The sequence below is a fragment of the Peromyscus leucopus genome, chromosome 20 (genome assembly GCF_004664715.2).
Source record: "Peromyscus leucopus breed LL Stock chromosome 20, UCI_PerLeu_2.1, whole genome shotgun sequence".
Taxonomy (NCBI): domain Eukaryota; kingdom Metazoa; phylum Chordata; class Mammalia; order Rodentia; family Cricetidae; genus Peromyscus; species Peromyscus leucopus.
In genome coordinates this window covers 36,462,351-36,743,430 of record NC_051080.1, presented here as the reverse complement: position 1 = coordinate 36,743,430, position 281,080 = coordinate 36,462,351, and the positions used below count along the sequence as shown (strand labels likewise).

Below are 281,080 nucleotides of genomic sequence, written 5' to 3'. Positions count from 1 at the left end.
GTGTGACCCAGGAGGATCAGGAACTGGAAGCCATTCTTGGCTACCTAGTGTGTTCCAGGCCAGCTTGGACTACATGAGAACTTGATTCCCATTCCATGTAGAAAAAAAGTTGATGTGGTTTGTGTGCATCTGGAATCCCAGCACTCCTGAGATGAGGTGGGACAGGAGACTCACCTGGAGCAGGGGTACAGCACACAGACATGAGAGACTGTGTCAGTGAGGTGGAAGGTGAGAACGGACAGAGAGTGCCTGTGGACACACACACACACACACACACACACACACACACACACACACATGATAAAGATAAAATATTAAAGTGAGCTGGGGGACGGGGTGCCGGAGAGATGACTCAGCAGTTAAGGGGACTGGTTGCACTTTCAGAGTACCCTGGCTTGGTTCTCAGCACCCACATAGTGGCTCACAGCCTTCGGCAACTCCAGCTCCACGGGAACGGATGTCCTCTTCTGGCCTTTGTGGACAGCAGGCATGCATGAGATATACAGACCTATGTGCAGGCAAACACTCATATATGTAAAATAAAAATAAATGAATCTTTTTTGGTATGAAGAGTTTGTTTGTTTGTTTGTTTTAAAGATTTATTTATTTATTTTGTATACGGTGTTCTGCCTACATGTGTCCCTGCAGGCCAGAAGAGGGCACCAGATCTCATTATAGATGATTGTGAGCCACCATGTGGTTGCTGGGAATTGAACTCAAGGCCTTTGGAAGAGCAGCCAGTGCTCTTAACCACTGAGCCATCTCTCTGGCCCCATTTTTTTGGTTTTTTTGAGACCGGGTTTTTCTGTGTAGTTTTGGTGTCTGTCCTGGATCTCGCTCTGTAGACCAGGCTGGCCTCAAACTCAGAGATCCACCTGCCTCTGCCTCCTGGGTGCTGGGACTGAAGGCGTGCGCCACCACATCTTTAAATTTCATTTACTTTTAGATTTTTCCTGCAGAGCCCGATTTCCTTACATGTGTGCATTTGATTTAACCATTCACGTCATTAGCCTAAGGCTGCTCACATTCTCCTATATGGGGCTCTTTTCATTCCTTCCCCCACGACATGTCACATTTAATCCCCAGTAAGTGACCTTGTTCACTAACTGGCCCTGCCAATTCTGATTTGTGTTTTAAAAACATTGGCGTTTGGCTTAGTTTAGTCATCGGTTCTACACCTGTTTCCCACTTATTTCTGCTTTTATCTTCGTTTCTTCTTTCCTGTGTTCCTAGCGGTTGCCTGGCTGCTCTCTCTCCCACCTCTCCTGTTAAATGTGTGGCTTCCTGGGCAGGGGAGAGAGCAAGGTTGGTGAAGGGCTTGCTGTGCACACGAGAGGACCCGAGGTCATCCCTAGACGCCACAGGAAGGGCTGGGTGTGACGGCCAATGTTTGTAATCCTGGATCTGGGGATGAGACAGGTAGATCCTGGGATTCACTGGTCAGCCAGGATAGCCTGCCTGTGAAGTTCCAGAGCAAATGAGAGACCCTGTTTTAAATTTATCATCATCATCATCATCATTATTACTATTATTGAGACAGGGTTTCTCGGTGTAGTCCTGGCTGTCCTGGAACTCACTCTGTAGACCAGGCTGGCCTCGAACTCGGATCTGCCTGCCTCTGTCTCCCAAATGCTGGGATTAAAGGCATGTGCTGCCGCCACCACCCAGCAACAAGTTTTACTTTTAAAAAGATGTATTTGTTTTTTATTTTATGTGTAACTGTGTTTTGCCTCCATGTATATATGTACATTACATGTGTGGCTGATGTATGAGGAGCCAGAGCAGGGCACTGGATCCCCTGGGACTAGAGTTAAGGACAGTTGTATGTCCCAGTGTGGAGGGTGGGAAGCAAAGTTTGGTCCTCTGCAAAGAGCAGGAAGCTCTCTAACCACTGATCCATTCCTCCAGCCCATAAGGCCTATTTCCTACTTCACGTCCTTATAAGATTTAAGAGAACTTGATTTATGTTACTGGGGAGATGGCTCAGCGCTTAAAACGTGCTTGCTGCTGCAAGTCTGAGGACCAAAGTTTGGACTCCCAGCACCCACATAAAAGCCACGTGGGCATAGCGGCTCTCTGTAATCCCAATATCCAGGAGTCAGAGGTAGCATCTGACGGACAAACTGGCTCCTAGACAGCCCAGTTGTCCAGCTCAAGCTCTGGATTCAGCAAGAGTCCTTGCATCTGAAATAAAGTGAAAAGTGACCAGGAAAGACACCCAAAGTCAACATGGGGCCTCCACAGGCACACACGCACATGCATCTGTACCCAAATGCACAAGAGAACATGCACATTCACACAGACACAGACAGACAGACAGACAGACAGACAGACACACACACACACACACACACACACACAAACTGGGTGAGAGAGAACCTGACTTACTGAAATAATATATTATTTCATTGTTCCATTTTTTAAGAGATTTACTTATTTTATTTTACATGTATGAATGTTTCACCTGCATAAATGTGTAACATGTGTGCCTGGTGTCCACAGAGGTAAGGAGAGGGTAGTAGACTCCCTGGAACAGGAGTTAAGGATGGTTGTGAGCTTCCAGGTAGGTGCTGAAAATCGAACCTGGGTCCTCTGTGGAAGTAACATGTGATCTAAACCACGAGCCATCTCTCCAGCCCCTACAGGTCTAATTTTCAACCATGTAGTTGAGTCACCGACCTGGACTCTCAGGTAGCCCAGGTTAGCCTCCAATTCTCTGTGCAGCTAAAGATGCTGTTGATGTTAAGTCCGGGATCTTTTTACCTTTATCTTCCCAGCCCTGGACTTGCAGGCCTGCCCCACCATGTCCAGTTTTGAACACTGGGGCTCAGTCCCGGGACTCATGCATGCAAGCCCTGAAGCAACCACACCCCTGTCTGAACCCCCGTGGTTTAGTCGTTCATAAGAAGCCCTGTATGGGGTTGGGGATTTCACTCAGTGGAGAGAGCACTTGCCTAACAAGCTCAGGGCCCTGGGTTCGGTCCTCAGTTCCAGGGACAAAAAAAAAAAAAAAGAAGCCCTGTAATCAGACTTCACGTTCACAGTATTTATCAGCTAACTATATTAGATTTACAAGAGCTGCTCGACTAGGTGATCTGTTGGCCTAGCACTTAGGGAGCTGAACAAATACAGAATGGACCGCACCAGACGGAATACTTAAAGGAATTAACGTTTATAAACTGAACCAAATTAATCAAAGCCTCCTAAAAGGTAATTACTTGAAAAAATAGTGGTTTGAAACCGCCCAGACCCATAATTAAAATAATATGTTTTATATGCTGAATTAAAGACTAAACTAAATGATAAAGTAGGCTTTTCCTGTGGTGTTTAATTTTAATAAATTGAATATTAATTTTTAAAACCTAAGCAAACCAAAGACTAATTCTTTGCTGCCCACAAAACCACCTTGGAGGGCATTAGGAAAGCCCACACCAATGGTTGATGTGCCCCTGGGGTTGAGGTTTCTATTTGTATGGGACACAAATCCGGAGCCTCTTGAACTCGTGTGGGAAGGTGGGTTTCAGCCACAGTTCTTCCTGCTCCACACACAGCTGACAGGCCGCAGGTCACACGGGACCCAGGGGACCTGTCCCCAACCCATTCAGGGTTGAGGTTGTGACTCACAGTGTCCCATGGGCATGCCCTACTTTGCTGTGGGATACTCTGGGGACTGTGGCTGTGACACACGGGGCCACCACAAGGCTCAGCTCGCTAACACGATATTGCTGTTCGCTTGGGCGAAAGCTAGCAGGCAGCCCATCCAGGCACAGGCCTGGCCTGGACACATGGGGAGTGGAGGAAAGACCTCCTTGAGGAATCCCCAGCTGGAGGATATACAGGAAGTCAGCAACACACAGCCCCGGAAGTACTCTGTGATAGATGAGGATGGGCACGCATAGTGGTGGTATCTGAATGGAGGGGTCAGTGTCCCATAGTCGTGACTACATCACAGCAGTTGTTTCTAAACTGATGTCATGACCAGCTAGGCATACATAGTCTCTCGTCCTGCGGCTCTGGCCTCCTCAGTTACCTGAGTGCAGCACATGACTACAGAGTCCTTCCTGGGGACATCCAGGCACGTCCCCAGACCCTTTCCAGGCCTTCCTCCTCTTCTCTTGAGGCTGTGAGCTCAAGAGGCACACCTCACAGTATTCACTATTCTCTTTGGTATGAACTCTAGGAAGTTTCTTTTAAAACTGTCCCTTGGGGGGCTGGAGAGATGGCTCAGAGGTTAAGAGCACTGACTGTTCTTCCAGAAGTCCTGAGTTCAATTCCCAGCAACCACATGGTGGCTCACAACCATCTGTAATGAGATCTGGTGCCCTCTTCTGGCCTGCAGTCATACATGCTGTATACATAATAAAATAAATCTTTATAAACAAACAAACAAACAAACAAATAAATAAACAAATAAATAAATAAAACTGTCCCTTGGCTTGTGAGATAGCTCAGCAGGTAAAGGTGCTTACCTCCCAGCCTGAAGACCTGAGTTCAATTCCCAGGACCCACATGGTAGAAGGAGAACGGATTCCTTCAAGTTGTCCTTTGACCTCCATGCAAATGCACACAAAGAAATAAATGTAGTTTAAAACCAAACAAAAGGTCCCCCGAGGTAGCTCAGGGAGTAGAATGCTTGCTGAGCGTGGATGATGCCCTAGGTTCCATCCTAGCTCTGAAGACACAAGGTGTGGTGGCACAAGACTATAATCTCAGCACTCAGAAGCTGGGGGCAGGAGGATCAGAAGTTCAAGGCTCTCCTTAGATGAACATAGAGTGAGACCAGCTTGGCTTATATATCACAAACAACCAAACAACCAAACAGAAAGACCAATAGACAAACTTCCCCAAAGCTGTTGTCTCGGTAAGAACTGAACCTCCCCAGCCTAAATGGTAAGCCTAGATGTTATCACTCACCCATAGGGGTCCTAGAGACCCCAGAGAATGAAAAAGGAAAAACAAAGGCTACATGACCCACAGTAGCAGCTTATACTCCTCCAGTCAGGTGTCACGGTCCCACCAGGGAGCCGGACCACCGGGATGCTGGCCAGAGCTGGCAGCGAGCACCATGGTGGTGGCAGCATCCTCTGCAATCCGTGCTGGGCCCCAGACCAGGGGCTGGGTATGGAATGCTCAGTGGAGTTGTAGATGGAGCCCAAGGTGCACCAGCTCCCCCAGCCCCCAGCAGCTCCCCCAGCTCCCAGCAGCCCCCAGCAACCTCTGGCTGCCCCCTAGCAGCCTCCAGCAGCCTCCATGGTCCAAGCACTGCCTGGCCTTAATCTGAAATGAAAAATAATTTGGAGGATCAGCGTCCCCCAAACACAGGAAGTAGCTGCAGAGGAAAGTTTGCCAGCAAGATGGAGAGCATGGACAGGACAAGTTCACAGAGAGTTAGAGGATGAAAGAGCCGGCCACAGCAAGTTGCTTCTCACCTGGCCCGCATTCTCCGGAGGGAGGTGTGGCTGGTGAGGGGAAGGGGCCCACTGGAACCGGAAGCGTTCCTGGATTTTCTCTATAGTGACCCTGGTGTCGGCTCTTCCAGTGGTGGCTTTGAGCTCCTGTCTGCACCCCGCTTCGGTGGGGGCCTCTGCTTTCCTTGAGCCAGACTGCAGGGAAGAGAGAAAGCATTCTTTAAACTGTGTTGGTGGTGTGGGGTACAGAAGTTTCCACCATTGCTTAACTGGCAGGCAGAGAGAAATTCACTATACACACACACATGCACGCTCACACACACATGCACACACTCACACACGCATGCACACTCACACACATGTGCACACATGCACTCACACACGTACGTTCACATGCACACACTCATACACACATGCACACATTTATGAGCACAGCTCGCTGCCCCAGCCTGTGCTTTCTGCAGGAGCTATTTATACTGCCTCACTGTCTCCCAGAATACACACCAAGGAGGCCATGCTGCCGTAGATGTGATAAGCAACCATTTCTGGCCGCTTGGAACCTCACCCCACAGCTCAGGCCTAGCTTTGGTATGGAGCTCCCTGGGCCAGCCCCCTCTTGTCCTGGGTCTCTCCCAGCGCCTCCTCACTGCAGTCTCACAAGGAACAAGCTCTCCTCCGGGGCCTGAAAGGCTCTGGGACAGGCCCTGCCTCACTCTCCGACTTCTACCTCCCGTCCGCTCAGCTCGGGCCCCACGACTCCCTTGGGCTTGCCTCAGGTCCTTTGCACTCAATCTTCTCTGCCTGGCATCCTCTTGCCCAGGTCTCAGCAGCTACATCCTTTCCCTCACATAGTCTCAGCTCAGATGTGGCTTCTCCAAAGTCCCCTTAACCACTCAGGACGAAGGTCACAAGCATACCCCTTGTCCCTCTCGCCACACAGACCCATCACCACACAGCACACGACCGGCCTGTGTGCCCTGCCCTTGCCTTGTGTGCCCAGTCTTTTTCCGCCACTCCACCAGAATTGAAGCTACTCAAGGGCTGAGATGATCTGTGTCAACCATGTCCTCAGCACTTGGAATCGAATAAGACACATGTTGCAGCCCAGAAAATATTAACTGCCTGGGGACCCAGTGTCAAGCATTGTCTGGGAAAATGGGGCTCCGGGGTTCCTGTATCCAGGGAGCTCATGATTTATAGGAGGTGACGAGCAATCGGATGGAACTCCCGGTACCCTGTAAGTAACCAAAGAGGAGGCGGGGGGGGGGGGGACGACTGGCCAGCTTCATCTTCAAGGGCCAGATATGGCTTCCTGCCGAGGGTGACCCCAGAACTGAGTCCTGGGAGGTGTTCCACACTGGTGGTCAAGGCGGCCTTGAGGATCTTATCCAAAGGAGGGAAGGGGGCGGCTGCATAGACCTGACAATATGAGCTTTAGGAGTTTGAACAGCAAATGCAGGGACCACTCGATGCCCTAGGGAATGGGGAGGCAGGCTAGGGAAAGTTCTGGCGTGTTCTAGAGACACTGACGAGTTACGAGGAGGGTTCCCCGCAGACGATATTTTGGCTTCTTTAACATGAAGACTTTTAAACTGAGGAAAGATGCAGAACTATGCTTCCAAAAGACCCCTCTGTCTAAATTGGTGTCTCCCATGTCCCTTGCCCAGTTGCGACCAAATTCAGGCCTTTTGCCAAACAATCCCAGTGCTGGCTTTCTAAAAATAGTCAGCCTTTCTTTAGCAGTACACGCTATCGTGGCAAAAATCATGTGGAAGATTCAACGTGTTTCAGACTCTTTGTGACTCACGTTGGTCACCTGGGCTCCCGTTTGTAGTGTCCTTGGTGGAGTTACGTCCAAGGGCAGGGCTTGTCAAGCGAGGAGGGGACAGAGGAGCGAGGGTGAGAACAGACGGATGTAGAATGTGAGCACTGTCCATCCCCAGGTTGGAGCAGAAGCCAGGGCCCTCCATAGTCACAAGAAGTAAGTAGCTCCACTCATTCCAGGGGTTGTTTTGGGGACTGACCTAGTAAATACTACATGCAAATCAGGGAGCACGTAGAAGAATCTTTGAAACACGTGGGCTGTGAAGAGGGCTAGCTAGCTACGATATGGTTCGTAGGTCTCTAGTGTGGATCCAATGCACTGACTTTCAGTATAAGAAAAACATGTGTGTGCAGGTGTTAGTTACTTTTGTAGGCCAAGATTCTTGACAGAAACAACTTGTTTTGGGTCCCAGTTTCAGACGGTTTTACTCCATCGTGATGAGGAAGGCAAAGCCGTACAGTTTAGATTATGGCTAAGGGAGTGTGTGGTGGAGGCTATTCACATCACAGGGAACCAGATGCCAGCCTGTCACTTTTATTTATTTGTTTGTTTGTTTGTTTGTTTTATTTGTTTGCTTATTTATTTATGTGTGTATGAGTTTTTGCCTGTATGTATATCTGTGTACCACACGTATGTCTGGTGTCCACAGAGACCAGGAGAGGGCACTGGATCCCTTGGCACTGATGTTACAGATAGTTGTAAGCTGCCATGTGGGCACTAAGAACTGAATTTTGGTCCTCTGGAAGAGCGAGCACAGAGCCATCCCTCCAGCCCCCAGGTTATAACTTTCAAAGACCTGCCCCTAGTGACTATTTCCAAAAGTGAGGTTCTACATCCTAAGGGTTCCACGGCCTCCCAAAATGGCACCGCCAGCTAGGGGGAGAACATGGACATGCGGGGAAATTGACAAATTGAGACCTTGTCAATACAGTGTGTGTGTGTGTGTGTGTGTGTGTGTGTGTCTGTGTCTGTATCTGTGTCTGTGTGTCTGTGTGTTGAAACATGGATGGGCCTAACACTTAGAGACACACACACGTCCAGCATCACAGACCCGCCATGAGCCTGACTGAATTCCAGATGCCTAGAAACCAAATGCTGTGTCCTCAACAGTTCTATGAGACAGGAGAGACTCTCCATGTTACAGAGGAGGGAAACTGAGGCTCTGAGAAGTTGCCAGCTCCAGGCTGCACAGTTGGGTGCACCTTAGTCTCCCACAGCTTTGGGGCCTCTTTCCAGTTTGTGCTTCCAGAGCTCAGTGCAGAGACAGGGGGTGGGGGGGTGGGGGTTTGTGGGGTGTGTGTGTCGGGGGGGGGGGTTTGCAGAGGGGATTGACCAGCTCCTAGAAATCTCCTAGGTGACCCATCCACACCTCCAACAAATACGAACTGACCACGTGCTGTGTTCAAAGTCCTGTGATGGGGGGGGCAGGCAAAGTCCCTGCCCCCAGGAGCTTGGGGCCTGGGGAAGGAGTCAGACATTACATGTGGGGCACAGTGTGAAGGGATAGGAAGGGAGTGTGCTAAGGTGAGGGGACAGAGAATGCCACCAGGGAGCAGAAGTGAGCTAGCTCCCTCGCAGAAGGGGCGTTTGGCCTGTGGTTCCAGCACTCCGGCAGCTGACGCAGGAATACTGAAGCAGGAACATTGCCTGGGCCCAGTAGTTTGAGACCAGCCAGAGCAGCATAGTAAGACTCCATTAAAGAGAGAAAGCGCAACTTTGAGAGTGGCTCAGAAGGTGGAAGCTTTGCCATGCTTCCATGGAACCCACATAAGAAGCTGTGTGGGGGGCATGAAGCTGTAACCCCAGTACTTATATAGCGGGATGGGAGGCAGGGATAGGAGGTCTTCTGGGAGCTGGAGAGCCAGCTACTTCGGAGGACACATAGAAACAGAAATGAAAGAGGTGCTGCTTCAGCAAGGTGGAAAGAGAGCAGGCTCTCAAAAGTTGACCTCTGACCTCCACAGGGACGCCATGGCATGCACCTGTCCACACAGACACACACAGAACAGTAATGATAGCATTTTAAATAAAGGAAAAAGACAAAAGAAGTAACACTTGAACAAAGACTAAAAGAATGAAGGAAGCCTGTGAGATTGTACCTCCTAGAAATAGCAGAGGCTACACCCATGAAGTCTTACCAACATGGCGGCCCAAATGTGAGCTGAACAAGGATGACACCAATAGACATGATGATGTGGTGGTGGTGGTGGCCTTGACCCTAGACAAAGAACTCCAGGCCACAAGAGAATGCTGAGTGGGAGAGAGAGTTTCCCCCAGGGAAGAGCAAGCTAACGGGTTATCCATTGTCCAATGGTCAGTCCTGAAAACATACATACAAGTAACATTTACAGACTGAGCAGGTTGTATTTGTGTATTTGGGAGCACAAACACACACACACACAAACACACACACACACACACACACACACACACACACACACTGCTGTGGGATGTTATGTATGGCAAATGTGTTGCTCCGATTGGTCAATAAATAAAATACTGATTGGCCCGTGCCTAGGCAGGAAGTATAGGCAGGACTAACAGAGAGGAGAAAAGAAAGAACAGGAAGGCAGGAGTCACTGCCAGCCGCTGCCATGACAAGCAGCATGTGAAGATGCTGGTAAGCCACGAGCCACGTGGCAAGGTATAGATTTATGGAAATGGATTAATTTAAGCTATAAGAACAGTTAGTAAGAAGCCTGCCACGGTCATACAGTTTGTATGCAATATAAGTCTCTGTGTTTACTTGGTTGGGTCTGAGCGGCTGTGGGACTGGCGGGTGACAGAGATTTGTCCTGACTGTGGGCAAGGCAGGAAAACTCTAGCTACACACACACAATATTAAGAAAAAGAGGCAAGAATTTGAAAGAAAACAAGGAGTTGCACATGGAACGGGGGGTGAGAAAGAGGAAATAATGTAATTTTATTATAATCTCAAAGAAAGAATCAAGTCATGCATGCATCTGAAGGAAATGTGCATGGTGTCTCATCAGCCAATGAGGGAACAGCACATGCCAAGGGCCTGGGGTGAGTACCAGTTTGGAATCTGCAGAACCCATAAAGATGTACCAGCTGAGATGCTGGAGAGATGGCCCACTGGTTGAGAGCATTGGCTGCTCTTCCAGAGGGCCCAGGTCCAATCCTAACACCAAATGGCAGCTCACAACCATCTGTAACTCCAATTCCAAAGGATCTAATACCCTTTTCTGGTCTCTGCATACAACAGGCATGCGTGTGGTACACAGACATACATGCAGGCAAAACACCTGTGTATACATAAAATAAAATAATATTTTAATAGATGCACGGGATGTCTCACTGCTGCACAGGAACATGAATGCTCTGCCCAGAACCCCTGGATTATTTTAACCCCCGACCCCTATGCTGTGTTTTACAGCCCTGTTGCCCTCCTCTCAAGTCCACACCCAGAATAATAAAGCTCACAAAGACAGAAGCAGGAAGAGCCTGGGAGTTAGCATTCCTCTGCTGCACCCCACAGTCTTGAGCCAATGATCAATGGGTGGGAACACTGATGGATAATGCATGTACCAGACCCCTTGGAGGACCAAGGGAGGGCTGCTCACTGCTTGGACAGGTACTGGGTGATACACAGCACTGTGTAGCTAACATGTAAATCAGAAGCAAGGCATCTTCCAGTTTTCAGTGAGGGAGATGATGGCATAGTACCCTGCTGGGCTGACTTGGCCCACTGGGGTCCATATCGTAGCCCTCCGGACCTCATTTTGAATGTAGGATGAAGACCCACGGCCTGCAGTTCCCAAGCACAAGGCTCTGCTTTCTGTCATAAGGAGGGGATGTCTCACTCAGTGATTAACTTGGCCATGGAACAAATCTTCCACAGGTCCTGGGGAGCTATAGGTCTTTCTTCCTTTTTTTTTTTTTTTTTTTTTTTTTGAGAGAGGGTTTCTCTGAGTAGCCCTGGCTGTCCTGAAATTCACTCTGTAGACCAACCTGGTCTCAAACTCAGAAATCCACCTGCCCTTGCTTCCTGAGTGCTGGGATTAAAGGTGTGTGCTGCCACTGCCTGACCTCTTCCTTAATTTTTTTTTTTTTTTTCCAGACAGGGTTTCTCTGTGTAGCTTTGTGCCTCTCCTGGAACTCACTTGGTAGCCCAGGCTAGCCTCGAACTCACAGAGATCTGCCTGGCTCTTCCTCCCGAGTGCTGGGATTAAAGGCGTGCACCACCACCGCCCGGCTCTCTTCCTTAATTTTTTAAAAATATTTTAAAAATATTTATTTACTATATTTTACTTATTTTACATGTATGCATGCCAGAAGAGGGCATCAGATCCTACTATACATGGTTGTGAGCCACCATGTGGTTTCTGGGAATTGAACTCAGGACCTCTGTAAGAACAGTCAGTGCTCTTAACCACTGAGCCATCTTTCCAGCCTCCATCTTTTTTGTTTTTGTTTTTTTTTTTTGTTTTGGTTTTTCCAGACATGGTTTCTCTGTGTAGTTTTGATGCCTGTCCTGGATCTCGCTCTGTAGACCAGGCTGGCCTTGAACTCACAGAGATCCGCTTGGCTCTGCCTCCCGAGTGCTGAGATTAAAGGCGTGCGCCACAGCCTCCAGGCTCCTCTTTCTGAAATTTTAAAACATTTACTTGATTATTTTTCTGTGTGCACGTGTGCCATGCCTCTCATGTGGAGGTCAGAGGACAGTCCGTGGAAGTCGGTTCTCTCCTTCCACCATGTGAGTCCGGGGATCAAACTCAGGTTGTTAGGCTTGGCGGCGAGCACTGTAGTGCTGTGTTGGCCACAGTTTACCTGCTGAGTCACCTGCAGGCCCCAGATGGTCTTGCTTTCCTGACTCTGACCTTGCTCAAAGTCAGCAGGTCTGAGGGCATCTGCCACTCCTTCCCTGCTCCCGACGCCCCTCCCGCCTCCCGCATAGGGGTCTCTACACATCTGTTCCCTCACTTGTCTAGCAGAGGTCAAAGCCCTCACGTGGGCCAAAGGGTAAGAATGCCGCATCAGCAGCTGGAGGTCACAAAGGAAGGGTCCCCCAAATACTGCATTGTAAAAGGAGCCCCTGCTCCCAGAGACCTCACCGCTTTAACATGAGCTATGTCTCAAATTGGGACCTACTTTTGTTATTATTATTATTATTTATTTAATTTTTTTTTTTTTTTTTTTTTTTTTTTTTTTTTTTTTTTTTTTTTTTTGAGACAGGGTTTCTCTGTGTAGCTTTGGAGCCTGTCCTGGAACCTTGTAGCCCAGGCTGGCTTCAAACTCACAGAGATCCCCATGCCTCTGCCTCCCGAGTGCTGGGATTAAAGGCATGTGCCACCACCGCCCACTACTTTTGTTATTATTATTTATATATTATTTTGTTATTATAATAACCCAAGTCCCTATCTTTGTCACTGTTCTATTGCTGTGAAGAGTCTTAGGCCTTGACACCATGACCAAGGCAACTTACTAAAGAAAGCGTTTAATTGGGGGCTTGCTTGCAGTTTCAGAGGGTGAATCCATGATCACCACGGCAGGCAGGCAGGCAGGCAGGCAGGCGCAATAGTTGAGAGCTCACATCTTATCCACAAGAAGGAGGCAGAGAGGGACCAGGTCTGGTGCCAGCTTTGGAACCTCAAAGCCTCCCCTCAATGACACGTCTCCTCCAACAAGGCCACACTTCCTAATCCACCAACAAAAGACTAGGCATTCGAATGCCCGAGTCTATGGGGGGCCATTCACATTCAAACCACTACAGTACCCTTCACAATGTGACCTTGCGGTCCCTCCCGTCTCATCCCTGAGTGCCAAAACTTGGTGAACACCACAGCAGCTTATTATATCTACACCTACAGGTCAACAAACTGGAGTCTGTGTTCTGGTCTCCCAGACTGGCATCAAGGCAAAGCTGTGTTCTCATTCACAAGCTCAGGGTCCTACACCAAGCTCCAGAGATACTGACACATTTCATTGCTTGGGACTATAGGACGGAAGTCCTCCATTTAGGGCCTGGAGAGATGGCTCAGCAGTTAAGAGCACTGGCTGCTCTTCCAGAGGACCTAGGATCAATTCCCAGCACCCACATGGCAGCTCACAATTATTTGTAACTTCAACACCCTCACACAGCAGATATACAGTTAAAACAGCAGTGCAATTAAATAAACAAACAAACAAACAAATAAATCTTAAAAAAAAAAAAAAGGAAGTCCTCTGTTTCTAGAACCCATGCCCCATTCCTTGCACCATCTCTCTCTGAAGTGTGGCAGTTTGCTTCTTCAAGGCCAACTGGATGGCAGCTCTGTGGGCCAGATCTTTCCAGTTAGGAGAGCCTGTCAGGCTAACCCCACTTGGAGCAGTTTAGGGTTAACTAATTAGGAACCTTAAACACATCTGCAAAATCACTCTACTTGTCCCAGAGAACCCAATTGTAGGAGTACAGTGATGGCATGATGACCAGTGACGACCAGTGATAGCCAGCAATGACCAAAGATGACCAGTGATGGCCAGTGATGGCCAGCGATGACCAAAGATGACCAGTGATGACCAGTGATGGCCAGTGATGGCCAGCAATGACCAAAGATGACCAGTGATGACCAGTGATGGCCAGCGATGACCAAAGATGACCCAGTGGTGACCAGTGATGGCCAGCAATGACCAGCGATGACCAGTAATGACCAATGATGACCCTGGGATGACCAGTGATGACCAGTGGTGACCAGTGATGAAAGAAAACCTTCAGCTGAGCCAGCCAACAAACCGAGCAAGGAAGGGAGTACATTCTGACATCTCGCAGCTACACTTATGTGCTTTGTGCTCCAGGCAATGGCTCTCAACTGGAGGGTCACAACCCCTTTAGGGTCATATATCAGATATTTACATTACAATTCATAACAATAGCAAAAGTACAGTTATGAAGTAGCAAAAAAATAACTTTATGTTTGGAGGTCATCACAACATGAGACTTGGTATTAGGTTGCAGCATTAGGTTGAGAACCACTGAGGTTAGAGGGGGCAGGGGTGGGAGTGGGGGTGAAATGGGGGTAGAGACACTGAGGATCTCTGGGGTTTTCAGGCCAGTCAACCAATCAGCAAGCTTCAGGTTCAGTTGAGAGACCCTGTCTCAAAAATAAGGTAGAGAATGACCGAGAAAGACTCCTGATGTCCACCTCTGGTTTCCATATGAATGTGCACTCATATGCTTGTATACACACACACACACACACACACACACACACACACACTCACATACACAAATGCAAAGAAGAAAAGAGTGAAACAGAGGAAACTGAGATGCAGAGAGCAGACGGGCACCATGTGAGAAGAGATGGTGCTGTGGTTGGGTTAAGATCGCTGCCTCCAGGAGATTACTTCGGACCATCACAACCACAGGGTCCATTTTAAGAAGCAGAAGGGCAGTCAGTGGTGGTAACAGGATTAAAGAGTTGAGCAACAGAGCCATGTGCGGAGGAGTGACATCTTCCAGAAGCCAGCTGAGGCCAAGTTCCCTCAGCCTTGACTTCAGTTCCGAGACACTGACTGGGGACTTCTGCCCTCCAGATTGTGTCCTTTTAGGCTAATAAATTTGGGGCTATTTGCTAGAGCATCAACGTGAGGCTCATCCACCTCTGTTGTGGAACTGTTTGCCCTGTGTGGTGGACACCTTCTCACTGGACTGGGCTGTTTCCTGCAGTTTTCACGGGGTGCACAGGGTGTGTGTGGGGGGTCACAAAGGCTGCTGAATGACCCAATATGTGGATTGATGGTCCACGTTCTTCATCCTGTGGCCTCCTCAGCCTTCACGATCTCACCGACACCCACACATTCAAGCTACCTGTTTATTTACGCCGCCCTAGGTCAGCTCTCTATTCAGGTGAAGGCCACTGCAGGCTCGCCAGCATGCCAGCGCTTTCTCAGTGGCACAAACATCTTGAGGGGGCAGAAGGATTTCAGTCAATCTAATTTCTCTCTATATATCTATAGTGGTGCAGGAACGAAAAACTGAGATTTTGATATGGTGGATTTGCTCCTTCAAGAAATGGCGCTGCAGCAGAGACATATACACACCCTTCCTAATAAACCAATCCTGGAATTAAAAGATAATCCTGACCCTTACAAATACCCATCCCCCACCCAGGCCAGCCTCAGACAGCGAGTGAATGGGGCAAAATCTGTGTTAATGTTCAATCACTATCGTCAAGGGAGGCAAGTAACTCCAGAATAGTGTAAATCATACAACTCTATTTGCTTAAACATTTAAATATATAGAATGTATATACCTGTACTCTATGCGTGGGTGATGTGTGTGTGCATATTCATGCAGGCCTGGGTTTAGGGGAAGAACAGGGCTAGACGATCCTAATGGTTTTATGCAGGTTATGGATTGTTGACTTCTGTATCTGTAAGTGTTTAATATTTTTGTTTTGCAAAGAACGAGACCATTGGCCTAATGGAAAATAAGATTAAATAATTTCAAAACAAACGGAATGGACGGTTTCGAGAGGCAGGTTTTGCTAGGCGGGCTTCATCCTTGAGGGACAGCTCCAGATCTCGCTTGCGCCTCCCCAAGTTCAATGGCGGAGTCAACCTCGCATCTGTGGGCTGTAGGATAGTACTGTGGCCTGCGGCCTGGAAATCCGAAAACAGATTCGACCACGGGGGCGGGTGCTGCAGAGTGACCCAAAGAAAGCCCGCTTTGGACTCAATCGGGCATGCCGGGAGGTTCTCTTCCGAGTCCTTTTCCTCTTAACACACCGCCCTCGAGGTCAGCTTGCAGGTGCTGCTCAAGATCGCGGTCGCAGCCAGACCTGGGTCACCTCCGCCTCCACCCCCCCTTTCCTGCGGTGGCGTTTTTGTTTTAACTCATCTGAACCGGTTACAAAACCACACTCCCACGAATACATAAATAATGGATGGGGTGATGTATTAAAGAAATCCCCACAAGGCCTGGTAAAGCTGCAGCGAATGCATTTCTGCTGTATCATATTTAACTGTTTGCAAACGTCTGCAAGGAGGATGCAGAGCGCCTGCAGACTCGGGGACTCATCGCACCTCTCTGTCCAGGGCCTGGCAATTCTAGCATGAGGAGTTAAAAGGAGGGTAGGAGGTAGCAGGGATCCTGGCCCTTCAGGATGAAGCAGGACAATGTAAAATTGCACTGCACCTCACCCGGCTTGGCACCAGCCACGCATCCATCGGTCTCCTGCCAGGACTGCGGCGGAGAGGACAGGCCCCTTTAAGAGCCAGCGCGCGCCCCCGCCCCGCGAGCGCTCTTTTTCCCTAGCAACCGCCCCGGGGGAGGGGGAGGTCCTGGCAACGGAGCTCAGGCCCCGAGCGTCACGTGACGGCCCGCAGCTGGAACGCGAGCACGCGCCCCGCCGAGCGCCCGCCCGCCGGGGGCCTGAGCGCTGGGGCGCGTGCGCGAGCGGTGCAGCACCGGCCGCGGGAGCAGGGAGTATTATGGGCTGTGGGTGCCTCTGAGCAAGATGGAGCTGTCTGCAGTGGGCGAGCGGGTCTTCGCGGCCGAATCCATCATCAAACGCCGGATCCGCAAGGTGAGCTCCCGGCCGGGACGGCCCTGCGCTCCCCGCGGCCGTGTCGGAGCCCGCGGGCCCTCGGGGCGCAGCGGTCCCGCTAGCCCGGCTCCCTCGGCCACCCCCGCGCCGCCGCCTCCTCGCGTCCCTGCATCCTCCCCACCCCCACCCCCTATTTTTTTTTCCCCCTCTCTGTTTTTCAGGGACGCATCGAGTACCTGGTGAAATGGAAGGGGTGGGCGATCAAGTGAGTATCGTGGGGTCGGTGGCGTGGGGACCGGGGAGGCGGCAAGAAGGCACTTGGGCCTTGGGTGGGGGGTGCGTGCTTGCGTCCTCGAGGTGTGCCTCTGCCCCTTGGGTTTTCATTTTGCTTTTCTGCACGCGTGACTCGGCAGGTACAGCACTTGGGAGCCGGAGGAGAACATTCTGGATTCGAGGCTCATCGCAGCCTTCGAGCAGAAGTGAGTTGGGGAGGCTGGCCGGCGCGGTGGGGCGCCGTGCAGGGAAGCGGGAAAAGCGGGCTGGGCCGGGGAGTGGGGCCCGGGAGTGGGGCCCGGGAAAGGGACTCTTAATTTTTGGCGTTTCTTGGCTGCAGGGAAAGGGAACGTGAGCTGTATGGGCCCAAGAAGAGAGGACCCAAACCCAAAACTTTCCTCCTAAAGGTAACCTGGCCCAGCCCCAGCAGCCCCCTCTTGGGCCCCCAGCCAGGGCGCAGCACAGGCCCTGCATGGGAGGGACAGATCCGCCGCTGCCTAGGAGGGCAGGCTTTTCCAGAGGGGCCCCAGCTGGGCAGGGGGTGGTTGGGAGTCCCTGACAATTCCCTGGCAGCAGGCCGCAGCCAGCTCAGCCAGAGGGGCCTGGGAGTGGGGTAATCAGGGGTGAAACCGGGGACTGGGGGTGGGGATGGGCTCCAGGAAGCGAGTGGGTGAGGCAGGTCGGGGCATACTCACGGGAGGAGGTGACCAGGAAGCTCTTTCTGCTTTTCATCACCCCCAGCCTTAAACACACTGGCCTGTACTGTGTGTGTTAGAGCCTTGGAGCTAGTGAGTGGCAAGCCGCCCACCCTCCTGACCTGGAGCAGCCCACCTCTCTTAGAGTGGATTCTGTCTGGCCTTTCCCACAGAAAAGGGGGGAATTTGAACATGACCTTACATTACTTCAATTTGAGTCTGATCATCCAAACCCACCCTGGACTACCAGCTTTGGGGTCCTGAGCCCGTCTACCCCCCCATCCTGGTATTTCTGGAGGTCCAGTGAAGATGGGGTGGAGCATGGTGAAGCCTAGCCTGTTTGCATTGGCGAGGGAGCAGAGAACTTCAGAGGTAGCCATCTTGGAGAGTTAGGGGTGTTTTGTTTTGTTTTTTGATGAGGGAAGAACAGAGCCTGGGATGAGGAAAGCAAGATGACCCGTGTTGTCCACTTAAGGCTAGGCTGCAGGTGGCCTCTTGAGGCCACCGTAGTTTCCCTAAAGGACTAGGGATGCCTCAGATTTTCTTCCCAACAAATTTGGCACCAGAAGAACAGGAAGGGCTCCTTGGAGAAGAGACTGCAAGATGCGAAACCTCGTAATCTCCAGTTTGTCCAAAGCACGCCATGCTCAGTGGGGGCGGGGTGGACCAGTCCCGCTGACAAGGCCAGCACTCCCCGCCAACGGATTGGGCGTAAGGGTTAGCCTTGGACCAAAAGCAAAAGTGGAAAAAAAAAAATGTTGGTTTCTAAAATTCTATAGTTTTGCACCCCACTCCCCGCCCCCAATCGCGGTGCATCTTCAGGCATTCACGCAGCAACCTTAACCCTGATGCTTGCGGGTGGGGAGGGGTGGGCGGAGCAGCTGGAAGACTGGTGGGCTGTGTTGACAGCTCCTCAGCGCAGCTGGAGCGCCCTCTGGTGGCCAAGGCGGTAATGATCTTGAGTATCAATTCTCAAAACACCTTTTTCTTAAAAGTTGTAAGTTTCTGGGCTGCCCCGCCCCTGGGCCCAACAGCGCCGAGTCCTCTGCCCCAATCATCTCCTTCAATATCCTCAACATCCCAGTGGAGTTGGGAGTACTATCCCCATTTTACAGATGGAAACAGTTTTAAGAGTGACGTTGAACACACCCACAGGAAACGAGGCTGAGAGTCTCGGGTGCAGGGGGCAGAGCTGCCTACGGTAGCAATCTTAATCCAGGGTTTAAGAAACAGCAGGACATCGAAGAATATTTGTGAAGGGATGTAGAGGTAGCTTGGGCTGGACCTGTTGCTTTGTGGTTAGGAGGCAGTCCAGCAAAATGCACTTAACATTTTCTGCCAGGAGCTATGCCGAGCGACATGGAAGCCGTTTTGAGATTGCTGGCATATCCCCGGTTCACACCCGGGAAAAGAAAACAGGTCGATAATTTGCCCTCCATCACAGAGAGCTAGCGGCAGTGTCTAGATGCTGTTGGTAGTGCATCCCAAACCCTGGGGCCACTTGTCAGAGTGCGCTGACTGTGTTCTCTGCTGTGACATCCGAAATCCACTAGTCAGACAACCTGGGGAAAATACAGACCTTTTTCTTTTTAATATGTGAGGGTTTGCATGTATGTGTGCCATGTTCATGCCTGGTGCCCATGGAGGCCAGAAGAGGATTCTCAGAATTGGCGTTGCAGGCAGTTGTGAGCTGCCTTGTGGGTTCTGGGAACTGAACCTGGGTCCTCTGGAAGAGCAGCCATTGATCTTAACCTCTGAGCCATCTCTCCAGCTCCAGGATTGTATCTTAGGGAAAGCTGATTTCTCAGAAGCCTGGCACCAACAGGTAACTGTGGCTTGTCCCAAGTACTGGCTGCCTCCAGATGTGTGGTCAGCAGGTGCTTTAATGGTCAGGGAGAGCGTTATGGCACGACCCATTTGGATAGCACAGAAAAAAGAGGATGAGATTAGACCACTGTTTACACACATCCTCCTACTCCGTGGAGCCTCTGTCACCACTGGACTTCTGTAGTACCTAGCAAGTCAGTGTGGGGGCTGGAGAGATGGCTCAGCAGCTCAGAGTGCATTGCCCTACCAGAGGGGCAGACCCCCAAACACCTGTAACTCCAGCTCCGAGAGATCGGACGACCCGTTGTGGCCAATGTGGGCATCCGTGTACATAGACATTAAAAACAAAACAGGTCGGGGAGTTGAGGTGAGACGCAGTGAGTGAATGCCGTACCCTTGTTTCTGAGGAGATTCCTTAACTCCCCTGGGGATGTGGCTGGGAAGAGATGGAAGGGGCCTTGTGGAACCCAACTGGCCGAGAGAGGAGCTCCGGGAGCTGTCTCTTCCCACCTGGGTGCTGCCACCTAGTGTCAGTGAGTGTTGACAGGGACGCCCCAGCCTGGGTGCAGAGCCCCTGAGGGTGTGGGGTTCCTGGTAAGACATTAGTTCACCACAAGCCGGGAGAGCCCTGACGGGTGACAGTTTAGGCTTGTCAGGGGGTTATACAGGCTGTGTCTTTGTATTGATTAAGCATCCAGTGTGTGGGGACTGGAAATGGAGAGCTCCCCCAAGCACAGATTGCTCCTGGGGGCCCTGACAGATTAACCATGGGAATGAATCCCTCCTCTGCCCCTGAAGTCACCCAACTAGATTAAGGCAGTCACAACCTAACCAGGTGCTTTGCCCGGCTGGCCATGGAGACGTCTGTGAATGCTGGCCATTCTAAGTCTTCTGGCAAGGGGTGGACCCAGAGCTCCAAGAGCCTTTGGGGTGGGCTCCCCATGAGGTAGCCGCCGAACTGCTGTTGAACCCTGGAGCTTTTCAGAGCTCACACTTAACTCCCCCCTCGGTTGTCTTGTCTTCACCAAAGGCCTAGGCTGGCTTCTGGTACTGGCTTCTGGGTATAGGTTTTGGGATCCACGGGTATGGGTAGGATGAGGGCAGAGAGGCAGGCCTGGGGGCTGGGGCAAGGGCCTCTCTAGAGGTGATGGTCATCTGTGGAGTCAGGGATGGGACTGAGAGGTAGGGGGAGGGAGGATCTACCTCTGTCCCCAAGAATTAGCCCTTGGAAGAGTCCCAGGCTTGGCTGGGATCCTTCATGGAGGGTTCTCTCACAGGGTCCCTGTCGTTGTTGCTGAGTCAGCAAGTAGCCAAGTGGAACAGCGGACGCTCGCGCACATACACACATGCTCATGCACATTTAGTGGTATTGAAAAAGACCATGCCTTAAGAATTGCCTGGCTTTGGTTGTAGACAAGTTATGGCTTACTTTTTTTTTTTTTTTTTTTTTTTTTTTTGAGTATCGAGCAACCTTAGGCTGGCCTCAAACATACTGTGTAGCTGAAGATAACCTTGAACTTCTGACCCATCTGCCTCCATTTATGGAGTACTGCCCCACCGTGACAGCCGACAGGTTTATGTTGTGCTGGGGAACCTAGGGCCCCTGCATGCTAGGCAAGCACTCTTCCATCTGAGCTGCGTCCTCCCCTCCCACCTCCCAGTCCTTTTCTTTTTTGTCTGAAGGGTCCTAAGTCACTGATTGTTCTGAGTAGTCTCCTGAATGTATGCTGACGGAGCTCAGGGCTGTCTGGCTTAGAGGTGTCCAGGGGTTGTTATGAGTCTTGAGGTCCCACCCATGCCCCTTTCCCCGCAGGCCCGGGCCCAGGCGGAGGCCCTCCGCATCAGTGATGTGCATTTCTCGGTCAAGCCGAGCGCCAGCGCCTCCTCGCCCAAGCTGCACTCCAGCGCCGCGGTGCACCGGCTCAAGAAAGACATCCGCCGCTGCCACCGCATGTCTCGCCGCCCCCTGCCACGACCAGACCCACAAGGGGGCAGCCCTGGCCTGCGCCCACCCATCTCGCCCTTTTCTGAGACGGTGCGCATCATCAACCGCAAGGTGAAGCCCCGGGAGCCCAAGCGGAACCGCATCATCCTGAACCTGAAGGTGATTGACAAGGGTCCGGGAGGAGGCAGCCCTGCGCAGGGTGCAGGGGCGCTTGCCCGCCCCAAAGTCCCATCGCGGAACCGGGTCATTGGGAAGAGCAAGAAGTTCAGCGAAAGCATGCTGCGCACCCAGATCCGCCACATGAAGTTTGGCACCTTTGCGCTGTACAAGCCCCCGCCCGCCCCTCTGGCGCCCTCTACCGCGGGCAAAGCCGACGTGGCCTCCTCCGGGCCTGGGCTGCTCCTGGCCACCCCAGCAGCTGCCCCCTATGACGCACACAGCTCCAGCTCTTCCGGCTGCCCCTCACCCACACTGCAGTCCTCTGACCCAGACGATGCACCACCCAAGCTGCTACCCGAGACCATGAGCCGATCTGCTTCCAACTGGCGAGAGCCAGAGGTGCTGGATCTGTCCATCCCTCCCGAGGCCGCTGCCACAGGCCAGCGGGCGCCTCCTGATGCCGCCGCTGCTGCTGCTGCGGGCCAGGCGCTCCACACAGCCCTGGAGCCCACAGGTGCCTCCTCCTCCGAGCCCGAGGCTGGGGACTGGCGCCCCGAGATGTCGCCGTGCTCCAATGTCGTCGTCACAGATGTCACCAGCAACCTCCTGACCGTGACCATCAAGGAATTCTGCAGCCCTGAGGATTTCGAGAAGGTGGCCGCTGGGGTGGCAGGTGCTGCAGCGGGGGGTGGTGGCACCGGGCCAAGCAAGTGAGGGGCTTCCCCGAGGAGGGAGGCTTTGGGGGGGGCCTCCTTCCTGGAGTCATCTGTGTGCTCCCACCCCGTCCCTGCCCTCAGACCCGTTTGCCTGTGCTCTGCTTGCCTCAGATGGCTTGGTGTTGACCCAGGGATGGGGCTGGGTAGTCCTGGACATGGTTAGGGTTCTGGTAGGGCACAGGAAGGAAGAATTGCTCCCTGGTGTCCCCGGCACTGTCCCTGACTGTGCAGGTGGGGCCCAGTAGGTGGCTTCTGGGGAAGCCCAAGAACTTGGGGTTCAGGTCCTACCCACACCCCACCCTGCCTCTCCTAGCTTGCTTCTTGCTGTGTGTGCAGTGTCCGGCCTCGGTGCTATCTTAGCGGCTGCAGGCCCCCTAGGAGATCCCACCTAGGGTGGGCGCAGTCTCGTAGTGCCCCCTGGGACTGAGTGAAGGATGAGGCCGAAATGGGCCCCTCCCTCGCGCTACTCGAGGGTGGCAGCGGCTGGGCCAGAGGCCCCCTTCCCTGCTTGCCTGTATCTGGACCAGGCCCACGCAGATCTTGTGTCCCACACACCCTGTCTCTATCCAGAACCCCCTTTGAAGGTGGAGGGGCTGCAGACATGGCACCCTGCCGCGGCCTCTGGGCATCTGGAAGCCTCCTCCGTTTTCTACCAAAGGTGCTGTAGGAACCTGCTGTGGAAACTTGTGGCTGTGCATGTGTGCTTGCCCTTGGCTTGTTGTTGCGTGGATCCTTGTGTGTGCTGGGTGCAGGGTTTCGGGCTTTTCCTGCAACACCCCTTACCGGTTGATTCCTCAGAACAGGGTCGCTGAAGGCGTGGCCTCCCTTGCCTTAGCCAGGCCTGGCACAGTCGGGTCTGTGTGGTTTGCCGTGGAAGCCACAGGCCTCTCCTCCAATCCCAGGTTCCTGGGGGACATGCAGCCCTCACGCCCTTCACACGGCGGCCAGCATGGTGGGACTGTGTTGGGGGGGTTCCAGCTCCAGCCTCCCTGGTTGCAGATGTAGGTGGAGGAAAGAAGGCCTGGAGACCTCCCAGGGGTCTTTGATTTCTCCCACCCTCCTTGGCTTGCTTTGAACTGCTGAGCTTCCTGGCCTTCTAGCCTGTTGGAAGACTCTGGGTGCCTTGGGCAGCTTCTGTTGCCCTCTGCTGCTAGGGAACCGGGGCATCCACGCCAACGGCAGAGACCAAAGCCCCAGTTTCAGGCCAGGCACCAGAGGAGTGGGCGGGCCAGTGGGCAGAGGGAGGATGCCTGTCCCCGGGCAGCACTAGGGACCCCACTGGCCTACCCTTGGCCTGGGATTCACTTGGGTGTTGAGTGGTATGTTCCTGTGTGTACCCTGGGCTGGCTCCTGGTGTACCTGGCCCTGGTACCTTGCTCAGAGCATGGTGAAAGGCGGAACCAGCTGACCTGAGGACAAGTATTCTGGTCTTAGGAGAAGACGTTCTTCCTCCCCCCCCCTGCCAGGGTCTGCGGCACAGCCCCAGCCCTCCTTTCCCCCAGGGTATGAAACCGGGGTCCTCACAGGGTTTGGGGGGGCCACAGTCCAGGTCCCGCCTTGTCCTGTGCTAACCCCAATACCGTCCAAGTGCCAATTGGCTTTTCCCCCAAATAAGGGCTGGTATTTCACCTCTGTCCCCAGAGGCGATCTCCCCCTCCCCCTCCCCCGGGTGGGACACCACCACCTGGGTGCCAGTTACAGGTGTTTGCGGAGACCATAGAAATGTGTTTTCCTGAGAGTCTGTGTCATTTGTGACCTTTTTTTGTAAAGAAGTTGTGTTTTCAGAGGTGATTTTATGACAGGAACGTGAAAGAGTTAGTTTTGCAAAAAATGAAAAAAAAAAAAAGAAAAAAAATTTAAAAAGTAAAAAAAAAAAACAAAGAAAAGAAAAAATAGAAAAAAAAATATTGTGGGATTCCTAAGAGTGTGGGGTGGAGGGAGAGAGCTATTTAAAGAGGACACAGGAACGCACCGATTGCAGAGCTGAGGTGGTAATGTCAGGGTGAGGTGGAGGCCTGAGCTAGCTGCTGGGTCCCAGGGTGGAAGGCACCCGAGAGATGGCCATGGCTGCCCTCCTTCCTCGGCAGCAGGCATGGCGAGTCTCCTTTGGTGACCTAGGAACAGACTTCCACTCCAGCCAGTCCCCAGGGCACTAGCAGGAAGCTCGGGACAGGCAGGTGTTGGTCGTGGGACGCCTTGGGGACTGGATTCACTGTGCATTTTTTCCCCAAGGAAGACTTCTCAACCACGCGCTTTTACTTCTCACCAGCTTGCTGGGTTGTCTGGTTCCCTGTCACTCCAGTCACCCTAAAGACCCAGACACCCATGAGTTCCCCTGGCTTGGAAAGGGATGCAGTCTTCAGAGAGCTGCTGCTGGGGTGACCCCCTCTGTGGATGCGGGGAAGGCATGGGGGGATTGGCGGTGAGCAGAATCTTCCCTCTCCTGGATAGCCTGGCGTGAGAGGCCTGGACCTCTGCACAGACCCCACGCAGCAGCCTTGCACCGTCAGCCTACTGCAGGCCCCTCCCCCACCCTTGCTGCTTTTTGTTTGCCTAATTACCAAGCGGAAGTTGCAGTCCGGTGTGCTTTATTTTTGTATGTGAAATGACCTCCCCCCACCCCACCCCCCGACGGTCATGCCCTGTAAATGCACCCTTCCCACCCACTTGCCAGGAAACGGGAGTAGGTGAGTCCCCAGGGTCTTGTTGGGTTTTGAGATGGAAGGTTGGGACCCATTCCTGTTGAGTGAGTGAGTCCTACTGCAGAATACAGGGCGTGCAGAGATGCAGACGAGACCTCCACATGAACAAATGTCTTTAAAAAAATAACATGTAAGTAGTTAGTACAATGCTAGTATGACATCTGGGCCAGTACGCTTCCAGCCTTGCCCAGCCACCCCCAAAAGGCTACGAAAAATTGAGACCTCCTACTCCTCTGAGGCAAATAACATTCTGATTGAGCTAGTGCCTCCTCAGAGCAATGCACTCTCAACTAGCATTCCAATGTGGGAAGGGGGTGGGACGGGGGGAGAAGAGAGTGTGTATGGTGCATGCTGTCAAATAGGGGCCTAAAGCTTACTGTCAACTGAGAGGGCCGTTGAAAGAGGGGCTCTAATAAGCGCGTACCTAGGACTTGCGCGTTCTGGGGCCCTTCCAACTTATGAGGCTAACCATGGCTGTAGCACTCTAGAGGGATGTGACATTGTGCTATCGCCCACACATGCTCAAAGATCCAATTTGGTCCTATGACGAGACTTGAGTATTACCCCGTTCTAGCGGAGATAAACGTCCCGATATGTGCTATGCAGTCGAGAGTATAAATCTGAGGCATCCTAGTACGCCTGCCAGCCCCAATGGCGCTTCTCCCTTAGGGGCTGTAGACCTTCCTAGTGGATACCAAACACACCTCTGGAAGATACCTTCTGAACCACACTAACGCATTTATTCTCGGGTCTAGGTGTTTTGTGCTCTGTGTTCCCTGCCCTTTGTTTTTGAATTTTGCACTCAGTTTATATAATCCACCTATTCAGAAGAGATTCGGAACACCAATTCAGATCACGTTTTAGCACTCTGCAACATCTACGCAAAGCGGGGTTCTCAAATATGTAGCACATACGGTTATTCTCCAGGTAAGCATCTTCTGGGCTTCCTGTGTGGTCACAGCGGAAAATCCTACATGTTTGATAAATGGAGAGGAGAGAATAAGGTTTTAAAAAGGGTCAATTTGTAAAGTGTTTGCGCATATCTGTCTCACTTAGCTTCTTCTTTCCCTGGTTATCAAAGAAACGCACAACAGAGAGTGGCTGCGTCCCCGGGCAACCACTGCCTGGAGAGCAAGCTCACAAGCCAGCGTAGAAAGGATGCACCATGGCAAAGCCAGCAAGTCTGCTTGATGCAGCCGCATGGGGCCGCGGCCGAAAACGGACCCCACTTCCCAGCCTAAAAGAAAAGGTCCCTTCACCCCCGGCGTTCCAAAGGACTCACGACTCCCACAGTCTCGACCTAACTAGTATGCAGAGCAATCAGCTAGGGTGATGGAGCGCAAATGGAAGTGTCTAGCAACAAGGCCAGGCGGAATGGTTTCTCCCAGTGCGTGGGTCCACCTCAACCCGACTGCAGGCGAAGCGGGATCTTTTTTGCTTGTGGTTTTAGAGCTAAAAAATACGACAAATGGGCCCTAATAAGAAATATGTATGCCGGGTTATACAAGTTTGATGATAGTAATATATTGTCTTGCGCGAGAAGCTCTTTGATGAACTGCTTTGGACAACAAGACTGCGTAATTCTGATATAAAAATTAAATATAATCAGGAAATTATACTTAATTCCTAAAACATCAACATATACGTAGCAGATAGACGCTCTAAATACGTTTTTGCGGGAGGCGCACCGTCTTCTCTGTCCTCCTCCGCACGTATTATATCGATACTGATTGTGCCTTCATCTCTTGTCTGTGTGACTTCCAACCCCATCCGCTCCCAGCTGGCAAAACTTTTACTCTCCAGGGTGTAAAAGAGGCGTGCGCGGACTATGGTAATATCCTTAGCCATGCGGCCGACCTGTAACTCGCGTAGACTGAAGGGGTCGTTGTGTTGCGCAGCCTGCTCCATTGCTCCGCCAACTCGGAACTCCCTGCCCGATGTAGTTCTATTGTATCTTCCAAGATCATGGCGAAAATATAGGTAGCTGATAATTGTGGATGCTGGTGTCGCGAGAGTGGAGTTGAATTCTGGAGCTCAGGGGCACGGGAAGGACTTGCACACTCTATTGTCAAGGCTGTTATCACCTTAGCACTTTGAGGGTCATGATGTCCTCGTTGCGGTGTAATTGTGTTCTGCTCTGCCTTTCTCTTCAATATTCGCCATTTCCTCCGCGATGTCCTCTCAGAAAATGCGGGTGAGGCCCTAATCTCTCACTCCCTCCAAATACTTATCAATGTTTACCACAATTTTTTCCCCAATCCATCTTTTTTTTTTTTTTTTTTTTTTTTTTTTTTTTTTCGAGCAGGGTTTCTCTGCGTAGCATTCCGAAGCTTCTAATCCGAGCGGCGCGCCTTTCCTGGCAGCGGCACTCACTTGGGGTTGTATGCCTGCCCTCAGTCTTCTTCTGGGTTCGCGGCAAATGGCAGTTTTCCTTTTTTTGAAGTGGTCCTCTAAACCGAACCATCAAAGGAACCCAGATCAATACCCCCGTGCCCCTCCTACTACCCGCCTCCCGAGGGCTGGGGATTAAAGCGAGTGACTAGTGCTGGCAGCACCACGTGTGCTGGGCCAACATCCAGAACCCAGGCCACTGAGCGGCATCAGCAGATAAAAGGCACTTGCTGTGGACTCTGCAAGCTCGAGTACTCCATGCCTCCAGAACCCTACATAACAAGGGGAAGGGGTAGTAACCAGCTCGCAAAGTTCTCCTCGTCTCAATCCACCAATCTCCTTCTATAGGCATGCACCATGCACCAAGATATACCTTTATCTATATTTAGTTACCTTCAACTTACACGACAACACATCTTCTTACAGGAATAGTCTTAAGTCCCCACACTTGGCTTGAGCCCAAAGCACCGCAAACTACACCTTATTGAGATAAGATGGGCAAATGAGAGACCGCTTAGATTGGGATATAATGATCAATAATGCCTTTGCCAAGAGGACAAGTTCGATTCCCCAACACCATGTCATAGCGTTGGTCTAGCTAGCAACTCAAGATTCCAGCCATCAGCTGCGACACGTTTAAATGTCCTTCTGGCGAATCATCAACGTAGGCGAAGCAGTGCAACCACTGTCATACCGTACATATTACATGCACAAGGATACTGGTCCTCCGCTCAAAACACTAGGACCTCGAGACTTTTGATTTTTGTTGTGATATTTTTGTTAATTGGTGAAGTAAATCTTTAAAAAACTTAATGAGAGAATAATGGTTTAGTGTAGCAACACAATAAGTATATTTTACCAACAAACAGAAAAAATCATCCACAACGAAGGGATATTTAGGTGTCAATATAGATCACCATCTGTTGATACATGCATCGCAATGCCATAACCCTGCATTGGTAAAGCCTGACCACTGACACAAAGTAGCCACTCCCAAAACGACGACATCAGCACACACTCGTAGGTCTCCAGATCGGGCACTTCGGCCGAGCCTAGTGAGAGTAGTAGAGAGGCGAGCACAAGGTCCCTCCGTCTTGTTTCGCTTAAGAATGAGACACAATAAGGGGTCTTGAGTAGTCCGGTAACACCTTATAGGCGGGGGACACTGTAGGTGCACGAGCTTAAGTGCGGGATCATGTTCTAAACCAACAGGAGAGAGCACAAGGCTAAGGACCCAACCCATGATGCGCGAGGATCCAATTGTCAACTCAAATGTAGGGCCGAAGACAACTAGAGACGCCGGTGGCCACAGCAGAGAACAAGGGAAAACGCCATGGCTGCTTTTGGCCTCTAGGTTGCAAAGCTGCGGCCCTCTGTCAGCTTGAGAGCTAGCCAATTTCGCCAGCAGAGAGTCGGGGCAGTCCTACTTGGACACTTCTCAGTCCCTGAAGTTTTTTCCAGCCTTCTGACTGCGACAGTGAGCTATGATGGATGGACAAGATCCCACCAGCCCCGATCCGGAGCAACACTTTCAGATGTTTCAGCTGACCTCACTTTGTTGACGGTGAACTGTCGAGACGAACCCTTCTGTGAAAGCGCCCAACCCAGGACATTCCATGAAACACCTATGGTTAGACGTGGGCACAGCATCCGCTCCCTCTCTTCCCACTTCCGTCCGCTATCGTCATAGTCCAGCTTCTTCCACGCCTCCCACCTGGCAGCCCTAAGCTTCTCATCTGTAATCCCCAGGACAAGGGATGGTAGAGCGGGAGGATCCATAGGAGCTTCCTGGGTGGTCTGTCTAGGCTGATCCGTGAGCTCAGGTTGTAATTGTAGAGACTCTGTATTGCCATGCAGAACAGCTAAAGGTGGCATGCAACAGTCGACAGAAGAAACACATCTGTGCGTGAACTTACGAGCCATCCTACTAGTAGAGTTGTAGAGCATGTGGAGCAGAGGCTAAGATGGTATAGTACTTAGAGAACCCGTTGCAATATGCTGAGTAAGAGTTATGGAGCCTTAGATTGTCCCACATACAGGATTTCTATTTATCTGAATGGATTTGAGGCTGAATCTCCAGTTTCTACTGATGACCCAAGAACCACGGATGTGAGAGTAGCCGATTTGGAATGCGTCTGTTCCACTCACCCAGGGGTCTTCTCTTCTGGGTGCCCTCCTGTCCCTGCCATCCTGCCCCTACGTACGTGATCTCGAACCAGACCACTCAGCGGATACAGCGTCTTATCATTCTAGACGGCTTAACTGGGCAGTTCAAGTGTCAGCCTTGCAGCCCTTGTCCCTCCCCGCCGAGCTCAGCCTTCCATCATTGTGAAGCAGTACCTGTAGTCAATGTGAGGCACATTGCATCACAAGGTATTTCGGTCGGGGTCCAAATCTTCGTCCAGACAGTGGACCAGCCAATCTTAAGCTGGCCTGATCTACGTATGCCCCAAACTTCTGTAAATAAATACACAACTCATTAGATGCGACCACTAGCACTCAATAATGATCCCAAAAATGTTGCGTAGAGCAGGGCTAGTCCTGTGTATTGAAATTAACTGTCTCAATGCCGTTTTCTGAAGCACATTCTTGTTTAAAGAGAAAAATCAATTGGACAAGTGGTAGAGTAAACAAATATTGTTGATATCACTGAGATCACTAACATTTTGTCTGTTATAGAATTCAAGAGAGCTATAAAAAAGCCGAGCGAGATAAACATATATTCGGAACTATCGCTTAGGTCTAGACGTTAGGCTGTGAAATACACATCGTTAACTAATATGATCAACCTAATGACAGGCTACTTCAAGATGCCACAGGCTAGATGTTCCGTCTGGATCTCTGTGAAGTTCAAACTAGCCACCCTGGATATCCAGAGATTGATTACGAGTCTGGAAGCAAACAAGAGCAGCGCATGTTGGCTGGCACATCACCTCAATTCCAGCACTAGAAGGAAGTGATATGGTGTGTCAGGAGAAAAGAGTAACATTATATACGGGATGAAGTCAGGCAGCAGAATAAAGAGAAAACTAAAGCCCATTTGTGCGAGCTACTCTGGCGAAAGGCTTTTTCAGGCTGAGGAGTCCTAGGAGGTAAGAAATGTGGAGTGGCTTTGTTCCTTTGTCTCTCTGATACTTTTGGCGTTTACCCACCGATATTTGGCTCCAGGGTTTTTTTAGAAATATTCAATAAAAGACCAATTTGAGAGTACCTTATGTATTACTACAACCTGGCGGAGCAGCAATCTGCGTTGTGTGTGGCTCACATCAACTACCCCACCCACCCCTACGAAGATCTAAAGAGTCTCGTGCTCTACCGCTGAGCTAGCCGGGTTACACTGGAGACCAAAAACAAAGAAAAAACAAAATATCTGAGCAGGCAGGTAGATGTGGTCCTGTTGGCCATCGCTGTGGGAGTGGTGGGGTGGCAGTTGTGGGACACGAACTATAGGCAAGCGTTTGGACCTGAGGACCTGGGTAGCTAAAGACTTGAACTGTGGATTCAACAACCAGGAACTGGCCGACCTCAATCGCATAGTGTCCCGATCAATACCTCACTCTCCTTTTTTCTTTTCCATTGCTCTCTAAGCCAACCTCTTGAGTTCACTGGACGAGAGTGACTTGGGGGATTCGGCTAATCATTTCTTTGATCTTTTCTTTCTCCTGGCCATCTGAAATAACCAACTACACAAGAACAGTTCATCTCCTACTCAGCAGCGAAGAATAATATGTAACTATTCCTCTCTCCAAACTGCTTTCGCTAGACGAGCAGAGAGCTACAGTGGAATTCTTGTTCATTTTCAACACTAAGTCCTTAGAAGGCAGCAAATGCAATTAAATATAAAAAAACAGGTAAACGGCCGAGAGGTTGGGGGCACCACTGGCCATAAGATTTGGAACTTTTAAAATGTTTTGGAGTGAGAATGAGGCATGAGTGAACATTACATGTAGGCAGCAATCAGGCGAACAGTCCTCTCGAATGGGAGCATCATCGTAGATCACACTGCAACAGGCCACATGCGATTCTCTCTCTTCGTTCTTCTCTCGACTTCTTGGGCTACTAGGTTGTTGGGAACTTATCACTACTTGCCAGAAGGTGTTTGGGCTATTAGATCGAAAACTTCGCATCATTCAGTCTCATCTCCTTTCTCTTTCTCTCTCTTGTCTTTTCGTCCTGACCGACAGGGTTTCTCCTTTGTATTATGCTTTCTGCTGTATCATGTTTCTCTGGCATGAGGGGGAGGGACGAATTCTCTTTTTGATATTCCTTTTTCAATGAGCTTTTCTTCACAGAGAAGTAACCATGGGTTTCTCTGTGTAGTGTTACTGTAGGGAGCGTCTCTTTTATCCTCGCGAACTCACAGTTGGAGCTATAGCCATCCCCAGCCTTCTTCTTCCTATGCGGCTGGCTCTCGAAATAACTCAAATAGAGAATACCGATACCTGCCTCTGCCTCCCAGAAGATGCTTTGTGGATTTTGAGAGTGCCTTGTGCATCCCACATCGCACTTGATCGTAACGAGATAGTCTAGCCAGGTTTCTGTTCGGCGATGCTTCGGCATCTGAGAGAAGAGCGCTGCGCAGCTACATTTCTTGCTTTTCTCCTATAGAGGAAAATAATTTGGGACTTAAAAGAGATTCAATATTTGTAATCTTGAAAACTCTGATGAAGGCCATAGGACAAGGATCACAAGCCGAAGGAGCCGACAATACATCATGACAAAGAGGAGAGCAACAAAAGACAAGCACCTGAGCAGCACATGGTTAGGGATAGCTCAAATGGGCTTTCGGGACCCCTAAAGCATTGGTCTGGTTTGATAGTCAAGCTAATCGCAAGCAAGGAGGCTCTGCTGAGAGTCTGGGAAGTGCCACAGTGTTATGTACTGAGCATATATGCCTATGGCAGGAGCACAGATTGTGACTCCAGGGTCGTGGCAGAACTGAGGTATACCCTCACAACGAACCAAGCTCGGGTATGAAGCACTGGAATTGGGAATGCTGTGATGCATAGGTTAGGGAAGTACTCCTTTTGAATATGCATACACGCACCTACCTTCGCCTACAGCATTTAGATTATCTTTGAAGACATGAAGATCACATATATTACAGAATCTTCCAGAGAGTAGCATCCGCTCTCAATATCGATAAGGGTATGTTTTAAAGGTATATAGCGATATGAGGGAATTATCAAAAAAATTGAGAGCGATGTCCGTGTCAACCAAACAGGAGCAACAAGCGCAATTATCGCCAGTAAAATTTTAAGAAATTGGCATCACAGAAATATTAATTGGTCAAAAGTCAATAGCAAGTATCCAGGGGCACTGTGGTATAAACAGATTATGGTCAACCTCGGGACACATGGAGCAGAGGGCCCAGACAGAACCACTGTTCATTACTTATGAGAGTCAAATCGTTTGTTTACAACACGTTGTATTGATGCTTAATCGTGTGCCGTGGGTGCAAACTGAAGGTCAGAGGAAACTTTTGGGAGTCGAGCTTCTCTCTCTACCTTGTTTGGACGGACAGTCTTTCTTCCGGTCCAACCTGGGAAAACAAATACAGTGTCCTAAGAATGTGCTAGTGGCGCAAAACTTCTCTTTAGGCTAGTCTTCTATGTTGAGCGCGAGGCAGGTTGCATAATCTACCCTAAGTCACATGACTGCTTACAAAGGTAACCTGGAAGAGGAAGATGTCAGTCGGGGCCTCCAGAGCTCATTGGACCAACGACCCTCAGACTTGGATTGCAGGGGGAGCAAATGGGTGATTTGTTCTAAGGGTGGCCTGTTAGAGTACAAAGATAGCGGAATGGAAGAGCTATGCTCGTTACATGTGTGGCTCGACTTAAATATCAAAAATAATGAAACATGTATCATCCGCAATATTTGATATGTGTAGTACAGAAGTGTGAACTCGGCAATCTAAAATTGAGTGGCATTGTGGGTGCTAAGACCTGAATATGTCCACATATATGAGATTATGAATCCCCTCTAGACCCGTACACACCAACATCTGGTTTATGGCTGTGTGCTGGGGAAACAGAACCAGGGCGTTGTGCATGCAAGGACAAAGGTAGCACACTTTGTAATGCCCTAGCAAACGTGGTAGAAACCTTGAGCCCAAGCTCTATCCAGAGCCCATTTGGTCGCCTCAAAATGAGTGAAGATGCACCAATCTGAGGAGTGTTAGGCTTATGCACTAAAAAAGAATGAAAATTTGGGTCTTTAAAGAAGGAGTAAACGAAGCACATGTGGGACTACGGGAGAGCAAAGCACAGGGAAAGCTGTTCATAGAGGCTGAGAAAAGGTCCTTTCGCAGGCGAAGCTATATCGAACTGTCAGGCTAGTGCTAGGACCTGAGGAGATGGGTATGATAGATGGAAGCTGATGTAAAATACCCTGGGAGTGGAGAAATGGCTCCAAGATGGCTGATTAAACTATTACTGCAGGCAACGGCTGCTATCATTGCAGAGCCAGTGAGGAGTGACCTGTCTAACCAGATCAAGGCTTGCTTGATGGGGCTTTTCGACTTTAAATTTAGTAGGAGCCTGAGCAATGGGTGATGCAAAGTTGCACCAACCAAGGCTCGGAACTGGGAAAGGTAACAAGGGTACTCCAGTTTCCACGAAAGTGACCGAGGGGAACCTGCGCGGCCCCCCGTCTTCTATCGAGAGTCTCCTCTAGGTAACATAGCGAGGCAGAGCATCGACATGGGGGAAGAAAAGAAGGATTTTACCAAATTATAAAGAGTAACAGCTTACCTAGGAGGACAATAGACATGAAATAGTAAATTAAACAAACACAACAACACACACTATCTAGAGAGTTTCGTAAACAAAAACATTTAAATCCAAACACAATATATAGAATATTAAAGCAAAGCTATCGAGGCCATGAACATGCTGCGCACATAAATACTTATAATAAGTGAAAAGCAGCAAGAAGATCTATGGGCGTTTTCCAAACATAAAAAAGGTCTAAACCAAAATGTCTGTTAAAACCTAGTCAAACAGATATACCAACAATCCAAGTGTCTGTCAGCCACACGAGAGATACACCCAACCGAGCTACGAGAGAAGATGTTAGTTTTTTATTAATTATAAAAAATAATATATTTATAGCAATTACAGTATATGTGCTGATGGGTGTTTGCCTACATACAACTATAATGCATTTATCCGAATAGGGCGCTGACCTATCGGCACCACACATCCTGGAAACTGGAAAGAAAGCTGGAAGGATTGGTAAGTTACAGCACATCACATCAGTTGTAGAGCGTGGCCAGTGGGTGCTGGAATCTAGAGATATACACGGCTAAGGTCCGGAGAAGGAGAAGCCAAGGACACATAAAGAATCAAATTGATCTTTCAATTGTCTAACCATTCATAAAGCCATCCATACCAATCCTCACCAGAAATATCAAACACAATCTATGTAAGAGCACAACTTAATGAGACAAATAGAATTTTAAAGAGAAAAAAGGAAATGCAAGATAAAAAGTTAAAAACTAAAGCCGGCGTATTGGTAATCAGTGGGCGAAAAGCAATGTGAGATATGAGATAGCGCCAGCAATCTGAGAGCAGGGACAGAGAGGGAGCTCTCTGATGTAAGTATTTCAGAGAGACCAATAGCAATCTCAAACTAGGAGACGATACACACATGGAGTCCCCAGGACAGGCTCACACGCGCATACAGAGTGAACACGGCTAGATACAAATCACAAAATCATAGAGACAACAAAGCTCACAAGCAGGAGAGACCATAACTACGTCTGAGAAATCCATGACGCGATTTATAAGGAATCCTGCAAAATCTCACTTACCTATAAACCTTATATCAAAGCAAAGCATTCAAGTGAGTAAAAAGAATTTAGGGTTCTCACCCACAGCGAGGGAACACAGAGATGAGATTAGGGCCTATAACACAAAAGATGAGCATAGAGAGCGACCTGAGGGGTAGCGAAATAAGATTATGTAAGCATCCTACCCAGGGGCCCATCAGTGCGGTGAGTGAGAATTTAAATGGTAGAATGTAGGTCTACTACTAGTAGAAGCACTGTTCAGCCCTTGATACGCGAAGATTTTTTTATAAAGTCTGGTACAAGCCTAACACCAGGGATGTGAACCTTGAGAACCCAGGATGCTAGGGGCTTGGGGAAAGAGAGCAACAAAATAGTCCACGAACTTCAGCTATGGACAAAGGAAACGAGCTATAAGTCACTATGAGTGCGAGTGATCCCACTTGGTACTGAGATAGGGACTTTTGTAGAACACGGGGCGACTGGAGGAGGGAGAGGGATGTGCTAGGCGACAGGGAGGGAAGAGCCAACCAAAGGTGGGTGGTAATATGGGGATGCGTTATAAGGAAACAGCCAGCTCTGCTGCACTTAGTTGGTGGCACATCTCCTATGACTATGTGTTCTTGCATGGCGATTCTTCCACACTAATTAATTACATTGTAGAATAAACCAAGCACTATGAGAGAGGAAGGTATGACAAGGCAATGAGCAGAGAGGAGGGAAAATGCCCCCTTGATGGCTAAAAGCGATGACTTGCTCCAACATTGAGCTACAAAAGTATCGACAGGAGTGCTGCAGTATGCTACAGGCTTTGATTACTATCTCTATATGTTCTCCGGGTTTGTAATGTATTTAGTCCTCAAAGATTAAACAAGGAGGCCATCAGTGAAGATGCTTTATCGGCAAAGTAAAGGTAATTGCATGAAATTTTGAGCACGTATCCCTGAAGAATCTGTTTCCCATCCTTACCAGACCAGTCAGTAGCAGAAAATGCATTATTGATCAGGCAAACCACTTGCGTAGCACTTTCAAGAACGATTTCCACTCTGGATGTGACGGTTTGGAGACAGTGGATATCCCTGGAGTCCACTGGGAGCCAGGCTGACTAAATCAATGAGCTCCAGGTTCAGTGGGAGACTGGTCTCACAAGATGAGGTAGAGAACACGGTTGGAGAGATGATGCAGTAACATACTTCCTGCGCTTCCATAGGACCTGAGTTTGGTCCCCAGCACCCACATCAGGCGGCTCACAACCACCTGTGACTCCAGCTCCAGGGGATTCAACATCCCCTTCTGGTCTCCACAGGTACCTACAAACCTGTGACATACAGACGCACACATAATAAACAAAAAATCTTTTTATAAAGTCAAATAAGGCAAAGGGCCAGTGAACTGGCTCAGAAGGTAAGGTTCTTGCCAGGCAAACCTGAACTTTTTCTAACCTAGGAGGTTATTCGATATGCGGAAAAGGATGGGGAGCGTATTCCATAACAGGTTTTCGTACTGCAGTGATGTTTGGCCTATCGAGATAACACACACTGTCACAGCATCACCTGTGACTGTGGGACCACCATCATAATTATCTGCCCGCGAGTTCACACTCAGTACACTACATCACATCAATACACACGTTACCAGTAGTACCCACTCAAATTTGGATAGTACTTCCAGAGGTTTTCTATCGCATCTTGAGCACATCTCTTATGAGCAGCCACATTTACCAACACAAACACACATCACACTGCATCCACATGATCGACCACATGTCTCAGACATTACATACATCATACATACACGCATACATACATCATAGATTTTTGAAACTTGGCACTAGCACCATACATCACATCCATCAGTGCTTCTCTCTAATGAAACACTGGAGCGAACTGTACTATCGGACCACCATACTTAGTTCCTGGCCTGCCTAAATACTCACATTACACGCTCTATATAACTCCTACGACAAGTAGAATTCACATTCATACACACACTTCTAGCTAAGCTTGGACTGTACTGGTTCTTTCTTCCATCAATGTTTGTTACACTATATGATTCAACGGTATCCCTTCTCCAATCCTCATATACGCGCACCACATTACAATACTCAGTTTATCATACAACACATACTACTATTACAACATTTAATATCTTTAGCCCATCATCTGTCACACACACACACACTCATGAGCACACATACACACATCAAAACACACATCCATACAACACATTCATACGAGAGGTTTTCCCATCCATCTTCCCAAACAACACCATACACTAACCTCATACGTTCTAACATCCATACACACTATCTTCACTAGAGACACAACATAATACACGAGTAATATTTACTCACATTCTGGTTCGCACACATTACTCATAATCAAGAGCGAACATCAACACTACACTTTCATTACTGACGACTACTATTTAAGGTCACACAGATACACACATCATAACACACATATAACACACACATACAAACTACATGGCTGTAACCTCAGCATAACGCACTAGGATATGTCACTAGTCATGTCATGACACAATAGCACAGAAATGAGTGAAATCATAGTGTTGCATGTACACAATAGCTCAAGATATAATGTCAGGCTAGGCCAGCGGGAATTGGTCGGGCCACAACATTTTCTTCCCTCCCATTAACTGCCGTCCCTCCTCTTCCCCTGTTCCCACTCGCGTCTCTTGATTCAGGTGAGTATCTTTCTTCAGAGCATCATTCGGGAGGTAGTAGGCAGGTGGATTTCTCTGTGAGTTTGAGGCCAGCCGGTGGTCTAACAGCAGATACTCAGGGAATCGAGCCAGGGATGTTACAACATATGAAACCCGTCTCGAAAGATAGCCCAAAAAACAACAAAACAAAAACCCATATAGGCCTATAGGTCAACTCATCTCCTGGAAAAGATGCCATGGTGTCAACCCTCCTCCTTCGTTCTATTTCCTTCGGCTCCACGCTTGAAACAGCACATATAAATCAACACGCTCCTACTAATCGTGTCGTAAAGAATCTACTGGTTAGTCTCATTACTTCTATAAACGTGTAACAATTTTGGACAGAAGTAAAACCTAGATCATATCCGTCCTTGTTCCAACAATTACACCAGTGAGCTGTTTTTTGGCCCCTCGACCTACGGGCATGGGGTCGACTTACCATATACCTTGTGTCACATCTCCCCATTTTTAACATGCGTAGATGTCCAATCCGGTTCAACCAGAATTGATTATTCATAAAGCTTGCACTTCTCATAGAGCTGTGAATTCCATATATTCTAGAAAATATGACTTTAACTTCCCAAAAGAGGACTGATGGCGAGCTCACTTCCTCCACGCACCCCAAGTGTGTCACTTGCTGTGCTGCTTCCAGCTCCGGCCGCGCTCCCAGCTGTCTTCATCTATGTGGGAGACTGAGATCTGAGGGAAGCGTGACAAAGCCTAACAGAAGGCAAGTCACACCAAGAGCCCCACATCGGATCTGAGAGTTGAAGCCGGAGGGACCCCGCAGGTCCCCCTCTGTCCCTCAGCCTGGGATAGGAGCCTTCATTAATGAGAAACTTTGGACCAATAGTCTTTTCCTGCCACTTTCCGAAAGGGCCTTTCAACGCTGAGCCTTCAAACGGAGCAAAAAACAGCCATCGATGTGGATTGAGAGTATACCGAGCATTTCCTCTTTCCTTCCCCCTGTGGCCCTATATATGAGTAAATACCCGTCGAGCGAGCCCTTTTGAGAGCCGGGGAAGGCGAATCTAGAGGTACAGCAGACCCAACGAAGGCGAGTGAATCAGGTGGAAATCAGGAACCAGTGACATTGGAGTTGTGATCACGCTGTGTAAAAGAAATACACCCTGGAGATGAATCGCTTGACCTCCTAAACCTTTTTTTACTTAACTTTATGTTGTTGGTGTTTGTTTTTTATTCTGTGCCTGTATGTCCATCCACCGGACCGACATCATGTTCCTGTACCCTGCCACCGCGCCGCTCTCCATGCTTGCTTCGTGGTTCTAAAGATTCGAGCCATGAGCAATAATAGCCTTTTGGCGGGTGCGCTTTTCCGTGTCCAGGCATTCTCCTGTCACAATGCAGAGAGCCTGGCTCTTTTGCAAAAAGTAGGCCAGCGCACTTTGGAAAGGCAAAGCATGCCTCTGTTTCCCGCTCAGGGCTAGAAAGATTTTCATTAGGTTCCCCTGGACTGGACGGAGGGTCACAAAGCACAGCCGTCAAACTCGTGCACACATTAGGCTAGATGCCTTTATTGGAGACCTCGATTTGCTTGCACCCTGTGGGTTCCTCTGGCAAAAGGCACAAGTGCTCTTAATCCCCTGGACGCCTCATATCTCACCGCGAGCCCCGCTTCTCTAAACACTCAGCTCCGATGTCCAAATGGTAAGAGCACGCTCCCGTTCAAGAAGCTCTTTATATATGATTCACCATTACGTTGGCCCCTACCACCTGGGACCCAAACTGCTAGGGTCACACGAGGCGATTACATTTGTAAACATATATCCCTCCACCAAGATCCGTTTTCGCAGTGTGTATCCTGATTTGTAAACCCAGACCTTTTCTCGTCTGTAACTCCTGTTAGGGTTGGAGGAGAACAGGTTATATGTCCCTATGGCACCGCGGAGACTACAGCGGTATGTCTGGCAGTGTCGGACACGGAAAATTGAGTCAACGCATAAATTGAGAGGACAAAAAATAGTCCTTATCCTAACCTCACTGTGGTCAAGAGAGGACCAACCTGGCTTTTTCCACTATGGATTTAGGCAATGGATAGGTTGTCGGAGTATTGAAGAAGTCGGATTCCGCGTGCCCTCGTGCCATTGGACCAGGCTAAAAACAATGAGCAGTATACACAAATAATGGCAATCCACATAATCTAAGAGCTTGGGTATCTCACGAACATAGTTAAAAAGATCCTGTTACAAGAGAGACATGTCCCTGTCTTGCCTGTCGCGTCCACTCTGCCCCACTAGTTCCTGTGCACCCAGCAGGCCAGTCCCTCCACCTCTGTTCCCCCTAATAAGGCTGCCTTCTGAGCCGCCTCCCTTGTATGATGACACACTGGAAAATGGGGACAACCGCGTCTCCCTCCACTCAATTCACGAAGACACATCATAGGATGACGCAGCAAAAGTGAGAGAATAGACTTCCCAGTGGTTGCTCGGCTTGGTCACCACTATAGAAACTCGCCATTTCATCTGTATTTTGTTTTGATGTGATTGCTCAGCCTTGACAACCACAACCCCCAGCTCCTTGTCATCGAACAGAGAATCCCAGGCCCTCCAGATCTCGTACTCCCCACCCCAATATCGATAGAGAGAGTGCTGTGCTTGTACTGAGCTGACCTATTCTGACCCCAGTTTTCTCTTCCACACTGTCATGGGGTCCAACATCTTGTCTCTACTCCTTAGAAACCTGAACATTCACAGCTCGACCCAGTTCCCTTCCTTAAAAAAAGCCGCTCTTCCCCCGCGTTCTGGTCCTCTTTTCTAGTTTTAAATGACCTGCGCATCCACAGTCTCACTATCTCCTCACATAATCACACATAACAAAGTTATAAGCTAGAGTCCATGTATGAGAATGAGAATGAGATATTTGTCTTTCTAGGCCTCCATACCATGTCAGGAGCGGTTTGCGGCTCACTTAGATATGAGGAGCGTGTTTTGGTGCACTAGAAAACCGGAACCAAAGCTCGATTGTTCCGTGTGACGCCATAGAGTTGATGGATTTCTTCTGCCATTGTTTCTCGTCCACAAGCGTAAATAATGCATTGTATTAGCTATATGGATCTTGGTTTCAGCCAATCTTATCTATTCTATATCATAATGGGGAAAGCACGACTTGGGGTTGGAGAAACAGTTCTATGCAGCTGGGTTCTCTTCTTGTCTTATAATGTCCTTGCCTCCATTTATAGTGCAATTGGGTTTTCTGCGCACAGCGTAGCGAAGCGAGGATAGTATCTCACAGATGGGCTCAGGGGCTAGTCAGGTTCTGAGCTAGTCAAATGTAACTCTCGGATTTACGCGTGAGTTTTGATAAGTGATCATCACCCGAGAGGGGTTCCATCCTTACGCTGGGGGAAGTAAAGAAAGAGACACCCCAGCTCCCCCAATGTCCTTTGACCTATGCTAGTCTATCTAAACAATAGCACACAATATTTAATGCATGGGAATAAATCTAGACTAGCCATTAGGGGTAATTAGTTGGCAAAGTCCGGCCGTGAGATGTGGTCGGCTCCAGAGACTCGGCCGGCGCGGTGGTCGCGCGGCGCAGCGGTCCACCAGCGCGAGCACGGCCTTTAAATTCTTTCCAAGCGAGAAACACTTTCCGGGTAGTGCAGGCGCAGAGGGCAAGAGAGCAAAGGCGATTCATTTGTGAGTTCGAGGCCAGCCTGGTCCTCAGAGCAAAGATCCAGGAAAAGGCGCAAAGCTAACACACACTACTTAGTCTGGCCTTCAGTGGGTTCTGGGGGACACAGGTCTTCATGCTGTAGCAAGAAAACACATGACGTCATTGGAAACAATATCTATAAACACAACAAACAAAAAAATTAGTAAAACACACCTAAAAGTGAGAAAAGCCGAGAAGACACTGGCTGATCTAGTGTAAGACATTCCTATGGACTTCCTCTCAGCCCCTGCCACTTATCATACACTAACATTATAATATTCCCTCAACAAAACCACGCTTCTACCACCCATCGGGATATTACCACTGAATACATAGATAATACAACATTTTTGAAATTAAGATCAAACTATATAACCAACATAAACAGTCTAGACACAGAACACACAATCACACAGATCACTCACACTCCCACAAAAACAAACAAACAACAGAAAAAACCAGAAGACCACAGTGAGGTCCCATTCACTCAATACGAGCGAGCGTATGCTCAGAGTGCCAGGACACACTGCTGATTGCATTTGCGTCTTTCCATTAATTGCACACGGGGCAGCCATTTGAAGAGCTGGAGACAGGTTTGATTCCACCTGTCCCGTACAGCATTATAAACGTTGTAGCAGACAGATTGAAACCACACAAAAAAAAACAACAGTGAAACAACCCAAAAAAAACACTCGACCACCCAGCAACACACACAATCGCAAGCGGATCCTCATACTCACTCCACAAAATCAACCCCCGTTCTAAAACCTCCAGTGAGTCCCCTCTAGGCCCACATTCAAAACATAGCCACCCACCACATGTGCATCCCACCGAGGCTAATCTGACTCACCCCCTTCCGCTGGGAAGCACCCAACCACTATTCCTGCCTGTGATCATTCCTCGCCAGGCAGCCAAACCAGCAATCTTGTGACTAAAGTTGACCCCATCGTGTGGAAAAACGTCCACTCAACTGCTGATCTATTCACTTCCTCTGCAAACTGCTGTCTCACTCTACCCAGTCCAGGACCTTCCAGTGGGTGCCGTTGGTGGGCCCAACTCAAAGTGTGGAACACTTTTGCACCATCGTCACGACACAGGTGGCTCACTCATAACTTTGTCACCAGGCTTAAGCGTATCATTACCTATCTCCTTGACGGTGAATCTGTTTCTAAACGTGCGACCTACGATACGGAGCGTACTAGCATTTAATCCATGCGTTGTAAATCTTTGGTGGTGTTAATAATTTAGTAAATGGACACTCATCTTTTGGAATCATGCAAGGAATCCATAGATGAAACATAAAAAGGCTATTTCCCACTGGCTAGGCATTTAGGGTCTGTTATGTGCTGCGAAGCGCGAGTCTAACGAGTGGATACGTCAGTCCTAATAGAGGTGCTGCGAGAGTACTTCATAATAGGGAGCAACAGACTATTCAGACGAATAACATCGGTCACACGCTCTTCGTCATTATATACCTGGCCTTCTGGAGGCAAGTGTGACCTGATGTGCAGCAACCTTGGATGGGAGATACTATTTGGGAGAGTGAGGAAAGTCTGGTGCCGAATAAGAGTCAATTCAGCACTCAATTATCTGAGCAATGACTGCCAATGTGAAAGAATGGGAGGGGAGATCAGCCAAATGAGGTCTCGAGAGCCTTCAAAGACTCTCAGGTGCTTTTAGGCACAGTAGATAGAGAAATGTATTGGGCATGAGTCCAAGGCCCAGGCGAAGTGAGGAAACTCTTTGGGAGAATTGGGGGATACACAGAGTGTAGTAGAGCTTATTTTGTAAGATTATTGAAAGAGATTAAGGCGTTGTATAGAGATTGGCCTTTCCACGTGGATATAAGAGGTTTACCTGAATATGAAAGAGTAATAGCTGGGTTCATGTTACGTCCACCTAAGAACACCAAAGCAGAAAAGATGGCTCTTACATAGTGATTAACCAGAAATATACAACAAACAGCACGGAATCTGATACCACACTCAAGATCTTCGACTTCTCTAAAAGGAGCACTAGCATTGCATTTGAGTAAGCTTCAACATAAGATTAACACACTATAGGCATCTAACAATGTATAATGTTAAGATAAATGAGAGAGATAGGAGATGTTAAACACATTCCGAGTGCTATAATAAGTACCATAATTCATAGCAGAATGGTGGTGCAACAAATCGCACTTTAATATCTTCCTAAATAAACTCGGGCAGAAGTCAGACATGAGGAGTGGCAGTAGGCCAAGGGTGGACTGTACTCCTTGACGTACTAGCTCCATTAGCGGCACAGCGCGCGGGCTACCAACTGCGAGATCTACTAGAGAAATGGGAAGGGGCGCTATATAAGGACACACACAGAAGAAACCTCGTGGTAACAACATCGAAAAAAATGCAGAAATTAGACTAGAGAGGAGGAGAAACACCTAAGCAAACACGACAAAAGATAGACCATTTAACACAACTTTAAACAATATTCGTCTATTACCTAATTATTGCTGCGAAATGTAATTATGTATGGCAATGCCGCAGATCACATAACTGCAAGCCAACTTGTACATCACCAAAATATCTACGTCTATTGACAGCACATAACATTGCGGAATTTGGTACAAGATAGGCAATATGAACATAAATCACTTAGCCATCAATTGTCCTCACTCCCCAGACTATTCACGTAGTGAGTGATCTGATGTAGGACAAAGCACGGGGACACTCTCACCAGCCGACACCACCTATGTTAGACCTAAGCTAATATTTTTTGATAGTGAGGGACATACAATCAGGACCTGGCTAGCGTACTAGAGGGTTGGGGGCACCGGGAAAGGGGCACATGTTCCTATCCAAGGAGCTTAAATTAGACGGGTCCGCGGGCGCACACACGCACCGAAGCCCCCTCTGGAGACAAGTTGTGATAGGAACTCACTGTAAGCAGGCAGCCAGCCACAGGAGGCTTTGCCCAGCAGGGATTCTGGCAATGTCCTCTCTGAAGATTGTACAGAAGCACCATAATGAGGAGCCACCTTCTGGCACCTTCCAGGACATCTAAACTCTGGAGAACCAAGCCAGGTGGGATTCCCCATCCATCCTCCCCTGAACCCCGAATCCCCATGCTTGAGAATGCAGAGGTATCTGGTGAAGGGAAGGTCTGGTTGTGGTCTTTTTGTTTGTTTTGCTTTGTTTTTCAAGACAGGATTTCTCTGTGTAGCCTTGGCTGTCCTGGAACCTGTTCTGTAGACCTGAGCCCACAAAAGACTCTCCTCTCTCTGGATCTCTAGCCCACCTTGGCCTCAAATTCACTGCGTAGGCAAGGATGACCTATGACCTAACCTAACAATCCTGCCTCAACCTCCCAAGTGGCTTAGAGCCACGCACCGCCATGCCCACCTCATTCAGTGCTGGAGACCAAACTCAGGTCCTCGTGTGTGCTAGGCGATCGCTCTACCCAATGAACTACTCAGCCTGTTTCATCAGTACCTGAAGATTCTGGTAAAGGAGGCTGCAGAGATGACTCCATTGGTAAAGTGCCTGCCACACAAGCCTGAAGGCCTGAGTTTGGATCCCCAGAATCTGTGTAAAACCCCAGGTGTGGTGGCACCTGCCAGTAACTCCATTGTTGGGGGGAGGGGTTGGGCAGAGACAGGCAGACCTCTGAAGCTCATTGGCCAACAAGCCCAGCCAAATCTACTGGTTTCCCTAGTCAGTGAGAACCCATCTCAAAAGAAGATGGAGATTGATAGAGGAAGACACTTTACAATCGACCTCCGGCCTCTCTTGTAGATACATGGATGTACACATGCACCCCACACTAGATGAGAGAATCTAGTAAAGCCCAGAGGTGACTGAGCACATTGAGACTGCACCAGAGGTCAGAAAGATAGGCGAATTGACTGGCCTAAAGTGGCAGCCACAGGGCAAGTGCGAAGTCATTGCTTCCAACAGCGGGCCCTATGGACACTCTTCTGTTTTGGTTTTTAGAGACGAGGTCTCACTAATGTACCCCTGGCTGTCCTGGAACTCACCCTGTAGACCAGGCTGGCCTCGAACTCACAGAGATCTGCCTGCCTCTGCCTCCCAAGTGCTGGGATTGGTGTGCGCCATTAAGCCAGGCTTCCATGGATATTCTTAGCAGGCCCTTCAGCCATGTCCTCAGATCCTGCTCCAGGCAGTGGACTCAGGCGGGCCAGATGAGACACAGTGTATCCCTGCAGCATGAGTTTCAATGCGTGAATTTGAGCGTCAGCTCCTCAAATCAGCCATTGAGCGACCTGAAGCCGCATGCTTACCCGCTCTGTGCTTCGGGATCACCATCTGCAGCAGAGGCATGTTGGCGGCGGCGGCGGCGGCGGCACGGGGTTTCCTTGGGATTTTGTGAGGCTCTAGTAAAGCGCTTTGGAGCAGTACCTACAGCACCTTCTCACGAGAGCTTCCCTCCTTGTCACATGCCTCCTCCCGTTAATCCTGCAAAAGTTGGGTCCCTCCACGCCTCCTGTTTTCAAATTTGAAAAATAGCGTGTGGTTACAGCCGGCTAGTGACTGCAGTTATGGCGGGAGGTAGGCGGGCTTTAGACAGGAGAGACCCGAGGCTGGAGTCACCTGAGGCTGACGAACTAGCCCAGGGGCGGAAGCAAGAAGAGCCTGGCTCACAGGGCTTCCCACCTGCCCTGACCTCCTGTGCTGTCCCATTTCCCAGCCAGAGAGCTTCCCTAACCGGGCCCCCATTTTTAGACTCACCCTGGGTACAGGAGGAACCAGATGGCATTGAGAGTTGCTGCCAGGCACACATGAAGGGCCACGCAGGCAAGGTCCTGGGGCCTTCCCTTGCTGTAGCCAAATCAGAGCTCTTCAGACCCATTTCACAGACAAGAAGGGATGTTTCCCAAAGCCCTGGGCTCTAAAGGCAGCATCTGCAGAACCCCAGCCCCCACCCCCAAAACCCCCTTTGTGTAGAAAGCAGACGCACCTGGCCCTGCTCAAAAGACCCACACGTGGGAAACCAGCTCCTGGACCTCACAAGTACATGCAGGGCTCAGTGGGTAAAGGTGCCTGCCGTGAAGAGCGATGGCCTGAATTCGATCCCTGAGACCCACGTGGTGGGGAGAGCTGACTTCTGCAAGTTGTTCTCTGACGCCCACATGTGTGCACATTTCTATCTCCATCACCTGAAATAAATGTAGAAAAAATGTAACTGTCCACACAAACCATAGATTAGAGAGAGAGAGAGTGGCGTGGGGCCACTAGGCAGGAAGGGAGGGGCTGTGTGGCCACCAGGGCTCAGGGGACTGTGCAGGAAGAGGCCATTTCTCAGGACATCCACACAGGACAGGAATGACAGGTGGTAATGGGAGACAGAGATTGACAGCTGCTGAACTCAAACGCCAGCTCGGGCACCCACTGCCCATGGGACCCCAGGACAAACACAGAGGCTGAGTTCAGCTCCCCCAGTGGGGACTAAACACTGGGTAGCGTGTAGCTGCAGCCTGGCCATGGTGAGACCCCATAAGGCAAGACTCAGGAGGAGGAAGAGCCAGTGTCTGGGGGCTGCAGGGAACCCAGGCTATCCCTCGGAGCAACAGACAGCAGTCTTGCTGGCCCTGGTCCCACTGGCCTTTCTTCTCTGGGCCTGGCCTGGACTCCGCACAACTCCACTGGGGCCCTGCCAGCACAATGCACTCTCCCTCCTGCATTGGGGCTCCTCCAGAGCCTGCAAGAACAGATGTCCCCTTTCTGCCCAAGCCTATGGCTGGCTTGGCTTTCTAGCTGCTTCCAGGAAGCGGAGAGTCTGGGTGGAAATCTCTTGGCTTCCTCAGGAGGCATGCTGTCACCCCACTGGCTTCCATTCTCTTCCCATGTGATCCGGGCTCCTCATCCCAGCATCCACTACCAATGTGCAAACAGTTTTGGGCCCCAGCAGGGCCTTGCTTCCCTCCAAAGAAGCTGAAGTGTGTGGAGTCAGATTTATAAATGAGTCCCGGACTTGAGTCATAAAGGAGACAAGAGGGCACCAAGAGAGGAGAGTAACACTGGGCACCTAATCCATGCTTAGGAACACACAAGGAAGAAGGTAGCATTTACCAGTCACCTTCTGAATGTCAGGCACTGTCCTGTGCCTTGGAAATACAAAGCAGTGAGGTAAGAAATGGAGTCTGGGGCCCGGAAGATGGCCCAGTGGTTAGACGTGCTTGTCACCAAGCCTGATTTGAGTTCAATACTCAGGACCCATGTGGTAGAGGAAAAAGAGAACCAACTCCTGAAAATTGTCCTCTGATCTCCATACATGTATGTGTGCATGCATATACACTTGAGATAGATAGATAGATAGATTAGATGATAGATAGATAGATAGATAGATAGATAGATAGATAGATAGATAGGGAATAAAACAGTAAAGAGAAAAGAAATGGTCCCTGCACCTGACCCCTGACCCCTGACCCCTGGAGGAAAGTTCTCTGCAATGTCTTTCCTTACTCCTCAGTACATCCTGTCAGTAGGTGTCACTGATTCCACAGCTCTGGTGGGGGAGATGAGACAACTCCCGCCAGAGACCAGACCTCAAGGAGACTACAATGCGTGGTCCTTACAGCGGAGAGGTGGCCTCCTTCCCCGTGTCCTGGGAGGAAGGGGTTGCTTCTCTTGAGGGGGCATCCGCTCCGGTCACCGGGAGTGTGAGCCTCCCCATTGTAGCAGTCCTGGAGACAGGGGATGGGGCTGTGACAGCTGGTCCCAGCCTGTGTGTGTGCAGGCTGAAGGCACCTCGAAGGGGCTGCAAGGGAGGGTACCCCGGGCTGGAGGGAGGGAAAGGTAAGGGGTGACCATCCACTCCCCGGCGACAAGCATGGCAGAATGGCTTGGCTTTGGGGACCTAGGGGGCGCCACATTCATGGTTTGTCCAGGACTGAGAGATTCCCCAGGTTGCAGGACACTCACCCCTAAAACTGGGGGAAAGCCCAGGCCATCTGGTGTGAGCTGGCAGCCCTAAGCCCCACATTCAAATCCTGCCTCTGCTCCGTGCCTGCTGCAGAGACTACCAGGGACCTATCTAGCAACTGCCCGTGTTTGGAATTTTTCTTACATTCATTTATTTATTGGAGGGGGCACATGCATGCCACGGCATTTGTGCGGAGGTCAGAGGACAACTTTCCAGAGACAGTTCTCTCCTTTTATCACGTGGGTCCCAGGGATTGAACTCAGATTGTCAGGCTTGGCAGCAGGCGCCTTTACCTGCTGAGCCGGCCCGTCGACCCCACCCGTATCCTATGTTTTTAGAAGCCATGTAATTATATTCCTTGCACTCATTCCACCCTGTCCATGCCTGCTCCTTTTAAATTAGCCATAGTGTGTTAAACACTAATTGAGCAGAACTTTTGTCTATTTATCAACTTTATTGTATTTGTGGCATAGGTGTGTATATGTGTTCATGTATGTGCAGGTACATATGTATGTGTATGCACATGTGTGTAGAGGCACATGTGTGTGCATTGGTGTCTTTCTCATTTGCTCTACGTCTCATTGTTTGAGACAGTATCGCTCACTGAACTTGCCCTCTTGGCCAACAAGGCCTTCGAGCTGCCCAGGCCTATTGGAGTTACAGGCTAGTGCCACCACACCCAGATTGTTGTTGTGGTTAGACAGGGTCTCACTATGTAACTCCAGCTGGCCTGAGACTCACTGTGTAGACCAAGTTGGTGTGGCACTCACAGTGATTCCCCTGTCTCTGCCTCCCAAGTGCTAAGATTAAAGGTGTGCCCCACCACATCCAAAAAAGAAAATCCTAAGAAACCATGTATTATTTATAACAAAATCCCCTCAACCTAAGAATGGAATGGAAATGAAGAAATAAAAACTTGGGCTTTCTGGGAGTATATCCAGGTATAGAGCTCCTGCCTAACATGCATAGGCCCTGGGTTCTGTGTCCAGCACTAGAAGAAGAGAAAACAAGAGATGTAAGACGTGATGGAAATGGGGGTGCTATTACAGTCTTAGGGAAGGTTCCCCGGAGAACACCACTGACCATCCCCGCAGGAATTCTTTGTTAGGAGAATGGCAGTGCATTCCCAGAAGAGGTGGGTCCAGCCTCAGCACTCTGCCCAGAGCCGTGGCTCTGCTGTGGGGAAGCTACCTCAGCCAGCATTCTCTAAGAAGCAACTGGGGATTGGGGAAGGGAGCGTGTGCTGAGTGCCAGGGCTAGAGAGGAATGCTGTAGGCTGCCACGGACCAGACCGGTGCAGAGATGGGAGGTATTGTGGTGCCTGGGACATTAGCAGTTTGAGATTACTGCAGGCAGCGGGCACAAGGAAGGAAAGCTGCGTTATGCTCAGATTAGCAACTCTCCGTCTGTCTGTCTGACTCTTTCTCTCTCAACAGGCTCTCATGAAGTTCATGATGACCTGGAACTCTTGATCCTCCTGCCTCTGCCTCCCAAATGCTACAATTACAGGCATGTACCACACCCTGGCTTTTTGTGGTACTTACTGGGGCTTCATGCCTGCCAGCCAAGTACTCTCCCAGCTGAATTACATCCCAGCCCAGACAGAAGCCTGTGTACACTCTCACTATCCCTCATTTTAGAGAGGAGAGACCCAGAGGATGTCAAGATGGCCTGAGATTCACCTCACCTGCAAACTGACTAGTTAGGGCCAGGTTTGATGGTGCACATCTTTAGTCCCAGCTCTCCGAGGCAGAGGCAGGGGGAGTTTGAGGCCAACCTGGTCTACATAGAGAATTCCAAGCTAGTGAGGGCTACATAGAAAGACCTTGTCTCAAAAACAGACAAACAAAACAAACCAGCAAACAAGCAGGTTTCATGGATGCTGGAGAAGAGTCAAGAACCCTCCCCCCAGGGTGGGGCAGAGAGAGACTTCATCACTCACATCACAGCAAGCAGCATTTACTGCACATAGGCAATAGTCCCCTCCCTGTACCTTCACAGAGCAATGCAGGCACCCTAGATGAACACACTCAGTAGGTCTGCAGTACACAATACACTGAGAGCTAAGATAGCCTTGGTCATCTTTTTTTTTTTTTTTTTTTTTTTTTTTTGGTTTTTTGAGACAGGGTTTCTCTGTGTAGCTTTGCACCTTTCCTGGATCTTGCTCTGTAGACCAGGCTGGCCTCAAACTCTGCCGCCCGAGTGCTGGGATTAAAGGCGTGTGCCACCACCGCCTGGCGCCTTGGTCATCTTTGGATGGGCCGCAAGCTGACCCACCCCACTGTGCTCCGGGAGATGTGAACTGTACTCTGATCAGCAAGCAAATCTACTCTCTGAGGGCGACACTCACTCTGTTTTCCTAGGCCATTTACCATATAGACGTCCCTGAAAAGATAGTCCCCGACAAGAGCTGGGATGCCACTGGTGGGTGTTTCAGCAGAAGGGTGACTCATACCGTTGGTTTAATAGTCATGCTAAGCCATTAATAGACCAGTTTAAACAAGATCCGACTCCAGTCCCTGTGCTCAGCTGTTCTGCTGTTCTCCAAACTCTTGGGGTGGTGGATACACTCACATCACAGTTAACTGTGCCGCTTTTCATAGTGGCTTCCTCTTGGCCTCTCCCGGCCTTCCTTGCATCTCAAAGGACATTTTCCTCTGGGGATTTTGTCTGCCTGTCTGTCTGCAGGGACACATTAGAATCAGCTGGGGTACTGCTGTCTTCTCCACCCCCTAAGGCTTCAGGGGCCCCAGTGCCTGACATGGCCTCCAAAGATCTGAGGCTAGCTCTCCACTTGCGGATGCTTCCTCTGAGCCATGCAGCCTGGGCTGGTTTTCAGGTGACTAGCTCCCATCCACTCATACCGGCTCTCGTGTCCATGATGAGCAGATCCTGCATTGGCTGGGTTCCTATGCTACTTACCACTCAGATCTGGAAACAAACTCCGACTTTGGAGGTGAGTGAGCAGAGGGGACGTATCCCCATGAGCGTGGAGGGGAGCGAGTTGAAACACACGCCCATGGGACACCCATGGGGTGTCAGTGGTCAGGTAGGGTCCCCCAGGTTCTTGGGGGCTAATACCCCCTCAGGAATGTCCTGGTCTCCCTTCCAATCATGTCCACCCTGGCAGCTGTGGAGGTCAGAGACTTTGAGATGGCCTTCAATTCAGGTCAAGTTTTGGCTCAGGACTTAGTGAACAATTCCCACGAGCGGCAGGCTGCAGTAAGAACCTTCATGGCTTCCCAGAGTTCTTTCAGCCCAAGAATCCACCCCAGGCAGAGACAACCCACAGAACGATTGGGGCTGGACTGGAAAGGGTGGCAAGGTTTTTAAAATATTTAATTGTGAAGTTAATTTTCAATAGACTATATATAGACATTTTAGACACGATAATGTAAAACCTACACACACACACACACACACACACACACACAGCCCACTTCTGCCTGGTCCTGGCGGCACCAGCTTGCCTCCCACCTGTCACTCTGATGGAGGCTGAAGTGAACCAGAGGGTTCTCCTCTGGGAACGTTGATGCTTGCAGGCCCAAGGACTCCGATGGGGGTGCTTCTGATAGTCCCTGCTCTTCTAGGGGTGGAGAAAAGTGAACCCTGCTGTGCTAGGAAGTTTGGAGGTGGCAGGTGACACTCAGGTGATCCCAGCAGAAACAGGTTAGGTTAAGTCGCCTCCTCACCCTCGGGTGCTGTCCCTTTCCTCCCTAACTCCCACCCTACTAGTTCTGTCCAGGCAAACGCTGCTCCAAATGCATACTCGGTGTGTGACCTTGGGTTGCCACTTGGCCTCCATGGGTCTCAGTTTCCTCTTTGTATCAAGAGCATGCTCACGTTGAGGCTGAACTACAACGGAGCCTGCATCATGCTGAGCCCAGAGCCCTCAGTTTCCTCATTTGTATCATGAGCATGCTCACACAGAGTGTTCACTGCAACCGAGTCTGCAGCATGCTGAGCCCAGAGCCCCGCAGGGGCTCAGCTGTCCGCATTCCGGGGGACCCGGAGAGGACCAGAGGAGCCCAGAGAACAGGGTCGCCCTGGAACCCAGCCGCCGCGTAGCCATCCAGTCACCGCCCTCCTTGTGCGATGAAGTCCTGGGCGTGGCGCCCGCACCCGGGCTCCCGGCACGGAACGGGTGCGGGGCTGGGCCTCGGCCGGCCCCGGGGGAGCGAGTGGGGCGGGGCCGCCGCGCCCGCCTTCTCCTCCTCCCGCCGCGCGGGCTCAGAGCGGCGGCAGCAGCGGCCGCGGCGACATCTCCGGCTCCCGCTCCGGCTCCCGCGCTCCCGGGCCCCGCGCCCCGACCCGCCGCCGCTCCTGCCGGGGCCTCGCGCGCCCCCTCCGAGCTTCACGCTGAAGTTCCTGGCCGTGCTGCTGGCCGCGGGCATGCTGGCGTTTCTCGGTGCCGTCATCTGCATCATCGCCAGCGTGCCCCTGGCGGCCAGCCCCGCGCGCGCGCTGCCCGGCGGCACCGACAACGCCTCGGCCGCCTCGGCCGCCGGCGCCCCGGGCCCGCAACGCAGCCTGAGCGCCCTGCACGGCGCTGGCGGCTCGGCCGGGCCCTCGGCGTTGCCCGGGGAGCCGGCTGCCAGCGTCTTCCCGCCGCCGACCGGGCCCCTGCTCAGCCGCTTCCTCTGCACGCCGCTGGCCGCCGCCTGCCCGTCGGGGGCCGAGCAGGGGGACGCGGCGGGCGAGCGCGCGGAGCTGCTGCTGCTGCAGAGCACGGCGGAGCAGCTGCGCCAGACGGCGCTGCAGCAGGAGGCGCGCATCCGCGCAGACCGGGACACCATCCGCGAGCTCACCGGCAAGCTGGGCCGCTGTGAGAGCGGCCTGCCGCGCGGCCTCCAGGACGCCGGGCCGCGCCGCGACACCATGGCCGACGGCGCCTGGGACTCACCCGCGCTGCTCCTGGAGCTGGAGGACGCGGTGCGCGCGCTGCGGGACCGCATCGAGCGCATCGAGGTGAGCAGGGCGCCGTCGGGGGACACAAGGTGTGTGTGTGGGGGGCACTGCCCTGACTGCGACGCGCCGGTCTTGGGTCTCCCCTGCTGCCGTCCGGTCACCCGGAGCACGTGGCTGGCACCACGGGAGCGTCCTGGTCCGGATCCCGGCTGGGATCCTGGCACGATGACCGAGGCACTCGAGTGGGAGAATGGTGACCACTTATAGTGGAAATTGATTAAGAGACAGGTGTGGGGATGTTGGGCACGTACGAGGCTCTCCTTAGATGTCCTTCTACCGGAACCAGAGCAGCACCCGCCCCACACTCCTCTCATGCCCAAGAGTGCCCCATTAACACCAGCCTACTCTCCCCGCACCACCTCCTACCCTCCGGCCACGCCCAGCTTTATATACCTGAAGCTCTGGACTCTTGGGGAGTCAGCGGCTGACTCTCCAATAGGGACCCACTTAGCTCTCTCCTCCTCCTTTTCCAGGTCAGATTCAGGATGCCCGGGCAGTAGGGACCCCAGTCTGGGTTGTATGTGATGCTTAGCTCATTGATTGATTATACCCATGGTTCCCTTTCTCCCTGTTACAAATTCCCAGTCCGGGGAGACAAACAGATTGGGCGGGACAAACAGCCAGGAAGCCTCGGCCATTCCCAGGCATGGGCTGATTTCCAGACACAGTTAGACAGAGAGGAGCGATATGGCAAATGCTATGGCCCCTGCTCTCTCCCCGAGGCTGAAGCTGGACAGAGGTGAGGAGAGAGCCTGAGAGAACTAAATGGGGAGAGAAAGTATGCATATGGCTCCAAACTCAGTCTGGGGGTGCAGGAGGAGATATCCATGACCCTAGCCCAGAAGACCACCAGGAAGTCAGCTGCTCACACCCCCACCTTCAAGGTGTCCGGCCCCAGCCTCCCCTCACCATCCCAAAGGCTTCTGGGAATGAGAAAATCCAGCTCGAACCTCCTGAGCTGAGCAGCAGAGGGGGAGGCCAGCCAGGCCGGCACCCCCCTTCCCTGCCCAGGGCTGAAGTTCCAGAAAGCAAGAGCAGGAAAAAGACCAAATAAAAAGCTCATAGTCTGCAGGGAAGGGCAGCCTCAGTCTCCTCATCTATACAATGGTCATCGTGACACTGTCTCACCAGACACTCCAATCCCAAAGACACGAACATAATTGTGAGCGAACACTCCCTTGAAGAAGATTGTACTGATGTGAAAATCACTGGATTTCCCCCCCCCTTCCACTTTCCCTTCTGCCCTAGCCCTGGCACCACAGATGGCACAGGTGGCCCCTCCCACGTCTGTGACTGGTAGAGCTGGGCTGCCCCTGGCCCTGCTCCCTGGCACCTGGCTCTTGGCAGGGTGGGCTTCCCTGCGGTGGGCCTGCTGAGGTGGAGGGATCCTGGCACCCGGGATTTGGCAGCGGGTCAGCTTCCCAGGCCTGGGGAGCCCTGGATTCCCCACATTCTCTTCCTTGTGTTTGCTGAGTGCCGCAGACATGGAGCGACCAGGTCTGGTTTCTGAGCTTGGCAGCAGCCAGAGTCAATCTCCTGGGGTCGCGCTCCCACTCTCAGTGGGGACTCACGCACCTCTCGGCCACTGACATGTTTCTCCCTTCTCTTCTCGTCCAGTATGGGCAAAAGCCCCAGAGTTACAGGGTCTGCTGTCACTGATGCTGCCCCCCTGAATCCACTCTTGCTAATATCCCCAGAGGTCATGACCTGAAGGGGTTTTCCAGTCTCTGCCATGCTGGCTCCTTTCAGACATCTGACCCCTTCCCCTACCACATCTTTTCCCTCCTTGGCTTCTAGATGCATCTCCCTGCCCCCCCTCACTGCACCACAGCATCTCTGTCTGCTTCAAGGTCCTTCTTGGCTCTCCTCTCGGGTCCCCTGGGTGGGCTGAGCCACACCCAGGGACTTCCAATGCTCACTCCACATGACCCACAGATCCTGCCTGCATGTGTGTGTGCACTCCCAGCTGCCTCTTGGCTGGCCCCTCACCTCCAGGCATATCTGGGGGTGTCCCCACCCTGGGTTCCTTCGTGGGGGCATTCGTGGGGGCACACTCCCTAGCCTGAATCCAGTCACCTGCTTGAATCTGATCTGGTTCCTCAGCATTACTTCTCAGGTCTCTCCCACCTTCTCTTGGGTCAGTTCAACTCCCCTACACACACACACACACACACACACACACACACACACACACATACCCCAACACACAAAAACACCTGCTCTAGACTCTTTCCTCCCAGAGGCCTTCCCTGGCCAGACCATGACCACTCCCTGCCCCCCATCACCACCCACCTGTGCACCTCTGGGTCACCCCTGCCACTTCCCGCCAGACCTGACTCTAATAGGTGGAGATGTCAGATTGTCCTCCTCCTCATTATACCTGCCTCAGGTGGGAGCCACGTTTGAGGACTCCCGAGAAAGCATTGGGGGTTTTGTTTTTAATTTTCATTGTTCATGGAAAGAAGTCAGCAGGTTTGGGAAGAAGTGTCTCAATCCCACTATTCCCTCCCCCTTTGCAGCCCCCTGTTACTAATCCACCAGCAGGTATTGTCACGGAGCAGGGCAGAATTACCGTTTTCCCATCATCACTAGCCTCCATGGCTGGGGATGAGCACAAGTGGCCTCTGATTCTTCCCTTCCCTCTGCCTCGCTGTGGCGAAGTCGTTTCCTCTTTAGTCTGTTGAATGGAGGAGCCTTTAGCTGAAGTCCCTGGAGTGCCATTCCCAGGTCAGAGGATGTTGGCTTCTCCTGACTATGGCCAAGAACCACTTTCCAAGGGAGCTGGTCCACTTCCGCGGCATCCGGCCATGCTGGCGTGTCCCGGAGTTCCATTTTTGTGCTAATGTATGTATAGGGTGAGGATTCAGGGTTGGTTTAGACAGAATTTCTTTGACATAAACCCTGTCCTCCTTTGCCCTGCCCCCATTCCGGAACAGAGCCACGGTGAAGAGCATCCTGATGGGAATCCCAGCGGATGCTGGGTTCAGGGAAGCCACGCTTTCTGATATTCTAACAATGATCATCTGTATTACTAAGCACTTACCGTGCATCCGGACCTTCACATCATCTCATTTAATCCTCCCTTCGCTCTGTGGAGGAGAAACTACTCCTCTTGTGCAAACAAACCTGACTCAGAGAGGTTAAAACACTGGCCCCAGGTCACCCAGCATCAGAGCCTGGGTTTGACCTATCAGTATCTAGCTCCAGGGTCCTGTCTGGTTCTTCGTGCTGATTCTACACTCGGGAATCAGACATTCCCCACCTACAAGACAGTGATCGAATGCAAGTGATTCACCTTCATCTTTGGTGCTAAGAGTGAGCATGGTACTGGCCAGGTCTTGGAGGCTGGCCCTGCCGGCGTGGAGGCTCCCCTGGCGCTGCCGGGAGCAGCTGGCCCTTTTTAGGTATGTATTATACATTGGCTCCTTCAGTCTCCGTCATGTGAAATAGGCCATGCACGCGTCTGTCTTGGGGAGGAGGGACCCGAAGGCTCAGAGTCTGAGGGGCGAAGCACAGGCAGACCTCTGCCCCTTGCCCCTGTCAGGATTCTCCTTTGTAAAGACTACAGGGAGGGGCTGGGGTGGAGTTCCATTGGTAGAGCGCTCGCCAAGCATGCGCAAAGCCCTGAGTCCAATCCCTAGCACAGAATGAATGGGGCATTATGGCACACACCTGTAATCCTAACTCTTAGGAGGTAGAAGCAAAAGGATGAGGCCAGCCTGGGCTACATGAGCCTCCATTTCAAAAAAAAAACCTAACAAGTCTATAGCAGACCAGATGCTTCCTAGACACCCTGACATCTCTAAATGGCCCCAGGTAGGCCAGCTGCACGGGACTCACTTATTGCTCAGAACACTCCCTTTCCAGACCTCAGTTTTCATGTCTGTAAAATGGGTGAGCTGGGCTGTGAAAAGCCCCTAACTGAGCCTGCAAGTGGTAGGCCTTCATCCTAATGAGAAGCCTGGCTTTGTAAACCCTGGATCTGCTGTGCTTGTGCTGTGACCTTAGACCCTCCCGTGTCTGATCCTCAATGATCCCATCTGTTGAATGGGAAGGGACACCCATGCCCTTTAAAAAAGTCTCTTGCCCTCCTAGGAAGAGAGGCCTTTCCTGCCGGGTCAGAAGCACAATTGCTTTTTATTGCTGTGGTCTACCACAGACCCATGGTCTGTAAGGGTTCATGTCTCACTTATAAAGGGCACAAGTCCCGAGTGGACAGGTCTGGACAGGTACATGTGGGTGCCCCAGGAAGGTACTCCCAGGTAACAGTTAGAGCCTTCCCAGGTCCTGATGGCTCCCTTGGGCCCCCCCCCCAAAGTCACTGTCAGCCCCCTATTCTGACTGTGGTCACCATTGAGGTTTTTTTTTTTTTTTTTTGTGTGTGTGTGTGTGTGTGTGTTTTCTTGATTTTTTGAGACAGGGTTTCCCTGTGTAGTCCTGGAACTCGCTTTGTAGACCAGGCTGGCCTCAAACTTGTAGATCTGCCTGCCTCTGCCTCCCCAGTGCTGGGATTAAAGGCATGCACCACCATGCCCGATCTATTAATGGGTTTTGCTTGTATTGGAACCTTGAGGGGCCTTGTGCCTGTGCCACTGAGTCAGGTGTCTGTGGCAGCGGCCATTTGTCACTGTGTAGAGGCACCATCACCCGCTAGCCTGTTCTGAGGACGCACCTTCAGATTCTGCCTAATTCTGGCTTGAAGCTGCTGTGAACACTGTATGGTCTCTTCGGTGGCCATGAGCCCTGCTTTCGGCTGGCCCTGTCCCCGCAGTGGGATGCCTGGGTGCCAGCAGGGACATATATTTAGCATCTGTAGGTACTGTGACACATTTTCCCAAAGTGGCTGCAAGTCTCCACGCCCACCCAAGAGCAAGCCTCGCCCACCAGGCCTGGTCATTTGCGAGCTTCCCTGAGCTGGCGGGTTAAAGCGCTCGGGACTCTGGTGGTTTCAGTGTGTATGGTTCTGCTAATTCATGATGGCCGGCGCTGCGCCACTCTAGAAGTCTTTGTCCATGGTGGGATGGGGTCAAAGGTTAAGCTGCTCACAAAGGAATGAGCTTAACGGGGTGACTCCAGGATGGTTTGAGTGTCTTACCCCTGTTGAACTCTGAGGACAACAGTTGAGCCGATGTGTCCTCCATAGTTCTACCTAGGGGGAGCAGGATCAGAGAGGTCAAGGGACTTGTCCAAGGCCCACAGCACGGTGGGGCTGAGCCAAGACTATTGCCAGGGTTTCTGAGTCAAATGATCTGGGATGGGGCTTCCTGTCTTTGCTGAGGACGCCAGGGGAGGCTCAGCACCGTCAGGATTGTGCACAGGTGCCTCCGCTGGCTTTTTGATCAAGCCACCCAGCTCCAACACCTCCCTTTTCCCCCTCAGTCAAGATGATAGTAAGAGTCACAACTGCTCGAGGGCCCCATGTGACACACCATCGTAGGTCCTGCCTTGCATCTCACCACTTACGAGCTGAATGTCGGAAGTATTCAAAGTACGGCCTGGCTTTCCCAGATGACGGCCACGAGGCTCAGAGCGGTCCAGCAGTTTCCATAAGTGAGAAATCCAACAGCGGTGCAGACCGCTCGCCTGAGGTGATGAACGGCACGCAGGCGCTACGCTGCCGTGGCGGGGTGAACGAGCGAACGAGGGCTCAGAAGCCCCGACAGAGCTTGGAGCCCCGTTCTCTTCTTGGAGCATCTTGGCTCGGGCTTGAGGGAAGCTGCCATCTGGGAGAGCAGGAGCTCTCTCGGGCGAGGATGGGGTGGGGCAGGAAGAGTATTCCTGGCAGAAGGAACAGCATGTGCCGGAGCCTCAGGGTGAGACGGATTTGGGGTGTCGGGGCACGGGCACCTCATTCTGAATCAACCACCTCACCCCTGCCTCCTGCCTGAGCCACCCTCCTCCCCCCGTCACCTGACGTCTGGCGGTGCCGACTGATGACCGTCCTGTGCCTAGCTTTTGTCCCCATGTAATCATTTCACAGATGGTTTCAGGGCTGGATATGGGAAAACGTCTATCCTTTCAAGACATTTATTTTTCTTATTTTTGAGATGGGGGGGGGTCTCATGTAACCCAGGCTGGCCTTGAACTCGATGTATAGCCGAGGAAACCTTAAGCTTCTGACCCTCCTGACTTCACCTCCTGAGGGCTGGGGCCCCAGGGTGTGTACCACCACAGACGGTTTGTGTGGTGCTGGGGCCCTCTGCTGAGCTGAGTCTCCAGCCCCTGTAAGGCATCGTGTTAGCGGCGGTGACAATATCCAGTACTCCACCCAGCTCCCAGACCTGCTCCCCTGTGGGCTTGGAGACAATATTGCTCTCGTGCTGAGAGGGAAACTGAGGCACAGCATCTTTGAGTAACAAGCCACTCAGCTGGAGTCCGGGTGTGAGCTGGCAGGATATGGGGTCTGTTGGGCAGAGGCCTGTACTGCTGTCCCCAGAACCCGGGCTGGGCAGGCAGGGGCCCTTCCTCCACGCCTGTCCCAGAAGCCGCCGCTTGCATGAAGCCAAGGCAGTTGGCTTTCCTGCTTCTCTCCACACCTCAGCCGTGCCACACTGGCAGGATTCTCCTCTGGGGCCCTCTGTGAGACTGCCCACAGTGTGACCCAGCCTGCCTTTCCTGGCTTTCTCATGGCCACTGAGACCATCCCTTTAGGTTTTCCTAGCAGCCGGGGCAATGCTACATACCCACTTTGCAGATGAACAAACTGAGACTCAGAAGGTGAGGGTTGGTACGAGGAGTGGGCACGGGACTGCTGTGTGACATTAGGCAGGCAGCCCACCGTCTCTGAGCCTCAACACCCTGGTCTCTAACTTAGTCCTCAGGAGGGTGGAGCAGCTGAGAAGTGTTTGTCCCATGTCTGGTGTCAGCCATGCCGCTGCTCTTGGCGTTCCCTGTTGAGTACTAAGGAGCCTCCCACTCCCACCGCCCCTCCCCATTAGCTCGTGATGGCTAAGCTGGGCCGAGAACCCTGGGGTTTGGCCCGAGGCCCAGATATCATAAACTCTACCACCGACTCTCAGCAGCCCACCTGGAGTCCAGCCCTCCCTCCTGCCCTATCAGGCACTGAGTGGGGGGCGGTGTGACATCATCTCCGCTGTCCCCCTACCATCTCAGGCTGGGGCCCACTTGGCACGAGGCTCAGAGCCCACGCCACGCAGCCTGCGCCGGTGGCAGATGGAAGGGAGGTGGGGGCGTCATGTTTCTCTGATTCACATGCTGGGGTGGGGGTGGGGGATGCTGCAGCCCAGCCTCGGAGCCCCCTCCTCCCTGGCCTCCTGGTGCCACCGAACGGGAGCTTGTCCACTTCCCCTGGCCACCTGTGTGTCTGTCCCCTTGAAAGAAGCAGCCGAACCCTGCAGGGTCCTGGTCGCTACTGGAGGGGAGGGGGGGAGGGAGGGAGGACCCCCAGCTGGAGACAGCACAGTGTCTCTTGGCACCCCTTCAGCATCTTGAGCCTCGAGGCACTGGCTCCGCCCCCGAGGACAACTTAGCGACCCTTTCAGCCTAGGCAACCTAGCCCTGGCCTTGCTGGTCATTTTGCTTGGTGACACTGGACATGCCTCCTAACCGCTCCTGTGCTAAGGGGACAAGCGTGTCCCCTGTGATGATGGACTCTGTGCCCAAGAGCTGCCGTGGTAACCAGGGATGTGGCCTCCAGCTGAGGAGGTTCAGGGCCTCACCCTTAGCGCTGCTACTGCCCCTCATGAGCCGGGTAGTGGGGTGACGGCCTGGTGCCACCAATCTGTCCATCCCCGCTGTAACACCCCATGTGAGAACTGTGGTCAGGACTGTGGTGCACAGGGAGAGAGGCCGGGGTGTGGGTCAGCCACAGGGTTTTGGGTGCACGGGTTGTGTTGAAAGGCAGAAACAGCGGGGTGCAAGCCACACCCACCCGCTGGATCTCTCGCGGCAGGGAAGCTCAGTGGGAGTCACAGGGAGCACTAAGGACTCAAACAGCTCTCCACCCAGCTCACCCCTTTCATGAATTCCCCCTGGGGAACCCTGCACCCTCCCTGCCCCATCAGTTCCCCGGCTCTCCTGAGTGGCTCCCACATGAGGTGTGAGGTTTCCTCAAAGGACTGGAGGTCTTAGGCAAGTTCAGACTTAGCCCTCGCCTCTGCTCAGAGAGTCCCCCCCCCCAAGTGGTTCATTGACCAATCATGAATGAGCGCCTGCTGTGTGCCACAAGCACCTACTACGTTCATGAGCACCAACTGGGATGGATGTATTCACCAGAGAATGCCCTGTCCAGAACCTGTGGCCTTGCCTGCCTGCCTCAATTCTGCCTACTAGGGTTTAAGCTAGGACGAAGAAGGACTATGGACGCTACCTCCATCCTGGGCTGGATAGCGTCAGAGCCTGCCCTGGGGCACCCTGAGTGAGACAGACATTGGTGCCAGCAAGCACAAGCTCTGTTTATTGGTATTTGCCACATAATCCTCCCCAGAACAGTTCCAAGATGGCAGTACAATTGTCTCATGCGGAAATAAGTTCGGAAGAGTCTACAGGTTTTCCCAGCATCCTACAGGTAGTTGGTTCCCAAGCTGGGTGTAAGTCCTTAGCTGTCACTTGAGTCAGGGATCGTGACCACAATCCCAAGATAACGATACCAGAGTCCCATCCAGAAGGCTTTGCGGCAGGCATGTCCTGGGAGGTCACACGTGCATCCTGGCAGGCCCTGCCCTCCCTGAACTACGTTCCAGCCCTTAGAGGGGGATTTGTGTCATGGGGCCCAGCCGTAGAAGGCTCTAGAAGCCCACAGCATGATGCTTTTCCACTCCGAAGCTGTGCTTGCGTGAGTTCTTACTCCCTCTGCGCTCTGGCTCTGTGCGTAGGCTGCCCGCCTTTGCTCCGCTTATCCCAGCTTTGCCTACCGGAAGCCAGGCTCACCAGTGGTGGCCGGCAGAGCGGTGGCATCTCCATGTGACATCAAGCACCCTTCCTTTTCCTCTGGAGCAGCAGGAGCTCCCGGCCCGCGGGAACCTCTCCTCGGCACCAGCCCCGGCTGCGCCCACCGCCCTGCACTCCAAGATGGACGAGCTAGAAGGCCAGCTGCTCTCGAAGGTGCTGGCCCTGGAGAAGGAGCGTGCTGCCCTCAGTCACGGCAGCCACCAGCAGCGACAGGAAGTGGAGAAGGAGCTGAATGCCCTGCAGGGTCGCGTGGCAGAGCTGGAACACGGTAGGTCCCTGGGTGCAGATGGCTGAGCCGCCCGGGCGGCCCTGGTCTCCGGCCGCCACTTCCAGAGGCTGTTGAACGGGAGAGAAGGAGCCTACTGGGAGATTGCTGTCACTCTCAAAGCTGCTGACAATTAGTTGTCATTTTCTGGTTCTGCTGGGTCCAGGAGCTGGCTGTGCGGTGACAGACTGGCTGATTTAATCTTCACTAACGGCAGGCTTTTTCACAGGCAGTGAGGATGAGTTGGGGAGAGGTCAAGTGACTTGTCAAAGGTCACACAACCAGGGAGTAGATAGATGGTCTAGACTGTAGTGGGTATCTGTTCTATCTATGACCTTGGAGCACAACCCCTAGAGATACAGCAGGTAATTATCCTACCTAGCTATGACCTTGAAGTACCTGTCCCTGGGGTGTGACCCCCGGGTCTCTCCTTAAGACTTGAGATGCACACACACACACACACACACACACACACACACACACACACAGCGCTTTTCTCTCCTTCATGGATTGGGATGCTGAGACCACCCAGGTAGATTTCTCAAATCACTCGACCTATGACCAGATCCTTCAGACTCCATGGCCTTGCATTTAGCGATCCACAATTAGCACCTTCTACTAATCTGCCAGCCTTCTGTCATTTCATTAACTCCCCCAGGCCTGGCACTGCCAGGGGTCAGAGAATCGCAAGGGACAGTGTGCAGATGCAGGTATCCGGACTCCCGGATTCCAAGTCTGTCCCAGACTTGCTCTGTGACCTTGAAAGGTCATTTCCTCAGGCCACACTGTCTTCACCTGAAAGATGGGGAGCGGGATTAGGGACATATGAGTTCTGATGGGCCCTTGTGAGGGCAAGTTGGGGAGACCCGGGAAGCTAGGTGTGGCTCAGGTGTCTTCCTGGAAGAGGGATCTTAAGCTAGCTCTGGGGAGCAGAAGCAGAAAGTGGGAGCCAAGGGGCCATGCTGGTTTCAGCTGTTGGGGAGCAGTGAACTTGAGGAGCTCCAGGGAGGCACTCAGTTGAGTACTTGAACTGTGGCAGCCAGCAGTCTTCCTCCCCACTCAGTCCAGCTACACACACACACACACACACACACACATACACAGACACACACACACACACACACACACACACACACACACACACACACCAACATCCCCGAGGACCAGAAGAAGTACCTCTTAACTGCCTGCAGGACAGAGGAGGGAGGTCGAGGTAGCCCCCCCCCCCATCGCCTCCCATCCTGGGGCCCCATGCCTGTCTCTATGCTGGGTTGAGTCTTTGACTCTGTTCAAATCCGAGCCCTGCCCCTTACTTTCTCCGTGACCTTGAGAAAATAACCTCTGTGTGCCGAGGTGTACCTGAAGAATGAGGATGCTAACAGGACCTGCCTTTTGAACTTGTGAGGAAGTGACCTGCAGAAGGTCCTTAGAACCAGCCTGCCACAGAGCACCACAGAAGGCTTCTTCAATTGGTGAACAACTGTAAATAGCCATGATCATAACTAGTATTTGATGAGCCTATCCACCCTCACAGTGTGGAATGGAGAACGTGTCATTAGCCCATTTTACTGAAGAAATGGAGGCCCAAGGAGGTTGCCTTTATCTCATTGAGACCCACAGGTCAGAAAGTAGGAATGGCAAGATTCGAACTCAGGACATCTGAAGTCCAGAGCCGCTGGGCCTCATCGAATCACACCTCAGCCCAGAGGCAAAAGTAGCTGAGGTGAAATCGCTTGGCGCCCCCACCCTCGCGCGCACACCTGCGCCCCAGTGGACTGGGGCCATCAGCCCTCATTGCTCAGTGTCCACTGACCCTGCCCTGTCCCTCCAGGGTCCTCGGCCTACAGTCCCCCAGATGCCTTCAAGGTCAGCATCCCCATCCGCAACAACTACATGTATGCCCGCGTTCGCAAGGCGCTGCCTGAACTCTACGCCTTCACCGCCTGCATGTGGCTGCGCTCCAGGTCGGGTGGCTCCGGCCAGGGCACCCCCTTCTCCTACTCAGTGCCCGGGCAGGCCAATGAGATCGTGCTGCTGGAGGCCGGCCCTGAGCCAATGGAACTGCTGATCAACGACAAGGTGGGTGGAGTCTAGCACACTGGGCGGGGCTTAGGGTCCAGGGGCAGGGGACCGGTGGGCTCTGCTTCCCAAAGCACAGTGCCCCGAACTACCTCGGGGCTGAATGTGGGTTGACACTATTCTCCTGTTCACCATACTCAGCGTACATTAAAGACCTACTGTATGCTGAGTTCGGTTCTGAGAATATAGACAATCCTGATGCAGGACTGGCTGAAGAAGGGCAAACAGGCGACTTCCAGGTCACGTGGCTAGAGGCCAGCCTACAGGCATCGGCACCCCGAGCCCTGTGCATTCTTCTGAATGGGGGAGGAGGACCGGGGAGGGGGATGGAGAACTACTAAAGGGCTTGCCTGGAGAGAGGCGGACTGCTGGTGATCCCCAAAGCAGATACCACAGGTCACACTCTCCTGGGACCAGCCCACAAGCTCCCATCTGGGAGCTCCACTTGATCCAAGAGATAGGAGGCAGTGGCCCAGGGAGTCATTGCGTTGCCTTGGGGTCGGTCCCCAGATCACAGGGGTGACCAGGCTCCACGTGGGAGGGCTGTCCTGACCTCTTCATCTTGGCCTGCCTCCGCCACCTGGCAGAGAACGGCACTAGGCTCTCGAGATGGAGAATTCAGCACCCTGGACAGGGCACCGCGCAGTCCCTTTGTTCCTGCCCGCCGCCCTTCCCCGCTCCTTCCTCTGCCTTTGCTCTGCCCCATAGCCAATTCCATGTCCTTCCAGGGGGCTTCTGTCAGCAGGTTCTCCCCCAGACCCCCGCCGGCGTCCCCTGCAGCCCCCAGCTCTGTGATAAAGTGCCTGGCCCACAGTTTGGGGCGCAGTCCATCTTGGAAAGCCAAGGAGGCAGGAGCAGCTGTGAAGGCCAGAGTGTGAGGAGGCTGGTCACATCCGCAGTCGGGAGGCAGAGATGGATGCAGGGTCTCAGCTGGCTTCTTCCTTTTTATTCAGTCTTTTTATTCAGGCCTTCTTCCTACTAGATCTCTCTAGAAACTCCCTCATAAACAGTAATGCCCAGAAGTAAGTCTTCTGGCTGATTCCAAATCCATCTCCAGAGAGTGGAGATGAACAGTCACAGGCAAGGTTGTCCCCGAAGCCTTGCTCTCCCATGCAGGCATAATTCATTCAAGGCCGTGCCCAGATCCACCCTCCGAGTCTGGAATGGAGCCTGGCGCCCAGCAGGCATCAGAGAATGCCTTATGAAGTCGTGATCTCAGAGCGCTTGTGAGATAAAGGAGCCCTTTAAAGCCACAGACAGGTGGCTTTCACCTCACAGACCAACACCAAGGCATCAACAGGCTCCCAGAGCACCGAGAACAAGAGTCCCAGGTTGCGGCTAGGCTCACGATTGATTAGCCATATCTGCCTTGGGTGCAGGGAGAGGCCGCGACTGTGTATGCTCTCTCCCACTTGGCAGATGAGGCCCTGAAAGAAAAGAACAGCCTCCCCAAAAGTCACATAAGGGATGGTGGCAGATCCAGGGCCAGACAGTGGGACCCAGCCTCTGAGTCCAAGGCTCCTTCTGTCCTAGTGAATGAGCCTCACTGTGTGCTGGGCACTGTTTTGGGTGTTCCAGGAAAATGGGCTTGTGGACCCTGTCCCTACCATGGGTGACCCTGAAGCCCTGAAAACCAAAAAGACAGTCCCTGTGACCTGAAGGGAGGTGCTCGGTGGGGTCATGTGAGACGAGGGAGCGTAGGGACAAGAAAGACCGTGGAGGGAATGCAGGTCAGGCCTTGGGTTCTGTCCCCAGTGGAGCCGTCCCGATTCTCCAGCCTTGGGCCTCTCACCTGGGTTTGCGTCCTGTGTCCAGGTGGCCCAGCTGCCTCTGAGCCTGAAGGACAACACTTGGCACCATATCTGCCTTGCCTGGACGACCAGGGATGGGCTGTGGTCTGCCTACCAGGACGGTGAGCTGCGGGGCTCTGGTGAGAACCTGGCAGCCTGGCACCCCATCAAGCCACACGGCATCCTTATCCTGGGCCAAGAACAGGTAAGGCTCCGGCCGTGTGCACCCCCAAGTCATTACCCCGCTCCCTCTGGGTCCCCTGACAAAGAAATGAGAGGAAGTGAAAACAGCAGCAGCGAGCATCCTGTTTAACCCACCAGTGTGCAAATGGGCAGCGGAGAGCTAAGGAGGCGCATAGAGTGGGGTGGGCATAGGGCATGAACCTTGGGAGTGAGGCTAGAGCCGCGAGAGGGAGCATCCTTGGGTGGGTGGGGCTGGAACCTGGGGAACCTGGCTTCGGCAGGTGCAAACCTGGCCGGATTGCCTCTCTCCTCATCCCCTCATTCCTCATCTCTCTCCTTTCTTTGTTGCTCTCCCGGCCCAGGATACCCTGGGGGGCCGGTTTGATGCCACCCAGGCCTTCGTCGGTGACATTGCACAGTTCAACCTGTGGGACCATGTCCTGACCCCTGTCCAGGTCCTAGGCATGGCCAACTGCACTGGGCCACTGATGGGCAATGTCCTCCCCTGGGAAGATAAGCTGGTGGAGGCCTTCGGAGGGGCCAAGAAGGCCGCTTTCGACGTCTGCAAGGGGAGGGCTAAGGCATGAGGGGCCACCTGGTTCAGGGCCCCTCCCTTGCCTGTCACTTTGGGGACCTTTGAAGGGGCATTTTCCCTCCTCAGCCTGTCCATGTGCTGGTCTTCCTTCCCTCCTACCACACTCCTGGCCGTACCTCCCACTTCCCATCACAGGCACCCATACCTCCAGAATGCCCTGCCCTGGATGGATGTCTCCTCAGCCACCTGGGTGGGGACCAGTATCTCAACTCAATTGGTTCAACCTAGGGTAGTTGAGGCAGTTCCGCCTCCTGGCAATGAGTTGGCGTGGTCTCTCCTCTCACACATTCTGACCTCCCACCTCCCACCAGTCCCAGCAGACCCCACTAATTCCAACAACATCCCCTGAGGAGTTGTGGGTGTATGTGGCCTTTGACCCTCTCGTTCCTTATGCTTCAGGCCTACATCAGGCCGTAGAAGGGATGCCAGAGATGTATGAGACCAGACCCTCCTCGTCTGTCTTCCTCAGTTGCCCACAGGGCCTACAGGATCATTGCTCCCACTGCCCCCTCCCCCCTCTCCTCACACCAGTTTCTTTGTGTGTTGTGGTTTGGATGTTGGTTTGATGTCAGTTCAAGGCCCACCTCAGTTTCCAGGATGTCCCCTTCCCAGCTCCCACCTAACAACTAGGGACCAAGACCTCAGAGGCCAAAGGGCTCTAATCACCCCCCTGTACCCACCGGCAACGTTGCCCACCAGCATGGTTGACCGCCCACCCCCATGCCCAAGACGGGACCTGGGTCACTCTAGCCTAGCCTGAGAGCATCCAAAGCAGAGGTACTGTGATCCAGGAGACATTTTCCTGCCAGAGCCCGGGGGCTCAGCTACCATGTCAGTTTCTTCTGCATGGCCCTGAAAAGGCCGGAGGATACTGAGGGAGGGCAGAGCACCAAGTGAGAGAGAGGACCTCATGTTTCATAGTCAGCCCTGCTGCTGACTTCCTGTGTGGCCTTCTGTAAGAACCCACCCTTTCTGGGCCTGGCTTTCCTCCTTTGTGAGCTGAGACCATTAGTGTTTGTTGGTCGCTTCTGAGAGTGCCACACTTGGAACATGATACCTGGCAGGCAGAGCAGGCGAGGACAGCCCTGAAGGCCCAGTGGCTTAGCACAGAAGGTTCTGGAACCGGATAGCAGATGGGATCGGGCTAGGCAAGGGTTAGGGTCACAGCTGGCTCAAAGGTCAGGGTCAAGGACAAGGTTCACCACAGACCAGATAGATACACATAAGGATTAGCTCCCATTGGATCCTTCACCCTTGCTTTTCTGAGAGTGTATCAGCTAGTGAGTCCTTACCACCTACCCCAGGAGCATGGAAGAATGTCAGTGCTGAGAAAGGCCGCCCGTCATAAGCTCTTGCTTGTAGAAGATGCGGAAGAGCAGAGAGAGGGTAATGCACTTGTCCAGGACCATACAGCACAAGATGGCAGGCCCAGGGCTTCTGAATTCCTCCTCAGTGCTCCTCCCTGTGTACCATACTGCCTGTCCTTGAGGGTCTTTGAGCCCAACTTATATCTGTACAGGGAGGCACAATGCTTTCCAACAGGGCACTAGAACATCTTTATGGGATATCCAACCTCAGAGGTGAGGGAAAGAGCCAGGACAAATAGATAACCGAGGATGCAGTACCCTCCTGTTCCTCTCCTAAGTACTGGAGCAGTAGCAGGCTGGCTGAATCAGTGGGCACTGGTGCCCCCCTTTACCCCCGCCAGCTTTTGTTCCTGTCTGTGCTCCTCATGGCCATTCAGCCTGGGACATGACGCAGGAGTGGGAGGTTGCAGCCCATGCCAGGGAAGCGTGTCCAAGACTTGCGTCTGGCCTGCAGATCTCTGTTTCCATTTTGAGAGCAGCTGCATGGCTCAGCACCTCCATCCCCATCCCCTGAAGATAGTTTCAGTGGCTTCACCCAGACCTGCTGAGATCCCGGTTGCCCAGTAACAGCCAATGACATCAGCCCCAGTGCTGGGTCAAGTGTCTGTCGTTCAAGTTGTTGCTGGGTGACAGCTGGATTCAGAACTTAGACCTCAGGGACTCTGAGCCTCCTCGGGCTTTTGCTATTGTTCTAGAAGGGGTTGCTTCAGAGGAGGCCTCGGAGGATAGAGTCTTAGGAAGGATGTGGCAGAAACTGCCGGGTCATTTGAGCCCACCCGACACACCATCCTGATCCTTTCTGCTTTGTCACGGTGGTAATGAGAACCGACACCTCAGCCGAATTCCCGTGCCAGGTCACCCTGGTTAAACTCCAACCACCTCCCACCCCCCAGGGGAAAGAAATGGAGACATTGGGGCATGTCTCTGAGTGTGGATCACTAGGGGAAAGGGCTGGCTCTCTATTTCTAAAGTCCCCACCTATTCTCCTCTGTTGTGCGATGAATATTCCCTGAGCACGTGGACCCCTGTTTGGATGCCTCTGCTGCTCCCAACAAGGCATCTGTGACCCCGAGCTGCCCCTGGGTCTGATGAAGATGGAGCTGGGCTTGTTAGGCAGCCGTAGACTCTGCAACAGCAGCGTGCTCTATCTGCACCATCTGGTTGTCCTTACAGCGCAGCGACGAGGTAGGCCTGTTCTTAGCCTGTGAAGCAGGAGAGAAGGACAGGGTTCTGAGAGGGTAAAGTAACTGGCCCAGTGTGAATTGGCCAACTAGTAACAGCGCGATTTCTATTTGGAGGCGGGTTACGCGCCCAGAGGATGGTGCCACCTCCTTCAGAGTGCAGAAGGAGCAGAGATGGGCTGTGGGCTCAGGATCGGTGAAGGGTTTCTCACATCTGCTCCGCCTCTATCCAGGCTGCAGTTTGCAGGGCAGGAAAGGAGTGTCTCTGGAGTGGAGGCAGGAAGACAGGCGGAGGTAGCTCCTCCTCAGCTTCCTGTTCTGGACAAGGTCTATGCCAGGTGCTCTGAGCTGATCTCTGCCAGCTTCCCCATCCCTGAGGCATGAAGTGGCCTCTCCCGCATCCCAAGGCATCATCTCACAACAGTTACACATGAACAGGGACCACAGGCAGGAGCGTGAGGATCTGTGGGAGGGAACTCAGCCCTTGGCTTACAGATGGGGAAGCTGAGGCCTGGCCAGGGAGCTCACATGACCCTCGAGGCCCCTCGACTGCGCTTCATCCTCTCCGTTTCCCCCAAAACTGGGTCTCACCGACCTGTAAGTCCCAGCACCTTTGGCCGGAGGAAACTGGGGAAGTGTCTCCTCCCAGATAAGGGCCTCCTCTCCTCACCCCTTAATTCCAGCTGCCTGCCACCCCAGATCCCACCTCTCACCCTATCCCCTCCCTGCCCCTGCTGGGTGGGGAACCGGCTCCTTCCCAGACTGAGCAGCCAGCGTGAGCATGTGAAGTCATCGTCGTCGTCGGACACTGTGAAACGAGTGCCCTCCACTGCCCTCCTCCCTGCTCCCTCTGCTCTGTTTTGTATATAAGTGACATGAGACACTCTGTGTGTGTGAGTGTGTGTGTGTGTGTGATCTGTGTCAGGGTTTTGTTACCATTTTTGTTTTTGTAAATTTGAATGTTCAAAATAAATGTGTGGTTTACTCGGAGGAGGCTCTTCTTTAATGTGGGAGTTGGGGCGGGAGGGGGACACCCTGACCCCCACAGAGCAACATCTGCCCCAAAGCCTCACCCATCCATACATGCCCCACACCTGGCCTGGCCAGTTCCACTGAGCTAGACTCAGACACGCAATTCCCCAGGATTTCCGAGGAAGGCTGCACAGAACCAAGTCCCACGTGGAAAGTGGCCCAGTTCTAACTCGGCTTTGGCCTCATTCCCAACACCCCTTCCCCACCTGTGCCCCAGTTCCAGGATCCGGGTCTCTGGTGCTGCTTAGGACCCAATCTTCCTGAGTCACATGCTCAGACCCCAGGAGAGCTGCATCCCTTGGGGGCCTTGGGAGGTGGATAAGAAGAGGAGGACTATGGTATCACAGCCCCTCTGCTTCTCCATTTCCCCTTTCCTTCCCTCCCCAAGTTTTGTCTAGGCTCATCTGGTACCCCTGACCTCTACGCTGGACTCAGAGCAGCACTAGGGTCCACACCATCTTAGGGGGTCGCTTACCAGCCTGGTACTAGTCCCTGCTGAACTTGACCTCAGGTGGTGACCTTTGGAAAACCAGGGCGGAGGGGCAGGCTTGGGGGATTGTGCATTCACACAGACAGAGCTTCCCAAACTCCCAAGAGTGGATTTAGCCCTGGAAGAAACACACACATCACACAGGAAAGCCACATTTGACGCTGCTGAGGCCTCTGAGCATCTGTGGGATTCCAGGTTTGTATTAAAATACAACCCGGGGAGCCGTAGGTAGATACACCTGGGAAACCGAGCTGCCCGCCAACATGCCTCGTTTAGCCCATCTTTCACCACATTCCTGGCAAACACTCTCTCTCCCTTTGTCCCACTGAGCTGGCAGTGTCCCACCACCCAGGGAAATCCCCTTCCACCTGCTCCACACCTGTGCCGGCAAACCCAGCAGGCAAACCTGGGCCTCCATAAGCATTAACCACACAAACCCAGAAATGGCCCAGGAACAGCCATACCCCACCACCCCCACCACCCCACCACCGCCGCTTCTGTTCGAGGTCTTGCTCTCCCGAACAGCCACATCGCACCCTCTCTGTGCTCAGTCTAAAACCAACCCTCTTCCCCAGTCCCGCAGGTTGGAGGGTGATCTTTCCCTCCCAGCCCATCAAAGGGTCAGGATGATGGGCTGGTCCTCACTTAATACCATCCCCAGGCCTGATGATGAACTAACTGCACCAGCCTTGTTTCTCGGCTCCCTCCTGCCACACCAAATGAACTATGCTTCTCTCAGAGACAATAAGATCTGGCTCCAACAGTTTGACCTTCCCAAGAACCTGTGATCTGAATCCCCAACTCCTTCCTCCTCGTCAGCTCTGTCCTTCCTGTGGGCATGCAGGTGACCAAGTGTCTCCTCCCTTAAACAGGCCTTGTTTGGGCTTATACTTGCTGAGGTTTCAAATTCATGGCCAGCTGGCTCTGTCATTTCTGGGTGGTGGTTGAAGCAGAGCATCATGGTAGAAGGGTGTGAAGGAACAAAATTGCTCCCCCTTGGTGGCCAGGAAGCGTGCTTGGGGTTGGGGGCAATACACCATTCAAAAAAGCATGTCCTGCCGGGTGGTGCATGCCTTTAATCCCAGCACTTGGGAGGCAGAGGCAGGCGGATCTCTGTGAGTTCGAGGCCAGCCTGGGCTACAGAATGAGTTCCAGGAAAGGCGCAAAGCTACACAGAGAAACCCTGTCTCGAAAAACCAAACCAAACAAACAAAAAAGCATGTCCCAATGACTGACTTCTCCAAACAGGCCCCACCCCGTAATAGCCCAATAGTCTTAAGTGCAGGAAATGGCGGGAGTCAGTGCCCTCGGAGCCAATCACCTCTCAAGAGCATCACCAGCCAGGGACCACCGTGAATCTCTCAGGAGGATACTTGGGACACCCGCAACATCCCCTTGAGCCAATACCCTCTTCTGACCATTCCTCATGTCTTTGTTCCTTTTGTTACAAAACTTCCTCGAAAAGCAGGCCTGTTGGGCTGGTAGTTCACTAGAGTGCCTGCCTAGCACTCTAAAGACCCGGGTTCCATCCCCAGTATAAACCAAGGGTGGTAGCAGATCTGCAGGTTCTGGAGGAGTAGGGAGCTGGCACCAGCTGTGGGAGCATCATCTGTAGGACCCAGGTACGCAGCAGGTGTTGGGGGGCACTGTCCAGCTGTAGGAGCATCATCTGTGGGACCCAGGTACTCAGCAGGTGTTGGGGGGCACTGTCCAGCTGTAGGAGCATCATCTGTGGGACCCAGGTACTCAGCAGGTGTTGGGGGGCACTGTCCAGCTGTAGGAGCATCATCTGTGGGACCCAGGTACGCAGCAGGTGTTGGGGGGCACTGGTCCCAGCTGTCTCTGCTTCCAGTCAACAGGGCTGGTTCAGCCAGCTCAGCTGATCCCAGGATGCAGCCCCGCCCCCGTCAGCCTCAGAGCTGTGGTGCTGCAAGGCTGGGCCAGGCCTCTGCTGAGAAGCCTGGGACAGAAACCTGACCCCCGGGCTTCCGTTTCTCACCTGTGGGACAGAACACCTGCCATGCTGCAGGACAGGGGCAGAGGGCAGAGCTGGAGACATGGAGGCTTTGAGGTGTCTGTCTCGGCACGGTCTGCAGGATGCCACACACGTGCTGTGCCGCTGCAGGTGATGTGTATGTATGTGTTGGGGGCAGGGGGATTGTTTTGTTTTAGACAGGGTTTCTCTGCATAGCCCTGGCTGTTCTGGAACTCACTTTGTAGACCAGGCTAGCCTTAAACTCACAGAGATTCACCTCTCTCTGCCTCCCAAGTGCTGGGATTAAAATCATGTGCCACCACCACCTGGCATGTGTTCCTTTTTAAGACTCAGGTTCACTATGCAATTCTGGCTTAAACATGTTATGATTAAAGGCACGTTCCATGGTGCCCAGCCTCCCTAGTATATTTAGCATGAAATACAGACCTCCTCCATCATCCCAGCCTGGCCACTTCTCAGTCCTCACTCAGCCACTCTGGACATGCTGGGCATCCTGCTGGTCCCCAACGTGTGCCAGACAGAGGGAATTTGCACATGCATCTCCTTGGATCTGGACTGTTCCTTCTCCTCGGTTCCCAGCACACTCACTTTTGCTTGCGACTTAAGTCTAGTTTGTTACCCATCGCTCACAGAAATTTTGCTGCCCACTTGGGCTAATTGGCTCCCTGGTCAGTCTGTCATTTGCCCTACCTTTTTCATGTATCAGATCTAGGAACTGAACGGGTGCACATTTCTTTCATGGTCACAGCATTCGTCTCTCTTTGTAAACACCTTGTTTGCTTTTACTGTGGGCCACCCAGAGTGCCCTTCTGAATGTACATCACCTCTATAGCAGAAGAAACTGAATTTACTTTTTTAATTGTTATATATACACCTCACTTGGTGCAGACTAGATGCTTATTTAACTGTAGTCATAAGTTTTCCTGTGTCCCGCCCGGCCTGCCACGTGGACAAATCTCCCCCACTCTAGTCCTGCAGCCACTTGGTCCCAAGTAAACACACAGAGGCTTGTATTATTTACAAACTGTATGGCCTATGGCTTTAGCCGCTTGCCAGCTAGCTCTTTCATCTTAAATCAACCCGTTTCTATACATCTATAAGTTGCCACATGGCCATGGAGTTACCTGTCTGCTGACATCTTGTTGCTCCTTCAAGGCGGGCTCACATCTCTCTTCCGCCTCTGCCTTTCCTCTTCCTGTCTCTCTCCTTGGAATTCCTGCCTGGCTATAACCTGACTCGCCATAGGCCAAAGCAGCTTTCTTTATTAACAAATAGTAGCAGCATATATTCACAGTGTACAGAAAGACATCCCACAGCACTTAACACACATTAACTGGATGCTAGTGACTGATAGACACCGAGTGCTTCCTCTGTGCTGGGTACTCCCTGCTTTCAGAACTTGGCGTATACTTAGCTTATTCAACCCAGGAAGGGAAGTAACATGAGAGAACTGAGATGCAGGAAGAGGCTTTGCCGGATCACAGGCCTGGGAAATGATAGCACCAGGATGTTTATGTAGCCTAATTCCAGAAGGAACAAGCCCTCTAGTCAGTCTCTGTCACTGGAATTAGCCCCTGAGATAATCCACTTACAAAGAGAAAAGGGTTCATTTTGCCTCACGGAAGTTCTAGTCCATGGCTGGGCTCCACTGTCCCATGGAGTCCAGGGTGACATATGATGGCAGGAGTGTGTGAGGAAAAAAACCACTCACCTCATGGCCAGGAAGGAAGAGGACAGGCCCCACAATTCCCTTTAAGGATATGTCACCAATGACCTAAGGGCCCCACCAATCAAAAGTTCCACAGTCTCCACTAGGAGCTCGGCTAGGGCCATGCAACCCTACACAGACTTGACAAAGATCACCACCTGGTTAAACTCTAGGAGGTCAAGAAGGTCGAAGAGCTTCTGGTTCTTCTCACTGTCCTTGAGCTTGACATAGTACTGCAGTAGCCCATGTAGTGTATGCTTGGTCTCGTCGTCATCCACAAACACCTCCATGGGATCCTGCATGAACTTCCTGTGGATGGACCGGATCTCCTTGCTCAGGGTGGCACTGAACATCATGTGTTGCTTCTCACAGGTGTCACTTGAAAGATCTCTTGCATGTCCCAGAGTATGTCCAGCTGTCCCAGCATCTAGCACATTCATCTAGCACAAAGTGCTTCATGTTCCTCAGGTTGAGGCTCCTGCTCCGTATGAGTGCCAGGATCCGGTCTGATATCCCCACCACAACATGGGGACGGTTCTTCTTCAACACATTTTCATTCTTTTTAATGGAGAGACCCCCAAAGAACATAGATACTTTGATGCTGGGCATGTGCTTAGAGAAGCGCTCATACTCCTTGCTGATCTGAAAGTCCAGCTCCCTTGTGTGGTACATGACCAGTATTGATACCTGGCCATTGATGGGCTCGATCTGCTGCAGGGTGGCCAGCACAAACAGCTGTCTTGCCCATCCCAGACTTGGCCTGGCACAGGACACCCGTACCCAGAATGGCCTGGGGAATAAACTCATGCTGGACCTCTGAAAGGTGCTCAAAGCCACAGTCAACTATGGCTCTCAGGAGCTCCAGCTTCAACAGAAAATCCTGGAAACCAGAACTGTGAATGGAGACACAAGATCCTTTGACATCTTTCTTTGGGGGAGCTGGAGTGCTCTCCTGGGGTGTTCGGGGCTCTTCATCTTCATCATAATCCAAAAGCTCATTTTCCACATCCTGTTCTGCCATGGTACTGTGTCGCCTGGTTCACTTCTGAGAGCTTCTAAGAGAGTTGCCCATCTGGTTGTAGGTCATGTCTCTGGACATGAGCTGCAACGCTTCCTGCCTGGAGTCCAACTTGGGTCTTGCTCACTGGGCTTATCACTTACCACATTGGGCGCCAGATGTTGCTTGAATTTCTAAAGGTCTTATAATAAAAAACCCAGAGCCAGATATTGGGGTAAACGCTGAAAGATCAGAGAGACAAAGGAACAAACCATTAGAGAAACTTCTCACCTCACCAACTCCATGAATCCTCTGACTGAAAGCCTCTGAATCCACAGCAGAAACAGCTCCAGCCAAAAAAGCCTCCAGATGAAAAGAGAGTCAGTTCCTGTCTCCTCACGCCTTATATCTTCCTCCGCCCAGCCACATTACTTCCTTCCTAGGGCTGGGATTAAAGGCGTATGATTCTCTGCCTGGCTCTGTTTCTCTCCTAGACTGAGTCAATCTCATTCCAGGGTGCCTTTGAACTCACAGAGACCCAGACAGATCTCTGCCTCCTGATTAAAGGTGTGTGCCACCACTGCCTGGCCTCTATGTTTAATATAGTGGCTTGTTCTGTCCTCTGATCTTCAGGCAAATTTTATTAGGGTACATGATACATCATCACAGCTCTATTTTTTTAAATCTTATTTTTATTTTTTATTTATGTATATTGGGGGTGTAGAGAGATGTAGAGGGATATGTGCATGCTCATTACGCCCTGGAGTTAAAGTTCCAGGCAGCTGTGAGCCACCCTGTGGGTGCTGGGAACTGAATTTGGGTCCTCTGAGAGAGCAGCCATCTTCCAGGCAGTACCTTTCTATGTTTTTGCTTGTTTGTTTTTTGTTTTTTCGAGACAGGGTTTCTCTGTGTATTATAGCCCTGGCTGTCTTGGAACTCACTTTGTAGACCAGGCTTGCTTCAAACTGGAAGAGATTCACCTGTCTCTGTCTCCTGAGTACTGGGATTAAAGGCATGCCCCGCCGCCGCCGCCGCCGCCGCCGCCGCCACCACCACCACCACCACCCTGCGTGCTATTTTGTACAACTGATTGGGAAAAGGAAAGGAAACAGCCTCCTGAGACCCAAAAGCAACACAGCCCTAGGGACACCTTGATTTTAACCCAGTGAGACTCACCTCAGATCACCTCCAGAGCCAGCGATGATAAATTTGTGCTCTCAAGTCACTGAACTTGTCATAATCTGTTATGGAAGCAGTAGAAAAGTAGTTAACATACTAACTCATAATACATTTGAACAAAAAGCCAGTCTATAAACATTCCAGAAAATCATAGTGAGAATGAAAGTAGAGATTTGTAACAAAAGTGGAGTAATTACAAATACTTGCAAATGATTCAACACACCTTTTTATTTTTGAGTCAGGGTCTTACTTTGTAGCCACTTCTGCCTACCTCTGCCTCCTAAGTGCTGGAATTAAAGGCGTGCACCTTGCAGTAGCTCCCTTTCTGCACGTACTCTGACTGCTCAAGGTTCAGTCAGTTATTTACTGTCTGGGACCCCTCACCAACTTAGAGCTGCGAGCATGGGTCAGTGTGAACATGCAAGGCCAGTCAGCCCCCATGGTAGCTTAAGAACAAAGCCTGGGACTTGTCCAGGCCTGCCCAAAAATGATAACTGTAACCCCCAACCAGTAAATTCAAAGGTTACACACCCTCATCCAATCATATGATGCTAAGGCTTGTACCACCCTGCTTGTGGTTTTTCCTTTAAAAACCCCTCACCCTGAAAGCTCAGGGCCATCCTCCTCCACCTGCTGGGTTGAGTGTTGGACACAGACCAAGCCCGCCCAGGCTTGCTTGTTATCAATAAACCCCTGTGTGTTTTGCATCGGATATTGGCTCTGTGGTGGTCTTGCTTCGGCGTCTTGCAAGGCGGCCACAATACAACCATCTGTAATTCCAGTTCCAGGGGATCTGACTTCTGGAGTTCATAGGCACCAGACACAGGCATGGTACAGTAACATATGTGTAAGCAAATCACCCATACACATAAAAATCAACTAATTAATTAAAATAAATAAATCATTTTTGAAAGATGAAAATAAAATGGAAAACAAGAATATTATTGATAGACTCAATAAATTCCATGATAAGTATTTTGAATCCCTGGTATTAGGTTTCTCCGCCAACGCAGTAAGACAAATCTAGCCCAATTAAAAGGTAAAGGACCAGTCTTGATCTGAGCAAAGCACTCCCAGGTGATCTGGGGGAAGGAAGGAGGAGAAATCCCATGGCAGGTCTATAAGCCTGAACTTAAATAATACCCTGTAGGCTCGGTCTTGAGCAGCTCCAGGGGAGGAGCTGCTGCTTGGCCAGCTTTCTGAAGAGCAGGATTTGGGGGAGGGAGCTGAGGCGAAGCTTCCAATGAACACTCCACAAATGGTTCTTTTTGTTTGTTTGTTTGTTTTTTTCAAGACAGGGTTACTCTGTGTAGTTTTGGTGCCTGTCCTGGATCTCACTCTGTAGCCCAGGCTGGGCTCAAACTCACAGAGATTCGCCTGTCTCTGACTCCCAAATGCTGGGATTAAAGGTGTGCGACACCGCTGCCCAGCTTCATAATTGGTTCTTTCTGAAGCAAGGTGTCAGGGCCAGGCAGGTTGGCACACGACAGTCATTTTAGTACTTGGGAAGCCGAACAAGAGAAGCAACAGTTAGAGGTTAGCTTGGCTTATATAACAAGACTTTACAAAAAAAAAAAAAAGAGAGAGAGAGAGAGAGACTCAGAATGGCTAATTTCAGTGAAGAGGGTATGAGGACATAGATGGGACTCCTTGGAAAGATGGTCAAAGTTGATTTAAAACCAGCTCTGCTCCAGAAGAGGGGACAGGAGAGGAGACCTGGTTCTTTGTTTTTTCTCCTTCATAGCTAAGCACACACATGTGTGATTTCCTCCTTAATCCAGTGCCAGGCCTAAGAACTGAGACATTGCCCTACCATCTGGCCCTCGGGGCCAAGCATGAAGGGCCCTCAAAGCACCTGCTCCCTGTTAGGACCTTGGCCTGGAGCTCACGGAAGGAGAGAAAAATCTAGCCATGGACACATAGGAGGTGTCAGTCACAGGACCTTGTACAGAGTGAGGTGGGAACTCAAGGGACTTGTGTTTGCCTAGGATCCTGATCCCAGGAGAGAATAAAAAGAGCTGAAGGAGAACACAGGAGTCTGGGTGCAAGTCAGGGAGGAGCAGCCTGAAGAGTTGGGTTCTCTCTGCTAGGAGCAGAAGGCAGGAGGAAGGTGAGCCCTGACTGCCCACTGGGGACAGTCACTTGATCCCATGGGGCACTGTGGGGTGGGAAGGAGCTGCTACACCGAGATGAAACTTGAGTTTGGGAAGGACTACACTGACTGGAATGGAGAATTAGAGACGAGCAAGAGAAGGTGGCAGCCTGGGAAGGAAGTAGCTACTACAGCAATGGCTCCAACTGTGTTGCTGTGCAGGGATGGGGTCATGTGAGGAGACAGGACTCAGGAGCAGCGGACTAGTCACGGGCTGTAGGTAGGTTATGGTTGAGAATGCATAAAGGTTGACACCTTGGTGTTGGGGGTGTTTGATCACACTGGGAACCCCAAGTTTGCATTTGCGTTAATTAAACAAAATTAACCTTGGGTCAAGAGGCTGCATTAACAAATAGTTGACAGAAAGTAATCATAGAGCATCAGAGGGCATCCTGGAGAGCTAGAGAGACACAGGAAGTAGTAGGGTGGGGTTTGGAGTGGCACAGCTTTTTCTGGTGTGTGTGGCTAAGAGGAAGGACAGGTCTTTCAGAGACGCCAACAAGGATGGAAAGTTAGCTAATTGTATCCCAGCCTCTCTGAGCTAGCAGGTTTTCACCCCAGCCTTTGAATCTCAAGTCTTATTCGTAAATAGAATGATAGAGATTTAGTTCAAGCTACCTTTAGCTGCAGAAGCAGGGTGGATTGTTGCTGGAGAATTTCTCTGCAGCTCCTGCCAAGTCCCGCCAGTCCCAGAGCCCACTTATAAAATAAACACACAGACGCTTATATTATTTAAACTGTTTGGCCTAATGGCTCAGGCTTCTAGCTATCTAGTTCTTATATCTTAAATTAATCCATTTCTATAAATCTACACCTTGCCACATGGCTTGTGGTTTATCGGCATCTTCACATGCTGCTTGTCATGGCAGTGGCTGGCAGTGTCTCCTTCCACCTTCCTGTTCTCCCAATTCTCCTCTCTCTTAGACCTGCCTATACTTCCTGCCTGGCCACTGGCCAATCAGTGTTTTATTTATTCACCAATCAGAGCAACAGATTTGACATACAGACCATCCCACAGCAGCAGATGCCTGTGGGAACAGAATTCCCACCAGGCTGCAGCCAGAGTGGCCAGGTCATTGCTAGAGAAGCAGGCTGGTAACTACACAGATGCAGTGTCTGGCTGAAATATCAGTAGATTAAGGCACAGCCACTATGTCAAAGTTAAAACAACACCTTGGTGTCTGATGGAGGCTAAGTGGTGAGGGCAGCCATTTACTATCTCTGCCTGGGGGACCAGCCTCCAGGAACACAGGGCTCAAAGGGAAATCCACAGAGTCAGTGTGTCCTAGACTTTTTTTTTTATCTGAGGGGATTAGGGAAAGACACTCACAATCTTTCTTGATGATTTCCCTCTTTATTCTCTATTCTTTTACAGTATAATTTTTCTCTACAGCTTATATACCCCTACAAAGTTTTTCAAGCAATATAGGAATTACAGTGTAGTTACATTCTATTTTTCAAGTGAATGATTATAATGAATACATGCAAAAACATGTTTTTCATCTCCCTTACATGATTAAAACAAAGTCACCCCAATAACCCATATATATTTACATCTAAGTAACTTGTTATAGAATATGGGCAAGCAGAGGGTAATTTTTTCTCTCAGCCAATTCTTTTGTTGGCAGGCTGCATATTGTGGCTACAAAGAAAGGATCAACCACTTTATTATTTATCTTGAAAGGTAATCTTTTTTTTTCTTTAATTTTAAAAATGTGTAGTCCAGGCTGGCCTCGAACTCAAGATCCTCCTGCCTCTGCCTCCTTCAGCAAATCCTACCGGTGTGTGCCACCACAACCGGCGAAAGGTAATCTTATAAGGAATCTTAAAGGAATCACAAACCTAAGCTTTTATGCATAAAAACAGTCAGTTCTCCTTTAAATCTTTGAGGTGCATATGCACTCATCAATAGTTTCTTATATCAGGAGACTGAGGCAGAAATGGATACAAGGAACCAACATCACCTTGGTTCATCAACCAACCTTAGCCAGGAAAGTATGTCGGCTAGTAACAACTGGCTGCCTTGTATTTTTGACCTCGGCTATGTGTCCTTGTGAACTTTAGATTGTTTCCTGGGTTTTTTTTTTTCATATCAAAGCTAGACAGTACAAATATTATAAAAACATTTGCTCTAACCTGAAGTTATTTTAAGACTTTGTTTCAACCATGATGCACACTGAAACCTGTCACTGCATCCTTCAACATTAAGATTAGAGGAATTTGAGCCAGCCTGGCTCCTGGGACTCAACTGTTTTTCTTAATCATTAACTTGAACTGCGATCTATGCAGCTCCTTAGGTGAAACTCATAGGCCCTCTCTGTGTAGCATTTCCTTGTATTTATTTTTATTCATCAAAACTCGGTATAAACTAATATTATTATTAGTTTATCAATTAGACAATACAGCTTCGGAAGGTATCATCTTCATAATATCACAGGTAAAAATGCCCAGTAGAATAGGATGTTTCTATGAGATAAACACACATTACAGGCAGTGGGGATCTCCCCACACCCATTTACCCCATGCCAGATACCAGAGAAAGACAGCAGCAGCAAACATGTGAAGGCATAGCAGAAACAAAAGACATTCTGGGGGTCTGTGGTCTCGGGGGCCTTACCTTTCCGAGATTCACCCATCAGGGATTCGCCTCCTGGTGAACTGACACCTCTAACTTCGATTGCCACCTGCTGCTCCTCTGATACAGCCACCAGCCACCAGCACTTTACCCAAATGGGAAATATGGGGAGAGCTGGCTAGAGAATCCACTCAGTTTGAGACATGTTACTTTGAAAAGCTTATGGCCATCCTGGTAGAGGCAGCCAGGATTCTGCTGGAGATCTGGGCCAGGTGCACAGGAGAGGTCTGGGAAGTAAAAGATAAGAGCAATCAGGATCTGGAGGGATGAGGATGAAGGGAACTGTGGGCGTGGCTAAGAGCCCCAGGGACAGTTCTAAAGGAGCACTTCTCAACAAGGCTCACATTGGGAGCACTGCTTCCTGGAAGACAGGACATTTCCAGGGTACACACCTCCCACCTACAACTCCAGGAAGTATTGGAACTCTACTTGACGAGGAAGCAAGCAGTTAGAGATCACTGATGTACCATTGTTCTTGTCAGTGTGACAAAAAAATACCTAGCAGAAGCAATTTAAGGAAGGAGGTGTAGCCCAGCATGGTGGTGCATGTCTTTAATCCCAGCACTCAAGGCAGGCATATCTCTGAGTTTGAGGCCAGCCTGGTCTACAGAGTAAATTCCAGGACATCAGGGCCACACAGAGAAACCCTGTCTCAAAAATTAATTGATTGAATGATTAATTAATTAATAAAAAGAAAGAAAAAGAGGTGTTTCTTCTGGTTCATAATCTGGAAGTGTAGTCCATTATGACAGGGAAAGCATGAAGACCAGGACATGGCTCCTTTCCATCTTGATGGCTCCAGGAGCAGGAAGGACTGGAAGCAGGGCAGGGCTATAACCCTCAAGCCTGCTCCCCAGCTGCCTGCCAGCTAGGTCTGATGTCCCAAAGATTCTATAGCCTGTCCAAACAGCACCACCAGCTAGAGATCAAGCGCAGAAAACATAAGCCCCTGGGTGACATTTTACATCCAAACCACCTGTCAGAAAAAAACACATTCAGGTTAAGGAGCAAAGCAAGAGCCCAAGATGGGAGGCCAAATGAATTAGAGATCTGGGGAACACCAGAGAGGGAGGTGCCCTGTTAGCCTGTGACTCTCACTGTTCGTGTGCACAAGGCAGCCTGTGAAAACCCCACACTCCTGCTTCTCCCCATTCGGTTGCAGGAGACCCTGGAGTCTGCATTGCAAAGAGCGCTATAGGAACCACCTCTGCGATGGAGAATTGTGGGAAGACTCTTGTGGTTGGTGCTGCCAGCAGGAGAGATGAGTCCCTGTGAAATAAAGAATGTCTATCTGTTTCTGCTTCTCAGAAGGTCACTGGTAACCAAGAGAGAGGAAATTTCAGTGGCATTGTGGGAGGGGAAGCCAGATTGCGGTGGGCAGAAGAATGAATGGGAGGTGAGAAAGGGAGATGGCAAACATGGACCCCTTTTGGGAGACGTTTGTATGAGAGACAGAAGTGAGAGCATCATCCCCCTCAAAGGCTGCCCTTCGTCTCCAGATTAAGGAAATCTGGAGGCTGAGTAAGACTTTCCACAGACCCTCAGAACTTTTCAGGAAGACAAGCTGGGGGCTGGCACAAGTGGCAGAATTCACACTGCCGAGTCTCAAACCCAGCGCCGTGTGTCTGCACTCAGTCCACACGCTCAGGCTAGGGTTAGTCCCCTGTCCCAGATCAGAACTTATCGCTTCCAAGAAGCTCTCCAGCAACGACTGTGCTCCGTTCTCACCTCATACCAGGAGGCATTCGTGTTTCAAACCCCTCCACCTACTACCCTACTTCCTCCTGTGTCTTCTCTCCTACCTACACCACCTGCGCCCTGCACCCAGGCTCCTGGAGCCGCCGACTACTCCCCAGGCAACTTACTGTCTCACTCTCCTTAGCCTTCTGGTCATCTTGGGCTCCACCCCCTTAGGTGCCACATCTAGAAGGGACAGGACTCTGCCCAGCCTCTGCTATAGAAGTGTGTGGAATAATAGATTCTATACCCATTTCTTTTCGTGGCTCTTTTCCTGCTGGACTGTGGCTTCTCTGGAATCACTAGCATCTAGCCAGGGCTGAGCCTCCTGTAGATGCCAGGAAACCGGCTAGTGGAACTTCACTAATGAGTACATGTTAAGCACAGAGTAAGTGTTTAAATTATGGGGTATCCCAGTGACCCTTTGATCCATCCTTCTTCCTCTTCACCTTCCCCTCACCCAGCTGCACTAACGCTCTTTGGTCATTTCATCCCAGGAAGAATCAGAAGCAGGTTTTTCACAGCTGCATCTGATGGTACCGGTGTCTCCCAGCCTCAAGGGCAAGGTGACTCTGGAAGGTGTGTGCAAGGAAAAGAGGACTCGGGTTCCTTCTCCGGGGCTATTCCTTGATTCTCTCCTTCCGTCTCTCAAGTTCTACACATCGGTTCAGACAGGATTACGGATGTTGCTACTTGAAACTACTATGTTGAGAATCAATGAGACAGTTCCTTTACAGCATTACATAAATTACATCAGGTTCTTGAGGTCCTTGTAAAACAGAAGATCAGCGTCACGACACCAACAAACTGCATTTGTCATTTCCAATGACGAAAACTCACAGAGCAATACGAAGTTTGTTTCTCTCCAGAGACAACTACAGCTTGCCAGTGGATGCTCTGGCACACTTAAGACGACTATAAGCGAAGCCCCGCCTCCCCGGCCTCTAAGCCACGCCCCTCGCGTGAGCGCCGGCCTCCTAGGAACTAATTGGCACTTCGCTACACCAATAATAAGTGAAATTGCTGTCAACGTCCGGTGAGGGGACGGGACTTCCGGGCTGGTTGCTAAGACACTCTTGTTCGCTCCTTGACAACCCTGGCGGGGGTGCGCTGGCAGCGGCCTAGGCTCTGGCCCCCGCGGGAGCAGGTGAGGCCGCAGGGCAGCGTGGCGGGGTGGGCTGGCCCGGAGGGAGGGCGGGAGGACGCGCAGGGCGGACGAGGCCTGGCCCCGCGGGAGGCCCCACCTTCATCCCCAGTCTGCGGTTCCCGGCCCAGGACCTCCCCTCGTCCCAGGTAGAGGACCGCGCAGCTCGACCGTGACATTGTGCCTCCCGACTCCCACGGTGCAGGCCGCCCCTCCTCACCCACCCCGGCCCCTTCCTAGCACCGTGCCCTCGCATCCTCCCTGTTCTGACTCCCGCAGCGCCCTGTCCCCCGCGCCACCCCGCTGCTGGCTGGTGGTCACGAACGCCTCGTCCCAGACCACTTTGGTTTGGAAATTTGGCGACGTCCTGGGACTCTTGGGCTGACTATTGCCCGTTGTGGGGGCACTCAGTTTCCCCATCTATAAAGGCGAAATTGGATTGAACGGTCGCACAGGCCTTTTGTACTCGGACGTCCTGGGATGTTGTTCTTGGACTCAACTGTCAGTTTCCCGGAGGATGTGTTCTCTCTCTTCCCTAGTTTTATGTACTGCAAAGAACTTGGCAAACCCAAGTTGCATCCCCACTTGTAAGAATCCTGGCAAGTTACCTGAGATCTCTCTGGCCACCAGTCTGCATCTGTAAAGCCAGTATTCCGAAGCCCATCTCCGTTGGCAATTGAAGTACAAAGGGCCCAGTCCAGTGTAGATTCAGTACTTGCTAGCTTTCTTTTTTCTGTGTATATATAGGTTCCTGTGTGTACAGGTTCATGTGGAGACCAGAGGTCAACATTGTGCCTTAATCACTCTCCATCTTATATGTTTTCTTTCTTTCTTTCTTTCTTTCTTTCTTTCTTTCTTTCTTTCTTTCTTTCTTCTTTCTTTCTTTCTTTCGTTCTTTCTTTCTTTCTTTCTTTCTCCCTCCCTCCCTCCCTCCCTCCCTCCCTCCCTCTCTTTCTCTCTCTCTCTCTCTCTCTCTCTCTCTCTCTCTCTCTCTCTCTCTTCTTTCCGTTTGTTTGTTTTTGAGACAGCGTTTCTCTGTGTAACAGCTCTGGCTGCCCTGGATCTCGCTTTGTAGACCAGGCCAGCCTCGAACTCACAGAGATCTGCCTGCCTCTGCCTCCCCAGTGCTGGGATTAAAGCTGTGTGCCACCACTGCCCATCTCTCTCCACCTTATTTTTTGAGACAGTGTCTGTCTTGATTCTAGGAGCTCGCTATTGGGCTAGATGGCCAGTGATCTCCAATGATCCTTCCAGCTGCCTCTCCAATGCATGGCTGCCACACCCAGCTTTTACACAGATACTGGGAAGAGAACTCAGCCCTTCACATAGCAAGCACTTTATAAAGTGACCCATTTCTCCAACTCCCTAATTTCCTTTCTTTGTCTCTTTCCCTCCTGGGAGGAACCCAGAGATTTCCTGTGGAACCCACTTAGTATCCACTTTCTGCAGATGAACCTCACATCTGCTCTCTGGCTTTGATCTTTTCCCTGTTCTTTGTGGTTAGGCATTACGGGCAGGGCATGAGAAGACTGGAAGAGGTTGATACGGTGATGTGAGCTGGGCTCATCGCTTCCCTTTCCAACCATCCACAATTCCGTCATCTTGTACTCCTGACCAGATGTCTCCATTCCCATTTTGCCAGCTGCTAAAATCAAGCTGGCCTCCTTCTCCACCTGCCCATCTGTTCTACCTGCCTTTCTCCATAGTCTGCCAGGCCCATTCCACTGAGGACTGAGTTATCAGACTGTCTTGATTCTGTCTCCATGGGGATATCGCATCCTTTCCATTCCTGAGGCCGCCATCCTGGCCCAGGCCGTTAATGCCTGTCATGCGGGTTATTGCTGTGACTTTCTAACTGCTGTCCCTGTCAACCCAAGTCACCAACCACTGTGCTACCAGCCCCCAAGAGGCTAGGCACCGTGGTGCTTGCTTGCAATCCTAGTACTTAGGAGCAGTATCACGTTTATCCTCAGTTGCCAGCCTGTGGTGTGTGAAAACCTATCTCAAAAAACAAAATCCACACTTTTTATGCCTGGGTTTTAGGTCCCCTACACTTGCACAACCCAACTCCAGCCCTTTTTGCCCTTCTCAACTGTGTTCGGTCACCGGTCCCAGGAATCCGTGAGCTTTCTCTCACCACCACCGCATTGCCCCTCTGTCTGGACAGTCTGCTCCAGTGCCCGCGTGGCCAGATGCTCACTCACGAGTGCGGACTCCTTCCCGTGCTGCCCTTCTCGCTGAGCTGCTCTTGACCCCCCCCCCCCCCCACTCCCGGTCTCTTCCTTCTCTGCCATGCCTTTCTGCCATGGATCATAACTCCTGGGTCTGTTTTCACAAATGCTGGGAGCCCCCCCATGGCAGTGCCGCTTCTGGCTTGGTTAGAGTGGCATCATCGAAAGCAGAGTCTTGAAGTCATGTGTACTGGGGTTGGGGTTTGGCCCTCCATTTCTCAGCGGGATGGAAAGTCACTTTGCTTTGCTCGGGCCATGTGCTCATCAGTGGGGGGGGGGGGAAGAGTGTCAGTTTTTTGGAGGGTGGTGAATTTTTGAGAGCCTGTGTGTAGAATTCCTCTCCTGATCTCTGGCTGAAGATCAGTATTAAGTAATATATGTTTAAGAAACTTTGTGTGTATACATGTTCATGTTTAGGAGTGCCTGTTTGTACATAAATATGGAGCCCAGAGATGGATGACGGGTATTTTTCTCAATCATGCCCCACTTTTTTTTTTCTTTTTTTTTTTTTTAAAGACAAGATCTCTCTTTAAACCTATAGCTCACTTATTGGCTATACTGGCTGGCCAACAAGCCCCGGGATTCTCCTGTCCCTGCCTGTCCAGCACCAGGATTACAGGCATAGAGCATAGCATCCAGCCACCTCTGGGTATGTGCACTTATGTGTGAGGGAAAGAGGGGGTGTAAGCATGCACATGCACCCCCCAGCGTGCATGTGGAGGTCAAAGGGCCACTTTGGGGCGCTGTCTCTCTCTTTCCACATGGGTTCTGGGGACTGAACTCGGGTGACCAGGCTTGCAGAGCAAGCACTTTTACCCATGGAGCCTTCTCTGCAGCTCTGCACCCCGCTTTTTCTGTGGGTGCTGGGGGTCTGATCTCAAGTCTTCATGCTTGTGCAACAAACCATGCTGAGCCATCCCAGCTCCAGTGTTTAGTGAGTATTATTGGATGGCTGTGAATGGACCTCGCCCCTCCCAGGAGACAATTGAAATATAATTTCATTACATTTTGGATATCCTTTGGACTTCCGCCATGTGCCTGACACTGGACTGCTCATTCTGGAACAGTAAAAGAGACTGACGTCCCTGAGCTCCAGGGTGTCAGGATTCACGACACGTGGTGAAGTCATGATCACTTTAAGGTGTGATTGCTGATTAGCAATTGTCAGTGGTTTCCTAGGAAATAGATCAGTGCTGCGTGCAGTTGAGCCTGTGATTTGTCACTTTTAATTCCTCACGTTCAGATCCGTTCGGAGTGTGGAAGAAGTGGGGCAGGAGGCTGCATAACCATGCTGCAGGCAGCTGCTCTCACGCTGAGCCCGTGGCTGCCGCGCTTATGACTTTTTCTTACTTGTCTCTTCACGGAAATGTTTGGGATCTCATCCAAATTTGGGTATGTCCGTGGGGGTGTACTGAGTGAGTCATTGTCATTTAGCACGCGGTGTTGGACAAAGCAAATGTTGATCGCCTAGCTTAGCGAGTCAACAGATGTCTCTTCTAATTCTACCTCCCCCTCCCCTTCCTTCTCTTCTCTTCCTCCTCCCTCTCCATGACCAAAGCATAAAGAAGTTTTCACTGGGCCTCAGTGTAATTGAGAAAAAGTAAAGACCTTTTCGGACCAAACGAGACCGCTTGTGTGTGTGTAGAAAGGTTCCTTTCTTTTTAGGGACTCAGTGATCCCCTCCTTACTGTCAACTTGCCTCCTCTTCACGCAGGTGATGGCCTCCCTCCCTCCCTCCCTCCTTCCTTTATTTTTCCTTAAAAGAATACTTTACCAGGCGGTGGTGGCGCACGCCTTTAATCCCAGCACTCGGGAGGCAGAGCCAGGCGGATCTCTGTGAGTTCGAGGCCAGCCTGGGCTACCAAGTGAGATCCAGGAAAGGTGCAAAGCTACACAGAGAAACCCTGTCTCAAAAAAAAACCAAAAAACCAGCCGGGCGGTGGTGGCGCACGCCTTTAATCCCAGCACTCGGGAGGCAGAGGCAGGCGGATCTCTGTGAGTTCGAGGCCAGCCTGGTCTCCAAAGCGAGTTCCAGGAAAGGCGCAAAGCTATACAGAGAAACCCTGTCTCGAAAAACCAAAAAAAAAAAACCAAACAACAACAACAACAACAAAAAGAATACTTCTTTTTTGGGGGGTGGGGGGAGCTGAGGACTGAACCCAGAGCCTTGTGCTTGCTAGGCAAGCGCTCTACCACTGAGCTAAATCCCCAACCCCGAATGTTTCTTGTTCTTATTTCTGTTTCTTATTCAGGGTCTAATGCCACCCAGTGGTGGTGTCGGTGGCAGCACACACCTTTAATCCCAGGAGGCAGAGGCAGGGGGATCTCTGTGAGTTTACGGCCTGCCTGGTCTATAGAGTGAGTTCCAGGACAGCCAGGGCTACAGAGAAACCCTGTCTTGGAAAAACCAAGGGGGTGGAGAGCGGGGATAGACAGGGTCTCACTCTGTTGCCTTGTTTGGCCTGAAACCCAATTGTGTAGGCCAGGCTGGCTTCTGAGTGCTGGCATTACAGGCATGGGCCACTGCACCCAACGAGATGGTGGATTTCTGATGCCCCCTAGTAAAACTGGAGGACAGCCACCCTGGGTTTGCACTTCACTCTGGCCTGACCTGGGTACCCCAGGCCTTTGGGGAACAGGTCATCACCTGACCTCACTGCTAGTGTCCCTGGATCCTTCTCCTCCTACCTTGTTCTCTTTGTTGTCATTTGTTTGCTAGAGGCAGAGGGTAGACATGTCAGAAAAAGCAGTGATATGATGACCAAGGTGCACAGTGCATGGCCCTGGTGTGGCTCTGGGGGGGTCTTACAGAATAGAGCTATGTAGATATCTGTTGCTCAAGCATAATCTTGGTTGCCAACGATTTAAAGCATGTGTTGCTTTAATGTGTCAGATTTTCTCATACTATCGATGCTCAAATAAATGATCTGCGTAAAGAGATCAACAAAATCTCAGGTGACTTTGAATGCCATCTTGGTTAAGATGATTTCCCCCTTTCCTTGGTCCTCTGTTAGCTATTCTTAAAATTCTCTTATGCTTGCTATAATAGACTAGCCATGAAGGCAGTGCATTCAACCTTGGCTTCTAGTACAGACACAATTTTCTCCTTAAAACCTAAAAAGGAAGAGATGTGGGAGGCACAGAGGTCTTTGTGCTCACAGATAAGCACAAGGGGAACCTAGAATTTTAAACACACAGAGTTGCTCCTTCAAAGGAAGGGATGTATAGCCTAGTCTCCCACCCAGAAGGCTGGGAACAGATGTGGCTAATAGACTGGGGACCTTTGTGTTATCTGCGTGGCTGAGACCACACTGGCTCTCTCCAAGACCCTTATCATGAGCTTGTCAATCTGTAGAACCCATCTTTATGGAAGATGTCACATGTACTTTACAAAGAGTTTTGATGTAGTCATATCTTTTTTTACTTATTTACTTTTATTTTATGTGCGTTGGTGTTCTGCCTGCATGTATGTCTGTGTGAAGGTGTCAGATCCCCTGGAACTAGAGTTACAGACAGTTGTGAGCTGTCATGTGGTTGCTGGGAATTGAACCCTGGAAGAACAGTCAGTGCTCTTAACCACTGAGCCATCTCTCCAGCCCCGATATAGTCATATCTTAAGCTTTATTGTGCACATAGGATTGAGTTAATTATCACCAGAAAATTTTTCTCCAAACTATGCTGTTGTTAAATATACCTAAAATAAACTACTCCAGGTCGGACTCTAGAAGTGTGAACCAACACCGCTACTGAGTCATATTGAACCAAACTGCTTTCTTATCTCCCAAAGATCATTACTCTGCTGGCTGTGGTGGTCGCAAAGCCCCCTGAGTGGGTAGAGGCAGGAGGCAGGCACAGATAGGTGGTTGAGCTGGAAGATGCCAATATTGATGTGATTTTTTCCAAAGGAAAAAAGCATGATCAAGTCAGGAGGTTGGATCTGGGCCCAGATCCTGGCTCTGCAAACGCTGGCTGTGCACTCTCAGGCCAGCTACCAAACCTCTCTGGGCACTGGGTGCCTGGTTCTCCCCTCCCCTAGGGCCCTCCGAAGAGTTGGAAGCCCATTTCCTGGGAGCTCTAGTGTTGAAATGAAGCATCGAATCCGAAGGTGAAGGTAGGTTGTAGCCATGCCACCGCCACCACTGGTTCAGCCCAGATTTCCACTCTCTTCCTTCAGTGCTAAGCCCAGGCTGGCCCGGAGTGGGAATGGGGGAGTGATAGTGTGAGGCCCAAATGCTTAAATACGTGGTTGGCGCCTATGAAGAGAGATGGCAAAGTTCCTCTTCCTGACACTCCAGAAGCAGGTGCCGCCGATTCTTACTGTGAGGTAGAGCTCGCTCAGCCCACATCCAGATTCAAGGCTTAGGGGCAGGAGTACTTGTCAGGACCAGAGGAGATGTGAGTTCAGACCCACCTGCAGAGCCAGTCTTTGGAGACACCATGGCATGCTCCAAAAGGGTCCTTCAGTCTCTTGCTTATGTAGTGGGTTATCAGCCTAAGGGCCAAGAATGTTCCAGGTGTTAATAAGCATATAGCTTCACAAGCACATGAACACACATACAGGTCATGCATGTATGTGTGCTTGTGCACACACACACAAACACACACATATGCATGTGCACACTCAGTTGGTAGATGCTTTTGGCTTTACTTCCCAGAGGCCAAATATTTTCTCCAAACCTTCTGCACACTCTAACTCTCTTAAAGATTCTCCTCAAATACTTCAGAAGCAAAATAACAAATGGTGACTTAAAGTCAGTGTCACAAAGAGCAAGGACCCTCCAGACAGGCACACTGGCCTTGATAAGGCAATGGGGCAGCCCTGTGTGTGCCTCTTAGATGAGACTATGCAAAGCACTGACGGAGTCCTGAGGGAAGAGCAAGGTCACGCTGCCTTCACGTACCACTGAGGGCCAGATGGCATCGGGGTGAACTTTGGTACCCTGACTGTGGTACACTTGCATTATTAAAAAGTGTGGTTCCGTCTGATGGAGCCTCTCAGGCACGTGCTCATTCACATGGGAGATTGATAAGGTTATTAAAGCCCCAGTTGTGCTATTTTAGGTAGCATCCATTCAGCAGGGTGTGTTAATCAAATGACCAGAGCTGCACCAGAATGATACAGGAGCATAAAACCGTCTTCCCTTTCTGTGTGGAAGCCCGCCATCTGTAACGATTCCTCTTCTCTGTAAGTCTCACCTGTTTTGGATTGCCAGGAGTATATGCAGTGATTAGGAAAGCTGTTGTGTTCATGAATCATGGTCCATGACATATTTGGTTGAATAATGTTGGCTGAGGCTGGCTGGAGGGATGATGCTCCTAGAGAGCAGAGCATCGAGAACCACAGGGCACTGGGGATTCTCACCTCTCAGACACTTGTGTGAGCTTCCCAAGAATAGGAAAGCCATCTCCAAGAGGAAGGCCAGGCCTGGCTGTGGCCCCTTGTTCATGGCTCCAAAGCCAATGAAGTAGGCAAAACTCCATTCTCTTATGGAACCGGCATCTGGACCTCAGTGTTTCATTTCTTTGTTGACTTATATATCCATTTTGCAGCTTTAGGGCTCGAACTTGAGGCCTTGCACCTGCTAAGCAAGTGCTTTGTCTCTTAGCCACACCTGCAGCCCCTAGACATAAATGTTCCGACTTGGCATCCTCCGCTCCACACTGCTGCTCCCTGGGACTGTCCTCGGGACTTCCCTACTTGGTTCCTGAAGAGTGGACTCTGGTAGCACCTGGGAAGTCCTGTGACCTCCCACAGATTCTGTTTTGAGGCTAATACAGATAGGATTGCCTTGAGGTTGGTGTACACCACGGGTTCTGTGCTCCTGCCTGGCAGCCTTTCCTAGCTCTGAGGATAAATCAACTTGAGTTGAAACCCTTAAGTGGAAGATGCTGGAGCAGCTGCTCCCACACTTGAAGTTGTTCCCACTTGGGATTCTCAGAGGTAAACAAAGTGGAAAGCCCTGGCACCCCCTACCATACCGCCCTGATGAAGGTGGCTGAGGAGGCAATAACATGGTGTTACTAAAGCTAGGAGCGTAGGATGGGTTGGGAGACAGGCTTTAACACCAGTGAGCAGAGATGAATGGCCCTTTGAATTTTGTGGAACAAGAAACCTGACCACAAAGTGCAGTGAGATTGTGCTTGGTAAACAGCCAGCGCATATGTAGAGACAAACAAAACCTGCTAAAACCCAAGTTGTACAAATGCCCAGAGTTAGAAGATAAGTGGAGCCATCTGTCCCCTGGGAGATCAGAAAACACCGTGTCGTGGAATGATGGAGTCTGTGCCAAGCTTTGAGCCTTACTTGAGGATGCCCACCAATGGTGTGGCACCGAGGGTGGCTGCAACATCAGAGGGTGTGAATTAAGAGCATAGTGCAGCCTGGAAAGAGTACCCAGAAAGCTCAGTGCTCAGGCAAGCCAGATCGCAGACACCTCGGACCACAGGCGCTGGGAGGGGAGGTGGAGCACTCCCATCACTGGCAGAGGTCATCTGAGGCACACTCGTGGTCAGGTGTGCAACAAGGACCCGTGTGTGTGTGTGTGTGTGTGTGTGTGTGTGTGTGTGTGTGTGTGCCTGAAGTGAGGGGGTGACGCTGGGGCAATGCTGGGGCCAACAGCTCTCCTCACTCCTGGGCTGAGTGATCTCAAGCCAGAGGTGGCAGCTCTCCTGCCTCCACTCCCAGGCTCCAGCTTCTGCAGCCGTCACCGTGGAGTTCTGCATAAAGACGGAGTCCTGGGAACCAGGGCTAGTGCATGGCTGGTGGGCGGCAGCTAATCCACATCACCCCCTCTTACTGCCTGTTAGCCAGGCCCAGTGGTCTGTGCCTTTATTCCCAGCTATTTGCAGACTGAAGCAGGGGGATCATTTGAGTCCAGAAGTTCCAAACCAGCCTGAAAAAAACCACTGTCTCAAAATATATGTCTGTCTCGAAATACACATACCTCTTGGTTACTATGCTGACCGTCTTGGAGTTCAGTCGCTATGCAGTGAAAGTATTATAGACTTAAGAAATGTGGCTAAGCCGGGCAGTGGTGGCACACACCTTTAATCCCAGCACTCAGGAGGCAGGGGCAAGCCAGTCTCTTTGAGTTCAAGGGCAGCCTACTCTACAAAGTGAGTTCCAGGATAGCCAAAGCTGTTACACAGAGAAGCCCTATCTTGAAAAACAAAAAGCAAAAAACAAACAAACAAAAGCAATAACAACAACAAAAAATGCTGCCCTGATATGTGGCTTCATTTGTCTGTGTAAATTTCTAGAAAGGTTCGTCATCACAGTGATTATATCCATCATGTTAGTTCCTCTGAGAGAGGAAGCCCTTTGATTTCTTGCTAGGGTACATGAAACTGGGATGAAGAAGCATCCTGACCTCTACAGGGCTGGTGGTCATTTAGGCTGCAGTCCATCTGTTTGTGAAAAGCTCTGCCCAGATCTGCTGTGCATTTAAAAGTCTAGAAAGCCTGTCTCAAAAGAAAAAAAAAAGGCCTAGACCTACTATACCCTCACTGAGTGCCCTGTGAGCCAGAGGAAGGGGAGACAGCCACTGATCAAGTGATGCCCACATTCTGGGCACTGTGTGCTGCTCCACATGCCTAGTCTCATTGAGTCCCCTGCCATGGGTATGGCCTCAGTCACTGATGAGAACTCCTGTGCCCCGGGCTGTGCTGCTCGTTATTGACTGAACTGGTCCCAGCACCCGGGCCTTCCATCTCCTAGACCAGCTAGTGGCTCTGGGAGGGTAGCTTTGCAGGGACCATCAAGGCACCCTGTGCGCCAAGAAAGCCACCACACAACACTGTTGCTATTCTGCAGGGCAGGATCCTGCAGAAGGGACCCTGGTAACAAATTGTCAGTGGTCACCTGCGTGTGTGGCTTCCTCAGTACCAGACAGACTGTCATCGGCACTCAGAAACTATCCTTGCTAATTGGTAGCTCTGGACTCCATCCTTGGCACGGTCCACAGTCAGTATCTGTCTTGACAATGACAGTGTGTTCTTGCAGCGTCTCGGGTTGACTCACCCTCCGTCTGCAGACTTGCTGGCCATTTGGGAAAGGAGGCAGAGGCGTTGAGATGGGGAGGTGTCAGATTGTCACTGAGACATTTCTAATTTGTGATGTGTGGTTTTGAAGCCAACTCTTCCCTCCTGCTTTTCCTGTTCTTTGCAGCACCCCTCAGGGAAAGACATTTTCTGCTCCCGCCAAGTTGGCAAGGCCTGCTTCCCGAGCCTCCTGGGCACTGTGACTGCTGGGCCCAGCGCCTCCTGAAAGTCCCACTCTCTCCTCCTGAGGTCACGCTGGGAGGATCATGGGAGAGACAGAAGGGAAGAAAGAGGAGGCTGACTATAAGCGACTGCAGACCTTCCCCTTGGTCAGGGTAAGCCTGGGGAGGGAGGAGAGTGGCCAGCAGGCCCCACAGCCTGCAGGTGGGCGGGGCTTGCGGTGAGAGGAAAGGGCCGCGCTGGCTCCAACCCAAACATCTAACAGTCCCAGTGACTCATTCCTTCATCCATTCCTTCATTCACCAAGTTATGTTCAGGCCGCCCGCTCTATGCCAAGCGTGGTCTAGGCACTGTGGAGATAGATGGTGGCAAACAAGGCAGGTGATGCTCTGTCCATGCAGAGGACAGTGGCAGGCAATCCGCGCTGTACAGAAGAGCTGAGCTGGTGCAGAGGCCAACTCCTGGAGGAAGTCAGATCAGTGACCCGCATCAAGTTAGGTGGCAGACCTTGAAAGAACCTGAGGGAGCCTGTGCCCCTCAAAGGAGCAGCAGGCACTGGAGGCTGAGTGGGGCAAGTGTGGCATCATCAACATGGCTGGCTGGAGCCCTTGAGGACTGGCAGATGGGAGGGGTCAGAGTGATGGTGAGGTTAGTCTGTGCAGACCTGGCCAGCAGCCACGTGAGGAACACAGTGAGGGATGTGGGTTCTGTCTGGAAGTCCAAGGAGCAGTGAGGGACACAAGTTGTAGGTGACATTGTCTTGAGTCGTTAGAAAAGCCAGCAGTGATGGCGCACGCCTTTAATCCCAGCACTCGGGAGGCAGAGGCAGGCGGATCTCTGTTTGTTCCAGGCCAGACAGGGCTACAGAGTGAGTTCCAGGACAGGACCAAAACTATACAGAGAAACCCTGTCTCAGAAAAAAAAAAAAAAAAAAAGGAAAGAAAGAAAAAGAGAAGCATTCTTGCTGTAGTTAGAAGAGTAGACCCAGGAGAGCGCTAAGAGTGTCGTTGCCTGGCAGTGGTCAAGCCCTGGAGTGGAGGGGTGAGGTTGGCCCTGGCCAAGCTATTCACTGGGTGGGATCTGGATGCCAGGGGAAGACAGTCACAGACGGGCCAGAGTTAAGGAAAAGTCCTTGTTCCCAAGAAAGTGAAATTGTAATCAGAGCAGGTTTGAGGGGAAACGGGGAGATATTTGAGACAGCCGAGTGAGGTTCACCTGGGCAGTGGGACATGGAAGTCTAGAGCCCAAGGATGGCATGAAGACATGGAACCCGCCCCTGTGGAAGACACGGCTGTGTGTGAGGACTTGGCTGCAGAGGATGAAGACAGGCCCTGGCCTCCATCCGGGAGGAGGAACCTGGCAAACTGCCCGAGAAAGGAGCCAAGGAGCAGGAGGGAGCGGGGCTCCCGGGAATGGTCCTTGGTGGGAACATGGACCCTTGCAGAGGGGCCTGGGCCCAGAACATGTAGCCATCACCATCACACGCTCCACCCCAGCCATAGCCCAGTCAGGGAGAAGTCACTGGCCCGGGACTGGGCCAGGGAAGCCACCTAGTGTCCGTGCCTTAAGCTGAAGACCGAGAGGCTGGCCAGGAGGGCTAGGTCGCGGGCTAAGCCTCTGTCTGTTTGTCACCCTGCCCTGTCTCTAGCACTCGGACATGCCAGAGGAGATGCGAGTGGAGACCATGGAGCTTTGTGTCACAGCCTGTGAGAAATTCTCCAACAACAACGAGGTATTACCATCAGTGCAGGCGGCCCTCGTGTCTCTGTGACCCTGTGTGTGATAGTAAGGTGCCTCCAAAGCCCCGTCGCCAGCTCCAGAGGCCTGCCAGACACAGCTAGAGCCTTGCTTGGGGGTGGTCACTGTTCTGAAGGCCAGTGACAGATGAGGTCGGCTCTAGCCAGGGTACCAGGGCCACACCCAGCCCAGAGGGAGGGAAGCCAGCAGGGTCTCCATACCACCTCTGCCCCCAATCTCTTCGAGTGGATTATTGGCTAGGGCATCTTTCTGGGCTCCATCTCAGCTATGAGCAGAGGCCTGCCAGGCATTCCTCCATGAATTCATCCATCCATTCAGAAAGGGTGGAGTCCCAGCTCGGCCACAGGTATCAGCCCAGCAGTGCCATTCATGGGGCTGTGCTGAAAGAGGGTGGGAGTGTGGCCACATCCCATCTGCATCCCTCCCTCACTGTGTTCTCAAACAAGCCATTTCTCAGCTCCGAACCCAGAGCCCTAGTCTGGGGACTGGGGGTGGTGGTGCCTCTTTCCTGAGCCGCTGAGATAATGGGGACACGGGCTCAGTGTCCCTAAACCTCTTCATGCTGAGGGAAGCTTTGGAAAGAGCCGACGTGGGAAGTGGAATGCCATTGCTGTGACTGGGGTCTTTCTGGAACCTGCCACACTTGCTGGTGACAGGCGGCCCTCAGGGCCCCCCGCAGGACCCATGTTGTGCCCTCGCACTGAGCAACCCCACTCCGTTATTTCCTTGGGTCCCGTTTTCCTGGTCCCCAGCTGAGGATGTTGGTGCTGCTCTGGAACCCAGAGTGATAGAACCACCCTTCAGCCCAGGCGCCCTCAAACCTCCGTCTCTCCTGCTGTCACCAGGTCCTTCCTGATGAGGTGAGGGGCAGGTGCTGTTCCCATAGCCCTGCAGGAGGCGCTGTGCGGAGCAGAGCCCCGCAGGAGGCGCTGTGTGGAGCCTAGTCCTGCAGGAGGCGCTGTGCGGAGCCTAGTCCTGCAGGAGGCGCTGTGCAGAGCCTAGCCCTGCAGGAGGCGCTGTGCAGAGCCTAGCCCTGCAGGAGGCGCTGTGCAGAGCCTAGTCCTGCAGGAGGCGCTGTGCAGAGCCTAGCCCTGCAGGAGGCGCTGTGCAGAGCCTAGCCCTGCAGGAGGCGCTGTGCAGAGCCTAGCCCTGCAGGAGGCGCTGTGCAGAGCCTAGCCCTGCAGGAGGCGCTGTGCGGAGCAGAGCCCTGCAGGAGGCGCTGTGCAGAGCCTAGCCCTGCAGGAGGCGCTGTGCGGAGCAGAGCCCTGCAGGAGGCGCTGTGCCGAGCAGAGCCCTGCAGGAGGCGCTGTGCGGAGCAGAGCCCTGCAGGAGGCGCTGTGCGGAGCAGAGCCCTGCAGGAGGCGCTGTGCGGAGCCGAGCCCTGCAGGAGGCGCTGTGCAGGGCCCTCTGTGATGATCTTGCAGGCCGACTGAAGGCAGGCTCAGGCAGCAGCCATTTTCTGCCTAGAGTTCAGTGCCCAGCTTCTCCTTCCCCGAGTGGGAACTGGATTGTACCTGTCACTGCCCCTGATTGGCACCTTCTCCCTTCCAGAGTGCCGCAAAGATGATCAAAGAGACAATGGACAAGAAGTTCGGCTCTTCCTGGCATGTGGTGATCGGCGAGGGCTTTGGGTTCGAGATCACCCATGAAGTGAAGAACCTCCTCTACCTGTACTTCGGGGGAACCCTGGCTGTGTGTGTGTGGAAGTGCTCCTGACACCACCCAGCAGCTCTCCCGCTTCTCCTCTGGGCTGGGGGGCGGCCCTAGGCAGAGCCTGGCTCTTGTGTGGGGAGTTCCGTCTTTTCCTTTGTCCTTGTGTACCGGTTTCCTGAGCCACACCCAGTGTGTGAGTTAGTAACATCGCCTCTCCCAGGCTCTCCACTGTCTCCCTCTGAGTCCTGAGCTGTGTATACGTGAGGGGTGGGATGGTGTGACAGGTGAAGGGGTGAGTGAGGTCATGGGATTTTTCTCCTTGGAATGGACTGGTCCCACCTTTCATCCCAAAGCCCTTCTGCCCCCAGGACTGCTGGGAAATATCTGCTGCCCTTGTCATTAGTGACTGTGGCAGCAACCTAAGAAAGGGCCTCGCCTCTCATGAGACACAGAACATTTCTCTCCTTGTCATTGGGGTAGGGGTCCCCTCTCCCCTTCCCCAGCCTAACCCAGGGCTGAACAGACAACCATCTTACTGGACCAGCAGTGGCTTTGGCATGAGGATCACAGTCTTCCTGTCCCCTTCTCCCAGCCCGGGCCACCAAACCTTTCATACCATCTCCATCAGATCAGCTGCATGGCTGAGAGCTAGGGCCATGGTGTAGAGCAAGTTCTCAAGACGTTGCTGAACCCCGGTGAGACGCCTGGGCCAGGAGTGCGCTTACCGTGAGGCCCCGTTAGCAGGGAAACCTGGTCTGCCAGGGACTTCATCAGGGACCGCATGCTATTTGTACTTCTTACCTTGCTGGCTTTTCTAGATTCTTTTTGAGTGTGGGGAGAAGGGTTTTAGTAGAAGGGTGAATCATATTTTACACAGCGGTCTTATTTATATAAACGTCTTGGTTTTTACAATTAAAATGACTAAAAACTAAACTTAGTCTATGGTGTATTGAAGTTTCCCAGAACAAGGGCTCTGTTCTGCCCGACTTGGCCTGCGTGTCGACTTGTAGCAGATTTCCATCAGATCCACTGCACAGTGAAGGCACTGACCAGTGCTCCTGGAGACCAGTGCTCCTGGAGACCAGTGCTCCTGGAGACCAGTGCTCCTGGAGAGGCCTGAGTGTGCCTGAGCGCGGGTGCACATGCATAGGCCTAGAGAAGCGTCACCCGGGGCATCTGGGCAGATGTGAGGAGCAGGAACTAGCCCTCCTGAAGTGCGTGGGAGAGCTTGCTGCCAGAGAGATGGGCAGCCCCGTGCGTGGGACTGGCAGGGGTGACCAGGTGGGGTGGTGCAGGAGGCGGTGAGGGGGCCCCAGCCTGGAATAGCTGTGGCTGTTCAACGCCTGCCCTGCACCTGTTCTTCCCTTAATCTGCCGCACGTGGGTGCTGGCCAGTGAGGCAGGCTCAGCAGCAGCTGCGTGGAGCAGAGGCTGGGATGATGGGCCCCAGGGTCCCCGATCCGGCCCCTCTGCTGTGTTCTAGGCCTCAGCATTTTGTCTGTAGGGTGGGCACGACACTTGCCTCCAGAGGTTGTGTGGCCACTGTCAGGCAGGTAGGTGATGGGCACCATAGCAGGGTACTTCTCTGGGCAGTCCTCCCTCCCCTCCTCCCTCCCCTCCTCCCTCCCCTCCTCCTCCTCCTCCTCCTCTTTCTTCACAGCATGTGGAAACATAATTATAGTTTAAGGGTAAAAGCTAAAAAGATGTTGTTATATCTAGAAATCAAGTGTCCCTTCCCTGTTTCCCCCACACAAAATCATAGTTTACTTCTTAATGACACCTCTGATGGTCAGCTTTAATTGTCAGCATAACCTGGAGCCACCTGGGAAGAGTCTCAGTGAGGGACTGTCTGCATTGGGATGGCCTGTGACGTGTCTGTGGGAGGCTGTCTCAAGTTAGTTGATGTGGGAAGCCCCAGCCCACTGTGGGGGGCCCAGTCCAGGAAAGGGGTCCTGAACTGTGTAAGACTGGGGGAACCGCCGGGCGGTGGTGGCGCACGCCTTTAATCCCAGCACTCGGGAGGCAGAGCCAGGCGGATCTCTGTGAGTTCGAGGCCAGCCTGGACTACCAAGTGAGTCCCAGGAAAGGTGCAAAGCTACACAGAGAAACCCTGTCTTGAAAAACCAAAAAAAAAAAAAAAAAAAAAAAAAAAAAAAAACTGGGGGAACCAAACAAAGCTCAGGCAGGTGAGCAAGCATGCTGCTCTCAACTGTGGATATCATGTGACTGGTTGCTTCAAGCTCACTGTGACCTCTCCACAGTGACTAGAACCTGGAATTCAGACCTAAAATCAACACTTTCTTGGTGTTTTTCTGCCGGCTTGGTGGCTGCACATGAATCTACTAATATTTTAATTGTTGTCTGTGGCCCCAGGGTCACTCAGACTTCAGCCTGGAGGGTCTTCTGGTCTCCTACATTCCTGTGCCGCTGCTATAGGTTTAAACTAAATCTCTGTCGTTATTCACCAACAAAGACTCAGAAGTCAGGTGTGGGAGGAACCTGCTAGATCAGAGAAGCCCGGAAGCGCCAGCTGACCTTGCTTTTTGACTGCAGACCCACCAAGAGATGTCTCTTCACTTGTCCCAAACCCAAAAGACCTGCCAAACCCTAGTCCCTGCCCTTTTCTTCCTATGCATCATTGTCCAAATTGCTGCCTTCTCTATGGCCAATTGCGGTCACCTGGATGCTGACTCCACCCCTGATTCAAAGTAAACTTTATTGATAGTCTTGGAGTGCCACGGTATGGTCGAAATATCCCGCAACACTTTGTCCCCTAAATGTTTTCAGGATGTTTTGTCATGGCAACAGAAATGAAACTAAGACACTCCCAACCTTAGCTTCTGTTGATAGTCTTGGAGTGCCACGGTATGGCCGAAATATCCCGCAACACTTTGTCCCCTAAATGTTTTCAGGATGTTTTGTCATGGCAACAGAAATGAAACTAAGACACTCCCAACCTTAGCTTTTGTTCAGTACAAGACAGGCACTGGATGCACAGAAAGATGAATTATTTCTGCACACAAAGGAAGCATTATCATTGCTTCCATGGCTCAGCTAACATGCGACACACATGACTCCAAAACTGTGGTGTGAGGCAACTGAAAAGCCACGGTTTCCAAGTTGCAAACCCTCCTCTGGAAATAGACAGGGCCAGCAGTGGGGAGGGGCACACCTCAGGAAAGTTCTGGCTGCAGAAGCCTGAGGACCTGGTTCAATCTCCAGAGCCTGTGTATAAGGGCCAGTAGCGGCAGCGTGCACCTGTAACCCCTGAGCTGGAGGGGCCAAGACAGGAGGACCCCTGGGTCTCTCTGGCCACCCAGTCTAGCCATATTAGCAAATTTCAGGGACCCAAATGTGCATTGTCCCAAACAATAAGGTGGAGGTAGGTTCAATGGCTGAGTGGGTAGAGTGGCCTACAGCTAAACCTGATGACCTGAGCTCAATCTGTAGGACCCACATGATGCTAAGAGACAATCATCTCAAGTTGTCCTTGACCTCTGTACAGACTCTGTGGCATGCATCCAGAATAAATTAGCATAAATGTAATAAGGTGGAGAGCAATTGAGGGAGACACACAATGTCAACCTCTGGCGCGTGCATCATATAACTGGTTCCTTTTCCAAATGCTGCATCCTATTTAACCTGATACAGTATATCATGTACATCATGATCATATTTGCTTCTCAGTCAGATACCCCAGTTCACCTCAGCTTGAAAACAATTACTAGATGCCAGTTTGAAGGGAGCAGAGATAAATCACCAAAAGAGCTGTTTCTTGACTGCTGGATATGGTCATTGCAATTGGATTTGTGTTTACCTTCAACTGAACACTTCTGTACAACATCAGCACCTAACAAGGTCCACCAGGCTCCAAGGACTGTATCAGGTTAGATAGGATGCAGCATTTGGAAAAGGAACCAGTTACATCAGCAGAAGTCAGAACCCAAAATCTAAAGAATGATGAATGTCAAACCTTTATACTCATAGAAGTGTGATCCAATTGTGTCTGCCACTAGCTTTTCCAGAAGAAATGTCTATCAGTGAGGAAGCTGCCTCTACTCACAGGTTATCAAAAACTATTGGGGTCCAACCCCTCGATAGCCTTCACCCAGAGTTCCAGAAAAGAAGCTACCAGCAGTGGATTAATCTGAGTAGTTTACTAATAAGTCTATGTACATGAAACTCTCTAGTCTATACACTTTATTCTTCTGAGTGAGTTCTCTCTCTACACAGCTGCTTTTCTGCTCTAATGCTTAGCTCCTCTCTGCCCCCTTTCCTCCTGTCCTATCCTAGTTCTTACTAAGCTCTCTTTGCCTCGCCCTCATCTTCATCATCATTTCTCTCCATCTTGGTCCCTTCCTGTTCCTCTCCCAGACCCCATCTACCACCTTGCATCAGTAACTCTCCTCTAATCCAAATGCAAGGCTTCCAAGGTCCCTACAAGAGCAGTGAGTCAGCTTCATTTGCAACCCAAAAAGGGGAGTGAATAGAGGAGGTGGGGTCATATAAGGCCTGGAATAAATCAGAAAGGGAATTTATGTGCTTTATAATATAATAAAATATATTATAAGTGGTTAGGTGAAACATTACAAGTCTATCATAAATGTGCTCAAACTACAAACTTACAGGTAGTTAGGTAAAAGAGTCTATAAGTAACTAAAATGTAACTGCCTCTATTTCTATGTCGCAGTATACTGGCAGGGCAGGGTAACTTTGCTCAGAGCTAGGAAACCTGCCTCATAGCTACATTGCACCTGGTGTGCAAAAAGCCCTTTTGTTCTGAGTCAATTGCTCTGGAATGTCATTTGGGCTGTGAGAGAAAGGGGGTCTGAGCTTCATTTACCCAAGAAACAAAACTGTGCATCTAACTCCTAGGCCTAGGGGACAGGCAGTGTCTCCATAAGGGTGTTTACCTTTATCAGCAGTTAGTCATAAAAGCTTATTCTGTCTGCTGTTTTGGCCTAGGATGCTTGAGAAGTATTTCAGATAAATACATTGATAGTATGAGAGCACACATGAAATTCATAGTAGGAAACTGTTGATATATTAAAAGTCAAATAACACCAAATACGCCTTGAGATTTGTCTTTTTCCTCTGGAAGAATTCCTTGATTCTTCCAGGTGTAGCTTTACCGTATACAGCTGAATTCCTACTACACTCCCGTGGCTCACAGCAACAGGTCCCTGGGCTGCACAGGTGTCCCTTCTGGCTTTCTTACAGACTGTTCACACAGACACTTATGTGGTATGGTGTTAAACCATTTTAGTTTTTGCACACACCCATTGTACTTCTGGTTCATAGAGACAAATCTACCCATGATGCTGTATAGTTGGTCAGAGGGTCCTCTTTTTCTTTTTTAATTTTTATTTTATGTACATTGGTGTTCTGTCTGCTTTGCATATCTGTGTGAGGGTATCAGATTCCCTACAACTGGAGTTACAGGCTGAACCAGGCTTTTACTTTTGGGCCACCAACCAGCTCCCAAATCATGACACAGAGATATCATTAGTTTTGAATGCTCAGCCTTATAAGAGGTCATGTACAATGGCAGGAAGAACTGCCTCCTTTGGGCCATATAGCCCAAGCAAAGGCCACTACACAACTTAGCTTAGGCTCATTTCTGACTAGCTTTTTTAACTTAACCTGTTTGTCTTTATCTACCTTTTGCCTCAGGGCTTATTACCTTTCTTACTTCTGTAGATCTCACTTTCACTGCTTCTGTATGTCTGTCTGTCTGGCACCTGCCTGCTTCTTGCTATGGGTGTGTCCTTTGTTCACTCCTCCGTCTCTCATTCTTTCCCATCTTCTCTTGAGCCTAGATTCCCTTCCTATTTATTCTCTCTGCTCACCAGCCTCACCTATCCTTTCTCCTGCCTAGCTATTGGCCATTCAGCTTTTTTATTAAATCAAGCAGGTGCCTTAGGCAGGCAAGATGAAACAGATGCAACACGTCTTTACATAATCACACACACACAGCCTTACATCGTTAAACAAATGCAGCAGAAACAGAAGCAACACACCTTTACACAGTTCAAGTAATGTTCTGCAGCATAAGCAAATGTAACACAGGCAGGAGGGATGGCTTAGAGGTTAAGAGCACTGGCTGCTCTTCCAGAGGACCCAGGTTCAATTCCCAGCACCCACATGGCAGCTTACAACTGTCTGTAACTCCAGTTCCAAGGGATCTGGCACCCTCACACAAATATACATGTGGAAAAAACACCACTGCACATAAAATAAAAATAAATAAAACAAAGTAACACATCATTGCATAGTTAAAATAATATTCCACAACCACAGACAGTTGTGAGCTGCCATGTGGGTGCTGAGAATTAAACCTGGGTGCTTTGGAAGAGCAACCAGTGCTCTTAAACACTGAGCCATCTCTCCAGCCCCACAGGGTCCTTTGAAAAATGTATTTTATGTTTAATTATGTGCACATAAGAAGGTCTGTGTGGAGAAACCCTGTCTTGAAAAACAAAAAACAAAACAAAACAAAACAAAAAATTTTGTGCCATGGGAGGAGTGTAAGTCGACCAGATGCTGTTTTTACACACCTTTTTCCCTTGAAACACTGTAATCACAGGGGGTGACGCATTGGCAGACATTATCTATGTAAATAAAGAGAGCTTGTTGTTTCAAAAAAAAAAAAAACCCAAACACCAAAGAAGGTCTGTGTAGGGGTATATGCATGTGTGAGTGCAGGTGCAGCAAAGTCCAGAAGAGGGCACCAGCTCCCCTGCAGCTGGGATTACAGGTGGTTATGAGCTGCCTGATAGAGATGCTAAAAAGCAACCTTGGGAGAGCAGCAAACGCTTGTAACTACTGAGCCATCTCCCTAAACCTTCCCAATGGCATGAACATCAATGTCATGTTTCCTGGCCAACATCCCAGTTTGACCTCTCTAGCAGTCTTCAAACATGCTGCGTTAGTATTCTCGTCTTCATTATCATCACTGCCAGGTTTTCCTCTACTTCCTTCACCCATTCAGTGTGTGTGTGTGTGTCTGTGTGTGTGTGTGTGTGTGTGTGTGTGTGTGTGTGTGTGCAGCATGTATGTGGGGAGGATGGGTATGTGCATGTGTGTGTATGCAGGAGGGGAGTAAGGAGTATGGCATTCAGAGAACAACTCATGGAAGTCAGTTCTGTGTGGTGATATATTGTGTACCCTAATAAATTTGCCTGAAGATGAGAGAACAGAAGAAGCCACTAGATTAAACACAGAAGCCAGGCAGTGGTGGCATACATCTTTAATCCTAGCACTGGGAGGCAGAGATCCATCAGGATCTCTGTGAGTTCAAAGCCACCCTGGACTACATGAGATTGATTAGTCTAGAAGAGAAACAGCCAAGCAGTGGTGGCACACACCTTTAATCCCAGCACTAGGAAGGTTGAGACAAGAAATGACATGGCTGGGCAGAGGAAGGTATACAAGGCACGAGGAGACAGGAACTAAAGGCTTTTCAGCAGAAGCCTCCCTTTAAGCTAGAAGCCCTTTTGGCTGGAGCTCTCAGGCTGAGGAGTTGGTGAGGTAAGAGGTGGTGGCTGTGGCTTGCTCTGCTTCTCTGATCTTTCAGCTTTCACCCAAATATCTAACAGATTTAAGATTCGATTTAAAAATCTTAAAGACAGATTTAAGAGTCGAGCAACAGGAGGTGATAGTACACACCTTTAGGCCCAAACTCACAGAGATTCACCTGCTTCTGCCTCCTGAGTGTTGGGATTAAAGGTGTGTGCCACCACTGTCGGCCTCTATGTTTAGTCTAGTGGCTGGCTCTGTTCTCTGATCTTCAGGAAAATTTTGTTAGGATACACAATCTATCACCACAGTTCTCTCCTTTGACCACGTGGGTTCAGGGACCAAACTCAGGTCAGGCTTAGTGGCAAGTGCCTTTTCCCATTGGACCCTCTTGCCGGCCCTTTTGTTTGTTTTTCTTTCTCTTGTAGCCCAGTCTGGCCTTGAACTCCTCATCCTCCTGCTGGTAACTCCCAAGTGTTTGCATGACTGGTGGGTGCCACCAGCTCCTTTGGCCATTTCCTGAGTGTCTCTGCTTTGACAGGTGTCTCTGGCAAGTTCTTTTCAGGTCTATTTGTGTCTTCGTTTTTTTAGATATTTATCTTATTCTATCTATATATGGGTGGTTGGCTGGCATGTGTGGATGTGTGTCAGATCCCCAGACAGATGTTTGTTAGCCATCCTGTGGACACTGGGAACCAAACTCGGTCCTCTAGAAGAGCAACCATTGCTTCCAAGTGCTGAGCCATCTCTCCAGGCCCCCTGGTCTGTTTCTTACTTTTCTTTTTCTTTCTTTCTTTCTTTCTTTCTTTCTTTCTTTCTTTCTTTCTTTCTTTCTTCCTTCCTTCCTTCCTTTCTTTCTTTCTTTCTTTCTTCCTTTCTTCCTCTTCTTTCTTTCCTTCTTTCTTTCTTTCTTTTACTCTGTTTTTTTTTTTTGTTCCATTGTGAAACCACCCTGGCTGCCATGGAACTCACTCTGTAAACCAGGCTGGCCTCTAGCTCATAGAGATCCACCTGCCTCTGCTTCCTGAGTGCTGGGATTAAAGGTGTGCGCCACCACCACCTGGCTCAGGTCTATTTCTTAAAGGCCTGTTTTGTCCAGGTGACCATGACCTCCTCTGCTAAAAGTCTGTGCCATAAATCTCCAGGATTTGTCCCCAGGGGGTTCTTTTCTTGATCACAGGAACTCTTCTTCTGCATCTGTGGTCCATGCCATCATGGTCACCCAGGCCTTCCCCTTGGGGTGGCTGCCAGCTGAAGAAGAGCGTGGCATAACCACAGAGAGCACATTGGCTTTGCTGGCCAGTGGCCAGGCAAGTGGACTATAGACCTGGGAGTGAGGACCGGCACACTGAGGAGGTCATTAGCCAGGAGGAGAAGGTGGGCCTTAGGGAATCTTAACAACTAACTCACTGCCTCGGGGAAGATGGAGGGAAGCTGGGGTTGGTTCCCTGCAGAGGTCGCAGTCAACTGTGCCTCAGCATTTTCTGGGGGAGGGGGGTTCTTTCTCTGTGAAAGTCCCCCACTAGACAGCCCCTGGGCTTCCTCCCTTGCATGACATTCCATGTAATCCTCAGCAGACCTTTGAGGTAGGAATCGCCATCATTTACAAGTAGAGAAACCAAGGCCTGGAGAATGAATAGTTAGGCCACGATCTAGCCAGGAAGCAACTGTTCAGGTGGAAGCTCCACCTCAGCCCCTTGCACCCTGGCACCCATAGACCCAAAGAGTCTAGAACGTTCTGGTGGAAGCCCCACCTCTCTGCCCAGACCCTGACCTTCAGAAAGCCCCGCCAAACATGGCTCCTCCCCCCAGAGATGCTCAAGATCACTCCCCCAGGGCATTTAAACTGCATCCCAGAAAACAGACATGTAATTTTTCGGTCTCTCATCCCTGTCTCCTCTCTGGGGGCAGTGGAAAATCATCTGGGAATGCTTTATCCATTAAACCAGGGCTTCTTCTAATTTGGTCTGATTTGGATTGCTATGTCAGTGCAGAGGCTTATTGGGGCGCAAAAACTTTTCAGCAACTCCAGCCAGGATCCAGCCTAGTCTGCCAGGCTGGTTGTCCTGGCACCTGCTTCCTCCTGGGCCCTCCTTTTTACCTCTTACCTGCTGAGGGGCTCCACATTCCAGGTATGGCCTTGGGTCACCTATTGCCTAGCTACTTCCGCCTTCAGAGAAGGCACGTCCCCCTGCGTTGTGGCTCTCTACTGCCATCTGTAGTACAGAGAACACCTTGCCTCCCATCCCTCCCTGTTGCCCCAGCATGAGTCTGAGTCTTCAAGGGGAAATGGATAGCCTTCTCACACACAGTTGGAAGCCAAGTGCCGATACTTCGCCTGGAAGAGTGATGACTGATCCCAGCTAGCTCAGAGAATGGCATCCCAGTGCCCCCTGGGCACCACAAAGACCAAGATCCACAGGCTCCAAGAGTGGAGGGCACTAAGGGACTGGCCTCATGAGGTGGAGGGTATGGACTTGGTCATGGGCTCCATGGCAACCAAGGAGGGTGGGCAGCTGGAGGGGCACAGCCTTTGAAGTTCATGGGACCTACAGAGAATCTTCTAGTGAATATTTCATGTTGGAAAAGGGGAGAGAAACCCCAGGACCTCACTTAACCTACTTCCTGCCTCTCAGAGGCCAACCTTACAGCCAGGCAGGAAGTGTCTCCTCCGGTGGTGGAGTGCTGGTCCAAACCAAGATTGCCCCATTGTCCTATCCCAGCAAGGATCACACAGGCTGCTTTGGCTGGTTGGGGGCTGGACCCTAGATTCCCTCCCCCAAGTTTGGCGGGGGATGGCTGGTGTAGCCACTAACCACCTCCTTGTTCTATTTTCCCTTTGTTCTCCTCATCTTATATTTAAAGCAACCACCTCCCACCGCCAGCTGCTGTCTCCAATCCTTAGAAAGACGCTGGGGGTGGGGTGGAGAGCAAGCCACCAAAGGCTGACGCTTTATATTATTATTAATAAGACTTCTGGACTCTTGGGTACGCAGATGTGCTGGGCTTTGTGCTGAGCATGCTGGACACTGGGTCATGTTTGACTCTTCTGTCCATTCTGGGTTGCTGCTGCTGCTGCTGCTGCTGCTGGCTTTCTCACAGGTGAAGGCCCTCTCCCAGGTGAAGGCCCTCTCACAGGTGAAAGTCAGGCCCAGTGATTACAGGGCAGAGCAGGATGCACGTAGGCAGCTGTGACCCCAGAGCCCAGCTCAAAACTGCTCAGGTGGCTGCTGCCGGCTGGAACACTCTCCTCTCATCTCTGTGTCCTCATCTGCAGGATAAGGATCTCCCTCCTGCCCTAGGTGAACGGTGAGGCCCAGGAAGAAGTGGCCATGAATCTTCAAGGTGGATTGCTAGGGTTCATGGAGTTGGGTCAGGGCTGGTGTGGAGCTCAGGGCTCCATTCCTACACAAAGCATGGGGGGGTCTAGAAGGCTGGGCTGAGTGGGGCAAAGTCTCCACCCCTCTCTCAGCACCTGAGCTCTGCAAAGCTATGTCAGGAAAGGCAGGGTGACCGATGCACACCCCTGAGCAGTGACCGAGGCCACATACAGCTGGGCCCAGACCCTGACCTCTCCTCTCGAGCTGAGGCAGACTCCCACAACATGTGCACCCGTGTGGGGCTTTGCTACTGACCAGGCAGCATCCCTGCTGTGTGTCCTTCCAGCCTCGAAACAGTCCAGTGAAGCAGGCCAGGAAGATTGAATAAGAACTTTAGCATCATGGAGAACATAACTCACCGAAGACATCTCGTGACACACCAGGGTGGGGCAGGCTCAGGGCGAGGGTCTCACTGTGGGCTATAGCTCAGGAATACAGCAAGAGTGGTACAGACTCTACCTTCCTCCTCCTGTGGTGTTGACACCTCTCCAGTCATTCTGTGGCCCCCCCGTGCCTTGTCTTCCACCATGGCGTCTGCACCTGCTGCATCCCAGTTACTCCATAACTGAGGAGAGCTGGGACTGTGTGCTCTGGGCATTCCCAGTGCCTGGCACAGGGCTTCACATACATCACAATGCACATGCAGGCCACGTGTGGTTCCTCACACATGTAATCGCAGCACTTGGGAAGCTTGTGTCGGAGAGGGCATTTAGAAGGCCCTAGGGAAGTCAGGAGCGTCCCAGCTTTTCAGTCAAAGACGCTATGAGTAGGAGTGGGCAGAGTCGTGATGGGCTGGGTGACACTCGTATGTTATGGACAGGAGGAACCTGGGGCAGTGGGCAGTGTGTCTTAGAAGGTAGCAAGGCCACAAAATAGGGACTGGGAACGCAGGCCTCTTCTCCCAGCTTTGAGGGTCTGAGGGGGAACACAAGAGAGCCAGGCTAGTAAGAACCTGCCGTGCTAGCCAAAAATGGATCTGAGCTGCAAGCCATGCTGCAGGCAAGGGAGAGCAGCGACCTCTTCACTCAAGTCTTCACTTATACACTGAGCCTGCTCAGCAGGGTTTAAACCCCAGACCCAAAGTCCCCCATTGCCCTGGATAACAGCAGCTTTCCACCCTGGCTCACAAGACCCAGCACAGCTTGGTCCCTTCATTTCTCCCTAGGTCTAAGGTTCCTGGCACCAACCCTAACTCTAGGACTTGGTGTCCCAGAACTTTCAGGACATGAGCCATACCAAGTCCGTGGTCTGGGACATCAGCCCACCCCCTCCCACCTTCACATCATCCAGGGTGGGCTGGACCCAGCTGGGCCTGCTGTGACAGAAGAGAAGCTCACGTTTTCAAGTATGAGCAGGCCCCCTTTGCATCCCTCAGGAGCCTGGTAGGTAAATTCTTCAGCCCCTGCCCCAGCCATCCTGCTCTTTCTGTGAGAAGTCTTATCTACTTACCGCGCAGCTTTCTGCTGCTGGTGGTGCAGGGCGACCTCTTGTGGCCATACATGGGCACAACATGGCTAGCTGTGCCTGCTGGAGAATCCTGGGAGGAGTGGGGTGCCAGGCACTAGCTACCTCTTCAGGTTCTTCAGGCCAAAAAAGAAAAAAGGCATAGTGGTTTTGGAGTTTGTTTATTTGTTGGTTGATTGGTTTTTTGAGACAAGGTTTATTTGTGTAACAGCTCTGGCTGTCCTAGAACGTTTTGTAGACCAGGCTGGCCTCGAACTCCCAGAGATCCACCTGCCTCTGCCTTCTGAGTGCTGGGATAAAAGGTGTGCATAGCCACTGCCAGGCTGATATAGTGATTTTGAGTCAGCCAGAGCCTGACTTCTGCTTTTCATTCACATTTTTTTGTGGGGTGTGTGTGTGTGTTTCGAGACAGGGTTTCTCTGTGTAGTTTTGGTGCTTTTCCTTGATCTCGCTCAGTAGACCAGGCTGGGCTCAAACTCACAGAGATCCGCCGGGCTCTGCCTCCTGGCTGGGACTAAAAGTGTGCACCACCACCACCCAGCTCTTCATTCACATTTATTGAGCACTTCCTGTATGCTCTGCTAACATGGGTACTGAGGCATAAGCAGTCTAGTAGATCGGCCCCAAGCTCCCTGGAGCTACAGGCCAGCCAGACCCCAGAGACTCCACTTCGTGCTCAGAGCCTACAGGGCCAGTTCAGCCCCTTCAGAGGCACACTCCAGTGGGATCCAATGGCATGGCTGGCCTAGCCCCAGCCACCTCCTTCTACCCACTCGGGCATCACACCCTCCCTTCTTCTTGAGGGTCATTCCAAGGGCCACCAAACCCAATCCATCAGCACCTTCCTCCAGGGTCAACCCCAAGAGGCCATTTGAGTGACAAAGTGATGATGTCCGGTTGGGAAGCTTCTGGTGGTACAAGGGCACACCCCAAGTTCATTGGGTTCTTTGCTTGGCTTTGCCTAGAATGGGGTCTATCCTGGGCTGTCTGGGTAAATGCTGCTTTCACAAACCCCACAGGTCACATGGGAATGAATGCCTTGGCTAAGGATTTCAGGCAGGACCATTGCCTCAGCCCCCAACTCCCAGTCCTCCTAAAAAAGCAAGAGAGACACCTTGGGCTCTTCTCCGTCTTGTGGTTGGGATTTCACCTCCAGAGCAGCCCCCCAAATCTACAATTCTCCTAGGAAATGACTGGACTGTTTAGTTTCTGTTTGTGTTTTGGTTTTTCAAGACAGGGTTTCTTTGTGTCGCCCTGGCTGTCCTGGAACTCGATCAGTGCTGGGATTAAAAGTATGAGCCACCACTGCCCGTCTTAGTTTGTTGCTTTTTAAATTTATTTTTATTGTATGTGTATGGGTGTTTTGCCTGCATGTATGGATGTGCATCACATGCATGCCTGGGGATGAGTGGAGACCAGAGAGGGCATCAGATCCCCTAGAACAGGCAGCTGTGAGCCACCACGTTGGTGCTGGCGGTGGTGACGCACGCCTGTAATCCCAGCACTTGGGAGGCAGAGGCAGGCGGATCTCTGTGAGTTCGAGGCCAACCTGGTCTACAGAGCAAGTCTAGGACAGGCTCCAAAGCTACAGAGAAACCCTGTCTTGAACCCCCCCCCCAAAAAAAAAAGAACAGTGTTTTTATGCACCAGGCTATCTCTCTAGCCCCTGGCTTGGTTAGTTTTAACTGTCAACAAATCCAAAATCACATGGGGAAAGTTCATTAAAATTTTGTTATTTATTTTTTATTTTATAATATTTTATTATTTTATAATAATTATTTTTTATTATTATATTATTTTGACTGTGCATGTGACAGTCAGAGGACAAGTTGCAGGAGTTGGTTCTTATCTTCCACCAGGTGGGTTCGGGGGACCCAACTCAAACAGTCAATCTTGGTGACCAGCACCTTTACTTGCTGACAGCCTTATTTTCCCCAAGACAGTTCTCATTATGGAGCTCTGACCGTCCTGGAACTCATTGTGTAGACTAGGCTGTTGTGGAATATTATTTTAACTAAGCAAAGACATGTTACATTTGTTTATACAGCCGAGTATTACTTTCTGTGTGAAGGTGTGTTGCTTTTGTTTCTGCTGCCTTTGTTTGATGATGTAAGGATGTGTGTTTAATTATGTAGCGATGTGTTGCAACTGTTTCACCTTGCCTGCCTAAGGCACCTGATTGGTCTAATAAAGAGCTGAACGGCCAATAGCTAGGCAGAGGAGGGATAGGCAGGGCTGCCAGGCAGAGAGAATAAACAAAAGGAGAAATCTAGACTCAGGAGGAAAGAACAAGAGATGGAGGAGAGAATGAGAGAGACAGCCTGGGCCAGAAGGCAGGCAGCCACCAGCCAGCAGACACAGAGTAAGACATACATACATACATACATACATACATACATACATACATACACACACATACATACACACACATACATACATACACATACATACATACACATACATACATACATACATACATACATACACACACATACACACATACATACACACACATATATACATGCACACACATACATACACACACACACATACACACATACATACAGAAAGAAAGAAAAGTAAAAAGCCCCAAGGCAAAAGGTAGATAAAGAGAAATAGGTTAAGTTAAAAGAGCTAGCAAGAAATGAACTAAGCTAAGGCCAAGTATTCAAAACTAATAATAAGTCTCCGTGTCATGATTTGGGAGCCGATTGGTGGCCCAAAAGAAAAAGCATACTAGGCTGGTCTCCAGCTCTCTTCACAGCTGCCTGCCTCTGCTGGGGTTAAAGGCATGAGTTCCCATCACCAGGCTACGACAGGCCATTTCTAATTGTCCAGCCCCTTCCTGGTTCTTGTCCAAACTGCCCAGCCGGTGTCTTCACTGGCCAGGCATTCTCAGCCGCTGCCCAGCAGGACCAGGCATGGGCCAAGGTCTGCTTCACAAACAGGAGCCTCTTCCACTCTCTTACAGCCAATGTGAGAGGCTTGGTGTCAAAGGGGACACCAGGCGGGGAGACCTCCCTCAGCCCTCCAGACAAGCATTTACAAAGGAAATTAGATCTATTAATTTTTTTAATTAATTTTTTTTCATTGATGTTTTGCCATGAGTGTTATCCCCTGGAATGTGAGTTACAGACAGTTGTGAGCTGCCATGTGGGTACTGGGAATTGAACCCAGGTCCTCTGAAAGAGCAGTCAGTGCTCTTAACCTCTGAGCCATCTCTCCAGCCCCAATCTATTAATTTTATGTGTATGAGTGTTTTGCTTGCATGTATGTATGTGTACCCTGTGTGTGCCTGGTACCTACAGAGGTCAGGGGATGATGGCCTGGGATCCCCTGGAACTGGAGTTACTGATGACTCTGAGAGGTGAGCATTTTTTTTTTTTTTTTTTTTTTTTGGTTTTTCAAGACAGGGTTTCTCTGTGTAGTTTTGCGCCTTTTCCTGGAACTCACTTGGTAGCCCAGGCTGGCCTCAAACTCACAGAGATCCGCCTGCCTCTGCCTCCCGTGTGCTGGGATTAAAGGCGTGCGCCACCAGAGAGGTGAGCATTTAACCAAGGAATACCTACTGCATTTATAGCTCACGAGCTTCCCATTGGACTAGCCTGGGTCTGAGCACTCGTGGCCCTTCCTGGACCACTAACTGGGCAAGTTCAGCAGACTCTGCTAGCTCCTTGGAGCTAACAGGGCCACCCCAACCCTCTATCTTACATACACCCCCCAGACAAGTCCAGCTCCCCTCTGATATTTTCTTCTAGACCAGTTTGGCTAATCACTCTACTAATCAGTTATCATCCTCACCCTCCTGGAGCAGCTGAGCTGCCCCGATCCTTGTCAGAAGACCTCAAGACTGAGGGAAGAGACATTCCTGAAACCTCCTCTGCGATCCCTGTTACAACTTCTTTTTTTGTTTGTTTGTTTGCTTGTTTGTTTTTTCGAGACAGGGTTTCTCTGTGTAGCTTTGCGCCTTTCCTGGAACTCGCTTTGGAGACCAGGCTGGCCTCGAACTCACAGAGATCCGCCTGGCTCTGCCTCCCGAGTGCTGGGATTAAAGGCATGCACCACCACCGCCCGGCCCCCGTTACAACTTCTAAACAGCTCTGTCCAAGTTTGCACAAGTTCGCAGGGCCTTGCTCTGACTGTGCTTCTGGAGGCCCCCGCCAACAGCAGAGAGTCCTGTCAGCCACTGGCCGGAACCCAGGAGGGGAGGGCTGCAGGCCTGGTGAAGGCAGAGGGCGGGCAGCATTGTCCGGGGCTTGCCAAGCGGGCACAGAGCAAGTGATATTAGTTTAGAAAAAGGAAACGTTGACCACTCAGGTTCCACACCCACCAGGAGGCTCTCAGGGCTCAGTGTAAAGTGACAGTCGCTCTCTGAGGTGATACCTTATGGTGAGGGTACAGTTAGCACAGACCTAGGGCACAAAGGAACCCGGGCACGGCTTCCTGGCATCTTCTCGTCACCCAGCACACATATAACTCTTGCAGAAACCAGCTGTGACAACCCAGCTGCTGCCTGCCGGGGCAATCAGTGGACTGACTTTCCCTGGGTTTGTACTGAGGGTTGGTCATGTGGTCACCCTCTGCCCACACACCAAAGTTCCCAATTGACAGGAGGGCAGTCTGCGTGCCTAGCACAGCCATAGAAAGCTGGTCTTCCCATAACATGATCTTACCCAGATCCAGCTGTCTGGAAGCTAGCTAGCTAGCTAGGGCCAGACTCACCAGACCCCAGAAAGGAGGGGGGGACAATGAGAGTGAATGGGGTACAGGGGACCTTCTAAGGCACAGACTTGATCCCAGATGATAAGGAATTTTGTGCCGGTGGGTGGGGGGTGATGACTAGATGAAGTCTATGCTCAAGGAAGATCCCCTGGAGGGCATGGTGACAACGGAAGGAGACAGGAAGGAGGGCCTTTAGGGGGCTGCAGAAATGCCCCAGAGTGTTGGGGGAAAGGACAGCCTAATAATGAGGCCCTTGGGCTACAGAGATGGCTGAGTGGTTAAGAGTGCTTACTATGCAACCATGAGGACCTGCGACTGGATCCCAGCACCCCCATAAGAGCTGTTGGCTCAGCGGTTAAGAGCACTGGCTGCTCTTCCAGAGGTCCTGAGTTCAATTCCCAGCACCCACATGGTGGCTCACAACCACCTGTAATGGGATCTGGTGCCCTCATCTGGTGTGGGGGAAGACAAGTCACTTATAATATACAGTGCACAAATAAATAAGAGCTGGTCATAGTTTGGGAGTGGGCCGGTGACCCCAGCACTGGAGGGGAAGATCGCTGGGGCTTGCTGGCTGCCAGACTAGCTGGAAAGTACGAGCTCTAGGGTCCGGGGGAGACCCTGCCTCAAAGGGATAAGGTGGGGAGTGGTAAGAGGAAGACAATGCTCTCGTTTGATCTCACCATGGAACTGTTTTGAGTCTGGGGAGGGATGCAGAAGGGTGTCCAGGATCTACGGAGAATGTCCTGGGAACAGGGCAGGGCCTTCCTGATGAATAACCACAGCCAGCCTGGCCCCAGAGCAAAGCTGCTTAGACTCTGAAGAAGAGGATGAGGAGTGGGGATGGGGGGTGGGGGGCGGAGTGGGAAGGGGACAGAAAAAGGAAGAAAGGAGCCTGGGGTATTGTGGACTAACAGGAGAGGGGTTAAAGGTCAGGGACTGCAGGACCCTTGGGGCCTGCACGGCTGGATCTTGTCCATCAGTGGGAAAGAGAGATGGCAGGTAAGATTGACATACGTGCAGCCCCGCACCCCCAGCAGAGGTAAGCCCTCCTCCTCCAGTTGGCAGCTCCTGGCCACTGCGCCCCAAAGCCTGGAGTCCCTGGCCACCTGGAGATCTAGTATGGCAACTTCGAGCTGTGCTGTCTACAGTCCCCTGGGCATGCTTGAGTAGATGGTGTCAGCAGAGAGGCCTGACTGGCTGAACACATGACCACACTGGCTTCTGCAGCCCTGCTCTATGGTATTCCGTGACAGAAAGGCCAGCCACCCAGCCTCCCCACGCCTGGAGGACTTGGGCTAGCAGGAAGCACCATCTCTGAGGAAACAGGGACAGTGTGAGGGATGTGATGAGCACACATTTCCTGGGGCTAGCCCAGATCGGAATGCCCTCATCATAAACAGGAGACCCCCGGCACTTTGTGCTTTCTGAGGAACACTCTATGGGCTTAGTATAGAAAGCTCCTCCTGTGTTGGATGCTGGGGCTCTCACATGCTCATCTTCGCTCAGGGAAGCAGGCTGAACATGCATGTAACAACACTGCTAAGATAATCCAGAACCTCCTCAGCCCCCATGGATCTCTCTCCCCAAGCCATTGAGGACCTTCACATTGCCACTCTGTCTCCATAGCCACCTGTGAGGAAAAGGAGGGGAGTGGGGTGCTAGCCCCATTCTGTTGGTAGGAAAACTGAGGCCAAGTGGCTGCAGCCTGGAGGGTGGGGATGGAAATTTGCTGGGGCTAGGGGATTGGCTCATGCTGGGACCGCTCAGGTCACCAAAGGGACAAAGGAACAAGGTGGAGGTCTCAGCAGCAGGGCCAGGATGGGGCTGAGGGGGCTTCTGCAAGCTATCTTAGTGGGCTAGCTCCTTCCACAGCTGTCTATAAATAAGCTGTCCCCTATGGCATGTAAAATATTTCAATAACTTAGGCTTTTCTTAACATGAGACATGTCTGCTCCTGGTGGCACTGGTCTACTTCAGAAAAGATGATGGGCATCGAAAAACCATATGGGGTTTGTTTTCTTTTTCATTTTTTAAAAAAAAATTATTTATTTATTTATTTATTTATTTATTTATTTATTTATTTATTTATTTGTTATGTATACAGTGTTTTGCCTGCATGTATACCTGCATGCCAGAAGAGGGCACCAGATCTCATTACAGATGGTTGTGAGCCACCATGTGGTTGCTGGGAATTGAACTCAGGACTTCTGGAAGAGCAGTCAGTGCTTTTAACCCCTGAGCCATCTCTCCAGGCTGGAATTTGTTTTCTTTATGGCAAAAGCTAGCCATGTGGGCAAAGAAACTGCCCTTGTCTCATTTGCTAACAGATACTGTCCAAACTGGACCAGCAGGATACAAAAGAGAGGTGACTGCCTATTGGGGCCTATGGGGGTCCAGCCCCTCGATAGCCCTCTCCCAGGGTCCCGGGAGAATCTATGACCAGCTGATAATCCAGTATTTGATGATATTAAATGAGTCTATGTACATGAAACTCTTTAGTTCATACTCTTTATTTTTCTGAGTCAGTTTTCTCTTTACACAGATTCTTTTCTGTTCTTTTTTGTTTTTGTTTTTGTTTTGTGTTTTGTTTTTTCAAGACAGGTTTCTCTGTGTAGTTTTGATGGCTGTCCTGGATCTTGATCTGTAGACCAGTCTGGCCTCAAACTCACAGAGATCAGCCTGGCTCTGCCTCCTGAGTTCTGGGATTAAAGGTGTACACCACCACCACCACCACCCAGCCTCTCTTCTGTACTTATACTTAGCTCCTCTCTGTTCCTTCTCCCTCTGTCCTCTCATAACTCTCTTTTCCATCTCTATCCTCATCTTCATCCTCAGTTTGTCTCCATTGTGGTTCCTTCCCCTTCCTCTCCTGGTCTCTGTCTTACCAGCAGCCTGACTTACAATACAATGCTAAGCTTCCAAGCTCTCTACAAGAGCAGTGAGTCAGCTTCATTTGCAACCCAAAACGGGAGTGAATAGAGGAGGTGGGGTCAGATAAGGCCTGGAATAATTCAGAAAGGGAATTTATGTGCTCAAAATATATTCTTATAAGTGGTTAGGTGAAGTGTTATGAGTCTATCATAAATGTGCTCAAACTACAGTCTTACAGGTGGTTAGGTAAAAGAGTCTATAAGTCACTAAAATAAAACTGCCTCTATTTTCCTATGCCACCATATACTGGCAGGGTGTGGTAACTTTGCTCAGAGCTAGGAAACCTGTCTCAAAGCTACATTGGACCTGGTATGCAAAAAACCCTTTTGTTCTGAGTCATTGCTCTGGAATGCCATTTGGGCTGTGAGAGGAAGGAGGGTCTGAGCTTCAGTTGCACAAGAAACAAAGCTAACCATGTGCTGTCTCCTAGGCTGTTTCTCCCCAAGGTTGTTTACCTTAATTCAGGAGACTGTTTGCCATTTTGGCCTAGGATGCTAGGTAAAATACATTGTTATAAGTTCTTGGGAAAGTTGTGAGTGCACATGAAATTCATAGCAGAAGACAGCTGATATATTAATGAAGCTGAATAACACCAAATGCTCCTTGACTTTGGGATTCCTCCAGAAGAATGCCTTAAATTTTCCAGGTATAGCTTTATCATATTCAGCTAAAATTTTTTTTTTGGGGGGGGGTTTCGAGACAGGGTTTCTCTGTGTAGTTTTGCACCTTTCCTGGAACTCACTTGGTAGCCCAGGCTGGCCTCGAACTCACAGAGATCTGCCTGGCTCTGCCTCCCAAGTGCTGGGATTAAAGGCGTGCACCACCACCGCTGGGCTGTCAGCTAAATTCTTACTACATTCCTGTAGCTCGTAACAATTGCCAAACTTTGCCAAGACAAGGTAGGACAGTCCTTCAAAATTCCCTGCCTCTCACAACTGTCTGTCAGATACACTAGACCTGTAGGCCAGAGTTGGATACCCCAATGTTGCAGAAGAACCTAGGGTGACTGTCCAGGTAGCCTGATGTCCCTGTCATTAGGTAACATTTCATCCTTCTGGGAGTCTTTAATGGAGTTGAAGACTAGGCAGTTATAGTTATAGTTTTCCTTAATTATGATAAAAAGGTAAATTAGATGTAAAACTTTAGACTCACCAAGATAAGATAGACAATATTTTCTCTAATTTTGCCAAATACAAATGGACTGGCTATCTTAACTAATTCTTACTTGGTAATTGTTTTTGTTGTATATAATTTGACTATGTTAAAGTTAAAACCTTCCTTTTTAATTAGACAAAAAGGGAGAAATGTTGTGGAACAATCTTCTTGTATACTATGAATATAGATTACTCTCATTGGCTAATAAGGAAGCTGACTGGCCAATAGCTGAACAGAATAAGGTTAGGCAGCAGAGCCAGAATAGGAATGCTGGGAGGAAAAGGGGCAGAGTCTGGAGTCACCAGCCAGATGCAGTGGGAACAAGAGATGAACATGCCATGCTAATAAAAGTACCCCTACATGGCAGAGTGCAAATAAGAAATACGGGTTACTGAAGGTCACTGACCTCTGTTAACAGTTGCATGCCAACTAGGCCTTTTCATTTTCAAAATCCTGTTCAAGCTGGTGTAACACATACTTTTCAGGAGTGGCTCTGTGCAACATTTATTGGCCTCCTGAAATTCATTTAGCCCCCTTTGAAGATACCTTAAAATTTATCAGCCTAGCCGGGCGTTGGTGGCGCACGCCTTTAATCCCAGCACTTGGGAGGCAGAGCCAGGTGGATCTCAATGAGTTTGAGGCCAGCATGGGCTACCAAGTGAGTTCCAGGAAAAGCACAAAGCTACACAGAGAAACCCTGTCTTGAAAAACAACAACAAAAAATAAATAAAATAAAATAAAAAAATATATAAATAAATAAAAAGAAATATGGGTTAAATTAAAATGTAAGAGCTAGTTTGTAAAAAGCCTGAGCTATTGACTGAGCATTTATAATTAATATTAAGTCTCTGTGTCAGATATTTGGGAACTGGTGGGCAGGACAAAAACTTCCATCTATAGTCCCCTCTTGTCCTTCCTCCCTTGGCCACTCCTCCCACATTTGGGGCACCTTTTCAGGAAGCTCCTTTTATCCTTCAAGTGTGGGTAGGCCATTGTGCCAGAACCCATGAAGTTTTAGAGGTCTGTGGAAATAACAACTTACTATTACTATCATCATCATCATCATCATCAGACAGAAGAAACGGATGTAATCAAATTTGGAGTATGTTTGCCTTTATGTTAAAATGATTGTAATTTGTACTTTTAGTATTTTTAGGGAGGGAAAATGTGTGTGTGTGTGTGCACATGTGTGTGTTGTGGAATATTAGTTTAAGATGTGCTACAATTGTTTATACTATGGGATATTTGTTTAATGATGCAAAGATATGTTACGTTTGTTTAACTCTGTAAAGCTGTGTTACTAAAAAAACAAAAATGTAAAGCTCTGATTGGTCTAATAAAGAGCTGAATGGCCAACAGCAAGGCAGGAGGGATAGGCAGGGCTGCCAGGCAGAGAGAATAAATAGGAGGAGAAATCTAGGCGAGGGACAAGAAAAGGAGGAGAGGAGGACACCGGGGCCAGCCACCCAGCCAACCACGGTTTAGAAGGGAAAAAAGACATACAGAATAAAGAAAGGTAAAAAGGCTAGAGACAAAATGTAGTTAAAGAGAAACGGGATAATTTGAGTTAGAAAAGCTGGCTAGAAACAAGCCAAGCTAAGGCCAGGCATTCATAAGTAAGAATAAGTCTCTATTTGGGAGCTGGATGGTGAGCCTCCAAACAGTATAAATAAATAAATAAATAAATAAATAAATAAATAAATAAATAAATAAATAAACTGTGTGTGTGTGTGTGTGTGTGTGTGTGTGTGTGTGTGTGTGGTACCCACTCATGTACATGCACACTCATAAGCACTTCAGTGTACATACCTGTGGAGGCCTGAGGTTGACATTAGATGTCTTCCTTTATCACTCTTCACTTTTTTCTTTTAAATACTGGGCCTCTCCATGTGGCCCTGACTGGCCTAGAACTCACTCTGTAGACCCGGTTGGCCGCAAGCTCACAGGGATCCTTCTTCCTTTGCCTCCTGAGTGCTGGGATTAAAAGTGTGTGCACCACCATGCCCTGCTCCACCCTATTTTTTGAGACAGTCTCTCAGTGAGCCTGGAGCCCATGGATTCAGCTCGGCTGGCTGAACAGCAACAAAGCCCAGGGGTCCTCCTGTCTGCCTCTCCAGTAAGGGACTATCAGCAGGTTTATGTGGGTGCTGAAGATTTGAACCTGGGTCCTCATGCTTGCAAGTACTTTACTGGCTGAGCCGACTTCCTAGCCCTGGAGGGTGAAATATATATATATATATATATATATATATATATATATATATATATGCTATTGAAGTTGTACTAAGGGCCTGGTTATGGGGCTCCTTGTACACCTGGGAATACACTGATCTGGTCACTAGACCATCTCTACAGGATAGTGTCCTGTCTTGCTTGACACTGATTGGCAAGATCTCATCAACAGAGAAAACGGTAAAGGACAAGCCAGTCCCCAGCCCAGCCCAAGCAAGAGCCCGGCCTTAGGAGAGGCCATGGGCAAGGCTCTGGGAGTGCAACTGAGGCCCATAGGAGCTCCGCATCCCATCCCTGAAGGCTGGGCCAGGGAGTCAGGTGATTGAAGGTCTAGAAGCTGTGTTTAGTGAGCATTTATTAGAAGCCAGGCACTATAATAGGCGTCGGGTCAGAGATGATGAAGACATGGTTATTCCAAAGAGTCTAGGCCAACTGCCGCGTGCCTGGGTGCATTCACCTCAGTCTGAGACCTACATCCCTGACTTACTGTGACATGGATATGGCGCTTTCTCTCCTTGGACCAGGCTCCCTCCATAAAACAGCTTTACTGGGCTGGCCCTTGCCAACAGACTCTTGGAATTGCTGGATGAAAGAGCCTGTGGGTGCCTGGAGCCCCATGGCAGGGGCTGGGCAGGGTGCAGCAGTATCCCACATCAGATCCCAAGGAGGTAGAGAAACAGCCTCCGGGACTTGGGGGCACCAGGTTTCTTAGGAGTTCCCACCCTCTGATAGCCGCCAAACGTGTTCCTGCGGCTAGGAAGCTTGACATGAAAGTCCCCACCCTGCCAGGTTGGCCTGTGTTGGTTAAATGATGGACGCCAACACCCTGACTGCAGGCGGATGCTCCTTCTCAAGCTGGCAGTGAGGAGGGGAGGTAGCCTTGGCTGCATGGAGTGAGAGAGCCTCCCACAGGAGTACTGAGCACTTGTCACTGGCCTTAGGGTAGGCAGAGCCACATAGCTCATCCCACTACCAGGTGGGGTGTAGCAAGGGAAGCCCCCAACCTTGGCTGTCGGTCAAGGACAAACTGAGGGCCCAGGGCCTGTCCCCACAATGCCTGTGCCTTGAAGTCTTTGCCTGTCCTTTCCTGGTTTGACCTCACAGGGGCGTCAACAGAGTCCAGAAAGTCTCATTAACTTCTCCAAGGCCACAAAGTCACTTGGTGTGGCAAACAGAATGATTGTTATTATTTGTGTTTTATAAAAAGAGAAAAAAAATGGCTCAGAGAGGTTAAGTGACTTGCCCTGGGTCACAGAGTGAGCAAGCAGGGCTTGCCCTAGGTCAGAGGAGCAGAGTCCTTATCCTTGTCCCACCAAACGCCACAGCAGTGGGCCTTCTCTTACTCACCTGGACAAGGGGGGGGGCAGTAGCCAGGGCCTGTCCTGTGGTCCTGTGTTGGGGGGGGTACAGTCTTTGGCTCACACCACTGAGCTCTCTGATTCTCAGTCTCCAGTGCAGGCGACTCCATCAAGGGCACTGGTTAGTTTTTGTCAGTTTGACGGAAACCTAAACATATTTGGGAAGAGGGAACGTCAATTGAGGAATTGCCTCCATCAGACTGGCCTGTAGGCAAGTCTGTGGGGTCATTTTCTTGATTGGTAATTGATGTAGGAGGGCCCACTGTGGGTGGTGCTGTCTCTAGCCTGGCAGTCCTGGGTGGTATAAGAATGCCAATAAGCAGGGTTCCTTCAGGGTGCCTGCTCTGACGTCCCTCAGTGATGGACTAAGATAAGGATATTGAGCCAAAGAAGGCCTCTGCCTCTCTGAGCTGCTTTTGGTCAGTGTTTTACTCACAACCAAACTAGGATGTCAAGTGTGTGTTGATGTCTTATAAATCAAGAAAACTATTACACATAATAATGGGGTATCAGCCGGGCGTTGGTGGCGCACGCCTTTAATCCCAGCACTCGGGAGGCAGAGCCAGGCGGATCTCTGTGAGTTCGAGGCCAGCCTGGGCTACCAAGTGAGCTCCAGGAAAGGCGCAAAGCTACACAGAGAAACCCTGTCTCGAAAAACCAAAAAAAAAAAAAAAAAAAAAAAAAAAAAAAAAAAAAAAAAAAAAAAAATAATGGGGTATCGCCTTTATACCCACATGTGTAGAAACCTAATTTTGTGTTTCTAGATCTGGAGACGGAACCCAGGCCCTCAGGCATGCAGCCCCTGCATGTACTCCACCCTGGAGCTGTAGGATGAGGGCATGCATCACCAGAGGCAAAATATGCAGGACAAATGTCAGAATGGGGTCCCTCTCTAGTCGTCAGCCTCTGTGATCCTATCCCACGTGGGGCAAACCCACGTCCCTGCCTCTCAACATTGGAAGGAAGCAAGAAAAGACAAAACAGTGGGGGGACCCGGGGGTGGCAGGGAGAAGGCTGCCTTATGAATGGCAGAGCTCTCCAGAAGGGACGGAGGAGTGGCAAGAGGCAGAAATGATGCAGACACTAACGTGAAGGTCTGACAGGGGTGTCGTGGTCCCAGGACTGTCGTGAGAATTTCCCAAGACCCGGCATGGATTTCCTCTGGTTGCTATGGCAAATGGCTACAAACGGTGACATAAAGCAACAGAAATGCATTTTCCCCCACAGATCTGGAGACTTGAAATCTGTGATCTGTCACTAGGCCATCCATAGCCAAGGTGTGCGGCAGGGCCACATTATCTTCTTTGCTCTAGGAAGAGTCCATTCCTTGTCCCTTGCAGTGTCTGGTGACAGCATTCCTTCACTCTCTGGGCCTCATCACTTGATCTCTACCTCAGAGGCCATACTGCCCCCTCTCCCCTAACCCTGCCCTTTCCTGAAAAGAATTCTTGTCACAGGCCCCTGATAATCCAGGATCATCTCACTCTAAAATCCCTAATCACTTCTGAAACACCCTTTCACTGAAGTTCCCATCACAGAACCCAGGATTAGCACCCAGTAACATGTTGAGGCAGGATTAGCACCCAGTAACGAGTGGAGGCCTACCACAAGTGGAGACATTGCCTGCAGCCAGCCCATGGACATGAGCCCTGAATGCACAAACCGGCACCTGGGAGCTGAGGAAAGAGTCTCTGCGTGGGAGGTAGAGACTCCATCCGACTGAGCCAGCACTGAACAGGGAGCTGAGAGAGTCCTGCCCCTGCTTAGGGGCTGCTTCTAGTCTGTGTCTTCTCTCCCAGTCAACATTCACGCAGGAGTCAGTTCCCAGCCAGCTCAAGTTGTTCGGAAGTAACACTAGTGAGCACAGTGGTCCTAAAATATTGTAAGGGCAGGCAGCATCCCATTTCCAGATGATACAGTCAAAATCTGGTTTTACCTGGAGGCTGAATCCATACAACATGAGGGGTTTATGTGTCTTCAGTCTCCTACTGGCTTCTCATACCAGCTTTTTTTTTTTTTTTTTTTTTTTGGTATGTGCATTGGTGATTGGTGTAAGGATCAGATCTCCTGGAACTGGAGTTATAGAGCTGGGTATGAGCTGCCATGTGGATGCTGGGAATTGAACCCGGGTCCTCTGGAAGAGCAGTCAGTGCCCTTAACCACTGAGCCATCTCTCCAGCCCCTTATGCCGGCTTTTGTTGCCATTTCTTGTTCCTTTTTTTCCTCTTGGCTCTTTAGAGTGATGGGCATTGGATCTCATCTTCCTTAGAAGAGATTACACCAGAAGCGTTTTGTCCCCAGCCGCATCTGCCGCATCCTTTTTAGGTTTGGGTGGGGATGGGGGCACAGGCCCCCGGAGTCAGGTGCTCACTCTAGGGGACGGAAAGTGGGAGCATGTGTGACCAGCCCTACCTTCTCTTGTGGATGGCGCCTTCCTTAAAACAGAAAAGCTGCTGTGAAACCCCGGGGTTCTAGCCACCGGTGGAGGGTGGTGATGGTACCCGCCTTCAGCCCCAGCACTCGGGGAGGCAGAGGCAGGGGGATCTCTGAGTTCGAGGGCAGCCTGGTCTACAAAGCAAGTTCCAGGACAGCCAGGGCTGTTACACAGAGAAATCTTGTCTGGAAAAACAAACAAAAACAAATACACAAAAAAGGAGGAGGAGGAAGAGGAGAGGATGGAGAAGGAGAAGAAGGAAGAGGAGGAGGAGGAGAAGAAGGAAGAGGAGGAGGAGGAGGAGGAGGAGGAGGAGGAGGAGGAGGAGGAGGAGGAGGAGAAGAAGAAGAAGAAGAAGAAGAAGAAGAAGAAGAAGAAGAAGAAGAAGAAGAAAACCAAACAAACTCTGGGCATTTTGAATAGGTATCCTGCCCATTCTGGAATCCAAAAATCAACCTCATGATGAAAACGGTATTAATCTTCTAATCTCAACTTCACCTCTGAGTGGCTCTACAAAAGAAACAGAAAACCTCCACGCACCTGTCCCCTTGTCTTTAAAATGGGCAGACACACCAACCGCGCACCACCCTGCAGCGCGAGCCCCGGTGGGGACTTTCCACCCGCACCCTTCCCTCGGGCCATTTCCACGACACCCAGTGTGCGCCGTCACCGAAAGCCTTTTAGGGCCCCTGCGCCGGGCGCGCGTGGGCAGGGGAGCTCGAGAGCACACTCAGGTCTCCCAGCCTGGAGGTCGCGCTCGCCTTCCGCTTCCCACGCGCGCGGACTCCAGAGCCCACGCGGAGGGCGGGCCGAGCCGGAGCCTTTGTGTTCAAACCGGCCAATGGGCGGCGACGGAGGGCGGGGCGGGCCGGCGGGGCCCGGCCAATGGGCTGCAGGCTGTCAGCGTTGACTGACAGGCGCACACATACACACTCGGCCACGCGCGCGCCGCCCTGCCCCACTCGCGCAGCGCGGGCCTCCGTCGGCCGCATTGTCCGCCCACCGGCCCCCGCGCCGTCCCGCGTCTCCGCTCCGCGCGCGTCGCAGCCCCCCAGCCCGGCTCGGAGCAGCCCGCGGCGCCGCCCGCGGGACCCCGACGCGGGAAGAGCCACGCAAGGTAAGGGACGGGGTGGGCCCGCCTCCCCGCGGCCCCGCGCCGGCCTGACCCGGGTCGCCGTCCGGCCGAAGCGCCGGCCAGGCCGGACCACAGCAGCCCCCTCGCGGCGCACGCCCCGGGCCACCCGCGGGCCGGCGCCCTGACGCATCGCGGTCACGGGGAGGGCGCTGTCCCCAGGCGGGACTTCCCCAGCAGCCTCCGGGGAGGAGGGCAGCCAAGACCCAGCCGCCCCAAACCGGCCCAGGGCAGTGCCACTGACCGATCCCTGGCACTGGAAGTTCCCAGCCTGCGCCACCGCCGCCTGTCACAACTCTGGGCGTGGGGGGAGGAGGAGAGACAGAGGCCCACTTAGCTCAGTTCCAAAACAGCTTAACCCAACCAAACCAAAACAAAGCCATCGCGCGCCCGCCGCCGGGGTGTGACTTAGAGCCAGGACAGTGGGGTGAGCGAGCGCCTGGAGCACTTTGCGTGTCCCACGGGAAGTGGAGTGGAAATGTCACGTGTAAGACTCCCCCAAGGTAGGGGCCAAGTCTCGGTGGTAATGAGGGCTCTGAAGTGGGGAAGGATGTTTTCTTTAAGGGTTTTGGAACTGATGGCGGGGCAGAGGAGTGTCTATCTTAGGGGCTCCCCACAGTGTAGTGTAGACCTTTGTCATCTTGTGAAACCTAGATGGCCGCTGTGGCAAACTATTTTGTGACAACAGGACGCAGCATGAAAGATAAAGATAAGAGCCCCGCAGCTCTGGGAGTGCCGGGAGGTGGCACACTGGAAGTGTTCCGTACCCTACCTCCCCACCTCCACAGAGCCGTTTAGATTCTTGCCAGCAGCAGCGTGGGTACTGTATAAACATGTTGCAATGTCGTTCCCCGCCACCCCCCCACCCCCACCCCACCCCCCCGGCAAAGGCTTCATCTGCTGCAGCAGAGCCGGGGTTAAGAGGAGGAGGGTGTGGGTATCTGTAGCTGTCAGGTGGGGGTGGCAGTCGTGGGTGGAACTACCTTATAAGGACTGGAATACAACCCCAGGGGACCAGGCCAACTTCCCGCTTTGGCTCCTACCAGTTGGTCCCTTTACCAACTCTGCTGAAGAGAGTGAAGGATGCCAGAGGGGCATCCCACCTGGGAAGACGCCAGTCAGCCCAGACAGGAGGCTACTTGTCTTGCTAACTGGATGAACCTGACCTTCTGGTTTCCGTGGTCAGGGTTGGAGTGTGTTTCCCACCCCTGGGAGGTCAGTGTCTACCAGGAATATCAGAAGTGATACAAAGTCACAATCCCTGGAACTCTTGTTGGGATATAAATTTTTGTAATCCCTGCCAGCCCAGGCTCGGAGATGCCTGTGTTGGTAATCTGAGATTTGAATTTGGGTTCCAGTGCTGAAAGGTTTATTTACCTTCACTCACGTGGTGGAAAGCTGTCTCTGGCCAGCTCTTTTCACCTTGGCCTTCTTATCAATTTCACCCCACCCCACGGGGTGACAGTGACTGTCCTGGAGGCCAGACTGATTGCAACACTACATAACAGCTCCACCTTCTGCGTTAGTTACTTCGTTAACAAATATTCGTTGTGTAACTGCTGTGTAACCACATAGTTTACAGCTACGTTCCAAGTGTATGTTATATGGAGCTGTAACGCTTCCCAAACAACTTGTAAATGTTTTGATGGAATGCAGATGTCCAGGCCCCGAAGCCTCTTCTCCGGTCTCAGCAGAGAGACCTGGCCATCCCCTACAGGCTGGTGTCTCAGGTTCCTCTCTTGTAGAAGGGCGATGATGGCCACCTTGCTTATGCCAGGGTCATTAATAAGTAGGAAAGGAAGCAGGCGGCCAGTAGTCATTGATCATTGTCACACCAAGATGTCACATCACAGTGTGTGTGTGGGGGGGCGCTGCAGAATGGGAACACCGTGGGAAGGGTTTCTGCAATTGGGATGGGGCCCTGAACCAATGATGGGGACTAAAGGGGAGGAAAGGAAAGCATGCCCCATGGAAGGGGAGCAATGGGTGTGAGGCTGGGACATCTTAGGGGGACAGTAAAGCACCGGTGGGGGGAGGGGCTGGAGGGCACGCGCCCCAGGAAGCTGTGATCAAAGCACCTGTCAGGTGGCAGTCTCTGCTTCCACATCACCACAGGGCTGCACTGCCTGGGTGTGCAGGGCATCTCTTCTCTGCAGTGAGGTGGTGCCAGTCTCTCTCCGCTGGGGAGCCCCACACCTTAGATGTTGCCCGGTCTCCCCCAAGTTTCTTTCTTCAGGAGGAGGGTCCCTGCGCCATCATGTCAAGACGAAGCCAGCGGCTCACTCGCTACTCCCAGGATGACAATGATGGCAGCAGCAGCAGCAGCAGCGGCGCCAGCTCCGTGGCAGGGAGCCAGAGCACCCTGTTTAAAGACAGTCCTCTCAGGTAGGGACGGCCAGGCGGCTCTTCCTGAGGCCGTGGACGGAGAGGAGATGCCTGGGTGTGTTTGATCCAAAGGGCCCTGCCTTTCTTCACGTCTGTAAGGATGCGCAGGCCCAAGATGGTGCCTTCTCCCCCCCACTGTGAGCAGGGGCCACCCGGCCTCAGGTTTAGTGAACAGGAAGTGGGGAGAGGCAGCTTCACACAAAAGCCAGGCAGGAAACCCCAGAGCTGTACGCTGGGCTCACAGCAGCAAGTCCTACTGTGGACGGGTGTGGCAGTCCAGCCGCCTTCCCCGGGCCCACACCTCACATTTCACCATCATCTTCAGGCCGTGACTCAGGGCAGCAATGCCTTGTTACCCTGCCTCCTTGCAGCCGTGAGGCCCCTGAGGCTCTGGTTAGGTCTGGGAAGCCAGGTCAGGTTAGTCCAGATTTTCAGTAGGTTGTGGAAACTCCTAGTCCCACTAGGAATCATGGGAAAACGTTTGTTTGGCTTTGAAGTTAGAAACCTGAATTGAACGATGACTCTGTCTCTAACCGATGAGCTCGCCCATCTCTGGTGAGATTCAGTGATAGGTACTAGGAGCAGAGACCTAAGTACCTGTGCTGGGAAGTAGTCAGAAGTCGATGGGTTGTTGGTCGCCTGGCAACAAGGCCTACCCACGCAAAAAGTGAGCTTGCCAGGGCTGTTGGCTCACTTCCCCACCTCTCCCCTCATGGCTGTCCCACAGGACTTTGAAGAGGAAATCTAGCAACATGAAGCGCCTGTCCCCAGCTCCACAGCTCGGCCCCTCCTCTGACTCTCACACCTCCTACTACAGCGAGTCTGTGGTCCGGGAGTCCTACATAGGCAGCCCCCGGGCCGCGTCCCTTGCCAGGAGTGCCCTCCTGGATGACCGTCTCCACAGTGAGCCGTACTGGAGTGAGTACCCCACCCCACCCCCCATCTCCCTCCTAAGACCTAGTCTTCAAATTCCTCCCACCTCAGAGTTTCCAAGAGGGTGCTCCTCGGAGCACCCCTCAGCCCCAGGCCCACCGAGGTGGAGGCTGTGGGCGCTTGACAGAGCCCCTGTCCCCTGCCAGGCGGGGAGCTGCGGGGGAGGAGGAGGAGAGGCACCGGTGGTTCGGACAGCAGCAAAGCCAACGGGCTGGCCACCGAGAGCAAGGCCTCCGAGGACTTCTTCGGCTCTTCCTCAGGCTACTCTTCAGAGGACGACTTTGCAGGTAGGCGCTGCCTCGTTAGCCCCTGTGAGTGCATTCTAGGGCTACAGGGGACCTGGGAACAGGGGCACCCTGACAGTGTGAGGTAACCTCGCCGTCATGGACACTTCACAGCTTCACTGAGAGCTGGGGATAGAGCGTCAGTGGTAGAGAATTGGCCTAGCAAGCAAGCATGCAACCGTGTGTGTGTGTGTGTGTGTGTGTGTGTGTGTGTGTGTGTGTGTGTGTGTTTGGTTTTTTGAGACAGGGTTTCTCTGTGCAGCTTTGAAGCCTGTCCTGGATCTCGCTCTGTGGACCAGGCTGGCCTCGAACTCACAGAGATCCGCCTGGCTCTGTCTCCCGAGTGCTGGGATTAAAAGCATGCACCACCACTGCCCGGTGCGTGCGTGCGTGCGTGCGTGCGTGCGTTTGTACATGTGCACACCTTACTGGGTGTCTACACCAAAGCTCTCCCTCCTGGCCCAAGCAGTCTCTCACCCAGGACTTTGTGCTTCTGTAGGCTGCTCCTCCACTAGTCTGTGAGTGACCCAGAACCACAGCACTGCGTTTGGGCAGTTTAACCTGGAACTCAAGCATGGCCAATACTCAGTAATTTCCGTTACGTGCAGGAGTGATGCTCTTGTCTGGTTCTAAGGAACTAGAGATTGTAGTCAGCAAGGAGAAGGCTGCAAAGGGAAATACAATGTCAGGGTCTGGAGACATCGCTCAGGGGCACAGTACTCCAGCGAGCACAGGTCCTAGATTCAGTCCCCAGGACCAGGAAAGAGATGTTGGAGTTGTCCCATCTCATCAGCTCACAAACATTCCTGACCTACTGTGTGCCGGTCCAGTCTGACGCTCTGGGAGGAGGAGGAGAGGCTTCAGCTCCAGAAGAAAATGGGTTCCACATCCGGGGCTCACCGTGACGGTGAGGAGTTGAGTTTGCTTCCTCCCCTTCCCTGCAGGCTACGCGGACTCCGAGGAGCACGGTTCAGGGTCAGGGTTAAGGAGTGCAGCATCTCGGGCAGGCTCGTTTGTCTGGACACTGGTCACTTTTCCAGGTGGGTGCTCACGGCATGCTGGGCTACTTCCACACTCTGCGGCAGGCACTCCTTCCCGCGTGACTGGGCCCCCAGATGGAGTCGGGAAGGCTCCCTGTGAAATACTCTCTGGAAGCCAAGAGCTGTGGGAAACCCCTAGCAGCTCTGGCAGGAACCATGGCAGAGCAGGCTGGGGACAGGAAGACTGGGCGGGTGGACTTGGAAAGGGGTCACTGTGTGGAGTGGGACACAGGGGGCCTGGCGAGGGCTGGGCCGGGGCACACAGATGGGGAAAGGGAGTGTGTTAAGTGTGACCAAGTCTTAGGCTTAGTGGCCACTTTTCAGGCCGGCTCTTTGGTCTTCTCTACTGGTGGGTTGGCACCACCTGGTACCGCCTGACGACCGCCGCCTCCCTCCTGGACGTCTTCGTCTTAACCAGGTGAGCGAGACTCCAGCCTTGATGATGAATCAGAACGACCTGCTGCCACAGGGCCTGACAGAGCATCTGAGCTGGAATGTGGCCTGAAGGTTCCCTGAAGGCTTGTGGCTTTTGGTGGAGGCAGGTTTTCTAGTTGATAACTCTTCCAGCCAGTTTGTGCTTCACCTGGGTCCTTCCTAAGAACCAAGTGCCACCCAGCCCAGCTACTTCCCATCCTCAGAGGAAGGCTGCCTTTGCTCCCACTGGCAAGCTGTGAGGCACTGATTCAAAAGTGGGACAGAAAGTTCTGACTCCTTAGGCCTATGACAGGCTGCATTCCAGAGTTCTGCTCATGGTCAGAAGCCATGAAGAGGCATTGTCTGAGGATGCTGTGGGGTTATTCCCCGAGTTCCCAAACCAGCAGAACAGAGGTTTAGGACCATATCCCTTGGGCAGAGAACAAAGGCTAGAACCAGGAGATCAGGGCACTTGTGGCCAAGTCCAGGTCATGGAGCATGGGGAGAGTCACCAAAGAACCCGAGAGAGTCGAGAATCAGTCAGGAGGACTGAGTCTGAAGCCAGCCTGAGCTACATGGGGAGTCCAGATCAGCCTGGGCTACCTATTAAGACCTTATCTCAAAAATATATGTGTGGTGGGTGTGTGGGGTGGCTGGAGAGATTGCTAAGTGGTTAGAGCACTGGTTGCTCTTCCAGAGGTCCTGAGTTCAATTCCCAGCACCCACATGGTGGCTCACAGCCATCTGTAACTCCAGTTCCAGGGGATACAATACCCTCTTTTGGACTCTGAAAGCATCTACACTCACCTACACATGTCTACACACATACATACACATAATTAAAAATAAGATTTAAGATACATAGAGCCAAAATTTCCCTACTCTGAGGACCTTCCGGTCGGTCCCATTCTAGTGGACTAATCCAGCCCTAGTCCCATGGGAAGCTGAAGGGAGCATGCTCTAACTCTAGTTTATAGTTCTGGAAAAGCCCCAAGGGACGGGTGGAGCATGGAGGCCCAGATCCCACAGGCTGATGTCTGCCTTCTGTCTGCCCTCCCGAGGTCCAGGCACTTCCCACTGAACCTGAAGACTTTCCTGTGGTTCCTCCTGTTCCTGTTGCTCCTGACTGGTCTGACTTATGGTGAGCAGGGGTGGAAGAGAGGGGAGCTAGAGGCAGGGGTAGGGTGTGTGGGACATTGGATAACAGTGATCCAGGGGTAGGGTGTGGGGGACAACAGTGATCCAGGGGTAGGGTGTGGGGGACGCTGGATAACAGTGATCCAGGGGTAGGGTGTGGCAGACACTGGATAGCAGTGATCCAGGGGTAGAGTGTGGGGGACACTGGACAACAGTGATCCAGGGGTAGGGTGTGGGGGACACTGGATAACAGTGATCCAGGGGTAGGGTGTGGGGGACACTGGATAACAGTGATCCAGGGGTAGGGTGTGGGGGACAACAGTGATCCAGGGGTAGGGTGTGGGGGACACTGGATAACAGTGATCCAGGGGTAGGGTGTGGGGGACAACAGTGATCCAGGGGTAGAGTGTGGGGGACACTGGACAACAGTGATCCAGGGGTAGAGTGTGGGGGACACTGGATAACAGTGATCCAGGGGTAGGGTGTGGGGGACACTGGATAGCAGTGATCCAGGGGTAGGGTGTGGGGGACACTGGACAGCAATGATCCAGGGGTAGGGTGTGGGGGACACTGGACAACAGTGATCAGGGTGTGGGGGACACTGAACAGCAGTGATCCAGGGCTAGGGTGTGGCAGACACTGGATAGCAGTGATCCAGGGGTAGGGTGTGGGGGACACTGGATAACAGTGATCCAGGGGTAGGGTGTGGGGGACACTGGATAACAGTGATCCAGGGGTAGGGTGTGGCGGACACTGGATAGCAGTGATCCAGTGGGCTGGATCACAGGCAGCGCCCTGGGCCTGACTTTCCCCCTCCCCCTGCCCCACCTACAGACCCAGGCTGTCCTGTCTGAGTAACCCAGGGCTGAGGGGACGTGCCTCATCTGACCTTGCCCTTGCTGTAGCTCAGGCTGCCTCTGGGAGTACACGCCCCGGACAGCTACTCTGTGGGCAGCAAGCAGGAACTCTGAGCTATTATTAGGAGCAGCTATTTTCCCTCTATTCCAAATCAGGACAGTCTGTGCAAGTGGATTGTTTTCACAAGAGCAAGTGAAACCTTTGGCTGCCTTTAAGCTAGAAGCCGTGAAACGGCGAAAAGAGAGCTGGCTGGGACACTCAGAGCCGCTTGGCCACAGCTCTGCCTCAGTCTGCCTGTCACAGAGCCTTCTTGGCGTCTTCGCCTCGGGTGTTCCGCTTCTCACTGGACAGTCTCACTGAGTTTCCGGTTTCATGTGATTTAGCTGTGTAGTCCAGGCTCACTCAATGACTGCAGTAGCTTCAAGAAAGTTGGTTTTTATAGTCTTGTACTTTTTTGGGGGTGGGGGCGGAGAGACAGGGTTTCTCTGTGTAGCCCTGGCTGTCCTAGAACTCTCTGAAGAGCAGGCTGGCCTTGAACTCCCAAGTGCTGGGATTAAAGGATCGCCGCCACCACTGCCCGGCATACTTTTATTAATAAGAGGGCAGAACATTTTTCCAAATGTTGGTTTCCTTTTTGTTTCCTGTTACAAGAACAACTTGTTCATACCTAGTGGAAACTGGGCATCACCCTTAAAATAATAATTCTTTTATTACTCACCATAGTGTGGTGTCTATTCTGCCAGCACTTCCCCAGGCGAGAAGCACAACTCAGCTGAGCGTCACCCTTTCCTCATGGGGTGGACAGAGCTGATGTCACAGCCAGGGCACGTGGAGGTGTGAGTGGAGAGGGTCCAGACCTGCTCAGGGAGCGTGTGTGTGTGTGTGTGTGTGTGTGTGTGTGTGTGTGTGTGTGTGGTGTCTACACAACCTAGTGCCTGTGTAGACTCCCTTCCCCTCCCTGCTCAAGGCTGGTAACTAAGTAGCAAACAGACGTTTCTTTTCTCCGTTTCTCTGTGACTGTAGTCATGGGCCCTGATCCTGGGAACTCAGTGTCCCAACTTGAAGCGGGTGGGCGCTGTGTTCTCTTGAGTGATGCTCAGTGTCAGCAGCCCATGGAGCTGGAGAGCGGCTAAGCCCCCTCACAAATGGCCATTTGAGCCATTTAAGCCTTCTGCTGGACAGGGCAGCAGTGGTAGGTTGTGAGAGCTCCCCAGAGGACTGAGAGGTGAAGGCTACCATCGGGGCCTGGAAATCTGGAGCTGGTAAAGGAAGGTGCTCTCACATAAGTCTCACTGTCTGTGGAATGAGCGAAGGAACCCGGGTGATGTTAGCATGCATGTGCTGTGAGGTGTCATGGGGTGTCGTTTCCACCCCTGGTAGCGCAGGACTCACAGTGGGTGACACAGGCCACATGACAGGTTCTAAGTATGCTCTCCCTGTGCCTAGGTGCTTGGTATTTTTACCCCTTCGGGCTGCATACATTGCAGCCCACCTTGGCCTCCTGGTGGGCAGCAAAAGAGAGCAGGAGGCAGCCAGAGGTGTGGGAATCCAGAGATGCCTCCCCGCACTTCCAGGTGAGTCCACGGGGGGGGGGGGGGAGGGGGGGGAGCGGACTTCTGCAGCCGGACTTTTCAAGTGGCCCCGAGGCTCACACAGAACTACAGCACCCTTTCCCCGGTTGGCTGTGTGAGGTGGAGGTCGTGGGGGAGCTAACTGTCCCCTAGACACCGCTCAAGTTGTGTGCATGCTCAGAAAGCAGAAGGAAGGGGCTGGCAAACGGTCTTGTTGCCTTTCAATGCGATTTCTCCATATTGCCGCGGCTTCTGTGCGTAACATCCTGATCAGGCACCTCCCCCCTCCCCAACTTCAACTTGTGGCTTAAGACACTAAGTATGTAGTGGCTGTGGGTCTAGAAGGCTCAGGGGGCCCTTCTGGGCCGCACCAGGACAGGCTGTGCTAGTTGCTCAGTGGGACAGGTGCTGGCCCAGGTGCTTTGTTCACCTAGCAGGCTAGCCTGGGCTAGCTCCCACAGCAGCTCAGCTGTGTTCTAGGAGGGGGAAACAAGTCAGATGAGTTGGGAGCTGCAGAAGCGAATATCAGGGACAGACCAGATTCAAGGAGGGGGAGGTAAGGAGAGGGAGGCCTCTCCAGCAAGCGGCTGCTGGGCCCCTCTGCAGAGGCTGCAGACGTGGGAGTGAGTTGGTGGTCAGTTTAAAATCGGCTCAGGTCTTAAGATGGGGCAGGTCCAGGCTGTGCTCTCCAGGGGCCTGCAGCTAGTTGTAACAAGTGGACAGAACCAGAATGTAGTAGAAATACAGGACACCCAAAGCTCTGCCCCAGGGCTAGAGGGGCTGGCTCAAGGCACACCATACTTGCTGTGTGAGTGTATGAGACCTGAGTTCAGGTCCCCAGTATGACTAGTGCACACCTATAGCCCTGGTTCTGGGGGTGGCGGTGGAGTCAGGTGGATCTCGAGGGTTTGTTGGCCAGTCAGGCTAGCCGAAATGGTGAGCTCCCGGTTCAGTGAGAGAGCCTGTCTCACAAAATAAGATGGAGAGCCATAGAGAGAGATATCTAATGCCAGCCTCTGGCCTCCCCTGGTGCACAAGCGAGCACATCTTCACATACATGTGCACACACATATGCATACACGCCCAGGATCGTGGCACACACACAGATCTCTTTGTCTCATCAGGGCATAGTGGCACTTGGGAGGCTGAGGCAGGAGAATCCCCGTGAATTTGCAGTTAGCCTGGGCTACATAGTAAACTGCAAGACAGTCTGAACTAAGAGTAAGACCCTTTCTCAAGAAAACAAACCCCCCAAACTCTTTATCCTCTAGTGATTTGAACTTTGCTTGTACCTGTAGTGTTAAGCTTGCCACGTTTTAACTAATATGTTCCAGCACGGTACTTTTCCTGAGTATGACCTTTACTGCTGTTGTTGTTTTTTGTTTTTTTTTTTTTGTTTTTTTTTTTTTGAGACAGGGTTTCTCTGTGTAGTTTTGGTGCCTGTCCTGGATCTTGTTCTGTAGCCCAGGCTGGCCTCGAACTCACAGAGATCCTCCTGCCTCTGACTCCCAAGTGCTGGGATTAAAGGTGTGCACCACCACCACCTGGCTGATCTTACTTCTTAAAATGATGGCATCTCCTACCATCTGCAAACTCCTTTTAAAATTTCCCCTTGAAGAGATGAGGACCAACACAGTCTTGGGCCACTTTTCATGTGGAAAGGGGAAGTAAAGCCAGCAGAGCTTGGCCTGGCTTCCGCTAGTGTGAAGACACCAGTGAAGACAGCTGATTTGGAGAGGGGCAGGGGCAGGCAGGGCAGGCTGGGATGGGATTCTGTGCTTGCTGCCTTTTGAGTCCTGGGAGCATATGTGTGAAACAGAATTTCTAAAACCTGAGACCTCTGCCCCAAAGTCCTTTACTCTTTAAGGATCGACTGTTAGATTGCATTTTGTCATTTCTCTTGGCAAAGATGTTGTTTGGCCAACAAGAGTCTTCAGAATTCATGACACACTATCAGATGCCACCCTTGCCCAAATGGCTGTTACTACATCTTCTCTGTAGGACAGTCATTTAAATGAGGAAAATGCAAAGCTTTCAAACCAGACATCCTTTGGCGTAGTTATCTAGGGAAGAGTGAAAGCACTTGAAAGTCGAAAGCTAACCCCTCCCAACCTTATACAGCTCATGGGCTGCCCTGCTGGGTCCCTGTGGCCACCCTACAACTTCACCAAATTTTCATGGCTGGTCCCTGTGTTCAGACCCCATCTCCCCCTTTCCCTCCACATTGGGCTCTGATGGGGACTACATATTTAGGGAGCCTTGGCCTGCCCCTGCAGTGTGCCCTGTGGCTCCTGGCATATGCTGCAGCTGCTGGCCATGTCCTAGTTGTTTCTTTGTTTTTGTTTTTTCAAGCAAGAGTCTTACTAGATCTCTGGCTGTCCTGGAACTCACTCTGTAGCCCAGGCTGGCCTCGAACTCAGAGATCCACCTACCTCTGCTTTCCAAATGCTGGAATTAAAGGTGTGCGCTACTATTCCTAACTGCCATGTCCCAGCTGTGCTGAGTCAGAAGTCCCTCAAATTCTCTTCTCTCTGCTAGCTGTTACAGTGGCCATACCCAGAAAGCCTTGTGGTAGGCTCCCCTGGGCCCCTCAACTTCTCTTCTTGCCCTCTGGCCCCACCAGGCTGAGCAGCGGATCCTCTCCCGGGTGCACTCCCTGGAGCGGCGCCTGGAAGCTCTTGCTGCAGAGTTTTCCTCCAACTGGCAGAAGGAGGCCATCCGGCTGGAACGGCTGGAGCTGCGGCAAGGGGCTGCTGGCCACGGAGGCGGCAGCGGCAGCAGTGGCCTGAGCCACGAGGATACCCTGTCTCTCCTGGAAGGGTTGGTGAGCCGCCGTGAGGCTGCCTTGAAGGAGGATTTGCGCAGGGACACAGTGGCTCGTCTCCAGGTGAGGGAACAGCGTTGCCTGGGTGTGGGACCGCACATCCCCTGACGGTGATGCCGTAGAAAACCCCGGAAGCACACACGTTGGGTGCAGGAGGACCCGCAGGGCAGGAGGGAGACAGTAGTGTGTAATATAGAGTCACTTGCCAGGTACCCGGTCAAGATGATGCTCCCTCTTCCATGGTGGGAGTGTCCAGCTTAGTGCCTGACACCAGTAACGTGTTAGACACCAGGTGGTACTCCTTGGTTTCAGAGCCTTGTAGCATAAGGCCAGGAGCTGAAGCCCTGGAGTTAAAAGTCCCAGGACGAGCCCAGTCAGACCACATCCTAGTGACATGTGTTCCTCCAAGGGCAGCTGTCAGACCTCAGTCTCTCAGGGCATGATGGCACACACCTCTAATCCCATCACTCAGGTGGATCTCTGAGTTTGAGACCAGTCTGTTCTACATATCAGAGTTCCAGGACAGCCAGGGCTACACAGAGAGACAGTCTAAAACAAAACAGAGTGAACTAAAAGGCCAGCTTCCTCCTCATACCTGACAGGAAGAACTGGCAGCCCTGAGGGCAGAGCATCACCAAGACTCAGAAGATCTCTTCAAGAAGATTGTCCAGGCCTCTCAGGTCAGTGGCATGTAGCCGTGCCCTGGGATCTCACCCAAACTTAGATCTGTCCGTGGTTCTTCCACGGACGCTGCTGGGATGTTGAGTAGAAGGGGGTCGTCTCATGCCTTCTCCAGGGGCCGACCTTGCCTCAGGTAGATGCTCCACAGTGACCCCTGGGACGTGCATGGGGCAAGGACGGTAGTTGTGCTGGGAGTATTTGTGCTCGGTGAATGTAAACTTACCTAGGTGGGAGTGAGTCTGGGAGATTCACAGAAGGCCTTCAACTGGTTTGATCTCTGCTGAAAGAGCTGGGAGACCCTGAGGCAGGGATGTGGTTAAGCAAAGACTCCCACATAGAACAGGTCTTCAGATTTCTCTGAACTCTGCATTTCTTGTCCCTCCTTCCTGCTCCCAGGAGTCTGAGGCTCGTGTCCAGCAGCTGAAGACAGAGTGGCAAAGGTAATGGCTGCCATCTGGCCCAGGCCGGCTCTGCCACCCGTTAGTGCTCGGTCTGGTCCCTTGAGGAAGGCTGGTTGAGACTTAGTTTAGGACCCTGCCTGCAGCCTCTAAGGTACAGGGCAGGTTGGTAAGGACTGGGGGTGGCAGGGACAGGCACTGGGTGAACCCGGAGCTGGTGGGCTGGTCTCTTCTCTGTGGCTTATGCTCTTGGGACCAGGCTGTGAAGGCATGGGAAGCCATGGCATTGTGAATTGTGTGCTCCAAGCTTAGAAGGAATCAGGCCAGCTAGTTCCCAAGCTCCTGTGCTGTGTTCTGCTGCACACTCCAAGGGCAGTCCTGCTCCTTCACACACAGTGAGCGGTGGGCATGCACCTTAAGACAGGAGTCAGCCTCGGGTCCTCTTCCTTCCTCAGCATGGCCTTACCTTGCTTCCCTCCCTCTGGGATTAGGATGACCCAGGAGGCCTTCCAGGAGAGCTCCATGAAGGAGCTGGGACGGCTGGAAGCCCAGCTGGCCAGCCTACGGCAGGAGCTGGCTGCCCTGACGCTGAGGCAGAACTCAGTGGCAGATGAAGTGGGACTGTTGCCGCAGAAAATCCAGGCGGCCAGAGCTGATGTGAGTTGGAATTTCCCAAAGCCCTGCCGAACACCCTCCCTTCTGAGACCACCCACCTGGGGGCGGGGTCCATCAGCCGGGGCAGTACCCCTGGCCAGCTATTCTAGAGGCGCGTGTGTGCACAGCTGGACAGATGCAGACCTGGACTCTGGGGGAAATGCTATCCGTGCCTGGTCACTGTTGCCTGGAAAGTAGTTCCTAACCTCTAACCTCTCTCCCAGGGTCTCCTTCCCTTCCGGCTTTGCCCCCTCCCTGAGTGATAGTCACCAGCCCTGCCATTCCTGCAAGCTTCTTAGTGATCCTGCCTCTGTCCCTAGGTGGAATCCCAGTTCCCTGACTGGGTCAGTCAGTTCCTTCTCCGAGATAAGGGTGCCCGTAGCGGACTCCTACGGAGAGATGAGATGCATGCCCAGCTGCAGGAGCTGGAGAGCAAGATCCTTGCCAGCGTGGCTGAGATGCAGGGCAAGTCAGCCAGGGAGGCGGCAGCTTCTCTGGGGCGGACACTGCAGAAAGAAGGCGTGGTCGGGGTGACAGAGGAGGTAAGGGGTGACTACCCTGCAGCACACTGCTTTCTTCCCTGGAAGCTGTAGACCCGAACCCTCCTACACTACCAGCTCCTCACATGTTCTAGGACATAAGGATGGACCCTCCTGGCTGGAGGTTTGGGTGTATGTCCAGGCCAAGTGTGGGTGGTGGAGGTGCACAAGACCGGCTCGGGTACCACTGGTGCCAGTCTAGTAGGGGCAGTCCGTGGGTATGCATGCAATGTCTGTGCCCACTCACATCCCCTCTGTTCCTTGGGACTTGTTTTAGCAGGTGCACCGGATCGTCAAGCAGGCCCTGCAGCGCTACAGTGAGGACCGGATTGGGATGGTAGACTACGCCCTGGAATCAGGAGGTGTGTCTGCTGCCTTCACCGCTTGGTCTTCCCTAGGTCCTCACAATGGGTAGGCCCTCAGTCTACCAGGCAGCACAGAGCTAAGCAGCCAGGGTTTGGGGCCAGTACCAACCAGACACCCAACCTGGACTCCCAACCAAGGCCAGAGGCAGCTGAGGGAAGCCATGAGACACTGAGTGGCATCCCTGGCTGGGAGAGGCCTTGTGACTCTCGGTTAGAACTAAGGGCTGGGCTTCAGGTACTTGTCTCCATGCTCTGTGCGGAGACAGGCAACAGCTCTTCCGTCTTGGAACCCCCGGAACTTATTGGGCCTCCCCACTGTGAGTTTAAAAACCTTTCTCTCCCGGGACAGGAGCCAGTGTTATCAGTACCCGGTGTTCCGAGACTTACGAGACAAAGACGGCCCTCCTCAGCCTCTTCGGCATCCCCTTGTGGTACCACTCCCAGTCACCCCGAGTCATTCTCCAGGTGGGTCGTCTGGGAGGGCCCAGTGCACTCTGAACGCAGTGGGGGATGCCCCCGTCTTAGCCAGGCCTGTACTGAAGCCCCTCAGCTGACGTGCCTTTCACCCTCTCCAGCCAGATGTGCACCCAGGCAACTGCTGGGCCTTCCAGGGGCCTCAGGGCTTTGCTGTGGTCCGCCTCTCTGCCCGCATCCGCCCCACAGCCGTCACCTTAGAGCATGTGCCCAAGGCCTTGTCCCCCAACAGCACCATCTCCAGTGCTCCCAAGGACTTCGCCATCTTTGTGAGTACCTGCTCCGTGTGGGGATAAAAGGGGGAGGGCGTCTTGGCTGAGAGTCACATTTGGGTGGCTCTGGCAGTGAGGGGGTTCAGGCCCTGGCCCTCCTGTGTAGCTGTCTGAGGCTGTGATGAAGGACACCAGCTGTGAGAGTGTGGGGGCCCCCCTTACCCCCCATTCCTGTATGCTTTCTGCAGGGCTTTGATGAAGACCTGCAGCAGGAAGGGACACTTCTTGGCACATTTGCCTATGACCAGGATGGGGAGCCCATCCAGACCTTCTACTTCCAGGTACAGGACGGTGTGCTTACGGGGTAGTACACTGCCCCCCACCCCACCCCCGTCAACAGCAGACGTCTCCCCGTACTGGCACCGCCAGGAACAGGGTTCAGACATCTGTCTTCCCATCCTGCCTTAGTTCGGGGTATAGGGTAGACACGACTCCTGTCAATGACAGACGGCAGCATCCGGAGCTTCCTGAGCAGGGCTCCGCTGAAGTGAGTTTTATTAAAGAAGGGTTGTGACAAGGATGTAACTATGATGGCTGTTCAGGATCAGTGTGCACTCAGCCAGAGTTTCAGACAGGGCACGTGGCCTAAATAGTGGGCATCCGATCTTCTAGGACAGAGGCAGGTTCTGGTGTGAGGGATGGGGCTCAGTTCATTTCAATTCTTTGGTTGGTGTTTTTCCTCTGTGTGTGTGTGCGCGTGCACACGCACGCACACCATTTGTTTGCCTGGTGCCCTAGGAGGCCAGCAGAGGGCTTTGGATGCCCTGGAACCAGAGTTACAGACAATTAGAAGCTGCCCTATGGGTGCTGGGAATTGAACCTGGATCACATGGAAGAGTAGCCAGTGCTCTTAACTGCTGGGCCAGCTCTTCAGCTCTATAAGCACAAAGTACAGGGTAGACACACACCAGAAAAAAAGCAAACCCTGTCCACAAGCCTCCTATGAGAGTTCTATGCATGATAATGCTAACCGACTGGGAATGAATTCATCATTCTCGGATGAACTGTGCTGGCCTTTGGTACTCAGACTGTTCACATATGGCCCAAGGGCCCGCTCACATGAGTAGTAGCCCTAGGAACCCTGAAGTCCCCCGGGGCCTTTGGCTTAGAAACTTTGTTCCAGGAAATAGAAACTTTAGAAATTCAGGGTTTTTTTGTTTTTATTTTGAGCCCCAGGGGAGGAGACACCTGGCTGCCGAGTGACACCCCCCCCCCCCCCGCCCCAGCCCCTTCTGTTGGTGAGGTGTCAAGGGACCCTGTGACATTGAATCCCTCTTCCTTCTCTACCTAGGCCTCTAAGATGGCCACCTACCAAGTTGTGGAGCTCCGGATCCTGACCAACTGGGGCCACCCCGAGTACACGTGCATCTACCGCTTCCGGGTGCATGGAGAGCCTGCCCACTAGCCCCTTGAGACCTCGTGCCTACTGCTAGCCACCTGGGAGGCTCAGCCTTCCCAGCACCCACCCCTGCGCTGAGTAGGGGCGCAGCCCCGCACCACTGCCCGCACATGCTTGTAGCGCTGACTTCCAGGAGCAGGGACTAAGAGGCAGCCCTGTCGGACTCCCTGCACAGCCAAGCAGCCCGAGGTGGCCAACAGGCTCCCGTGCCTCAGTCCTTCCTCTAGAGCTGGGCGCCCGCCTGCCAGGGTGTATATATGTAGCATACTTTGGAGGACCGGGAGTCAGGAAGTGAGACTGTATTTGGTGGAGGGGCTGGCACCAGGGAGCTCCTGGTAGGTGCCAAAGCCATGGGCACACTAAGCCAGAGCCCCAGGGAGGTGAGCTGGGGGGTCTTGTGGCCTTTTAGGACAGTGCTCAGCACTGTGCAGCGGGGATTGTCTCTAGCAGACGCCTGGTAAAGGACTCAGAGGCTGCTGTGCTCTCCCAGCGTGGCAGGTATCACGGCCCACAGGGCCCCTAGGGTTTCTTGTATCCTGGGGGTACCAGCTCCTGGGTGCCTCTGAGGACTGCTGTCTGTGCCAGCCTAGACGATCCCCAGTGCTGGGGACCATTGCTTTTTCTTCGGATGTGGGATGAGGCTCTGCTCTACTTCATCCCTGCTGTATCCTGCCTGTGCTCCAGAGCAAGCTTTCCATTCCCCCAGGGGAGGACCTAGGCTCTTGGGGGCCATTCCATCAGGGTAGCCTAGAAGAGGGGAAACGACTTTGTGGGTTCTCTTGGTCCAGTGCCAATAGCCACAGTGTGGCTCAAGGTGTCAGGTGGAGAGGCTACACTAGGCTATCCCATCTAATGAGACCCTAGTGAGGGTCCTGCCCACTCTAAAGCAACTCCCTTGGGCTCTCAGCTCTTTCTTAGATTCCGTTTCCTTTCTGACTCCTTCTCCAGGGGGGCAGTTGGGCAGGGGCTGGGGGGGAGGCTGGCAGAAGTTCCCTTGTGTGAGGAGGAGGAGGAGGAGGAAGAGGCCTTAGACTGAACGGCCTGCTGTACTATATATAGAATTCTCAAGGTCTGGTTTAACTGAGAAGCTCCAGCCTTGATTCCTAGCCCCATTCTGCGGGGCACCAGCTGTTACTCAGTTCCTAGGCCCTGGCCTATGGGAAGGGCCAGGGGGAGCTGCCAGGCAGGGGCAAGCAGGAGCCGTTAGGTGTTCTGGGAAGCGGCAGCCTGCACAGCCCTGCCCTCCGGGCTTGTCTCGCTCTCCTGTGACAGATGCTGCACTGTTGGTTCTTTTTTAAACAAACAAAACCCTCTCCAGACTAATTTATGCCTATGCAAAAATAAAGGATGCCCAGGATCAGTGGACTCTGCTTTTTTTCTGGTTGTCACAGAGCAACTCAGCTGCTCTTGGAGATATGAGGGACTGAATTCTTAGCCAAAGCACTATACCCAAAGACTTGGTCCTAATGCGCAGAAACCCGGCCTTTGGTTAAAAACCACTGGGATGAACGTGGGACCCGCCAGGGTCCACTCCAGTGTTTCTGGGTTTGCGGGCTGGCAGGAGGGAGTGTGAGGACTTCAGGGGATGTCAAGAGTACCCAGAGGAGGAAGACTTCCCTGTCTCTGCTTAAACCAAGGCAGAGGGCCTCAGGCTTAAGGAGGTGTCTCCTGAAGGGTCTGCCAGGATGTGCCAGGGCCTGGGGGAGAGGCCCTGACGGCTGCCTAGACTCAGCTCAGGGTGATACTCCACCAGGGCTGAGGTACCTCCTACTGACCATGGCATCGTGCCCAGAGCTGGTTCTCGCCATAGCTGAGAAAATAAAAACAAGGACTGGTCAGCAGGCAGGAGAGGGTGCTGGCTGGAGTACAAGTTGGCCCAGAGCCCAGGGACACGATCTGGACTCAAACTCCTTTCCACAAAACAGACACCACGGGGCAGGAAGGGACCCAACAAACAGTCCAGTAACTTGCCACACCATCAGGGCTCAGTGCCTCTGCCACCTGGACACATTCAAATCCTCTGGGCCTCTCACACTGACCCTTACAACATTGTCTCCCTAACCCCAGCCCAGCCAGATGCACCCCTGCACCACGGCACATTCCTGTTACATCATCTCAGTGCCAGGCACCAATGAGCCTGGACAGCTGCTGCATGTGATGTGAGGACCTGGCCACCTCCATCCCACCCCACCCTACAGACTCAGTCCTAGAAAAGATGCGGCACACTCAAGTTGCACATACAGAAGGCGGGGTCTTGTCTTTATGAGACTGACAGATTAACAACTTTATTCTTGATTGACTAGAAATGGGCTGGTGTTTTCTCTAAATGGAGAGCCGAGAGGACCGAGTTCTGCAGGGACCTTTGTAATCCCTATTAATGACAGTTCAACACTGAATTCAGTCAGCTTCTCTGGCCATACCAGACCTACCTCCCTGAGGGCTGGGGCCAGAGTGGCAGTTATGGCTCCTGAGCACAGTTCTAGTGACCACTACTGCTTACAGGGGTGCGGTTAGATGCAATGAGGTTCTACCGTGGCCCAGCGCTGTAGGAAGTCACAGCCTCCACTGTGCCACGTGCCACCACGCTGTAGTCCCGTGACTACAAAGGCAGCAGCCTAAGTGAGCCAGAGCCACTAACAGGTGGAAACAGCTGGAGTCAGAGGTGTGGCCCCCAGCTGGCTGGGAAAAGCTGTAGGGTGAGTGGGAACTAACCCACTGGAGACAGCCTTCCTCCCCTGAGCTTCAGTGTTGTCCACCCACAGCAGCACACTGCGTGCAGCCTGTCCAGAACACCTGTCTCTCTCACACTCTCAATGACTCCACACGACCCGGAGGCGGGGATCTGTGTGAGGAGGAAAGTGGGGTTCAAAGATAGCTGGTGGAGGGAGCATTTACACCTGCGGAAGCGGGGCTCCCGGAGGCCCCGCTCCCCTCGGCTGCCGGCAGAGCCAGTGTCCCGTCACAGCACCTCCACCCGGAGGGCCGGGCAGGGAACATGACACTGTCAACTTAGAACAAACTTTTATTGTGAATGCTGGTCTGGTCAGTCCATGGCCACGGGGCAGTGGTAACTAGAAACAGCTGGAGGAAGGGCAGGGTGGTAAGAGCAGTCAGGAGTAAAGGACAAGAGAGAGCTGGGGGTGGGGGGGCTGAAGAGGGACCCAGCCAGCTGGGTGCGTCCTGGCTGAGAAGGAGCACCCCAGCCTGAGGTCAGGGTGCAGGGCTCGCCCACCCTCCCCCAGCAGCAGTGATTTGATGGCCTAGGAGACTCCACTGCCACTGCCCTTACGCACCCCAACGGGACATCTGGGCTCAGATCTTCACTGCTGTGAGGCCATGGCTGTAGCAGCTATGCTGGGGGTGATGTGGGGAAGAGGGTTTCTAGTCCTGGTTCAACTGAGAGAAGCATCTCCCCTCCCCCACCAAAAGGAGGTACTATAAAACCCTATTCAAAGAAGGCCCAGACCCAGTCTAGTACCCCACGCTCTGAGGTTCAGCCAGAGATCTAAGTGGAAACGGGAAGAGCCTCCAGCGGGTACAGAAGCCAGAGCAGCCAGGGCCAGCCAGGCAAGCCTGGGATTGTCTCCAAGGGTAAGCCCACCCAGTTCTTTGGATCCATGGCAAGGGTCAAGAGTCAGGGTGGGCAGCCAGGCGGTGGTGGCGCACGCCTTTAATCCCAGCACTTGGGAGGCAGAGGCAGGTGGATCTCTGAGTTGGAGGCCAGCCTGGTCTATAGAGTGAGTTCCAGGACAGCCAGGACTACACAGAGAAACCCTGTCTCAAAAAAAACAACAAAAGGTCAGGATGGGCAATCCTATAATGCAGTTACCATGCCCTCTACAGATCACAGGGGCCACTGAAGAGCTTTTGGCATTACCTGCTTGGGAGCTTAGGAGGGAAAAGGAGAGACAGGGGAGGCCACCACTTTCCATTAAACTCCCCAAATCTTAGACTGGGGGGTCCCTGCTCTGGCAGAAGCTATTAAGCCAAAGAAGAGCTTCTAGGTAAGAGGGGCAACTGGCCAGGGAAGAGAGGTGCCTTGGGCTCCTGAGGTTCCCTAAGGCTCTGAGGATCTCATTGAGACAGACACAGATGGATGGAAGGACAGAGCAGCTCTTGAAGGCTAATGGTCAGCCAGGACTGACAGGGTCAGCTGCACTCCTGCACACCCCCCATACACACACACACACACACACACACACACACACACATATACACACGCGCACGTGCACACACACACAAGACAGAAATATATAATAAAAAGAATAGAAATTAAGGGCCCAGATGTACGAAAGACGTAAGGGAGGAGGCAGGTGGGAGATGATGGTCAGTCCTCAGACATCTAGTCCATCCTCATCTTATAAATTATAATCGCCCCCTGGAAAATGGGGGTGTGGTAACAAGGATGCTCTGGCTGTGGGCTGGAGTGGGCGGGTGGCGGTCAAAGATGCTCTGCCCAGCTGGTGAGCAGCAGCCAGAGTGAGGATCCCATGGGTGGTCAAGTGGACCGGGGGATCTTCAGCAGCCGCTGGCAGGGGTCACACAGGCCCCCTGGGACTTCACCTTGTGGCGCTGGCCCCCTCGTCGCCGGCCCCCACTGCTGGGCTTGGGCTAAAAGAAAGAAAGCAGGCACTTGAGAAGTGGTGGTCCGCTGAAGCAGGGCCAGGGGGTGACCGTGTAGTAGCCCTAACCTAGTCAGGGGTTTCCCAGGGGAAGTGGAGTCTTCCTGGTCGTGTGGCTATGTGTGGTAATGGGGGGGGTGGGGTGGCCAGAGAAGCACAAAGGAACAGGAGTCGGCGTGCATCACTGCTCACTGGGAGAGGGGCTCGGAAACCATAGGACGGGGCGCACAAGGAGAGGGAAGAGGAGGAGCGCCTGGGGAGGAGGCGGGAGAGTTAACACTAGGACTGTGCGACAGTACCAGACTCAGAAGCCTGCTCCAACAAGACCAGAGAGAAGGACATGGGACAGGCAGGGAGGGGGACTGGGCCTGTTCGTCAGCAAGAACTGAGGTACGGGCAGGTGAGCCAACAGTCTGACGCACAGGGGGACAAAGCCCCGGCAAAGGCTCCTCACGCCGGGAGAGGTGCAGAGGAGCTCTCAGGCAGTGTCCCTCAGGTGTGGGGTCTCAGCCACACACAGCACTAGAACCCAAATACATCCGGATTACCAAAGGGAAGCCTTGGCCGGGTGTGGTGGTCAGGCCTGTGATCTCAGCACTAGAAAAGCTGAGGAAGACTGCCTTAGGTTCAGGGCTGGTCTAACCTACAGAGTCAATTTCAGGCCAGGCTGCCCTACAGAGTGAGATCCTGTCTTTAAAAAAAAAAAAAAATCAAAACAACAAAAAGGGGAACCTTGACATTTTTCTATTCTTTATTTCATTAAAACCAAACACCAATCAGGACCAATTAGATGATCAGCCCTGCCCCTCCCACCACAATGCTGGAGACCGTAAGAGGCCCTGCTTACCTGTGCCTGGAGACCACTGGATGTAGCAGCCTGTGCAGTCCCTAGAGAGGAAGCTTCATCTCCAGTTGGGGGCCCCCCGGCTGCTGGCACGCCAGATGGACCTCCTTCTTCTCGTTTGTTCAGGGGACCCTTTTTTGTGGACTGCATTTTAATCTGCTGGGGCTTGGAGTTCATGGGGGAGTTGTTGGTCGTCTGGAGGAGCTGTGGAGACCAAGTGGATAGCATGGTGTGAGAGCTGCCTGCCAGTTCTGAGCGAAGCAGATGACAGGAAGGCCACCTCAGGAGGCAGAGCCAAGAGGCCTTCCCACTCCCACTGAGGCCAGGACTACCACAGCCCTGGTACAGACGGCCCGTCCTGCCTCTCCCTGCCTAGGAAGGCTCCAGCCCCCTGAATTTCTGCCACCCTACTCCTGCGCTCGGGGCTGGGCTGCCCAGCACTGCTCTGGACCATGCTTTAACTTCAGGCCCCTGAAGAAACAAAAGAAATGCCCATCAGGAATCATAAAATCTACCATCTAGGAGCAACTGCCTCGGAATCTTCCTTGTGGCCCAAGTTCAATCTCAACCACAGCAGGAAAGAAGACTGGCTGGGCTCCCCAGGACACCACAGTGGGTGCTGTAGCCTCTCCACACTGTCAAGAAGACAGGCCCGAGGGGAGCGTCTCAGGAAGAAAAGCCAGTCTGAGGTTCATTCCAGTCTCAGACATGAAAACCATATCTTCCTCTACATAGGCAGGAGTCAAACCCTCTACCAAACGTCCTACCCAAAACCATGGATGAGGTCGGTCTACAGCAGGCAAAAGGTGGCTCCAGGAAAAAGAACTCAAGCACCATGGGACCTTCCAACCGTGTCCCCATGAAAGCCAGCACTCACTCCAAACGGGTCTCCCATGCTGTGGGAAGCCCTCAGGCACAGACCCCAGCAAGCCCCAGGCCCCAGAGGTAGTGCCTCAGAGGTCTACCTTGGCTCCCCAGACACTCTGCCCTATGGAGGAGCACCAGACCCCAATGTCACCTTCTCTCCTTCAAGACAGCCTCCGAAGTCCAAGATAGGAGGCCTAAGGACAACTTTGGGGAAGCAAAGACATCACCAGAGCCATCTCCTAGTCCTGGCTCAGCTCTGCCAGAGCAGGAACCATGCCTCTGTCCCAGGATGAAGATGACTCCTGGGTTCTCAAGAGGAGCTTGGCTCCTGGGTACTGGACTAGAGCATACTGAAGCTTCCTTGGGCAGGTAAGGCTATGCCAATCATACCTTGGTGATGGTGCCAACAGCCTTGGTGCGACCTTCCCGGAACACCAGCCGCTGGTCTATGTGCAGGTACTCGGGGGTTTTGATGAAGCGGAAGTGGACAGTGGCCTTGTCTCCTGTGCGCAGACAGTCTTTATCCATGCTCAAAATGGTAGCTGTCTGCCGGATGCTCCCACAGTGTACTGCCAAGAGAAGAGAGTCAGGACAGGCATGACCTACCCTGTGGCCTCAGGCTAGAGCTGTTTCTCTAAGATGGGACAAGAACTCTGAGAGCCAGATACATCGGTGTAGCCTACTTTCAGATCTGATCCTGCCTCCCCCCATCTCTCCCTTCCTAGGCCTGTGTGGCCGAGCCTGAGTGCCTCTGTGTGTAGACATGCTTTCCCACAGGACTGTTCTAGCACCTTGACGATCCTACCAGGCACACAGCTGTACTCAGCAATCTTGGCTGAATAAATTTTGGCAGGTGGCCCGAGGACAGGTCTCGGCCTCAGAGCATCTGTAGGACTGAACAATCAGTGCTGCTCGGGTTGGACTAAAGGAACGGCTAGAGAACTGCCTGGCCTGCAGCTGGAAGCCTTGGGCTTAGACCACGGAGCTCCTTTGCGGGGACGCTAGGACACAACCCCTGAGGCTAGCAGGACCTCGGACACCTACCCATGGCTTGGTAACGTGGACTAATTGTGGTGGGATGGTGGAGGACAAGAATCTCAGCCTCAAATTCCCAGGAGGCTTGGGGATTCAGGCGTGGGGAAACCATCACCATGCCTTTCCGGATGGATGAGCGCTTTATCTGAAAGGAAAGAGGAGAACACAGAGCTCCAGGACCATGGTTTCCTTTAGGTTTACCCAGCCTGGTCCTAGAGATCAAGATGTCTCTCCAGGAGTGGAACCACTCCAACAGCCCACTTCTCAGCACCATCTACTGCAGACAGTACAAGGCACCCTCGGCGCTGTGCAACAAGCTCAATACCGCTGCCAGGAGGCAGGAGAGACTGCCCGGGGACTCGGGTGCGGGCCTGGTGGAGCCAGGAGGTAGGAGAGACTGCCTGGGGACTCGGCTGCGGGCCTGACGGAGCCAGGAGCACAGGTAGGCAAGCCAGCATTCAGGTGGAAGAAACCAGAGCAAACCTCACCACTGGAGAAAACAAACCAGATCCCACTTGTCCCGATCATTCTGGCTTCCAGGAAGGTAGGTAACTCCAGAACTAGTGCTCATCCCAAGCCCCAGGACATGGAAGAGCACTGGGCACAGATCCCACCCATCCTAGGCTTGAGAGGGCGGCACTGTGCACAGGAGGGACACTCCTGTCGACTGTCTGTGACAGTGACAGCTGCTCAGGCCACAAAGGCAGGGGCAGAGCTCAGGAGACAAACAGCCCCGGATGAGCCCTGGCTTGGAGAGGTTACTAGGCTGTGACCTCAGTCTCCTCCTCCGTGAAAAAAGGGTCAGTACCCTTGCAATGCAGCCACAGCACTGGACTTAGGAGAGTTCAAGCAGAGTTTCTGGAACCCTCCTCACTCACCTTCTTCAGTGCAAAGGAGGCTGTCTGGCCCCCCCTCACCTCCTTGACAGGCATGCGCTTGCGGTGGATGGACTTGACAGCAATGGACAGGAAGTTACCCAGGGGGTCTGGGCCCAGCAGCAGTGTGTCATTCAGCTTGATCAGGCCCCTCAGCGTGGTCCCGGACACCACTGTCCCCACACCCTGGCAAGAAGAAGACCCCAGCCTATTAAGCTTATTCCCGTCACAGACTCATTCACTGAGGACAGAGCAGGAAGTGCCAGCCACCCGGAGGCACTCACAGGGACAGAATAGGTGTCATCTATCTGGAACTCAGCAGGTTCTTCCTCCCTGTAGCTGGTGCGGGGGGACAGGAGGTTGAGGAACATCTTGAGCAGATCGAGGTTCTCGCCTGTGACGTTGGAGATCTGGAATATCGGGCACATCCTAAATGGAGGAGAAGACATAAGGAAGGGAGGCCTTGGGCAGCCACCTGGCCCCTCTGGCCCCACTCTTCATCTGTCTTATCTGACATCAGGAACTGCATATTCCCGAGTACCCCCCAGGCTAGGGACTCCAGGGAGCTGGAGCGGGCTGGACCCTGAAAGCGCCCCTTGTTGACAACCGGTGGCACTGAAGACAGCAGCAGGCCACAAACACAGGACCAATGCCGGCTGCTCTGGAGCACAGAGAAGTCGGGGACAGGTGGCTCCCAACAAGGCCCTGGCTCCGGGCAAATGAAGGAAAGGAACAGTTATCAGAAGATGACCTTGGACCAATGAGCTAAAGAGCCTTGGGCTGTGCTCAGGTCAGCACCTAGAATCTAGATGCATTAACATCTGGAGGAAGAGTCTGGTAGAATGAACCTCCAATAAACATGTATGCAATGAAAAGACTCATTGGCTAACACCAAACTGACCTGTGATTAGGGGGGCTTTGGAGAAATAGTGTAAGTCAGTAAGTGATAAAAAGACAGCATTCCACAGACTGTGCACAGGCTGGCGCCTTCTACGCTCATGACTTCCATTCCAGCAACCAACCGCCCTCTCTGGGGGAGTGAAGGTCAATCCTGGTTGCCAGCTTGAGTGGATGAGAATCAACTAAGAGGCTCTTCTGGGAAGGAGCAATTGAGTAAGGAAGCCCCTCCCCCAAGGTAGGCAGGGTTATAGTTGTGTAGAATGCTAGGAGGCCCCTCGTAAGGTCTGGTGATGTCAGTTTCTCTATGAGTGGTCAGTTCAGAGCACTGGGCCCAGATACAAAGAAGTTCAAGAAAGAAGGCTGGGCATGGTGGTGCACGCCTTTAATTCTAGCACTGGAGGCAGAGGCAGGCACATCTCTCTCTCTGAGTTTGAGGCCAGCCTGGTCTACAAAATGAGTTCCAAGACAGTCAGGGTTATGTAGAGAGACCTTGTCAAAAAACAACAACAACATAAAATAAATATAAACAGAGGTTCAGGGGAGGAGCTGCGCTGCCTTTCCTGCCTGCCTTCGCTTCTTCTTCTTTTTTTTTTTTAAAAGATTTATTTATTTATTATGTATACATTGTTCTGTCTGCACATATCCCCACAGGCCAGAAGAGGGCACCAGATCTCATTACAGATGGTTGTGAGCCACCATGTGGTTGCTGGGAATTGAACTCAGGACCTTTGGAAGAGCAAGCAGTGCTCTTAACCTCTGAGCCATCTCTCCAGCCCCCTGCCTTCGCTTCTTGTGGACCAGTACGCCTACTGTTATCGCTGCCTTTCCTGCCTGTCTCAATTGACATCACAGCCCAGTTTCTTTGGCCTTGCAACATGGACTAAAGACCAGCAGCTCTCCAGGTGTCCTTGAGGACTTCAGCTCCAGACTGGAACTAATGAGGCATCCAGCCTTGCGGATGAAGCAGCTATGGAGTTCTCAGCCTCTCCATCAAGCAGATGGCCACTGTTGGACTATTCCGCCTGTATTGTGTAAGCCAATCTAATATACCCTGTGTGATACATATTCATTCCATTGGTTTTGTGCTTCTAGAGAACCCTGGCTAATCCAGGAAGTTAACTGCATCCCCATTTCCCAGGTAAGGATGTGATGTCCATCTGATTCCAATGTCAGAGAGATCAGTAACTCAGAATAGGGGCCGCCCAATACAGGCTCGGAACAACACTGCTGACCTCAGAGACTCGTGCAAAGACAGAACCTTCTCTTTCCTCCAACCATGTCCATGAGACCTCATGCTTGACTACTGGCTGTTTCAGGCCTATGGCTCGCTGTGGCCCTGCTGGCAAGGGCGCCTCTTAGAAGCCATGCTTCCCCGCCCTTTAGCCTTGCCCGTTACCTCTCAGAGCTGAAGTTGGAGGCTGTGACAATCACATCGTCTTTGCTCTGCACCAAGACAGGGATCTTCCGGCAGCCTGGTGACTTCAGCAGGCGCTGTAGCAGCTTCAGGGTTTCTTAAAGGGTGAAATGGAACAGAATTAGGGGACACAGGCTTCTCTCTGGCCAGACTTCCAGGGTAAGACGGGTGCACTCAATACTGATGCAAGCAGGAGACAGACAGACAGACGGACCAGTGTTAAATGCCACAATGCCTGGAGAAGCAAAAAGGAAGATCAAAGCTGGGTGGGTACATGCTGCTAGTGTACAGAGCACAGACGGGCCTCTTTTCTAGGGCCATGAGTCTGGACATGCAGACAAGTGCCTGGGGTTACAATCTGCAGGGGCCCTCCTTATGAGACCTTCTGGTGGGGACAGTGCTGTTCAACTTGCATCACCAGAGGTGCAGAGGCCTGTCCTTTGGTGGCTAAAGCCCCGAAGACCCTCTGCCCAAACTCCTCCATACACATCTGCTTCAACGGGTCAGCCCAATGCCTGCTGAGGAGGACACTGGGGGAAATGGCAGACTAGGGATTTCATAGATTCTGTGCTTGGAACCAGGAAGGAAAAAGAACAGAGGGAAATTCTAGACTTCTCCTAAATCAAGAGCTACATAGGAGAGGAAGAAGTAGAAGACTCGGGCTGATGGACACTGAGGCCAAGGTCTGGCACAGACAAGGATGCAGGAGGTGCTGGGCTGAGGCTCTGGAGCAGACAACCCCGGAGGCTGATGCAGCTGGAGGCTTCACTCACCTTGAAGGATGTTGGCAGGACACATGTCAATCTTGGTGACAACCACAAAGACAGGTACATTGAGTGCCAATGCCAATCCCAAGTGCTCCTTGGTCATCCCCACGATGCCAGCATTACTGCCCACCTGCCCCAACAGAAAGGAAGTGTCAGGACAAGGAAGACAGAGAGTGCTGCTTGGTGGGCGGGGACTCCAGCCTGCTGGTGAAAGCTGGGCTGGGTGAAGTTCATTTAACCAAGCTCTGGTGATGAGGACTTACACCTGAAAAGCAGGCCGCAGCAACCCCAGCTACTCAGGAGCTGTGAGGCCTGCCTGGGCTACAGAGAACTTTTAGAGACAGCCTGGGAAACTGTACAAAAAAACCCTGCACCAAAAAAAAAGTAAACAAAGGGCTAGAGGTGCAACTTAAGAGATAGACTTTGCCCAGCATCACCAGACCCGAGGTTCAGTTCTCAGTACTGCAAAAAACAGACCCAACAAACAAAAACTCAGTTCAAACCAACAATAAAAAAACAGAGGAGTCTTGTAAACAATAAGGACAATTCAGAGTCTGGGATGTACAACCATCTATATCCCCCAAAGTGTGATCAGTTTAACATCCTTGGTCTTCAGTAAACACACCTTTAAAACAGGGCTAAACACTTCTACTTTAGAGGATCACTGCTGTAGAATATTATTCTAAGGTGTGTTACTTTTGTTTATGTTGCATTTGTTCAACTCTGTGAAGCTGTGTTACTGTGCCTGTCTAAAACACCTGATGGTCTAATAAAGAGCTGAACGGCCAATAGCGAGACAGGAGAAAGGATAGGCGGGGCTGGCCAGCAGAGGATAAATAGGAGGAGAACTCTGGGAGGAAAAGAAGAAGGAAGGGGAGAGGAAGGAGGAGGATGCTGGAGGCCAGCCACCATGGAGTAAGAGTGAAAGAAAGCGGATAGAAGAGAAGGTAGAAATCCCAGAGGCAAAAGGTAAGCAGGATAATTTAAGGAAAGCTGGCAAGAAACAAGTCAAGATAAGGCTGGGTGTTTATGATTAAGAATAAGCCTCCATGTGTGATTTTATTTGGGAACTGGGTGGCGGGCCCCTCAAAAGAGTAAAAAACAAGCAGCAGGTCACCTTATGTTTGACATCACAATGGACACTTGCTGTATGAGCACATAGTATCTCTGGGGCTGGAGAGATGGCTCAGGGGTTAAGGTACTGGCTGCTCTTCCAGAGGACCCAGGTTCAGTTCCCAGTAACTATACAGTGGCTCAACACTGTCCAAAACTCCAGTTCAAAGGGTTCCTATGACCCTTTTGGCCCAAGGATACTACATACAGTACAAATACATACATGCAGGAAAAATGCTCATAAATAGAAAATAAAAAGCATTTTCTGTATCTCTGGCAGGAATACAAGAAACTGAAAACAGTGGCTGCCTCTGGAAACAAAAGAAGGGAAACTTTTTACTACATGCTCTCAGTTGTCTTTTTAAAAAATATATTTGCCAGGCAGTGGTGGCACACGCCTTTAATCCCAGCACTTGGTAGGCAGAGCCAGGCAGATCTCTGGGGGTTCAAGGCCAGCCTGGTCTACAGAGCAAGATCAAGGACAGGCACCAAAATTACACAGAGAAACCCTGTCTCGGGGGGAAAAAATTATATTTTCATGCTGGGTGTGGTAGCACATGCCTTTGATCCCAGCACTTGGGAGACAGAGGCAAGTGGATTTCCATGAGTTTGAAGCCAACCTGGTCTCCACAACAAGTTTCAGCAAGGGCTACATAGTGAGACCGTCTGAAAGCAAACAAAACAAAAACAAACCAAAAAAGTTTATTGTGTATGTCTGTGTGTGTATGAAGAGGGAGTCACGCCATGGTGGTGGTTGGAGACTGGGACAACCTGTGGAAGCTGGTTCTTCCAGGGATCCAATTCAGGTGGTCAGGCGTGGCAGCACCCACTGGCACTCTTCATGGCCTTTTATTTCTGTACCATGCAAGTGAACGCCAACCACAGTAAAATGAAGAGAAGCTGCCATCCTGTGCCTGTGTGGCACTCTGAACACGCTGGACATCTTCACTGTGTGGTTCTCACTGCTGGCAGCATGCAGGGGGGGGTCTCCAGCCCTGCTGCGGCCTCCGCTGCCTGTCCGAGTTGCTCTCCGGTCCTCCAGCTACTTCTTCCCACTCCCTTTCAATCCAAAGGGACACACTTCGCTGTTTCCACACTAAGCCTGAGAATGACCTATTGGTTTCTGTATGTCACTTCTTTTCCCCTTGGAAAATTCATCACTGTGGAACATTAAGATATTCATTGTTCTTGTTATTTATTTACTTAAGAAAGAAAAAGAAGCCGGGCAGTGAGGGCACACACCTTTAATCCCAGCACTTGGGAGGCAGAGCCAGGTGGATCTCTGAGTTGGAGGCCAGCCTGGTCTACAGAGAGTGTTCCAGGACAGCCAGGGTTACACAGAGAAACCTTGTCCCTCCCCCCCCCCCCCAAAAAAAAGGAGAAAGACAAAGACAGGGCACTAGTATGTAACTCAGGACCCTCTTACCTCCCTCCCAAGGGGTGGGATTCTAGGCATGAGCCGCCACTACACTCAAGTTATATTTCTGCTGTCTACAGAAGTTTAATAAGTGGACGAAGGCCTAAAAGTCAGACAGGAAAATTTTGTTTGGGATGATGATTATCCCATCATTGTCCTTACTCATTACAGTTTAGTTAGAAATGCTTTTTAATTGTATGAAGAACTGGAGTCTCTAAGTAAAGGCATGATAAAGAGGCTGTGATACAACAGGAGCATGTATCTCCAGGAGGTGCTAACTAGCTAGTGTGGTTCATCCACACTGTGTACACACACTGACATATACTGGGCCTCATAAGTGGTACAATTATTACACAGGTCAGTTGATTACAACACAAACAGAAAAAAAAAGTGCTTAAGTTAACTTGGTTTCCAAACCCTTCATGTTTTAAAAAATACATTCAGGGTAGAATTTTTTTTTTTTAAATATTATTAGAGGCTGGAGAGATGGTTTAGCAGTTAAGAGCACTGGCTGCTCTCCCAGAGGACCCAGGTTCAATTCCTAGCACCCACATGGCAGCTCACAACTGTCTGTAATTCTAGACTCTGGGGAATCTGATACCTTCTGTTATGGAATATGTTTAATTATGTAAAGATATAATGCATTTGTTTATGTGGAGGTGTGTTGCTGTGTCACCTTGCTTGCCTAAGGCACCTGATTGGTCTAATAAAAAACTGAACAGCCGGGGCTGGAGAGATGGCTCAGAGGTTAAGAGCACTGACTGCTCTTCAGAGGTCCTGAGTTCAATTCCCAGCACCCACATGGTGGCTCACAACCATCTGTAATGAGATCTGGTGCCCTCTTCTGGCCTGCAGTCACATATGCTGTATACATAATAAATAAATCTTAAAAAAAAAAAAAAAAAAAAAAAAAAAAAAAAAACCTAAACAGCCAATAGCTACACAGTAGAGGGGTAGGCAAGGCTGGCAAACAGAGAGAATAAACAGGAATCGAGAAAGAGAGGGAGACCTCAGGGGCCAGACAGACAGACACAGAGTAGGACATACATAAGGAAAGAAAGGTAAAAAGCCCCGAGGTAAAATGCAGGTGAAGAGAAACAGGTTAAATTAAGTAATAAGCGCTAGTGGAACAAGCCTAAGAGAAGGCCAAGCATTCATAACTGATAAGTCTTCATGTCATGATTTGGGAGCTGGTTGGTGGTCCAAGAAAGCCTGCTACAACTCTCTTCTGACCTCTGTGAGCACCGGGCACACAGGTGGTGCACAGGCAGGCAGAACACAGACACATAAAGATTAAAATTTAAAAATGATCGTTAGTGTGCACACATCTAACGGTCAGAAGACAAGCAGACGGAGTCAGTTTTCTCCCATCTTTATGTGGGTGCTGGGGGTCAAACTCGGTCACCAGTGCCTGGCACGCACCTTTACCCAGTAAGCCATCTTCCTCTCCCTCCAAACCCTTCTTAGATGGCCACAGGCCCAGGGCCCCTGTGGACTTCCACAGAGATGCCTTTCCGGTGTGGCAGCCCTTTGCAAGGTTCAAACTGCTGCCCAAGCAGCGCAGGCAGAGGGGATGGGCATCCCTTCAGCACACGCTGCTCCCTCCTCTCCAGTCTGAGAGGCTGGCCTGAGAACCTGTTTGTGGGGCAACTTGAGCACATTTTGTAGGAACAGATGCCTGTGTTTACCACACTTATTAGCACAGGCAGCTGAAGAACCAGGAGGGTGGAGGGGCTTTGGAAGGACTTGAAAACTCACTGCACGTGTGCCCACCCTCTCCCTCCCTCCCTCCTTCTCCCCTTGAAGCTATGCCTAAAGTACAGGAAACTCAGCAGAACACACACGCACACACATGAGCAAAGCTGAGCCCTCTGCCCCCTCCTCTTCAGTGATGTAACACGAGGAGCTGCTTGAACATGCTCTCTGGGAGCCCAGGACCAGGAAGGCCTACTTCCCACTGGTGAGCCACCGGGTGAGCACAGGGCCAGGCCCACATTAGCTTCCCAACAAGGGCTGTACAATGGCGGCCACATCTCCCTCCCAGGCACTGAAGACTCTACCTGAGGCCCTGCTGACTGCTGCCCTTGGCTCCAGATGTGAGGTGCTCTTCTCCTTTCCTCCCCAGGCTGATCTCGAGGGTGCCACCTGGGGCCACTCTCTCAAAGTACCCTAAGGTGCTAGAGAAAACATTCCTGATCTGCAAGTGATACCTTACCTTATTCCAGGAGGTCCCCTCCCTGATCTAAATGCAGGAGAAAGGTTAAGGTTCACCTGTGGGGAAGACCACAGGGCTGAGGGCTGAGCTCCCCAAGATTCCAAACTTGCCATCCTTACCCCACCCAGAAGGACCCAGGCTCAGAATGATCCCAAACCTTTGCAGAGCATCCCCAGGTCCCCTCCTGGGGGAAATGTCACACTTACCATGAGCATGCAGAAGTCAGGCAAATGGCCAGTCATGCCAAAAACAGTGGTCTTAAGATACTTCTCGTGGCCAGCCAGGTCGATGAAAGTAATCACCTTAGTGGACTTTTCACAGATCTTTGTCCATTCGAGGCTGCCACCATGGCTGTCCGGCTTGTTCACTACATTGCCTTCACTGTCAAAGCCCAGAATGTCATTGCCCACGCTGCTGGTTCGACCAGATTCAATCTCATGTTTGTGGCGGAAGAGTTTCTGGCGGGCAAAGCCACGGCCATTGTCCAGCTCTCCGTGTGTTAGGACTCCCAGGAGCGTACTTTTGCCAGCATCCACGTTGCCCACCACTGCCACCCTGCATGGACACGAACCAGTGTGAGAACGAGTCCTGAAGAGACTACTCAAGCAGAGACTGGGTAACCGCGTGAGGTTCACCCCAGCACCCTGACTCAGGATGTCCCTATTCCTAGATGAGCACAGAGTGAGTGTTCCTGGAGCTGTACCCAGGGAGCAAAGTCAGGGGTCCTGGCTCCTTCAATGCCTACAACCCTAATCCCACTGCTGGGAAGACCCCCAAAGTTATAAAAGCCACAAAGTATCTCCCTAGCTCCCGGTTTCTAGGCTCCCAAGCTGATGGTAAAGTGAACACAAGCACAGGGTTGCCACAGAATGCTTGGCTGGTCTTCTCTCCCATGTCCCAGATGGAGTCCTGAGGGATGGAACTCAAAGAGCAGCACCATGAAGACCACAAGTCCCCATACTCTCCTGTCCTAGGAAGGAGGGGAAGGCAGGGGACAGGTACAGCTGACTCCCCAAGTAGCACAGGCTCTATCACATTCTCCGTGAACCCCCCAAAAGTCATGCAGCAGGACCCCGGCACGTGTTCTGGGGCCTCCTCACCTGACCTCCAGGAAGTCATTGTCTCCAACTCGTTTCCTGACTAAGTAATCACGCACGCGGCCACCGGCTTCTTGACGCTCGCGCAGTAAGATGACATCAGCCTCTATCTGTTCCGCCATGCTCTTCACTGTGGCGTAGGAGGCCTCCATGTCAGCTTCACTCAGTCCGTACTCAGTCCCATCTGGTGACAAGAGCCCAGACATCAGCAGGAAAGGGGGTCCTGACCAACCAGCCAGTCAACTCTAGCTAAACAGACTCCCCCCGGCACTGCAGAAAAACAGCGACAATTCAGGCACACACCGAGTTAATGTGTGACCTTGCCACAGCTTCCCCTCCTAGCAGGGCACTGGGCAGCTCATTCATAAGTCATCGAGATTCTCCTTGAACTTAGGCCAAGCTTCATACTGGGTGCTGGGAATATAAGTGCCCTCAGGGAGCTCACAGCCCCAAGGGAGAGACACAAGAAATTAATTAATGTCAACAGGATCTGAGCACTACCCTGTAGAGCTGAAGGAAGAGGATGCAAAGCACAGCCCAGGGATGGGGAGGGCAGCTTTGGGGGTGTTGACCCTAAACTGGGTCTTCAGAAGCTGAGAAGAGATACCACAGCAGAGAAGTAAAGCCGAAAGCATGGCAGACAGTGAGCAGGCAGGGACAGGAAGAGAGAAGATGCTCTGTGTGGGGAGCCTGATGGCATCAGGAACAGCGGGAAGTGGAAGCTGGTATACACCAGACAAGAGCAAATGTTCTGCACCAAGGCCGGGGGTCAGGCAGGACAATAACTCGGGCAGAGCGAGGTAGACTGGAAGACCTTCTAGGCAGTAAGCAAGAGGCCAGACGCAGGAGCCCAGCAAGGGAGAAACTCCAATGCCCTAGGCAAGCAAGGAGGGCAGGAAGAGGGAGAGGGGTGGGGGGTGGTCCAGGTTATTTTAAAGACAGCTTGTAACTAGGATAGCTCAGGTACCGTATCCAGTCAATGCCTGGGAAAAGAATTTGAGCCCAGCCGGGTGGCAGAGGCTGGTGGATCTCTGAGTTCGAGACCACCCTGGGCTACAGAGAGAGTTCCAGGACAGGCTCCAAAGCTACACAGAGAAACCCTGTTTTAGGGAAAAAAAAAAAAAAGGAATTTGATCCCAGGCTGTGGAGGTGGCAGGAAAAGGCTGAGGAACTAGCTTCCTCGAGTCTAAGAACAGCAATGCACCAGGTGCTTCTGTGTGACTGGGTCCAGGGCCCACCAGTCCCCCAGCCCTCCCCCAGCCCCTCCCCCAGCCCCTCCTAAGCACACCCTGTAGCACCTCTTCCTTTTCACCACCAGAAACCTTGCCAGGCCGAGCCGCCGCCTCCTCCTCCTCCTCCTCCTCCTCCTCCTCCTCCTCCTCCTCCTCCTCCTCCAGTTCCCTAAAGCAAGCCCGCCACCTTCAAGAAGGAAAGCCACCCGCTCTCATTGTCTCCCCAATTCTACTGAACACCAAGGAACTGAGATTAGCCGACCCTTGCTGACACTCGGCCCCAGTGCCCTGAGCTGGCCACCCCTAGAGGGGCTGCCACTGCCAACATCACCAGTGCCCCATCATTCTAACCAGCTACAGCCCTGCTCGCGTCCCCCGATGCCAGCCTCTGCCAGTCCACCCCAAAGGCCCCCTTCTTCCTCCAAACCTTCCCCTTAGCTATCGTTCTCCAGCCTCAACGGCCACTGTCAAGGTTACCTAGCACTGGCCACCTTGCCAGGCTCCACATGGAATCCAGTGGCCTAGATGAGAACTCCGGGAGGCCTGATAGTCACTCACCCCCTCACCCTGTAAACAGTGGCCCACAAAGGAGCAGCATCAACAAAGCCCTGGACACCCCCTGTAGCCCTACGAAGCAGGCAGTGCTATCACCTTTCAACAGTGCAGTAAACAACCCGACAATCCAGCACTGGAAAGGATGAGGCAGGAGGATCATAAGTGTGAGGTTCCCCTCAAACAAAGAAAAAAGAGGGAAGAGGGATGGAAGAGCAAGGTAAACGGAAACCAGATACTTCCAAACTGGGGGGCTGCAGAGGGCCACAGTGTCAACTGGAGTCTCCGGACTCCAAACATAGCTGCTTTTCCTTCCTTACTGTCCCTCTGTCTGTCTGGTTGTTCCTTCTCTTGCTGTCCCATTCTAATAAAGACAATACTCTGCTTCTGGTCACCTACGCAAAACCCTGTCATCAGCCCAGTCCTGCTGATTCCAGTTCTTTATGGTGTTCTTTTGCTGCCAGACTCGGGGTCTCAGTGAATCTAGTCTGTGTGTCTTGACCCTGCACCACCCGCCACAGCCCATCTAGCACATTCCCTACAAATTTAAGCTCCCAAGGAAACCAGAGTTCTAACATCGCCACTTTCACACCAGATCTCTGAATGACCTTCCAGAACCAACAGTATTCCTCTCCGCTCCAACTCCTTTAGGTCACTGCCCACCCGCCTCCGTCATTCCACACTCCTCACCCCTACACTCCAGTCAGCTCTATTCCAGTGCAAGTGACCCATGAGTCCCTCCCCCGGGATCCCACAGTCCTAGCTCTACCCTCATTTCTCACCCCAGCCAATCAACACATCTCCTCTTGGCAAGCTCCCCGCAAACACCTGCCCTCCGTACAGCATCTGCCATGCTCTGCCCTTGTGCGCATGCTCCTGACGACATAGAACATCTTGAGGTTGGGGACTGTATCTTAACCATTCTGTGGGGAAAAGCTTCCCTACCTCAACTGTTTGGAAAATGTCAAACAACCTGAACCAAGGGGGAGCAGCTCGGCACAGGGTTGAAGGTTCTAATGAACCGCTGAATGAGCTCTGGTCCCTTCTGAGCTGGGGAAGGCTGTCATCCTCACCAGACAATCTTCCTCCCTGGCTGTTCTTCAACAGGGGCCAGCACCAGTGTCACCTTGAGCGTCAGAACTCTCAGGTGGTCACATTACCTTGGCTAACATGCACCACTTTCATCATATTAGAAGTAGACAAGCCGGGCGGTGGTGGCGCACGCCTTTAATCCCAGCACTCGGGAGGCAGAGCCAGGCGGATCTCTGTGAGTTCGAGGCCAGCCTGGGCTACCACGTGAGCTCCAGGAAAGGCACAAAGCTACACAGAGAAACCCTATCTCGAAAAACCAAAAAAGAAGTAGACAAAAGACAAAAGCCAAGGAGAAAAGCCAGAGTCCAATTACTACAGACCACAGCAGCCCTCATCAGGTTTCTGCCCTGCTAGCTGGCTTGCCTTTCCCACAAGTATTCCTCTACTCAAGGTGCTATGCTAGCTTCCCAGGCTTTGGGGACGTAAGTCTCAACGCTTTGGCATGGCATTCAAGCACCATAAAAGGATCCTGCCTACCTGTCCAGGCCCTCCTGACCCCACATTCTCCTCTCCTCACTAGAGTCCATCTGGCCCTCCAAATGTGCATCTCCAGTGCCTCCACGTCTCTGTGCATGTGGTTTCCTCTGTCCACTCGCCACTGCTCACAGAGGCGGCGCTCCTCTGTGTGGCTGTTCCTGACTCCTACAAATACAAACCCTGCTGTGCCATCTGTCACTCCGCTGATCACGAGGGTTGATTAGGCTGATCTGGCTGGCTAGGCAGGTATTCCCTCCCTCTCTCAATGCTCCATCTGTGTCTTTCCAGAAGTTGTGCTGCTCAGTTGAAGATGATGACCTTCCTTGACAGAGAACCATTCTTTAGTGATGGGTATATGAAGCAACTGCGTTCCCCTGCTGGAATCTCCAAATGAGCACTCAAGTCACAGCTTAGCATTTCAGAAACAGTCAAGGTTCTTTTTGCAAAGCAGTCCCATGATAAACCAACTACAAACCTCGGACCCTGAAAAACTGCCCCTGCTAACGCTAACATTTCTGTGCCAAGTGCACTCATTCCTTGAGTGCTCATGTAACTCACTCGGACACCATGAGATGGTTTGTTAGAACTCATATTTCCTTACTGTTCGTTCATTAGGAAAGATTTATTTATTTATTTTTAGTTTTTCAGGACAGGGTTTCTGTGTGTAGTCCTGGCTGTCCTGAAACTCACTCTGTAGACCAGGCTTGCCTTGAATTCAGAGATCTACGTGCCTCAGCTGGATCAAAGGTGTGCACCACCACTGCCTGGCTGAAAGATCTTATTTTTAATTATATGTATGTGTGTCGGAATGTGCACCTGAGTGCAGATGTCCAAAGAGGCCAGAATAGGGTGTCAGATCCCCAGGAGCTGGAGTTGTAGATGGCTGTGAGCCTCCTAACATGCACAAGAACCAAACCCAGTTCCTCTGGAGAGCAGTACATACGCTCCAGGCCAGTATTACCTGCATCTTAAGACAAGAAAACAAATCGGCAGGTAAACCTAGACCTTCCAGGCTCCAGACCCCAAATTACTAGACACTCACTGACTTGCTTCCTAAAGCATCAACCTTAAATGAAAAGCACACAGGTATAGAACAGAGTCCTCCTGGACTGTGTACAAGGTTTCAATGTATGTATTCATGGAACATTTCTCCGAGGGCTGGGCAGTGGTGGCGCACGCCTTTAATCCCACCACTCGGGAGGCAGAGGCAGAAGGATCTCTGTTAGTTTGAAGCTGGCCTGGTCTATAGAACTAGTTCTAGGACAGCTAAGGCTGTCACACAGAGAAGCCCTGTCTCAAAACAACAACAACAACAAAAACCCATTTCTCTGGAGAAGGTCTCCTTGTCACCAGGCTCCAGTGGAAGGGCCTGGTGGAGGGACGAAACACCAAGACACAGAGGAAGCTGGAGATGGAGCTGGAGATGGAGCTGGCTTCGGGGGGCCCTGCAATGGCTTCCATGCTGTCTGGTGTTCAACTTGTTTAACCAGTTCCCATCTCTCTCTGCCTCCAAAGAATCCAGCAGACGGAGTCACCAGGATGATGCGTGGCTAATGCCGGGGTGTGTGGGAGATGGGCAAATGAGTATACATCTTACCTTCCAAAGGAGAGTTAATTAGTTGTTGGTATATGGTACAATTCAGACTGCATTAAAGGGGGTGAGAAAAGAAGAGTCTGAGTCTTTGGAGAAGGTGAAGACAGGAGGATCAAGAATTCAAGGCCAGTCTGGATTACAAAGCAAGACCCTATTAAAATACATAAATATATAAATAAGAGTCTGGATTTTTAAAGACTAGTCCTACCCCTTGTCAAAACTGACCTTTATGTGGTTTCCTACAAAGTAGGAAGTGACCTATGAGTGGTTTGTCTTCTTAAGGCAGGACAGAGACATATCTGACAAGCTCGCACAAGGAATCAATGAGTTATCACCAGGCAGAATGGCCTTTTCTGAACCCACTGCCTAGCAGCACCTGGCAATGCTGACAGACTCCCTCCCTTCCTTGACAGGTGACCTCTTAGTCTGTCTCTCTGACCATGTCTTCTATAAGGTGATCGGCGCCACAGCTGAGGGGTAGCAGGAGTGGGAAGGACAGGACAGACAGGAGAGCAGTTTCAAAGGCGGGCACGGTGGGATTTAGAGACCAAGCCGTTGTCCCTGGTTGTCATCTTGAGGCATTTTTAAACACTGTTTTCTCTGAGATTATTTGTGTACATGCCATCTTTCCTCCTTGGGGGCCAGGACCAGCTCTATTCTGTTTTGTTTGGCGTTCCATCGCTGGTGATAGAGTGCAGGGCCTTGCATACAGAAAGTGAGCACTCCACTGCTAAGCTATAAGCCCAGCCCAGGGAACCAAATTTTAAGTATCCAAAAGAGCTTTGAAAAATATCAAGACTTAGAAGATCCATAACCTATGTGTCAAACAGTTGAAGAACAATTTTTTTCCAGTACTGAGGATTCAGTCAGGCCTTGCATAAGTCAGGCAATGAAGTATTGCTCCTGAGCTATACCTCCGGCCTTTTTTATATTTTTTTATCTTGAGACAGTGTTTTAGAATGGCTTAGAGTTGGCCATCCTCCTGCCTCAGCCTCCTGATTGCTAGGCTCACAGTCCTTGGTAGAAGCTCCTGTGAGAGCTCCTTAACTCAGACTCAGACTATTTTGTGCCTTTCCACAAGTCTACTAAGAAAAGAAAACTGCCCCTAATGATGCACACAGGCCCAGCCTGGGCTTCTTGCAAGTGATCCTCAATAATTTCAGCAAAGATAATATCGTAATGAAGATGAAGGCAGTAAGTAGGTTATGGCATTAAGGATGTAAACAAGGGATGACTGGAAGGTGAGGGTGGGGGGCGTGGACAAAACCAATCCCATGATCTCATCGGGGACTTTGACACAGGGTCTGCCTTTCTCTAAAGCTGGAGGCCCCATTATGATGAGTAAGTAGGTTGCAGGACAATAACCAGAATGGTCACATGACTACGAGCCTGGCAAGATACAGTGGGGGCCAGGAAGGACTTCTGTTATCACAACTATCCAGACTCAGTGGTTAGTGTGGTCTGGGCCAAAGCACCTCGGTGAAAGAGAGGAATTCTGAGTGTCTTTACTTGGTGGCTTTAAGAAGAACCACAGAGATTCTCAGCTAAGTAGGAAACAGAAAGCAACGAGATCCATCAACAGGGCCGAAGGGGAAGACCTAGGGTTACCCAAAGCTGGGTTAATTCTAGACCTAGCTAGGACTTGCTTGCTTACCTTAGACAAGAGGTTTCCTTGCCTAAAGCTTCAATTCCCTGAATGTAAAGGAGGAGTCCTGAGGTGGAGAGGAAACATCTGTAAGGGCCCCTGGACAAGGAACCTTGACCCCAAACTTGTCCTGACCACTAAGGTAGGAGCTGATATTCAGTTGCTCGTCTCCTCTCCAGACAGTCCTGCAGATACTACAGTGTGGCTGCACAGGAGACACACGAGTCAAAAAGGCGGTGGTGGGGAAATGTGCCCTAAATAATTGTTTAAAATAAAGGAAAGGAAAGCTATGCTCACCTGATCCCTGCCCAATGACATATATGGTCTCTCCGCATCCCTCGTCCATCCTCTCCCACATCTGCCGAAGTAGGCTGTCATACTGCTCTGATGTAGGGCTCACCAGAACCAGCTAGAAGAGAAACCAACAGCCTTAGAACCACACTCACTAGCGAGTTCCACAGCCCGAGCTGATCAACAGCCTGACCAAAGACCCTGACCAAACCCCAGAGCACTCTAATGGAACACAGCTGTGCAGCCCCCCCCCCCCCCCCCCCCCCGCTTTCTGCCTCTCCTGAAACAGCCTTATACAACCCAGATGATATACTAAGTGAATTCTGTCTGCAGGAGACGCGGCGTGCACAGCCAGCCTCCAGCTCACAAGAGGGTTAGGTCCCAAACGAGAGAAGACAGTCTGACACTTCGAGATAGCGGGCGGAGCAGTGCGGCTCTGTACCACCATCTTCCCCGCCGACAGTGTGCATCAGGGAGTTCAAGGACAGACTGCTCCCTCACAGCCATGCCCTCCACCCACAGGCCAGAGCTCCCATAATAACAAAAGAATTCTGCTCTACCTTGTCTAAGCTGTCTTGATTACTAGAGTGAAAACAGCCTGCAAAAGGCTTTCTCTGTCAACAAAACCCTACCGCCACTAAGGTTAGTATTATTTTACCATGGGCTGTGTACATCCTGTCAATAACAAAGTATCAACCACTTATTTGGGGAGGTCATTGCTATCAGGCATGCCAGGTTTCATTCTATAGCCACTCCTATGTGACCTTGGACAAAGAACTTAACCTCTCCGAACCTCAATTTTCTAGTCTATAGAATAACATAAAGCATTCGGGTTGGCTCATGTCTGTGATATCAGCACTGGGGTAGCTGAGGCAAGGAAATTGCTGAGTTTGAAGCCAGCCTGAGTTACAGAATGAAATCCTGTCTCAAAACAAAACAAAATAAAACAAAAACAAAAGCGTCTAGGCCAGGCTCAACTAACACTCAGTACAAAGTTATCTTTACTCAGACATTTCTACAAAAACTGCATGAATCTCGCCACCATTGATCTTTGTTTTTCTTGCTGGAAGCTCTCAGAGCCTTAACTCCCCACATTTTTTAGTAATAGTGAGGTATAAACATCTAGACTATTCTTTCCAGGGCTTAAATCTATTCAATCCACCCCTTCTCTCCTCCACATGGTCAGCTTTTCTTTTACACACACACACACACACACACACACACACACACACACACACACACACACACAGAGTCAGTCTCTGTCTCTGTCTCTCTCTCTCTCTGTCTCTCTCTCTCTCTGTCTCTCTCTCTCTCTCTCTCTCTCTCAATTTCAAAGTCCTGAGGATTTCCCCAGCACTCTGATGAAGTTCCTTACTCATGGCAATTAAATAAAGTAGTCAAAAAGGCACCACCCTCTCACTCTGTCCCCATTTCCCACTGTGTTTCCAGGTTTCTTCAGCTCCCTGACCATGTACCAACATCCTGTCAGTCCACTTCTAACATGCCCATTTAACTCATCAGAGCGTCTAGTCATAACCTGGATGCCGCCAGGGTTACACCGTGTCCTACATTCTGGATGGAGGTCTCCCTGAGCTTGGCCACCCTCATTATGGTATTAGAGGAACTGGACAGGACCACCATAACAAAAAGAAGCTAACTGGCTTCCAAGTGCCCCGCAGAGACTAGAAGGAAAAAGTACAATTGGGAATCATTTCCTTGGGTTTCAGGAAAAGGTTCTTTCCAGTTTAGAGCTAAGTTTTATGTAGTTGTGCCACCATGAGATGTCACAAACATTTTCAAAGCTCCATAAAATCTCCCATCAAAGTAGTAATCAGACCAGACCCTGCTTAGCTTCTGAGATGGGACGAGATCAAGTTCGTTCAGCATAGTATGGCCACGGACATCAAAGCACCATAAAATCTCTATTGTAATTATCCTACAAAGGGCAGGGAGTGAGGTTGTTCTATCTTTCATCAGCTGCTTTTTAATCCTCATAGGGAATTATCATCTATCTAGTCCAAATACTTACTGAGTCTCTGATATGGATCTGGTACTATAATGGGTGTCTTGACATACACTTCTAATTTTTGCAAGGCATCCATAGTTTCTTGATGGAATAGCTGGGGAATTGAGAAGTTAAGAAACTTTCCAAAGGTCACAGAACCTCTTTAATGGCAAGAGCTGGAAGGGAAACCCGGTCCTCCCTCTCTCTCCAAGTGGTCATTAGTTTCTTTAGTGACGTTAAACACTTTCTAAACACCAGTTACATCTTATACTTACATTTCTGTTTTTCACAATGCCAAGTAGATGGTGAGACCTTAATTTCTGCCTACCTTCTCAACAACTCAGAAGAACTATTCCATGCATACAAGAGATGGCTCCACTCCTAGGTGGCAAGACTGTGGGTCGTGCCCATTGTCTGTCTTTCTATTTTTTAAATTATATTACATGGGGGGGGGGAGCGTGCCACGGCGTTCGTGTGGACATCGGAGGACAACCTGTGGGAGTTCGTTCTCTAAGTCCAGAGGATCAAATTGAGGTCCTCAAACTTAAGAGGCGAGCGCCTTTACCAGATGAGCCATCTCGTCAGCCCCATCTTTTTATTCTGTTTGGGTGGACACGGAGAGTGGACACTCCTCGGACATCACATTCTCGCCGCCTGAGCAACTACTTTCTGTTTCCTTCCAGGGACCAGGAAGAGAAGCGGCTGCCACCCCGCAATCCCCTTAGAATAGGCTACCTGTCTTCGAGAGCATCCCGCCCCCTGGCCAAGCCACCTTGACCCTCGGTCGTCCCGGACGCTCGAGGAAGAGGAAGACCCTGTGTCTCGGGGACCCCTCCTGGGGAGGACGAGCTGGCCCACAGAGGGACAGGGATGCGGGGCGCGCGGCCGGTGTTGGGAGCCCCATTCCACGTGGCGGAGCCAAAGGGGCAGCCGGCGATCGAGGCGGGAGCGGAGAGCGCGGGAGGCCGGGTGGAAGCTGCCGGGTGCGGAGAGTGGGCCCGGGCCCCCGCACGTCCCGGAGCGCGGCAGGTGGGCGGGCTGCGTCCTTCCCGCGTCCCCGTGAGCCGCGCCAGCTGGACCGCCGGCTGCCCGCCGTCGCCTCGGAGACCGTCCGGCCCGCTCGGGTGCCCCTGGCCCCGCCGCCGCCGCCGCCTCCCGGGCCTACCTTGCTGGTGAGGTCCAGCTCCGGCTCGCCGTTGAGCGCCTCGCCGTCCTCGCTGCAGTCCGAGTCGAAGCCGCCGTGGAGTCGCGCCGCAGCCGCCGCGGCCCGGGCCGCCCCCGGAGAGCTGGGCTCGGGGGCGAACATCGAGGCCGGCACCGGCGACTCCACCGGGGAGCGACTCCGCTCCGCCGCCATCTTTAAGAACTTAGGCTAATTCGCCGCCGGCCGCCCGCCCCTCCCTCCCTGGCTCATTTAACTAATTTATGCTCGGCCCCGCCCCTCCTCGTTGGAATAATTTATGCGCGGCTTCTCCCGCCTCGCGTGGGTGACACGTATCTCCAGCAGGGACGCAAGCGACCCGGCCTCTCAGCCACCAATCGCTGCAGCGCTCTTAAGTACCTTAGTGAATAATGAATGAGGCCCAAACCCCAACAACAACTGTCGGAGACGTCGGGAGCCGTGGTCCCACCTCGGGAGGGGCCAACACGGACAGCACGCTACCTGCCTGGAGCCTTCTCGCCAACCGGAGCAAAGCAGAGGTTTGACTGACTTGACAGCGATCCAATGAGAAGAGACAGCAGTGCTTTTTTTTTTTTTCTTTTCCGTACCGCCCCCTCATTTTCCAGAGGTGGGGCCAGCTTCCAAATCACACTGCAAAACAGTCCCGCCTTGAGCCTCAGGATGATGGACAAGAGCCAGGCCCAATCCTGTCCTCCCTAGGTCCCGCGCTTCTGGCCACTGCTTACCCAGATAGTAAACTGCACCGCCTGGCACTCCAAATGACTGAAAGCAGTGGCTGGGATACGATGTCCGGCGGACTGGCATGCTTGAGGCAAATTTAATAGTAGAATCGATGCTATGTATTCCAAGAGTTGTAATATTATAGCAGCCAGACCAAGGCAATCAATTAAATACTGGCCGTAGGGAGCTCCATTCATTGACTCCTCGGAGATCAATTAAGTGAACAGAAAGGGGAGGGTGGCGGCCCAAATACCAGCGTAAAACACCTCACCACGTTTGCGGTGAATACTGAACCAAAGGTCTAGGATCTGTGAAGGTAGTTTCCTATGGATTATTTTTTGAGTGTAGTCCCTTGTGGAAAGTCCCAACCCCAAACGCTGTCCGTGTGCCTGAAGTTCCTGTTTCGAATGTCTGAAAAACCTTGACTTTGTTAGGTGAGTAGAGAAAAAATAGCAACAGTCTGAGAAAGTATGGAATATTTAGGGTTCGGAACACAGGGTGTAGTTAGCAAGAGAAAGAGTTCAGAATGGCCATGGGGTAAATTTGGGGAGTCTGAGACAGCAGACTTGTTCTCGTTTTCAACCAGATACCGCTAAAACTCTGTACAGACACTGCTGGAAACCTGGTCATAGGTTTGTTGTTATTTTTATTTTATGGGTATGAATGTTTGCCTTTGCACCACCCATATGCAGTGCCTGTGGAGTCCAGGTGGGGTGCTGGAACCCTTTGAGATTAGAGTTACAGATGGTTGATAGCCTCCATTTGGGTGATGGGAATTGAACCCAGATCTTCTGGAAAAGCAGTCAATGATCTTAACCCCTGAGCCATCTCTCCAGAGTCTCAGGCAACCCAGGCTGGCTTTAAAAATCATTATGTCGATGAAGATGTCCTTGAACCCCTGATTTTCCTGTCTCCACCGCCTAGGTGCTGGGAAAGCAGGTGTGCCCCAATAGCAGTGCTGGAGGTGGAACTCCAGAGCTCAGTGGGCAATCACTTCACCAACTGAACTACATCTCCTGCCTGATAAGTTATTTTGTTTTTTAATTATTATTATTTTTTTTATTATCAGCTTGATACAGTACAAATTTGTATCCTAATAGTGAAATGTGTCACTGAAACTTGCCCAGTGATTGAGTAAAACCAAAACTTATTATAAGCCACAGTCATCCCAGGGTCCCCCCTGCTATGTAGCCTCCCTGGATCTGTGGGTTGCAGTCTGATTGTTCTTTGCTTTATATCTAGTATCCACTTATGAGTGAGTACATACCATGTTTGTCCTTCTGAGTCTGGGTTACCTCATTCAGGATGATATTTTCTAGTTCTATCCATTTGCCTGCAAATTTCATGCTGTCATTGTTTTTCTCTAATGAGTAGTACTCCATTGTGTATATGTACCACATTTTCTTAATCCATTCTTCAGTTGGCCGGCATCCAGGTTGTTTCCAGGTTCTGGGCTATTACGAACAGTGCTGCTAAGAACATAGTTGAGCATGTATCTTTGTGGTATGATTGGGCATCTCTTGGTGATATGCCCAAGAGTGGTATCATTGGGTCTTGAGGTAGATTGATTCCCAATTGTTCAGGAATTTGATGTCTAGTTTCTTGAGTTCTTTATATACTTTGGAGATCAGTCCTATGTCAGATGTGGGGTTGGTGAAGGTCTTCTGTAGACTGTCTTTTGGTCTTATTGACTGTGTCTTTTGCCCTACAGAATCTTCTCAGTTTCAAGAGGTCTCATTTATTAATTGTTGTTCTCAGTGTCTGTGCTGCTGGTGTTATGTTTAGGAAGAGATCTCCTGTGCCAGTGCATTCAAGAGTACTTCCTACTTTCTCTTCTATCAAGTTCAGTGTAACTGGATTTATGTTGAGGTCTTTGATCCACTTAGACTTGAGTTTTGTGCATGGTGACAGATATGGATCTATTTGTAATCTTTTACATGTTGACATCCAGTTATGCCAGCACCATTGGTTGAAGATACTTTCTTTTTTCCATTGTATAGTTTTGGCTTCTTTGTCAAAAATCAGATGTTCATATATGTATGGATTAATGTCAGGGTCTTCAATTCAATTCCATTGGTCTGTATGTCGGGCTTTATGCCAGTACCAAACTATTTTTATTACTATAGCTCTATAGTAGAGCTTGAGGTCAGGGATGGTGATGCCTCCAGAGGTTGCTTTATTATACAGGATTCTTTTAACTATCCTGTTTTTTTTTTTTTTTTTTTTTTCATATGAAGTTGAGTATTGTTCTTTCCAAGTCTGTGAAAAATTGTGTTGGGATTTTGGTGGGAATTGCGTTGAATCTGTAGATTGCTTTTGGTAAGATCGCCATTTTTACTATGCTAATCCTACCTATCCATGAGCATGGGAGATCCTTCCATTTTCTGATATCTTCTTTAATTTTTTTCTTTAGAGACTTAAAGTTCTTATCAACCAGGTCCTTCACTTGTTAAGTTAGTGTTACCCCAAGGTATTGTATATTATTTTTGGCTATTGTAAATGGTGATGTTTCTCTGATTTCTTTCTCAACCCTTTTATCATTTGTGTATAGGAGAGCTACTGACTTTTTTGAGTTGATCTTGTATCCTGCCATTTTACTGAAGGAGTTCTGATAAGTTATTTTGATGCCCCCCTTTTTTCCTAGGTAAATTGCTCATTACTCAGCCTATATGATCCCATGATGTAGTTAAAATATTAAAATTTTGTCGGGCAGTGATGGTGCATGCCTTTAATCCTAGCACTCTGGAGGCAGAGGCAGGCAGATCTCTGTGAATTCAAAGCCAGCCTGGCCTACAAAATGAGTTCTAGGACAGCCAAGGCTACACAGAGAAACTCACTATCAAAAAATCTAAATAAATAAATAAATAAATAAATAATAAATGAAATTTTGATTTCTTAGAAAACCCAAATATCAAGGCATTTTTTTCTTCACTAGCGATTGGGCAATATGAAAGGTGTGGTAGGTCTTAGTCTATCTCCTATTAAACAGTTCCTTAAACTATTGGAATCTCCAGAGTGACATTTTCTTTCTGCATACCAGCAAGTCAGTTGGACAGAGAGTTTTCACAGACAGATTAAAATGAAAGATTTAAAAAGAGAGCTTGGTCCTATGACCCACTCTTTGGGGAAAGAAAAGACTGCAGCTTGAGTTAGTCACCCATGGCTAATGATTTCATCTATGATACTTATGTAATGAAACTTCCATAAAATCCCTCCCTGAAACATGGTGTGGTAGTTTGAATGTAATTGGCCCCATAATCTCATAAGAAGTGGCACTATTAGGAGGTGTGACTTCATCGGAGTGGATATGGCCTTGTTGGAAGAAGTGTGTCACTGTGGGGCCGGGCTTTGAGGTTTCCTATGCTCAGGATACCACCCAGTGTCTCAGTTGACTTCCTGTTGCCTGCAAGATGTAGGACTCTCAGCTACTACTCCAGCACCATGTCTGCCTGCATGCTGCCATGCTCCCCACCATGATTATAATGGACTGAACCTCTGAAACTGTAAGTGAGCCACCCCAATTAAATATTTTCCTCTTTAAGAGTTGCCATGGGGCTAGAGAGATGGCTTAGCGGTTAAGAGCACTGGCTGCTCTTCCAGAGGACCTGGGTTCACTTCCCAGCACCCACATGGCAGCTCACAACTGTCTATAACTCCTGTTCCAGGGGATCTGACACCCTGGCACAGACATTTATGCAGGCAAAACACCAATGTACATAAAATAAAAATAAATAAATTATAAAAAAAGATGACTTTAAAAAAGGGGTTGGGGATTTAGCTTAGTGGTAGAGCGCTTGCCTAGCAAGCTCAAGGCCCTGGGTTCGATCCTCAGCTCAAAAAAAAAAAAAAAAGAGTTGCCATGGTTATGTTGTCTCTTCACAGCAATAGAAACCCTAACTAAGACAGGGGGCTGGAGCGATGGTTCAGTGGTTAAGAGCACTGGCTGCTGTTCCAGAGGGCAGGGGTTTGGTTCTCAGTACTCACCGGGTTGCTCACAACCATCTATAACTCCAGTTCTGGCATTCTAGGGCACCAGGCATCCCCGTGGCACAAAAACATACATGCAGGCAAAGCACCCATACACAAAAATAAAATAAAATAAAAATGACAACCTTCCTCTAAAGGACAAAGTCTAACAGAGAACTGGATACTGGATACATGAAGGTTGTGTGTGTGTGTGTGTGTGTGTGTGTGTGTGTGTGTTATGCATGCATGCACATGTGTACTTATATGTGTGGAGGCCAGAAATTCACACTGGGTGTCTCCTCAACCACTCTTCCTTTTTTTTTTTTTTTTTTTTTTTTTTTTAAAGTTACTCATTGTTGTGTGTGTGACATGTGGTGGGCACATATGCCATGCACACACGTGGCACTTTGAAGACACCTTTGTGGAGGTGGCTCCTCCTTCCGTCTTTATGTAGGTTCTGGTGATCAGACTCAGGTCTTTGTGCTTTTACAGCACACACACCTCTACTAGATGAACCATCTTGCCAGCCCCAGCTCCATCACATATGTATACATGTATATGTATATATGTGTATATATGTATATGATATATGTGTGTGTATATATCATCATCATCATATGCTCTACTCACAGCTATCCATCTGCCTCTGTCTCCCGAAGGCATGGATCATCATGCCACTGTTAAAAAGATTTATTTTTATTTTATGTATATGACTGCTTTGCCTGCATGCCAGGTGCCCACAGATGCTGAAAGAGGACATCAGATCCCCTGGAACTGGAGCTGCAGGTGGCTGTGAGTGCCATGTGGGAGCTAAGAACTCTTAACTGTTGGACAATCTCTCCAGGCCCCTCTGTCTTATTTTTTAGACGAGTCTTTCATCTTACTGATTTGACTAGACTAGCTGCCCAGGAAACCCTAAGGATCTTCCTGCCTCTGCTTCTCCTGAGATGACAAGGCATATACCCTCCTGCCTGACTTTTTACGTGGGTGCTGGAGAGCCAAACTCAGGTCCTCACTTATGCTGTGAGCAATTCAGTGACTGAATCGATTCTCAAGCCCTAAGAAGGCATGGAAGCCCCCTCCCTACATACTTTACTGTATGTCTCTCTCATTTGACTGTTCTTCTGTACACTTGGTGTTATTCTTTGTAATAAACATGTAAATGTGAGTATAGTTCATCCCTGGGTTGAGTGAGCTATTGTAGCAGATTAAGTTGGATCAAGGAAGGGCCATGAGAATGTTTATAGAGTAGGTAGGCCAGAAATTCCAGCGGTTGAGACTCCTAAGTGGCATCTGAAGTGAGAGGCAGCCTTGTAGACCTTATTTGTGGGTTCTGACAGTATCTCCAGGTATTCAGAATTCAATTGGTGGTTGCTCACTGCTTGTCTGAGGGTGTGAGCAGAGGTGTCACTTGTATTAACTCTATTGCTTTGGTTAATATTTAGCATCTTATGACCAGGAAAAGGTTAGTTTCAGAATACCTTGGTGCCTGACTGGAAAAAAAAATGTCCTTTTCACTATAGGATTTTGCGCAGAAATGATACATGGAACACTCACTTTTTGAATTGAAAGTGAGAATAAGTGTAAAAAGTGACACTTTAGAGGTAATTCCCTATCCATCTTTAGGTTCTCTTTCTGACAGTTTAGCCCAAGTTCAAACCCTTAATTCACTACAGATACAGTGATTTCAAACAACTTGATCAGCTTCTTTGTGCATCGAAGAGAGAAATGCCTGATATGACACTTGGCAGCAAACAAGTTAGTTCATATATGTAAAGTGTTTACAATAATGTTGGTGGCACAGCAAGTCCCTAGGAGCTAAATCCTATGCAAATACACTGTAACTGTTTGGTGTTACAAATCACACAAACCTTTAAGATAATTCAAAAGTAGTCCAGGTAGAGTCAGAGGACTCCCTGCCTCCTGGCAATCAGTCAGAAGTGTTGCATAACACTGTGGATTGGAATAGTCTTGAGGATTGGAGGAACCACTGCTTTGAAAGTGTGAATCTGTTGCTTTCCAAACCAAAATCCGAAAGGAAGGGAGCTAGAGACAATGACAATTTAAATCCACGGGAAACTTCAAATTGTCTGCCTTTTGACATAATGTACTCAGGTCTAAACTCAGAAAATAGGGAGCCCTAGTTGATAAGAGTACCAGGCCCTGCACAAACTAGTCATTCTTGGTTTTTTAATGAGTTCGAGGCCAGCTAGGCTAGAGGATGGACGGACACACACACACACACACACACACACACACACACACAGAGAGAGAGAGAGAGAGAGAGAGAGAGAGAGAGAGAGAGAGAGAGAGAGAGAGAGAGAGTAAAAGGAGGAGGACGGGAAGGAAAAAAAGAAAACACAGAAAGGAAGACCAAGTGACAGCCACCAAGAGGAGGTGGCAGAGCAAAAGGGCAGTGGTTTGTGTGACGTGAACGTGAATACGACACCACCAAGGATCTGAAACAGAACTCTCCTTTCCATGTGAAATATGACTCCCGGCGAGGCTCCTGCCCTCAGCGCTCCTAGAAAACAGGAGGCGGTCGGGTTCACCAACCAAGAACTGTGCCCGACCGCCGCGTTGGTAGAGTGTTTGGAAATCTAGTGAACAGAAGTGGGCCCGGGGCGGCAGCCGCCGCTGCGATCCAGATCCAGGCTCCAGAAAGCAAGCACTCCGCCCCGCGGAGGCAGCCAGCCGGCGCCGGGGCGGAGCTGCGGAGACGCTACCGATCGACCTTGCCCGGCTACTGCGGGGCTCCGCCGCCCCGCCGGTCCGCTCCCCGAACCACAAGCCCCGCGGAGATTCCCCGTTCCCCTCCCACCCCGTTCTGCGGGCGCAGACGGCTTCACACAGACGTCAGGGGCGACGCGGGGTTGGTGGGCGGGGTCAGCGCGGGGGCGTGTCCGGGGCGCGCGCCGGGTGAGCGCCGCTGACGTCGGGCTCAGGTGCGCGCGCCCGCCCGCCCGCCGCTCTGCCGCCCGCCCGCCCGCTCTGCCTCCTGCTCGCCCGCGCGCGGCCCAGGTGGTGACCCGCCCGCTCTCCCGGTGGAAGCCGAGGGGGGCGACGAGCGGTCCCCGCGGGGCTGGCAACGGGAGGGCGCCGGAGCTCGCCTCACGTGACGGCGGGAGGTCGCGGCGGGGACGGCCAGCCGGGTGGGCCAGGGCTGCGCGGGCGAGGCGGGCGTCCGGCCGCACCCTCGCGGGCCCGGCGGGGACCTCCCTGCGGCGGCGCCCCGGCCGCCGCTCCCCTTCCCCCGGCCGTCCCGCGGCTCCGCCCGCGCCGCCGAGGCCAAGCGTCTCCTCCTCCTCCTCCGCCGGGCCGAGGCCGCCAGCCTGCCGGCGGGCATGGAGGACTGCCCCCGAAGCCCCCGCGCGGCCCGCGACCGCACGCCCGCCGGCCCTCGCTAGCTGTTGGCTTCGGGCGTTTTCTTCTCCCCCAGCAGCCAACCGCGTCTTCGGAGTCCGTGGCGTTGAGATTCGGACGAAATGGAAGAAAAGGAGCGGTGTGACCCCTTCGGCTTTGCCCTCCTGCATTGAGGCCTAGTTGGCATCAGCAGAGAGGAAAACACAGCCAGGAAAGCGTGGTTTTTTTTTTCCCCCCCAAAGGGGGTGGGAGGGGAGGTAGTGAAATCTTATCAATCTTACGTTTTATATGTTCTTTTTAATTCTGCACTTTGAAAGTGGTGGCTAAATAAACTAATCCAAAAGTTATTTTTTTCTACCGAGAAGACAAGAAGAGGTGGATTTTTTTTTTTTTTTTTTTTGGTCCCTTTTGATTCCAACCTTTTCTCCCAGTGACAAAGCATAAATCATGGACACCAGAGAATAAGGTGAAACCTCAGGAATCTGAAGACAGAGAAGCCTAGACCTTCTGATTCAGGAGGGAAGGAGGTGGGGGTGTTTATCGGCTCTGTCTGGAACCTAAATCGAAAAACATGAGTTGCATGCCATGGAAAGGGGACAAGTCCAAATCTGAATCCTTGGAGCTTCCCCAGGCAGCACCCCCCCAAATCTACCATGAGAAGCAACGCAGGGAGCTCTGTGCCCTTCACGCCCTCAACAACGTCTTCCAGGACAGCAACGCCTTCACGCGGGAAACGCTGCAGGAGATTTTCCAGAGGTAAGGCTGTCCTGTTTGGCATCTTGATCCCCACTTGGTATTTCTGAATTTGTGTGGGTGGTGCATCGCCTCAGGCACGTAAACCTTCAAACCTACGTTTGGAATTAGACGCTGTCGGCCGCTATAAGGAGCACAGGAATGGGCGATAACTCGCCATCTCTGGTCCATCTGTTATGGAGTAGCCTCAGTTGTGTTGATACCACGGATCTGGCCAGACAGGGGACCCCATGTTGAGAGTGTTATTCCCATCTTGTGATGGAGACAGAGCTCTGTAGAGATCCTTAATTTCCTCCAAATAACCCGGCCAGCCATGGACTCAGGGTTGAGTTCAAGTTCGTATCTCCCCGTGGTAGTCACTGCTATAATGACACCTTTCCAGACCCTGCCACGAAGGACTTTACAGTCTAGAAGGGAGACACCATACATCCACTGTCATCTGTCACCAAAGGTGGGACATGATGGGCATCACAAGAAAAGTGTACCCACAATGCTTAGCTTTCCTGAGGCCATGTGCTGGCCACGGTGCTCTTCATACATTGTTTTGTATGGCACTCTTCACGGTCGTTTTGCTGATAGAGCAGGGGACAGAAAGATCAAGTAATTTGTCCAAAGCAGCTTCTGAACAGCAGCACTTTGAGAGGAGCTGACTCCAGACCTCTCCTCCCGCTGCAGTGTGATGGCCTTCTGGGGCTAGTGAGAAATTCGGTGATGGCGCCTTTGCACATTATGCAGGAGGTCCTAGGTACAATCCCTGGCACTGTCTCCCCGAAAGAAAAGTGATTGCCTTTTGGACCCTTTAGACCAAATCTGTCACTCCCCAAGTGGTCCGAGTTCAGCTTCAGGCCCATTGCTTGGACTTTTGAAGAGTTGAGTAGTGTCTTGCAGGACCCAGCAGCACGACTGCAGTCCGGAGCAGCTTTGACGGTGAGCTGGGAAAGGTTTGGAATACCCAGACCTCAAGGATACTCTGAGACCCCAGAGGACCTCTCTGATATCCCCAGTGGGAGATGAAATAACTGCTGCACAGACAGGAATTGGGGCCAGAATCAGCCTGTTTGGGGTGACTTGTGAAGCAGAGGTGTGGACCACTTATCCTGAAAAGCATTCTAACCCAGTGCTCTTAGTGCTCCACAACGAGAGCAGTGCTTGTTTCCCAGTGCCGATAAAGACCAGAGTAAGGGGCCGGGCGGTGGTGGCGCACGCCTTTAATCCCAGCACTCGGGAGGCAGAGCCAGGCGGATCTCTGTGAGTTCAAGGCCAGCCTGGGCTACCAAGTGAGTTCCAGGAAAGGCACAAAGCTACACAGAGAAACCCTGTCTCGAAAAAACAAACAAACAAAAAAAGACCAGAGTAAGGCCTCTGCCTCAGCAGGGCAGATGTGCTTTGTGCTCCACGACCACTGTCTACAAGTACAGAGCACGCTTCGGAGGTAAGAAACGTGTCTTCGACCACCCAGTCATGTGACAGAAAGGAGGAGGACCCAGCTTCTGAACTTCTTCCTTTTGGGCAACTGTTAATGTTTCTTCTGGGCAGCTCTGAATTGTTTCCTAATCTATAACCAGGGAGAAGGAAATGACTCACCGTGAGTACCTGAGTGTGCTTGGTACTTTGTGGTGTGTGTTAACACTCTCAGAGCAACCTTAGCAATGATCCGGGGAACCAGGACTGAGTTTATGGAGTTTGCCTAGTTTTACCCACCAGTAAGTAAATGTCAGATTATTTACCAGTTAGTTAGTGGTATTATGTAGTTAGTGGTACTCAAGTTGACAGATTTTGACCTCTATGAGTTTGGCTCCTGGACGGACAGAGGAGTTAATATCTTTTTTTTTTTTCATTATTAAGAAATTTCCTACTCACTCCACATGCTATCCACAGACCCCCCCTCCCTCCTCCCACCTCCCAAGCCCTCTTTCCTAAGCCACCCCACATCCCCCAAATTGAGATCTCCCATGGGGAGTCAGCAAAGCCCAGCACACTGAGCCTAGGCAGGTCCAAGCCCCTTCCCACTGCACCAAGGCTGTGCAGGGTGTCACACCACAGGCACCGGATTCCAGAAGCCTACCCTTAGACCAGGGACATATCCCTATCCCCCTGCCTGGGTGCCCCCCAAACAGTTGGAGCCAATCAACCGTCTTCTGTATCCAGAGGGCCTAGTCCAGTCTCATGGGAGCGAGTTAATCATCCTGAGACCACTAACAAACCAACACTTTACACCATTCTGAAGGCCTTCTTTGTGCAGGCAGCTGAGTCTCACACCCAGCTTAGGAGGTAGGCTCTGTTGTTTCTCATTATTCCAGAAGAAGAAACCAGGACATGGAGTTTGTAGTTGCTAATGGTCAGATTTGGGCCCAAGCTTTACAGCTCCAGGGCCTGCCTCCAAAGTTCTCCTCCTGGCTGCTTGCTGTAGACTGGAAAAGCTCATCAGAGAAGCAGGAACTTCAGTAGCTCCCTTTCCAGCTAGTAAGTGGGCTGGACTGGGGGTCTGGGCCGTATCATCAAATGGTTGTGGATAACAGTGGGTGTCTTTCAGATACCTCTTCCCTGAGTGAAAGATGGTAAATATCTGCTGAGCACCCACAAGGGACCAGTGCTGTGGATATCACTCTATAGCCTGCCACAGCCATACAGTTTATAAGTAATATAAGCGTCTGAGTGATTATTGTATACGTGGATTGTGGGACTGCGGGGCTTGGTGGAACCTGGAGAGAAGCCCTTCAGCAACAGACCAGGGCACTGTTCCTTTTGAAGCTTTTGCAAATTGTGGTATATTTCTGTGTTCGCACAGTACAGGCTGACCATAAGAGAATTCCAGAGAAGGAGTTCTATTATAGAGCATTTTTATCTGTGTGGGTAAGTAGGGACGTCACCCTTCCTACCCCCACATGTGGAAGGAATCCAGAAGAAAATATAAAGGAAAAAGGTGAGAGAAAGACTAGCCACTTGCAGTGTGCCGGGAAACGTTGTAGAGAAAACAAGCTGAGCAGGACACCTGGGGGCTATTCGCAGGGCAGGTCTAAGAGACTGAGGTGCAGAGAGAGAGCCATGCACAGTGGAGCGGTTTAAAAATGAATAGATGGTCTCTTTAGAAACTGGCATTCATGGAGCTCAGCAGTTAAGAACACTGACTGCTCTTCCAGAGACCTCAAGTTCAATTCCCAGCACCCACGCTGCAGCTTACAATTGTCTAACTCCAGTTCCAAGGGATCTGCAACGTCATACAAATGCATATAGGTAAAAACCACCAATGCACGTGCATGCATGCTCGTGTGTGCGCTCTCTCCCTCTCTTAAAAAAAAGAAAAGAAACTGGTATTCAGAGAGAAGAAAGCTGACAAGATTAATCCATGCTGGTTTAAAAATGTGTCTCATGTGGTGGAAATGGAAGGAAAGTGTTGATAAGAGCCATTTGTTGAGAGGAAGTTCATCCTGGCAATTGAGTTTTAGCCAGTTGAAGGAGGAGAAATACAAAAGCAGGGTGGGGTTTTAATAGAGTTGTGGAGATGACGTGACTCATGCTTGGAAGAGAAATGAGTAAGAATTTAGAACAGAGCTAATGCTGACTAGCAGCAGGGTGGGGGGGTGGGGGGTCAGGTATAACTGAGCCTTGATCTCGGAGAAGATACCTCAGACAGCGGGCCCGTGCCATCAGTGTGTATTTCATATGTATATATCTCCAAACTTTGAAAAAGAAGGGTTCAGAGGTGAACTCATAGGATAGTTTTTATCTTTTGTGGTGCTAGGGATTGAATTTCTGGCCTTATGCATGCTAGGCCAGTGTTCTGCCACTGTACACATCATCTTGTGGTAGCATTTATTTGATCTTATTCACTGTGTTTTATGTGTGTGTGGGTTTGCCTGCATGAATGTCTTTGCACCACATACATGTGTTGGATTCTCTGAAACTGGAGTTATAGATGGTTGTCAGCAGCCATGTGCATACTGGGAACCAAACCTGGGTCTTTGGAAGAATAACCAATGCTCTAACCACTGAGCCATCTCTTCAGCCCCTGTAGTAGCTAGGGGTTACTTTTTTTTTTTTTTTTTTTTTTTTTTTTGGCTCGGCTACTTTAGGCTTAGGCCTAAAATATTTTGTCTGGCCCTTTCTCATTGTTTTAGTGATCAGATGTTCTTGCAACTAGCTCTGCACTCCCTCCTAAATAGAATAGTTATTAAAATCTAATTAGACAGAAACTAGCCGGGTGACAGAGGAACTCTAATGAAAAAAGGAACCGGAAGGTTAGGCGTTGGTGAATGGTCACAAAGGGTAAGTAAGCACTCTGGTTTCTTCACCATTCAGTCATGAGAAATGGGAGGAGCCACATTTAAAAGTCTGAGAAGGTGAGAAACTGAGAAGAGTGCTGAGGTGAGGGTTTTTGTTTGTTTGTTTTGGTTTTTCGGACAGGGTTTCTCTGTGTAGCCCTGGCTGTCATGGAACTTACTCTGTAGATCAGGCTGGCCTCACACGCAGAGCTCTGCCTGCCTCTGCCTGGCTAAGGTGCTGAGTATTAGCCTCTAGGGATTGGAGTAGCTCATCCAAGCCTGTGATGGGAGGAGCTGTGCTTCATTTAGAAACAAACTAGGAAATTCTGACGAAAGAAAGAATTAAGGGAGAAAAAAGTTGATTAACTCTCTCCCTCCCTCCCTCCCTCTCCCTCTTCATTAAAATCCAAAATCACTACCATTGCAGGCATAGTAGTGACTTTGGAGAGGTAACCTGGGCTAGAGCTCACCTTAGAGGTTTGAATCTTACCCAAGCAGCAGCCGACACCAGAGGTTGGCTGTGAGCCCCAGCATTTCTGTAGAAATGAGCAAGCTGTCCTGGGCAGCAGACACTCTACCCAAGAGCACTGGCGGAGTGCTGCTGGAGCATTGTGGGAAGTGACCGTGGGCGGTTCGGTGTCCTCTTCCGGCTGCTTCCTCCCTCTGCCGCTTACCTGGCAGCTGGGCGCGACTGTGCAAGCCACTGCAGCCCTTACACCTTGGCTTTCTTATTTACAGTAAAGACTTCTGTAGAAGGATTAAAGGATGACGCCCCATGAAGCAGCTGAGCCAGTGGGCAGTCAGGTATCCTTAAAAGTAAAAGAAAGGACTTTGGGGAGGCAGGGGGAGAGCTAGAGGTAGACAATCCCTCTTCTACAGACGACCAGCCCTGTAGAATGGAATGGAAACTGTTAGCATTTCCTATATTGATCAGTTCAGATTTGTCTTTGAAAGGAGATCTCATGTAGCCCAGACTGATCTGGAACTTGTTATATATAAGATGATACTGAGCCTCTGATCCTCTGCCCTCTACCTCCCAAGTGCTAGATAACAGTCCTGTGTCATCGTTCCCTATATTGATCAGTTCGACATGGTTATTAGATGCCAATGCCTGGCTGAGAGGTAACATTAAAGAGTTCCAGGGACTCATTGTTTGAATGCTTGCCAAAGGAATTCTTCAATAAATTAGTATTGATGGTGTTTGGATAAATTTGGATTATGTGTGATCCTCTGAGTCTCCCTCCATTTTCGGAGTCTGGAGGGATTCTGTGGAAGAGAGGGGCATGTGAGGTTGAGCCAAAAGAAGCTGTGGGATTTGGTTTGTAGTCAGAAGTAGGATAAAGTACTGAAGGCCACATAGTTCATGCCTGCAGTATACCAGGCTCCCTGGAGAGGACAGCAGTGGGTTAGGTAGGATGGGACCCGGAGTTGGCCAACAGGCGGTAGGCTGTACTGTCAGTCCCAGAAAAGGAGGGGAAATGATGCCTTGGTGAGTGTGGCAGAAATGTGTGCACTGACCTGTGGGAAGGAGAGTTTGGAGTCAAGGAGATGAGTCTGGGAGTCTTTCAAAAGCCCAGTGTGAGACTAGGGGCCTCCACTTAGGAAAGAATGAGAATAGGCAAGAGAGGGTCTGAATCTCCCCACCACCACCACGAGACAGGGTTTCTCTGTGTAGTTTTGGTGCCTGTAGACCAGGCTGGCCTCAAACTCACAGAGATCCTCCTGGCTCTGCCTCCCGAGTACTGGGATTAAAGGCCTGTGTTACTGCTGCCCGGCAAGGGTCTGAATCTTAAGAGTTTTTAAGAGATGAGAGCAGGACGAGAGATCCTGGGACAGCAGTCTTGAGAAGCGGCCTTCGGAACAGATGTCTGTGTAGTCTGGTGTTGAGGGCTGAAGCACAATGTGTAGTCTCCTCCTGGAGACTCAGGATGAAGACTGTATGCTAGGGACTCCTGGAATTCCTGCAGGAAGCCGCTTTGCTTGCTGGCTCATCCTGTTGTTCCTGTATTGAAATATTAGATGCCTCTCAGAGCCTCCACTAATGAGCATGGGATTGGGAGGCTCAGGAGAGCACTGCTCTGGGCATGAGCCTGCAGGGAGGTAGCCAATGGGAGGTTGAGGTCTTAGCGGTCTCCGGTGATGTCTTCTTCCTTGTATTGGTCAGAGACTCTCCAGGAAAGATGGAAGCCACACAATAGGTTCCTGAAGAGTGGGTGGAGGGAAAGGGTCTGCTGCCACCCAAGCTTGGCCTCCTCTCCACTGCTCTCTCCCACTGCCAGGAGAGAACCTTTGCCCTAGTGCTCATGTTTCAGCCTCGGGACTCAGGACTCAACAGACCTTTCTGCTCAGCAGCCGGTTACCACCTCCCATCCCACCCTGACTCTTGGGTCTCCACTGTAAGCAGGACAACTGGGTTCTCATGAATCCAGGTTTGAATCAACTGTTAGTGTTCATGGACAGTGAAAACCACCTGACTTCATGTGCTGGCATGGCACAAGCCTAGCATTCCCAGAACCTAGGAGTTGGAAGCAGAAGGATTAGGAGTTTGAAGTTATCCTCAGCTACATAGTGACTCTGAAGTTAGCCTAGGCTACATGAGACCTTTTTTTTGGGTGGTTGGAGGGTTCAAAACAGGTTTCTCTGTGTAACAGCTCTGGTTGTCCTGAAACTGGCTCTGTAGCCCAGGCTGGCCTTGAACTCACAGATCCATCTGCCTCTGCCTCCCTGCTGGGATTAAAGGTGTGTATCACCACCACCCATTGATACCTTTCATAAGAAAAGAAAAAAAAATGTTTTTAAATCACCTAACTTTAGAATAAAAAATTATTTTTATTATTTAAAAATTACCAGAAAAGAAAAGAAAAAGGTACATTTAAAAAAAAAAAAAAAAAAAAAAAAAAAAAAAAAAAAGGACCACCCACAGCCATGGCCCAGATTAGGGCTGCTTTCTGCTGCCTAGGGGCCCAATTTCTGGATGCCTATGGGAAGAACTTTTTGACAAGGCCAACAACCACCACTCTTTACACAGCCTGGCCCTGTTAAGGGTACCCTATTGCAGAAAGCCCCTGTAGGGGCTAGCTTCTGAAACTACTTTATTCCACACCAGCTTTTACTATCAGGCTCTGAGTGCAGACAATAGCATCCAGACTGTGGTCCTGTTGGAGGGAGCCTGCTAATCTTAGGCTGGTTTGCCTTGGCTTTTTGAGGTCTCTTGTTTAAGTGCCCAGTCCTGGGCTTTCACTGGGTAATTGGGGTTGGGGGCTTGAAGCAGAAAATATATTGAAAGAAAATGGCATATAAAAACTTATGTATGGCCGGACAGTGGTGGAGGTTGCCTTTAATCCCAGCACTCGGGAGGCAGAGCCAGGTGGATCTCTGTGAGTTCAAGGCCAGCCTGGTCTACAGAGCTAGTTTCAGAAAAGGCTCCAAAGCTACACAGAATCCCTGTCTCCAAAACAAGACAAGCAACAACAACAAAATTATGTATGAGTATGTGCCCATGAGTGCAGGTACCCGAGGAACCTAGAGGCATCAGATCCCTAGGAGCTGGACTTGGATGGCTGTGAGCTGCCTGCTGTGGATTTTGGGAACTACTCAGGGCCTCCAGAAGAGCAAACACTCCTAGCCAATGAGCCATCTTTTCAGCTCCACACCTCAGGATGTTTTTTCTTAAATGGAATGAATTCATACCTCATAGTGTGAGGACTGAAGGAGGCATTTACTAGAGCAGTAGTCCTAGAATTCATACCTCCTAGTGTGAGGACTGAAGGAGGCATTTACTAGAGCAGTAGTCCTAGTATTGAGTATTGAGCAGGTAAACGACATTTGGTCGCAGCATGAGGAATTGGTGCCTTTGCTCTAGAGATGAGCAAGTGAGCCCTTTTCCCCAGAAACTGGAATTCCAGGTTGTTAGGAGCCATCATGTGGGTGCTAGAAATCAAACCTGGGTCTTCTAGAAGAGTAGTCAGTGCCCTTACCCAGGGTTAACTCTCCAGCCCTAAATCCCTGTGATGCCTACCCAGTATGGTGGCACACGCCTTTAATCCCAGCACTTGGGGGGCAGAGGCAGGAAGATCTCTGAGTTCAGTGCTAACCTGCCCTACCTAGTGAGCTCCAGCTAGTTACATAGTGAGGCTCTGCAACACAAAACAAAGTAAAATAGGTCACTGTGACAGGTGAAGCGGTAGAGCCCCAGGATTCCGAGAGAGACTGCTCATATTGCTTGTTTTTGTTTTATGGGTATGGCTGTTTTGACTGTATGTATGTTTGTGCCTCACTTGTGTCCATTGCTCATGGAGGCCAGGAAAGGGCTTCAGATCCCCTGGAACTGGAGTTACAGATGTTTTTGAGCCACCATGTGAGGACTGGGTCATCCTCCAGCTACCCCATCCCACTTTAGTTTTTTGAGACGGTGTCTTTCTCACACTGGCCCGGCTGGCCTGGAACTCTCAGCAGTCAGTCCTGCCTCAGACTTGAGATTGTGGGATTACAAGTGTGCACTACCAGCCTCTGCAGTTGGAGAGTTTTAAACAAAGCCAAGGGCATGTTTATTTTTGAAAAATGGGGCTCATGATATAGCTCAGTTGGCAGAGTGTTTGCTTGGTAGGAGTAAGGCTTTCGAACTGCCAACACCCACCCCAAATCAGTATGGATGCTGTTTTTTTTTTCCTGGAAGTGACATGGTGCAACCTCTGGATATCTTCCTTCCTGAAGAACCTACCACATTTCCCTCTCCCTTTATAGGAATGCCAGAGACATATTGACCCATCCTGTGACACAACACCTTTGATCCCAACACTTGGGAGGTAGAGGCAGGCAGATTTCTGTGAGTTACTAGACAGCCAGGGCAATGTACAGAGACCCTGTCCCAAAACAACAACAAAAAGATATGTTAACCCTCCAGTCAAGATGGCCTTCCTCATCTCCTGGCTTTTCTAGACTATGAAACAAAATAATAAGATGAGAAATGCCTTTCAGTACAAGCCTCAGCTGGAAAATGGAATTGCTAAAAGGAGCAGTAAAAAAGAAAAGGGCTTGAAATGGGTGGGGCGGTGCATACCTCTAATCCTGGCACTTTGGAGCTGAGGCAAGAGGATCCTGATTTCAGGGCCAGCCTGAGCTAGTATGGAGACCTTAGTTGAAGGCTGGGTAGGCCACCAGAGCTACAGTTGAGTTTTGTTTATCTGGTATAAGGTTTTTTGTTTGTTTCCAAGACAGGGCTTTTCTGTGTAGCCCTGGCTGTCCTGGGACTCAATCTGTATGTAGATCAGGCTGGCCTCAAACTCAGAGATTCACCTGCCTCTGCCTATAAGGTTTGTTTCTTTTCAATTGATTCTTTGTGCTTTTAATTTTGGACGGACGGACACACACACACACACACACAGTCTGTAGATGAGTTCTACGTTCCAGTTTAATATAGACCTCGTTAGTTTTTATTGCCTTTCACTCGGCTCCAGTTCATGCAGTTATGATGCCTGTCTCAACTACTACACACCTTTGAATATTTAATGATTACTGAAGTACAGGTCTTAAGTAGAGTACTTAAAATGTAAAAGGCAGGAGTAACAGTTACTACCTGTGCCATTTAAAACATCACATATCACTTACTAGTGGTTTTTTTTACTTCCATAGCGAAGGTCTCATTATGTCTGACTGGCCTACAACTCACTAAGTAGATGAGGCTGGACTTAAACTCACAGAGACTGTCCTACCTCTGGCTCCTTAGTGCCAGAATTAAAGGTGTGTGCTGCTGTGTCGCCACAGCCACCACGCCCATTCCCATGCCCATGCCCAGCTTTGTCGGTGTTTTTTAGAAAGGTTTGTATCCAAGAGAAAGAGCAGCAGTAGGAAGGCCGTGGTGACCGGAGTTCATAAAGAAGACCAGTACTTCTGTGGGGCATTTTTTGTTTGTTCTGTTTATCGAGACAGGGTTTCTCTATGTAGCCCTGGCTGTCCTGGAACTCACTCTGTAGCCCAGGCTGGCCTTGAACTCACAGAGATCCGCCTGCCTCTGCCTCCCGGGTGCTGGCATTAAAGGCGTGGGTTACCATGGCCCGGCCTGCGCATCAGTTCTTGTGGTCACCCCTTCAATGTAACACTCCTCCCCAGAAGGCCAGCGAGGTCTCAGGCTTCCTGAGTTGTTGTGCACTGGGAGAGGCGATCTCTAGGCTAGCCGGAGCCAGCCATGCGATGCTTAGGTAGAAACTTGTGAGACTGTTCTGCCGAGGGAACCAGCTTCCGGGGCAGTGCTGCAAAATGCTTTCTGGTGGTATACGGCTGGGGAGGCTGGGCAGATCAGCGAGCCTAAGCTTTTCCTTTCCATCCGTAGGTTGTCTCCAAACACTATGGTGACGCCCCACAAGAAGAGCATGCTGGGAAATGGGAACTATGATGTGAATGTCATCATGGCAGCACTTCAGACCAAAGGCTATGAGGCTGTTTGGTGGGACAAGCGCAGGTAGAGAACCAAACTTGATTTGCCAACAAGGGCCGGTTATGGTGCCAACCCCAAGTGGATGGGGGCAGCCGTTCAGAGTGGCTGTCCCAGAGCCTGACTCCTTTTCTCTCCTGCAGGGACGTGGGTGTCATTGCTCTCAGTAATGTCATGGGCTTCATCATGAACCTGCCCTCCAGCCTGTGCTGGGGTCCCCTCAAGTTGCCTCTCAAAAGGCAGCACTGGATCTGCGTTCGTGAGGTGGGAGGGGCCTACTACAACCTTGACTCCAAACTCAAGATGCCGGAGTGGATTGGAGGAGAGAGTGAGCTCAGGTGACCCCCAAAGGCTGGGCTTTCAGGCTTTTAGCTTGGGGTTCTGGGAAGTCAAGCTCATGTGATTATCTGATAAAGGGAAATTCCTCTGTCCTTCCATCCTTGACCTGCCTTCTTGGAGTCATAGGGTCTTAGATTGAAGACTCAATTAGGACTCCATCCCTTTGATGAACGGGTTTCACATCCATGATTCTAGCTTTCTGGTCTGGTGGGGCCGACAGCCACCTCTCCATTTAGACAACTGCCAGTTAAGAGAGAGGAAGATGATATAGTTCTCTATGACCTAAAGTTTTTGTTGTTTTGTTTTAGAGAGTCTATGTAGTCCCGGCTGTCCTAGAACTCCTTATGTAGACTAGGCTGGCCTTGAACTCAGATCTACCTTCTGCCTGCCCTTGCCTCTTGAGTGCTGGGATTAAAGGCATACGCCACCACCACACCCAGCCCTGTAACTGAAGTTTTTCCTTTTATTATTGTGTATGTGCTCCTGGGCATATATGGAGGCCAGAGGACAATTTTCAGGTGTTAATCTTCTTCCACTGTGGGTTCCTGGGAATCTCAGTCAGGTTTTCAGGCCTGCTTGGCAAGTGCTTTACCTTGAGCTGGCCCAGGTTTTATGCTATTTTGTTTGTTTGACACTTAGTAACCATTAGAATATGCTGTGTTCTAGAACTCACAGCAGCACACTAATGGCAGTAATATCTGAGAACGAGCAGAAATTGAGACTGGAATTCTATCAGGAATGGAGGAGTAACCAAGCATGGACCCTCTAAGTCAGTCACCCCTGGAGTTTTAAGATTGCCATAGGGATAGCCTGGTGGTGGTGGTGGTGGTGGTGCACCCCTTTTATCCCACTCAGGGGGCAGAGGCAGGTGGATCTCTGAATTTGAGGCCACCTTGTCTACAGAGTGAGTTCTAGGACAGCCAGGGCTACACAGAGAAACGATGTCACAAACAAAAGAGGATTGCCATGGGTGTTAAATGGGGAGGTTTCTATTCTGGTGAATGGGTGACCCCAAGACTGCAACCTGCAAATCAGTGGCATCTCATTTCTTGTTGCCTATTCCCTCTTCCGTAGGAAATTTCTAAAATACCATTTGCGAGGAAAAAACTGTGAACTCCTGCTGGTGGTGCCAGAAGAAGTGGAGGCCCATCAGAGCTGGAGGGCGGATGTGTGACAGTTCCCTGGACCCGCTCTTCGCCTCAGCCCTCCAGCCCTCTTCGCCGTGCTGTGGCCTCTACAATGGGTCTGTCCAGCCACTTCCCCAAACATCTCATTGGGTTTCCCCTCAACTTGGCCAGTGCATTAGGACAGGTGTGTGGACTGTCACAGAGCCACCAAGCACTGTCTGTGCCTGGGGAAGAAGGGAGGAGCTCTGAACACTTAGGGCAAGCCATTGAACACCCTTCTCTATCTCAGAGGGAGGGGAAAGGGGTCCCTGGGGGCGCTTGCTTATTTCCCCTTTCTATGAGGACTTGACACAGGTCCTGCTGGTAGTTGTCACTGATGCTCCAGGCTCACAGGGGGGGCGCCTCCTCTTTTTCTCTCCTGTGGCACCAGGGTGTCCAAGTACACAGTACACACGGAGCCCAGTGACCCGCTCAGAGGACCCAGAGCATAAGCGTCTCAGGAAACTGTCAGGCCCCTTGTGGTGGCACCACATGCCATCTGCATCCACAATGCCACCTCTTACCCCGTTTGTAATCCTAGCCAGCCTTGGAGTTTTATACTGAAAAGTTCTGATATTCCAAAGTAGGTAAAGTGCATGGTATTCCAGCAGGACAGTGGTGAAAAAGACGCCTAGCATTGTGGGGCTGAAGCCATATTAGGACAGTCATGGGCAGTCACAGGAGCTTTTCACTCCGACTGTGTCCCCATTTCACGACAGTGACTCAGGAAGCTCTGGGGCAGAGACAGTGAAGAGGGACAGCACTCCTGGTTGGCCCATTTCAGCAAAGTCAGAAACACATCTGCCATTGGCATCGAACTCCAAAGTTGGGGACAGAGTTGGGAGGAAACTGCCATGACGGTGAGCCTCACAGTTTGAGTGAGAACTGGTAGGCCCGTCCTGGGCTCCAGCACTGCGGCATGGGAGTCGCAGGTGGCCTGTGTGCGTCATGCTCGGGGCTCTGGGTCTGGCACCTTTGTGTAGTTTCCTTCACCAACTGAGGTTGGCTCGCCCCCACCTCAAGTAGTTCTAGACCATTGTTTCTCCTGTAATTTTGGAAAATAAGTAGAGGAAATAAATATCATACCACACACCAATGTGGCTGTGGTGGCCTTCAAGGCAGGTGGGCAGGCAGGTGACCTGGCCAGCCCTTAGGGAGCCATGGTCTCTGCAGGTCTGAGAGCCGCCCCATGGCCAGGCTTCTCCCTTGGCAGCAGAGCTAGCCTCGGGGCTTGCATGTCGACCCTGAGCAAGCATACTGGGGTGAAGCAGGGCTGTCTCCCCACTGTGACTGGAGTGCATGTTTACACCAGCACTTTTTCTGCACATGGATCTTCAATCCAACAAGGCCGTTTTTTATTCGAGTAGCAGAGGCCCCAGGTGGCTACTGCATTACGCTCAACCACGGTCATCTGTACCATTTTCTACACCGGATCTGCTTGGCACCATGGGGGGCTCTGACCCTGCACAATGACATTCCAATCACTACCAGCCAGAAGTTACAGCCGACCTTGCTGATTGGCACAAGGCGGACCTTGGGTCCATTGGCACTGTCAGTGGTCGTAAGCCATTTCCTGGGAGAGGAGACTCCTCCCTCCAGATCTGCCTGGGCCTGTGCAAATGGCGCTGCAAAGGAGTCCCATGCACATGGAGTCCATGAGCCAGTGGGATGGACAAAGACGCTTAAGCATTTCAGGGCTGGTTCTGTTCATATCCAATTCTGGTGCTTAGGAACAGGGACCCATGTGATGCCCGAGGGCAAAAAGCTCCACTCCTTTTAAGGAAGGGGCATCCTGACCCTGATGCCCAGCAAGGGGCAGCCCTAGGCTTTGTTTTTCTTGCTTTATTCCCTTTTTTTTGTTGGCCTTGTGCTGGGTTTGTTTACAAAGATGTATTTTGTTTAACCAAATATTAAAAATGAAAAATTGAACACAAGTCTACTTGTTGCCTAACTGATTATGTAAACACCTTTGATATGATTCTGACATAAAAGGGATTTTGTCACCACTCTGAGACACTTTGATCAAATCTCTCACCTGAAAAATCAAGATAGAATATTTACTTAGTGGGATTTAGTTCAGAGGTGCCTCCAACTACCCTGTTGTCCTAGCAGTGGGCAGGCTGAGGCAAGATGTATTCAAGGTCAGTCAGGGTCCAGCTAGCTATACCCTGCCTCAAAAACCAAAAAACGCCCTTGAGGCATTTGAATTTACTGTGATTTTAAAATGAGACTTCTATTGGAATTGTACTTTGTTCACTGTCTTCTATTAGTGCTTCTCTAATTATCAAGTGAAAAGCCAAACTGCTGGCTTGAGCACACAACAGTGGTCTAGTTGGAAGGCTGGCTTTGAATCCACACCCTACAGTGACAGGCCTTGTGCAGATTCCTTAACCCATGGGAACAGCACAACCTCCTCAATCAGAGTAGGATTAGAAAACCTGCACAATAAATTAGAGTCAAGCTAGGTGGTGTTGGACACATACGATCCACCACTCAGGAGGCAGAGGCAGGCAATCCTATTGGAAGCCAACCTGATCTATATAGACCATTTCAAGAGAAAAACAAAAGACCAACATTGAGTGGAAAAACTGCAAGGTTCAAAGATAGGAAAATATCTGGATCAATTACCAGACTCACTTCAAACAAACAAAAAACTGGGCAGTGGTGGTACACACCTTTAATCACTCCAGGAGGCAGAGGATCTTGAGTTGGAGGCTAGCCTGGTCTACAGCGTGAGTTCCAAAACAGCCAGGAAACCCTTTCTTGAAAATTAAAACAAAAAAATCAGTCTTATCAGGTGTGCATGCCCATAATCCCTCAGCACTCAGGAAGACTGAGCTGAAGGCTAGCCGGGGCTTATGGAGAGACTCTCCCCCCAAGAAAAACAAGAATTAGATAACAAGCTCTATCTGCAAACTTGCCCTGTCAAGACTAGAAGGCAATACGTACTTTAAACAGTTTATACTGTGTAGACTGCACATCACAGAGCTGGTCCTTCACTTTCCGTGAGGGAGTCTGAAGTGATACTTGGATTCGAGGCAATAATCAATACAACATTCAAAAATAAATGTTCTTCCTTTTTGAAAACTTAACCAAGGAAGTCTGGCAGGCAGTTCCCCTGGCTCTCTAAAATGGCCTAAGTTTAAAATACACAAACACAGCAATGACACTTTCAGTTGGAGTTCTTTTAATATTTAAATACAAAAAGTGAGCAATGACTTCTTTGTTTACACAATACACAGGTCTCTAATTGCCACATGTGCAGAGGAAATGGGCGCCCGCTCTGTTCTCAGTCCCCGCCTGGCTAAAGCTACAGCCAGCCTCGCTTCTCTCCAACATACAGCGATTCCTGGGGACTGTTTTTATCGGCAGCTAGAATGGATTTTGTAAGTTTCACATTGTTTACATGTCCCAGACATCTCCATTCTTTAAAAAAAAAAAAAAAAAAAAAAAAAAAAAAAAAAGGCCTTAATGGTCAGGGGTGCTTACTTCTTCCCCCACAAGGGGCCTGTGAGAACTTCAATAGGAGCAATTTTCTAAAGGGATAACGTGGAGTTACCTTCTCATGGCTGTACTCTAGCATCAGATTGAGAACAGGAAGTAAGTGAGAGCATTATGAAGGGCACAGGTGCAAGTGGAGTCTCTCCATGAGAAACGGAGAAAGTTCCCACCAGGTTTAAATAGATCGATGTGCCAAAGTTAAAAAAAAAAAAAGACTAAAAAGTCCAAACAACCAGCAGTTCAAACACAACTGAATTTCAAAGTTCTCCCACCAGGACAAATACTGAAGTAACAATCTAGATCTTTCCAGGAAGTGGAGGTAGAGCCCCTGGCATTCCTCCTGACAGCCCTGTGTTAGGCCCCAAAAGTATCTGGAAAAGAAAAAAGAGCGTTAAGACGCTTGTGCCGATTCAGTAGGTCTTTTGTCACACATACAAGGTAGACAAGCCCACGCTGCTGAGCAGTCGGGCACCTACTCCCACTCGGGGTTTGGTGCCAATCTACTCCTGGGGCCTCCACCGCTGGCCCGGAGCCCGGAGCCCGCACTCACCTGCCGCTGCTGCAGTTGCTGCTGTTGCTCCATTTGCAACTTCTCTGTCTCAAAGACAACAGGAAGAACCAGGATCATAAAGGAAGTGGTTCCAATCCACAAAGCTGCCCTGGAAAACCTGCAGAGGGAGAGTGTGTGAGGTGACATGCCAAGAAAAGCAGGCAACCTAGCCTCTACCAGTGACAGCTTCCAGTATCCCTCTCCTCGATGTTTCTGCAAGTGTACCCTACTCAATCCTTGCACCAAACTCCTGCAGAGGCAAGACAGTGATTACAGATGACAGTTCACATTCTTATAGGCCTCGCACACAGAATCCTTAGATAACATGAAAGAATTCCCACAACGACCCTGCCAGAAGACGACCCCCAGCCGAGATATGACAATGAACCCAAGGTCACTCAAGTTCCCGCCTATGGTTTCCGATGCCCGGTGTCCTTCGACAGCACCAGTCCCTCCATGCACACTCTCGGTATTCCTACATTCGTCCCTCACCTGTACATCTTCTGAGCCACGAAGAGCGAGAGATCAAAGGTGGCTCCGGCGGCCGACCGGACCCTCTCCGGAAACATCTCCGTCAGACCCCAGAGTCTCTCCGACAGGGTCTCATCTAGCTGTGGTGGAGGAGGAGGTGGGGGTCGTTGGCGAAGCCGCAGCAGCACCGGAGCCGCCGATCCCTGGGCCGGGCCCTTCCCTGCCGCGCGGAGCAGCAGCCCTCCCGGCTTGCGGCGCCCACGCCCCGACGGCCGCTCCCGCCCCGCTCCCCGCAGGCCCAGGCACCTCGTCGTCGTCGTCCTCTTCCAGCTCCTCCTCGGCCTTCTCCGCCTCGGCTTTCGGGAGCAACTCGTCCGGGGACAGAGGCTCCCCAGCACCGGCTGCAGCGACGGCGGCGGCCATGGCTGTAGGACACCGGAAGCGGAAGAGAGCCGGCGAGAGCGGCCCGCCGTTGGGCAGAGCGTCTTCCGGAAGCGAGCGGGGGCTGGCTGGAGAGAGAGTCCCGGCGGGTCCTCTGGCCCGCCCCCTGGATGTCGCCAGCCGCTTAAGCTATGGAAGAACCCCGAGCTTGTTCAATAGGTGCTTCACAGCTATTTTGTGCAGTTGAGCCTGCATATTTAAAAGAAAAATATTTCTATGGCTTTTAGAGACAGGATTTCTAGAGACAGTACAGCCTTGACTGTCCTGGAACTCGCTTTGTAGACCAAGCTGGTCTTGAACTCAGAGATCCACCTACCTCTGTCTCCTGAGTGCTGGGTTTAAAGACCAGAGCCACTACCGCTGGGTGAACGATACTTCTCTCATAGATAGATTTTACTATGTAGCCCAGGCTGGCTTCAGACTCACAGTAAAGGTGTGCATGGCCACACCCTGCTCTACTTGTCTTATTGAGACAAGGTCATGGCATGGTAGCCTAGGCTGGCCTGAGACTTCTCTTGCCTCAGTCTCCCAAGTGTAGGGATTACAAGTGTGTGCCATTCACTCAACAACAGTGAATGCTTCAAGTTTTTTTATTTTAAATTATGTGCATGTGCACCAGTGTAGGTACCCTTGGAGGCCAAAGCTGGTGCTACAGGCAGTCATGAGCCACCTGAGTCATGGATACTGGGTCCTGAACCTGAGTCCTTTGGAAGAGCAATAAGTGATCTTAATTGCTAAGCCATCTCTCCAGTCCCAACAACACATAATTGAAAAAACTAAATTAGGGTGATATTTTATTTGTACTGAAATGTGATTTTATTTGTTAATAAATGAAGTTGCCTGGGAGTCAGAGCTAACAGCAAGCCATAGCAGAAGCCGGGCAGTGGTGGCACACACCTTTAATCCAGATCACATGACAGACAGATCTCTGTGTGTTCAAGGATACAGCCAGCATGGAGAAAAATGTCTTTAATCTCAATACCAGCCATAGAAGACCTGGGGGTCTGTATAGACAGGCAGTGACAAGGAGGTTATGTGGTTGGGTTTACAACCAATGAGAAAGCAGAACAGAAGGTCAATAAAAAGACAGATACATAGGAAGTAGGTCTCTTGCTGAGGGGAAGGACAGCAGTGGCAGGAGGGGTAAGAAGGCGGTTTTAAATCTCAGCTCTTAGCTACTGCTCTGACCCCTTGGGCTTTTAACTCTGCATTTGGCTCTGTGTTTCTTATTTAATAATAAGACCGTTACATCTACACTAAATCTTATTTGAAAAAAATTACACTTTTTTCTTTTTGTGTGTGCATTGGTGCACATATGCCATGCTGTGCTTATGGAGGTCAGAGGACAACTTACAGGAGATGATTATATCTGTAGCAGGGCCCCAGAACTTAGTAGGCCCCCTGTCTCCATGATGGAAGTGCCATTCAGCTGTAAAAATCAGCACATAGACAGCACCACCAGGCAAAAATGAAAACAAAGACCTAATCCATCAAAGTCCATAGTTCTTGGGAAAGTCTCTGAATGTACTAACCTTGTTTTTTTGGCTTCTGTAGTTCTGCTACTGGCTAACTGTTTTTGTTAATTGAAGTATGCCAACCCAGGACATGGTTTTTGTTCTTAAAAGCTCACCCTGAGAAAGGTTCAGGGCTACATTGGGATCCCGAACACCGAGTGTAGTCACCGGCCAGCTAATAAAGATTTCCTATTGGCTTAAACCCATGTCTGAACAGTCTGGTGAATCCCCCACAACACTCTTCTTCCACCATGTGGGTCCTGGGGACCAAATTCAGGCTTAGCAGCAAGCATTTTTACATTATTACTATTATTGTTGTTATTACTATTATTTATTTATTTTGAGATAAGGTCTCTCTATATAGCCCTGGTTTTCCTGGAACTCTCTATGTAGTCCTCCAACTGATAGAAATCCACCTGCTGATAGAATTCTCCCTCAGGTGCTTAGACTAAACACATGCAACAATATATCCAGCTCATGCATGATTTTAAATCAAAGTATGTTGTGGTGGTTTGAAAGAAAATGGCCCCCAAAGGGGAGTGGCACTATTGGGAGGTGTGGCCTTGTTGGAGGAAGCATGTGACTGTGGCGGCAGGCTTTGAAGTCTCTTTTGCTCAAGCTTCCCTCAGTGTGATGGTCAGTCGACTTCCTGTTGCCTCTGAGTCAAGATGTAGGTCTCTCAGCTCCAGCACCATGTCTTCCTGCATGCCTCCACACTCCCTGTCATGATGATAATGGACTGAACCTCTGAGACTGTAAGCAAGCCATCCTCAATTAAATATTTTCTTTAGGGCTGGAGAGATGGCTCAGGGGTTAAGAGCACTGGCTGTTCTTCCAGAGGACCTGGGTTCAATTCCCAGCACCCACATGGCAGCTCACAGCTGTCTGTGACTCCTGTTCCAGAGGATCTGATACCCTCACACAGACATGTGGACAAAACACTGATGTGCACAAAATACAAATAAATTGTTAAAAATATTTTCTTTATAAGAGTTGCCATGGTCATGGTGTCTTTTCATAGCAATGAAAATCTAAGTAAGACAGAAGTTGGTACCAGGGACTAGGGTATTGCTGTGATAGGCCTGACCATGGTTTGTTTGGAGGAATTTGGACTTTGGTACTTGGGCTGGGAAAGCAGTGGGATGCTTTACTCTCTGCTTAATGGGCCATACTAGTAGGAGCATGGAAGACAGTGTGCTAAGAGTTATTTGGGGTCCTCACTCAAGATGTATCAGAGAAGAATTTTAGTATGCTGCCCAGAAGTTGTTCTTGTGATATTTTGGTGAAGGAAGTGGCTGCCTTTTGACCTTGTCTGAAGAGTCTGAGCTAGAGTGCAGAGTTTAGGATTAATTCCATTGGCAGAAGAAATCTCAAAACAGCCTAGTATAGATTCTGTCATGTGGATTGTTATGCCCAGATCTCGGGGACCCCCAAAAGACCACCACGGAGACCGAATCTCGTATGTAAAAGCAAAGAACCTTTATTATCTTCAAGCTCCAGGGCTGGGGCTTGGTCTCTGCCTGTCCAATGCAGCAGTGAGAGCAGAGAGCTCTGAGCCCAGGCAGGGTAGAGTTTTTATCATAGCAGTGGTTGGGGTTTTCCAGGGTTCAGGACCCTGATTGGCTGACATTTGTCTAGGGGTATCTATGAAACAAAAATAGATGTTTGCTAGACTTAGGGACATCTGGCCACCTTATCTAATGGTTGGAATGTTTGTGATGTCAGGTACTTCCCCTTTGATGTAGACCCTCCCTGGGTAGGGTCAGCTTATAGCTTTTCCAGGATCTGGGTGTTGCCTGCCAGTAAGCCTGTCACAGAAGCTGTGTCTGGGCCTCTAAGCCTGTCATGGCAGCTGCATGGTCAAGCTGTTTTGGGGCCCCTTCCACATGGATATTAGTGGTAACTCTAGTGAAAATATATAAAGAAAAGGAGCAAGCTGGGTGGCGGTGGCAAAAGCCTTTAATCCCAGCACTTGAGAGGCAGAGGCAGGCGGATCTCTGTGAGTTCAGGATCTCTGTGAGTTCAAGGACAGCCTGGTCTATAGAGAGAGAGATCGAGGACAGACACAAAGCTACACAGAGAAACCCTGTCCTCGAAAAACAACAAAATGCTCCCTTTCATGATGATAATGGACTGAACCTCTGAAATTGTAAGTGAGCCACCCCAATTAAATGCTTTCTTTATAAGAGTTGCCATGGTTATGGTGTTTCTTCACAGCAACAAAAACCTAAGACATGTTTAATAGTAAAGGGTTTGTTTTTTGTTTGTTTATTAAGACAAGGTTTCTCTGTGTAGCCCTGTGTGTCCTGGAACTTGTTCTGTAGCCCAGGCTGGCCTCAAACTCAGAGATCCACCTGCCTCTGCCTCCCCAGTGCTGGGATTAGAGGTGTGCGCCACCACTGCCTGGCTCCAAAAAGGAAACTCTCAACAACTGGGGCCATGTTGGTGTCTGAGGGCCACACTGCTGCTAGAGCCATGTTGATCTGGGTGGCCTGTGCTGCCACCTGGGGCCTTGCTGACATCTGGCCTGGGCTGCTGCTGAGGACTTTGTTTGGGTCCATGGCCCTACTGCAGCCGGGATCTGTGTTGATGTCTGTGGTCTGTGTTGCCACCAAAGGCCACACAGATGCCCAAGTTCTGGGCCATCCCCTGTGGCCATGTTGGTATCAGGGCCATGTTGCCATCAGGGCCCTGCCGATCTGAGTGGCTTGTGTTGCCATCTGGGGCCATGGTGACATCTGGGCCCGAGCTCCTGCTGAGGGCCATGTCTGGGTCCACTGCAGCTGGAGTGTTGGTCTCCATGGCCCATGTTACCACAGGGCACCACAGGAATCATGTGTCCTGAAATCTGAGGGCCGTGCTGAGCAGGCACCACCCTTTGCTGGCCACTGCAGCAAAAGAGCTGGTCCTGCCCCTCATGGGACATGGACCCCAGGGCATGGGCATAGAAGAGCTGCCTCCGTCCCTCCACTGAGGAGGGCAGTCCCAGCAGCCTGGAAAGACCAGATCAGCTACCAGCCAGACCCACGTCTGGAGCTTTGATTTGGCCCACCCCACCATCTACTCCATCTAAGACCTGCTGGGGTTTGTGAAACCATTGGTCCTGTGGATCCATAGCTGCAGGATCTCCATGACTCCACAGGAGGATTATCAGAGAGGAGTCCTGGTGAGGGTCCAGTATTTATAGTGTAGCAGAAACCAGAGGCCATGAACCAGACCAACGACTCATTGCAATGGACATTTGCAAGTAAAGCTGAGTGGAAAAAAGGGTGACTGTGTGACACACCACAGCTCCCAAGGGCTCTGAGACAAATGGAGAGGTGCTGTGGAAAGGCAGGAAAAATGGAGGAGCCAAGTGGCTTATTTTGAACCATTTCTTTTTTAAATTTTCTTTTGGGGGGGATGCTACAGGGTGAGGGTTGGATATGGAGGGGGTGGGATTGTGGTGATATTTTGTTTATGCCCTAACAAAGCTTGCCTGGAGATCAGAGTTCAGAGCTAGCCACTAGTTAACCATAGAAGCCAGGCAGTGGTAACACACACACACCTTTAATCTCCCAGTACTAGGGAGGTGGAGACAGGAAGTGATATGGCTGGGCAGAGAGAAGAATAGAAGGCGGGAGGAGACAGGAGCTCGCCCCCACTTTCAGGCTGAGGAGTTGGCGAGGTAAGAGGTGGCTGTGGCTTGCTCCTGTCTCTGATCTTGCAGCATTATCCCGATATCTGGCTCTGGGCTTTTATTATAGAGACCAATTAGGATTCACATTACAGTGCATGACATGAAATTATCAAAGAATAAAAAAATTATATTTAAAAAAAAAAGTCATGCTGAGTATGGTGGGCCTAGTACACAGGAGGCAGAGGCAGAGGCAGACGGATCTCTGTAAGTTGGAGGTTAGCCTGGTCTATATATCAATTTCTAGGCCAGCCAGGACTACCAGGGATTTTGTCTCAAAACAAAAAACAACATGCCTCTAAAGGGAGTGGGGGGAAGCAAAAATAGTCTTCCTAAGGGAAATAGGGCTTGGAGTGAGGGCTGTGTTTTTTCTAGATGTTTTTGTTAACAAGGGTCATCCATGGCTCCTTCCTACCATGACTTTCAAAGAAAAAAAAAGCCTGGTGAGCCCCATGTGCAAGCCCTGTGACACTAACATCAATTCTGTTGATGTATGTCACTCACTGTGCGGTGGGAACAGCCTAGTCCCTTCAACCTGTTCTTCCTACACAGTAACCAGGACGATGGCAGCCTTCTGCTCAAAGAACTCACTGCACCACTGCCTTCCATCACACTGGCTCCAGCACCCTGCCTAAGGTACCAGTGGTGGCCGAGGGGCTCACGTCATTGGGACACCCAAGTGTACCCTGCTGTGGACTATTTGAACTAGGTAAAGACATGTTACATTTGCTTATGCTGTAGAACATTACTTGAACTGTGTGAAGGTGGGTTGCTTTTGTTTATGCTGCCTTTGTTTGATGATGTAAGGATGTGTGTGTGCGTGATTATGTAAAGATGCATTGCATTTGTTTCACCTTGCTTGCCTAAGGCACCTGATTGGTCTAATAAAGAGCTGAACGGCCAATAGCTAGGCAGGAGAGGGATAGGTGAGGCTGGTGGGCAGAGAGGATAAACAGGAGGAGAAATCTAGGCTGGAGAGAGAAAGAGGAGAAATGAGAGGAGAGAATAAGGGACACGCCTGGGGCAAGAGGCCAAGCAGGCACCAGCCGGCCACGAGAAGCAGTGAAAGTGAGATACACAGAAGGAAGACGGGTAATAAGCCCCGAGGCAAAAGGTAGATAAAGAAAAACAGGTTGATTTAAAAGAGCAAGCCAGAAATGCACCTAAGCTAGGCCAAGCCCTCAAAACTAATGTCTCTGTGCCATGACTTGGGAGCTGGCTGGCGACAGTATCCCACGTGATTCCCAAGGCTTCAGCCACAGCTCCTCTTCCAGCCATCCCCTCACTGGAATGGTTTCTTCTGAGAAACAGTACGACTGTCATGAGAATTAAAAAATAGATGTCCAGCATCGGTTCTCACTGAATGGTTGCCAAAGCGTGGCCTGGACACAAGCAAACCCCATTGCTCCATAGTCTTTATTTCTATGACATATCTGGATGCTTTTAGGATTTCTTCAGTATTAAGCATTCTCTGGGGCTGGCAAGCTGACTCATGAGATAAGGACACAAGTCACCACGTTTGACAACCTGAGTTGGAGCCTCATGACCCACAGGAGAACTGACTCCTGAAATCTGTCCTCTTACCTCCACATGGAACAGTAGGACAGATGCAGCCTACCCCATAAAAACAAATAAATAGAATTAAAGGGGAAAAAAGAGCCGGGCGGTGGTGGCGCATGCCTTTAATCCCAGCACTCGGGAGGCAGAGGCAGGCGGATCTCTGTGAGTTCAAGGCCAGCCTGGTCTATAGAGTTCCAGAACAGCCAGGGCTACACAGAGAAACCCTGTCTGGAAAAAAAACAAAACAAAATTGGGAGGGGAGGCAGAGTAGACGGAAGGTTAGGCACTCCGATATGCCTGCCTCTGTCCATCCCACTGCAGTGTTCTGCTGGCCATTAGGAGAGACTGTAAGCTACAGCCTCAGTGTAGGCAGTCCCTCCTCTGTCTGTCACTATGGGCCGGGACTCCAGCACTTGCATTATTGTCTAAGGTGGTTTCCAAACTGGCCTCTGAACGTTGTCTCCTGTGTACAACGGGGCATGCTGACAGGGCTGAACTGGGGGGATGGGAGAGCAAGTGCAAAGGACTGAGCACACCGCCAGTCTCCACACCAGCCCAGGAGGGACCACTGAGGCAGTCCCAGCTCAAAGCCCTGGGCTCCAGGCCTCAACCAGTGCCCCCTGCCTGACTTTCACGACTAGATTCCCCTCTGGCTAGATCACACTAACTTGGGCCCCAATTCCCATACCATCCATTCCTCACCAGGTCTGGACCACCCACTGGACCACCAGTGCTACCTCCCTGAATCAGGAGAGCATAGGAATTTGAACGTGAAATCATTATTTCTCTTCTAGGGTGGTTCCCCACTTCAAGGTGCTGTTTTCCTTTTTTTCTTTTTTTTTTTTTAATTTATTTAACTTATTTATTTATATGAATTGGTGTGAAGGTGTCAGATCTCCTGGAACTGGAGTTACAGACAGTTGTGAGCCATCATGTGGGTACTGGGAATTGAACTCAGGACCTCTGGAAGAACAGCCAGTGCTCTTAGCCACTGAGCCATCTCTCCAGCCCCGGTGCTATTTTCCTAATCCTGAAAATTCTTTTGGGACTTAGAAGCCAGGCTCTGCTTACTTCTTGGGAAACCCACACTGGTTTCGTTTTTCTTTTTCTTTACCTATTTTGCGACACAGAGATTATTGAACACCATTTAATAAAAATAAAAATAGTCAAAACAGGAAAGCAGAGTAAATTACAATGTGCTGTGGAAGGCGGGAGCTTGCTGCTGGGAAGCTGATGCCAGAAGAGGCTGTGGACTTGGGGATGGGGATTCTTTGAAGGCAGAGAGCATGGCTGGAGGGGACAGAGAACCCAGACCCACTCACCCTTCACCCTCACAGGAAGTGCTCTCTGAAACTAGTGCCAAACCCCAGCCACCCGTGTTAAGAGGTGAACTGCCAGTTGTCTGAACCCGGTGACTCTGAGACATGGACAGTTAGTGACACGCTGTCACCTGCAGACAGCAAGCAAAGGCCGACTGTTTTCTAGACCTTCCTGGGGCCTGCTTTAGATCGACACCGTGGGTGGTGTGTCTGGGGCCTCCCAAGCCATGGCCCTGGTTGGGACCTTGGTGTCTTTCATCCCGTGCCACCTCCCTACCACCAAGTCCAAGGGAGCTAGGGTCTGTTAATGCTCTTTTCTAGGGCAAGTCTATTAGTTTGACTAAAAATCAAAGGGCTCTGCCACATCCCCAGTCAGTGGGACGCTTGCTAATCTCCTAGCGAGCCTTCCCAGGCCCTTCACTTCCTCCTGCGGTTGCTAATCTTCAGCTCATCCAATTCTTTGTCCTTCAAGTTGGACTCCGCAGTGGTCTCTGAAAGCTGGAAGGAGAGCATCAGACTGTTACAAAGAGAGCTATGGCCAGGCTAGGCTGCAGGCTTGCACAGCTACTCTGCACCAAGGAAAAGCCTGCCGTCCCTCCCCTAGCTGGCCTCCACAACAGGAACGCCTGGGCAGTCAAAGGGATCACTCATAATTCAAGCCCTCAGCACTTCCCATCATTTACAACTGCATGCCATGCTGTGTGAAGGATGACAAGGACAGACACTGGGTACTCTACAGTTAAGGGATTATAAATCATTTGGAGTTGTATAGATCACATAATGGCACTTAGGGAACAACACTGTAAATAAAAAACAACCCGCTCTAAAAGTAACGTTCCTTTCCTCATCAGGATCTTTGAATGGGCCGTACAGCAGAAGGCAGCTGACATTGAACATGAGGACAGAGGGAGGAAGGGCAGGCGGTCTCTACTTCAGAACAAGTGTGTGGCTTGTATTAGCTCCATGAAGCAAGAGCTACTGTGATGCCAGCTGTCTTGCCGGAGATGAAGCTGAGTGGTTAGCCAGCGGGGAGAAAAGCTTCCCATTGGTTCGTTCACGTCTGTCACCACCATGCACATGCACCTCCAGGCCCAGAAGACACGGGAGACTGACGTTAATTGGGTATGTGCACTCAGCACGTCTGCGCTGGGCACTGATTCAGTCTGTTTGAGGCAGGGTACCTCGACACCATCAGCGGACACGCCCACCATCTGAGATGCCTTGATCCTAACCTCCATTCCTGCCACTCTCCTGGGGCATTCAGCTCACATACTGCTTCATCCGAGAAGCTCTCTCCACTGTATAGACCTCTTCTGTGCCAATGCCAGCCTCCACTTAGACTAAAGGACACCCTTCCACAGACACAGGAATTGTGGGTATTGTTACACATCCCTGCTCCAGCCTTTGGCTGCAAGGTTGACTTTTATATCGTGATTGGATACACAGGAAATGTATCTGGCAAATAAGCCCTGGGGAAATCAGTTGGGTGGGTTGACTGAAGGGAGGGCTTCCTTGAAGGGGAAACCTAGGCATCAAATCTATGCCTCACCATGTCCAGCAGAATGTCCACTTTGAGCCGCAAGAGATTGTTCTCTTCTTCCAACTGCTGGTTCCGCTTGCGCAGGCGCTGAGTTTCTCGCCGATCCACACCCCCGCTAATCACTGTGTCTAAAGGAAGCACAGAGCTGGGGTGGAAGGGGGTTCCTTCTACCGTCCTGGTTGACAAAGCAGCAGGAAGGGCCACTCACCTGCCACCCACTGGCCATTTTCAAACTTCAGGTTTTGTCCCGCCAGGTTCATGGTGGGGGTTCCATAGTCGAGGCCCAGCTCCAACTCCCGTGTTGACCGATCTAACTGTGGGAAGACACTATGATGACTCAGGAAACCACAGAACAAGAGCTCACATCCCAGCTTCTCCCACTAGTTCCAAACCCAACAAAACAGATGTCTGTCCTCCCATCAGTACTTAGCACCTTTAAAACAATTTTTTTTTTTTTTTTGGAGACAGGGTCTCACTATGTAGCCCTGGCTGTCCTAGAACTCATTCTGTAGACCAGGCTGGCCTCAAACTCACAGAGATCCACCTGCCTCTGCCTTCTGAGTGCTGGGATTAGTGTGCTACCATACCTGTCAATATTTGAAATACTTTAAAAGGCTAGACTATCAAATTAATCTAGCAACCATTTAAAGTAGAGGCTAGGAAAATGCCCATGGGTAAGAGTTTGAGTTCCCAGCACCCACATAAAAAGCCAGGTATGCCCATGTATCTCTAAGTCCCGGTGCAATGTGTGTACCGGGGGAGGTAGATGGGAGATAGGAGGCCCAGTGGGTTGCTGGTCACCAGCCTGGGCGAAAATACCCACAATTCCTGTGTCTGTGGAAGGGTGTCCTTTAGTCTAAGGGGAGGCTGGCATTGGCACAGAAGAGGTCTATACAGTGGAGAGAGCTTCTCGGATGAAGCAGTATGTGAGCTGAATGCCCCAGGAGAGTGGCAGGAATGGAGGTTAGGATCAAGGCATCTCAGATGGTGGGCGTGTCTGCTGATGGCGTGGAGGTACCCTGCCTCAAATAGTAAGTTCCAGGTTCAGAATGAGACCCTGTCTCAAGGGAATAAGGGAGAGTGGTAAAGCAGGCCACCCAATGTCTCCTGTCTCCTTCTGACCTCCATGCATAAGCACCTACCCACCCACTCAATTTAAACTATAAGAGAAATGAACTGTTCTGTTTTATACTCTGGATGTTTCCAGAAAGGCTATATAGGCTACAATTTGTAATTAAATTTTTACACCTACTTTACAGTTCAAAGAATCTATTGTACATTTGTACATGTGTACTGATACTTGGTTTTAATTCATTCTCTTCCCATCACTGTACATTTATAATAAGGAAATTTGTAATTTACTGAATACAGAAGCACACAGTTATGAAGAAGCATAAAATTCTAAGTTCCTGCTAGGGCGTGTTTAATGTGTGACAGTCCAATTTCTGTATTCATCGACAGAGCTCATCAAACACTCCTTAAGTCAGGCCTGGTTCCCGAGCATTCAGAGGTGAGTGTGACCAGCTCTGCCAGGGAGGGGCTTTTGTCCCTGTGAGAGGGAGACATGAGCAGCTTAAGAAGCAGGTCCAGGCAATGGGTGCCAGAGCCTGCGCACACACACACACACACACACACACAGAACACACACACACACACACACACACACACACACACACACACACACAGAGAACACACACAAAGAGAGGGAAGAAGCCCTTCAGGTCTGTGCTGAAATGTCTGTTGCTCAGTCAGAACTCCCTTGACCACCCTATTTAAAGTGACAACTCTGTTTCCACGCTACTTGCCTCATTAAGACATCTGTTCACGGCCGGGCGGTGGTGGAGCACGCCTTTAATCCTAGCACTCGGGAGGGAGAGGTAGGCGGATCTCTGTGAGTTCGAGGCCAGCCTGGTCTACCAAGTGAGTTCCAGGAAAGGTGCAAAGCTACACAAAGAAACCCTGTCTCGAAAAAGCAAAAAAAACAAACAACAACAACAACAACAAAAAAAAGGTATCTGTTTACTGCCTCTATTATTTATTTTTTTGGGACTTGAATATTATCATATACTGAGGCTTATTCTTACTTATAAATGCCCGGCCTTAGCTTGGCTTGTTTCTTGCCAGCTTTCCTTAACTTAAATTATCCAGTCTACCTTTTGCCTCTGGGCTTTTCCTGTTCTCTTACTTCTGTAAATCTTACTCTTATTCCGTGGCTTGCTTTGTAGCTGGGTGGCTGGCCCCTGGAGTCCTCCTCCTTCTCTGGCTACTTTATTTCCTTCCCCCAGTTTTCTCCTTCTATTTATCCTCTCTGCCTGCCAGCCCTGCCCATCCTTTCTCCTGCCTCACTATTGGCCGTTCAGCTCTTTATTAGATCATCAGGTGTTTTAGACAGGCACAGTAACACAGCTTCACAGAGTTAAACAAATGCAACATAAACAAAAGTAACAGACCTTAAAATAATATTCTACAACACACCATCCATATTTTAAAAAAAATCAATCAGGCCAGGCATGGTGACACACATCTTTAATCCCAGCACTCAGGAGGCAGAGGCAGGTGGATCTCTGTGAGTTCAAGGCCAGGCTTGAATTTGATCTTTAACCATAACTGAAATTAATTTTTGGACAGGTTTTGGAACTCAAATGTAAGATTGGACATCATTGCCTGGGACCAAAATCAGACTGAGGTGGGCTGTCTTAGTGGGTTCTTGAATAAACTCTGACAGTAATACTCGCACAGGAGTTCCAACTTAATAACAGAAATTAAAAGGATGTCCTCCCAGTGTTGCCTATCCACCCAGAGACCACTCGTGGCACCCCAATCTCCACTCACAGAATGCAGGTTGGAGAGAGAGGCAGACTTCCGAGGAGGGGTCTTCTTTGGGCTGAATATACTCCCAAAGAGAGGCATTCCTGACTTGATGAGGAAACACGGACACTTCCTTCTCCTAGGGTCAAACAGGTCAGTTACTCTCTTTTCCTTTTCTTTTCTTTTCTTTTCTTTTTTTTTTCCCCGGAGCTGAGGACCTAACCCAGGGCCTTTACCACTGAGCTAAATCTCCAACCCCAGTTACTCTCTTTCATTGTTCCAAAATCATGAAAACATTTCAGTCATTGACGATTACCAATCCTGGCAATATCTACTGGGTAGTTGTCCTTTTTGACGGAGCAGCAAAGGAAGGCCTGAGGTCCTAGAAGTCCTGGTAGGAGATCCCATGCACTGCATGCTTCCTGTGTGCCGGACAGTATGCTAATGCCTTGCATAGTCTCATTTAACTCACAATTACCCTTTGACAAAGCCCCTCCTAGTCACCCCCATTTGATTGGTGACATCCAGAAGGCTAAGGTCTTCAGTGGGAACACACATTTGAACCAGTCTGTGTGGCTTCACAGTTAGCCTCAGGCAAACCTGTCCCAAGTTGGCATCTTCATCAGCATTAGAGTGTGAACTAAGGGGTGAAATTTCTATCCCCGGGAGCCAGTAAGAGCAGCACCAGGAACACTAACTTCTGCATAGACGCCATTCTGAAGCCTCGAAGCTACTCTGGCATTTCATTCCCAGAATGACAGTGGTGCTGTCTCTTGGTCCGTGTGTCAAGTCACCTGGCCTGTTAGGAGAGGGAAGGTGTCTCGAGAGAAGGAGAGAGCCAGAACATGGAGAGCTGACAACGACATTGTCACCATCGCACCAGCTTTGATCACAACCTCCTGCAATGCTCATAAATCACTAACATCATTTAGGCTCAGGGAAGAGGTCAACTTTTTTATTTTTGGCTTTTCAAGACAGTGTTTCTCTGTGTAACAGCCCAGGCTGTCTTAGAACTCTCTTTGTAGCCCAGGCTGGCCTCGAGCCCAGAGATCTGCCTGCCTTTGCCTCCCAAGTGCTGGGATTAAAGGTGTGCACCACCACTGCCTGGAATCTTTTTAACTTAAGTATAACAAATAGAGACGCTTTAAAACCACAAGGCTTCTTGGGGGCTCAGTGGTTGACAGCACTGGCTGCTCTTCCCGAGGTCCTGAGTTCAATTCCCAGCAACCACATGGTGGTTCACAACCATCTCTAGGGGGATCTGATATTCTCTTCTGGCATAAAGGTGTGCATGCAGACAAAGCACTCATACATAAAGTAAATAAATAAAATTTAAAAAAACCCACAAGGCTTCATGGTAGTTTTTTTTTTTAAATATGTTTGTGCTGTATGCATGTGGACCTGCAGAGGGGTGTGTGTGTGTGTGTGTGTGTGTGTGTGTGTGTGTGTGTACGTGTGTGTGTGTGTGTGTGTGTGTGTGTGTGTGTGTGCAGGAACAGAGTCCAGAAGAAGACATCAGGTGTGCTGCTCTATCACTTTCTGTCATACTCCTTTAGACAGGGTCTTTCCCTGAACCTGGAGTTAGTAGGTGGCCAGTGAGTCCAAGTAGTCCTGTCTCTGCCCCAAACAGTGCTGGGATTACAGGTGTTCAGAGTCCACAGTAGCCGGCGGTGGTGGCGCACGCCTATAATCCCAGCACTCGGGAGGCAGAGCCAGGTGGGTCTTTGTGAATTCGAGGCCAGCCTGGGCTACAGAGCGAGATCCAGGACAGGCACAAAGCTACACAGAGAAACCCTGTCTTATACTTGTACAGCAAGCACTCACACTCACTGAGCCTTTTCCCTAGTCCTACCACAAAATTTTAACATGCACACACATCCTTCTAGATCAAGGTACAGGCCATATGAGCACCGTGCAAGACTCTGGATGACTTTATAATCAGCTCCGCTGAGATCCTGGTGTTCTATTTTTGCTTTTCCGAGACAAGATTTCTCTGTGTAGCCCTGGCTGTCCTGGAACTCACTCGGTAGACCAGACTGGCCTTGAACTCACAGAGACACACCAGCCTTTGATTAAACATCTTTAGTCCTAGAGTTCTTTAGTGAAGCCTTCTCATAGGGAAGCCTCAGGATCAAGAAAGTTAAGGGACTATACTTGGCTTCCAACCAACACCACTGCTCACCCTCAATGGGATCCCAGCATTTTATCCCCCAAGGGCCTCAGTTGCTTTATCTGCTATTATTGTTTCAATGTGTATGGGTGTTGCGTGTAAGTCTGTGTACCATATGCCTTGGGTTCGCAGATTCCTGGAACTGGAGTTACAGGCGGTTATGAGCTGGGAATTGAATCGGGATTCTCTGCAATAGCATCCAGTGCTCTCAGACGTCCAGCCATCTCTCCAGTCCTCGAGTCTCTTATTTATAACCAGGAATAATAACAGCATCCAGTTTGTAGGTGAGGAGTGCTTTCGTGTTTACAAGTTGTTGGGGCGTTTGATGCTCACCATAACCCTGGGAAGCAAGTCAAGCTGTGCCCCTCTACAGGGAACTGTACTTAATAATGTGCGAAGCTGTAAGTTTGCACCAGGCTATAAAACGCATTATCTTCATTCCGACAAGAAAGAAAAGGAAGCATCTTTAGCTTTCACTGGATTCTCAAAAGTGTCTGGAAAGAGTTAAGAGCCAGCCAGTTGCCTGTCTGCAGGCGCACGGGCCACAGGACCACAGGAGTTCGGTACCGGTTAGGAGAAACCCTTCAAGTGATGGGTCAAAACACGGTCCCGAGTCACCGTCCCAAGATGCGCCCACGGGGCACGCCACCACCTGGCCTGCCCGCCACCCTCTCCAGGGGTCCCGGGGTATCCACCCACCCCGGCCGGCCCCGGCCTTCGCCCAGCGCTCCCAGACATACCTTGCGCGTCTGCGAAGCCGGAGTGCAGCGCTATCCCCAACCTTCTGCAAGGATCCGCCCATGCCGCGTCAACCGTCGCGACTGCGATTGGCGGGCGCCGGGGACCCATCGCGCGCATGCGCGGCCGCTATGGCCTCTACCACTGAGGACGGAGGGGAAGCCACCTCCCAGACGAGCTTCCGCGCATCAGCGGGGTCCCCCCGCGGGTTCCCTCCGGTTCACGAGGCGAGGAAACCCTCGGGAACGTCTCCTGGAGCTGCTCACACGCCAAGTGGCATAGTCAAGGGGAGGCGTGCCCCCCTACACACGTTGGTCCGGCCCCCGGGTAGCGCCGCCGTCGCCATGGCAACCGCGTGTGGCCGCCCCTGGGCCAGCTCATGGCTGCATTGTTGTGGAAAAGGAGTGTGTAGTGACCCAGACTGGACTCACAGTAGCAAAATGGCCTGGTCTCAGGCTCCCCCGCCCCGGCCACAAAGCAAAGCGCGCCCCTTCCCGGTGGTTTGGGGCCGTGGGTGCCGGCGGCCATCCGGAGCTTGGTCGGGTCCCCGGAGGGACCCGTGGTGGAACCCGCCCTGAGGCTTTGCGATTCCGCCGAAACTTTCAGGTAAGACAGACGAACAGACAGAGGACCACTCCTTGCCAAGCAGCAAACTGGCTCCTGCCCGGCCTGCCGCCTCCTCATGCCCACGAACAAGGGAAACTGAGGTCCAGGAAGGTCGCCCAGTGAACAAGGGGCGGAGGACTGGAGAATCCCCTCCAAAATTCCTCTCAAGTCCTAACGGCGTGTATTGTGCTCTGTTTGGTAAATGAAGAAACAAGCCATCCTGGAGATGGTTTCCTGGCGGCCTAGTGGGTACATTAGGTGTCATCCCAGCCGAAAGGGACAGAACCAAGCGGTCTGTCTCCAAGCAGTTTTCCTCCACCTTTGCCACACTGCATTTCAAGAGAGTGAAAATTTACGTTCAGAATTAACCATCTCTAGCCTAGCACTCACTGGTCAACAGAAACATAAAGCAGACCACCTTCATAACTTGCGATCGTTCTAGCAGCTTTTTGATGTTGAACCTTTAGTGATCCTTGTGCAGGCTGAACTCATGCTTTCCCGATGAGCTATACCTAAAGCACCTTTCGGGTTTTTTTGTTGTTGTTTTGAGATATGGTCTCACTGGGTAGCTCAGACTGCCCTGGGGTTCTCAACTCATCCTGTCTCAGCCTCTCAGTGCTGGGAGTAGACATACACCAAGCCTGGCTTCATCCGCTACACATTTTTTTTTTTTGTTTTTTTGTTTTTGTTTTGTTTTTTAGATTTGGGTTTTAAGATTGGGGTTCACAATGTAGTTCTGACCGGTCTCCAACTCACAGAAATCCCCCTACCTCTGTCTCCAGAGTGCTGCGATTAAAGGCTAGTGCTACCGCACCTGACCCTACGCTGTTAAAAGTAAAATCGAAGCAGATTAAATTAACTCGACTACTGTTTCATTTAGCCCGGTTTGTCCAAAATATCCTTAAAGATAAGTATTTTAAAATTTACCTTGCTTTGGTTTTTAATTTTAAAATAAAATGGACCTTCTTCAGTCCCACTGACTAAATTCCAGACCTTTGTTTCGTGTGTGGCTAGTGGCGGCTGGGATGGGCAGCGTCCATGGAGCCTCCCTCCAGCCTTGTTCTCTTCTCCTCTCCCCTTTAGCCAGTCTCCTCCCGCACTTCTTCAGCGCCTTCACCTCTGTAACTAGTCCAAACAAACTGTTGCAGCACTTGAGAGGCAGAGGCAGGCGGATCTCTGTCCGTTGGAGGCCAGCCTGGTCTACATAGGAAGTGCCAGGCCAGCCAGGACTACACATTGAGACCCTGTCTCAAAATAAACTGAACAGACCACACCACGTCATCTCATCTCCACCCTGTGAGCCTCCTTGGGAAGCAGTAGTGGGTTTTAATTCGTTACATGCGTGACTTTTATAAATGGATAGTTTTGCACTTATTTTAATTTTGCAAGTCTACCCCAATGTCAGCCCCACTAAGGGGTTCATGGATCCAGTCTGGCTTAGCTCACCATCTTATGCCCAGTTGGAGCACACTCGATGCTCTGTGGGAGGTCCTGAGTAAATAGTCATTGAGTGGCTGAGAGTTGACAGCAAACCCAAGTCTGACTCCACGGTCTGCATTTTTACATGCTATCGAATGTTAACTTTAAGTGGAGGTACTCAAATCCCAGCTGCCAGAATGCCCCGAGGGGAAAGGTTCCTCACCTCCCACTCATCCACCCCCAGCACCTGGCACCGAACTGGGCATAGCTCAGCTTTCAATGAAGCTGGCTCCCCCCCCACTCCTCTTCAAGCAACGACAGTAAAAACTGACTGTGCTCCTGAGCACACGTATCCTTAAATGGTGTGAGGAAGGATTCATCCTGGAGCAGTGTGAGTATTTTAAACATTCCTCTTTAGAAACATGCTACTCAATTTCTCACATTAGGCATGAGTAATAGCGTTAGGCTAAAGCTGGAAGCTTCCGACAGAGTCATCTGAGCCCAGCTTCTCAGAGAACAGAGTGTAATTTTCCAGCCATTCTGGGGAATGGGTAGGAGGACAACGAGAAGCCTTCAAATGCACCTGCCTCCTCTTACCTCTCCCTGTTTGGCCTGTGAGGCTAAAGACTAGGAGCAGAGGGCAAGAAACAGTACCAACCTGGGCCTGGGTCAGTATTTCCTTCCATCCAGTGGGCTTGGGCAGGGGGATGGGGTGTTGTGGAGGGATCCCTGCAGCCACCAGGCCAACGGAGTCATGATCGGAGGGAGATAAGAAGGTAGTTCCACGCCTTTAATCCCAGCACTCGGGAGGCAGAGCCAGGCGGATCGCTGTGAGTTCGAGGCCAGCCTGGACTACAGACTGAGTTCCAGGAAAGGCGCAAAGCTACACAGAGATACCCTGTCTCAAAAAAAAAAAAAAAAAAGAAGAAGGTAGTTCCATTCAACAGGACTCAGTAGCTGGTGTTAATTCGAACTTTGAGAGTCTGACCCTGAGCATGTTTAAGCACAATTAGTAAAAAGTTTCCTGGTGATAATGAACTCAATCCCATGTGCACAACTAAAGCATAAGCTGGGACTGCATCAACACTGCTTGTAAAGTTAAAGTGCCACCTTCCAGAAAGATGGGTTCTAAAGAAAACGGAGAAAAAAGTTCAAGATAAACAAGCGTGAGAAGGTTTGGAGGACGACGCTGTAGACAGACTGAGACAGACGGCTCAAGATGAGGGTCTGCGGATCCGCGTGGCCTGGCCACACAGATAGTCACCAGCAGAGGTCACCAGGCTGTTAACTGTCAGTGCCTTCTGGGTAGGAAAACGGGTGGTACATCTCTCCCTTTGAAGAGACAGCCCTGTTTTGTTTTTGTTGGTTTGTTTGTTTCTTGGTTTTTCGAGACAGGGTTTCTCTGTGTAGTTTTTGGTGCCTGTCCTGGATCTCGCTCTGTAGCCCAGGCTGGCCTCGAACTCACAGAGATCCGCCTAGCTCTGCCGTTTGAGTGCTGGGATTAAAGGTGTGCGCCACTGCTGCCCTGCAGCCCTGTGTGTTTAACTTTCCTGGTTTCCCCTAGTGCTGATCTGCGAGCACAAGGACCTCCATGCCTCCCATAGAGCAGTTAAAAGAGTCATGGTTGTTCTGGTGGCCTGGGATAATTCCAGGTCTTTCTAAAGATGATGTGACACCCGGGGACAAGTCCACAGATGGGACCTCATGTGCAGAGACATAGATGGGGGCATCAAGAGCATGGCACGGCCTGGTTCAGCAGGTGCAGTGCTCATCGCACAAGCCTGATGACCTGAATGCTACCCCTGGAGCCCAGGCGGAAGGGAAGCTGACTCCATGAGGTTGTCTTCCGATCTCCACATGTGCGCCATGGGTACGTGTATCCCTGCCCCACTGATAAAGGTATCTATAGCATGATAGGGAACGAGGGAGAGGTCCACGGGGCAGGCCTCTGGGATGCATGGCTGGGGAGAAGAGTGGAGAGGAAGACTGAATTGGGGCAACAGGGTGCAGGAAGGAGGGTGGTAATGGAGACCCAGGTTAGTTAGTTTCCCCATGACCTTAGCTCCCTCCTCTCATTCTGTATGAGCTGCTTGAGGACAAGATCTAAGACTCTGGCTTCATTATCACCAGGTCTCTGGATATGGAGGGAGATAGATGGCAGAGGGCTGGGCCCAGGAGACAGGCCAGAGCATCCTAAAGCTCGGGACAAGGAGTGGTGCAGTTTTCTGAGGATACAAAAAGCCCTCGACGGCTTGTGCTGAGGACTGTTGTCCTGCGATTACAACTTTCAAGAGGTGCAAAGAGTCCTGGGGTCACATGTGACAGGGCGAGACAGTGCCAAGGTTCCTCCATCTCGTATTCTTGCTGAAGCCATTTCAGGTTTAACTAGAATTTGATCTCCTTGATAGAGCATCTCGTGGAAAATTACCCAGCCCTGTTTTTGGAACCCAAGGTTGGGATGTCCTAGCTAATTTAGCTTCTGTTAAATTGTCTGCCTGTTCGGAACTCCCTCGAGCTAACTGCCTACCATAGCTTCTATTAAAATTGCTTACTTCTGAAAAGCCCCCTGCAGCTGCTGGGCGAGATGCCAGGATTCGGCCTTTAAAAACTCCATGTTCTGGACACTCGGGGCCACACCTAGGTCCTTGAATGCCTGGGTGTGGTCCCAACTGGCTGGAATAAAGACATTCAATTGGCTGTAAACTGTGTCTGAGTGGTCCTTTCTGGTGGGCTTCTTGTAACACACCTACTCCAAAGCGTCTCTGCAACTGAGGCCCAGAAAGGCAAAGAGACTTGATGTCATATGCTGACTTGCCAAGTAGTCGCATGACAGGGTTTCTCTATGTAGCTTTGGCTATCCTGCAACTCACTCTGTAGACCATGCCGGTCAAGAATTCACAGAGATCCTGTCTCTGCCTCTGAAAACTAAGTCAGGGTTGTCATATGGCTCTGCAGATAATGTGCAGCCAAGATTGATGACTCAGGTTTGGTCTCTGGAGCCTACTCAGTGGAAAGAGACGTGTCTCCCACACATGGTCTTTTGACCTACACACACACCAGAGCATGTGAACTCACATGCATGAGCACTCACAAGTTTAAAACAAAACAAAAAAAGCTAAAAGTTTCTATCATGGGTGTGGAGAAGGGCAGGCGTCCTCAAGTTAAAAAAGTAAGTACAAAGCCAGGCAGTGGTGGTTCACGCCTTTAATCTTGGCATTCAGGAGGCAGAGGCAGGCAGGTCTCTGTGAGTTCGAGGCCAGCTTGGTCTACAGCAAATTTCAGGATAGCCAGAGCCACACAGAGAAATCATGTTTCGGAAAAAAAGTACAGGACTGAGGCTGGAGCCCAGTGGTAGGGAGCTTGTTTAGCGTGTCTGAAGCTCTAGGTTACACACCTGCCATGGAGGTGGGGTGGCTGGGAAGTCAGCCTAGTGCAATCATGAGGACCCGAGTCTGGAACCCCCAAAAGTCCGGAACCCCAAATCCATGGAAATAAAGCCAGTCTTGGTGGTGTGCACTTATGTTAGAACATGGTCCAGACATGGAATTGGGGGAGGAGACTTCTGAGAACTTGAGAGAACACTCCAAGAAAACAAGATGAGTCTTGTCACCTCAGTTTCTTCCAAACACAGAACTGTTCTTGGAACGCTTTTTTGTGCTCCTCCCGGGAGTAGTGGATCGTTTATTTCAGATTCCTCATTATTGCTTGCTGGTGTTATTCAAGTTAATGCCTCTATGGAAAAACATGTTTTTGCCATTTTCAGCTCATCCTTGGGATTCTACACAGCTTGAACTCATGAGAACTTTAGTCCTGTGTGACCTTTTAAAAAAAATTACTTATTTTTATTTGTGTACATTGGTATTCTGCCTGCACATTTGTCTATATGGGTGTCAGATCCCTGGAACTGGAGTTACAGACAGTTGTGAGCTGCCGTGTGGGTGCTGGGAGTTGAACTCAGGTCCTTTGGGAGAGCAGCCAGTGCTCTTAACCACTGAGCCATCTCTCCAGCCCCAAGATTTTTTTTTCCCAAAGATTTATTTAATTATTATTTATACAGTGTCCTGCCTACATGCCAGAAGAGGGTACCAGATTGAATTACAGATGGTTGTGAGGAATTGAACTCGGGACCTCTGGAGGAACAGCCAGTGCTCTTAACCTGTGAACCATCTCTCCAGCCCCATGCTTAGTTGTCTGAAAGACTGATTTTATTTTTAGGTATGTGTGGGCACATGCCCACATGCAGATTGAGAGGAGGCCGGAAGAGGGCATCAAATCATGGGTGTTATCCGTCCAACCTAGTTGCTCAGACACAAAGGCAGGTTCTCTACAAGAGCATCAAGCCCTGAGCCGTTTTCCCAGCCCTCTGCTGTTGGGTCGTTTTTTATTTTTTATTTTAATGTAGATTTCTTTAGTCATTGTGATTGGGTGTGTGTACGCCACAGTGCACATATAAGGGCCAAGAACAACTGTGGGAGTCAGGTCTCTCCGCGTACCATGTGAATCCTAGGAATCAAGGGCAGGTCACCTTTTCCTACTGAGTCATTGCCAGCCCCTGCCCGGTGGCTTGGACAATTGTTTAAGAATAATATTTATGGGGGTTGGTGATTTAGCTCAGTGGTAGAGTGCTTGCCTAGCAAGCGCAAGGCCCTGGGTTTGATCCTCAGCTCAAAAAAAAAAAAGAGGAATATTTGTGTTTTAAGGGCTTTGTTTGTCTTGCGGATATTTTGCTACTGCAGTTGACTGCTTGAAGGAACAAGAAGACTTTTTGTAGTGCTTTGATACTACCTGTTTTACATCCATTGCCTTGATGGCGTTCCTTGTCCAAGCCTGTGGCCACCTGTCCTCCCCAGCTAGGACTTTACAAATAGGATTCATCAATTTAGGCAACACCATACTGCCACTGCTCAGGGAAGGTGATGATGTGGCCACCACAGCTGTTGATTTTTACTCCTCCCTCCCCTTTTTACTGTCTCCTTTCCCCCTCCCCCTCCCCCTTTTGGAAATGGCTCGGGAACTGGGCAGTGGAGGCTGAGTAGTTGAGGGGACTAAGTGAGCACATGGAACAGGCCTTTTTTTTTTTTAATTTATTTATTTATTATGTATACAGAAGAGGGTGCCAGATCTCATTACAGATGGTTGTGAGCCACCATGTGGTTGCTGGGAATTGAACTCAGGATCTCTGGAAGAGAAGCCAGTGCTCTTAACCTCTGAGCCATCTCTCCAGCCCATTCACTTATCTTCCCCCCCAATGCCATTTATTGAAGGAGGGAGGAGGTCTTAAATACAGGCTTACAGCACAATGGGAGAACCCAGGAGGCAGAAGTTTGCAATGTTTTACAGTCTTGCATCTAAGCTGTTAACACCCATAATGCAGGATACACAGACATTCTGGAGGGTGAAACCCGGGAGGGAATTAGCACAGGGAGGATATCAAGGTCAAAGTCAGCAAGCAAGGCAACAGTTACCCAAAACGGGGGCCAGGGACCTGTCCCCCTTTTACTAATAAATGAGCTTCTGACTTAGGTTGCGTGGGACGTCATGGAGACGCCTGCCCAGGCCACACAGGCGCTCTGTCTTAGGTTGGTGAGTGCCCCCCAGGCATTACCTGTCTCTGAATACGCATTATCATACTGGCTCAATAGTGTGTGAGCTGCAGAGTTAACTGCTGCCAAAGATCTCAAAGTGGCACTGGGCTTACAATCTGTGTGGAACAGGCCTTCTTTATACTGGCTTGCACAGCATGCTGCTGGCACATTCTTTTTCCTTGAATGCATTACATTTATTGGTTTATTTATCTATTGGAATGGAGGAAGTGAGTGTACCACAGCATATATGTCAGGGGGTGAGGGAATGAGTTCTTTGTTTCTACCATTTGGGATCAAGGTTTTGGGGAATCAAACTCTGGTCATCAGACTTGGCAGCAAGTGTCCTATGCCTCTGAACCATCTCCCACCCCACCCACTTTAAAGACAGGGTTTCTCTGTGTATCCCTGGTGGTCCTGGAACTTACTTACTCTATAGCCCAGACTGGCCTTAAACTCAAAGATCCACCCGCCTCTGCCTCTCTCGCGCTGGGGTTAAAGGGGTTCACCACCACACCTGACCATGTGGAGCAGTCTATCGTGGGAACTGGCAGTGTGAGGGTACAGAGGGGAGGAGACACTGGTGTGTCTGCTTAGCAGTTTCTACTCCCAGCCATTGGGGACTCGGGATTGTGCTCATACACTTGTTTTCAGTGACAGAGTGACTGCTGAAGCATCATTGTGTTAAATTAATGCTGTCAAATTTGGATATTTTGTTTGATTTTGCATTCTGGTATCTTAGCTCTTAACCAAATATATGTGTTTTTTTCCTTTACATTTTTAGGTATAGCTGTAAGATATTTGTATATAGGAAATGTGCTGTTCTTGCAGTCTTGATATTCAGGGTAGATTGTAAAATATGAATTTGGCAGACTGGGTGTATAAGAGCAATCACCGTTCTCACAGAGGACTTCACCTCTCCTCACTGGCTAGCCCTCCTGTGCAGACTCAGTCTGCCCTTCTGGCATCCCCCAGGCTCTACCTGGTCAGTTCTCATCTTATTGCTGAACTGTATCCCTGCATCACAACCCTGTCTCTGAGGACTTCAGACCCCATCCAACAAATAACCCTCTCACAGGTTATTAGTAACCCTGGGCTTTCCATGTTATATATAGTTTTAACTTTTTAAGTGATTTTTTAAAATTTTATATACATTGGTGTTTTTCCTGCATATGTGTCTATGCAGGAGAGTGTCAGATCCCCTGGAACTGGAGTTACAGGCAGTTGTGAGCTGGGAATTGAACCCGGGTCCTTTGGAAGAGCAGTCAACTGCTGCACCATCTCTCCAGCCCCTCCACGTTGTATTTTTAAGCTGTGCTTCCACCATGGAAACTACATCTTTCACATGGTGGTTCATAACCATAACTGTAGCTCCAGTTCCAGGGGTTCCTGTTCCTGATGCCTCCACAGGGACCAACACTCAATTGCTACACAGACATGCATGCAAGAAAATACTCATTTATACAAAATAAAGTAGATCCTTAAAAAAAAAAAAAAAAAAAAAAAAAAAAAAAGCTATACATGGGCCACGCAGTGGTTGGTGGCTGTGTGTCAAAAAATAAAATAAAATAAAAAAGCCATACATGGCCTCCAGTGCCTGTGGCCCTAGCATTTGGGGGCAGAGACAGTGGAACCCAGGAGCTCTTTGGCCAGTCAGACTAGCTAAAAGGTGAGCTTCGGACTGAATAGAAGACCCTGCCTCTAAAAATAGGGTGGCAAGTGACCGAAGAGCTCTCCAGTGTCATCCCACGCATGCGTCACTTATGCATATTGTTTAAAAAATGGCGACTACAAGGCAGATGTAAAGGAGATGGTTATAGCAAGGCTACTGAGGGGGAAGACAACTGCATAAAACAGATAACTTTGAATAAATATTTTGTATCACTTTAGAAAAGAAAAAAAAAGGGACTTCCCGAACAAAAGCCTTTCTTCCTGATTACTTGTGTGTTACGCTCCTTGTCGTCCCTGCTCAACATGGCTGTTGTGTGGGTCTCTCTGCTTTCCTTTTCTAAGGTGGTTTTATGCCATCTTTTATCCCAGCAGGCTGACTGAATAAAGAACAAGGTTGGAGTGGGAGAAGAGAGGAGACTTTTTGTCTGCCAGTTCACAAAAAATTGGAAAATGGATTTTGTCAAGAGAATGGACGTCATCAATATCACCGCCTTGCCAATGATCCCATTGGACGAGCGCCTGGTGGTCTCTGCCAATTCGCGGAAAGTACTGGAGAATGCTTTGAGGAAGCAGCTGCAAGACAATCCACCCAGTATCCTTCAATGTTGTCACCCACAGTCAGACCACGTACATCTAACAGCCTTACCTGTGCTGTGATGAGTGCGTAGGCTCATATATGTTACCTGTTAGCCCACGCTACGTACCGTGGTCCTGTGTCGCCTCTAAAGGAATGTGATGTTTTGAAGGGTTGTTCAACTTGAGGTTTAATACGTGCACGCACGCATGCACGCGCGCGCGCGCGCGCACACACACACACACACACACACACACACACACACATTTGGTTTTTCCAGACAGGGTTTCTCTGTGTAATAGCCACGGCTGTCCTGGAACTCACTTTGTAGACCAGGCTAGCCTTGAACTTAGAGAGATCCTCCTGCCTCTACATCCCAAGTGCTGGGATAAAGGTGTGTGCTACCACTTCCTGGCTGAGGTTTATTTATTTATTTATTTATTTATTTATTTATTTATTTATTTTTAAGCATTTATTCATTTGTATTTTATGTACATTGGTGTTCTGCCTGCATGTATGTCTGTGTGAGAGTATTGAATCCCCAGAAACAGGAGTTATTATAGACAGTTGTGAACTGCCATGTGGGTGCTGGGAATTGAACCCAGGTCCTCTGGAAGAGCAGCCAGTGCTCCTAACCGCTGAACCATCTCACCAGCCCCCCTGAGGTTTATTTTTTAAGCAGAAGGAACTCAAAAAACAGATGCCCAGGTTGTATCTGTTGAAAGAGGGAAAAAGTTTTTGATTGGCTCCCCTTACTTCTGCCTTTCCAAGAATTAGGGCTGTGAATATAATCGACAGCAACTAGGAAGTCAGGAGCTAGCCCTCTGTCCCTAGAGAGGTGAGCTCACCACCCAGATTCTTCATTTCCTCTGGTTGACCTCACCTCTCCTCACCTGCTCGCCCTCCTACTCAGGCTCAGTCTGTCCTGCCCCTCTGGCATCCCCCAGGCTCTGCCTACCCCTGCTCTCTCCCTGGTCCCACCTTCACTGAACCTCATCTTTCCACGGAACTGTATCTCTGCATCACAAAACCCCATCTCAGTCCATCCAGCAAACAGGCCTCTCAAGTTATAAATAACCCCAGGCCTTGCTGCTACCAGGCAAACTGCAGCTTCCACTCTGCCTCTCCCTCTCCACATTCCTCTCCCAAGCCCTTCTCGGGAGAGCAGCTAGAGTGAGCCCATCTGACTCTCTCAAGTCTTACCTTCTTGGGTCTCCTTCTAATGCCCTTCTTAATCCCACACTCAACTTGGCCCAGTCTGCGTCACATGTCCCTCTTGGTGTCTTGGCTTTCCAAGTGCCTTCCCCACGGGAAGAACACTTGAGGGTAATGGAAGGGAGAATGAGCCTGCTTCATGGAGAAGGAGTGGAGCGGCAGGATTATGAGGCTTACAGAGGCCGCGTCCTGGGAGACCCTGAGGCTAAGACGTGAAATGTAAAGGTGAAAGGTAACAGATAGGGTAGGACCGATCAGATTCAAAGAGAGGTTCCACTGAGAGCTGATGCCAGCAGGTGCCCTGTGGCCCTGTCATCCTACACCTGAAAATCTCTCTTAAAGAAATATCCCAGGGGCTGGAGAGATGCCTCCGCTGTCAAAAGTGCTTGATAGTTCAGTTCAGTTACCAGCGCCCACATCAAGCTGTTCCCGCCACCTGTATCTGTCACCCCAGGGGATCCACAGGCCCTGGCATTCAAACACAAACATATATGTACAAAATTAAAACATCTCCCTCCCACCCCCTAGACGGTTTCTCCGTGTAGTTTTGGCGCCTGTCCTGGATCTCACTCTGTAGCCCAGGCTGGCCTCAAACTCACAGAGATCTGCCTGCCTCTCCCTCCCAAGTTCTGGGATTAAAGGTGTACGCCACCACTGCCCGACAAAACATCTTTTAAAAAAATAATAATAAAAGAAAGAAAAGAAATAGTCCAAAATGTGAAACTTCCCCGTGGCCATGCTCACTCACCACAGCATTTTTTATCGTCGTGAAAGGCTGTAAGTGGCTTACAGAGCAACAGCCCAGCGCTAAGGTATATGTTCTAAGTGGCTCTTGTGGTGTTACTGAAACGATATTGTAAACATTATCCGGCCATCAGGCAAGTTCTTGTGGAAGAGGCGTCATGGAGGTGAACCAGGCACCACTGACATTGCAGCTCTGCTTGCACAAAACACTAGAAGGCAAGCTGGTGCAGGGGCACATGCCTGAGGCAGGAGGATCACTACATAGACATCCTGTCTTCTTCTGTCAAAAACTGAAACAAGGGGTTGAGGATTTAGCTCAGTGGTAGAGCGCAAGGCCCTGGGGTTGATCCTCGGCTCCAAAAACAAAAACAAAACAGAACAAAAACCCCTGAAACAAACAATACCCAGAAGGAACGCCCCCCCCCAAGACTCTACCAGAGAGGCTGAGGCAGTGTGGATGCCCTTTCCTTGGTTTGTACTTCTCAAGGTGACTAACACAGGGAACTTGCTTCCACCTCTGCCTCCTCTTTCTCTTCCTTTTTCTTGTCTTTGTTTGTGTGCTTGCTTTTTTCTCTTCTTGTTTTTATTTTTGACAGACTATACCCTCTAGGCTAGCCCAGAGATCACTTTGAAGTGCAGGCTGGCCTCAAACTCAAGGCCGTCCTCCTGCCTCAGCCTCCAAAGTGCTCGGATTACGGAGATGAGTGCTCATACCAGTCCGTCTATTTTCATTTATAAAAGCGACTCACTTAAACAAGATGAAGTCATGAATATTGGCAGAGGGAATGACTCAGAGATGGTGCAGCCTGGACCACCCTCCTGGCCGAGACCCTTCTGCTGTGTGCGACTGCCTCCTGGAGAGTTTCCTTAGCAGCTTCCTCCCAGCATGCATTGTTGGCTCCATGAGCCATGTGAACCAGAGGATTACTGAAATAGACCTGGACTCCAGCCTGTTGACCAGTACCTCGGTGAGTTAAAGCAGATGCCGGAGCTGAGGCAAAGGCCTTTAGGAACAAAGGGCCCCAGGGAGGGTCATCAAGGCGTCGCCCCGAGGGCCCTGCATATCTCCCAAGGCATGTTTGTTCAGCTGAGATTTCAAAGTTCACTTTTTAAAAATTAGCAAACTTAAAAAAAAATGTGTGTGTGTGTCTCTGTATGCCACCTGTGCATGGGTGCTTTTGGAGGCCAGGAGAGGGCACTGGATCCCCTGGAGCTGGGGTTACAGGTGGTTCTGAGCCAATGTGAAGTATGGGTACTGAGCTCAGGTCTTCTGAAAGAACAGCAAGTGCTCTTAACTGCTTAGCCATCTCTCCAGCTCCAGCAGGCGGTGGCGGCGGCGGCGGTGGGGGTGGCTGCTTCTTCTTCTTCTTCTTCTTCTTCTTCTTCTTCTTCTTCTTCTTCTTCTTTTCTTTTTTTAAAAATATTTTTTTAACTTTATTTTATGTGCATTGGTGTGAGGGTGTCAGATGCCCTGGAACTGGAGTTACAGACACTTGTGAGCTGCCATATGGGTGCTGGGAATTGAACCCAGGTCCTCTGGAAGAGCAGCCAGTGCTCTTAACCTCTGAGCCATCTCTCCAGCCCAGGCTGCTGCTTCTTCTTCTTCTTCTTTTTTTCCCTGAGACAGGGTTTCTCCGTGTAGCTTTGGTGCCTGTCCTGGAACTCACTCTGTAGCCCAGGTTGGCCTCGAACTCACAGAGATCCGCCTGCCTCTGCCTCCCAAGTGCTGGGACTAAAGGCGTGCACCACCACCGCCGCTGCCCGGCTAACCCAGGCTGCTTCTTCTTTTTTTTTTTTTCTTACAAAGGAAAACATTTAATTGAGGTGGTGGCTTACAGTTTCAGAAGTTCAGTCCATTATCATCCTGGTGAGGAGCATGGTGGTGTACAGGAAGACATAGTGCTGGCTACATCTTGATCAGAAGGCAACAGGAAGTGGACTGACTCACTCTGCATGGCTTGAGCCTATATGAGACCTCAAAGCTCACCTCCACAGTGACACATTTCCTCCAACAAAACCACACCTACTCCAACAAGGCCACCCCTCCCATTAGTACCTCTCCCTTTAGGGGTCATTTTCTTTAATTCTTTTTTTTTTTTTTTTTGATAATTATTATTATTTTTTTTTTAGAGAAAATATTTTTTCCTTCTATTTTATTTTACAATACCATTCAGTTCTACATATCAGCCACGGGTTCCCCTGTTCTCCCCCCTCCCACCCCTTCCCTTTACCCCCATTCCACCCCCCATTCCCACCTCTTCCAGGGCAAAGCCTCCCCCGAGGACTGAGATCAACCTGGTAGACTCAGTCCAGGCAGGTCCAGTCCCCTCCTCCCAGACTGAGCCAAGTGTCCCTGCATAAGCTCCAGGTTTCAAACAGCCAACTCATGCAATGAGCACAGGACTTGGTCCCACTGCCTAGTTGCCTCCCAAACTGATCAAGCCAATCAACTGTCTCACCTATTCAGAGGGCCTGATCCAGCTGGGGGGCCCTCAGCCTTTGGTTCATAGTTCATGTGTTTCCATTCGTTTGACTATTTTTTTTTTTTCCAATCATTGAGTAAAACCGAAATTTATTATAAGCCACAGTCGTCCTAGGGACCTCCATGCTATATAAATAGCCTCCATGGTTCTATGGGTTGTGGTCTGATTGTTCTTTATTTTATATCTAGAATCCACTTATGAGTGAGTACATACCATGACTGTCTTTCTGGGTTTGGGTTACCTCACTCAGGATGGTTTTTTCTAGTTCCATCCATTTGCCAGACTGCTTCTTAAGAGAAGTTTTAAGTTCACTTTGAAATGTATACCATATACCCAACCCCCACACATGTATAACCTGCCCCATCAACCTCTCTCCATACCTCAGTTACAGTCCACAGAGCCACCCTGACAGGGCATGACCGCCAACCTCCGAGTTTATCTCAGGCTTCCCTCCTGATGTTCATGCTGAGTCTGAACAATGCATATGATGTCTGTCTCTGCCGTGCCACGCAGAATCGCTTCACTGCCTCAGCTACTGCACTCTGCCCTGGGTCTCCCTTTAGCTCCTAACCTCTGGCTGCCACTCACTACTGTCTGTGTGGTTTCACTCCTAAGGAAAGCCATGACGTTGGAATCATGCAGTGCAGCTTCCGAGGCTTGGCTTAGGATGTGTATTGAAGGTTCTCCCTTGGGCTCCCATGGGCAGTCCATTCCCTTTGAGCGTTTGCTAGGACTCCCATTATCTGAATGTACCACAGTTGGTTGGTCTACTCCCCTCCTGGGGCATATTGGCCGCTCCTGTGCTCTGGTAACTAAGAATAAAGCCCGGCATCCCTGTGCAAGCTTTTGTGGCCCTGTGAGTTTTCAGGCCTTTTGGGTAAATCCCAAAGAGCACAATATCAAAGCCGCTTCCAAGGTGTTGCCCTTCCACCGGTGAGGTCTGGGGTTCCTGTGCTCGGAATCCCCACCAGCATCTGGTGGTACCAGTGTTCTGAACTTGGCTGTTCCTATGGGTGTGTGGTAGTGTTTCATGTGTCGATTCGACCACACAGGCTATGTGGCATCTTTTCATTGCTTGTTAACCATCTCTGTATCTTCTTCTCCTTCTTTTTGGTTTTTCCAGACAGGGTTTCTCTGTGTAGCCCTGGCTGTCCTGGAACTGTGTAGATCAGGCTGGCCTCAAACTCACAGAGATCCACCCTAGTGCTGGGATTAAAGGCGTGTATCAACACACCTGGTTCATATTTTAAAAAAATTAACTAGCCAATTAATATATGCTGTTCCATAATATTCAGACTGTCTATAAGTGAAAAGTGAAAGCTACTCTTTTCTTGACAACTTTCCTCCCTTGAGATAGCCATTGCTATTCCTATGCCATGGATTCTTCCAGAGCTTTTATAGGTTATTATTTTCACAGGTACTACATTCCTTTGGGTTATTATTCTTTTCTGTCTGTTAAAATATATATAAGCAGGAACATGCTGTAAATACTCTCTTACAGCCTGCTTTTGTTTTTACTGATTTATTCATTGATTTATTTATTTTTAGAAGAAATACCTTCTTGGGGACTTTTTTTAGTCAGTACTATTGGCTTCATAGTATTCCAAAAATTGTATATAGCATAACCAATTTATTTTCTAATGATAAGTATCTCAATGGTATTTTAAAATATTTTTTAAATTATTTATTTATTTAGTTTATGTGCGTTGATGTTTTGCCTGCATATTGTCTGTGTGAGGGTGCCAGATCCTCTGGGTCTGGAGTTACAGACAGTTGTGAGCTGCCATGTGGGTGCTGGGAATTGAACCTGGATCCTTTGGAAGAGCAGCCAGTGCTCCTAACCACTGAGCCATCTCTTTATGCCCTAAAATATTTTTATTTATGTGTGTGTGCCATGTGTGTGCAGGTGCCCAAGGAGGCTAGAAGAGGACTTGGGACTCTGGAGCTGGAGTTACAGGCAGCTGTGAGCTGCTGTGAGCTGCTGTGAGCTGCTGGGATCGAAACTCGGTCCTCTGGAAGGACTCAACTGCTGAGCCTTCTCTGCAGCCCCTCTTTGAGCACAGTGAACATTCGAGCACAGTGAACATTCGAGCACAGTGAACGTTAGAGCACAGTGAACATTTGAGCACAGTGAACATTAGAGCACAGTGAACATTAGAGCATAGTGAACATTCGAGCACAGTGAACATTCGAGCACAGTGAACATTAGAACACAGTGAACATTAGAGCATAGTGAACATTCGAGCATAGTGAACATTCGAGCACAGTGAATGTTAGAGCACAGTGAACATTTGAGCACAGTGAACATTAGAGCACAGTGAACATTAGAACACAGTGAACATTAGAGCATAGTGAACATTCGAGCACAGTGAACATTCGAGCACAGTGAACATTAGAACACAGTGAACATTAGAGCATAGTGAACATTCGAGCATAGTGAACATTCGAGCACAGTGAATGTTAGAGCACAGTGAACATTCGAGCACAGTGAACATTCGAGCACAGTGAACATTAGAACACAGTGAACATTAGAGCATAGTGAACATTCGAGCATAGTGAACATTCGAGCACAGTGAATGTTAGAGCACAGTGAACATTCGAGCATAGTGAACATTCGAGCGTAGTGAACATAGAGAAGGGTCTGTTTTCTCTCACAGCCTACAGTCTGTCACTGAGGGAAGTCAAGGCAGGACCTGGAGGCAAGAACTGGAGCGGCCTGCTGGCTCGCCTTTCATGGCTCACTCAGCTGCCTGGCGTCCCTCCTTTAGATTTATTTTATTTCATATGTGTGACTGTTTCCTGCATGGATGTCTGTGCACACCGTGTGCCTGGTGCCATCAGAGGCCAGAAAAGACGTCGGATCCCCTGGAAATGGAATTATGGAGGGTTGTGAGCCTCCGTGTAGTTGCTGGGAATTGAACCCAGGTCTCTGAAAGAGCAACAAGTTCTCTAAAGCACTGAGCCATCTCTCCAGCCCCTTGGTTTGCTTTCTTATACAACCCAGAACCCCCTGCCCAGGGGTGCCACTGCCCACATCAACCATTAGTCAGGAAAATATTCCACACAGATGCCCACAGGCCAATCTGATGAGGCCCCTCTTCCCAGATGGTTCTAGTTTGTGTCAAGTTGACCAAAAAAAAAAAAAAAAAAAAAAAAAAAATCACCACAGGGCTCATTTGCATAAGTCTGCAGAATACAGTCCTAGAAGTAAAAGTTTTCAGTGGAATAAATATAGTCAAATTCCCTTTAAAAAATTAAATGAGGGGTTGGGAATTAGAGCTCAGTGGTAGAGCACTTGCCTAGCAAGCCCAAGGCCGTGGGTTCAGCCCTCAGCTCCAGAAAAAAAAAATTAAATGTGTGTGTGTGTGTGTGTGTGTGTGTGTGTGTGTGTGTGAGAGAGAGAGAGAGAGAGAGAGAGAGAGAGAGAGAGAGAGAGAACATGCGTGCTTGCCATGGCACACATACGGAGGCCAGAGGACAGCTTGTGGGAGTCAGTTCTCTCCTTCCATCCTGTGGGTCCCAGGAACCAACTAAGGTCATCAGGCTCCGTGACGGGCACCTTTATATGCTGAGCCATCTTGCCGGCCCCGTTTTCTTTTCATACAAGCGAAGCCATTCTTTATGAATGAGGAGGGGACCACTAGCGTCAGTTCCCGGCACACCTCTGAGCTGGGATTGGAATTCAGTTGTGAATAGCAGTAGAGAACGTGGACACTCTCCCTGGAATGATCCTGTGCATGGATGTATTCATGTGGGGAGGGCACACTAGGTGTGTGACCTTTCCAGTCAGACTGCTGGTCTAAAAGTCCTGCCAGACTCTTCTCTTGAATTCTGACTGGAAGAAAATGGCCCTCAACATCCGGTAAAAGGCCTGACACTATCCACCTACCTGAGGGCATTCACAGGGATCAGATGAGTTGAAACACATGCCCAGTTAGGGACTTAGAGGGGCTTAGAGGGACACCTGGTGACAGCAGGGACCGTCTATGTCTGTGAGTGCACATGAAGGGAGTCTGTGTAGGTCTGTCTGTCTACTGTTACCTTTATGTGCCCGACTTGACTGTGAGGTCACTTCTCCCATCCCAGAACCCTGTGTCCCGGGAGACACAGCCGGCACTCCCACAGACAACTCTACCCAAGCCCAGCTAGCCCCTCACGGGCCAGGCGTGCCTCGTGAGGGCCACCAACCGTCACTTTCCCTTCTTTCTCTGAGGTGAGGGTGGGCAGCACCAGAGATCCAGTGGGCTCGGTGAGAGGTCCGGGGTACACTGACTGAAAACAGTGTTAGTTCCCAGTAAGCACCTGTTCCACAGCTCTGTGCTGTTGTGAAAGCGCGCTGGATATTTTCTCTCAGGTCCGTCGAGGGACCATGGAAGGTAGGTATCATTATTACCTTCTTATAGAAAGACTGCACGTGTGTGCCTGTGGGTTACAGTCAGAGCCCTGTCTGCATCCTGTGCTCCTCAGAAGTGGGGCCAGGAGAACAGCATAATGCAAGGTCCAGTGGCACCCGTCAGTGACACCGATGGCCAAGGTCCCTACCACCCGGGGGAAGAGAAGAGGTACTCGGCTCCATTCTCTGTTTCAGGCTTTTGGATGCCAGTAAGGGAAAAACCCCATGCCTGACCCCTAACCTCTTCCCTGGCAGTACCTCAGTCTCTAACGCCCTCCCTCCCTTTTTTTTCTTCTTCTGGTTTTTGAAGGCAATTGAGGAATATGAGTTGGAGAAGAAGTCTTTAAAAGAGAAAACTCACGGCAGCCCGGGAGACAAAGGCAAAAAATCCTTTCTCAGCCTGAAAAGTGTTTTTGTGGGGTTTGATTTTTGATTTTTTTTTTTAAAGTTTAGATTCTTTTTAGCGTTTTTGTTTTGTGGTGCTAGGCATGGATCCCAGAGCCTGTACATGCCAAGCACACGCTCTGCCACTGAAGTGGACCCCAGGTTTTGTGTTTTTGGTTTTTAAATCTTTGAAATGCAATTGAGTAGGAGTCCAGAGTTCTACCTGAGGATAGTTTTTTGTCCTCTTCTGTAGTAGCCTTCCATCAAACTGGACATTGGACAAGGAAGGAGGGAGGGATGGGATCACGTGGGACTGACTATCTGCTAGGTGGCACACCGTACCAGGTGCTTCGATCCCTGTCCCTTCATAACGCCCACCTGGTGGCGCCATCAGGTATATTTGACCCAGGAGAGTCCTGCCAGGAAGAGGAACTTGCCTATGCAGTGTCCTGTCTTCCGTGCGGCTTCTAAACAGATAGGCCAGGACCTAGCAGTCTGCTGGTCACCAGGCAGCCCTCCCCAGCAGTCTTAGCTCTCAGTAGCAGGTGCGACCGCCCCTCCTCATGGCTGCCCTTCTCCTCCATTCTTAGTCAAACAACCGAAGGAAGAGCTGCCGATAACCTGCAAAGGCTCAGAGCTCCGGAATGCCAAGCTGATCCTGTCGAAAAGGGTAAGAGGCCCGCGCTGTTGCTTTTCCAGTGGTTTCTGTTATGCACAAAACGGGTTTTATTCCTCAGGAAGGAAGATTTGGTGCCTAGACAGTGATTCATAGAGAAAGCGCAGGGTTCGCTTTTTCAAAGATCTGGCGATAGTTTTAACTCTAGAATTGCTCACGTCAGTCTTGAAAGGGCAGAACCAAACCCAGCCTTGGCGACAAGAGTGTTGCAGAGTCCTGTGTCCTTTACTGTGAGATCTGAGGCTTCTCCGCTTAGAAACAGGGTCCTCCAGCTTCACTGCGATGGTGCCGCACAACTGTGTGCCCTCTACATAGGAGGTTCCCATGTCTCCACTCGACTCACCGCGGGTGCTGGTGATCACTGCAGACATGCCAGGAAGCTGAGATGACGGTCCCGGGACGTGCAGCGTGTCAGAAGAAAGGAAGAAAGGCACGGCTCTCCCCTCAGTTCTCCAGCCCAGGGCCAGCCCCCCTCTATGGCCAGCCAGTCCCATCTACAGCTGTCCTTGTCAAGGTTCACTACCACAGGCTGGGGCTGTGCCTCAGGGGTAGAGTGCTTGTCTACCATGCACAAAGCCCCGGGGTTCTGTCTCCAGCATTGCAAATTTTTTTTTTAATTGCAAAAAGAACCCCCAAAAGCTGGTTATTTAAACTATACAGATCACTTGTACCCAAAGCCTTAGGAAATAATGCATTATCTTTTCTGAAAAATTTTTACTATATTTATTTTGTGTGTGTGTGGGGGGGGGTTGCACATGCCATGGCACACATGTGGAGGCCTGAGGACGACTTGCAGAAGTCAATTCTCTGTTCTACCTTGTGAGTCCCAGGGCTTGAACTTGGGTCGGCAGACTTGGCAGCTGGCATCTTTACTCACTCACCCGTCTTGATAGCTTCTGTTTCCATTACCTTTTTATAACTTTTAACTTCGTAAATTCCAAAACAGCATGAAGCCTGGTGCAGGACTCTGTAGTGAAATTGCCTCACATGCCACTGATGGGGTCTGGGTGGGCACAAATGCCCTGCCTGAAGTGGCACGTGGAGTAAATGGCAGAGTGGCCTCTGATTCAGGATCAGCAGTCCTTCAGCAAGCTGCTCTCTCATGGTCCCCTCCCAGAGCCAGCTTATAGAAAGTGAACAACTAGCCCTTCACAGTGTGTCCAGTAGGTGCAGTAGGGTGATGGCGATTGGACCCCTCACTCCACTCTCCTGAATTTTCCTGTATTTTTTTTTTTTACCAGCTGTCATGTTTGAGTTTGGTTATAAAAATTAATTTAATGATGCATACTCAGTAATGAGATATATTGAGACATTTACATCCGTTGATACAATATTACTGTTTTAAGAAAATCATGCTAGCTGGGTAGTGGTAGCACATGCCTTTAATGCCAGCACTTGGGAGGCAGAGGCAGGCAGGTTTTCTGAGTTTGAGGCCAACCTGGTCAACAGAGTGAGTTCCAGGAGAGCCAGGGATATACAGAGAAACTCTGTCTCAAAAATCATGCTAAATAAATGATGCAAAGGGGAAGGTATGTGCTCTAAGATATTAATGACAGTACTATTTATTGACAGTAATCAGGGAGAAGTCAATTAAACTGTAGCAGTTTAAATGTTCTTTTTTGGTTTTTTGTTTGTTTTATTTGTTTTTTTGTTTCGAGACAGGGTTTCTCTGTGTAGTTTTGCGCCTTTCCTGGAACACTCTGTAGACCAGGCTGGCCTCGAACTCACAGAGATCCGCCTGGCTCTGCGCCCGAGTGCTGGGATTAAAGGCGTGCGCCACCACCGCCTGGTTTAAATGGAAATTTTGAGAACAGTACACACACACACACACACACACACACACACACACACACACACACACAGACCCGGGAGTAATCTAGGGTAAGGTTAGGTGACGAAAGTAGAAGATAAAAGTGTGTATGTGTTGGAGAGACAGGTGTGTGTGGGATTAAAATAACATAAATGTATTTGGAAATCTTTGCTCAGAGCCTTTATGGAAAACAGAGCTGATGTAAGCAGATGTTGGGGGGCGGTGCTGGGGTTGGGAAGCCCTTGTTTGCTCCCTGTCTGTGAGTCTGTTGCACATGTTACTGTTTTAAACTGTCAAGATGATGGACCCCATTTCCTTAGTGTGCTCTTCTTCTTCTTCAGAAAACAGCAGATAAGAACCTGCTGGCCGAGCTGCACCAGCACCCCCAGTTTAACGAGACTAGGCCTAACAAGCTTCCCAATGGCGTGGACTTCTGCGACATGGTGGGCAACGTGATCCGGTCTGAGAAAAATCCCCTCAGTGGCAAGGTAAGGAGGAGGGCAGGAAGTCAGCTGTGCCCTGGCTGTGCACGCGTGCGTGTCAAGGTCAGAGGACACTCTGTGAGAGGGACGGAGCCCGTCGTCAGTACTGGCAGACATGCTTTTAGCTGCTGAGCCATCCTGCCAGCCCGTGCAGTGTGCCTTGATCATGTGTCCTATTTAAAAACAAACTGGAGCACGTACCCTCACAGATACGTGTCTGTCTGTCTGTGGGCCGTCTGCTGCTCTGTCAGCTGCCCTGCGGCACACTGGTAAGCCTGACTTTCTAGTCAGAACAGTTATACTTCGGTGTGAAGTACCCCCCCACAAGGCTCATGTGCTAACGGCTTGTTCCCACATATAATGTCCCGAGGGAGGGTTTGGGGAAGTGACTGGCCATGAGGGCTCTGTCTTCAGCACTGGTGTACTGATGGAGTCCTCTTTTGATGACGTAATGGGGATTCTGTCAGTTGCTTTTTTCACTGCTGTGACAGAATGCCTGGTGGAGACGACTTAAGGAAGAAAGCTTTATTTATTTATTTGTTTATTATTTCTATCTTTGAGAACCCATGGTGGGGTGGCAAAGGCTGAATGGATCTGTCTCTGTCTATGGCAGTGGGAGGTGGTGGCTGATTGTTTACATGGCAGTAGATAGGAAACAGAGCAGACGATAGACTGGAACTAGGCATCTTGAGAGCTTGGAGGGAAGAGTGATGATGCCCAAAGATGCCACCTGCATGTGTCAGGCAATGCCAGAGGCAGGCGGCAGCTGTGTGGAGGTCTGCAGAGGGAAGACGCTCAGAGCGCTCTTAGTGACCGTGTAGCTGGGTTTCTCTGTGTAGCCTTGGCTGTCCTGGATCTCCCTCTGTAGCCCAGGCTGGCCTCGAACTCACAGAGACCCACCTGGTTCTGCCTCCCGAGTGCTGGGATTAAAGGTGTGCGCCATCACCACCGCCTAGCTGGTCTCTTCATCTTTTATGGTTACATAATCTCTGTCCCCAAAACAGCTCTGGTCATTGATCCATTAGCTCTTAACTGGTCAGCCCTCCACTCCTGGGACTCACATGTCAGCTGTACTCAACTGCTGCGTGCGTGCGCATGCGTGTACATACACACACACACACACACACACACACACACACACACACACAGAGGCTCTCTCTCTCTCTCTCTCTCTCTCTCTCTCTCACACACACACACACACACACACACACACACACACACACACACACAGCCGTCTCCCTGTCTCTATCTCTCTTCTTCCCTTTTCTTCTCCCCCTCTTCCTGGCTCCTTCCCGCTGCCTGGCTGTGCTGAGCCAGTCCCACCTGAGGGAGATGAAGAGTGAGGTGTGTTAACCAGTAGCAGACACACAGGCATCATTCCGTAACATATATGATATGGTGGGGACAGCACAAGCTGAAGGTTTGCTCCCCTGAGTTTGTGAGTAGTGGTCTTAACTTTTGACTCGTGTGTATTTATTACTGATCAATAGACTCCCGTGCATTTGTGGAATAGCCACACGGGTCCGCAACTGTTGCTGTACAGCGGCGAGAGGGAGGGGTACCTGGGGGCCTCCATCTAGAGTTGTGGGTCCCTAGTACTGGCTCTGCCACTCGCTGGTCATATTCCTTTGGGTAAGTCCTTTGAGCTCTGTGGTCCTCAGTGTCCTGAACTGCAGGGCCTCAGTGTCCTAGTCCGTGATAATAATGTGGGCGCCAAGATTCCAGCCAGGTTAAGAGAAAATGTCATGTCACTTGTCATCGGGCCATGAAAATCTTGAGGACTCACTGGAAGCTTAGGGGCCTTTTTTTTTTTTTGTTTGTTTTCATGGTTAGGGATTCAGCCCTCAGGAGGCTGAAGCAGGAGAATCACAAGCTCCAGGCATCTTGAGCAACAATAGCAGTAACAATAACAATGACCACAATACTAATGCGAATTTTGTTTCTTTTCAAGTCTTACTGTTCAGACAGAGAATTAGAGAAGTTTCTGTCTTCTCCCTCCTTCAGCGCCATCTGGCTGGACAGCTTTTGGTGGATATTTCATGAACGGTACCAGGTAAATGTGAATCCGTGTCTCCTCCCTCGCTTACCTTGCTTTCCTGTGGAACAGAGCCCTGTCTGTAGCGTGGGCAACAAGTCCCTCTGTTCCCATGAGTCACCTCTGCAGACAACCTGTCACCTCCCTCCTCAGGCCCCGCCTGTGTACCTGAACTTCTGCTGTTACCCAATGCCCTGCAGCTCCCCTGAGCTTGAGCAGACAGTCTCTGCTAAGTAGTGGCTCCAGGACAGGTGTGAAAGGAGTCCTCGGGACCTTCTGGCCCAGAGTTAGGAGTTTTTCGTCCCTGACACTCCATGCGTGCTTATGTGGACAGCAGGCAAGCAGCTCATTCCTCAAAGCATATGAAGCTAACTCTCAAGATCAGTGGTTCTCAACCCATGGTTGCGACCCCTTTGGGGAGGGGGGGGGTCAGATGACCTTTCACAGGGGTTGCATATCAGATATTTACATTACAATTCAAAACAGTAGCAAAATTGCAGTTATGAAGTAACAATGAAAATGAGCTCATGGTTGGGGGTCATCACAACATGAGCTACTGGATTAAAGGGTCACAGCATTGGGTCGAGAACCACTGCTCTGGAGAGTAAGGTTCCTGACCACTGAGGGCAATGCTTTGCCTGAATTGCAGACCCATGCCAGCTGTGGTGGTGCAATTCAAGGCCAGCCTGGGGTCACCTGGTGAGGCCACGTCTGCTAAAACAAAGGACAAAAAGCATGGCAGCCTCTTGGCAGCTGCAGCAGGCATGCTGATGTCTGTCTGTCTGTCTCTCACCTGGCAGCCGAACAAGGAGATCCAGCACAAGCTGTTTGACCGAATAGCCCAAAATTACGCCACCCTGCTGTTCAAAATGGTCCGGACTCACTATGAAGAGGCACTCATAAAAGTGAGTGTCACCTGCCGCTTAGAAAACACTTTGCTGGCAAGAGAATGCTCCAAACAGGCATTCCACAAAGGAGTAATAAGTACCCGTGCCCGAGCTTATAATTAAGCCATTGCAAAGAAGTATGACTGAGTCCTACACTCACTGGGGAAGACGTAATGATATGTTTTGAGTTGGGGGAGGGGAAGCAAGTTATTCAGTGTTTTAAACCAATGTGTATATAGCAGACACACACTTTGTAACAAACAATTCAGTTCATCATAGATTGCATCTCTGGCAGTGGCCCCGTGAGTTACTATCACTCAAAGGTGACAAGCCGTTATTATTTGTGTATGTACGGTCTGTGGTGTGTATACAATGATGAAGTCACCTATTGATGCCGTTCTCCATATAATCTCACCATTAGATGGTGACACAACTCTGAGTATATGCACACCAAGAATAGAAACAAATCTGGAAAATATCTGCTGAGTTCTTAGCAATGGCAAGTGAGGTACTAAGAGATTTTATTTCTCTATTTTTTTTTAAGAATTAAAACCTCTTTATTTATGTATGTGGGTGTTTTGCCTATGTAGCAATGTGTGCCGTGTGCACATAGTGCCAGCAAAGGCCAGAAGGGGGCCTTGGATCCCCTGGAACTGGAGTTACAGTTGTCTGTGAGTTGCCATGTGGGTGCTGGGAATTGAACCTGGGTCCTCTGGAAGGGCAGCCAATGCTCTTAACTGCTCCACCATTCTTCTGTCCCCTTTGCTCTTCTATTTCATGTTTTATAGTATTTGAATGAGCTTGTAATGTTAGAATGAGAAGTGTAAACCCGTGTCTACCTTTTCTGTGGATGTGTGTACGACCTAAAGAGATTGTTGGAAGAAATGTGTCAATATTTAGATAATTTGCAGGTGAGGAAGGAGGGTGTAAACATGATTCAGGAGAAGCAGCCATAAATAAAAGGCTGATAGATTGAACTATGTATCCATACTATATGTATGTGTGTGTATAATTATATATATAGATATATAGGTATATAGGTATATAGATATATAGATATATAGTGAGACAAGGTATCACTCTAACCCAGTCTAGCTTCAAACTGACTATGTAGTCTTGACTAGCCTCAAATTCTCCATCCTCCTGCCTCAATCTCCAAGTGATAGGATTACAAGTCTGTGCCTCTCCCTTGACTGTATAGTTTTTTGGAACTACTACACACAAAATTAAGATGTAAATAACAATCTATACAGAAATACTGGTGGCATTATTTTAGATTTGTCTTTTAATGTGTATGAGTGTTGTGCCTACATGTATGTCTGTGCACCATGTTCATGCCTGGTGCCTGTGGCGGTCAGAAGGTGGCACTGGGTCCCCTGGAACTAAAGTTGCAGATGGCTGTGGGTTGGGTTCTGGGCGCTGGAACTGGCCCTTCTGCCAGAGCAGTTGACGTTCTTAATCATTTAATTGCCAACTCTCCAGCATCTGGTGTGTGTGTCACCCAGCGTAAGGAACTGCTGCAAATCAGTGAGAAGGATTCGGCATCTCGGGACTGGGGAGATGGCTCGGCAGTCAACAGCCCTTGTTGCTCTTACAAAGACGTGGGTTCAGTTCCCAGCACCCACCTGGTAGCTTATAACCATCTTTAACTGCAGCTCTGGGGGATCTGATATGTTTTCCTGACCTCTGCAGGTACCCAGCATACATGGGCTACATGAACATATATGCAGGCAAAACACTCAATTCTAAAACAAATTTAAAAAATCGGACATCTCATAGATCCATGGATAAAAGTACGAAATTTACCAAGAAAGAAGTATGAATAGGAGAAAAATTTAGCCACACAACAAAATGGAAATGAAAATAATAATTGAACACCCTTGGAGCTGGGGGTATAGCCCAGAAACAGAGTACTTCTCAGGATGTGTGAGGTCTTAAGTTCAGTCTCCAGCATGACACAGAGAAGAGAGGAGAGGACCCCCTTTAAACGTTGTATAGTGGTTCACATCTACAATTAATTCCAGCATTCAGGAGGCTGAGAGAGGATTTTCATAAGTTCTTGGGCTGCATGGTGAGTCCTCATCTCATTATTTTGGGGAGACAGTGATAGGGAGATGCATGTGTATGTTAGTGTAGACATCTCCATGTCGTGCTGTTTCCTGGCCTGTCCTCTGAGCAGAGTGTAGACGCACTGAGCAGTAGAACACTACAGGGAAGATGAAAGTTGCTGGCTGAGCAGAGCCGAGTTCTTCCTGAGGAGCATCCTCAGTGACATCCGGGGATGGGGAGACGGCCCAAGACAGAAAGGAAAGCAGCCTGGCGCTGGGAAGGAATTTGTTCCCAGGTTCTTGGCCCGGCCAGGGCTCTGCTCTGAGAGCAGAGGCACCGGGACTGATGCTGAGCTCTGCTTCTCCCAGAGGCTCCCGTCGCTTCTGAGCAAAGCCCTGTACACCAGCTTCTGCTGCTGCTTCCCCCAGTCCTGGTTCAACACCCACGAATTCAAGTCGGAGATTTGTAACACGATGGGCCTGTGGATCTCAGGTGAGAGGGGAGGGGCTTCCTACCGACTAGGGGAGGAAGTTAGTTCAAAAACGTTTTCCACTGGAGGCTGGGTGTGTTTTTTTGGCTGCCTAACACTCTGCATCACGACAGCTTTCCTGTTCTCTCCTTGACAGTGAAGAGTCTGAGCTTGGTGCTGCGTGCCGGCATCCCTTGTGTTTGAAAGGCTATAGCAGGGATTTTGTGAGTTCAAGGCCAGCCTGAACTCATGGCAAGACGCTGCCTTAAAAAAAAACAAAACAAAAAACTCAATGAATATCGCAGTCAAAATGAACTATAAAGAAAGTTAAAGCTGGGCATGGTGGTGCAGTCTTGGCACTTGGGAGGCAGAAGCAGGAAGATTGCTATGAATTTGGGTCAGCCTGGGCTACAGGGCAAGTATCAGGCCAACCAGAGTTACTTAGACTCATCTCAGAACACCGGAGAGGAAGAGAGAGGGAAGGAAGTGACGAGGGAGGGAGAGAGGGAGGGAGCTGCAGTCCCTAGTCCCCTTTCCTTCTAGACAGTTCTGAAACGTGGCTGCCCGAGCGGATCTGTGTTTCACCTCATCTGCAGGGAGCAAGGCAGCAAGTACCGGTTCAGCCCTGCTATCCATGTTCCAGTCACCCCCAGAGCAGCATGACCCAGGTGGCCAGCTCCACGTTGGCTTCCCAGCAACTTCTTTCCTTTCCTCGCTTCCCTTTCTCAACCTAGAACCTTCCTGAGATCGCTGAAGGCTGCTATTTATCCTGAGATTTTTTCCTGGCTAGATATTGTACGAAACAGGCGCCTTTGACATTTTATGTTGGGAACAAGAAGGATGAGAAGGTCACTTCCTCATGAGGAGCTTTGTCACCGTGGCTAAGCGTTCCCGTGTCCAGCAGGAAGCACAGCTGGATCGTAGAGGAGGAGGAGCGTGCTTTGGAGGATCCCTGTGCAGGCCGCCTAGTGCTCGCTCCCTCCTTACCACAAGGAGTCACACAGAGCCCATTTATCTACCTGCCAGGGAGATGTAGTATGAGTGTGTGATGTCTCTGCCCAGGAGAAGCACATCAGGGATTCAGAGGCCAAGGTTTCATTCAGGGTCCTCTTGGAGACACCTCTGTCCATCTGGTGTCTCAGTCCTGGAGGGCTGGCATTTAGCTACGTCACATTCTATACTGACAGCCCAGGAACAATAGTCCACCCATTAAAAGTAGTTTTGTGTCAGTGCGGGGAACTGTTTGCCGGCTGTGTTCCCAGGCTCTAGCCAAGGCCTAGCCTTGCAGGCCTTTGTAAGACAGGAAGCCTTGGGCCTGCTGTATGAACTCTTCACTGCACACCCTTTCAGCCCTCCGAACATGAAGGGTTAAAGAAGTTCAGGAGCAAACAACTGAATGCCATGTTTTAGACCCAGGGTTGTTCCCCTCCAGAGCTAGGTCTTGGGTCACCGTGGCAACCTGTCTCATTTCCCACCTTCTTCCGGCTGCTCCTTCTCCCTGGTCCTGTTTTCACCTAACTAATCACCAGAAATAAACCTCCCGGCTACTCCTAGTGCACAGATTTCCCCAGTGACCCTTGGAAGCATCATTTCTGGCGCTCAGTGTAGCCTGAGAGTGTGTTGAAGAAACCTTCACTGAGCACTTACTTATTTACTGCTGCTGGGTCCAGCAGCAGGCCCTGGGGACACAGACATGACCCCCTCCCCCAGCCCCTGCTCCTGGGGAAGGGAGCTCATTGTCCAGCAAGAACAATGGGAGGCGAGTAAGAAAGTGGGTAACTGTGGCATCTTCATTAACACTTGTCACAGAGTCCCACACCCAGGCGCCAGAAGCTGGCAGGGTGGGTAGCATTGTCCCCATTCTGTGGGTGAAGAAACCCTCTAGAGAGGACGTGACAGGAAGGCCAGGACAATGCTGCCAGCAGATCTCCAGTTCCCTGTAACCAGCAGGAGGCTCAAGGCCTCTGCTTCCCTTTGTCCTGCTCCGTTCGCACTGGTGGAAGTGGCCGTCACCACTCTTGGCTTCTTTTAGGGACATATCCTTGCCCACAGAGCTATGACAGTTGGGACTACTCAGAACTGGATCCAGAGAGGTTCCGGAGAGAAGAATTGATGTTACAGAGCAGTCGACTTATACGGGGTAAGTTCCCAGCTCTGGCCCTGTCTCTTCCGTTCCCTTACACAACCCAGCCACAATGTAACTGATGTCTCCACCAGGTTCTCTTCCATAGCCTTCCAGACTCTCTATCAAATGAATAAAATATCAGTGTTTATGAATATGAGGAGTAGAATTTTACATTGGGTAGAAAGGCTGGGGACACCCAGTTCTGGCACGGAGATTACCTAATTATGTACAAGACCATGAGTTCCATCCACAGAGCTATAAGCAAACAAGCAAATCTACCCTCTTGTCTGTCTGTTCTCCCATACTGTATCAGGTTTGTGTGTTCTATTACTGTCTACAGGCCTGTGTGTTCTATACTCTATCAGGTCTGTATGTTCTGGTATCATCTATGAGGCCTGCATGTTCTATACTCTATCCAGTATGTATATTCTAGTATTGTCTGAGTCCTGCATGTTCTAATATTGGCTATGAGGCATGCATGTTCTATATGCTATTCAATTTGCATGTTCTAGTATCATCTATGAGGCCTGTGTATTCTATTCCTTATTCAGTCTGTGTGGTAGTTTGAAAGAAAATGGCTCCTAAAGGGAATGGCACTATTAGGAGGTGCAACCTTGTTGGATTAGGTGTGGCCTTGTTGGAGGAAGCGTGTCACTGTGGGGGTGGGCTTTGAGGTCTCCTATGCTCAAGCTTCATCCAGTGAGACAGTTCACTTCCACCTGAGAATCAAGAAATAGAACTCTAGCTGGGCGGTGGTGGTGCACGCCTTTAATCCCAGCACTCGGGAGGCAGAGGCAGGCGGATCTCTGTGAGTTCGAGGCCAGCCTGGGCTACCAAGTGAGTTCCAGGAAAGGCGCAAAGCTACACAGAGAAACCCTGTCTCGAAAAACCAAAAAAAAAAAAAAAAAAAAAAAAAAAAAGAAAGAAAGAAAGAAATAGAACTCTCAGCCTCTGAATTGTAAGCCACCCCAATGAAATGTTTTCCTTTATAAGAGTTGCTGTGGTCATAGTGTCTCTTCACAGCAATAGAAACCCTGACTGAGACAGTCTCATGTTCTGATATTGTCTATGAGGCCTGCATGTTCTGTACTTTATTGGGTCTGTATGTTCTGGTATCATCTATGAGGCCTGTGTGTTCTATATGTATGTTCTAGTATCATCCATGAAGCTTGTGTGATCTAGACTCTATTGGGTCTGTATGTTCTAGTGTCATCTATGAGGCCTGTGTGTTCTAGACTCTATCAGGTCTGTATGTTCTAGTATCATCTATGAGCCCTGTGTGTTCTGTACTCTATCAGGTCTCTATGTTCTAGTATCATCTGTGAGGCTTGTGTGTTCTATACTCTATCTGTATGTTCTAGTATCGTGTGTGAGGTCTGCATGTTCTATACTCTATTGGGTCTGCATGTTCTTGCATCATCTACAAGGCCTATGTGTTTTGTACTCTATTGGGTCTGTATGTTCTAGTATTGTGTATGAGGCTTGCATGTTCTATACTCTATCCGGTCAATATGTTGTACTATAGAATATGGAAAGCTAGTTAATAGGAACCTAGGAGTTTATTGGTGCCTGGGACTTGCTGGAACCTCTGTGTATTGTTTCATCCCCATGACAACCAAATAAACGTAAGGATGCCCTACATGCACGTCACAGATGAGAACACCGATGGTCAGAAGAGTAACTTGACAATACCAACTTTTTTATTTCCTTCAGCATGTCATGTCATAGACATGTATTGGTGGCACACACCTCTAATCCAAGCACTTAGGCTAAGACAGGAAGCTTTTCTCAAGTTTGAAACCAACCTGGTCTACTACAGAATAGAAAATTGTACTGCTCACATGTCAGCTACACTGTGAGTACTCTACAGCTCATTGCCATCGCTATTTCACTTTGGCAGCTAGTTTGAGTCTGTGACGTTCATGTCATGTCATATCATGTCATGTCACATCACGTCATGTCATGTCAAGAGCTCCGTGAGCCAGGCCCTGGGCTGAGAGTATCATTGGGCATGTGAGCCTTGCCTCGCCTCCCTATCCAAGGGCAATGGGAGGCACCTGAGCTGCAGCGTGTGGATTGTGCCCACCTTGGGGCGGAGACAGGGTGCAGAGGCCACATGGAGCAGGCCCAGGACACCGACAGCGCAGTGCGGAGCATTCACACTGGCATTTGAAGGTCCGTGTTTCAAACAGGTAGAAGCTGTGGAGGTTAGGTCGATTGGAGCCTGCGGCTGAGCAAGGCCCCCCCACCTGCAGCCACAGGGAAGCCGAAATATCAGTTTGGGGTTCCAAGGAAGAGCCTGGCTGTACCCCTTGCAGAGAGCAGGCTGCAGTGTTGGTCTGGAAATTGTAACAGCGCCCCCTATCCCAGGACCAGAGCCTGCCTCTGCTGTCACTGTCCTAAGCAAACAGACATGCTTTCCCTAGCCAGCAGGTACAGATGGGGTTTCTCTATGTATCCCTGGTTGGCCTGGGACTCCCTCTGTAGACCAGGGTTTTGTTGTTTTTTTTTTCCTAAGTGGGGAGAAAAGAAAGAAAGAAAGAAAGCAGTCCTTTTTTTTTTGGTTTTTCGAGACAGGGTTTCTCTGTATAGCTTTGCACTTTTCCTGGAACTTGCTTTGGAGACCAGGCTGGCCTCAAACTCACAGAGATCCGCCTGCCTCTGCCTCCAGAGTGCTGGGATTAAAGGTGTGTGCCACCACCGCCCAGCAAAACCAGTCCTCAAATTGTCTTTATCCTTGCCTCTAAGGATTAGCTATGCTCAATATTTTTTGTTTTGATGCATCGAAAGTTTCACAACTTACTATATTATCATATTGATAGTTTTTCTTATTTTTGGTGGTTTCAGGGCTCGCACCCAGAGCACATGCTAATCCTGAACTCTAACACTGCAACGTCCCAGCCCTAGATTTTCTTTTACTTTTGTTGTTGTTTTAAATTTTTTTCTGTTTTTTTAGATTTATCTTATGTGTATGAGTGTTTTGCCTGCATGTATGTCTGTGTTCCACATGTGCGTGCTTGGTACCCACGGAGGCCAGAAGAAGGCGTTGGATTCCCAGGAACTGGAGTTGCATGCTTGTGGCCGCTTCTGGGGATGCTGACAATGGCGCCAGGTCCCCTGTAAGAGCAGAGTGTGCTTTACTGCCAAGTCATCTCTGTAGCCCTGGATTTTCCTTTCCAAACTTTTAACCCAGCCAGGCCTGGTGCACACACTTCTAATGCCAGCCCTTGGGAAGCTGAAGCGAGAGGACTGCAAATTAGAGACCAACCTGGTTTCTAGAGAGAGTTCAAGGCCAGCCAGGGCTAGATAGTAAGAACCTGTTTTAAAAGCAAACAACCAAAACACATTTAGGAGGAGTCAGGAGGCTAGGCGGTGGTGGCGCACACCTTTAATCCCAGCACTTGGGAGGCAGAGGCAGGTGGATCTCTGTGAGTTCGAGGCCAGCCTGGTCTATAGCCAGAGTTACAGAGCAGAGAGACCCTGTCTCCAGCAGGCAAGTCAGGACTACACAGAGAAATGCTGTCTGAAAAACAAACCAAGGAACGTTTTACCTGCACTTGGCTGGGTTTTGTGGGAGTCCGGGTTGTTAGTTTTCTGTGGAGCATGGTGGCTTGTTTTGTGGTCCTGTGCACCGCGCCCGCACGTGTGGCCGTGTAGACATCAGTCTGTGCTAGCTCGTCAGCTCTGCCTGTTGAGCAGAGGCCCGTGCTTGCCCGGGGCCACCTCTGCTCTTGTCCATGCTTCCAGGAGGACCGTCTAGGGCTCCTACGCTCTCACATGCAGTGACCAGACACTACAGAGCAGCTTTTCTCTCTCCTAGGAAGAGAGTTCACCCTCTTCACTTGTATGAGAACCTCCTTCCCAAAGACGGACCACTACAAAAACAAGAAATTCCATACCCTTCTGGTAAGTGGGGAGCACAGACCTGGACCCTGAACTTCACAACCCCGGGTTTCCTGGAGCACCTGTGGCCTTCTGTGGAAGGCACATCCCTGTCCGGTTCTTGGTTTTTTGTTTTGTTTTATTTTGTTTTTTGTTTTTCGAGACAGGGTTTCTCTTTGTAGTTTTGGTGCATGACCTGGATCTCCCTGTCCTGTTCTACCCCACTTTCTCAGAGAGGGGCTTGTTAGGCCCCAGATTATCCATCTAGGAAAGGAGCATGGAGGACAGCCCCAGGAACTGAGAGGAGCAGACCCAGCCAGGCTTTGAGTCCAGGCTGAGCCCCAGATAGGCAGACTTGTGGCTCCAGGCTCACATCTGGGGCTCAGTCCTTCTGTCTCTGTATCTCCCCCCGCCCTCTTTTTCCCCCACCTCCCTCACCCCTCCTGAGAGTAGAATCCAGACCCTGCTGGGCAAACATTCTACCACTTCACTACAGCCGCAGCGTACGGTGACCCCCTCATGATCCCCCTCACCCTCATGCTCAGGGCTGCATTTCTTGGCCCCGTCTAGAGGATGCTCCTGGTGAAGCAAGCCCTACCCCCTTTCTTTCTGAGCATTCATGCTGACCATGGCCACGTCCACACTGATCTTGAAGCCCTAGGTCAACATGCCTTTTTCTGATGACCGAGTGCCCGTATCTGACACCTCAGGAAGCCTGATGCCATGTTAGATGCCATGTGTTTATCTTGGAGCACTCAGTATGAAGAGGCGGGGCCCCAGCACAGAGATGATGCAACCCACCTCCATGCCCTGTGCCTCTGTAATGGTCTCCCATCCTCACTGAGGGTTTTTTGTTGGTTGGAGTTCTCCCTCGGCTAGTCTGTACACTCTGTGAGGGAGGGGCTGTCTCCTGTCACTGTCTGTACACCTTCATCTTCAGAGGTAGGCCTGCCACCAAGAAGGCACTCCATAGGGTATCGGGACTTCCTTTGTAAGCCCTAGGCCCTGGGCCTAGCATGAGATGGAGCTCTATAAATATCACTCCTGCCCCAAGCACAGACAGAATGGGAATTGCTGAGGCCAGCTGTCCCTCAGAGATCAGCATCAAAATATTAGTCACTATTTGGGCACTGCCAGCCACAGTGCCCAAAACAAATAGGTTCCTTTGTACCGAAACACAGAAAGCCTTCTGACATTTATTGCAAGAACCCAGCTGAGAGATCCCATCTTCTGTCCTGGAAATAGAATAATCAAAAACTGGAATCTTGAAAGCAGCTGAAATTTGAATGGCAAACCAGGACTGAAGGGGTATTTGGATGCGCTGGTGATAGAGCCTCTAACCATGAGCAGACAGTCCCCCATCTGCTCAGTGAATGCAGCTGGCTGCATTCAAAACATGCATTTCAGAGGCTGCAGACTATCCGAGAGTCCAGAATTCAGGACACCAAACCGTGGTTTCTCCAAGACCAACCTGCCACCTGCCCTTGTCTTGCTCACGCATTGAGGACCTGTAATAGATCCGCTTCTTCTGTGACTCAGCTATAAATCAGAGTTCCCAGAAACCTGTCAAAGACTCGGTCAAGTCTTCCATTCCTTCAGTGGGTTTTAAAGAAGGTGGTGGATGGCAGCCTCTATAAGGAGGAATTTGAGTTGGAAGATAGCTCTGTTGATAAAAGCATGAAGACTGAGTTCAGTCCCCAGAACCCATGTAAAAAAGGCTGGGTATGATGTTATGTGCCTGTCACCTGACTGCAGGGGAGGTAGAGGCGGGCAGATCCTCGGCCAGCGATCATTGGCCAGTCAGTCGACTCATGGAGTTCCAGGCCACTGAGAGGTTCTGTCTCATAAACAGTGTTCTTGGGGACTGGCCGTCCTGGGTATTCTCTGTGTCCTTCAGGAAGCAGTCGGCTCCTATCAGCAGCCCACCTGGACACGAGTCCACAACACCAGTTCCTCTCGTGGCTTTTTCTGTCTGTCTCAGGCAGGTGTGGTACATGGGAAGGGTTGAAGAAGGAGAGCAGTGTGAGGCTTTTACCCTGGGATGGGGAGAGGAAGAGTGTGCGTGTGAGAAATGGTGCTCCCAGAAAGTACCGTGTGAGCTCAGAACCTGAGGAGCTATTGGGAGAATGAATGGGGAGCCTTTTAGGAAGCAGGGACAGCTTGTGCTAAGGCCCTGAGACAGAAGGAAGAGAAGGAGGGAGGGAGAGAGATAGAGCTACTCAGGGAACAGAGAGGCGGGGGTGATACAGAGCTTTGTAGGTGAGGGAAGTTGAGGCAGGAGTGAAAGCTGAGGACATGGATTGGCCAGTTCCCAGAAATGTGAGGTGGGCTAGATTCTCATGATCTGTTCGTGTGTTGATGGACAGTTGGGCAGCTTCCATCTCCCCGCTGAAGTGAACAGAGCAGCTGCAAACATGTTTGGGTGGTTAGGTGTGAGGATATCTGTGCTCGAATGTCTGCCCAGGAGTGAGGGTCATATGGTAGTTCTATCTTGTATAATATTAGAGGGACCAGCCTTAATAGTATACATCCCAGGGGCTCAGGAGAGAGAACTACTAACGGCGAGGACTATTTTCAGGAAATAGAATCTCAGCACACTGAGCTCCATAGTCCACTTGCTTTAATTCCTCTGGCATAACATTCTATATACACAGCTTCAGTTCTGTTCTCATGATTAGCTCCTTTCTTGCCTGATTTCTCTCTATACTTATCTAAGTTCTATCTTAATTCTCTCATCTTAATTCTGCCTCATCTAGGTCCTTTTCAGCTTGCTCTTACCCAGCTAGTACTTCCCCACCTGACTCTTCCTCATCTTCTATATCGTTCCTCTAGTACTCTCTTCTAGTCCTTCAATCTAGTTCTTCCCCATCTCAGTTTGTTCCTCTCAAGTTCTTACCCATCTAGTTCTTTCACTCTCTTTTCTTTTCTCTGTCCCTCATGTGTCCTGGAAGTCCTGGTATATATACACTTACAAGCAGTATTCCCTTAGCAGTACAAAGCCAGGCTTCCAGGGTCAAACGGAGGGGTGATAAGAATCACATAGTAACTGTTAATTATCATTTGCAACCCCAAAGGGAAGTGACCAATGGGGAAATGAATTAACTAAAGGCTAAATTCGGGTAATATCTAAGAAGAGGGATCTTATGTGCTCAACTATTAAACTCTTAAACGTGATTAGTAGAAAATGTTAAGAATCTATAAGTTGTTGCCGGGCGGTGGTGGCGCACGCCTTTAATCCCAGCACTCGGGAGACAGAGGCAGGCGGATCTCTGTGAATTCGAGGCCAGCCTGGGCTACCAAGTGAGTCCCAGGAAAGGTGCAAAGCTACACAGAGAAACCCTGTCTCGAAAAACCAAAAAAAAAAAAAAAAAAAAAAAAAAAAAGAATCTATAAGTTGCTAGGTCAATGGGAGAAAATAAAACTGTCTTTTTTTCCTGTGGCTCCTATCTGTCCAAGCTATCTGCCGTTTTTCTGCAGGGTGGGGGAAAGTGTGCTCAGTCACTAGGCAACCTGTGCACAGCTAGATGCCTCTGGTGATAGTTAAAGGGAGATCTGGAACTAGAGGTAAGGTTTGGGAAAGGAGGAAGTAAAGCTTAATTGGCACATCCGCCAGGCCTTCTCAAACAGGTAGCCCAGATGCTTAAGTCTGTTCTTAGAGAGTACAGAGGTATCTCTGATAAAGTACTTTCCTCCATCTGGGGATGGACCTGGCTGGATGCTGCCAATGATGATAATTACAGGGAGGCTTGAACTGGGGTTCTGGCTGAGCATAGCTGTCAGTGCAGAAGGTTGTCTAAATATTCCTAGAAGTGGTTAGGTAAGGAGTTAGAGGTCTATAAAGTTAGTAAGGTGTAAGAAAGAAGGGTCCGAGCTAAATTGTGTAAAGCTATTACTGAACATGCACCTGACCTAGGCGGTGTCTCTTTGTGGAATTTATCTTAAATTAGGAGACTTGCATGTGGACTGTTATTACTGCTAGTCCTTGAAAGTGGCCAAGGGAGATATCTGATTCCAGAGAAAGCCTTTCCTGAGGCTGTTCTCCAAATACCTGGAATGTGTATGTCCAGACAGTGATCAGTCCACACTGTTAGCCCTTCTTAGGGAAAAGTCAATTGGGAAAACTATGAAGGCACACATGATTTTCATAACAGAAGACAGCTGATATATAACAAGCCAAGTAACACCAAAAGCTCCTTGGAATTTGGCTTCCTCTGGAGGAATTCCCTGATCCCTCCAGGTAGTGACTTTGCCATAACCAGCTGAGTTCTTATGATATATTCCTGCAGCCCACAGCAGTTTTAGTTGTCACTTTTTGAAAAACCTCTAAACTGATTTTCATAAAAGTTGTATTAATTTGTACCCCACATCAGGAGCGACTCAGGGCTCCTCGCCCTCAGATCCTCTCCATTATTTGTTGTCACACTTGGGATTTTTTGTTGTTGTTGTACAAGTACATGACCACAGTGAAGATATTTCCTTGACTCTGCCATGTCTGTGCATAGCTGTGTGACTGTGACTGGTCGGTGGAGTCAGTGAGATATGGGGACGGACTATGTGTCAGTTTATGGGAACCTTCCTTCCTTTGAGAGGCTTGTATGGATCCTTCCTAGTCAGCCTCCTGGAGTGTGAATGTGGTGACCTGTGCTCTGGCTGCCATCTTGGTCCCCGGGGACAGTGTCCTTAGAGTGAAACCCGAAGGTGGGAAAAGTCAAGAGTCCTGAGCCTCAGCGTGGTTTCTATGGGAGAGCAGGTCCAAGCTTGAGCCACTGTTATGAAAGCGTCCTGCCAATCTGGGGTGCTTCAAGACAGGGACTAGGTTTCAGTGATTGGCAAGCACCGGATACCACAGCAGTTGCTTAAGGAAACGTTAACGAAGGCCGGGCACTGCCAGACTTAGAAATGATGGCAGTGGGTTTGGATCCATTTCCGGGAGCCACGGTGCACATTGCAAGTTGTGGCCGGTCATCTTTAAGGAAGCCCAGGCAGCAAAGATATTCTGTGGCTGCTCCAGATCCCTAGCTGCTGAGTGACAGCCCACTGCTGCCTGGCCCCCACACCACATCATCCCTTTGTTTTCCCCTCTGACCCCCTTCTCTCTGCCACGGTCTTGAAATTGACAGGCTGGTCCAGAAAGCTCTTCTTACACGTTTCTTTACTGAGGATGATGAGGTACAGCAAAGGCACAAGTATCTCTCTCATACCAGTTTTACTAACTATTCTTTAAAAAAAAAATGCTCCCCTAAAGTGTAGCTGGAAGTTTTCCTGTGTTCCACAGCCACTCGGCCCCAAATAAACACACGGGGGCTTATATTAATTACAAATGGTTTGGTATCGCCACAGGTCTCATGACTTTACCTGTGTTCCATTACATCTTGCTCCCCTGTGGCCCTCAGTGTCTCTCAGTGTCTGCCCTTTTTTTCCCCTGTATTCAGTTTGGCTTTCCCACCTAGCTATATTCTGCCCTGCCATAGGCCAGAGCAGCCTTATTCATCAACCAATAAAAGCAACACATATTTGCAGCGTGCAGAAGGACATCCCACATCACTGAAGCAGTCTTCTAGTTTCTCTACAATCCACGAGAGAGGCTTTTCAAGGAAGCTGACCGCAGAGGAAAGCTCACGATGCTACAACACGAAAGGTAAGCAGGCTGCTGTGGAGGGCAAGGCTGGCTTGCTTCTCAGTTATTACCCCTACGTTGTATGGGTCCATCTGAACATACTTAGCTATGCCCTTGGGTTTGACCTGGGCCTTGGCACCAAGAAATATGGCTAGGAGAGGGTGCATTTTGTTTCAGTCAATATAAGCACCTCAGTGCACAAGATGTTCTCCTGACAAAGAGCTGTTGTTAGTTGTTTTTGGCTCTTTTGAGGGGCCCGCCCCCCAGCTCCCAAGTAAATCACACTCGGAGGCTTATTCATAATTATGAATGCCTGGTATTAACTTGGCTTGTTTCTTGCCAGCTTTTCTTAACTTTAAATTATCCTGTCTGTCTTTCACCTCTAGACTTTTCCCTTTCTTTAATCTCACTTTCACTCTTACTCCATGGCTGGCTGGGTGGCTGGTGGCTGACTCCTGGAGTCCTCCTCCTTCTCTGGCTACTTCTTCTCTCCTCCCAGATTTCTCCTTTTATGTATTCTCTCTGCCTGTTAGCCACGCCTGTCCTTTCTCCTGCCTCGCCATTGGATGTTCAGCTCTTTATTAGACCATCAGGTGTTTTAGACAGGCACAGTCACACAGCTTCACAGAGTTAAACAAATACAACATAAACAAAAAGTAACACATCTTAAAATAATATTCTATTACCAAGAGCCCTCAAGTGTCAAGAGTGCCAGGGCTCCTGACCCTGTTCATTATGTCAACTTCACAGGCTGCAGCTCCACACTGCCATCCTTAGCAGTCTGAGGAGTTCCCCTAGGGGTCTGGGGACCTTTACTCAGTCCAAACTAGTATTCATGGCTTCAGTGTTGAAAAGAATTCCAGGACCCATCAGTAGAGCAAAGCAGAGGTAGAGATTTTATTAAAGATACACACACACACACACACACATATATATGATTATTTTATTTTTATTTATGTGTGTGTGTATACCACATATGTGCGGATGCCCTCAGAGGCTCAGAAGAGAGCATCACATCCCTGGAGCTGGAGTTCCAGGCAGTTCCAGTGAGGCACTGTAGAAAGGTGCTGGGAACCAACCCAGGTCCTCAGGAAGAGCAGCCAACACTCTTCACCATGGAGCCATCCCTGCAGCCACTGCAGAGATTTGAACAGGTTTAAGCACAAGGATCAGGAGAAAGGAGGGATGCAGAGGAAAATGTGGTCCACCTGAGAGCATGCATGTAGGCTTCTCCAAGTGAGGTGCTGGACCAGGCTTTTCCCTTCAGGCCACCAACCAGCTCCCAAATCATGACATGGAGACTTGTGATTAGTTTTGAATGCTCAGCCTTGCTTAGGCACGTGTCTGCCTAGCTCTTTTTAACTTAAACCGTTTCTCTTCATCTACCTTTTGCCTTGGGGGGCTTTTGACCTGTCTTTTTTCTGTATACCTTACTTTCCTGCTGTCTCCATGGCTGGCTGGTGGCTCTGGCTTCTGGCCCCCGGTGTGTCCCCCCTCTCTCACCCTCGTTCTCTTCTCCCTTCTCCCTTCTTCTTGAGCCTAGAGTCCTCCTATTTATTCTCTGTGCCCATCAGCCCCGCCTGTCCCTTTCCTGCCTACCTATTGGCCGTTCGGCTTTTTATTAGGAATGAGGCCCTATCCAGGGTCATATACATTCAGGCCTTAACTGCTGTTTTAACATAAAGTGCCTGCATATGAAAGGGGTACTGTTATCAGCCTTTCCCACAGGGTGGGATTGATTGTGCTGGATTTCTTGCTTCTTAGCTGGCATAATGTTAATCAGACTCTAGAGTAATTGGACTCCTCCTCCCACCCCAGGTTTTTGAGACAGGGTTTCTCTGTATAGCCTTAGCTGTTCTGGATCTCGCTCTGTAGACCAGGCTGGCCTCAAACTCAGAAAGCCATCATCTGCCTCTGCCTCCCAAGTGCTGGGATTAAAGGCGTGCGCCACCACCGCCCGGCTTCCTCTCCCTTCTCATGTCTCCATAATTTGTCTTATCCTACTTCAGTTTACAGCTTTGAAATATTTTTTTTTTAGATTTTACTTATTATTTATTTTATGTATGGGGGTGTTTTGCCTGCATGTATGCATGCGCACCATGTGGGTGCTTGGTACCTAGACAAGCCAAAAGAGGATACTGGGTCCCCTGGAACTAGAACTATAGACATCCGTGAGCTGCCATGTGGGTGCTCAGAACCAAACCGTGTTCCTCTGCAAGCGCAGTGAGTGCTCTTAACTGCTGAGTCTTCTCTACAGTCCTGGATTTATTTTTATATTTATTCAATATTATGTATATATGTGTACATTTTTGTAAGTGTATGCCACAGGTTTTGGATACCCTTGGAGGCCAGAAGAGGCCATCAGATCCCCTGGAGCTGGAGTTAAAGGCCATTGTGAGCTTCCTGATGTGGATGCTAGGAACAGAACTCTGGTCCTCTGGAAGAGTAGCATGTGTTCTTAACCTATGAACCATCTCTCTAGCCTAAGACGTTTTTTCTTCCTTCCTGCTGCTGGGGACTGAACCTATGATCTTGTGCATGTTAGTCAAGCGCTCTACCGCTGAGCTACATCCCCGCCCTAGACTAATGGTGCTGTTTCTCTTGGTGTGTTGGTGATTTGGTTCCACTGGTCCCAGCCTTCCAGTGCTCCCATGGAGAGCGCTGCAGCCATGCTAGTGGTCTGTTTTCGGGTGACCCGTTATGTGTTTGCTTGTCTTCAAGCATTCTCTGCTGATCTCCTACAGGAAACCACAGCTCTGTGCAGAAGCTTTTTTGCCTTGTAGCTACAACACCCATTCTGTTGCTGCATGGCATTTTAAAAAGCTTTGAGTCACTGGGCGGTGGTGACAAATTATAGGGACATGAGAAAGGAGAGGAAGCCGGGCAGTGGTGGCGCACGCCTTTAATCCCAGCATTCGGGAGGCAGAGCCAGGCAGATCTCTGAGTTCGAGGCCAGCCTGGTCTACAGATTGAGTTCCAGAACAGCTAAGCCTACACAGAGAAACCCTGTCTCCTCCTATTTATTCTCTGTGCCCGCCAGCCCCGCCTATCTCTCTCCTGCCTACCTCCTGGCCATTCCGTTTTTTATAAGGAATCCCAGCACTCTGGAGGCAGAGGCAGGTAGATCTCTGTGAGTTCAAGGTTAGCCTGGTTTACACAGTGAGTTCCAAGACAGGCTCCAAAGCTACACAGAGAAACCCTGTCTCAGGGGGGAAAAAAAAAAGCTTTGGGTCTTTCTTTATTCTGTGACCATGCTGTTCCTGCAGATACTTTATCATGGTACCTGAGTTAGTGTGACACTTACTATTTATGTGTTCTTTCTTTTCTAGCATCCAGCATGAACTTGGTATGGAATAGATATTCAGTAATTATTTGTGGCATAGATTAAAGGATGGACTGTAGCAGGAATCCTAAAAGTTCTTATTAATAAAATCAAACCCGAGGCCAGTTATTGGGGTCCATGCTGGTAGATCAGAGAGACAGAACAAGCCACAGCTATCTCAACTTGCCAGTTCCTCAGCTGGTCCTGTTTCCTCAGACTGGAAGCTTCTATGTCCTCATCCCAATGGCTCTCAGCTGAACTGCTGCTCGAAAGCCTGAAGCTTAACCAGCCAAATGCTTAACCAGTCAAATGCTTCTAGTTTCTGGTCCTCACGTCTTATATATCTTTCTGCTTTCTACCACCACTCCCTGGGATTAAAGGCTGGCTTTCTGGGATTAAAGGCGTGTGTCACCATGCTTGACTATTTCCAATGTGGCCTTGAACTCACAGAGATCCAGAGGGATTTCTATCTCTGGAATGCTAGGATTAAAGGCGTGAGTGCCACCATTTTCTAGCCTTTGTATCTAGTGGCTGTCTGTTCTCTGACCCCAGATAAATTTATTAGAGTACACAATATTTTGGGGAACACAATACCACCACAATGGACAGATAGATGGGCCAAAATGGCTTATAGCTGTTTGCCTGGCTATAAAGCAAGTGGAGCCAGATGACTCCAGAGGTCTGACATCTTGCACCAATACCAACACACTAGGGCATTTTCACTCTAGCAGGAAGCTGAGACCCACCCCAAACTCTTCCTTTTCCCTGGGCAAATACCCATGATCACTTCTTTGCTATATCACATTGACAGATCACCCTGTAACAACCCTGTTCTCCAGGAAACCCACACAGCAAGTCAAGAGGATATCAGAAGCCAGAGCGTGCATGAGTTTGTTACTGAAAAAGGTGAGCATAATATTGGAAATTTAAAAACTATTTCATTGTTTTTAATTTGTGTGAGTGAGTGAGTGAGTGTGTGTGTGTGTGTGTGTGTGTGTGTGTGTGTGTGTGTGTGTGTGTGTGCATGTGAGTGCAGGTGTCCTCAGAGGCCAGAAGAGGGTGTCCGAACCCCTGGAGCTGGACTTATAGGCTGTTGAGTCGCCTGACATGGTCACTGGGAGCCAGATTTGTGTCCTCTGGAAGAGCAGCAAACATTTTTAACTGATGAGTGTCTCTGACTTCAGAGCGGAGGTGATTTAAAGGAGATGCGGCCAGAGCATCTTCATCTGATTACAACCCAGATGATGCCAGCAGGTCTCCTAAGGATGACTCCTGGGTTAAGAAGACACCCACTGTCAGAGTGTTTTGTCTGTATTTGAATTCCCTGCTGCAGCCAGGTGTGGTAGCTCACACCTGTAATATCAGCACTTAGGAGGCTGACGTGGGTGGATTGCTAAGCATTCTAGCCAGCCTGAGCTACATAGCAAGTTCTAGGCTATTCTGGGCTACAGAGTCAAGACCTTGTTCTCTGAAGGCGTAAATAATATTTTTTCTACTTAAAACTCAGACCCCCATGTGCAACAGAAAGAGAGCTGTGTGAGCCTGCTTCCTCTTCTGTTGTAGAAATAAATACACCTTCTCAGTGGGTTCAGATCCCTGTGCTGCCCCTCACCATCTGTGAAAGCCTAAAGCCTTTGTCTGGAAAACGGAAAACAGAAAACCAGCTCCGGCCATCTTTGGTCCTTGGTGCTTAGAGCTGCTGGATCTGCTGTACAGACAGAAGGAAGGAGTGGAGCAATCGTGACCTAATCTGTAGATTGTCTGGGTAGGAGGAGGAGTTAGACTGGATAGTGATAGATTTTAACAGTGATGACAAACGGGACATCTGAGAACCTGCAGGAGCGATGGGAAGAAGTGCAGAGACCAGCCGGCTCAGCTGAAAGGTCTTGATGGGTAGCTGTGGCCAAAGAGGCATGTGATCTCATCACTTTAAGAAATACAGCGGCTGGTCGTGGTGGTGCACACCTTTGATCCCAGCATTGGGGAGGCAGAGGTCGGCAGATCTCTGTGAGTTCGAGGCCAGCCTGGTCTACAGAGCAAGTTCCAGAACAGGTATGGTGGTTATACAGAGAAACCCTGTTTCAAAAAACAAACAAAAAAAAAAAGAAAGAAAAAAAAAAAAAGAAATACAGCATTTCCAGACCAGGATGTGACATGACGTGGTGGAACACTTGCCTACTGTGAAGAGAGCTGGGTTGCCAAAAGAAGGCAAAAATTGGTAGAATCTGCTGCCATCCAACACCACTACCGCTTGCCTTTTGTTTGTTTGTTTGTTTTGGTTTTTCCAGACAGGGTTTCTATGTGTATCCCTGGCTATCCTGAAACTTGCTTTGTAGACCAGAGTGGCCTCGAACTCAGAGATCTGCCTACCTCTGCTTCCCAAGTACTGGGATTAAAAGTGTGCCAGCACTCGGGAGGCAGAGGCAGGCGGATCTCTGTGAGTTCGAGGCCAGCCTGGTCTTCAAAGCAAGTTCCAGGAAAGGTGCAAAGCTACACAGAGAAACCCTGTCTCGAAAAACCAAAAAAAAAAAAGTGTGCACCACCACCACCTGGCTTTCTCTCTCTCTCTCTCTCTCTCTCTCTCTCTCTCTCTCTCTCTCTCTCTCTCTTTTCTTTTCTTTTATTTATTTTTTTTTTTTTTTTGGTTTTTCGAGACAGGGTTTCTCTGCATAGCTTTGCGCCTTTCTAGGCTGGCCTCGAACTCACAGAGATCCGACTGCCTCTGCCTCCCGAGTGCTGGGATTAAAGGTGTGCGCCGCCGCCCGGCCTCTTTTTTTTTCAATTAATACAAGGTCTCACTGTTTTCCAGCCTGACCTTGAACTGCAGATCTCCCTGCCTTAGCCTCCCAACTGCTGACCTTGCACTGTAACAAGAATCTTAAAAGGTCTTAATATAAACAAACCCAGAGCCAGGTATTAGGGTGAACACTGAAAGATCAGAGAAACAGAACAAGCCACATCCAACCTCACCTCACCAATTCCTCAGCTGATCTTGTTTCCTCAGACTGGAAGCCTCTGAGTCCTCATCCAAATGGATCTCAGCTGAACTGCTGCTAAAAGCCTAAAATCTTAAAAGCCTCTAGTTCCTGGTCCTCATACCTTATATACCTTTCTGCTTCCTGCAATCACTTCCTGAGATTAAAGGTGTGTGTCTTTCCCAAGCAAGACATGAGATCTCAAGTGCTGGGATTAAAGGCATGAATCACCATGCCTGGCTGTTTCTAGTGTGGCTTTGAACTCACAGAGATCCAGATGGATCTCTGCCTCCCAAGTGATAGGATTAAAGGTGTGTGTGCCACCATTTTCTGGCCTCTATGTCTATCTAGTGACTGTTCTGTTCTCTGACCCCAGATAAGTTTATTAGGGTACACAATATATTGAGGGACAAAATATCACCACACACCACACTCAGCTCCCTTTTCTAACAGCCTGCTTACTAATTAGAATGATAATCTTTGCCCTTGGTGAAAAATTCAAACAGTCTTTAAAGTTTTTGCTAAATTTGTGTGTGTGTGTGTGTGTGTGTGTGTGTGTGTGTGTGTGTATTGGTTTACACATGTACAAGTGTACATGGAGAAAAAACTTACTAAATGGAATTACTAGAGCAGAATACATTTTAGATTGTTCCACAAGAAAATAGTACAAATTGGAATTCACTTGCCCCTAGGCCTGTGTTGTGCATTGTCCAATTATTTCTTGCCATTTTGACGAGGCGAAGCAGCTATTTGTTTTTGCAGTAGCCCACATGTAGAACTTTTCTTTGTTTTGGCCATTCCCCGAGGAGGCATCGTAGAGCTGGAGTTACTGAGTCAGAGGCATGGGTGCTGGAAACATGGAGTGTCGCTTACCTTTCCTACTGCTCTGATAAGATAACCTGAGAAGAAAAACCTAAGGGAGAGAGACTTTGTTTGGGTTCATGGTAACAGACCATCAAAGTGGGGAAATGCCAGCAGCAGGAGCTTGAGGCAGGCGGTCATGTTGTGTCCGCACTCAGGAAGCAGAGAGCCGTAAATGCTGGTTCTGAGCTCGTGGTCTCCAAGCCAGACAGTCTAGGATCCCTACACCGGAATAGCCCCACCCACAGTGAAGATAGATCTTTAATCAATCAAGGTTAAAGATATATATATATATATATATAACCTCATAGATATGCCCAGAAGCTAAATAATCCCTCACGTGTGTTTGGAGACTTCTTCCTCCAGTGGGTCTAATTCCGGTCAAGTTGACGACATTCATCATCTCACATGACAACATCTCTTCTTTTTCTTTCTCTCCGCACTTAGTCCCACCCTGCCTGCAGTAGCCCCAAGCTGACTGTAAACCAATTCAACCTCTACGGGAAGAGCCCGCTAATCATGTACTACTTCTTCAACTACTCGAAGCTGCCACTTAAAGGCCAGGATTTGCTGATCAGCCGGAGAGAAAAGACCAAAATCGTCCCATATCCTTGTCACCAGGCTCCTGCCACCTCTTTGCAGAAGCAGGCATGGAGGGGAATCATCCAGGCTTTAGTGCGTAGCCTGACACACAGTGGGTACTTGGTAGGAGCAGCCGTGGTATGCACCTCAGGGGTACAGTCTTGCTCGTGTGCTAAGGTGAGCCTCAAGTCTAGGCCTTGGGGACTGGCCAGTAGACCCTGAGCATGTGGAAACTGTCCACATACAGAACCACCTTTTCTCATCTTTCAGCGTGAAGGTAGGTACCATAGCCTCCCTGATGCTCACTGGCCCCAGAGTGTCTGGACCATCAGTTTTGGTGTCCATGTGAGAATTTCATCTAACCGCCTCTGCCCCAGCTCCATTTGGAGTTGGTAAAAAGCTCAGCTCTTGGGAAACAGGTGCAGCACGTGTTGGTATCCTGAGCCTTAGCAACGTGCCTTGAGGCTAGAACAGGGGTTCTGCTGGGCGTCAGTTTGCCCTGTTTGTCCAGATAGCTCCAGACTCTGGAACTAATGGCACACTAGCCAGCCAAGTGACTTGGGAAACATTCCAGTTTCTCTGTAGGCATCACTTCTTTCATCTGTAAGATCAAAATGAGGGTTTCTGCCTCAGGGGTGCTGTTTGCTTGTTTTCTGAGACAAAGTCTGTCTGTGTATCCCTGGCTGGCCTGTATCTCACTCTGTAGCCCAGGCTGGCCTCAAACTCACAGAGATCTGCCTGTCTCTGCCTCCCGAGTGCTGGGATTTAAGGCGTGTGCCACCACCACCCAGCTTCAGGAGCGCTTTTGCAGACTGATTCCCAGAGCAGTGGAGGGTGCCCAGCACATGCGTGGTACTCCACTGCCTTTGCTGGCTCCTGGGCAGGAGGGCACCAGGAACCTCCTTTTCTTCTCCTGCCCTTAGAGCCTCATGTCACACATTTCTGAAGGATAATGACAACTGCCACGAGGCAGCGTGGCCCACATTGTCCCGGCATCACCGCATTCTTTAGGTACCCGTGGCTCAGAGGCGGCACCTGGCTGGGACGTACCAACCTTAGCAGCCTTACCCTCCGAGCTCCCAAAGTGAAGCTGTCCTGCCCAGCTATGGTGTTGTGACTGGGCGGTGTATGACTGCCACTGTAGGGAGAACCACATTGCTGTGTCACCGTCCCCTAAAGGACAAGCATCTCTTCTTTTCGGGGCAATCCTCCTGCCTCAGCCTCATGAGTGCTGAGATTACAGCTGTAAATCACCAGGCCTGGCTTTTACCCCCTTTCGTAAATAGATAAATGGAGATGCAGAAGGTGACAGAGGAGGTCCCTGACAAGCTGATATTCTTTTTTTTTTTTTTTTAAAGATTTATTTATTTATTGTGTATATAGCATGTATGACTGCAGGCCAGAAGAGGGCACCAGATCTCGTTACAGATGGTTGTGAGCCACCATGTGGTTGCTGGGGATTGAACTCAGGACCTCTGGGAGAACAGTCAGTGCTCTTAACCTCTGAGCCATCATCTCTCCAGCCCCGACAGCCGATATTCTAACCAAGGGTGAGAGTAGAGCAGAAGAGAAAGGTGGTGTTTGTTTCGGTGTTTTGAGACAGTGTCTCCTGCAGCTCCCTGTGCCCTTGAACTTGATCCTCCTGATTCCATTTCCCAAGTGCCTGGACTGCAGATGTGCATCATCACACCTGACTGAAAGAGGGGCCTTTTCAGTGTTACACTTTTTTCCCCATCGTTATACTTGAAATGGACCAAGAAGCTGAGTGTGCCGGTGTGTACCTACAGTGCCAGCACTCAGGAGGGTGAGGCAGGAGGCTGACTTTTTAACTTGAGACTACGTTGCTGGATCCTGTTTCAGAAAACCAAGTCCAGCTGGGCTTGATGCACACACCTTTAGTCCCAGCACTTGGAAGGCAGAGGCAGGTGGATCTCTGTGAGTTCGAGGCCAGCCTGGTCTCCACAGTAAGACTGTCTTAAAAACCAAACCAAGCAAAGCCCAAACACCAAACCAGAAAACAAGAGATGAGTGATCAGGCCTACAAGGAGAAGGGTGTTGGAGTCCCATTCCCTTCCCCATTATGGGGACAGACTCCAAGGCCAAACTGTTCAGCGGGTGTGCTGTGGTGATGCCGGGAACCCTCTGGAAACAGCACTGCACTGTCCTGCCCTGCCCTGCCCTGCCCTGCAGCAGATGCTGCCATCTTTCTCCTGCAGACAGTCTAAAGAAGTAGTTTCTGCCTCCCTACTGTGGACAGGGCCAAAGGGGGCTTTAGGACAAGGTGGGCACTGCCAGGCTACAGAGAGGACAGCTGTCTCTATTCCCAGGCTAGCCCTAGCCAGCCTCGGAAGCTCACTGTGTGGATTTGGGGTACCTCCTCCAGAACCCCAGAGGACCAAGCATTGTCCTTGTCCAGTCCACGCTCCCCTCCCCTTCCCGTGCACAGGGCTCAGCCACTCACAGTGCGTGAGGGCAACCCCGCGGGCCTTTCCTTGACCGCTGAATCCACTGACTCTGTCATGACCTATGCTGACATCATCCACCTGGTCACGAAGAACATGGAGACTCGGAGGAAGCGGCTCCGGCAGCTGGACCAGCTGCACGAGAATGAGTGGGCCTATTTTAACAACTATCTAACGGAGCTGCAGGAGAACTTCGAGAGGTAGGGGGGCGGGTGCAGAGCCACGCATGGACACCGGTCCACTGCAGCAGCCAGCAGGGGTGAGCTTGGGTGGGGCAGGGCTGCTAGCTCGCTCTCCACCTTCACTGAGCACTGTCTGCTTTCCTGTGGCCAGATTCGAAACAGCTCATTCACGGAGCCTAGCTCCTTTCTTTAGAATGTTTGTGTGCGTGCGTGCGTGCATGCGTGCGTGTGTTGAATTCCTGGTTCAAGTTGTGTGTGTGTGTGTGTGTGTGTGTGTGTGTGTGTGTGTGTGTGTGTAATTCCTGGTTCAAGTTATCCCCCTGCATCAGTATGCTGAATAGTTGAGTATGTACTGCCAACCCAGCTTATGGCATCATCTTTTAAAAAAAAAATTACTTTATGTGTGTGAGTATCTTGCCTGCCTGTATGTATGTATACACCTTAATGCCTGGTGCCTATATAGAAGTCAAAAGAGGTCGTTGAATCTCCTGGAATTGGCATTACAGATGGTTGTGAGCCACCTGCCATGTGGGTGCTGTGGACTGGGCGTGGGTCCTCTCCAGGAGTAGCCAGTGCTCTTAACTGCTGAACCATCAATCTAGCCCCTCATGGCAACATTTTAATTCACACAAACATGTATTAATGATCATCTTGTTGACCTTGAATACTCATAACCTGATTCTTCCTCAGGTAATTATCTCCTTGCATTTCAAAAGCCAACTGAAGGTGATCCAGTTCAGCAAGCCATTGTGTGTACCCTGTGAACACACTCTACCGAAAGCTTCCAGTAGCCCAGCTGCCAACACTTCCTGAGCATTTCCTGTCTACCTGGCACTGTTAAACATTTGACCTACACTAACTCACACCTCACCACAAACCTAGTGACCCATGTGAACACACTAGCACGGAGAAGTGAAGTCATTTTCCCCAGGTCACACAGCAGAGCCCCAGTGGACTCATCTTCCTCCTGAGACTATGCATATACAGCCCTCTCTTAAGATGGCAGACCCCTCATCTCTCTCTCCTGTAGTTCATTTTATGTCTATTCTAAAACCCCAGCAGTCTGCATCTGGGACGTGGTGACTCCTGTGTGGTCAGATGTTTCCTGGCAGGCTGGCAGACTAATGTAGAGGTCTGTCTGACAAGATCACAAAAGATCACATTGTGCTGGGCGATGGTGGTGGTGCATGCCTTTAATCCCAGTCCGTGGGATACAGAGGCAGGTGGATCTCTGAGTTCGAGGCCAGCCTGGTCTACAGAGTGAGTTCCAGGACAGCCAAGGCTATACAGAGAAAACCTATGTAAAAAAATAAAAGGAAATAAAAGAAAGAGAGAGAGAGAAAGAAAGAAAAAGAAAAGATCATGTTGAGTTTTTCATCCTTTTTCAATCCATGTCTTTTGTCATTTTATCCCCCAGGGAGGTGAAGATTATCGATCAAAAAGTAGCAGAAAAAAGAAAGGCCAACCATAACCACGTCTCTTCCTCACTACTGTTCGATGACTTGTTTTTCAAGAAATCCAGAGGAGCCCCCCACAAGGAAACAGCTTTTCTCTCAAGGTTTGTTCACACAGAAGCCGTAGAAAATGTCTAGTGTGAATGATGGGAAAATTCTCGCCACGTGGGGAAGGTATGCAGGTGGATGTCAGGGTCCAAAGGACACCCACTGATCTTTCCTCGTTCCCGTGTCTCAGAACAGAGAATTGGACTAGAGATACATGGATTGTGATAAAGACAGTTTATTAAGAAAAAAGGCCAATTCTGAAGGCGGAGGTGGGCTAGAGAGCTAGGACAGGGCTGAGGGGCAGAAGCCTCAGATGTCACTTGGGCTCACTCACACAGTGGCACCTTCTTCCACCCAGGATCCTGGGGCTCTTCTCCCGTGTGCTGTGTTCTGTCGCCTGTTGCCATGGTCAGGAGCGTCTTCCAGTCTTGGTGCTGGCTTCTCTGGTCTGTTCATGCACCTGCTCATCCTCTCTCCAGCCCCTCATCATCTCAATACTTCTCTCCATCCCCCACTCTCCTGCCACAACTTTTTCTTGAAACTTGTGGTCCCAGAAGTTTTATTGAAGGTTGAGGGATTTAAATAAAATTTTAATTCTGTGTGTATGTGACTGCATGCAGATATGTGTACCCCATTCATGCAGGAGCCCAAGAATGCCAGAAGAGGGTGTCAGAAACCCTGGAACTAGAGTTACAGACAGTTGTGAGCTGTCATGTGAGTGCTGGGAACTGAACCTGGGTCCTCTGTAATGCAGCCAGTGCTCTTAACTGCTGACCCATCTCTCCAGCCCCAGTGATCAGTTGTTTACTGTAGCACGAATCCTAATATTGGTCTTATAATAAAAACCTGGAGTCAGATATCAGGGTGAAAGCTGAAAGATCAGAGAAGCAGAGCAGCCAGCCACTAGAGTTCCTACTTCTACCAAATCCTCAGCCTGAAAGAGACTGAACTCCTGTCTCCTCCTGCCTTATATTCCTTTCTCTGCCCAGCCATATCACTTCCTGTCTCAACCTTCCTAGTGCTGGGATTAAATGTGTGTGTCTCCCAAGTAAGGGGAGCAAAGGCGTGAGATCCCAAGTGCTGGGATTAAAGGTGTGTGGCACAACAGACTCCTTTTCTCTTTTAAACTGAATCAATCTTGTGTAGCCCAGGGTGGCCTTGAATTCACAGAGATCTGTCTACCTCTGGCTAACTCTAGTGGCTTAGCTCTGACCTTCAGGCAAGCTTTACTTGTTAGATCACAAACAAAATAACCCTGCAGTTTGCAGCTTCCATGTATCTGTTGGTTGGAGATGAACCTTTGGATGCCCTACAGTAGGAGGTGGCTGTGATCCCTGCATTATAGAGAGTTTTATTTGAATATATCCTGAAAGACATCAATTTTACAAAATTAAAACTACAAAGTCTAAATAATAGTAACATAGTAGCACTCACCCATGGCCCCAGAAAGGGCCAGAGCCAGAAAAGCTATGGCCATGCTCACTCCTGGAGAGCCGTCCTTGTATAACTTATTCCCTGCAGTGTGATTCCTTGCACTGTTCAAAACAAAACAAAACAAACAAACAAACAAACCAGATGGGCACGCCTTTAATCCCAGCACTCAGGAGGCAGAGGCAGGTGGATCTCTGTGAGTTTGAGGCCAGCCTGGTCTACAGAGTGAGTTCTAGGACAGCCAGGGCTACATAGTGAGACTCTGTCTGGGGGGGGGGGCACATACTGATGGTTATATATTGAGAATGTGATAAAATACAAAATAATAATTTTAAGGCAGAATCCAGTGGTGGAAGAGATTAAAAGAAAGTAGTATGAGATAGCATCTTCATCCTCTTACGGATATAATATTTCCAGTCCTTGCTGAGGTTATTCATATAGCCTCCAACACCCTACTAGTTTTCTTCTGACCTCATACTGCTTCCGTCTCCCTGGGGCGTCTTTCTCTGGCTTCTGTTTGCTGGTTTTCCCCCTTTGATCTTTTTGTCTCTATATTCCCTGTGACCTGGGCTGTCTTCATAGTTCAGGGGAAAGCTCTAAGAGGCTCACGGGAGCCAGCCCTGGGGGCTACGGCTCCTTCCTTGTGACAGGGAAGCAAGCCATCTGCACAGGGAGGCTCCAAGCATCAGCCACCACTTTTCTCAGGACCATCCTGTGCCTGGGGATGGAAGAGCCTTTCTTTATGGGCTGATGCCTGGCTGGCTGCGTTCCGGAAATGGAAAAAGCAGTGGCACAGGTGCCCTACATCGAAATAACCACTCCGTTCTCTTTATTTTCTTTTCGTCTTGTATCACCAGCCTCTTTATTTTGGTTTCTCTAGGAAATAAAACCTTTAATTCCTGTGACAGTTTGAATCATTATATAAAATTAGGATTATATCTAGATGCGCATCACAGAAAAAATAAGTAACAGTAGTACACGTGAATCCCTGGAGGTGGACAGTCTAGGCCTGGTGGGGGTTCCAGGGCCTTCGGGAGACCAGGATCCACCACCTTGTCCCTTAGGGTTCCTCAAGGTCCCAGGTTGCTGCTGGAGTTGCAGGTATTCAGTCTGTCTTCCAAGCCAGCAACCCAAGAAGGCTAATCTTACTCATTTTTAGCCTTCTTCCCAGAAGTCCCAGTTGATTCCCGGTATTCTCATTGGTAGTATAATAAGGATGTAACATTTTCTCCCTTACTACTTTTGTGCACCATTCAGTGTTTCTGAAAATCGTGGAAATTTGATGATCTTGACGATTTAAATGACACCTGTCATTTTAATGATGAGCACCAGTGACCACAGTCTAGTTCTTTAACTGTTTCCTCCTCTGTGAAGGTCTGTCGCACTCATTTACAATAGATTCCCATTACTTTCTGTGTTTTAAAAGGACCTTCTCTGAAAATACCATGACATTACCGCTTCATTTCAGGGGCCTGATAGTAGTCACATGGTGATCATTGCAAAGGAGCTTGGGAAATGTGATTTTAAAAATTGAGACTATTTCCATCTCCAAACTGGTTCCGTTGCCAGGGTGACTGACGGGATGGTTGGTGACTGTCCCATCACTGACAGGTAGTGGCAGTCTCTATTTTAGAGATGAAGAAAAGGCGTTTACCCAGACTCCAGAGTGGCAGCCCTATCTTATCAAACCTTCGGATTTAGATTTTTCTCTGAACTGAGAAAAGGCTTTGACTGTTAATGTTATAGCAGTTTTAGCTTGAGCAGTGGACAGTAGGGGTCATGGGGGAGCATCTCTTAACAGTCTTTATCACCTCAGCCTAACTCCCTCAGACCTGACTACCCTGTTTTTTCACCTGACCCTAAACCCAGCCCAGGCTCTCCGTCCTCCAGGAAGTCTTCCCTGACTGCCTGCTCAGAGCACGCCTTAGACTTGTGAGTCTACTTCGCTGTATTGTGTGCTTGTCCTCAAGATCAGGGTCACCTCACTGTGTTGTGTGCTCGTCCTCAAGGTCAGGGTCATTTCCAGAGACATTGCAGTCTTGGCCCTGAGCTGCTACTGAAAGATTAATGGGAGGGAGTGGCCTTGTGTTGGCCCGCCCTCTACCTCCCGTCCCTTTGCTGGCCTGGCCAACTCATACTTTCCTCCCAGTGGGTACCAAGGTGCCAGAGAAACTGCTTCTGGAGAAACCACACCGAATTTCTGAACTGGTTTCATTGACATCCATTTTGCTTCCCCACAGGAAGAAAAAGAGGGAGATAGAAGAGAAACTAAAGGTTTTCCAGTCCCCTTTCTCCTTACGGAGCCCCATGGACACCTATTCCCTGGGCCTAAAAAGCCCCTACAGAATCGGGTCTCCTTCCAGTAGCAGGTGAGGTGGGCCACCAGGGGGAAGACCGGGAACTAGGAAGCACTGCCCTCCAATCCAGCTCCCTCAGTTTGCTGGAGAGACCTGGCTGGGGAGCTTTGTACAGGGCCACTGCGTCTTCTCAGACATTTACTTCTCGCTATTTGAAGTACTGCCGTAATAGTACTACATTGTCGTGACAATAGCTCCATTTACCAATGGTTTATCCTGTGCTGAACATGAAGAAAATAAGCCCGGCACAAACATGAGCTCATAGCCAAGTGAAGCTTTCCTGAGGGAGGGACTGGACTCAGTAGCCCAAGCATAGACACGGTTACAGCCTACTGCCGCGGGCCCCTGTGGGGACGCAGGGGTAGGTGCCCACAGCCCTAGCTGACAAGCAGCCGGTACCGGACAGCAAATACATCAGCAAATTAAATGCCCGCAGTACCGGGGACCCTGGGAAGATGGAGCAGGGGTCCAGGAGTGATGTCACTGAGTCTGGCACAGATGACAAAGTTTCCTGGCAGAAGGAGGGGGCATGTGAAAGAGGCAGCTGCTAGGAGGGCAGAGCCAGGGTGGGGAGAAGCTCAGATGGTGGGGAGCACCGCATGGGAGGAAGGCTGAGCCAGGGGTGAGCCGAAGCCGGGGGAATGGGGGGAGAGGCCACCACATGGGAGGAGGGCAGGGCAGGGTATGGGCAGGACATGGGGGCGGCGCTTGTAGACTGGACAAACAAGGAGGTTTTTATGAAGCCCTTTGTTTTCTGTTATGGGGACCGCTGGAAGGTGGTCGGCAAGGGCATCGACTGATTAAATTTGGCAGGTTTTAGTGTTCATGTCGGCGGGACTTGTAAAGGATCCCACAATTCCTTGTCTGGATCCCACAATTCCTTGTCTGTACTTGGTACCTGTCTATACCTATCAGTCAGGAATCCCCAGACTGTCTCAATCTTGGCTCAGAAAAATATTTCAGAAACTAGTCCTTAATAACATGTTACTAATTAAGAAACCATTTACAAGCAGGAAATGGTGGCGTGGGGCTGTAATCGCAGCACTTAGGAGGATGAGGCAAAAGGATTTTTTTTTAAGATTTATTTATTATGCATACAGCATGTATGCCTTTATGCTAGAAGAGGGCACCAGATCTCATTACAGATGGTTGTGAGTCACCATGTGGTTGCTGGGAATTGAACTCAGGACCTCTGGAAGAGCAGTCAGTGCTCTTAACCATTGAGTCATCTCTTCAGCCCCTAGCAAAAGGATTTTAAAAGAACAAGTACCTTGCTATCTAACTGGTGAATTAGTTCTTTTTGTTGCCGTAATGAAACATCCAATCGTGAGTGTTCATGACAAAAAGATTTATTTAGCTTACAGTTCTGGAGGTCTCAAAACACGTGTGTGTGTGTGTGTGTGTGTGTGTGTGTGTGTGTGTGTGTGTGTGTGTGTGTGTATACTATGTGTGCTGTGAAATATATGGAAAAGAAATCAGAATTCTAAAAGGATCACACGCAGCCAGGTAGTGGTGGTACATGCCTTTAATCCCAGCACTTGGGAAGCAGAGGCAGGCGGATCTCTGTGAGTTTGAGGCCAGCCTGGTCTACAAAGTGAGTTCCAGGAAAGCTACACAGAGAAACCCTGTCTTGAAAAACAAACAAAATAAATAAATAAATAAATAAATAAATAAAATTAAAGGATCACATGCATGCGTGTACACACACACACACACACACACACACACACACACTGACTGGGCCATAGCTCACTGGGTAAAGCCCTTGCCACACAGGTGTGAGGACCTGATGGCTAGGACCCAATGTGACCGTAATGCCAGTATTCCTACAGTGAGAGGGCGGTGGAAGTGGAGACGGGAGAACCCTGCAGGCTGGTGGGCTAGCTAATCTTGTAAACAACAACAAAAGGTAGAAACAAGGACACCCAAGGTCGTCCTCTGGTGGACATACATGCGCCATGGTACACGTGTGACCCCACAAATATCATACACACGTGCACACACACAAAAGGATGGTATAAACACCTGCGTCAGCTGACTGCTCCCTAGGGGCCCCAGGTAAGGGTTAACCAAGCCAACAGGTTCCCTTTTGGTTTACCCCACAGAAAAGGTCAAGGTGTGGAAACTGTAGAAATGTTAGAGAGAACCACAGGTAATCATCGGCTTTCATTATGGTTACTTCTGTGGTCCTTACCGCGCCTCTTAAGTCAGGAAGGCCTGGAGCATGCCTGGCTGGGAGTCCTGCCAGGCTCCACCCAAAAGGACTCCTTTTTGCTGGGCCCTGTACCTGGGTTAAATTCTCAGAACCCAAAGGATAGCTCACAACCATCTGTAATTCTAGTTCCAGGGGATCTAATGCCCTCTTATGGCTATATATGTGCCCACAAAACACTCATACACATAAAATAAATAAATCCTAAGAAAAGGAAAATTTAATTGTTATTTTCATTGAAGTAAGGTGAAGCAAAGCAGAGTCATCTCTCTCTCTTTGGTTTTTTAAAACAGGGTTTCTCTGTGTAGCTCTGACTGCTGGAACTCGCTCTAGAGACCAGGCTGGCCTCGAACTCAGAGATCTGTCTGTCTCTGCCTCCCAAGTGCTGGGATGAAAGGCGTGTGCCACCACGGCCAGGCTTGACATAGTCATCTTGTAAGGGCTGAAGAGAGAGAGACAGCAGTCTCAATCACTGAGCTTTTAACATCAGCTCCCTCAGGACCCCCTGGTTCTGTGGCCTTATGTCGTTCTTATCTTGAGTCTCAGCCTCTTCCTCTGTAAAATGGGAATGATAACAGTGTGTATGGCTTAGGGTTGATGTGCAGAATGACTGGTCAGCTCTTGGTAACACCCAGAACACAGTGCCTGATACAAGCAAAGTAGACAGAACAGAGGTGTATCACCATCATCATCATCGTCGTCAACATTACTGTTTTCGACAGGGGCTCACTATGTACCCCAGAGTAGTCTCAAACTGAAGAGCCTGCTGCCTCAGCTTCCTGAGTGCTGGGTTACAGTGTGGGCCACTGCGCCCTGCCCGAGAAGGGCTCCTGAGATGTGAGCAGCCAGTGTTGTACGGAGCTGGCTGTAAGACACCGCTGTGCGGGGCCCCTTGCCCGTGTCCCAGCAGCCCGTTGCACTTCTTCCTCCCTGGAATATCTACGTCGGGCTGCTGGGGCTGCTTCCTCACCTTTCCAAGCCTGTGGGCTGCTGATCCCATCACTTCACTGGGCACTAATAGGATTGTGATTCATTCAACACAATTATCCACGAGCCAGGACTCTGTTTGCTCATCGTTCCCTAGAACACTTGGGTTATGCTGAGAGCTAGCCTAGATGTCTATTTTAATTTGCTTGTTTTCTTGATATTTTCCCTTGTGTATTTCCTGCTGTCCACCCCAGATTCTTCCTTGGTTGTATACTTCTCCTCCTCCCTGAACATTCAGACCCTCCACGTCCCCTGTCATTTGCTGGCCTTTTGATCTGCTCCCCTCAGGTGCTTGATTCTAGCCTGCTGACATCTTGGCCATTCAAGATGTCATTTGTCTGTGTCTTTTCATTCCTCCACAGTGAGGTGGTCACCAAGGTTTCCAAAACCACCCAGGACATGCTCTTTAGACTCTCACCGTCTTCCATGGAGTGAACCCGCCCTCACACAGGCTGGGACTGCAGAGATGGTGCCTGCGTCTATTGTCCAATGGGATAGAAAATGGAGTCAGCGATGGCAAACGAGAGCACCCCTGCAGCCAGGAGCATGCCGAGTCTTCCCCAGTCCACGGGATAAAGACAATTAAAGGTCACATCTACCATGAGCCAAGGTTAGGGCTGAGAGAAGGTGATTCGCCTCATCCATTCAGACATGTAACTTGTTCTTTCATTCCCTTATTAATGATAACAACGCAATTCAACACATCCTTATGAAACATAGCAAGACCTTGTTTCAAAAAACAGGCAAGCAGGGAGGGAGCTGAGTGAGCCCAGTAGTGGTGGCGCACGCATTTAATCCCAGCACTCAGAAGGCAGAGGCAGGTGGGTCTCTGCATTTGAGGCCACCTTGGTCTACAGAGCAAGTTCCAGGACAGCCAGGGCTACTCAGAGATACCCTGTCTCAAAAAACCAAAACCAACCACCTGCGACACCCAGCCTCGTGGACTGAGCATCTTCTGGATTCTTGGACTTCCCATTCATAATTAACCATTGTTGGATTAGTAAGAAAGAGATTCATTCTTTCTTTTTTTTTGGGGGGGGGGTGGTTCTGAGACAGGGTTTCTCTGTGTAGCTTTGCGCCTTTCCTGGAACTCACTATGTAGCCCAGGCTGGCTTCAAACTCACAGAGATCTGCCTGCCTCTGCCTCCGAGTGCTGGGACTAAAGGCGTGTGCCACCACCGCCTGGTGAGATTCATTCTATCAGTTCTGTTACTCTGAAGAACCCTGACTAATACATATTTTGGTACCAGAAGTGGTTGTAGAGCAACAGAAATATAAGGATGAACCTTTTTTTTTTTTTTTAAGATTTATTTATGTATTATGTATACAGCATGTATGACTGCAGGCCAGAAGAGGGCACCAGATCTCATTACAGGTGGTTGTGAGCCACCATGTGGTTGCTGGGAATTGAACTCAGGACCTCTGGAAGAGCAGTCAGTGCTCTTAAACCCTGAGCCATCTCTCCAGCCCCAAGGATGAATCTTTTAAGCATCTGGAATAGGCTTTCCAATTTGCCAATACCTACAAGTACTGAAACCTCTCCAGGGAGCTCAGAGTGTGCTAAAAGTCCATGATGTGAACTATTTCACAAACTTATAGAAATAAATACATTTGATTATTCTGATTCACCTAGCAGACAAATAAACAACAACCCCCCATAGTTCTGACTTCAAACTGAGAACTGAAGGTGAAGTTTATGTTTCCAACAGCCTGCTGAAGACCAGGAGAGGTGGCTAGAACAAGCAGGGGAAGGAGGATGGAGAATTCCACAGCACCAGGGAAACTTAGAGGGTATGTTCACTGTCCTGACAGTGGTAAGAGGTCTACAGCTTCACACGCCCATAATTCGCTTTAAGGGCATGTATGCTCTTGTGTTAACTATACCTCAGGCTGTTGTTTATAAATGCATGCGTTAGCTGGGTATGATGGTAGATGCCTGTAATCCCAGCACCCAGGAGGTGGGATAGAGAAGATCAGAAGTTCAAAGCCAGCCTCCACCACATCCCAAGTTCAAGACCAACCTGAGCTTTACTAGACCGTATCTCAAAATAAACAAAACATAAATTATAAACATAGATATTTCTGAATTCTGCCCACTGAAATAAAATTAGAAATAAAAACTGACAGCAACCCAGGACACCCTGCCCCAGTGGTAGGTAAGTGTTCTACCACAGAGCTGCCCCCATCTCTACCTAGGACTGTGGCTTGAGATAACGTTCCCACTAAAAGGACTCGTATGAACACACCAGGCGAGTGTCCAGTGGTTTCCCACACTGATTCAGAGCACATAGACTTGAGCCAGCTGTGAGTCTGGGGCAGCGTGTAGATGGGAGTCACGACAGACCCTGCCCCACTGTGTCTGTCATTACTCCACAGAAAGCACTTGGAGCAGCGCCCAGCTCCAGCAGGGGCTGTGCGTGATGCTGTCCTGCTCACTGCACACCATGAACATGTGGCCTCATGGCCTCTTCCCTTTGCACCTGAGACCTGCTTTCTCTCCTGAGCCTCACACTGCAGAAGAACCACTGCCCCTCCCTGAAGAAGCCTGGGTGGGTCTGTCTCCCACCCTGTAAGGCAGGCCAGCCCTTAACCATCTTCCTGCTCAATGCAAGGCTTACACCATTAAGGTCTTCCCAGGGACAGCTGTACTTGGGTCCCAGTGGCCCGCCTGATCTTCATATGGCTCTATGCAGACCACCCTCTGTCTCCAGTTCCCTGCAGGACTCTGCTTCTTTAGGGCAGATGTCTGTCTTTATCTCTGTATCCAGCAGAGAGCTGAACTGAGAAGTGCCTCATGAGTGCTGACGCTGTACATGGTCACAGGTAAGGCTCTGATGTCTGTGTGGAAAGGTTAGGAAGTTTGCACCTTGGGAAATGTGAACAAATGAGAAAGTCCAAAACAGATGTGTCACTTACATGTATATATTGAATATATCATATGTCTACATTAAAACATTTCCATACAATTCATTCACTCATGTATGTTAAAATGTATGTGACACACAATTATTTAGGGCTTGCTCATCTATTATTTATATTACATTAGCTCTTAACACATATCCTAAGTTTACTTACATGTTTTTGGTTTACATTTTTTTTTAAATTTGTTTCTAGTACTTGCTGTGGACCCTGCCTGTGCTAAGCAGGGACTTTACCAGTAAACCACTCCTTCGTGTTTCAGGGTCTTGCTACATTTTCTGGGCCACCCTTGAGCCTTAGCCACTGGGCCCAGCTGCCTCTGCATGGTTTGGAGGTGGAGGGTGGGAGGCATGATCATGGAAGAAGTTAAACCAAAGGAGTGGGGATATGTCTGCACCCCGATATCTGCATTCCTTTCCATCCTGCACCTGTTTGTATTACTTGTCTGAAGTGTGTCATCATCCCTGCTGGGGGCTGCTGGCCCTCCCAGAGCCGTGAAACAAGACTTCTTTTCTGGTAATGGGAGTTGGTACAAACATTTCCAGGAGCCTAAGATTCTTTTCAAAGTCCCTGGAACTATCTGTGCCTGCCCCATAAGCCAGCCACACTTCTGGAAATCTACCCTAAGGAAAACTCAGAAAAGAAGGCATACAGGAGATGTTTTGTTTGTCATCTCTGATAAGAGGAGACACTTGTTAATAACGGACATTCCATGGAATTCTGTGCGGCCATTTAAAAGCTAACCCTAGGGGTGTGGCCGAGTGGCAGGGTACTTGTTGAGTATGTCTGTTTTGGTTCTGTTAATGTTTTCAATAAAGATCAATTGTTTTTATTTCGGTTTTGATTTCTAAAACTTGGGAGATTTTTTTCTTTACCCCTCCCCCCCATTAAAACTATAGGCCGCCCTTAGACGCATGTGCACACATCAGAGAGTGTGTCGGGGTGTGTCCCTGCAGTAGTAAGCACAGTGTTTGAAACTGGGCACAAGATGAAGGGAGGCAGAACAGGAGCAGAGGTCGGGTCTGGAGACGGAGCTTGCAGCCCAAGGAGATGCTGTCCCGTCTGCTGTCCTTCTACTGCACTGTAACGTCATACACTGCCCCACAGCAGCGTTTGGCCTCCCATTGTCCTGCCAACCGCTCGGGCTCAGCCTAAATGCCATGTTTCCCCTCCCCCTAAGAAGAGATCAGGTGCCCCGTGTGCGTTCCCATACCACCCTGTATTTCTATTATTTTTCAGATTTAGTTTTTATTTTTGTTTATGTGTGTGTGTGTGCAGGCCAGAACAGGGCATTAGATCCCCTGGAGTTTAAGGCAGTGTGTACTGTGGAATACTCCTTCTGTACACTGTGAAAAATGTGTTCCTCTCATTGTTAATAAAAAGCTGATTGGTCAGCCGGGTGGTGGTAGCACATACCTTTAATCCCAGCACTCCGAGGCAGAGGCAGGCGGATCTCTGTGAGTTCGAGGCCAGCCTGGGCTACAGAGCAAGATCCAGGAAAGGAGAAAAAAAAGGTTAATTTAAAATGTAAAAGCTAGAAACCAGCCTGAGCTATCGGCTGAGCATTTATAATTAATAATACGTCTGAATGGTTATTTGGGAGTGGCTGCAGAGACACAGAGAAACTCCGCCTACGTTTGTGAGTCACCTCGTGTGGGTACCAGGAACTGAACTCAGGTCCTCTGGAAACCCGTGACTCCTAACCGCAGAGCCCTGTGCGTACTCCTGCGAAAGGAGAGCAAGACGGCCCAGGGTAAGAGCTCCCCTGCTATGGACAAACAGCAGCGCATGCAGGGCCCAGTGCAGGCTGCATGGACCTTACTTACTCCTCACCTGTTTGCTGATGCTGGGGATCAGTCTCAGGGTCTCAAGTCCAAGTCAAGCCCCTACCACTGAGCTTCCCCCCAGCCCGTGCCTTACTCTCCAAAGAGCTTGATTCAAAAGTGGAGTTAAAGCAGAAGGACGTGGTTCTCTCTACTTCATCCTGTGAGGGATCACACAACAGTAAGAGAATGACAAAAAGAAGCAAGGTGGCCCACAGGCAGCCTTGGTGCTGAAGGAGGAGCTGAGAGTTCTACATCAGGATCCACAGGCAGCAGGAAGAGAGCCGCGGGGGCTAGCTAGAGCATTTGAAACCCCAAAACCACACCCAGTGACACACTTCCTCCAACAAGGCCACTCCTTCTAGCCCCTGTCAAGTAGTGCCACTCTCTAAGGACAAAGCATGCAAATATATGAGCCTATGGGGACCATTCCTATTCAAACCACCACAGGCAGTAATTTGAAAATAGAGTTGGGCATGGTGGTGCAAGCCTGTAATCCTGGCACCCAGGAAAGGGAGGCAGGAGAACTAGAAATCTGAGCCCAGCCCGGGATACCTAGTAAGAGCCTGTTTGAAAAGCAACAACAAAAAGTTGGGCGGTGGCGGCGCAAGCCTTTAATCCCAGCACAGGCGGATCTCAAAGGCAGGCGGATCTCAGAGTTCAAGGCCAGCCTAGGCTACAGAGTGAGTTCTGGGATAGCCAGGGCTACACAGAGAAACCCTGTCTTGAAACACGCTCCCCCCCCCCCCCCCGAAATATCAAAATGAAAAATCTGAAAAAATGGCAGGAGAGATGGCTCAGCAGTCAAGAGTCAGTCCTCTCACAGGAGACGGGAGCGGCTTTCAGCAGCCCCAGACAGGACGGTGCTCAGCTCTGACAGCTCAGACATAGGGATGAGAAGTTCCTCAAGGCTCGGGAAATTGAGAATAAAGTCCATAGACTGGAGAGATGGTTCAGAGGTTAAGAACACTGACTACTCACCTGGCCGTGGTGGCGCACACCTTTAACCCCAGAGGCAGAGGTAGGTAGATCTCAGTGAGGCCAGTCTGGTGTTACTATTCTGACCCGCCCCTTGAAACCCCGCCCCTTGAAATCCCGCCCCTTGAAACCCCGCCCCTTGGGGCCGCCCTGTGTCCTGACATAAAAGCCTCATTTTAGGAAAAAACTCCTCCCCTTCCTCTCTCTCCTGCTTTTCCTCCCACAAGGTGTGCACCCTTGATCCCCTCTCTCTTCCTCTCTCTCTTCTCTCCCTCTTTCCTATCTTTCTCTTCATCTCTCTATTAAAATAAGCCATTTCCTCTCAGACGCGGCATCCGGGGTGTGGATTTGACTTGTCCGCCACTGCCCCGCTGCCATGCCCACATGGCATGGGTCACCCACCAGCCTGGTACTCCACCTGCCCAGCATGGCAGCATGTTTCCCTGCACACGAGGAATACCCTCAGGGTCCCCCGTGCAATATATCATAACACCTGGTCTACAGAGTGAGGTCCAGGACAGCCAGAGCTGTTACACAGAGAAACCCTGTCTAGAAAAACAAAATAAAACAAGAACACTGACTGCTCTTCCAGAGGACCTGATTTCAATTCCTGACATCCACATGGTGGCTAATAACTGCCAGGGGATCTGACACCCTCTTCTGCCCTCTGTGTACATGTAATGCACAGAAATACAGGGAAAACACTCATACACATAAAAATAATCTCTAATTTTTTTTTTTTTAATTTGGTTTTTCCAGACAGGGTTTCTCTGTGTAGCCCTAGCTGTCCTGGAATTTGCCCTCAGACTCAGAACTCAGAAATCTGCTGCCTCTGCACACCAAGGGCCGGGATTAAAGGCATATACCACTATGCCCAGCCCCCCCCCATGCCTTAAAAAGGATAAGGCACATATAAATAAGTGTCCCAAATGAGAAAGTCCAATTAAAAAATGGGCTAAAGAGCTAAACAAAATTCACAAAACAAGAACTACAAATGGCTGAAAGACATTTAAAGAAATGCTCAACATCCTTAATCGTCAGAGAAATGCAAATCAAAACGACTCTGAGATACCATCTTACACATGTCAGAATGGCCATGATCAAAAACACCAATGACAACCAATGTTGGAGAGGATGTGGAGCAAAGGGAACACTCCTCCACTGTTGATGGGAATGCAAACTTGTACAACCACTGTGGAAATCAGTATGGCGGTTTCTCAGAAAATTAGGAATCGAACTACCTCAAGACCCAGCCATCCCACTCTTGGGCATATACCCAAGGAATGCTGATTCATACCATAAAGATACATGCTCAGCTATGTTCATAGCAGCACTATTTGTAATAGCCAGAACCTGGAAACAACCTAGATGCCCATCAACGGAAGAATGGATGAAAAAAAATGTGGTACATACACACAATGGAGTACTACTCAGCAGAGAAAAACAATGAAAGCATGAAATTTGCAGGCAAATGGATGGAACTAGAAAAAATCATCCTGAGTGAGGTAACCCAAACCCAGAAAGACAGTCATGGTATGTACTCACTCATAGGTGGATTCTAGATATAAAATAAAGAACAATCAGACCACAACCCATAGAACCATAGAGGCTATATATATAGCATGGAGACCCCTAGGACGACTGTGGCATATAATAAATTTCAGTTTTACTCAATTATTGAAAAAAAATAGCCAAATGAATGGAAACACATGAACTATGAACCAAAGGCTGAGGGGCCCCCAGCTGGATCAAGCCTTCTGAATAGGTGAGACAGTTGATTAGCTTGATCAATTTAGGAGGTAACTAGGCAGTGGGACCAAGTCCTGTGCTCATTGCATGAGTTGGCTGTTTGAAACCTGGAACTTATGCAGGGACACTTGACTCAGTCTGGGAGGAAGGGACTGGACCTGCCTGGACTGAGTCTACCAGGTTGATCGCAGTCCTCGAGGGAGGACTTGTCCTGGAGGAGGTGGGAATGGAGGGTAGGCTGGGGGTAAGGGGAGAATAGGGGAACCCATGGCTGATATGTAGAACTGAATGGTATTGTAAAAAAAATATATATATATATATTAAAAAAATAAGTTGAGAATCCAAAAAAAATAAATAAATAAAAAAATTTGGTTTTTCCAGACAGGGTTTCTCTGTGTAGCCCTAGCTGTCCTGGAATTTGCCCTCAGACTCAGAACTCAGAAATCTGCTGCCTCTGCACACCAAGGGCCGGGATTAAAGGCATATACCACTATGCCCAGCCCCCCCCCCATGCCTTAAAAAGGATAAGGCACATATAAATAAGTGTCCCAAATGAGAAAGACACACTGCTGGTGACAGCAGGTCCTGGAATGACACCATCAAGGTTACTGATGGGACTGGAGAGCTGGCTCAGTGAGAGCTGTCCTGGGAGACTTGGGGGTTAAGTAGTACCATTGCCCTCCTGAGCCATCTCATTGAGAACACTTGCTGCTCTTACAGAGATCCCAGGTTTAGTTCCCAGGACCCACATGACAACTTACAACCATCCTTAATGCCAATTCTATGGGATCTGACTCCCTCTTCTGGCTCCTTATGCACCAGGCACACATGGTGCACACACAGACATGTAGGAAAGATACTGATACACATAAGTTTTTGAGACAGTAAAAGATGAGGGGGACCTGCCCCCACTTTACCCTAGGTACTCTTGAGGAGAGAGGGGTAAGAAAACATCAGGGAGAATGATAGGCCTAGCCAATGAGAGGAAAGACAGAAGCACAGGATAGTTTCCAGAGGACCTGGGTCAATACCCAACAGCCCAGAACTTTATTCAAAGGGGCTTTTTATAACAACACCAAGGGGCAAGGCAAAAGACACTGCCGCGCTCGCCCGCGGGTCCCCCCCCCCCCCCCCCCCGCTAAATACAGGCAAGTGTAGACCCTTCCAAACCCCTGGTAACCATGCACGTGGTCAGATCATCCCCTTATGCAGCCCTGCTGGGTAAAGCAAACTCAGATTCTCTGACCCTGAGTAATTTGGGCCTCTACATAAAGATGTCTCTGCCTAAGGTGCCTTCTGATTGGTTTAATAAAGAGCTAAATAGCCAATAGCTAGGCAGGAGAGATGGCAAGATTTCCAAGAGGAGAGAGGAAGAAGAGATAATCAAGGCACGCAAGAGACGCCATCAAGATGTGGAAGGAGTCTGACATGCAGAATGGAAGAGAGGTAAAAGCCACGTGATAAAATATAGATTAATAAAAACATATGGGTTAATTTAAGTTATAAGAGCTAGTGGGACAAGCCTAAGCTAATGGACAAGCTTTTATAATTAATATGCCTGCATGTTGTTATTTGGGGGCAGATGGTCTCAACAAGAAAGCATATTACAGGAGCTGGAGAGATGGCTCAGAGGTTAAGAGCACTGGCTGTTCTTCCAGAGGTCATGAGTGCAATTCCCAGCAACCACATGGTGGCTCACAACCATCTATAATGAGATCTAGTGCCCTCTTCTGGTGTGCAGGCAGAACACTGTACATGATAAATAAATAAATACATCTTTAAAAAAAAAAAAAAAAGAAAGAAAGAAAGAAAGCATATTACAGCCGGGCAGTGGTGGCACACACCTTTAGTCCCAGCACTCGGGAGGCAGAGGCAGGCGGATCTCTGTGAGTTTGAGCCTGGTCTACAAAGCGAGTTCCAGGAAAGGTGCAAAGCTACACAGAGAAACCCTGTCTGAAACCCCCCCCCCAAAAAAAAAGAAAGAGAGAGAGGAAGGAAGGAAGGAAGGAAGGAAGGAAGGAAGGAAGGAAGGGAGAAAGAAAGAAAGAAAGAAAGAAAGAAAGAAAGAAGAAAGAAAGAAAGAAAGAAAGAAAGAAAGAAAGAAAGAAAAAGAAAGAAAGAAAGAAAGATAGAAAGCATATCACAATGTTTCACTATGTAGCTCTGACTGGCCTGGAGCTTGCTGTGTATATCAGACTGGTCTCAAACTCAAGAGATCCACTTGCTTGAGTACTGGGACTAAAGACATGTACCACTATACTTAGCATTCAACTTTTGGAAAATGTTGGAGGCTGGTGAGCTGGCTCAGCAGGCAAAGGTACATGCTGCCCGGCCTGGTGACCTGGGTTCAACCCCGAGACTCACATGGTGGAAGGAGACCCGACTCCCACAGTTGTCCTCTTTGTGATGTGTTACTTGTGCCTGAATCCCCTCCCCCAACACATGTGCATGTTAAAAATAATGTATCCAATTTATAAATAAAACACTACTGGAGGCTTAGAGAAAATGTGAAATGTGTCATAAGATAATGTTAATTGGGGAAGGCAGGGGAATTGAAAGCGGGTCTCATGTAGTCCAGGCTATGCAGCTGAGGCTGTTCTTGAACTCCTAATCTTCCTACCTACTCCTCCCAAGTGCTGGTAACATTGTAGGTGTGGTCGCCACTCACGACTAAACATTAATTAAATAAACAGTCTGACATGTACATTTTATACTCTAGTGTTTCCATAAAATCTTGTCAGCCTCGAGGGACAGTCTGTGAATAAAGGGGCAGAAGAAAACCTGTTCCCATCAGCCTCTGCAGCGCTGTCTAGAGAAATGTACTGTGCACCAGTGAGAAGCAGGAGGATGAGACAGACCCAGAGGCCTGAGGGGGAGTTAGGGAGTATTAGCGAACTTCCAAGGATGGCTTGGAAAGAGTGTGAAGAGCTTTCCAGAATGTACAATATAGGGAGCATGGTGCTGGAGGCCCTTAACACCAGCATCCAGGAGGCAGAGGCCGGCAGATCCGCATGAGTTTAGGACAGCCAAGTCTACCTAGTGAGACCCTGTCTCAAAAACAAGCAAACAAACCAAAACATAAAACACACGAGGGGAGGCAAATTATTAATCATGGGGGAGTGTGGGCTGATTGTGGGTGGGTGGGTAGTTGTGTGCACACACATGTGTGTCTAGAACAGATTGTTACAGAGCAGTGGTTCTCAACCTGTGGGTCAAGACCCCTTTGGCAACCCCCCCCCATCTTCAAAACTATTTACAGTTTGTAACAGTAGCAAAATTAATTATGAAGTATAAACAAAGATAATTTTATGAAGAGAACTGATAGAGAGTGCTGAGGGCAGAGGCCACAGGGGAACCTGTGAGGGGGCAAGGGCAGAGTCACACGATGGGAGGGGCCTAAGGGACCAGTAGAATTTGTAAAAAGAAAAAAAAAAAGAAAAAGAAAAATTTTATGGTTTTGGGGGGTTACAACATGAGGAGCTGTATGTATTAAAGAGTCACAGGGTTAGGGAAGTTGAGAACCGCTGGTCTAGAGCATCTCAGCCCTGGCTCACCATGCCTCAGTCCCTGCTGGGGACAGTAAGGAGTGACTGGTCACCTGTGTGTTGTTTCTTCTTCTTTTCTTCTTTTTGTTAGTTTATTGAGACAGGGTTTCTCTGTGTAGCCCTGGCTGTCCTGGAACTTGCTCTGTAGCCCAGGCTGGCTTTGAACTCACAGAGATCCACCTGTCTCTGCCTCCCAAGT

The 281,080-nt window shown here is 50.2% G+C and overlaps 9 protein-coding genes and 1 pseudogene across 14 annotated transcripts; 6 read left to right on the top strand and 4 right to left on the bottom strand.

The window, feature by feature from the left end:
* The first annotated feature begins 16,559 nt into the window (after positions 1–16,559).
* On the top strand, positions 16,560–25,093 carry Cbx6 (chromobox 6). The gene is made up of 5 exons (XM_028871168.2): positions 16,560–16,760; positions 16,943–16,986; positions 17,135–17,200; positions 17,335–17,401; positions 21,330–25,093. Exons 1-5 carry the CDS (start codon positions 16,692–16,694, stop codon positions 22,332–22,334), a joined length of 1,251 nt encoding a protein of 416 aa, XP_028727001.1. The 5' UTR covers positions 16,560–16,691; the 3' UTR covers positions 22,335–25,093.
* A 27,533-nt stretch (positions 25,094–52,626) lies between these two features.
* Positions 52,627–70,869, top strand: Nptxr (neuronal pentraxin receptor). The gene is made up of 5 exons (XM_028871167.2): positions 52,627–53,509; positions 62,468–62,687; positions 64,516–64,763; positions 66,579–66,758; positions 67,099–70,869. The coding sequence occupies exons 1-5, from the start codon at positions 52,637–52,639 to the stop codon at positions 67,321–67,323; spliced, it is 1,746 nt and encodes a 581-aa protein (XP_028727000.1). The 5' UTR covers positions 52,627–52,636; the 3' UTR covers positions 67,324–70,869.
* Positions 70,870–74,646: 3,777 nt separating this feature from the next.
* On the bottom strand, positions 74,647–76,336 carry LOC114694359 (annotated as a pseudogene).
* An 8,508-nt stretch (positions 76,337–84,844) lies between these two features.
* Dnal4 (dynein axonemal light chain 4) lies at positions 84,845–99,744 on the top strand. Of its 2 annotated transcripts, none has more exons than XM_028871165.2 (4): positions 84,845–84,952; positions 95,348–95,555; positions 97,049–97,132; positions 98,710–99,744. In XM_028871165.2, exons 2-4 carry the CDS (start codon positions 95,487–95,489, stop codon positions 98,872–98,874), a joined length of 318 nt encoding a protein of 105 aa, XP_028726998.1. In that variant the 5' UTR covers positions 84,845–84,952; positions 95,348–95,486; the 3' UTR covers positions 98,875–99,744. The 2 variants fall into 2 exon arrangements, with proteins under 2 accessions (XP_028726998.1, XP_037053566.1); XM_037197671.1 differs by lacking the exon at positions 84,845–84,952 and adding an exon at positions 85,008–85,098 and having other exon boundaries at positions 98,710–99,044.
* Positions 99,745–126,958: 27,214 nt separating this feature from the next.
* On the top strand, positions 126,959–144,730 carry Sun2 (Sad1 and UNC84 domain containing 2). Of its 4 annotated transcripts, none has more exons than XM_028871160.2 (18): positions 126,959–127,124; positions 129,363–129,524; positions 130,252–130,442; positions 130,604–130,744; positions 131,686–131,781; positions 132,106–132,199; positions 133,263–133,336; positions 135,637–135,764; positions 138,385–138,648; positions 139,188–139,265; positions 139,663–139,706; positions 140,156–140,321; positions 140,639–140,860; positions 141,135–141,219; positions 141,572–141,687; positions 141,798–141,965; positions 142,157–142,249; positions 143,260–144,730. In XM_028871160.2, exons 2-18 carry the CDS (start codon positions 129,397–129,399, stop codon positions 143,371–143,373), a joined length of 2,202 nt encoding a protein of 733 aa, XP_028726993.1. In that variant the 5' UTR covers positions 126,959–127,124; positions 129,363–129,396; the 3' UTR covers positions 143,374–144,730. The 4 variants fall into 4 exon arrangements, with proteins under 4 accessions (XP_028726993.1, XP_028726996.1, XP_028726994.1 ...); XM_028871163.2 differs by having other exon boundaries at positions 126,960–127,124; positions 129,376–129,524; positions 133,257–133,336; XM_028871161.2 differs by having other exon boundaries at positions 126,960–127,124; positions 133,257–133,336.
* A 2,983-nt stretch (positions 144,731–147,713) lies between these two features.
* Positions 147,714–170,805, bottom strand: Gtpbp1 (GTP binding protein 1). Its single transcript, XM_028871164.2, has 12 exons — positions 170,587–170,805; positions 167,423–167,534; positions 160,537–160,717; positions 159,643–159,991; positions 154,698–154,821; positions 153,907–154,021; positions 151,895–152,039; positions 151,614–151,796; positions 150,745–150,880; positions 150,091–150,269; positions 148,837–149,037; positions 147,714–147,978 (listed from the first exon to the last, which is right to left on the bottom strand). Exons 1-12 carry the CDS (start codon positions 170,776–170,778, stop codon positions 147,886–147,888), a joined length of 2,010 nt encoding a protein of 669 aa, XP_028726997.1. The 5' UTR covers positions 170,779–170,805; the 3' UTR covers positions 147,714–147,885.
* A 7,464-nt stretch (positions 170,806–178,269) lies between these two features.
* Positions 178,270–193,537, top strand: Josd1 (Josephin domain containing 1). 2 transcript variants are annotated; one of them, XM_028871158.2, is made up of 4 exons: positions 178,270–179,409; positions 189,997–190,125; positions 190,242–190,426; positions 191,512–191,600. In XM_028871158.2, the coding sequence occupies exons 1-4, from the start codon at positions 179,225–179,227 to the stop codon at positions 191,520–191,522; spliced, it is 510 nt and encodes a 169-aa protein (XP_028726991.1). In that variant the 5' UTR covers positions 178,270–179,224; the 3' UTR covers positions 191,523–191,600. The 2 variants fall into 2 exon arrangements, with proteins under 2 accessions (XP_028726991.1, XP_028726990.1); XM_028871157.2 differs by having other exon boundaries at positions 178,528–179,409; positions 190,242–190,436; positions 191,512–193,537.
* Positions 193,538–194,767: 1,230 nt separating this feature from the next.
* On the bottom strand, positions 194,768–196,583 carry Tomm22 (translocase of outer mitochondrial membrane 22). Its single transcript, XM_028871159.2, has 4 exons — positions 196,432–196,583; positions 196,147–196,265; positions 195,655–195,772; positions 194,768–195,475 (listed from the first exon to the last, which is right to left on the bottom strand). The coding sequence occupies exons 1-4, from the start codon at positions 196,546–196,548 to the stop codon at positions 195,401–195,403; spliced, it is 429 nt and encodes a 142-aa protein (XP_028726992.1). The 5' UTR covers positions 196,549–196,583; the 3' UTR covers positions 194,768–195,400.
* A 7,864-nt stretch (positions 196,584–204,447) lies between these two features.
* Cby1 (chibby family member 1, beta catenin antagonist) lies at positions 204,448–211,999 on the bottom strand. The gene is made up of 5 exons (XM_028871156.2): positions 211,894–211,999; positions 209,008–209,122; positions 206,384–206,489; positions 206,185–206,303; positions 204,448–205,133 (listed from the first exon to the last, which is right to left on the bottom strand). The coding sequence occupies exons 1-5, from the start codon at positions 211,953–211,955 to the stop codon at positions 205,053–205,055; spliced, it is 483 nt and encodes a 160-aa protein (XP_028726989.1). The 5' UTR covers positions 211,956–211,999; the 3' UTR covers positions 204,448–205,052.
* A 52-nt stretch (positions 212,000–212,051) lies between these two features.
* On the top strand, positions 212,052–270,468 carry Fam227a (family with sequence similarity 227 member A). The gene is made up of 18 exons (XM_028871155.2): positions 212,052–212,497; positions 221,539–221,761; positions 224,588–224,670; positions 230,889–230,958; positions 231,553–231,632; positions 233,790–233,936; positions 235,882–235,983; positions 236,766–236,870; positions 239,270–239,393; positions 241,403–241,510; positions 245,316–245,401; positions 250,898–251,015; positions 255,128–255,222; positions 258,600–258,757; positions 261,244–261,396; positions 262,796–262,936; positions 266,552–266,680; positions 270,230–270,468. Exons 2-18 carry the CDS (start codon positions 221,620–221,622, stop codon positions 270,300–270,302), a joined length of 1,914 nt encoding a protein of 637 aa, XP_028726988.2. The 5' UTR covers positions 212,052–212,497; positions 221,539–221,619; the 3' UTR covers positions 270,303–270,468.
* Positions 270,469–281,080: the final 10,612 nt, after the last annotated feature.

What these genes read in the sequence shown, in the direction of transcription:
- Cbx6 (XM_028871168.2), top strand. Translation starts at nt 16,692, where the DNA reads ATGGAGCTGTCTGCAGTGGGCGAGCGGGTCTTCGCGGCCGAATCCATC. An exon ending in TCAAACGCCGGATCCGCAAG is followed by an intron (nt 16,761 to 16,942) that starts GTGAGCTCCCGG and finishes TCTGTTTTTCAG; the next exon opens with GGACGCATCGAGTACCTGGT. An exon ending in TGGAAGGGGTGGGCGATCAA is followed by an intron (nt 16,987 to 17,134) that starts GTGAGTATCGTG and finishes GTGACTCGGCAG; the next exon opens with GTACAGCACTTGGGAGCCGG.
- Nptxr (XM_028871167.2), top strand. Translation starts at nt 52,637, where the DNA reads ATGAAGTCCTGGGCGTGGCGCCCGCACCCGGGCTCCCGGCACGGAACG. An exon ending in CGTGGCAGAGCTGGAACACG is followed by an intron (nt 62,688 to 64,515) that starts GTAGGTCCCTGG and finishes CTGTCCCTCCAG; the next exon opens with GGTCCTCGGCCTACAGTCCC. An exon ending in AACTGCTGATCAACGACAAG is followed by an intron (nt 64,764 to 66,578) that starts GTGGGTGGAGTC and finishes TCCTGTGTCCAG; the next exon opens with GTGGCCCAGCTGCCTCTGAG.
- Dnal4 (XM_028871165.2), top strand. Translation starts at nt 95,487, where the DNA reads ATGGGAGAGACAGAAGGGAAGAAAGAGGAGGCTGACTATAAGCGACTG. An exon ending in AGACCTTCCCCTTGGTCAGG is followed by an intron (nt 95,556 to 97,048) that starts GTAAGCCTGGGG and finishes CCCTGTCTCTAG; the next exon opens with CACTCGGACATGCCAGAGGA. An exon ending in AATTCTCCAACAACAACGAG is followed by an intron (nt 97,133 to 98,709) that starts GTATTACCATCA and finishes TCTCCCTTCCAG; the next exon opens with AGTGCCGCAAAGATGATCAA.
- Sun2 (XM_028871163.2), top strand. Translation starts at nt 129,397, where the DNA reads ATGTCAAGACGAAGCCAGCGGCTCACTCGCTACTCCCAGGATGACAAT. An exon ending in TTTAAAGACAGTCCTCTCAG is followed by an intron (nt 129,525 to 130,251) that starts GTAGGGACGGCC and finishes GCTGTCCCACAG; the next exon opens with GACTTTGAAGAGGAAATCTA. An exon ending in CTGAAGACAGAGTGGCAAAG is followed by an intron (nt 139,707 to 140,155) that starts GTAATGGCTGCC and finishes CTCTGGGATTAG; the next exon opens with GATGACCCAGGAGGCCTTCC.
- Gtpbp1 (XM_028871164.2), bottom strand. Translation starts at nt 170,778, where the DNA reads ATGGCGGCGGAGCGGAGTCGCTCCCCGGTGGAGTCGCCGGTGCCGGCC. An exon ending in CTGACTTCTGCATGCTCATG is followed by an intron (nt 154,822 to 159,642) that starts GTAAGTGTGACA and finishes CTGTTGGGGCAG; the next exon opens with GTGGGCAGTAATGCTGGCAT. An exon ending in CCAGTGGTCTCCAGGCACAG is followed by an intron (nt 147,979 to 148,836) that starts GTAAGCAGGGCC and finishes TCTTTCTTTTAG; the next exon opens with CCCAAGCCCAGCAGTGGGGG.
- Josd1 (XM_028871157.2), top strand. Translation starts at nt 179,225, where the DNA reads ATGAGTTGCATGCCATGGAAAGGGGACAAGTCCAAATCTGAATCCTTG. An exon ending in GTTTGGTGGGACAAGCGCAG is followed by an intron (nt 190,126 to 190,241) that starts GTAGAGAACCAA and finishes TCTCTCCTGCAG; the next exon opens with GGACGTGGGTGTCATTGCTC. An exon ending in GGAGGAGAGAGTGAGCTCAG is followed by an intron (nt 190,437 to 191,511) that starts GTGACCCCCAAA and finishes CCTCTTCCGTAG; the next exon opens with GAAATTTCTAAAATACCATT.
- Tomm22 (XM_028871159.2), bottom strand. Translation starts at nt 196,548, where the DNA reads ATGGCCGCCGCCGTCGCTGCAGCCGGTGCTGGGGAGCCTCTGTCCCCG. An exon ending in AAGAGGACGACGACGACGAG is followed by an intron (nt 196,266 to 196,431) that starts GTGCCTGGGCCT and finishes CCTCCACCACAG; the next exon opens with CTAGATGAGACCCTGTCGGA. An exon ending in GTGGCTCAGAAGATGTACAG is followed by an intron (nt 195,773 to 196,146) that starts GTGAGGGACGAA and finishes CTCCCTCTGCAG; the next exon opens with GTTTTCCAGGGCAGCTTTGT.
- Cby1 (XM_028871156.2), bottom strand. Translation starts at nt 211,955, where the DNA reads ATGGGCGGATCCTTGCAGAAGGTTGGGGATAGCGCTGCACTCCGGCTT. An exon ending in CGGCTTCGCAGACGCGCAAG is followed by an intron (nt 209,123 to 211,893) that starts GTATGTCTGGGA and finishes GTTTGACCCTAG; the next exon opens with GAGAAGGAAGTGTCCGTGTT. An exon ending in AAATGGCCAGTGGGTGGCAG is followed by an intron (nt 206,304 to 206,383) that starts GTGAGTGGCCCT and finishes TGCTTCCTTTAG; the next exon opens with ACACAGTGATTAGCGGGGGT.
- Fam227a (XM_028871155.2), top strand. Translation starts at nt 221,620, where the DNA reads ATGGATTTTGTCAAGAGAATGGACGTCATCAATATCACCGCCTTGCCA. An exon ending in ACGATGCTACAACACGAAAG is followed by an intron (nt 251,016 to 255,127) that starts GTAAGCAGGCTG and finishes TCACATTGACAG; the next exon opens with ATCACCCTGTAACAACCCTG. An exon ending in CTGCAGGAGAACTTCGAGAG is followed by an intron (nt 261,397 to 262,795) that starts GTAGGGGGGCGG and finishes TTTATCCCCCAG; the next exon opens with GGAGGTGAAGATTATCGATC.